Source organism: Nomascus leucogenys, chromosome 19 (genome assembly GCF_006542625.1).
Source record: "Nomascus leucogenys isolate Asia chromosome 19, Asia_NLE_v1, whole genome shotgun sequence".
NCBI lineage: Eukaryota > Metazoa > Chordata > Mammalia > Primates > Hylobatidae > Nomascus > Nomascus leucogenys.
This window is the reverse complement of record NC_044399.1, coordinates 31,890,477-32,152,896: the sequence shown is the minus strand read 5'-3', so window position 1 is coordinate 32,152,896 and position 262,420 is coordinate 31,890,477. Positions and strand designations below refer to the sequence as shown.

General features: G+C 52.1%; 10 protein-coding genes, 1 non-coding gene and 2 pseudogenes across 42 annotated transcripts; 5 read left to right on the top strand and 8 right to left on the bottom strand.

Annotated features, from left to right (window-relative positions):
* Positions 1–10,335: 10,335 nt before the first annotated feature.
* On the bottom strand, positions 10,336–10,539 carry LOC115831670 (annotated as a pseudogene).
* A 9,299-nt stretch (positions 10,540–19,838) lies between these two features.
* LSM12 (LSM12 homolog) lies at positions 19,839–53,284 on the bottom strand. Its single transcript, XM_030800769.1, has 5 exons — positions 53,021–53,284; positions 50,376–50,509; positions 25,055–25,164; positions 22,623–22,749; positions 19,839–21,503 (listed from the first exon to the last, which is right to left on the bottom strand). The coding sequence occupies exons 1-5, from the start codon at positions 53,142–53,144 to the stop codon at positions 21,411–21,413; spliced, it is 588 nt and encodes a 195-aa protein (XP_030656629.1). The 5' UTR covers positions 53,145–53,284; the 3' UTR covers positions 19,839–21,410.
* Positions 53,285–57,235: 3,951 nt separating this feature from the next.
* G6PC3 (glucose-6-phosphatase catalytic subunit 3) lies at positions 57,236–62,854 on the top strand. 2 transcript variants are annotated; one of them, XM_003270753.3, is made up of 6 exons: positions 57,236–57,711; positions 60,680–60,786; positions 61,202–61,292; positions 61,491–61,609; positions 61,832–61,973; positions 62,203–62,854. In XM_003270753.3, the coding sequence occupies exons 1-6, from the start codon at positions 57,494–57,496 to the stop codon at positions 62,564–62,566; spliced, it is 1,041 nt and encodes a 346-aa protein (XP_003270801.1). In that variant the 5' UTR covers positions 57,236–57,493; the 3' UTR covers positions 62,567–62,854. The 2 variants fall into 2 exon arrangements, with proteins under 2 accessions (XP_003270801.1, XP_030656628.1); XM_030800768.1 differs by lacking the exon at positions 61,491–61,609 and having other exon boundaries at positions 57,241–57,711; positions 62,203–62,232.
* Positions 62,855–63,261: 407 nt separating this feature from the next.
* Positions 63,262–110,492, bottom strand: HDAC5 (histone deacetylase 5). 16 transcript variants are annotated; one of them, XM_030800752.1, is made up of 28 exons: positions 110,268–110,492; positions 104,300–104,506; positions 97,596–97,670; positions 89,953–90,002; positions 80,151–80,410; positions 79,894–80,065; positions 79,663–79,777; positions 79,249–79,379; positions 78,954–79,100; positions 78,745–78,857; positions 78,273–78,404; positions 77,844–78,066; positions 74,992–75,203; positions 74,003–74,287; positions 73,090–73,255; positions 71,532–71,665; positions 71,061–71,181; positions 70,295–70,344; positions 70,029–70,136; positions 69,248–69,303; positions 69,068–69,155; positions 67,255–67,374; positions 66,893–66,990; positions 66,599–66,717; positions 65,652–65,785; positions 65,298–65,382; positions 65,003–65,168; positions 63,262–64,918 (listed from the first exon to the last, which is right to left on the bottom strand). In XM_030800752.1, exons 2-28 carry the CDS (start codon positions 104,455–104,457, stop codon positions 64,879–64,881), a joined length of 3,558 nt encoding a protein of 1,185 aa, XP_030656612.1. In that variant the 5' UTR covers positions 104,458–104,506; positions 110,268–110,492; the 3' UTR covers positions 63,262–64,878. The 16 variants fall into 16 exon arrangements, with proteins under 16 accessions (XP_030656612.1, XP_030656614.1, XP_030656617.1 ...); XM_030800754.1 differs by having other exon boundaries at positions 78,969–79,100; XM_030800757.1 differs by having other exon boundaries at positions 79,894–80,038.
* Positions 110,493–124,689: 14,197 nt separating this feature from the next.
* LOC115831588 lies at positions 124,690–124,796 on the bottom strand. Its single transcript, XR_004027117.1, has one exon. It is a non-coding gene; the product is annotated as a U6 spliceosomal RNA (small nuclear RNA).
* Positions 124,797–131,165: 6,369 nt separating this feature from the next.
* On the top strand, positions 131,166–153,778 carry HROB (homologous recombination factor with OB-fold). 4 transcript variants are annotated; one of them, XM_003270752.3, is made up of 10 exons: positions 131,166–131,403; positions 134,845–134,895; positions 137,829–139,019; positions 141,234–141,317; positions 143,160–143,300; positions 145,104–145,212; positions 145,401–145,486; positions 145,834–145,959; positions 148,051–148,159; positions 153,177–153,778. In XM_003270752.3, exons 1-10 carry the CDS (start codon positions 131,401–131,403, stop codon positions 153,236–153,238), a joined length of 1,962 nt encoding a protein of 653 aa, XP_003270800.2. In that variant the 5' UTR covers positions 131,166–131,400; the 3' UTR covers positions 153,239–153,778. The 4 variants fall into 4 exon arrangements, with proteins under 4 accessions (XP_003270800.2, XP_030655735.1, XP_030655734.1 ...); XM_030799875.1 differs by having other exon boundaries at positions 131,188–131,403; positions 141,237–141,317; XM_030799874.1 differs by having other exon boundaries at positions 131,188–131,403; positions 145,101–145,212.
* An 8,075-nt stretch (positions 153,779–161,853) lies between these two features.
* ASB16 (ankyrin repeat and SOCS box containing 16) lies at positions 161,854–172,630 on the top strand. Its single transcript, XM_003270751.4, has 5 exons — positions 161,854–162,240; positions 165,441–165,708; positions 170,149–170,641; positions 171,020–171,133; positions 171,612–172,630. Exons 1-5 carry the CDS (start codon positions 161,940–161,942, stop codon positions 171,795–171,797), a joined length of 1,362 nt encoding a protein of 453 aa, XP_003270799.1. The 5' UTR covers positions 161,854–161,939; the 3' UTR covers positions 171,798–172,630.
* A 6,157-nt stretch (positions 172,631–178,787) lies between these two features.
* TMUB2 (transmembrane and ubiquitin like domain containing 2) lies at positions 178,788–183,558 on the top strand. 4 transcript variants are annotated; one of them, XM_012497695.2, is made up of 4 exons: positions 178,815–178,946; positions 179,453–179,579; positions 180,851–181,417; positions 182,330–183,558. In XM_012497695.2, the coding sequence occupies exons 2-4, from the start codon at positions 179,545–179,547 to the stop codon at positions 182,691–182,693; spliced, it is 966 nt and encodes a 321-aa protein (XP_012353149.1). In that variant the 5' UTR covers positions 178,815–178,946; positions 179,453–179,544; the 3' UTR covers positions 182,694–183,558. The 4 variants fall into 4 exon arrangements, with proteins under 4 accessions (XP_003270797.1, XP_012353149.1, XP_003270795.1 ...); XM_003270749.4 differs by lacking the exon at positions 179,453–179,579 and having other exon boundaries at positions 178,788–178,946; XM_003270747.4 differs by lacking the exon at positions 178,815–178,946 and having other exon boundaries at positions 178,960–179,579.
* Positions 182,420–183,558, top strand: LOC105737934. Its single transcript, XM_030800697.1, has one exon. The coding sequence runs from the start codon at positions 183,036–183,038 to the stop codon at positions 183,528–183,530; it is 495 nt and encodes a 164-aa protein (XP_030656557.1). The 5' UTR covers positions 182,420–183,035; the 3' UTR covers positions 183,531–183,558.
* Positions 183,559–183,633: 75 nt separating this feature from the next.
* On the bottom strand, positions 183,634–191,706 carry ATXN7L3 (ataxin 7 like 3). 6 transcript variants are annotated; one of them, XM_030800690.1, is made up of 13 exons: positions 191,297–191,706; positions 189,827–189,937; positions 189,405–189,537; positions 189,035–189,206; positions 188,738–188,835; positions 188,216–188,238; positions 187,878–187,944; positions 187,644–187,729; positions 187,259–187,327; positions 186,937–186,980; positions 186,608–186,679; positions 186,357–186,514; positions 183,634–186,251 (listed from the first exon to the last, which is right to left on the bottom strand). In XM_030800690.1, exons 2-13 carry the CDS (start codon positions 189,875–189,877, stop codon positions 186,103–186,105), a joined length of 1,122 nt encoding a protein of 373 aa, XP_030656550.1. In that variant the 5' UTR covers positions 189,878–189,937; positions 191,297–191,706; the 3' UTR covers positions 183,634–186,102. The 6 variants fall into 6 exon arrangements, with proteins under 6 accessions (XP_030656550.1, XP_030656552.1, XP_030656553.1 ...); XM_030800692.1 differs by having other exon boundaries at positions 187,878–187,923; positions 191,297–191,704; XM_030800693.1 differs by having other exon boundaries at positions 187,644–187,672; positions 191,297–191,703.
* A 5,089-nt stretch (positions 191,707–196,795) lies between these two features.
* On the bottom strand, positions 196,796–216,029 carry UBTF (upstream binding transcription factor). 5 transcript variants are annotated; one of them, XM_030800685.1, is made up of 21 exons: positions 212,497–212,830; positions 209,945–210,069; positions 208,335–208,510; positions 207,723–207,806; positions 207,471–207,626; positions 205,031–205,095; positions 204,632–204,752; positions 204,157–204,267; positions 203,688–203,821; positions 203,422–203,563; positions 203,093–203,134; positions 202,842–202,955; positions 202,595–202,750; positions 202,111–202,266; positions 201,917–202,027; positions 201,438–201,526; positions 201,144–201,333; positions 199,640–199,687; positions 199,473–199,544; positions 199,214–199,357; positions 196,796–199,127 (listed from the first exon to the last, which is right to left on the bottom strand). In XM_030800685.1, the coding sequence occupies exons 2-21, from the start codon at positions 210,000–210,002 to the stop codon at positions 199,002–199,004; spliced, it is 2,295 nt and encodes a 764-aa protein (XP_030656545.1). In that variant the 5' UTR covers positions 210,003–210,069; positions 212,497–212,830; the 3' UTR covers positions 196,796–199,001. The 5 variants fall into 5 exon arrangements, with proteins under 5 accessions (XP_030656545.1, XP_030656548.1, XP_030656547.1 ...); XM_030800687.1 differs by lacking the exon at positions 212,497–212,830 and adding an exon at positions 212,962–216,029 and having other exon boundaries at positions 198,352–199,127; XM_030800686.1 differs by lacking the exon at positions 212,497–212,830 and adding an exon at positions 211,223–211,444 and having other exon boundaries at positions 198,352–199,127.
* A 4,345-nt stretch (positions 216,030–220,374) lies between these two features.
* LOC100581948 lies at positions 220,375–222,401 on the bottom strand (annotated as a pseudogene).
* Positions 222,402–238,685: 16,284 nt separating this feature from the next.
* On the bottom strand, positions 238,686–258,517 carry SLC4A1 (solute carrier family 4 member 1 (Diego blood group)). Its single transcript, XM_030799677.1, has 20 exons — positions 258,436–258,517; positions 253,080–253,162; positions 252,864–252,954; positions 251,822–251,883; positions 250,889–251,069; positions 250,658–250,793; positions 250,082–250,205; positions 249,777–249,861; positions 249,443–249,624; positions 248,684–248,894; positions 248,237–248,449; positions 247,914–248,062; positions 247,605–247,799; positions 245,937–246,110; positions 245,472–245,561; positions 244,761–244,927; positions 243,394–243,647; positions 241,701–241,870; positions 241,441–241,614; positions 238,686–240,821 (listed from the first exon to the last, which is right to left on the bottom strand). Exons 2-20 carry the CDS (start codon positions 253,092–253,094, stop codon positions 240,741–240,743), a joined length of 2,754 nt encoding a protein of 917 aa, XP_030655537.1. The 5' UTR covers positions 253,095–253,162; positions 258,436–258,517; the 3' UTR covers positions 238,686–240,740.
* Between the last annotated feature and the right edge of the window lie 3,903 nt (positions 258,518–262,420).

The following is a 262,420-nucleotide window of genomic DNA, read 5'->3' as shown; positions in this document are numbered from 1 at the left end:
GGGATAATGACACCTACCTCAGAGTTGTGAACTTTGTTTTTCTTTTTTTTGTTTTGTTTTGTTTTTGAAACGGAGTCTCACTCTGTCGCCTAGGCTAGAGTGCAATGGCACGATCTTGGCTCACTGTAACCTCCGCAACCCGGATTCAACCGATTCTCCTGCCTCAACCTCCTGAGTAGCTGAGACTACAGGCGCTCGTCACCATGCCTGGCTAATTTTTTGTATTTTTAGTAGAGACGGAATTTCACTGTGTTAGCCAGGATGGTCTCGATTTCCTGACTTCATGATCCGCCTGCCTCGGCCTCCCAAAGTGCTGGGATTACAGGCATGAGCCACCGCGCCTGGCCAGAGTTGTGAACTTTAAATGTGACAAGGTCGGTCCTAGTACATAGTAGTGGTTCAATAAATGGTACACATAACGCACCAGAGGAAACCCCCATTTCTGTTAAGTTCAAAGTAAGGGGTCCTCCTGGCTCAAAGTCACCTCTTTGGGTTTTGCCTTTTGCCTGTCCCCTGAGAGAAAAGGGAGATCTGAACATCTGGGACATCTCAAGTCAGTCCATTTCTCCAGCTGCCATGCTCCCGCTGTAGCCCAAATTGTCATATTTTGTCAGTTTAATTGCAGTGGACATCCAGGTGGTCTTTGCATTCCCCTCCAGTGTGTTCTCAGCCCCTTCTCCCACCCCCCTACCCGTTTATATGTTCTCATAACACCAGCTACCTTCCTTTGAATCACTTGGCACGATGGCAATTATATAGATAGATAGATACATAGATAGATAGATAGATAGATAGATAGATAAATAGATATAGATATACACACACACACACACACACATATATCTGCTTTATATATATATGCTTTTTTTTTTTTATTTTTGAGACAGGGTCTCACTGTGTCACCCAAGCTGGAGTGCAGTGGTGCAATCTTGGCTCACTACAGCCTACACCTCCCAGGTTCAAGCGATTCTCCTGCCTCAGCTTCCCAAGTAGCTGGGATTACTGGTGCCTGCCACCACACCTGGCTAATTTTTATTTTTAGTGGAGACAGGGTTTCACCATGTTGGCCAGGCTGCTCTCGAACTCCTAACCTCAAGCGATCCACCTGCCTTGGCCTCCCAAGGCGCTGGGATTACAGGCGTGAGCCACCGCACCCAGCCAATATATTTGTGATTATTTTATTGACAATCTTCCCCCACTAGATTGTGAGCTCCCTAAGCACAAACACGGTGCGTGGGTTTCTGTTTACTGTTTACAGATGCACCTTGACTTGTGATGGAGTTATAGCCTGATAAACCCATCATAGGTTGAAAATACTGTAAGTTGAAAATGTGTGGCTGACTGGAAGCTGTGGCTTGCTGACACTGCCCAGCATTGTAAGAGAAATACAGTTTCCACTGAATGCAGATCTGCTTTCGCACCAATGTAAAGTTGAAAACTCCAATGCTGGGAACCATCTGTAATATACAGGATGCCCTCAGGAAATATGTGCTGTACAGATAAATGAAAAGGTGTTGGGCTGGGTGGGGTGGCTCCCGCCTGTGATCCCAGCACTTTAGGAGGCCGAGGCAGGTGGATCACGAGGTCAGAAGTTCAAGACGAGCCTGGCCAAGATGGTGAAACCCCGTCTCTACTAAAAATACAAAAATTAGCCAGATGTGATGGCTGTAATCCCAGCTACTCTGGGCACCTGTAGTCCCAGCTACTCAGGAGGCCGAGGCAGGAGAATGGCATGAACCTGGGCGGCGGACCTTGCAGTGAGCCAAGGTCACACCACTGCACTCTAGCCTCGGCGACAGATCGAGACTCTGTCTCAAAAAAAAAAAAAATTCCCACCAGGCCAGCTGTGGTGGCTCACGCCTATTATCCTAGCACTTTGGGAGGCGAAGTTGGGGGGTGGATCACCTGAGGTCAGGGGTTCGAGACCAGCGTGGCCAACGTGGTGAAAACCCATCTCTACTAAAGATACAAAAAATTAGGCTGGGCATGGTGGCTCATGCCTGTAATCCCAGCACTTTGGGAGGCCGAGGATCACGAGGTCCAGAGATCAAGACCATCCTGGTTAACACGGTGAAACCCCGTCTCTACTAAAAATACAAAAAAGTTAGCCGGGAGTGGTGGCAGGCGCCTGTAGTCCCAGCTACTCGGGAGGCTGAGGCAGGTGAATAGCGTGAACCCAGGAGGCAGAGCTTGCAGTGAGCCAAGATCGCGCCACTGCGCTCCAGCCTGGGCAACAAGGTGAGACAACGTCTCAAAAAAAAAAAAAAAAAAAAAAAGCTGGGCATGGTGGGAGGCACCTGTAATTCCAGCTACTTGGGAGGCTGAGGCAGGAGAATTGCTTGAATCTGGGAGACGGAGGTTGGAGTGAGCCAAGTTCACGCCATTGCACTGCAGCCTGGGCGACAAGAGCAAAATTCTTGTCTCAAAAAAAAAAAAAAAAAAAAAAAAAAATTCCCAACCAGCCAGTGAAAGGTGGACAATAAAACCCGTTTTCTGGCCGGGTGCGGTGGCTCAAGCCTGTAATCCCAGCACTTTGGGAGGCCAAGGCAGGCGGATCATGAGGTCAGGAGATCGAGACCATCCTGGCTAACACGGTGAAACCCCGTCTCTATGAAAAATTAGCCAGGCGTGGTGGCGGGTGCCTGTAGTCCCAGCTACTCAGGAGGCTGAGGCAGGAGAATGACATGAACCCAGGAGGCGGAGCTTGCAGTGAGCCGAGATCACGCCACTGCACTCCAGCCTGGGCGACAGAGCAAGACTCTGTCTCAAAAAAAAATAAAAAATAAAAAATAAACTCTTTTCACATTTCATTTTAAACCAGCCACTAGGGTTGGGCATGGTGGCTCACACCTGTAATCCCAGAACTTTGGGAGGCAGAGGCACGGGTGGATCACTTGAGGCCAGGAGTTCGAGACCAGCCTGGCCAACATGGCAAAACCCCATCTCTACTAAAAATTAGCTGTGCATGGTGGCAGGAGCCTGTGATCCCAACTATTCAGGAGGCTGAGGCAGAAGGATCACTTGAATCCGGAAGGAGGTGGTTGCAGTGAGTCGAGATCGCACCATTGCACTCCAGCCTGGATGACAGAGCAAGACTCTGTCTCATAAATAAACAAACACAGTCACTAGGATAAGGCCTGGGTAAATAGAAAGACCATGAGAAACCAGGCATGGTGGCTCGCATCTGTAATCCAGCTACTCAGGAGGCTGAGGCAAGAGGATTCCTCGAGGAGTTTGAGGCTGCAGTGAGCTATGATTGCACTATTGCACTCCACCCTGGGTGACAAAGCAAGACCCCATCTCTAAAAAGTAAAAAAACACGAGAGAGGAATATATAGATGCAAAGAACTAGGGAATGAGATTGTATACATGTATGTTGGAGGGTGGGGAGGTCTGTAGGCAAGGGGAATGAGAAAAAGTCTGGGTTAAAGGTAATTTTGTCTATCTCTGCCCATCAGTGACAACCACACAAAACAAATTTCCTTTACCACAATACAGACACATAGTACAGAATCAACTTTCCAGTTGGTTTTATTTTTCCAGTCTCCTCACCTCTCCCTGTTTCAAATGGCCAAAATGGCCGAGGTGTACAGCCCTAAAGTGTTGATGAGGACCAGAACCAGGATTGTGTACAACATGTCCATAAAATAGTCCTAGGAGTCTGCCTGGGTTGTCCCTACAGGCACAATGCCCCACCCTCCCACCATAACCTTAGCAAGCAGTTTCCAATCAAGTCTCCAGCAGCAGTGGCCAGGGATTTGTATGAGGGGGAGAGGAAGATAGGATTGAGGAAGCTTGCCTTGGTACTCACTGCGCCCCTTCTCGGGGCTGAAGTCCCTCTCTACCTTTTCCTGCTCTTTCCTCTTTCCCAGAGGGATACTGAGAAGGGAGGGACCTGGGGCCAAATCCTCATTTCTAGGGTTGGGACAGATGCTGGCATCCTATCAGGCCAGAAAAGGGGGATGGGTGGGTGGCCTGGCCCCTGAGAAATGAACACAACCATTTGCCCCTGTGGTCCCCCCACCCCCAGTTCCTCCTACCCCTGCCTGGTGTTCTGTGTGGGAGACGAGTGAGGGGAGAAGAAAAGGCACACATACAATACCTTTAAGGGTAAACAAGCTTTATCCCACATAAATGGCAATGCAGATATAATAAGCAAATGATATAATAAGCAAGTTGCAATGGGAAGGGGAGAAAGGAAAAGAGATATATATTTTTATACTCAGCAGACTATGGAGGATTCACCACCAGACTGGGAAGCAACAGCAACAGCCTGGGCTCGAGAGTCGGACACCGCACTCACCAGACTATACTTCACCACCAGACTGGGAAGCAACAACCTGGGCTCCAGAGTCGGCCACTCGTCCGTGCACAGACGAGGAGAGGTCTCATGAAGCTTCAGCACAATCTAACACCCTAGCTCTTTTGTAACGAGTTGTTTGGCATGAGGTCCAGGCACGAGGGCCCTTCGTGACCAGGCTCAAGGAACACAAAAAGGTCAACTTGTTTTTGCGATTATCTGTTGTTTTTCAATAACTAACATATAGGAATAGATTGAAATAGAGATTTATCTGAAACAGTGCTGGATGAATGCCTCAAGGGGCTCACACAACCCGTTCCGGGACTTGGTGACCATTGTTTGTGTCCATGTTCAATTTAGTTCAAATTTAATATTTAACTTTTCCTCCACATTTGGCCTCAATCTGATACTCAATTGTAGGAAAATACTCTTACAGATACACAGGAAAGGCACAATTGATATAGATTACAGATACAGGGTAAGCACAGGAGAATTGGAAGCATAGTTAATAAAAACCACACCCCTCATGGCTTTGCAAGGAGATTCATATTGTGAGAATTGTCAGGGATATACACGTAACATTCAGGATGCAGTAAGGGGCAAACTTTTCCTTGGGCTGCGGTAAGCAAACCTAATGCCATTTGACTTTGCAACACAACAGTACACAGCTGAGCAAATTTATTTGATTACAACATAAGTTCCATGCTACTATCATTAAGAGCTTTTTCTACACGTAAGCTGAATGTTTTAATTTGTTGCTGAAGCAGGATTGTACCAGTGGCAGGGGAGAATACTGCGACAGGGTACCGTCACCAGGGAGTCTGGCGCATTCATAACCAGCAACGTTTGTAAGCATCTAGATTACTGGGGAGAGGAATATTATCCCGGATGGTGAATGGAATTAATGGCCACCCCCAAATGTGTCTCCCTGTCCAGTGTGGGAGCAGGTATTGCCACCCGTAGGATTCACATACCTAGAGGGCCCCCCAGGGAACAGGAAGAGTTCTATTATAATTGTATCGCTGTAATGTGTAATTTAAGTAACAAAGGTGCTGTGTTTTGTTTGGGCTTGGGCAAAAATAGACTGTTTGGTTAAAAGAAGTCCAGGTTGGATTACAACTGTTATCCCGGGCCGGGTGCGGTGGCTCACACCTGCAATCCCAGCACTTTGGGAGGCTGAGGAGGGCGGATCACCTGAGCTCAGGAGTTTGACACCAGCCTGGGCAAAACGGTGAAACCCCGTCTCTACTAAAAATACAAAAAATTAGCCAGGTGTGGCAGCGTGCACCTATAGTCCCAGCTACTTGGGAGGCTGAGGTAGGAGAGTCGCTTGAACCCAGGAGGCAGAGGTTGCACTGAGCCAAGATCATGCCACTGCACTCCAGCCTGGGCGACAGAGAGAGACTCTGGCTCAAAAAATCAAAACAAAACCAAGTGTTATCCCACTTCCATTGGTATTGGCATATCCATTCAGAAATGTTAGCAGGGACAATTCTCCAAGGTAGCCCATTCCCAGCCGCCTCTGGCAACTTGACACAGAGCCAGCACTGACTGCAGTTGGCTTCTATTGCAGCAGTGGCTACCCAGTTGATGAACTCATTCTCAGCCTCAGACATGGTGATCCAGGTGCTGATTACTAGCAGACAGGTTATTCTCTGTAATAACAAAAATGGAGGGGAACATGATACTGTTTTTCATCTTTAGGAAATTGTACTACTGTGCCTTCATATTCTGCTCCAATAGCTACAAGGTCAGCAGTCTTAGGGGCAGGATCTGATGGACACTGTACCCATATTTTAGCTCCAGGATTTAAGTTGCCCACTCTGGTGGACCTGAATGTTCCATTCTATATGTTGTTTCTGTTGGGGTAGAAATTTCCTCGGGAGTTGTTGACAAGATACCACTAACAGCTGAGCAACCTGCATCTGCTGTTTTATAGCAAAAGAATCTGGAGTGGTATTGTATAAAATGACCTTTAACTCTCCCCGGTAATCACTATCAATTATAGCACCATACATTATAATGCCTCTCATTGCAAGGCTTGACCGTGTTGTAATCCATTCATCTGCATTCAAGTTTGCACTTATGGTGGAAATTTTGGCCTGTTGATCTGCCTGCTGATTAGTCTGTCAAGAGAAAGCAGAGATGCATGAGCACCAACATGGCAAACAGAGATAATGGTAGTGTGCGCAAGGATTCAGATACCTTCCCAGTATTGTTTTCCCCAAACCTCTTTATTCCCAATTAACCATTTGTTTCGTAGCCATTGGGGCATCCTAGTAGTGAGACCGTTTGCTACTGACCAAAAGTTTTTATACAAGTGACAAATCCCTCTGGCCTCCTCCTGAAGAGCTTTGAGGACGGCTACCAATTCAGCCAGCTGGCTGCTCCCACCACTTCCTTCATCAGAACCGGTGAGTTTTGGGAGAACTCATGACCCAAGTCATAATCATAAAGACATCATGGTTGAAGCAGAGGTGCTCTGTTTCCAGCAAAGCCCAACAGCAAGCTAACAATTGCTTCTTGAAAGGGGTATAAGCTTTGCCGGCCTCTGGCAGCTTCCGGGTCCAAAACTCCAAAGATACCCTCTTCCCATCTTGTTTCTGCCTAAGGCTCCAATTAGCATGTTGATTTAGGACAGTTACTTGCAGTTCTACTGGGCCATCCCATATGGACCACAGATCTAGGGCCAGTTGCACTGCTTGCTTAGCTTGTTCAAAAGCCATGGTCTCTTTCTCTCCCCAGTGAAAGTCATAGCCTTTTCTAATGACTGCATGCAGAGGTTGTAAAATGTTACCCAAATGGGGAATATGACGTTTCCAGAATCCAAACAAGCCAATTTCTGGGCTTCCTTTTTAGTGGAAGGGGTTGCAAATTCTAGTATTTTAGCCTTAGCCTTTGGTAAAATGGATTATTTCCCTTATTCCGTAGGATGCCAAGGAATTTTACAGTTTGTGCAGGTCCTTGAATTTTACTAGGGTTAATTTCCCATCTTTGAGATAGGAGCTGGGTTTGTACCTGCTCAAAACCCTGGCTGACTACTTCTTCAGTACTTCTACTTCCAGTACATTGACTGGGCCACTCAAACAGATGCCTTTTTCATCAATAGGCTGATAGCTTTGAGCCTGATCAGTCAAGACATAGGCCTGGCATTGGGCCAGGACCAGTCTGAAAGTCAGATTAGCATTTTCCTTTTCCAGCTTACATTTATCCTGTAGCAACCAGTCCCTATCTTGACACATTAACTTATAAGCAATAAGCAAGCACCATCCATGCAGGGAAATTCCCTCAGCGTCCCCTTTACCAACTGGGATTCCCTGCAGCATTTCACGCACAAAGGTTCAAATTGCACTAATTTAGATTCCCAATTTTCACAAAGGCCAATTCCCTTGGACCACTCAATGGCCACGGGGAAGAACTGGGGGAGTTCCCATCCCTGGATATGGAAGTCTCCAAGCTCCCAGCCTAGTCCTTGAGGCCGAAAAATGGCATGCTTTTTCTTTCGAATTCTGTTTGTGACACCAAAAATGTTCTGCGTGAGAGACGCACGAGGGGAGAAGAAAAGGCGCACACACAAAATACCTTTAAGGGTAAACTAGCTTTATCCCATGTAAATGGCAATGCAGATATAATAAGCGAATGATATAAGCAAATTAATAAGCAAATGATACAATAAGCAAATTGCAATAGGAAGGGGAGAAGGGAAAAGAGATATATATATTCACACTCACCAGACTATGGAGGATTCACCACCAGTCTGGGAAGCAACAGCCTGGGCTCCAGAGTCGGCCACTCTGTGCACAGACGAGGAGAGGTCTCATGAAGCTTCGGCGCAGTCTGGGACCCTAGCTCTTCTGTAACAAGTTGTTTGGCATGAGGTCCAGGCACGAGGGCCCTTTGTGACCAGGCTTAAGGAACACAAAAAGGTCAACTTGTTTTTGCGAGTGTCTATTGTTTTTCAATAACTAACATATAGGAATAGATTGAAATAGAGATTTCTCCGAAACAGCGCTGGATGAATGCCTCAAGGGCTCACACAACCTGTTCTGGCACTTGGTGACCATTGTTTGTGTCCATGTTCAACTGAGTTCAAATTTAATATTTAACTTTTCCTCAGACAACTGAGGAAAAGTGTTTGCTCGACTTTTCCGCAGACAACTGAGCTCCACAGACTTCTGAGGAACTTCCCTTTTCCTCTCTCACACCTTCCTTGGCTCTCCCTCCTCCAGCTGCCTTGACCTTGCTCTGCAGCACCCCTCACCTCTCCAGAAAGCTCCCCAGCTCCCCGGCTTCTTCCAGGCCCTGCCTTCGCTTGTGCTCAGCCATCAGCACAGCCACAGCCACCGTGAGCAGCACGGTGCCTGTGCTGCCCAGCACAGTGGCAGTCTCAGCCAGGCAAAGCTGGGCCTCCACACCACTCAGCACTGCCCGACAGCCTTTCAGGCCCAGCGCAAGTCAGGTTGCCCAGGTCTACCACACGCAAGTGCCACAGGTGACCCAACTTTCCGACGGCTCGCTGAAGGTCACAGTCATGTGTCCAGGGGTTATCGAAAAACAGCAGCCGCGTGCCTGCTGTCCGGATGCCTGCCACTGCCTTGAACTCCAGGTGCTGCAGTCGGTTGCCCACGAGAGAGAGAAGGCCCAGTGCTCCTAAGGTTGCAAATGCCTCGGCCTCCAGCTCACTGATGTCATTCCCAGCTAGAGAGAGGACTTCCAAGCCCAGCACAGTGGTCAGGGCAGCACCCTCCACCTGCTGCAGCTGGTTCCCAGCCAGCGAGAGCCAGTGTAGGTGGACGAGGCCCCCAAAGACCCCTGCGGCCAGTTCAGCCAGCTGGTTGTGGCTCAGGTTGAGCTGCTCCAGGCCCCCCAGGCGCCACAGGCTGGTGGGGTCCAGGGAAGTGAGCAGGTTGTGAGAGAGGTCCAGGCAGAGCAGAGAGCCCAGGGTAGCCAAGAAGTCTGGCGGCAGATGGGCCAGCTGGTTGTGGCTGAGGTCCAGCTGCTCCGGGAAACTCAGGCCCCTAGGGCCCCATCAGACAGATCCTGCAGGATATTGTGAGAAAGCAGCAACACCCGCAGTCCCCAAAGGCCCTGGAAGGCGCCAGCCGGCAGATGGCTGAGATTATTGTGGCTCAGCTCCAGGAGCCAGACTCCATCAGGCAGCCTGGAAGGGAGACGGAGCAGGTGGAGGCCCCCACAGTCCACCACGCTGCCTGAGGTAGGGCAGGTGCATGGTACTGGGCATGCTGCCACCAGACTCCTGAGAAAGACGGATGCCACCACTGTGACTATAGCCATTGTGAGGGAGGTGTGGCCACACCCACCCCATCCTTGCTCCATGAAGGGCTGGGGTGAGGATGGCATCAAGCACTCATGGCTGCTGAGACCTTCAGGCCTCACTTCTCCGCCTGGGCCCCTGGCAAGCACAGTGATGCTAGGGGAGAAAAACACAAGTAGATGCCATTCAGGGGTCTCACCATTTGCTGGGTGCCCAAACATCATCTCAAACACACCCTGTCTCTATCTCCCATGATTTTAAGTGTTACCTAAGCTTCTGGCAAGAACCCTCTTGGCCTGAGACCCCAGCATTCGGATCCCCCTCCCTTAACCATCTCTCATTCCTTCTTCCTGCTGGATGAGGAGCAATCAGGGAAGATGGCCTGTAATCCTCTGCACCTCCTCCCACCCCACACTGCACACACAGCAGCTCACTGACTTTTTTTTTTTTTTTTTTTTGCGATGGAGTCTTGCTCTGTCCCCCAGGCTGGAGTGCGGTGGCGTGATCTCGGCTCACTGCAAGCTCCGCCTCCCGGGTTCACGCCATTCTCCTGCCTCAGCCTCCCGAGTAGCTGGGACTACAGGCGCCCGACAACACGCCCGGCTAATTTTTTTGTATTTTTAGAAGAGACGGGGTTTCACCGTGTTAGCTAGGATGGTCTCGATCTCCTGACCTCGTGATCCGCCCGCCTCGGCCTCCCAAAGTGCTGGGATTACAGGCTTGAGCCACCGCGCCGAGCCACAGCTCACTGACTTTCACCCCCACTCAGACTGTTCTCTCCCTCTTACTTTCCCGAAGGAAGAGGAGCAGGATCATCAATGGCACACGGCAGCTGCAGCAAAGCCACACCAACAGCCAGAGTCACGCTCAGGAGAGACTGCACCTCCTCATAGTTACCACTGCTCTGCATGTTCAGAGAAGCTTATCTCGTAACTACAGCAATGATCCCTGAGAGTACAGGCTTCTCACTTTCTAGAGGGACCCAGGAGAAACTCTGCCTTCCCCGGCCCCCAAACATGCACTCAATTGCTCTCATGCAGCCAACATTTGTGGAGCTCCCGTTCTGCCAGAGATCAGAGCATCAACTAGATCCTGGCCCTGTCTGGCCACTGAGGATAGGGCCTCAGGCTGTGAAAGTCCAATGCACTCACCTGTGTTCCTGGCAACACCTGCACCTGAGTGCACCTGAGTGCAGCCCCAGCCCAGGAATGGCAGTGGAAAGAATCTGGGCTCTAGTTTCCTGCCTATCTGGCCTCCTGCCAGAGCCCTGCCCTCATGAGCAGGACCAGCTCTCAGGGAAGCCGCAGCCCCAAAGGTGAGCATGTGGGACAGGGTTAGGAAATCCCCAGCCTTGTGGCCTTGCATCCAGGGGAGCAGGGCTCACCCCCAGCCTCTTTCCTCACTTCCTTCTGGAGACCCACAACCTTCTCTGTATCGTCAGAATGGCAGCTTGAGGCCCCTTGGGGCCCTCCCTCAGTTCGGGTAGGAGTCAGGTGTCTCCTCCTCCATTCTATACTGCCTGCCTGAGAAATGTGCCATCATCTATAATTCACCCAGGTCTTGTCTTAGGCACAAAGGAAGGGAATGCTTTTTCTTCTCACTAGGCCAAAGGTCAAAACACTTCATCCTGGCATTTGAGGGGTGCCCAGCATCTCCTGGAACACAGTATTTGTGCCTAGTACCTCTGCCTTGCTCTAGGAGCCCAAACGTCCTGTCCAGGTTTCCTAGTGTGCTCACTAGCCCTGCCCAGTGAACTCTTAAGAGAATAAAAACGGCCACACAGAAGGGCCAGACATCTCATTAAAGGCTTCATTTAATCCTCAACTGAGGAAAGGAACTCTTCTTTATTTTTTTTTTTTGAGACAAGATCTCACTCTGTCACCTAGGCTGAAGTGCAGTGGTGCGATCACGGGCCACCACAGCCTCAACCTCCCAGGCTCAGGTGATCCTCCCACCTCAGCCTCCTGAGTAGCTGGGACTACAGGTATGTGCCACCAAGCCCAGCTAATTTTTGTATTTTTTGTAGAGATGGGGTTTCGCTGTGTTGCCCAGGCTGGTCTCGAACTCCTGGACTCAAGCGATCCTCCCACCTCAACCTCCCAAAGTGCTGGGATTTACAGGCGTAAGCCACTGTGCCCAGCCAGGGACTCTGATTTTACAGATGAGGAAACCAGTGTTTGACAAAGCTAGTTAAGTTTCCAAGTCATACTACTAGTTAGGGGCAGAAGTAAAATCTGACATAACTCAGGCCTGACAGAATCTAGTCATGCTTGGCAGAGCATGGTGGCTCATGCCTGTAATCTGAGCACCTTGGGAAGCCAAGGTGGGCAGACCACCTGAGGTCAGGAGTTCAAGACTAGCCTGGCTAACATGGTGAAACGCTGTCTCCAAAAATACAAAAAAATTAGCCGGGCGTGGTGGTGTGCACCTGTAGTCCCAACTACTGGGGAGGCTGAGGCAGGAGAATCACTTCAACCCAGGAGGTGGAGGCTGCAGTGAGCTGAGATCACGCCATTGCACTCTAGCCTGGGCGACAGAGCAAGACTCGGTCTTAAAAAAAAAAAAACATTAGCTGGCACATGCCTGTAGTCCTGGCTACTTGGGAAGCTGGGGTGGCAAGATTGCTTGAGCCCAGGAGGTTGAGGCTGCAGTAAGCTGATCATGCCACAGCACTCCAGCCTGGGTGACAGAGGGAGACCTTGTCTTAAAAAAAAAAAAAAAAAAAAAGTCAAGGTCTACTAGACAAGAGCAAAGGGGTGAATAACATAGATTATCCCTAGAATGGGAAGAGTAGCAAAACTACTATCAACCTAGGGCATGAGTCTGAGCTTCTGGTTAATCTCAAGCCCCTCGGAATTAGTTCAAGTGATCTGGTACAAGCAGATTATACTGGAAAAAACTTGAGGAATCATTGTCAATAATCTTTAAGAAAACATTACCAACAGAAGTTTGCTAGAGCCTTGAGTTCAGCAAAATTTCCAATTTTCAAGTCACATAAGTATAACACTTCACGAAACTCAAAACGGGCTCATTTAACATATTATGTCTGAGCAATTTTCTAAAACATGAGGACCACTAGGTGCCCACGAGTTCACTAAAAATAAGTTTTACGGCCGGGCGTGGTGGCTCACGCCTGTAATCCTAGCACTTTGGGAGATCGAGACGGGCGGATTGCCTGAGCTCAGGAGTTCAAGACCAGCCTGGGCAACATGGTGAAACCCTGTCTCTACTAAAATACAAAAAAAAAAAAAATTAGCCAGGCGTGGTGGCGTGCACCTGTAGTCCCAGCTACTTGGGAGGCTGAGGGAGGAGAACTGCTTGAACCCGGGAGGCAGAGGTTGCAGTGAGTGATAATCGTGCCACTGCACTCCAGCCTGGTGACAGAGTGAGACTCCGTCTCAAAATAAATGAATAAATAAATTTTACTCAAACGACTTTATTTCCTTTTTTGATAGGGCTATCAGATGTCTACTGTAAACATCTGGATGTTATTAAAATCTCTCAGGATATCCCTTTGGATAAGATGAAAACACAGAAGACAGTTTATAAAAATTAAAAATAACAACATTGGGATGGACAACTAGTAGCCTGCGATATAGAATCAAGTTTTTTTTTAAAGCTCTTAATAGGTTAAAATTGTTGGTTAACATGGCAAAGCCTTGTCTTTACTGAAAAATACAAAAATTAGCCAGGTGTGGTGGCGCATGCCTGTAATCCCAGCTACTCGGGAGGCTGAGGTAGGAGAATCACTTGAACCCAGGAGGCGGAGGTTGCAGTGGGCCAAGATTGCACCCGTGCACTCCAGCTTGGGTGACAGAGTGATACTCCATCTCAAAAAAAAAAAAATAATAATAATAATAACAGCGATAAATGTAAAATTCAGTATTTAGGAATCTAAAATCTACTTACACAAGCTGGAGAAGAGTTGGCATAATACCTACTTCTGTGATGAAGTCTGGGCAGATTTTGCTGATCACATCAAACTGAATCAACAGTGTGATGTATCTGCCAAAAGAAGCTAGTTGCTATAGTGTCCAACATTGCAGTAAATGGTTGCAGGAAAGGTCCCAGTGTGCTAACAGACCATGCCCAGTGCTGGGACCACACTCAAGAACTAGGAAAGCATCCTTCAAAAGCCATCTGACTGGAGAAGATAGTTCTGAGTCACATTTGCCGATTTAGCAATGCCCGTGCCCCTCACCTGAAAGAGGGACTACCATGCAGGACACCTGAGCATTAGCCTTAGTTCTAATGGTGAGACGCCACTGGAGGTCAAGAAGGGCACGGACAGCTGCCACATGTTGCCTCCTTGAGTAATGAGCGCCCCATCAATGTAAGTTCAAGTAGAGGCAGTCTGCTGAGGACGCTATACAGGAGATATGTAAAGTGGGAGGCGGTACTATACTGTATAAACTCTAAGAGCCTGGCATCATTAAGTGCTAGGAAATCTGTTCTAAACTTCCGATACAAGCCCCAGCACAGGAAGCATCCTGTTTGCACTGTCAACACTGACTGCTGAGTTACATGGCTACATGTCCTGCCTGGAGCCAGTACGTAAGGGCAACAGCAAGACACTTTCAGAAAAGTCTCATCTGAACAAAACTGAAGTGTACATGATGACAGCACACATTTACAAGAGTGAAGGATCCCATATTATACTCACTCCCTTTCATAAATATCCTCAGCTCAACTCCCCTCTCCCTCCACAGTACAGACTGGACACATCTCTCAACCTGGCTGTACCCAAGTATTCACCTTCTGTGTGTCTGCACTAAGGACACTCGACATGATTGGCAGAGGCACACAATGGGTGCCTATTTACCCCCAAAATTCATGAGCACGCATCTCTAAAAGGGCACTCAACAGTCTTACCCTATTCCCCTTTCAGGTTAACTGGGCCACCAGACAGGAAGTCACTTACCCTCACCTCCCTCATAAATCTACAGACTCACCCCCTAGCACTGCCCTCTCAGGGAAGAAGGGCCCCTCCTATCTGAGGCAAATCTACCCACTGTGGCCAGAGATCCCAACCTCTAGTCTTTTCAGAGTTCACAGGTGATGTGACAGTCACTGAATGTCTAACTCCATCCCACACTTCTCTAAGCCCAGGCTTGTTATCCAGCTGCCCATTTGCCATCTGCTCTTCAGTGTTTCCTGGGCAAGACAAAATGGCAATTCAAAAATTCCAGATTCTTCCACAAACTTCCTCTCCTATTGTTTGCCACCTACCTAGAAGGCATCTTTCATTCCTCTCTGTCCCTCACTACTTTGCCCTCACATTCAGTGCATCAAGTCCTGTCGGCCCTGAAACCAATTCTCTGCCACCACTGTCTTCCACCCAGACTGCTGCACCGACCCCTAACCCAGCAGACTCCTTGCTTCCGCTGCCACCGTCTGATACTGGACCAAGTCCCGTGGCTGCCCATAGCGCCAAAGAACCCAGTCTCTAGGATAACTGTAAGGTTCTGCACCACCTGGCTCCACCTACTTCTCTATCGTGCTGCTCAGCAGGCTTCAGCCGCCTGTCTTCTGTCAGTTCCTGAACATCCCAAGCTCTTGTCAACCTGACTTTAGCACCTGCTGTTTTCTCTATCCAAACACTCTTAGCTAGCACCTTGTTCTTCAGATTTCAGCTGAAATCACATCTCAGTGGCCATATAAATATTCTCTCGAGACATACAGGCCCCTCCCTCCAGTAAGCATAAGCAACAACTTTAAGCTAGGAGACAGACCAGAATAAAAGGGGCCAGATCAGTAAAAGAATCCACCACTTGCTGGTCCCTCCACGAAAGACCTGTAAGAAGTTCTTGTCTAACACTGCAGGAGTCCGCACCAGAGGACCAAAGAAAAAGGAGAGGTTAGTTGATCAGTCACTGGAAATATGCCTTAGCCTCACCTTACCCAGCCAATTAAGAAACTTAGCTCCAATTTAGACTTTTCAACAAAACTGGAAATTATAGAAAAATGGGAGAGGCCAGATAGGAAGGGGGACTACAATCTGACCAGACTTGGTCCCAGCTGCCAGAGTCTGCTCTAGAGAAACCTGAGGTCGATTCCTGTTGCTTTCTGGTCTGGAACCAGGTGCATCTCTCTTTCTTCCCCTGTATCCTTTATTGGTCGTTTGTCCTCTTTCCAAACTTGAACTCTAAGCTTTCCTCAAAACCTACTCCTGGATCACTTTTCATATTGACTCAGGCAACATATCCAGTTATTATGCTGATGACTTTAAAAACTCTATTTTCCGTTCTGTCTCAACAACTGGGTATTAGCAAATACAAAATGAGTGAATAACTTTCCCTGCCTTGGAGCCTCAAGACACCCCAATAGACCACTAAAGATAAATCTAAACAAATACCCAAAAGGCAACTCATATAGGAATCAGTTTCCATTCCAATTGTCAAGAATGGCTTCACGGGTGGCCCTGAAGCAGGGTATTGTAGAGCAAGATAGAGATCACTGAGGTTGGAAGTAATCTTAGAGATCATCTAGCCCCTTACCTTATATATATGTATCACTTCTAAGATGCTAATAAATTGGAGTATACCATTGACTTAACTTTGTGGACTGGAACCAGTTGGCAAGTTTCTTTTGACATCATGCACTGCACTTTCAGAAACACAAGGGGCAAGGAACGGTGTCTAAAAATCTAGAAAACAACATTTGTATAGGAAAGAATGTGAAAGGATAAAAAAAGATGTTAACAATGTTTTAGGGGGTGGTAGATGAAAATGTCTGCCTTGTTTTCTAGTTTTTCTGTAATGAGCCACGTAAGGTTGTTTTTTGTTTGTTTTTGAGACAGAGTCTCGCTCTGTCGCCAGGCTGGAGTGCAGTGGTGTGATCTCAGCTCACTGCAACCTCCGCCTCCCAGGTTCAAGCAATTCTCCTGCCTCAGCCTCCGAAGTAGCTGGGACCACAGGTGCACATCATCACGCCCAGCTAATTTTTTGTATTTTTAGTAGAGATGGAGTTTCACCACGTTGGCCAGGCTGGTCTTGAACTCCTGACCTCAAGTGATCCACTCGCCTCGGCCTCCCAAAGTGTTGCGATTACAGGCGTGAGCCACCGCGTGAGCCACCGCGCCTGGCTGTGTAAAGTTTTTATAACATAAAATAACAAATTTGTTTTGAAACTATTACAGTCACACAATGTATCACCAGAGCATCTTTTTCAGATACTTCATACTGTTTATCTGATTATGTTAAACCCCTAAAATTTAGGCAATATATGCAGATGATTCCAAGTTTTTTGTTTTTGTTTTTGTTTTTTGAGGCGGAGTTGCACTCTGTCGCCCAGGCTGGAGTGCAGCGGCGTGATCTCGGCGCACTGCAAGCTCCACCTCCTGGGTTCAAGTGATTTTACTGCCTCAGCCTCCCGAGTAGCTGGGACTACAAGCATGTGCCACCACACCTGGCTAATATTTTTGTATTTTTAGTAGAGACAGGGTTTCACCTTGTTAGCCAGGATGGTCTCGATCTCCTGACCTCGTGATCGCCCGCCTCGGCCTCCCAAAGTGCTGGGATTACAGGTGTGAGCCACCACGCCCGGCGGATTCCAAGTTTCTTAAAGAGGAATTCTCTGGCACTGATGGCCTCCAGCAGTGAGAGGAAAGTAATCCTACCATGTAAATCTAACATCCTCCAACCAGGCAACCAGCTCCCTCCCACACTCTCACTTCTGCCACTGTCCTTACCACTCATCCTGTACATTTCAGCTTCCAGTACTACACATTCTCACCACAGTACCCTCCATGCTGTAGCCGCCATACCACGTAGGACAGCACACTCAATCTGTGTATGAATGAAATGCCTCTATTTCCTTTACCAGTATGTCTCAACAGGAGAACAGATTTTGAGACACATTCTTAGCTTCAAATATGTCAAGGGGCCTTTACCCTCCTCAATCAGTAGTTCACAGGCTGGAGCCACTGAACTCATATTGAAGTGCTTGAGCAATTTTCAAATTTTCAAAACACCAAACAGAAATCAGCAATGAGCTGCTCAGACTTGAATGGCACAGATTCAGTATCAACTCACTGTGGTAAGGCTGTTTATACAATAATTGGATGCTCTAAATAGCAGTAACTCCAAAGGCGTGTGCACGGTGGTGGCGAGATAATCAGGTGCTGGGTGTAGAGGTGTGCGTGTGTGTATATTTGGGGAGAAAGGAGAACACCCCAAAACAAAGCCAAGGAGACACTGCAAAACTACTGTCCATGCTGCATCATAGATGTAAGCTCTCTGCACCACGCTCTTCCATGGTTCAATATGCTTTCAATCTAGGTGACAATTTCTGCCATTCTCACTAATCTCCCGTGTTCCAGCCTCATTCTGGCAAACAAAAGTGAGCAGTACACATGCCATCACTTTGGAAAGTCCCAGTGCATTAGGAACCCATGAGTGTTAAGCCTCAGGCCTTCTTCTAGCTCTGCTACCACAAGCAGGTGGGGCACATCTAGACAAGTCACTTGGCCTCAGGGGAACTCATTCTCTATTCTGAAAAATACTTTTGAAAATTATAATCAAGGCCAGGTGCGGTGGCTCACGCCTGTAATCCCAGCACTATGGCAGGCCGAGACGGGTGGATCACCTGAGGTTGGGAGTTTGAGACCAGCCTGACCAACGTGGAGAAACCCTGTCTCTACTAAAAATACAAAATTAGCCAGGCATGGTGGCACGTGCCTGTAATCCCAGCTACTCAGGGGGCTGAGGCAGGAGAATCGGTTGAACCCAGGAGGCGGAGGTTGCAGTGAGCCGAGATCGCACCATTGCACTCCAGCCTGGGCGACAAGAGTAAAACTCCATCTCAAAAAAAAATTATAATCAAAAGCATTCCTTAGGCACTCCAAGGAAGGGTTAAGGGGTGAGATCTGTGAGACCGAGGGCAGGGCTCTGAGACCCCTACCCCTGCCTGAACCAGATCTGCCCAGGTGCTTTACATATTAGCCTCCCTTAAAATGCCATCTAAACAAAGCCTTTTTTTTTTTTTTTTTTTTAAAGAGACAGTATTTTGCTGTCACCAGGTTGGAGTGCATCCTAGAGTGCAGTGGTACAATCACAACTCACTGCAGCCTCAACCCCCCTGGCTCAAGTGATCCTCCCACCTCAGTCTCCCAAGTAGTTGGGACTACAGGCATGTACCATCGCATCTGCCTAATTTTTTTTAAACCTATTTTTTGTAGAGATGGGGGGTCTCACTATGCCATCCAGAATGGTCTTGAGCTCCTGCCTTGGCCTCGCAAAGTGCTGGGACTACAGGCATGAGCTAGTGCACCTGGTCTAAACTAAGGCTTCTAAAGCAAACATGGAACTTCTGGAAATCATCTACTCCAATCTCACCTCCAGATTTAACTATCCAAGGATCAAGCTAACATTTATACTAACATTTACAGAGCACTTTCTAAGTATTAGGCTTTTAAAATATCTTATTAACCCTTCATATCAATCCTAGGAGATGGATATTATTTCCACATTTACAGTTGGGAAATTTAAGGCTAAGAAAGATGAAATGACTTATCCAGGAACAACATGAAGAATGAAGTTATCAAAGCCCTTGTTCTTTCTTCCACACCTCACTGCCTGCCTTTCCAACCACACTAACTCCGCCTCCTGAACTGCTTAAAGTTCCACATCATTTTAGCAACTAAAACTAAGGAGTCAAAAGTGCTTCCTGCCAAACCCAGTTGGTACTCACTTCCCCCCCCCATTTACAGAATTAAGACTAATGGGGGGGGGGGGGGACAGGAAGATGCGGGACACATGATGAAGAGCTTCCTCCCAAGGCTTGCTGTTTCCCACTAATCACCTCCACTCGTTTCACTGTATCTCTTAGGCTTTCTAGATCTTACAAGGTCTCTTCCCTTCTCCCTCTCTCACCTTCTCTAAGTCTACATTCCCATGTAGGCTAAATCAAAGGCTCAATTCTTTAAATCAAGTTCTGACCAGTGGCAGGTGGATCTGAAAGTTTACTTCTCAGCTCGACGACCATTTGTGCCTCCAAACAGTCCTGTAACAAATGGTTCTATGTATGTGACTACAGCCTTTTTCCCACACTCCACCTACACACCACTCCAAACCCTGGACCCCCATCTTAAATTACACCCTGCATTATATTTCTGGATGAGTCCATGGGGGTGAAAAGAGAGGGTAAATAGTAGGAAGAAGAGACTCTAAAGGGAAAGGTCAAACCAGACAGATGTACCGTCTTAGGGTACCTTGGATCCTCTCCCCTGGGGCCTCTAAAGGACGCACAAACCTGAGACATGAGTGATGGTTAAAAAAATTTGGGTTTTATTGTTTTTGCTAAATAATACTAAAAAAAAAATTCATTTTGAAGGCAGGGCTTGAATTATTTAATTTTGATCCATTTATTTAATTAAAAAAAAAGGAAGGGGAAAGAGATCATGGCCAAAAAAAATAGTAGTTAACCCCCACCCCACCCCCAAAGCTCTAGCCAGTCATGTGAGCATCACCCACATCCCACTCAGTGCCTGATATTCGGATGGTGGCATACTCTGCCCCAGGAGACTGCCTGAAGGCACGGGGCAATGGGTACCAATTTTAGCTCTCAGCAGGTTAGTCAACCAGACAAACTGGTGGGCTGAAATTCTTTCCAGGTTTTCTGCTCATTGGCTGAGCACATACAAACTGTCATAAGCTTGTAAAATTTAAGGGGAGTTGAGGTGGGGCATAAGAGCAAGAGGGCAGCAGGAGAAGAGAAATTATGGGTCACCCAAGCTTTTTCCTGGGCTAGTGGCTCTGGATATAGATTTAAAGAGAGGTCAGAGTAAATGGACTCTAGGTTTCTTATCAAAGAAAATTATCCCTCAAAGAGGAGCTGAGATGTGCCATGCAAGAGAGTTCTTCCTGCAGAGGCACAGGAGAAAGGGCAGCTGACTCTCTCATGTGGAGAGAGTGGCGAGGAAGTTCTTCCAGTACCATGAAGTAAGACAGGCAGAGGGAGAATCCTGAGGTTTGGGCCAAATGTGAGACTGGTACACACACAGTTAAAGACTAAAAAGCCATCAGGAACCCTCAAAGCCAAATTCTATCTGCACACTGGCTCTACAAAGTTCGCAGCAAGAATCTCTTGCACCAAGTCAAGTTAGTGGCCTAGCTATGATGGATGGTGGGGAGGGCAATACATTTTTATTTTCAGAGGGGTGAGGTGGGAAGAACAGCCATGATCTAGTAAAAAGAGACCTGCAAGAAGCAGAAAATATTTAGAGAACATTTTAATATATATTTTCATATATATATTTAAAGTTAAGAAAAATAAAACTAATTCAAGCCATGCCCTTTGCAAAAAAAAAAAAAAAAAAAAAAAAAAGAAAAGAAAAAAAGGAAAAGAAAACAAAAATTTAAAGTGAGACGTTTGCTGCTCTGGTCTCAACTTAAGAATCACAGTCAGCTTGTTACTTTTATTTTGGAAGAAAAGATGTAAAAGTTTCTTTCAATCATTCAGAAGGCAAGTGTAGCCACTTATAAAAACAGAATGGCAGGAACAGACTAGGAAAAGAAAGTCAGAAGTAAAAGGGCAGAGTGGGAAAAGAATTTTCAAAAATAAAATTAACAAGGTGACTGTTCCAGAAGAGGGCTGTGAAAAGGACATGGTGGACCGAAGTCTGTTAGTCAAGTAATGATTCAACTTTTAAATTATTCTCTTGTTCTTTTTTGTTGGGTGTTTTGTTTGTTCAAGTCTAAGATTTGGAAATGCTGACCCTTTGTTAAGAGCCAACAGGACATATAGGATCCCTTCCCTCCCCCGGCCTGCCTCCGCTGAAGCCACCACCAGCGCCTCCTTGGCTGGATGCTGGAAGAGTCCTCCATGTGTACGGACTCAGGATGACAGGGCAGCCTCCTTCTGTGGTTGCTGGGCTTGTGAACGTTGCAGTATCTTTTGGCTTTCCACGTCTCTAAAATGTTTTTCAACCTGAAAAAGACCAGGCAACCCAGGTCAAAAAGGAGATGGGGAAGAAAGGTCTCCCAAACAATCCAACCCAGGTTTCCACAGCCCCATCCTGGCTGTCCAGCCCATGTAATAATATCCAGGCACCTTTGCCCTTGCTGTCTATTGGCCTTCCCAACCACAAGGTAGGCCAGGGCCTCCTGCTTCAGCCACATTTTTTTTTGCATTTTCCACTAAGATTGGCTAGAAGAAGGTGAATCTACAAACTAAACTATAAAATATAATAAGGGGAGATTATCATGACCTAAACTCCTCCTCTCTTCTATACACAAGTAAAAAATGAAAAGCTGGTGGAGGAATTACAGTCTTATCATACCTCCTACATCTACAATGTTGGTCTCCCAATGTTCCTCAGAGGAAAAAAAAAAGCAGGAGTGTTTTTTAAGTTTAACAAATGCTAAGTCCAGTGACATATGCAGGGTCAGAGACACCGACGGCAACTGATTTATACCAACTAGATCTTTCTAGAAGGGTATCTGCAGCTAAGAAAAACCCAAAATGGGGCCAGGCGTGGTGGCTCATACCTGCAATCCCAGCACTTTGGGAGGCCAAGGTGGGCAGATCACTTCAGGTCAGGAGTTCGAGACCAGCCTGGCCAACATGGTGAAACCCCATCTCTAGCCGGGTGTGGTGGCATATGCCTGTAGTCCCAGGTACTCGGGAGGCTGAGGCAGGAGAATCGCTTGAACCCGGGAGGCGAAGTTGCAGTGAGCTGAGATCGTGCCACTGCACTCCAGCATGGGCGACAGAGCGAGACTCTGTCTCTAAAAAAGAAAAACTCAATATGGGATGAGAGAAACTGCTCAGGCCCAATACCATGGAACAGTCTTGCTAATTCCAAAAAGCCAGCAAACGACGTAGGGTCACCCACTCACTTCATTCCATACCACCCAGTGGTTCCATTCCCACAGGAGTGGCCAAGCAACAGCTGCAGAGCCCCCACAGTACGGGGAAGGCAGGGAGCCCAGACAGGGCTGCTAGAGGAGGCAGAGACTGTAGCACAATGTCCTGGTCTGGTGCTAAAGACTGAAGGCCGGAGGAACCATCCTCTCTCCCCTAAAGTCTGAAGGCTCCTTTACTTACTATTTTGCGTACATGGCTCAGTGCACTCCCTTCTTTGCCTTTACAGTTTTCCACTTGATATGGGGGTGTAATAACAACTTCTTCCATGACTACGATGTTTTTTTCTTGCCATTTACAGTCTTTAATGCTGGAAGGAGAAGACAGCAGGCAAAATGTAACCTCTTGGGGGCATCCCACATCTCCTGTCTGATGAATAAATAACTCCAGAAGGCTGATCCCAAGTTCCCAGCTCACCACTCAGCCAACAACTAGATGCCAGCAGCCCATATAGTAGCCAAGAAACATTCCTTGGGTGCCACTGGCTAGAAAAGCAATGAAACTCATGCACATTTATTCTCGGTAGAGCCCAGAAATTGTTACTCTGAAGCATCAGAGACCTGGAGAATCATAAAAATGTGATGGTGGCCTCAAGAATCCAAACTAAGATAGCAGCCTAGGGCAGAGGCTGGCAAACTTTTTCTCTTAAGGGTCTCTTAACAAACATTTTAGGCTTTGCAGGCCATATCATCTGTTACAACTAGCACTGAGTTCTGCCATAGTTGTACAAAAGTAGCCATGGACAATAGGTAAAACAGATGAGCAGATGTGGCCTGCTGGCACAGTTTGCCAATCATTGGCCTAGGGAGAAATACCACCTTTAGAAAGACAGGAGAACAGGCCAGGCGTGGTGGCTCACATCTGTAATCCCCGTGCTTTGGGAGGCCGAGGCGGGTAGATGGCTTGAGTCCAGGAGTTGGAGACCAGCCTGGGCAATATGGCAAAAACTCGTCTCTACTAAAAATACATACAAAAAATTAGCCGGTAGTGGTGGCATGCGTCTGTAGTCCCAGTTACTCCGGAGGCTGAGGTGGGAGAATCACCTGAGCCGGGGAGATCGAGGCTACAGTAAGCTAAAATTGCACCACTGCACTCTAACCTAGGCAATAAAAGTGAGACCCTGTCTCAAAAAAAAAAAAAAAAAAAAAAAAGAAAGGCTGGGCGCGGTGGCTCACGCCTGTAATCCCAGTACTTTGGGAGGCCAAAGCGGGCGGATCATGAGGTCAGGAGATCAAGACCATCCTGGCCAACATGATGAAACCCTGTCTCTACTAAAAATACAAAAATTAGCTGGGCGTGGGACTGCGCGCCTGTAGTCCCAGTTACTCGGGAGGGTGAAGCAGGAGAATCACTTGAACCTGGGAGGCAGAGATTGCGGTGAGCCAAGATTGCACCATTGGACTCCAGCCTGGCAACAGAGTGAGACTCCGACTCAAAAAAAGAGAGAGAGAACAAACTCCCCATCTTACTATGATCTATACTCTGACCCTTATCACCCATAATGGGAGCTGCTTTTCAGACTGGCTCTTCTCAATTATCAGACAGTTGGGCACTTGCCAGACTGGGAAAACCCATTCCAGTTCACAACTGGGAAGCCCCAGGGCAGCTGATGCGACTGGGAGTTCCTTCACATACCTGTAAATGTTCAGATACTCACACCATGGCCTCAAACAGCTCTGGTGCCAGCTGCCATCTGTGCACCAGATCCAGGGTGGTTAAACAGAGTAACAGATGGCAGTGTGGGGCGGGGGGGAGGGGGGGTGGAGAGGGGTGTCAAATCTTCCAGTTTTTCAGCAGCTAGGGAAGCTAGTGGAGAGTCAAATGACTTCTGCTGTGACAAAATGTCTTTTTTTTTTTTTTTTTTTTTTTGAGACAGAGTTTTGCTCTTGTCACCCAGGCTGGAGAGCAATGCACAGTCTCGGCTCACCGCAACCTCCACCTCCAGGGTTCAAGCAAATCTCCTGCCTCAGCCTCCCAAGTAGCTGGGATTACAGGCATGCACCACCACGCCTGGCTAATTTTGTATTTTTAGTAGAGATGGGGGTTTCACCATGTTGGTCAGGCTGGTCTGGAACTCCCGACCTCAGGTGATCCGCCCACCTCGGCCTCCCAAAGTGCTGGGATTACAGGCTTGAGCCACCGCGCCCGACCAACAAAATGTCTTTTAAGAGGTGGTAAGAAGGTGGCCTGCTCTAACTCCCTGTGTTCATCCCAATCTACACTGGGAAAAGTGATACAGATATAACTTTCCCTTAATAAAAACTGCATCAGCTTTTAAAGAAAGGCATAAAACAACAAAATCAAAGAGAAGAAATCACTAGTTCTAAGTTATGGACTACTAGGTCTAGAAGGGACCGTTAGGGATAATCTAATCCAAAACTAAGTTTTACACACAAGAAACTAAAGACCAGAGAAGACAACTTGTCCATGATTACACTTCTGTGTGGAAAGGGGGCTACAGCACCTGCACCTCTGGATGCCGGTGTATTGCCAATATCCTACCCAGCTTCCCCAGTAGACTTTTAGGAAGACAATCACCCAAAAGCCTGCCACCAGACAGCACAACCAGGTAGCATTACCCCAGGACAAAGGACCTCTCTGATCCCCCAACTCACGTCTTGTGAATGGTCTGGAAGAGCTGCTGGCCCTCTAGAGAGACACCAGCACTGATTGCATAGGCCTGGCTCAGCTTCTCCTCCTTCTCTGTCCGTGCTTTGCTGGCAAGCTAGGGTGGAAGAGAGGAAAGAGACTCAGAATAGGATTCATCTTCATTCTTCCCAACAGTCAGGACCTAAGCTGAAAAAAGGAGGCCAGGAAAGACTTGTTTGGACAGATTCTGTTTTCTCAGAAGTGAAAAGTGAAACAAATTTTAAAAATCCACAACATACCTGAAGTTACTGGTATTCCAAGAAAACGTTCCTTCCTTCCTTCTAATATTTACTGCATACCTACCATGTGCCAGACATTCACTATGCTAGGCTAAATACAGCCTGAAGTGGGTGGGGGAGACAGACTATAAACAAGGAACTGAAATCAAGGTAATTTCAGACAGTGATAAGCACTAGGAAGAAAATAAAGCACTTTTAACATTATAGAGTGTGGCTGGAGGACTATGTGATGGCAAATGATGGTCAGAGATTTAAAAATATATACATTTCCCACCAGAGGTGGTGGCTCATGACTGTAATCCCAGCACTTTGGGAGGCCCAGGCAGGTGGATCACAAGGTCAGGAGGTCACGACCAGCCTGGCCAAGGTGGTTGAAACCCTGTTTCTACTAAAAACACACACACACAAAAATTAGCCAGGCGTGGTGGCGGGCTCCTGCAATCCCAGCTACTTGGGAGGCTGAGACAGAGAATTGCTTGAACCCAGGAGGAGCAGGGTGCAGGGAGCTGAGATCGCGCCACTGCACTCTAGCCTGGGTGACAGGGCAAGACTCCGTCTCAAAAAAACAAACAAAAAATACATATACACATACACATACACACATACCAACACACACACACACACACACACACACACACTTCTAACTGGGTGCATCATTGAGGTCGGGAGTTCGAGACCAGCCTGGCCAACATGGTGAAACCCCGTCTCTACTAAAATTACAAAAATTAGCCGGGCGTGGTGGTGCGCGCCTGTAATCCCAGCTACTCAGAAGGCTGAGGCAGCAGAATTACTTGAACCCAGCAGGCAGATGTTGCAGTGTGCCGAGATCATGCTACTGTACTCCAGCCTGGGCAAAGAAGCGAGACTCTGTCTCTTGAAAAAAAAAAAAAAAAAAAAAAAAAAATATATATATATATATACACACACACATACATACACATACACACACAGAATTTCCATTTCAAAGTGAAAATTAGGATTTATCAGCTGTTGTGCTAGAGCCTCCAGTTTAAAAATTAATACATACCACACCTTCACAGACCACAATTTGAGACTCTAAAAACTCTTATAGAACCATTATCTGTGCTCACACAGGGAGCCAGGACTCAAGTAAATTTAACCATAAATGGTGTCCACCTTTAACTTCAGCTAAAGGCAACACTGTCCTGCTTTTGAGAAAAATGAAGAGTCTGAATTCTACGTCATGTCTGTTCCTTCACTGCCCTCTGGTGGAACCATCCACAAACTGATCAAAAGAAAATCTAGTAAAATCTGGTAGTCTACTACAATCTTATAACTTCTACCCTGTCAATCCCTATCACCTCTCCAGCACATTTCTGATCCCCACCCCACACTACTGGTTGCTAGAGATTCCAGAGGTACAAATTTGTTTGAGTGTAAGGCAAAACAAATGTGCTAGACAAGGTAGTTAAAACAAATTAAGAGGCCAGGCGCGGTGGCTCACGCCTGTAATCCCAGCACTTTGGGAGGCCGAGGCGGGCAGATCACGAGGTCAGGAGATCGAGACCATGGTGAAACCCCGCCTCTACTAAAAATACAAAAAAAAAATTAGCCAGGCGCAGTGGCGGGCGCCTGTAGTCCCAGCTACTCAGGAGGCTGAGGCAGGAGAATGGCGTGAACCCGGGAGGCGGAGCTTGCAGTGAGCCAAGATCGCACCACTGCACTCCAGCCTGGGCGACACAGCGAGACTCCATCTCAAAAAAATAAATAAATAAATAAATAAAAAATAAAACAAATTAAAGGCAAACAATGCATCTTAAAAGTCCAACAAGTAATGTGGAGACTCTTCAGACCCATGAACATAAACAGCTGAGTCTAACAATGCTGCAGCCCATGTGCAAACACACGCGAGAACACATAATTTGTCGCCAAACATCAGTTCCTTAAATAAAAAGGGGCACTGGCTGGGCCCAGTGGCTCACGCCTATAAGCCCAGCACTTTGTGAGGCCGAGGTGGGCGGATCACCTGAGGTCAGGAGTTCGAGACCAACCTGGCCAACATGGTGAAACCCCGTCTCTACAAAAAATCAGATGGGTGTGGTGGTGCGCGCCTGTAATCCCAGCTACTCAGGAGGCTGAAACAGGAGAATCGCTTGAACCTAGGAGGCAGGGACTGCAGTGAGCCGAGATTGCGCCACTACACTCCAGCCTGGGCGACAGAGCAAGACTCCATCTCAAAAAAAAATAGGGAGACCATACCTACAGCATGTTCCAAAAGTACCTTGATGCTTGGAATCTTCAAACATTTATATTCTGCTTTTACAGTGATCCATCAAACCATAAACCAAGCATAGTTTTTTTTCTTAGGATTGAGTTTCACTCTTGTTGCCCAGGCTGGAGTGCAATGGCACGATCTCAGCTCACTGCAACCTCCGCCTCCCAGGTTCAAGCGATTCTCCTGTCTCAGCCTCCAGAGTAGCTGGGATTACAGTTGCCTGCCACCATCCCTAGCTAACTTTTTTTTTTTTCTGAGACAGAGTCTCGCTCTGTCACCCAAGCTGGAGTGCAGTGGCGCAAGCTCTGCTCACTGCAAGCTCTGCCTCCCGGGTTCACATCATTCTCCTGCCTCAGCCTCCCAGGTAGCTGGGACTACAGGCGCCTGCCACCACGCCCAGCTAATTTTTTTTGTAGTTTTTTAGTAGAGATGGGGTTTCATCGTGTTAGCCAGGATGGTCTCCATCTCCTGACCTCGTGATCCACCCACCTGGGCCTCTCTAAGTGCTAGGATTACAGGCATGAGCCACCACGCCTGGCCATTTTTTTGTATTTTTAGTAGAGACAGGATTTCACCATGTTGGCCAGGCCAGTCTCAAACTCCTGACCTCAGGTGATCCACCCGCCTCAGCCTCCCAAAGCGTTGGTATTACAGGCGTGAGCCACCACGCCAGGTTCCAAGCATAGTTTTATAGCAGAGGAAGTAAACCGAGTGACTTAATTCTTTGTTTATAAAATTAAGCACTTTGTCAAGGCTTAGGTTTGACTATGAAAAAGAAGGAGGCCTTCAATTGCCATGGGTATTCTTGTCCTTGCAAGTTTCAAAGACTGTCTTAGGAAGGAGGAGCGGGCGTGAGCACAGAAGGCCAGCTCATGCTGTCATTTCAGCCTCCCTGGGTAAGAGAGGGAAGAATGGCAAAACTCTGCAGTGATCTGAAGCCAGAGCTCCTTTTTCACAGGATCTCTAGGACATGGAGAGAGACAAATACAGCAGCAATATATATATATAATCTTTCAAGACTGGCTGCCATTCTGGCCCCACCAGGCTATAACTTTACAGACAAATAAACACACAGGCTGACAGCATTCCAAGCAGTGGCAATCCCAACTGTAATAAGAAAGCCTTGTAGTTTCTATGGAAAGAGCTGCTGATGATGTATTTTAAGCAGCAACAAGCAACACTTATTCAAGCACCAAAAAAACCCCGGTAACAAGGAGGGGTTTCCTTTTTTTTTTTTTTTTTTTTGAGACGGAGTCTTGCTCTGTGGCCCAGGCTGGTGCAGTGGCGCAATCTCAGCTCACTGCAGCCTAAAGAGGAGTTTCCTTGAATCTTGCTTTCCAAACAATGCCTTAAGAAAATCTGAAGTCGGCCAGCGCTGTGGCTCACGCCTGTAATCCCAGCATTTTGGGAGGCTGAGGCAGGAAGATCACTTGAGCCCAGCAGTTACAGACCAGCCTGGGTAACATAGTGGGACCCTGTCTCCATTTAAAAAAAAAAAAAATCTGAAGTCTTCAAGGAAAGAAGGAAAAACTGGAGGGTGGCAGAGCTCCTGGGAAGCATCTAGTGGTCAGGCTGGCATTTACCTTATAAGCAGGCTGGAAGATCTCACTTTGAAACCTCAATCCCCTTTAAAAACGTTTATTCCTGAAAATCCAAATCATCTCCGAATGCTGGGTCAGAGAAAGCTGCTTCTATAAAGCTTGTGTTGACTAGATAGTCTGAACGCTCAAAGAGTAAAATGTCGTCACCTACATAGCAGCTTAAAAACATAACATCACCCCATTTAGTAAGAGACAAGAGTTGGCTCAGGAAACCAGGCATCTATGCAGAATGTTTAAGAATGGAACTGACAAATTAAGCTAGAGAAGGGGAGAAAAAAAAGCTGGAAGAAGAGCCACTTGAATTTTTGCCAGAGAGAAAATAAAATGGATATAAATCTCAGCCAGAAGTGATTCTTTAGACAGGCTGAGTAACAATGACACACTGGTTATAGAACAATGATTTCAAAATACACCCCCTACCCCCGCCAAAATACCAGTTGTGCAAGTGCAATCTCCCCTAAAGGCTCCAAAAGCAAGGGAGAATGGACAATTCTCTATTTCAATTCTAATGCAAACATCCCAAATGCTAAATGATGTAAAGGGTCACTTGGAAAAGTCAGCAGAAATGACTGTAAGCTGACTGTATGTATTTTCAGTTTGCCCCCAATATACTCAACCTACAGTAATGCTTTAGGGATCTGGAATCAGCTACACGGATCTGCTTTTACCAGGAAGCTGTACAAATGGGATAAAATCTCCTAGAGAGAACCCCATCAATTAGGGGTCCCCATCAATGTGGGAGACCACTCTCAATAAAAGAAACTAGAAGTGTTTCCTTTTCTCAAAATTGGGGGTGGGGAGAGAGAGATTACCTTGCCCTTTTTTGTCATGAAAACTCACGCAGAACATGAATATGCCTTCTTTTGTAAAGCAAACGATTATCACTCTACCCTCAATTTAGCTGCTGTACAAATCTAAATTTTCCCACGTATTTTTGCAAATGACTATACACCTATAAATGGCCCAATTATTCCAAGTTAGTAAGTTTATGGTTTTTGCCAAACCACTGGAGAGAACCAATAAAAGCTGCCCTCAGTAGAGAAAGTGTAGAATGTGCCCTTTAGACTTGGGAGAGCCACCAAGATTACTTTTTAAAATCTATTTCTTTTTTTTTTTGAGACGAAGTCTTGCTCTGTCGCCCAGGCTGGAGTGCAGTGGTGCGATCTCGGTTCACTGCAACCTCCGCCTCCCAGGTTCAAGCGATTCTCCTGCCTCAGCCTCCCAAGTAGCTGGGATTACAGGTGCCCACCACCACACCCGGCTAATTTTTGTATTTTTAGTAGAGACAGGGTTTCACCATGTTGGCCAGGCTGGTCTCAAACTCCTGCCCACGTGATCTGCCCGCCTCAGCCTCCCAAGGTGCTGGGATTATAAGCATAAGCCATCACGCCTGGCCTTCAATCTATTTCTATAGTTTTTCCTTTACTAGATATTTCATATAAATGGAACCATATAATATGTTGATTTCTTTTTTTTTGAGACGGAGTCTTGCTCTGTCGCCCAGGCTGGAATGCAGTGGCGCAATCTCGGCTCACTGAAAGCTCCGCCTCCCGGGTTCACGCCATTCTCCTGCCTCAGCCTCTCTGAGTAGCTGGGACTACAGGCGCCCGCCACCACGCCCGGCTAATTTTTTGTATTTTTAGTAGAGACGGGTTTTCACCGTGGTCTCGATCTCCTGACCTCGTGATCCGCCCGCCTCGGCCTCCCAAAGTGCTGGGATTACAAGCGTGAGCCACCGCACCCGGCCTAATATGTTGATTTCTATAGTTTTTCCTTTACTAGATATTTCATATAAATGGAATGATACAATGTGTTGACTTATGTCTCTGGCTTCTTCCACTTAGCATATTTCTGAGGTTCATCCATTTCGTTTCATGTACCAATAGGTTTTTAAATTGCTAGGTAGCATTCCACTATGAGGATATAGTTCTACCTTTTATATATTCATTCACTAGTTGATGGACAGTTGATCAAAATCTGAATTGTTTCCAGTTTTGTTTTTTGTGTTTTCTGAAACAGAGTCTCACTCTATCACCCAGGCCAGAATGCAATGGCACAATCTCAGCTCACTGCAACCTCCACCCACTGGGCTCATGCAATCCTCCCACCTCAGCTTCCCAAGTAGCTGGGACCACAGACGCACACCACCACACCCGGCTAAGTTTGTGTATTTTTTTGTAGAGATGAGGTTTCACTGTGTTGCCCAGGATGGTCTTAAACTCCTGAGCTCAAACGATCCACCCACCTTGGCCTCCTAAACTGCTGGGATTACAGGTGTGAGCCACCCTACCCGGCTGTTTCCAGTTTTTGGCAGCAGTCACACACAAGTCTTTGTGTATGTAAAAGTAAAAACATTTTACTTTTTAAAAATAAATTACATTTTACTTTTTAAAAGTAAAAAGTCTCTGTGCGTGGGCATGTTTTTACTTTTTTGGGTAGATACCTAACAGTAGAATTTCTGGGTCATATGGTAAGTGTATGTTTAATTTTTAAAGTAATTGTTTTCCTGCTAGTGAAGTTTCCTTAAAAACAAAACAAAAGGGCCAGGTGCAGTGGCTCACGCCTGTAATCCTAGCACTTTGGGAGGCCGAAGCAGGTGGATCACGAGGTCAGGAGATCGAGACCATCCTGGCTAACATGGTGAAACCCCGTCTCTACTAAAAATGCAAAAAATCAGCCGGGCGTGGTGGCGGGAGCCTGTAGTCCTAGCTACTCGGGAGGCTGAGGCAGGAGAATGGCGTGAACTCGGGAGGCGGAGCTTGCAGTGAGCTGAGATAGCGCCAATGCACTCCAGCCTGGGTGACAAAGAGCCAGACTCCGTCTCAAAAAAAAAAAAAAAAAAAGGAACTGTCAAATTGTTTTCTTTTTTTTTTTTTTTTTTTTTTTTGCTGGAGTGCAATGGGGCCATCTCAGCTCACTGCAACCTCCGCCTCCAGGGTTCAAGTGATTCTCCTACCTCAGTCTCCCGAGTAGCTGGGATTACAGGTGCCCACCACCACGCCTGGCTAATTTTTTGTATTTTTAGTAGAGATGGGGTTTCACTATGTTGGCCAGGCTGGTCTTGAACTCCTGACCTCGTGATCCACCCGACTCGACCTCCCAAAGTGCTGGGATTACAGGTGTAAGCCACAGCGCCCGGCCCTAATGTTTGATAGTTCTAAATCGGCCACCTACTCACCAACACTGGGTACTGTTAGCCTTTCTGATCTCAGCCATTTTAGCAGAAGTATAGCAGTTTCACACTGTGGTTTTCACTTGTACTTCCCTTTATGTCTAATGATATCAAGCATCTTATGTGCTTATTTGTAATTACTGTATCTTCTCTGATACAGTATTCAAAGCTTTTGCCCATTTTTAATTGGACTGTCTTTTTTTTGAGATGGAGTCTTGCTCTGTCACCCAGACTGGAGTGTAGTGGCACCATCTCAGCTCACCACAACCTCTGCCTCCCAGGTTCAAGCAATTCTCCTGCCTCAGCCTCCAGAGTAGCTAGGACTACAGGCCCCCCGCCACCACGCCCAGTTAATTTTTGTATTTTTAGTAGAGACGGGGTTTCACCATGTTGGCCAGGCTGGTCTCGAACTCCTGACCTCAGGTAATTCACCTGCCTCGGCCTCCCAAAGTGCTGGGATTACAGGCATGAGCCACCATGCCCAGCCTGGATTGTCTTATTATCATTATTATTTTCTTTTTTGAGATAGGTCTTGCTCTGTTGCCCAGGCTGGAGTGTACTGGCACAATCATGGCTCACTGCAGCCTTGACCTCCTTGGCTAAAGCAATCCTCCCACCTCAGCCTCCCAAGCATCTGGAACCACAAGCAAGGACCACTAATGCCTGGCAGGTTTTTTTTTTTTTTTCTAATTTTATGTAGCGATGGGGTCTCCCTATGTTCCCTAGGCTAGTCTCAAAACTCCTGATCTCAAATCATCCTCCCACCTCAGCCTCCCAAAGTGCTGGAATTATAGGCATAAACCACCATGCCCAGGCTGCCTTATTAAGAGTTCTTGGCTGGGCGTGGTCACTCACACCTGTAATCCTAGCACTTTGGGAGGCTGAGGAAGGCAGATCACTTGAGCCAGGGGTTCGAGACCAGTGTGGACAACATAGACAGTGTCTGTATTAAATACACACACACACACACACACAAATATTCTGGACACAAGTGCTCTACAAGATACATGTTTTGCAAATTATTTCTCCCAGTCTATGGCTTGTCTTTTCATTTTCTTTATGCAGCAAAACATAGAAAAATTTTTTCCAGGCCAAGGGCAGTGGCTCATGCCTGTAATCCCAGCACTTTGGGAGGCCAAGGCAGGCACATCACTCGAGCCCAGGAGTTCGAGACCAGCCTGGTCAACATAGCGAAACCCGATCTCTACAAAAATTACAAACATTAGCCGGGCACAGTAACATGCACCTGTAGTCCCATCTACTTGAGAGGCTGAGGCAGAGGAATTGCTTGAACCCGGGAAGCGGAGGTTTCAGTTAGCCGAGCTTGCACCACTGCACTCTAGCCTGGGTGACAGACAGAGACTCCATCTCAAAAAAAAAAAAAAAAAGGTAACCATAAAAATTCAATGACTATCACCCATACTACACCCATTTTCAATGCAAACATGCTAGCTGCTGGCCTCACTACGAATCAGTTAGAAGCACTAACTGGTTAGCATCTCAAAGAATAAAAAGCACCAAGTTTAAGAACACACTGGGTTCAGGCAAACCAAGAAGCATAAACTTACAAATATTTGTTGTTAATGTGCATATGGCTTACTTGAAATCACTGCACATGACAATCTGTGCTTACCTGGCTCTCCTTTCTTTTTTTTTTTTTTTGAGACGGAGTCTCGCTCTGTCACCCAGGCTGGAGTGCAGTGGCGCAATCTCGGCTCACTGCAAGCTCCGCCTCCCGGGTTCACGCCATTCTCCTGCCTCAGCCTCTCCGAGTAACTGGGACTACAGGCACCCACCACCACGCCCGGCTAATTTTTTGTATTTTTAGTACAGACGGGGTTTCACCATGGTCTCGATCTCCTGACCTCGTGATCTGCCCGCCTCGGCCTCCCAAAGTGCTGGGATTACAAGCGTGAGCCACTGCGCCCGGCCTGGCTCTCCTTTCATTCTGCATGATTCCCAGTGAAAACACAGTCCTTGTATACTAACCAGTGCTTCCTCCTGTGCCCGTTTTATATATAGCACCTTGATGTGGGCAAAGGAGAAAAGTATATGCATTCGATATCAAAGCACATCAATATTAAAAGGCTTCTAGTCCAGGCGCAGTGGCTCATTCCTATACTCCCAGCACTTTGGGAAGCCAAGGCAGGAAGATCACTTGAGGCCAGGAGTTCAGGCCAGCCTGGCCAACTTTATGAAACCCCGTCTCTACTGGGTTAGAGCCACGCATGGTGGTGTGCACCTGCAGTCCCAGCTACTTGGGAGGCTAAGGCAGGAGAATCGCTTGAACCCGGGAGACGGAGGCTGCAGTGAGCTGAGCTTGTGCCACTGCACTCCAGCCTGTGTGACAGAGACTCTGCCTTAAAAAACAACAACAACAACAACAACAACAAAAACCAGCTTCTAATCATGACTGATGCTGGGTAACCCTTATTTTTGTTTGTTTGTTTGTTTGTTTTTAAGAGACAGGGTATCACTCTTCTGCCCAGGCTGGAGTGCAGGGGCATGATCCTAGCACAATGCAGCCACAAACTCCTGGGCTCAAGTGATCTTCCCACCTCAGCCTACTGAGTAGCTCAGACTATAGGCGTGCGCCACCACACCCAGCTACTTTTTTTTATTTTTGTAGAGACGGGGTCTTGCTATATTGCCCAGGCTGGTCTTGAACTTCTGGCCTCCAGCAATCCTCCCGCCTCAGCCTCCCAAAGTGCTGGGATTAAATGCATGAGCCACCACGTCCCACAAGTGAGTGATTTAATGAACACCAAGGACACACATCTCATCTGCACACAGTGACATGGAAGGAAAAGGGAGGAGCCAAAAGAACAAAATCCAAGCAATATGCACTTCATTTTGTTATTCAGTCACCAGCTGGGCCATCTTATTTCCACATGCCCAGACCAGGAAGGCACAGGTGCCGTGGGGAATCCAAAGGGATTCCTACTACAAGTATTTAACAGGCTGAGACAGCTGATACAACAAGGGAAACAGAGAAGCCAGAGAGGAGCCTGCTGGGTGTGACCTACTGACTCCAATGAGCCACTCTCAGTTTGTCTTCTCTGTGTATTTGGGTCTTCCAACCAGCTGCCCTCACAGAGGGCTTAGGAAACACTGCAGCTGCTGCCCGGAACTGCTTGTGATGCCTGCAAGCCTGGTGGGTGTCAAGGGATGGCAGACCAGAGTGGCTAAGAACAACTGTTATCGTAAGGGCCCTTGCATGTTCCCTATGTTTTGAATCTGGGGTAGGCTTTTGGAAAGCCTTCATTCTTTTTCTTTTTATTTTTTTGAGACGGAGTTTCTCTCTTGTTGCCCAGGCTGGAGTGCAATGGCGCGATCTCAGCTCACTGCAACCTCCACCTCCCAGCTTCAAGCGATTCTCCTGCCTCAGCCTCCCAAGTAGCTGGGGTTACAGACATGTGACACCATGCCCAGCTAATTTTTGTATTTTTTTTTTTTTTTAGTAGAGACGGGGTTTTGCCATGTTGACCAGGCTGGTCTCGAACTCCTGACCTCAGGCAATCCACCCGCCTCAGCCTCCCAAAGTGTTGGGGTTACAGGCATGAGCCACCGCACCCGGCCAAAGCCTTTATTCTTAGCTAGCAACAAACAGGCTCTCAAAAATATATCTTCTGAATATCAGCATCCCCAGGACAACTGTTCCTAGCTGAAAGCTTGTGCCTGAACATTTCTTTTTTCTTTTTTGTTTTTTTGAGATGGAGTCTCGCTCTGTTGCCCAGGCTGGAGTACAGTGGCGTGATCTAGGCTCACTGTAACCTCCACTTCCTGGGTTCAAGTGATTCTCCTGCCTCAGCCTCCAGAGTAGCTGGTATTACAGGCACATGCCACCACAACCAGCTAATTTTTGTAGTTTGAGAAGAGATGGGGGTTTCACCCTGTTGGCCAAGCTAGTCTCCAACTCCTGACCTCAAGTAATCTGCCTGCCTCAGCCTCCCAAAGTGCTGGAATTACAGGTGTGAGCCCCCGTGCCCAGTGTGTCTGAACATTTCTAATAAAATACTGTTCCTGGACAGGTGTGGTAGCTCACACCTATAACTCCAGCACTTTGGGAGACAGGTGGGTGGATACTTTGAGCTCAGGGGTTTGAGACCAGCCTGGGCAACATGGCAAAACCCTGTCTCTACAAAAAAATTTTTAACAAATTAGCTGGGGGGCTGGGCATAGTGGCTCACGCCTGTAATCCCAGCACTTTGGGAGGCTGAGGTGGGCAGATCACGAGGTCAAGAGATCGAGACCATCTTGACCAACATGGTGAAACCCCCTCTCTACTAAAAATACAAAAATTGGCTGGGAGTGGTGGCTCACGCCTGTAATCCCAGCACTTTGGGAGGCAGAGGAAGGCAGATCACGAGATCAGGAATTCGAGACCAGCCTGGCCAATATGGCAAAACCCCGTCTCTACTAAAAATACAAAAAGCCAGGCGTGGTGGCAGGCACCTGTAGTCCCAGCTACTGCTGAGGCAGGAGAATCGCTTGAACCTGGGAGGCGGAGGTTGCAGGGAGCCAAGATCGTGCCACTGCTCTTCAGCCTGGCGACACAGCGAGACTCCATCTCATAAAAAACAAACAAACAAACAAAAAAACACAAATTAGCTGGGTGTGATGGCACACTCCTATGGTCCCAGCTTCTTGGGAGCCTAGCTTGTGCCTGGGAGGAGGAGGAGGTGGCAGTGAGGTGAGATTGCACCACTGCACTTCAACCTGAGTGACACAGTTAAGACCTTGTCTCAGGCGAAAAAAAAAAAAAAATATATATATATATATATATACTGTTCCCTACAAATTGGACAGTTAGGAACTAAAAAAATACAGTACTCTACTTGAAGTTCTGTCCTAGAATACATAAGAGTAAATAAATAACAATGAATCAAAATATTGAATCAGGCCAGGATTGGTGGCTCATACCTGTAACCCTAACACTTTAGGAAGCCAAGACAGGAGGATGGCTGGAGTCCAGGGGTGCAAGACCAGACTGGGCAACATAGCAAGGCCCCTGACTCTACCAAAAAAAATGTTAGGCCAGGCACAGTGGTTCACACTTATAATCCCAGCACTTTGAGAGGCCGAGGTGGGTGGATCACTTGAGGTCAGGAGTTCAAGACCAGCCTGGCCAACATGGTGAAACCCCATCTCTACTAAAAATACAAAAATCAGCTGGGTGTGGTGGCATGTGCCTGTAATCTCAGCTACTTGGGAGGCTGAGGCAGGAGAATTGTTTGAACCGGGGAGGCGGAGGTAGCAGTGAGCCAAGATCGTGCTACTGCACTCCAGCCTGGGTGACAGCAAGACTCCATCTTACAAAAAATTTAAAAAGTTTAAATTAGCCAGGCACGGTGGTACATGCTTGAGCCAAGGAGGTCGAGGCTGCAGTGAGCTATGATCATGTCACTGCATCCCAGTCTGGGCAACAGAGCAAGTCCCTATGTCTAAATTAAAACAAACAAACAAACAAACAAACAAAAAAAAAACCTGAGCCCAGCCTGGGCTTAACAGTGAGACCCTGTTTCTACAAAAAATAAAATTTAAAAAAATCAGCCAGGTGTGTTGGCATGCACCCGTAGTCTCAGCTACCTGAAAGGCTGAAGTGGGAGGATCGCTTGAGCCCAGGATGTCAAGGCTGCTGCAAGCCGTGTTGGAACCACTGCACACTAGGCTGGACAACAGAGCGAGAACTTGTCTTTAAAGAAACAAACAGGCTGGGTGCGGTGGCTCACACTTGTAATCCCAGAACTTTGGGAGGCTGAGGCGGCGGATCATGTGAGGTCAGGAGTTCGAAACCAGCCTGCCCAACATGGTGAAACCCCATCTCTACTAAAATTACAAAAATTAGCTGGGCGTGGTGGCGGGTACCTGTAATCCCAGCTACTTGGGAGGCTGAGGCAGGAGAATCGCTTGAACCTGGGAGGTGGAGGTTGTAGTGAGCTGAGACCGTGCCATTGAACTCCAGGCTGGGCAACAAGAGCGAAACTCTGTCTTAAAAAATATATATATATATATTTATATAAATAAATAAATAATCTATTTATATTTTATATAAATATATATTTTTATATAAATTTATATAATAAATAAATAAATAAATCACCACTCCAGCCTGGACAAGAGCAAAACTGTCTTAAAAATATAAATAAATAAATAAATAAAGTGTTACATGCTGTCTGAAAAATAAATACTGTTCTTTAATAGTCTCTTCCCTCCTTTTTGAGAACTAACAACCTCCAGTTCAGCTCAACAGAAAAGCATCAAGTTCTAAATTGCAGAGGTGGACAAACTGAGCACTCCCAAATCAACTTGATCCCTTTTCTCTTCCTTCCCTTTCTCTGAATAATTGCCATTTATTTTTCAAGCCCCTCCTCCACATCTGAAGTGTCTTCCCTAAAATGCTCACTACTCTATACCAAGGGTTGGCAAACAGCCTCCTGTGGGCCAAATTCAGCCAACCACTTGTCTTAGATAAGTTTCATTGGAACACAGCTATGCCCATTTGTTTACACGTTGTCTAGGGCTGCTGTGCTACAAGGGCAAGGTCGAGTAGATGTGACCAAGACCATACGGCCAATACAGCCTAAAAGACTTACTATCTGGCCCTTTATAGAAAAAGTTTGCTCCTCCCTGCTCGATGCTGTCATGTACCTTGCACATATGACCACTAGTGCAGAGCGGGTCTCACCATATTGTTATCACTAAGTTAAATGCTGCTGTCCCTCACCACTCCCAACAAATGTGAGATTCTGGAGGGCAAGAGCAGTGTTTTAATCATCCTGGCATTTCCCAGCACCTTGAAGGGAGAGAGCGCAAGAGAGAAGACAGAAAAAAGGAGAAGAAACAATGACTATCAGAGATTCAGAGGACCAGTCACAAAACAGTTCCCAGAGGTCACACATTCATTAACAGCACAGTTGGAAAAACACTGCTGTCCTTCAAACTCCCTATATCTTATTCCACAATACTTTTAGCATAATGTGTAGATCCTTTAATTTTCCAGCTCAGGTAGAATTTGCTTCAATCTCCAGGGTAGTTTCTGATATTTACCTGAGCTAGTCTTAAAATTCCATTGCCAGAATTTGACTCTACCACTTGTTTGGTTCCCCTACCCCACCCCAAGCCCGTTCTCTGCCAGAAAAAGTTTTAGTTAGAATACCCTTCTCTTAATACTGGAGGAATTACCACCACTGACCCACCCTAATGTCCTTATTTTGAACTGTCTCCACTCAAGGGTAGGGTGCAGAGGTGGCTGCAACAACACACCTATGGCACAACTCTGCCAGACTCACCTGGGCTCAACAATTTATCTTTTCAGGAGGACAACTATTCCCCACTTCCATGTCCTATGAGGCCAAGAAGGTCCCCTTGGGAACTAAACTCTTGGCTTAACAAGAGCCCCACTGTGTCAGCAGACTGCCATGTGCTATAACCTGAACTGAGTCATGAGTTCTAGCCTGCAGCACTGTACCCCCATCATGATTCTGTCAGGTTGACCCCAAAGATTGAATGCCATTGAATCTGACTTCAAAAAGCCAATGGGTTTTGCTGTTGTTGTTGTTGTTGTTTTTAGACAGGGTCTCACTCTGTCACCCAGGCTGGAGTACAGTGGCATGACTGCAGCTCACTGCAGCCTTGACCTTCCCAGGTTCAAGTGATCCTCCCACCTCAGTCTCCAAAGTAGCTGGGACCACAGGCACACCACACACCTGGCTAATTTTGTATTTTTTGTACAGACAGGATCTATGTTGCCCAGGCTGGTCTTGACCTCCTGGCCTCAAGCAATCTACCCACCTCAACCTCCCAAAGTGCTGGGACTATAGGTGTGAGTCACCACACCCACCAAGTCGGTGATTTTTAAAATGGCAATAAATTATTCCACCTTTCTGACCCATTTGACACCACTCACTACTTAACATGCCCCTGCCACTCAGCAGTGATGGGATCTTCCTCTCCATCTCCCACCTGTATCTTCATGACGCTCCTATGATGAAACAGCTATCTGCTCAAAGCCAGGTGCAAGTTTTACCCACGGACTCTCACCAGGGACTGTGGCCTTGGCGACATTTTCTTTTTCTTTTTTTTTTTTTAATTTTGAGACAGAGTCTCACTCTGTCGCCCAGGCTGGAGTGCAGTGGTGCAATCTCGGCTCACTGCAACCTCTGCCTCCCGGGTTCAAGTGATTCTCCTGTCTCAGCCTCCCAAGCAGCTGGGACTACAGGCCTGTGCCACCATGCCCGGCTAATTTTTCATTTTTAGTAGAGTATTTTTCTATTTTTAGTATTTTCACCATATTGGCCAGACTGGTCTCAAACTCCTGACTTTGTGATCTGCCTGCCTCGGCCTCCCAAAGTGCTGGGATTACAGGTGTGAGCCACTGCATCCAGCCAGAAACATTTTCTAACCAAGTTAATCATGAGGTTACAGCCTCTAGAAGCCAGAAAAACTATCTGTAGTAAAAACTTGCTTGCCTTAGACAAGTGGTTCTTCCTTCCCACATTCACATACCTTCTTACTTCCTACTAAAGTATACATAGCTAAACATAGGCTGGCCAGGCCATCTCTGACTTCACTGGACACGTCCATACCTCAACATATTAGGGTCAAGATATGACCAAGGGTCAAGATATGACCAAGGGCCAGGCGCAGTGGCTCACGCCTGTAATACCAGCACTTTCGGAGGCTGAGGCAAGTGGATCATCTGAGCTCAGGAGTTCAAGACCAGCCTAGGCAACATGGTGAAGCCCCGTCTCTACCAAAAATACAAAAAAAAAAAAAAAAAAAAAATTAGCCGGGCATGGTGGCGCATGCCTGTAGTCCCAGCTACTCAGGAGGCTGAGGCAGGAGAATTACTTTAGCACAGGAGGTAGAGGCTGCAGTGAGCAGAGATCATACCACTGCACTCTAGCCTGGGTGAGAGTGAGACCCTGTCTGAAATATATATATATAATTTATATATATAAAGATATAACCAAGAGCCCTGCTAATAGGCTATGTCCACAAACATAGGCTACAATGCAATAATTATCATATCAACCCCAGGAATTTACTGATACTTGGGTTTAACCCTCAAATCACCAGAAAGCCACAGGGTTATACTGAATTTTAACTGTGAAACTGGTAGAATTCAAAATAAAAACGAATTCTTCCCTCAATGTGACATGATACCTAAAGGTACCCTGGGTAGGGCGTGGTGGCTCATGCCTGTAATCCCAGCACTTTGGGAGGCCGAGGTGAGTGGATCACCTGAGGTGGGGAGTTCGAGACCAGCCTGACCAACACGGAGAAACCCCATCTCTACTAAAAATACAAAAAAAATTAGCCAGGCATGGTGATGCATGCCTGTAATCCCAGCTACTCGGGAGGCTGAGGTAGGAGAATTGCTTGAAACCGGGAGGCGGAGGTTGTGGTGAGTCGAGATCGCGCCATTGCACTCCAGCCTGGGGAACAAGAGTAAAACTCTGTCTCAAAAAAAAAAAAAAAAAAAAAGCAAACTCTGGCTGGGCGCAGTAGCTCACTCCTGTAATCCCACCACTTTGGGAGGCTGAGGTGGGAGGATCACTTGAGGCCAGGAGTTTGAGACCAGCATTGGCAGTATAGTAAGACCATGTCTCTACTCCCCAACCGACAAAAAATTGTTTTTTTTAATTAGCTGGACGTGGTGGCACACACCTGTAGTCCCAGCAACTCAGGAGGGTAAGGCAGAAGGACTGCTTGAGATTGGGAGGCATGATGGTGCGCGCCTGTGGTCCCAGCTACTCAGGAGGCTGAGGCAGAAGAATTGCTTGAACCCGGGAGGCAGAGGTTGCAGTGAGCTGAGATTGCACCACTGCACTCCAGCCTTGGTGACAAAGGAAAACTCCTCTCCAAAAAAAGAAAAAAATATACAGCCTGGTACAGTGGCTCACACCTCTAATCCCAGCACTTTGGGAGGCCGAGGCGAATCACCTGAGGTCGGGAGTTCAAGAACAGTCTGACCAACAAGGAGAAACCCTGTCTCTACTAATAATACAAAATTAGCCAGGTGTGGTGGCACATGCCTGTAATCCCAGCTACTTGGGAGGCTGAGGCAGGAGAATCGCTTGAACCCGGGAGGCGGAGGTTGTGGTAAGCCGAAATCGTGCCGTTGCACTCCAGCTTGGGCAGCAAGACATAAAACACATAAAACACATAAAAAAATACGACAGATGTGCTGGGGCGCACCTGTACTCCCAGCTACTCGGGAGGCTGAGACAGGAGAACTGCTTTAGCACAGGAGGCGGAGGTTGCAGTAAGCTGAGATAGAGCCATGGCACTGCAGCCGGGGCAACAGTGAGACTTTTTTTTGTTGTTTTTTGAGACGGAGTCTCACTCTGTCTCCCAGGCTGGAGTGCAGTGGCGCACTCTTGGCTCACTGCAAGCTCCGCCTCCTGGGTTCACACCATTCTCCTGCCTCAGTCTCCCAAGTAGCTGGGACTACAGGCGCCCGCCACCACACCTGGCTAATTTTTGTATTTTTAGTAGAGACGGAGTTTCACCATGTTAGCCAGGGTGGTCTCGATCTCCTGACATCGTGATCCGCCCGCCTCGGCCTCCCAAAGTGCTGGGATTACAGGCGTGAGCCACCGTGCCCGGCCAAGACTTCGTCATAAAAAATAATAATAATAATAATGTGCCAGGCGCAGTGGCTCACGCCTGTAATCCCAGCACTTCGGGAGGCCGAGGTGGGTGGATCATGAGGTCAGGAGTTCAAGACCACCCTGGCCAAGATGGTGAAACCCCGTCTCTACTAAAAATACAAAAATTAGCCAGGTATGGTGGCCGATGCCTGGAATCCCAGCTACTCCGGAGGCTGAGGTAGAGAACTGCTTGAACCTGGCAGGCAGAGGTTGCAGTGAGCCGAGATAGCGCTACTGCACTCCAGCCTGGGAGACAGAGGGAGACTCTGTCTCAAAAAAAAAAAAAACCAAAATAATAATAATAATAATACATAAAGTCGAAGTTTCCAAGAACCTACCAACGATGTTAAGTGAGAGCCTAGTGTAATGGCATAAATATTCTATAGGCCCTTTGTCACACTGCCCTCCTTCCCTTGCCTTATCTCATTCTATAATTCAATGAGCATTAGTTAGCTACAATAAAAAAATCTGGGCCGGGCACGGTGGCTCACGCCTGTAATCCCGGCACTTTGGGAGGCCGAGACGGGCGGATCATGAGGTCAGGAGATCGAGACCATCCTGGCTAACATGGTGAAACCCTGTCCCTACTAAAAATACAAAAAAATTAGCCAGGCATAGTGGCAGGCGCCTGTAGTCCCAGCTACTCAGGAGGCTGAGGCAGGAGAATGGCGTGAACCCGGGAGGCGGAGCTTGCAGTGAGCCGAGATCGCGCCACTGCACTCCAGTCTGGGCGACTGAGCGAGACTCCGTCTCAAAAAAAAAAAATAAATAAATAATAATAATAATAATAATAATAACAACAATTTGGGAGACATTAACTAACATCTGCCAAGTCTAATGACTTTAAAGACTGATCTACTTGGTTCATTCCTAAGTCCATCTACTAGACTGCCCTGCCCCTGACCACAGAACATAGGTGTTTTTCTTTACTTAGGAACATTACCTAGGGGCTGGGCCAGTGGCTCATGCCTGTAATTCCAATACTTTGGGAAGCCGAGGAAGGAGGATTGCTTGAGCCCAGGAGTTAGAGACCATCCTGGGCCACATAGTAAGACCCTGTCTCTACAAAAAAAAACTAGGCCGGGTGCGGTGGCTCACGCCTGTAAACCCAGCACTTTGGGAGGCCAAGGCGGGCGGATCACGAGGTCAGGAGTTCGAGATCAGCCTCGTCAACATGGTGAAACCCCGTTTCTACTAAAGATACAAAAAATTAGCCAGGCATGGTGGTGCACGCCTGTAATCCCAGCTACTTGGGAGGCTGAGACAGGAGAATTGCTTGAACCTAGGAGGCAGAGGTTGCAGTGAGCCAAGATCACAGCACCATTGCACTCCAGCCTGGGCGACAGGGCGAGACTCCATCTCAAAAAAGAAAGAAAAATTAGCCAGGTGTGGTGGTTTGTGCCGGTAGTCCCAGCTACTTGGGAGGCGAGGTAGAAAGATCACTTGAGCGAATCCTGGAGGTTGAGGCTGCAGTGAGCTGTGACTGCATCATTCGCACTCCAGCCTGGGCACAGTGCGAGACTAACTAAAAAGAAACGAAACAACTACCCAGGTGTGGTGATGGGAGCTTGTAGTCGACTCCAGCTACTCAGGAAGCTAAGGTGGGCAGATCACTTGAGCCTATGAGCCAGAAGTTTGAAGTTGCAGTGAGTTATGATCATGCCACTGCACTCTAGCCTGGTCAACAGAACGAGAATATATCTCTAAAAAACAGAACAAATACACACATACACACACACACGAAACATAACTTAGCATTATACATTATTTAGGGTACTTCATGTCGCCAAACTATGAGTTCCTTGGGCTAAGCACAAAGTAATAGAAAAACAGGGGACTTGGTCAGGTGCAGTGGCTCACGCCTGTAATCCTAACACTTTAGGAGGCCGAGGCAGGTGGATTATCTGAGGTGAGGCGTTCAAGGCCAGCCTGGTCAACACGGCAAAACCCCGTCTCTACTGAAAATACAAAAATTAGCCGGGCATGGTGGCAGCGGGTGCCTGTAATCCCAGCTACTCAGGAGGCTGAGGCAGGAGGATCGCTTGAACCCAGGGGGCGGAGGTTGCAATGAGCCAAGATCACACCGGGCAATGGACTGAGACCCTGTCTCAAAAAAAAGAATTCCCCCTACTGCAACTCTACTGTCCTCTCCCAAGCTTCCTCTTACATGCTACTGCTGGAGATAGAAATAAAGACTTCTTAACCTGAAGTGAACTATCAGTTGAAAGCAAAACAGGTCAATTTCCAAGAAGTTGCTAGTTTATACCTTCCCTAGTTGGGCTATTATTAAGTATTTCCTGTATAAGCCCTTCTCTTCCATTTCCTCCTAGGTCAGAGTCAATAAATATCTGGTTTTTATCAACAGGTTTAATTAAGCAGATCACTTACTATGTCAGCAAGATGAGCTAATATGTGATGATACCTTTCACTAAAGTTAGAGTAGACAAGTAGTGCTTCTCCAGACTGCAAGCATCTGAAACTTCAACAATTTTCTTCCAGACATCCCAGAGTACGTTAGTTCCCTTCCACATGCTTAAATGATCCTCCATCTTAAGAAAAACTCAAGTCCGTGCTCTTAAAAATGAGACAAACTTTTCACGTCATTCATGCAACATGTTAATAGCTGCCCAAAATAGCTGTTTTCAGCAATAGCCCAACAGGCTCTCTCTAATTCTAAGTCAATCTCCAAAGAGGAATCGCAAAGCATCCTAAAAGGTTGATTTCAAGGGAAAGCCAATATAGCTTACTCATAAACATCTCTGCAAACGGAAGAATGAATAAACGAAATCCAAAGATAACCCTACAACCTAATTTTAGTTTTTAGTTTCTGACTCCTCTTCCCAGCAAACCTTTTTCAAGATTTGGCAAGCAGGCCACAGAGTAAGAAAAGGAAAGATTTCTGGTGTTCCCCAAGCTATTACTTCCTGCTGCTTTCCTCAAAGAGTGGGTAATCAGCTAGTTTACAACAATGCTAGTAAACAAGGAAAACTGACCAGCAAAAAAGCAAAACCCTAAAGGCAAAGATAATCCACAAACTAACCAAGAGCTATTTCTACCTGAGGTCAAATATAAGAAGAGAACTGCTTCTTAACAGCTCCCACTTAACAGTCCCACCCACACTACCCCACCCCCTCTAAATGGTGGCACTTGATGGTCACAAGAGCCAACTTTCTAACTTCAGAAAATCATCTCTTTCAGATCTTTACTACTCACTAAAGATCTAGTGACAGACTTATCATACCCTATAAACACCAATAAATAACTCAGAGCCTATTTGGTTCTTTAACATACTAGGAATAATGCTGGGCACATGTGGGCAGCAAGCCACCCAGGCGCCGAGGCAAGAGACCGAGGACACGAGCTGTTCCAGTATAATAAAATATAAAACAAGAATAGTCATACCAGATATAGATCTTAGATATTATATATATCATTAATCATTAGTTGGTAGTAATTACTCTTTATCCCAATATTATAATAATCCCTGCTCTATAATCATAACCTAGGAAAAACCAGGCCATACAGAGATAGGAGCTGAGGGGACATAGTGAGGTGTGACCAGAAGACAGGAGTGCGAGCCTTCTGTTATGCCTGGACAGGGCCACCAGAGGGCTCCTTGGTCTAGCGGAGATGCCAGCATCTGGGAAGATGCCCATTGCCAGGTGGACCCTGGTCTAGCGGTAGCAAAAGGTGTCAAGGAACAACGCCTGCTACTTAGTAGACCGGGAAAGGGAGTCACCTTTTCCCAGGGGGATTTTAGAGAAGACTGCTCCTCCACCTCTTGTGGAGGGCCTGACACCAGTCAGGCTTTCCCGCAGTTATCCGGAGACCTAACCGTCTCCCTGTGATGCTGTGCTTCAGTGGTCACACTCTTAGTCCACCTTCATGTTCCATCCTATACACTTGGCTCTGCTTTCTAGACAGCAGTAGTAAATTAGTGAAAGTACTCAAAGTCTCTGATACGTAGAAATAATGGCGTAAGCTGTCTTTCTCTTTGTCTTCTCTCTCTCTGCCTCGGCTGCCAGGCAGGGAAGGGCCCCCTGTCCAGTGGACACGTGACCCACGTGACCTTACCTATCATTGGAGAAGACTCACATTCTTTACCCTGCCCCTTTTGCTTTGTATACAATAAATAACAGCGAAGCCAGACATTCGGGGCCACTACCGGTCTCCGCACATTGGTGGTAGTGGTCCCCCAGGCCCAGCTGCCTTTTCTTTCTTTTATCTGTCTTGTGTCTTTATTTCTACACTCTCTCATCGCCGCACATGGGGAGAGACCCACCAACCCTGTGGGGCTGGACCCTACAGGCACAGTGGCTCACGCCTGTAATCCCAGCACTTTGGGAGGCTGAGGCAGGTGGATCACCTCAGGTCGGGAGTCTAAGACCAGCCTGACCAACATGGAGAAACCCCGTCTCTACTAAAAATACAAAATTAGCTGGGTGTGGTTGTGCATGCCTGTAATCCCAGCTACTCGGGAGGCTGAGGCAGGAGAATCACTTGAACTCGGGAGGCGGAGGTTGCGGTGAGCCAAGGTTGCGCCATTGCACTCCAGCCTGGGCAACAAGAGTGAAACTCCATCTCAAAAAGAAAAAAAAAAAAAAAACCAAGGAATAAATTATTTCACAAGTCTTTTAAAATTTCATGAGCTTATAGAAGACACCCAAAGAGCTCCCATACTCTGGTAGAAGGTATATTACTAAGCCAGGGTTTCAAAAACCTATAAGCTTCAAAGAATGGGACATCCCATATAAGACAACACCCATATGAACTCAATAGCCTTCCAAATCTGTCCCTGGCCATCACTAAAAAATGTGTGGCATTTCCCTAGAATCTGACAAGATAGGAACTCCAGATCTGAGGTAACGACATTCACTAGCCTCAGCCTCAGTTACTCTCTATTATTTTAGTTGCCTAAGTGTTTCCTTGCTTTGCTGAACTGTACAGAACACACCACATTCCCAAGAGAGGCAAAGTAATACCATTATTGCAAGGCTCCTCTACAGGGAAAAACCTCCACCACATTAATTCAAGAGACTTAATGAAAGGCACCTGCTACGAAAATCAGAGGCATAACTTATTCATCCAACAAATATTTATTAAATACTCTGTGCAAGGCTCTGTATATTCAATAGTAAATAAAATAGGTATGGTTCCCATCCCTGCAGAATAAAGTTTAGTGAGACAGACACTAGACAAGTAAACAAATACATAATTACAAAAAAAGCTATGGCCAGGCGCGGTGGCTCATGCCTGTAATCCCAGCACTTTGGGAGGCCAAGGCGGGCGGATCACAAGGTCAGGAGATTGAGACCATCCTGGCTAACACAGTGAAACCCCATCTCTACTAAAAATACAAAAAAGTTAGCCGGGTGTGGTGTCGGGCGCCTGTAGTCCCAGCTACTAGGGAGGCTGAGGCAGGAGAATGGTGTGAACCCGGGAAGCGGAGCTTGCAGTGAGCCGAGATGGCGCCACTGCACTCCAGCCTGGGCGACAGAGGGAGACTCCGTCTCAAAAAAAAAAAAAAGAGCTATGAATAGGGTAACCTAATCTATACCTGTTGTCCCAGTGTACAATAAAAGCATTCCCCTTTACTCTCAAAAATGTCCCAGGTTTGGCCGGGTGCGGTGGCTCACGCTTGTAATCCCAGCACTTCGGGAGGCCGAGGCGGGTGGATCACGAGGTCAGGAGATTGAGACCATCTTGGCTAACGTGGTGAAACCCTGTCTCTACTAAAAATACAAAAAAGTAGCTGGGTGTGGTGGTGGGCGCCTGTAGTCCCAGCTGCTTGGGAGGCTGAGGCAGGAGAATGGCATGAACCTGGGAGGCGGAGGTTGCAGTGAGCCGAGATCGCGCCACTGCACTCCAGCCTGGGCGACAGAGCAAGACTCCGTCTCAAAAAAAAAAAAAAAATAAGTCCCAGGTTGGACTACAAATGATATGGTCACCTTAACTGTGAAGGACAAGGTACTATGAGAATAATGCAGGCAAATTATTTTGGCCTGGGTGATCAGAGAAGACTTCTTGGAAGACGTGCCATTTAACTGAGTCCTGATGGGTGGTAAGGCTCCAGTCATTCTGGAAGGAAAAATGTTCCAAGTACAGGGCACAGCACAGGCTATGACAGAGCTTGGGGCATTATTATCATCAACATCAATTTTGACTAAATAAATGGAACTGTCAAAAAAGTGACTTAGGGCCGGGCACGGTGGCTCACAGGTAATCCCAGCACTCTGGGAGGCCAAGGCAGGCAGATCACTTGAGGTCAGAAGTTCAAGACCAGCCTGGCCAGCATGGTGAAACCCCATCTCTACTAATAATACAATAATTGAGCCAGGAGCGGTGGCTCACACCTATAATCTTACCACTTTGGGAGGCCGAGGCAAGTGGATTGCCTGAGCTCAGGAGTTCAAGACCAGCCTGGGCAACACAGTGAAACCCCGTCTCTACTAAAATAAAACAAATTAGCCAGGTGTGACAGTGTGCGCCTGTCTCCAAAAAAAAAACATTTGACCAGGCATGGTGGCACACACCTGTAGTCCCAACTACTCCAGAGGCTGAGGCATGAGAATCACTTCACCCGGGAGGCGGATGCTACAGTGAGCCGAGATCGTGTCACTGCACTCCAGCCTGGGCGACAGAGAGAGACTCTGTCTCAAAAAAAAAGGCCGGGCACAGTGGCTCAAAAAAAAAGAAAGACTTGGGCAGGTGTGGTGACGCATGCATGTAATCCCAGCTACTCAGAAGGCTGAGGCAGTCACTTGAGCCCAGGTGTTCAAGTTCAACCTGGGCAACAAAGCGAGACCCTGTCTCACACATACACACACAAAGGTGACTTGGGGGTTCCCAGAGATCAACTTGTATGTGCAAGATTAAAATACGCTAAGCATGTAATTGTTAGAACTCAAAATTCAAACATAAAAACAAAAAAGAACCTTTAAGACAGTGGCTTTCAAACTTTTATAAGTCATGAAACCCTCCGAGAATCTGAAAAACACTTTAGATCTTCACGCAGAAAATGCATATATTCACGTATGCACACATCCACATATACACAATTTGAAGACGTTCATAGGTAACGCCACCACCCAAACCCCAGCAGCACCATTAGTTCGTCATGAACTCCAAGATTTAAAAAGTTCTCTTTCATAAAGGCAGAAGCAAGCTCTCAACTTATCTGGGAGTTAAGCTATTTCTTAAGATCTACTGATAACATCCACGAATAAAGAGAAAAACTAAACGTACATTTTTTAAAAAGGTATCAGAACAATTTTAACCCAATTAAAAAAAATGAAAAATAGACAACAATGTATCACCAAGACTCAATGAGACTCATCTTTCCCATCATTTTAGAGAGCCAGATCTGCCCTTGAGTCCTTACCTTACTAACATTGAGTGAAGCTAGGGGAGGAGGGGTTTCTGTTCGGTCATTAATTATTTCCACTTCTGAAACATACTGTAAGTTTATGAGCAAGATGTCTGCATGGTTGGGCTTTCCACTGGAAGAGGGACATTCTGGTGAGAAAAAAAAAGTTAAGGAAAAATAGGACAAGCAGAGGTACTGACACATCCCAAAAGGGGCATAGAAAACACAATTCACACAAGGCTTGTAAAAGGCAGGCCAGGAGCATGAGGGCCTTATAAGAATCACACTTCTCAGGAAATCTCTGCCTGTCACCTTCCTCCTGCCCAAATCCTTGGAAACTTCCAAAGGAGTTCTGTCACCTTCTCTCTACTAGCTTTATGGAGAGGCATAATGCAGATTTAATGCATTTGTCTTGACCTATGAGCCAGACAAAAGAGCTAGACCTTTCTGTTCTTCGTATAATACTCTCTGTGTCTGCACAGTATTCTTTCTACTCTTTCAGATGTGAGCTTTCCCATTTTGCAGAGGAGAAAACTACACATTGGAAAGGAAATTCACCCAAGGTGACCCAGCTAGTTAATCCATTCATTCATTCACACACTCATTCTCCAACCATTTAAGAGCCTACTGTATGTCAATTAAAAGTTGAGTAATTCAGCCAGGCGCTTACGCCTGTAATCTCAACACTTTGGGAGGCTGAGGCGGGCAGATTACTTGAGGTCAGGAGTTCGAGACCAGCCTAGCCAACATGGCAAAACCCCGTCACTACCAAAAAAACAAAAAAAAAATTAGCCGGGTGTGGTGGCACATGCCTGTAATCCCAGCTACTCTGGAGCCTGAGGCAGGAGAAACACTTGAACACGGGAGGCGGAGGTTGCAGTGAGTCGAGATGGTGCCACTGCACTCCAGCCTAGGTAACAGAGCGAGACTCCGTCTCAAAAAAAAAAAAAAGTAATTCCTAGTTCCAAGACCCTTCCAACTAAACCACTAATGTAAAAGGCTTATTTCTTCCAGGTGTAACCTCTTATTTTTTAAAAAAGCAACTATTCTTAGGCCAGGCGCGGTGGTTCACGCTGGTAATCCCAGCACTTTGGGAGGCCGAGGCGGGTGGATCACCAGGTCAGGAGATCAAGACCATCCTGGCTAACACGGAGAAACCCTGTCTCTACTAAAAATACAAAAAATTAGCCGAGCATGGTGGCGTATGCCTGTAATCCCAGCTACTCGGGAGGCTGAGGCAGGAGAATCGCTTGAACCCAGGAGGCGGAAGTTGCAGTAAGCCGAAATCACGCCACTGCACTCCAGCCTGGACAACAAGAGTGAAACTCTGTCTCAAAAAAAAAAAAAAAAAAAAAAAAAAAAAGCCAGGCGGTGGCTCAGGCTTGTGATTCCAGCACTTTGGGAGGCTGAGGCCAGATCACGAGGTCAGAAGTTCGAGACCATCCTGGCCAACATAGTGATACCCCATCTCTGTTTAAAAATATATATATACAAAAATTAGCTGGGCGTGGTGGCGCGTGCCTGTAATCCCAGCTACTCCGGGGGCTGAGACTGGAGAATCGCTTGAACCAGGGAGTCGGAGGTTGCAGTGAGCCGAGACTGCGCCACCGCACTCCAGCCTAGCGACAGAGCGAGACTCCATCTTAAAAAAAAAAAAGATGCCATAAAAAATTACTCCTCCAAAAAAAAAATTTCAATAAACCCACCTGTAGCTCACATAAAAAGGGAAGCCGTGGCACATTTATCCCAACAAGGAAGTGTTTCATTTCCAAGACTGAGTTTCCTGGAGTAATTCAGAAGTCATTTCCACCCCAAAGAAGCAGGCCAGCTTTTCCAATCAGTTTAACATTGCTACTTTCAAAAGGGAGGCTACTACTACGTAAAAGGACTCCATGTGCTGGACTGATCAAGGCAGCATGAGAACTTCACTCTTTCACCTGTAACTCACACATCCCCAACCCACATAAGCCCCTGGCAAGCCTTCTCTGGAACACGTTTCCAATGCAAACATCCCCTAAAGAGCAATTTCCAAATGACCGAGAAGCCTAAAAATCAGCACAGCTCCCCACCACCACACATACACACGCATCAGCGAAACAAGCCACTATCCCCAGTTCAGATACAAACTCTGCCCTGAACTTACTCTCCCCCAAAACAGGCAAGGACCAATTTGGTCACCATCCCACCGCCCTTCCTTGGACGAAATCTCATCAGTGCACATGCCCTCCTAAATTCCATACCTTTGCCCTACCAGCAGTTCCTTACCCTAAACACCCCTCCTCATAATATTTCGCCCGACCCTCCTTTCCATCCGGGCTCCAATCCACCAGCCCCCTCCCACCACCACCCCCTCTCCTAATCACTGTGTCCCCTCTCATAACGTTCCCCCCGAAAAGCCATCCCCGTGTCAAGCCCTCCTCCACCCACTGATCCTCGGTAAAGCCCCAGCTCCTTCAAGGGGAGACAGGATCCCCAAAGCTGACCGAAGGGCCCGCGGGAGGGGGAGGGGAGCTCAGGGCCGTGCGCATGCGCCCCGGGCGCCGCGGTAGCCGGTCGCCCCTAGGCCCGGAGAGAGCCCCAGCCGCCGCCGTCGTCCCCCACCCCCCGACCACCGCACCTACACGCCGGCCCGGACTCGGGCTTCACGCAGAGAAGGATACTTAAAGCCAGCATTTTGGATTGGTAGTCAAAGGCTACCACCTCGCCCTGCAGCCGCTGCTCCTGGCACGTCCGGCACGACACCTGGCTCCCAACGCTGAAGTACTCGCCCGGAGGAGCCGCCATCTTGGGAGTGCAGCCGCGGCCGGCGGCGGCGGCGGCAGCAGCGGGCGAAAGCCGGGCCCCCAGTGAGCGCCGCGACGCGACGCCGCGCACGGAGCGTGCTTGCGTCACACGCCGGGGCGTGGCCTGGCGCTGGGTGGGGCGGGAGCCTAGGTGGACTAGGAAAGAAGAGGAAATAAAGGGGAATCTGAAAAATATTTGTATAGCCGCATCCGCTCGGTTAAGTGCTTGTAGAGTCCATTTTAGAAGTTAAGGATAAATGACCTACGTGGAATGAAAAGGGGAAAGAGGAGGGAGGTGCAGTCTCCATTATATGCACACCTTCCACACAAGAGTTTAATGAATGAATTTTATAAAATATGTTAACCCCATTTTGCATATGAGGTATCAGAGCCTCAGAGGACTTAATGATACTTGGACAAGATGATTATAACGGCCGGGAGCGGTGGCTCACGCCTGTAATCCCAGCACTTTGGGAGGCCGAGACGGATGGATCACCTGAGGTCAGGGGTTCGAGACCAGCCTGGCCAACATGGCGAAACCCCATCTCTACTAAAAATACAAAAATTAGCCGGGTATGGTGGCGCGTGCCTGTAATCCCAGCTACTAGGGGGACTGAGGCTGGAGGATTTCTTGAACCTGGAAGGCGGAGGTTGCACTGAGCCAAGATTGTGCCACTGCACTCTAGCCTGGGCAACAGTGAGACTCTGTCTCAAAACAAACCAAAAAAGATGATTATAACTACAGAGTGATAGTGGAAAGAACATTGGTTGTGGAGTTAGATAAGCCAGAACCAGAATCCGAGGTCAGCGTCTTACTAAATCACCTGACCTTGAGCAAGCAAATTACCTGATTCTGTTTCTTCATAGGCATTTGTATTGTCACTTCTTGAGCATCTAACAGCCCTTTGAGGTAGGAATCAATGTCCTCCTTTTACATAAACTAAGTTTTAGACTAAACTTGTCCACGGTTCCACAACTAGCAAAAACAGTCTGCCTATTTCCAAGGACGGTGCTATTTACTGCTATACTCTGTTAGATAATAATACCTACCTCATAGTTAGGAGGTTTAAATGCGATAACGTGTATAAGTGCATGGCACGTACTAGGTCTTTAATAAATGGTAGTTCCCCCTTAGTCACCCATCACTCTTAGAAGTCAAGACACTTCCCCTTCTCCCTTTTTGCCCTCTCTCCCAGAAAGTCAGGCAAAAGGCAGGAATGAGGAGCAGAGGATAGTGACAAAAAGGGGCTTGGAGGAGGGGTTTTGCGCCCCTGCCCTTTAGTGTCCATCTGATATACAAAACAGTCGTTTTCTTAATCTTATGCAAAGGACTATGCGCGTGCATTTTCAAGCCCTACTACCGCCAATGGCTGTCGCTAACCCACCCACCCCTCACTATAGAAATTTTGGATCCTCGCTTCACGTATAAGAAACAGGTTGACCTTTCTGTAGTCCAGAGAGAGGCAAAGGGCCAGTCTTGGCGCGGCTTAACCTGAACAAAGTTCAAAAGTATTTCCTTGCCCTCCAAGAAACATAAACTTCCTGGTGTTGGAAGTATTGATACACTCATTATAATAGGAATAAAAATTCTGCTCCTTCATAGTGTGCTTTTTCAGAGAACTTTTTTTTTTTGAGATAGAGCCTTGTTCTGTCACCCAGACTGGAGTGCAGTGGTGCCATCTCGGCGCACTGCAACCTGCACCTCCCAGGTTCAAGTGATTCTCCTGCCTCAGCTTCCTGAGTAGCTGGGATTATAGGCGCAAGCCACCATGCCTGGCTAATTTTTGTACTTTTAGTAGAGATGGGGTTTCACCATGTTGGCCAGGCTGGTCTCAAACTCCTGGGCTCAAGCAATCTTCCCGCCTTGGCCGGCCTCTCAAAGTGCTGGGATTCCGGGCGTGAGCCATTGTGGCCGGCCTCAGAGAACTTTCATGCCTCTCATCCTTGTTCTGGCCCCCATAATAAATCATACATAATTGCCATTCCAGTTTTCCACTTTTTATATGGAATCGTGATTATAGGTTTTCATGTAAGACTTCTAGGAGCCATTAGGAAAGGCCTTCTTAGAGGAAGTGAAAAATCTCTACTGAGACCTGAAGGATTGGCAAGGAAAAAGAGTGGCCATGTTCCAGGCAGAGGGAACTGCATGGGCCAGGACCCCTAAGAGGAGAGAACTTGGTGATTTCAAGGAATGTATGGCTCAGAAATATTACAAAGCGGAGTGCGGGAGTAGGCTGCTGAAGGTTGAGGGCAAACTTTCAAAGACTCAGTAAACAATGTAGGCTTTCTCCTTGGGCAATTAAAAAACTTCCTAGTATTGTCTGGGCGCAGTGGCTCATGCCTGTAATCCCAGCACTTTGGGAGACCGAGGCAGGTGGATCACGAGGTCATGAGATCGAGACCATCCTGGCTAACATGGTGAAACCCCGTCTCTACTAAAAATACTAAAAATTAGTCAGGTGTGGTGGCGGGTGCCTGTAGTCCCAGCTACTTGGGAGGCTGAGGCAGGAGAATGGCGTGAACCCGGGAGGCAGAGGTTGCAGTGAGCTGAGATTGCACCACTGCACTCCAGCCTGGGGGACAGAGCAAGATTCTGTCTCAAAAAAAAAAGACTTCCTGGTGTTGGAGGTATTGGTATAATCATTGTAATAGGAATAAAAATTCTGTTCACTACAAAGGCAATAAACGAAGATTTATATCCAGCTTCCCTCCCTTACACCTTTTTTTTTTTTTTGAGACGGAATTTCGCTCTTGTTGCCCAAGCTGGAATGCAATGGTACAGTCTCGGCTCACCGCAACCTCCACATCCTGGGCTCAAGCGATTCACCTCCCTCAGCCTCCTGAGTAGCTGGGATTACAGGCATGTGCCACCACACCCAGCTAATTTTGTGTTTTTAGTAGAGACACAGTTTCTCCACGTTGGTCAGACTGGTCTCCAACTCCTGACCTCAGGTGATCCACCTGCCCTGGCCTCCCAAAGTGCTGGGATTACAGGGGTGAGCCACTGTGCCCAGCACCTTTTTTTTTTTTTTTTTGAGATAGAGTCTCGCCCTGTCGCCCAGGCTGGAGTGCAGTGGTGCCATCTCGGCTCACCGCAACCTCCACCTCCCGGGTTCAAGCGATTCTCCTGCTTCATCCTCCCTAGTAGTTGAGACTACAGGCGCGTGCCCCCACGCCCAGCTAATTTTTGTATTTTTAGTAGAGATGGGGTTTAACTATGTTGGCCAGGCTGGTCTGGAACTCCTGACCTTGTGATCAGACCGCCTCAGCCTCCCAAAGTTCTGGGATTACAGGTGTGAGTCACCGCGCCTGGCAAAAAATAAAATAAAATAAACTTTTCAAGAACAAAGTTGATTGAGGTAGGAAGAAACTAAGGAGACACTGTTCAACAGTCTTCTAGGCAGGACCTCGCCTAGAATAGCTGAGATTTCTATTTTCTATGTGAGTTCCCCCAGATGACTGTTTCAAACTCTGTCGCGGGTGTGTGCCAATCCTCTTCCCATACGAACACTGTTACTATCTCTTGGTTTCATCTGCCTAAGCAGGGTTTTGGATGGCAGGAGAATGGGGGTGGGGGAAGCAAGGGAAGAACTGGAAGGAAGTGTGACTTTGCGCTATATGTGAGAATTCGCCTTTTTAGGGAAGACCCCTCAAAATCAAGAGACTTATCTGTCAGCCTCCAAATTAATAGCAGGCGAATTAGAAAGGGGGAGTCTTGAGGTGGGGGAGGAAGGGGTGAACTGATTAGGGGTGTATGCAAATTTAGGATCCCGCTTCGGCTCCCAGGAGGAGGGCTGTCTGCAGCCTTTTCTTCAAAGGATCTCAGATTTTTTCTTTTTTTTTTTTTTTTTTGGTGGGTATTGGTACTGGAGAAGAGAGGTCCGGTCGGGAAAGAATCCCGGCCCTGGAGATTATATATCCGCCTTCGCATCAGCAGAGCAGGGACGCTAGGAGCGCGGGCGGCCCGCCGGTTAGTCCGTCCCCTGACCCGGAACCGCACTGGTGCCGCCACTAGCCGGCTGCCCACGTGCCGGCAACAGCGGCCACGTGGGGCCCCGAGGAAACGCCTTTACAAAGGTTTGTCCCCTACGCTGCCCAGTAGGGAGGAAAACCGGAGGAGAGCGCAGGAGGAAACAGTACCGGCTGGAGGCCGGTCTTGCAGGAGCCAGGGACTGCCGGGGGCGGGGGCGGGGCGGGGCCGGGGGCGGGGCTTGGTGGTGACCGCTGGCGGGGCGGGGCCTGGGACTAGAAGGGTGGGCTTTGGAGATCAGCGGGCCGACGCTGCTTCGTTGACTGGACTCTGGTTTCCGCCCTGGAGCAAGCCCTGGCCTGGTCGGCAGCTGGGCCGCCATGGAGTCCACGCTGGGCGCGGGCATCGTGATAGCCGAGGCGCTACAGAACCAGCTAGCCTGGCTGGAGAACGTGTGGCTCTGGATCACCTTTCTGGGCGATCCCAAGATCCTCTTTCTGTTCTACTTCCCCGCGGCCTACTACGCCTCCCGCCGTGTGGGCATCGCGGTGCTCTGGATCAGCCTCATCACCGAGTGGCTCAACCTCATCTTCAAGTGGTGAGACAGAGAAGCCCTCCGGCATCATGGTCCCCACCCCCGAGGGCCCTGAGTCATGTGTAAGCCCTGGTCTCTTTCAGCAACTGTCTCAAGGGCCTTCCCACCCCTACTCTGTAGTCCCTGATTTTTTTTTTCCCCTTGAGCATCTTTGTGCAGTTTGGACTCAAACCTCAGAGTCCAACCATCCTACTCATTAGACTAGTGTTCTTCAAACTGGTCTGATCGAAAAATCACCTAAGGGGCGTGTCTAAAATGTAAATATCCCATCCTCATCTCACACTAATTTAGAAACTCCAAGGGGTTGGGAATTTATTTTTTATTTTTTATTTTTGGTTTATGGGAATTCATATTTTAACAAATATCTATGGTGATTTAAGTAGTGGAGAGTCCTACCTCTCGACTCACTTTTTCATTCATCTATTCATTCATTTGCTATAATTTTTCAGAAGCATGCTTTGTGCTGGGCATCACAGTAGCTGCTAAGGGCAGAGACACCTTGCAGATTAAGGTGTGGTCCCTGGACCATGCCCAACGGCATAGGCAGCACTTGAAAACTAGCTAGAAATGCAGACTCTCAGGCCCTGGGCCAGAGCTACTGAATCAAAATCTGCATTATAACAAGGTTCCCAGGTGATTCCCTGTGCGTATGCAGTAAAGTTTGGGCTAAAGCACTGCTTTCCAGGGAACACTTTCTCTTCTTTCTCTTTCATTCACCAGTAGACTCTTCACACGGAGACTTAGAAGCCAGGAATCCCAGGGACATGGGTGGAGGCCCTGTGGCCCTTGGGGCTGGGCATGCAGCCACACCTCCCCTCACCTCAGCCTCTGTTGCCAGATCCTCAGCCTGGGGGAAGGAAGGGAGGCTTATAGTACGTATTTCAATGGGCTGGAATGACTTGCTGAAAAACAACGTAGAGTTCCCCTCCCTTCCACTCTTTTCCACGAGGGCCTCATCCTTATGTAAAGGGAACCACAGTGGTCTGTTCACTTCTTTCTTGCCTAATTGCCATTTGCTTTGTGCTCTCTCCTCCCTCAAAGTCTGTATAAGCCTCCCCCTCTAGTGCTTGTCCCCCAAAGATCACAATCTCCTTCAGACACTATTAATGTCCCCCAAGTGGCAAAGTCCCTATTCATTTTCATTTTCTTTTTCTTTTTTTTTTTTTTTTTGAGACGGAGTCTCGCTCAGTCACCCAGGCTGGAGTGCAGTGGCACGATCTCAGCTCACTGCAAGCTCCGCCTCCCGGGTTCATGCCATTCTCCTGCCTCAGCCTCCCAAGTAGCTGGGATTACAGGCGTGTGCCACCACACTTGGCTGATTTTTGTATTTTTAGTAGAGAAGGGGTTTTGCCTTGTTGGCCAGGCTGGTCTCAAACTCCTGACCTCAGGTGATCTGCGTGCTTCAGCCTCCCAAAGTGCTGGGATTATAGGCATGAGCAACCTGGCATTCTTTTTTTTTTTTTTTTTCTTTTTGAGATGGAGTCTTGCTCTGTTGCCCAGGCTGGAGTGCAATGGCATGATCTTGGCTCACTGCAACCTCTGTCTCTCAGGTTCAAGAGATTCTTCTGCCTCAGCCTCCCCAGTAGCTGGGATTATAGGCACCCACGACCACACCCGGCTAATTTTTGTATTTTTAGTAGAGACAGGGTTTCGCCTTGTTGGCCAGGCTGGTCGCGAACTCCTGGCCTCAAGTGATCCATCCTCCTCTGCCTCCCAAAGTGCTACGATTACAGGCGTGAGCCACCACACCTGGCACCCCCGTTCATTTTCTGTGTGAGCACTTGATGTATAGTAGGCTCGGTTTTCAGAGGGGAGAGGCAAGTGCCTTCTGTATCTCCCTTCCCAGCACGTGGCTTCCTGCCAGCATCTCTTTTGCTATCCCATCTTTTCTCTTTCTGGCCACAGCAGCCTCTTCATTGTGTGGTTCCCAGGGCCCAGCCAAGCACTTGCTAGACCAGAGGATTTTGACATTTTTTTGTCCTCCTTATTCTTTCTCAGCCTTCTCTGTCCATTTCCCACTCCCATTTTCAGACCTGAGAGGCTCACCTAAATAATTTAGATGTGGATAATTCAGGATGTAACTGGGGACATGGAGGCAGGGGTAGCAAGAGGGCTAATGAGGGCCTGGGGGAGAGAGCCAGGTCCTGGGCTCTCTGTGGATGATAAGAGCTGGCCCTGCAGTGAGAGGGGGTAGAGTGGGACAGCTGAGTATCTCAGAGCACACACACATGCTTACCACAATCTCTTGCCTCTGTATCAGTTTCATTTTTTATTTTATTTACTTTTTCTTTTTTTGAGACAGGATCTCACTCCATCACCAGGCTGGTGTACAATGGCACAATCACAGCTCACTGCAGCCTCAACCTCCTGGGCTCAAGTGATCCTACTTCAGCCTCTGGAGTAGCAGGGACTACAGGCGCACCCCACGATGCCTGGCTAATTTTTGTATTTTTTGTAGAGATGGAGTTTTGTCATGTTGCCCAGGCTATTCTCGAACTCCTGGGCTCATGTGATCTGCCCGTCCAACCTCCCAAGTAGCTGAGACTATAGGTGTGCACCACCACTTCCAGCTAATTTTTTGTTTTTGTTGAATCTGCGTCTTGCTATGTTGCCCAGGCTGGTCATGAACTCCTGGCTTCAAGTGATCCTCCAGCTAAGGCCTCCGAAAGTACTGGGATTACAGTCATGAGCCACTGCACCTGGCCCCAGACTAGTTTTTAAAAACAGTGTTTCCACAGGCTCTGAAGGTTAGGAAAAAAAAAGAAAAGAAACAGTGTGCTTTCTTTCTCCTGTTCTAAGATAGAAAACCATGGCAAGGTATCCATGGATACCTTGAGAGCAGTGGACAGAATCGTAGTCCCTTTTTGACTTCACCCTTCGGGTCCTCCAGAGTACTCCATGTCCTGCCCACCTCGTACCCCTCCAGCTGTGTGTGCATGTGGAAAGTCAACTTGCATCTGTTCTCTTCCAGGTTTCTTTTTGGAGACAGGCCCTTTTGGTGGGTCCATGAGTCTGGGTACTACAGCCAGGCTCCAGCCCAGGTTCACCAGTTCCCCTCTTCTTGTGAGACTGGTCCAGGTGGGAAGCCTCAAACATTCTCCCTTTCCCAATGTGGTTAGGGTACGGGTGAACATTTCAGAGTACTTTTCAGCCTGGGTGGGCCAACCAAAGGACCAGCCTCTCAATTACTGGCCCAGAGAACAAAGGAACCCCAGGGAGACCAAGCTGAGTTATGGGAGGAGGGCACTCATGCTATGTACCAGCTGCCCACCTTGTATAGAGTACAGCCAAGAGACACAGATCAGGACAGAAACCTGAGCGCAGTGACCTCAGGTGGCAGTAAAAAGGCCTCAGAGCAGAGCGAGTTATGGATCAGTGCTGGGGAAAAGCTCTCTTCTCAGCCAGGAGAGGCAGCTGTATTACTGAGGCATCACCAGAGGCCCCAGGGTTCTGCCTCCATCTTCTCACCATGAGCTTCTGGATTTGCTGGCAGGCAGCCCTTCTGGACACTGCATGATCACAGGAGCAGCCCTCTGGCCCATAATGACAGCCCTGTCTTCGCAGGTGGCCACTCGGGCCCGCAGGTATACCCTTAGCATTGCCCACCATTGGGAGCAGGGGTGATGGCACCCTGTACCTAAAAGACCCAGCAGCATGGCAGCCTGGGAGCTGGAGTTTTGGGGACGCTAGGTTGTGTGGTTCAACCATGGGGTACCTGGGTGCCGCAGGAGGCCAAGCTGTGTATGGACGCGCTCTGAGCTCCTTGCCTCTCTTCTTTCTAGCCGCTGGGTAAGGGTGATGCCTAGCCTGGCTTATTGCACCTTCCTTTTGGCGGTTGGCTTGTCGCGAATCTTCATCTTAGCACATTTCCCTCACCAGGTGCTGGCTGGCCTAATAACTGGTGAGCAACTGGGACAACGGGGTGGACTGAGAGGATGCCTTTGGCAGTGGGAGGATCAGTCTAGGATCTTCCCATCGCTCCCAGCTTCTGTAGAGCCCACCCCAGAGGCCCCCCGTTATGTCTCTGTTTGTTCTCTTGCCAAGCTGCACTGCAGCTGGGGGTCGGGGTGGGGAGGGTCATATCCCCAAACTCCTTGAAGCTGCCGTCACTCCACTCTCCTAGGCGCTGTCCTGGGCTGGCTGATGACTCCCCGAGTGCCTATGGAGCGGGAGCTAAGCTTCTATGGGTTGACTGCACTGGCCCTCATGCTAGGCACCAGCCTCATCTATTGGACCCTCTTTACACTGGGCCTGGATCTTTCTTGGTAAGTCTCGTTTTGAAGCCTGGGCAGGCTGGGCCCTGTCCTATCTCGCCTGCACCTAGCCTGGTGTGTCTCTGGTTCATTATGGCTAAAAAAAGGACACATTACCTATTCACATAGACCCTCACAGGCACAAAACAGAACATGGGAGTGGGCCCCAAGGGCAGATGGCCAAGAGCCAGTGGCCTTCTATGTTCCAGCCTCTCCTGGCAAGAACTCTTCTTTCCCACAGGTCCATCAGCCTAGCCTTCAAGTGGTGTGAACGGCCTGAGTGGATACACATGGATAGCCGGCCCTTTGCTTCCCTGAGCCGTGACTCAGGGGCTGCCCTGGGCCTGGGCATTGCCTTGCACTCTCCCTGCTATGCCCAGGTGCGTCGGGCACAGCTGGGAAATGGCCAGAAGATAGCCTGCCTCGTGCTGGCCATGGGGCTGCTAGGCTGCCTGGACTGGCTGGGCCACCCCCCTCAGATCAGCCTCTTCTACATTTTCAATTTCCTCAAGTACACCCTCTGGCCATGCCTAGTCCTGGCCCTCGTGCCCTGGGCAGTGCACATGTTCAGTGCCCAGGAAGCACCGCCCATCCACTCTTCCTGACTTCGTGTGCCTCCTTTCCTTTCCCTCCCACAAAGCCAGCGCTCTGTGACCACCACACTCCAGGAGGCAGCCCCAGCCCCTAAGTAGGCCCTCCCCTCCCTAAATCTGCTTCCCCACAACCTGGTCTTAGCCCCAAAGATGGGCCTTCTCTCTCCCAGATAAGCTGGTCCTCCCTCTGCCTTTCCTCTCAAGCCCCCAAAGAGCAAAGGCAACAGCAAGATCAGCGGGTTCCTGCAACACTGTGAGGGGCAGCCAAGGCGGCCCCAATAAAGCCCTTGAATACTTTGAGATTCCTTTCTTGCCTATGCGCACATCTCCACGGGCCTTGCCTGTGTGTGCACAAGTGGAACCTTTGCCAGGCTGCTCCAGTGGTCCCTGTGCCATATCCAGCCCTGTTTCCAGGGGCAGAGAGGCAGGAAAGGAGAGGGCTGTAAACTCAGGTGAGACCTCTCAGCCCTGGGTCCCCTGCCTCATCACTGCCTAGGCCACATGAGAGGTCCCATGAGATGCTGTGACTATATTCAGTGTAACCCTATCTTTCACTTACAGGACAGATCTTGCGCCCCAACCTCCAGTTTCCTAAATTGGCTTCTAGTCCAGGGGTTGGAGAAAAGCGTAGTGTTCTTGGCTAGGAAGGAGGATGAGAACCTCTACTCCATTTGGGAGCCCAGAGAATAGAGACATTGGCCCCAGAAGGCACTGCCAGAAACAAGTTTATTTACACAAGGACACACAGTGTAACGGGTTACAAAATACTTAACTGAAATCCATATCCAGGGAGACAAAGCAAGGAGTGGGTTTACATGAGAACCAGACCAGCCACAGGGAGAGAGTGGGTAAGGGCCCGGGAGCCTGGGGCTCAGCACAGAGAGGCCTAGTACACTGGGCCTAGCCCCATCCCCATCTCCCAGGAGGATCTAAAACAAACACACAAGCACACAATGAACCGATGATGCTGGGACTCTTGCCCCTCCCCTGGCTCCCTCAATCCTGCTCAGGCCCCCATAGGATAATAAATATGTAAACAGACTGGTGGGGCCCTGGGGATAGAAGGAGAGAAAGTATATGTGGTACTGGGGAGGAGGAAGAAGGAAGAGTCAGCCCCCTAGGAGCCACTTCCCATCTTTGGTTTCCTACAGGCTGGATGGCATTCCCTGGAAGCCTTGTAGGCCCACAGCCCCTGGCAGGGCTCCTGGGAAAGAGAAGGGACAGCGCCCAGCCCCCTCCTGGTCTTAGCTCCCTTGGGCTGGTGGTCAGCAAAGGGAGCCCAGGAGGTATGGAAGCTCCAGCTGAGAGCCAACTCCTGGATCCCTGGGTTCTGGCCTTACCCCTTCTAGAACCTCCATTCTCACCATCCCCAGGCTCCAAAGCAAAAGGCCCCAGGAGGGAGGTGAGCCCCTGCCCCTTCTCCCCGCAGCATGCTGGATGGCTGGGGAAATCTGGTCCTGACAGCAGGGGGGCTCTCACCAGCCTGGAGCCCCCCTGCAGGGACCACCTCCCCCTGCCCAGGCTGTGCCAGCAGAGGGGCAGGGAGGCCATCCGAGTAAGGTGGGGAGCAGACCTGGTTCTGTGGCTCCTCCTGGCCCCTAAGAACCCAGGAAACCAGTCCTCTCCTTCCCCACACACTTTCACCCTCTCAGCCCCAGGGAAGGGGAAGCAGGGTGTGAGGAGTGTGAGGCAAGACAGCCCTCCTCACAGACTGCAGGCCACACCTTGGGCACCAGCCTCCCATCAGTGCTGAGACCAAGAGGAAGGAGGAGGAGAGGGGTCTGTGCAGAGATGGTGAGGACGAAAGAAGGGGAAAGGGTGGAGAATCGCAGGGTGGGTGCCCACCTCCCCTCCACTCTGCATCTTAGACAGTAGTGGATCCTCCAGATCCTCCCCTGAGGCTGGAGAAGGGAGGAGGGTGAAATTAAGGCATTTCCCCCCAAGTCAGCTGAAACCAAGGCACCGACTTCGTGTTCCCTCCTCACTCAGGGGGGCCCCAGAACTGGAGAGTACTGTCTGGGCCCCCATGCCCACCTTGAGCTGGCCCAGGCTCCAAGGGGGAAAAGGACAGAATGCAGGAAAATGGGTGGAGGGACACATGGGACAGGGCTGGGAACACACCCCCACCCCCTGCAGAGGGAGCAGGCTTCTAGAGCTGAGGTGGAGGACACAGGGCTGGGGGCCTGAGGCAGCGTAGAGGAGCAGGAGGGGCAAGGCTGAGAGACCCACACGGCACACCTTGTTGAATGTGTGACTTTTTGTTTTTAATAGAAAAAATAAACAAAATCACAATGGTGAAGCCCAGAGGGATGGGGGCCGGGGCGTCACAGGGCAGGCTCCTGCTCCATGGGCTCCTCTGCCGGCCTGTGGGGCAAGCACAGGGGAGGGTATTGAGTGGGGTGCACCAGCAGGGGCGAGGGCAGAGAGGTGGTGCGGGTTGCTGCTTACCTGGGGCTGTGCTCCCGGGCTGCCGCAGCCTGGGCCTGCTCGGCCCCCACCGACAGCAAGGCCATGGCGCTCACAGTCTCGGCCTCCTCGGTCTCACCTGCTTGGGCCTCTCGCAGGGAACGGCCCAGACCAGCAGCAAACTTCTGCACACAGCTCCAGTGTTTGCCTGTGGACGAGAGACAGGCAAGGGGTCAGGGAGGGCAGAGGACACCCACATGAACAGTCCCAGTCCTGGTGCTCCCACAAGCTCCATGCCCCCTTAGCAGCCTGAGCCCCTCTACGTGTCCCCACGCACTCTGGATCTCGATGACTTTCTCTAGCGTGGCCACTGCGTTGATGTTGGGCTTTTGCTGCAAGACTGCCTCGTCCAAGGGCTGCAGCTGGCAGGGGAAAGAAGAGAAGGCTTAGGGTGGGGAGTAGGGTTGCCATGCATACCCCTCTAACTGCCCCACTCAGCCCCAGATATCCCTCACAACAGGGGCAAACACGGCCTTTTTGGACAAACCCATACTCAGAAAGCCTTCCCTGGCCATTAACTATTCCTTAGGACCACGGAAATGCTTCCTAAGGGGCTCGCAGTGCTGGCTGACCCCTTGCTGGCCCCTCAGCCCTCTGGCCTGTCACCTCCCAGCTCCTTCCCACCCCTTACCTCTACACTGAGCAGAGCCGAGACACAAGCCTCAGAGGCATCACAGATGGCGGTCAAGTCATGGCCTCCCTCCAGGGCCAGCACCACCCGGCCCCCTGCCAGGGTCATCAGCTGCCTGGTCAAGTGGCCAAAACCTTTGAGGATGGGTGAAAGGAGGAAGAAGAAATGGCGAAAGGTAATCAATTCAAGAGCCAGTAAGAGGAGGAGAGAAAAAAGGCCAGGCGCGGTGGCTCACGCCTGTAATCCCAACACTTTGGGAGGCCAAGGCGGGCAGATCACAAGGTCAGGAGTTCGAGACCAGCCTGACCAACATGGTGAAACCCTGTCTCTACTAAAAATACAATAATTAGCCGGGCATGGTGGCACGCGCCTGTAATCCCAGCTACTTGGGAGGCTGAGGCAGGAGAATGGCATGAACCCGGGAGGCAGAGGTTGCAGTAAGCCGAGATGATGCCATTGCACTCCAGCCTGGGCGACAGAATGAGACTCCACCTCAAAAAAAAAAAAAAAGAAAAGGAGAGAAAAAAAAACACAAGAGGTGGGACAAATAGCACAAAATATGATGGGAGATATAAACCCAAATATATCCATAATAAAATAGAGCATCAGTGGACTAAATGCCCTATCACAGCCAAAACATTAACAGACTGGCTAAAGACTCCAATGACAAAGAGCATCACTGAAACACCAGGGACCAACAAGCCCATCTCTACAGCTCTGGCAGGATACATCCTCTATCCTCTGCTACCCTACTTCCACCTCCTATCCCCTCAAGGCCAGGGTTGGCAGAGGACAAATTGGGGGAGTTACCAAGATGATTCCAAGTCTAGGCCCTGCCCCCTGCTTTCCCCATCCCCTGCAATATCAGTCTGTTCCCTGCCCCATGCCCCACTGGACTCGATATCCTCACTGTTTCACTTCCTCCCTCAATCCCCCAGCAGGCTTACATCTGGCGGTGACAGAGTAGCCACCCAGAGGAGACAGATGTCCTTCAACAGCATCAAACCCAGCAGAGACTAGGACCACGTCAGGTGAGAACTCGTGGGCAATGGGCATCACCACTGTCCTGCAAAGGGATGGCCCAAGCTGAGCCCGGCAGATGGCCAGGCCAGGCCTCGCCCCACTGTTACCCTCCCAGAGACAACCCCCTCTACCCACACTGAACTGAGTGCCTTCTGCCCCTCCCACTGCAGGGCCCAGAGGGGCTCCCCTTGACTACCATGGCGCTTTTCAGTCCCTACCTGAAGGCTGTAAGGTACTCCACGTCTCCAATGGGGGGGTCCACACCTCCTGTCCATGCCACGTTCACATTGTACCCCACACCTGGCCCTCCACCAACCTGGCACCAGAGTTGGGGAGAGGGCTATTCTCACCACCTGGGAATCCCAAACATTGCCCCTGCCCTCACCCCTGCCTCCAGATCTCACTCCACTGACCTCTGCTCTGCCTGGAGGGGCAGTCAGATCAGTGTGGTCCTCCCACTAGGAGCCCAGACTCCCCAGGTACCAACACCACCATGGGCCTCCGTGGCTCCCCGCCAGGTCCCATTGTGCCACCTCCCAGAGGGGCCAGGAGGGTCTGCATTTACGCCCAGGAGCTGTACCTCTTCAGCAGCCCCAGAGCCTGGAAAGAAGTTCCCGTTGTCATAGCGATGCAGAGAGATGTAGAGCACAGAGGGGTCGTTGTAGAACGCCTGCTGGGTGCCATTGCCATGGTGAATGTCCTATGAGAGGAGGTAGAAGCATCAGGAAAATGGCCCACGCTCTGACCCAATGGTCAAATTCCACCTGTCAGCCGAGCACTCTAGCTCACGCCTGTAATCCTAGCATTTTGGGAGGCTGAGGGCTGGGAGGATCGCTTGAGCCCAGGACTCCACCCTTGGCCACAGGGCATCCATATTCTGTTCACAATGGTACTACACACCCCACACTTCTCTAACTAGGTCTGAGCCTCTGTGGTGTGGCACTGTGTAGGTGATATTCAAAACCATGGGATAAATGTGGCATATCTCCCTACAGAACCCATTCCACTTCACAGTTTGGGGGAAAACATTAAGGCTAGTAGGGAATTTAAAACAAGCAGATAAGATTCTTTTTTTTTTTTTGAGACCGAGTTTCACTCTTGTTGTCCAGGCTGGAGTGCAGTGGCACGATCTTGGCTCACTGCAACTTCCACCTCCCGGGTTCAAGCGATTCTCCTGCCTCAGCCTCCCAAGTAGCTGGGATTACAGGCGCCCACCACCATGCCCGGCCAATTTTTTTTGTATTTTTAGTAGAGATGGGGTTTCACCATGCTGGCCAGGCTGGTCTCAAACTCCTGACCTCAGGTGACCCACCCACCTCGGCCTCCCAAAGTGCTGGGATTACAGGCATGAGTCACTGTACCCGGCCTTTTTTGTTTTCCTTTTTCTTTTTCTTTTTTTTTTTTTGAGACAGAGTCTCACTCTGTCATCGAGGCTGGAGTGCAGTGGCATAATCTTGGCTCACTGCAACCTCCACCTCCCGGGTTCAAGCAATTCTCCTGCCTCAGCCTCCCCAATAGCTGGGATTACAGGCTCCCACCACCACACCTAGCTAATTTTTTTGTATTTTCAGTGGAGACAGGGTTTCACCATGTTGGCCAGGCTGGTCTTGAACTCCTGACCCCAAGTGATTCACCCACCTTGGCCTCCCAAAGTGCTGGGATTACAGGCTTTGAGCCATTGTGCCCAACCACAAGCACATAAGATTCTGAAGGAGGATCCAACATTTACATAAATTTTTAAGCCAGAATTGGGCTTCCAAGAGATTTTGTCCTTCCTGAGGCTTGCTCCTGGCTGCTTCCCCAGCTCACAGAGAGTGGTGTGTGCCTCTGCCTCCACCATTAGGAGCAGGGTTTGGGAAGCACCCATGGTAGCAAGAGCAGAGTGCTGGGGCCAAAAGGCTTGGTCTGAAACCCAGTGCCGACATCCCCAGCTGAGTGGCCTTGGGTAAGTCACGCAACAACACCTTTGTTCACAGAAATGGACATCCTCGTTCTTACTACTCGAGGTGGCCATAAAGTACTCATTGGGTTCCTGGTATACAGTCTGCTCCTAATTGTAGGGGGTGGGAGGAAATATTGGCTACTAGCAATGGCGGCAGCGTCACTACCGTTCAAGGTAGGAAATCCCCTTCGTTGCTTGAAACTGCAATCTGAGGGCCAAGATGGAACAGGAGCTAAATGTCTTTCATAGTTGAGGAGGGAGCCCTGTTGGAATGTGACGTTAGTCATCCGGCAGGAGCCCCAGCACCCTTCCTTCTGCACCCGCACCCAGCACTGGAGGATAAGGACGACTGGGGTGCTTGGAGGTGGGGCTGGGGGAGGAGACTTCCTGAAGGCTGACCCTGGTCTCAGCTCTACCCGCCCGTGCCCAGCCCCACCAGCTCACTGCCTACCCAGTCCACGATGAGGACCTTGCCCACGTTCAACTTCTGCTGTAGGAGTTTTGCGGTGATGGCTACAGAGTTGAAGAAGCAGAATCCCCTGAGGAGGGGAGAAAAGGGCGGGAGGTCAGCCTCAGCATGACATTTGCAAGAGACAGGAAGGGGCGAGGGCAGAGCATCTAGGGCACTCACATGGCTGTGGATTCCTCGGCGTGGTGTCCTGGGGGCCGGATGATGGCAAATCCATTCTGAAGAGGTGCAGGCAGAGGTGAGGGACAAGATCCAGGCAGGAAGGCCGTGGAGGGGGTGGCACAGGACAGAAGCACAAGCCAGGCAGGGAAGTGAACACAAACCAGAAAAGCAGATCTATATGTTCAACGAACAGTTTTGTTGGGGTTCCTTTGTTTTTTTTATGGGTTTTTTTGGAGACAGAGTCTTGCTTTGTCACCCAGGCTGGAGTGTAGTGGCGCAATCATGGCTCACTACAACCTTGGCCTCCCAGGCTCAGACAATCCTTCCACCTCAGTCTCCTGAGTAGCTAGGACTACAAGCACACGCCGCCACACTTGGTTAATATTTTGTAGAGACAGCATTTCACTGTGTTGCCCAGGCTTGTCTCGAACTCCTGGGCTCAAGCTATCTGCCCACCTCGGCCTCCCAAAGTGTTGAGATTACAGGCGTGAGCCACTGTGCCCAGCCTCAACGGACCATTTTGAATGACAACCGTGAGGCTTGAGCAGGCAGACACTATTTCTGCCTCGAGACACTCACGAGAGCACTGGGCATTAGTGTCTTTTTGTTGGTCCCTCATAACCTGAATTCCCAGCTGGTAACTCCTTCCCACCCTGGTGCCTGAGAGTTAAGCTTGCAAAGGACAGTGCCTCACTGAAAGGATCCCAAGGCTGCCCCTGTCCTCTGCCTCTGAGGAGCAGGACCATGCCAAGGGGCACCGAGGTCACAAGCACACGCTCACCTTGAGCTCTCCTGCAGCCACCTTGAAGGCCAGCTCCAGCAGGCAGCCCACTGCCATGCGCACAGCACTGGAGGAGTGCATCTCATTCCACACGGTGTCACTGTCCACCTGCACGGCAGGAGAGCAGGTTTCAGCGTGCCCCCCGCAGGGGGAGGGCAAGAACAGGGGAGGGCACCTGGACAGTGGGCCAGCGGCTGTGGTAGGCAGGGAAGAGACAGACCTAGGAGAGCCGCCCGCCCACCCCCACTGCCGTACGCCCTACTCACCCCGATGCCCCCACAAGGCAGCACGGCATACATCTTCTGGCTGATGGGGCCTGCAGGGAAGAGGAATAGAGCTACTCTAGAAGTGGCCTCGGGCAGATCACCTGAGGTCAGGAGTTCGAGACCAGCCTGGACAACATGATGAAACCCCATCTCTACTAAAAATATAAAACTTAGCTGGGCATGGTGGCGCACGCCTGTAAACCCAGCTACTCAAGAGGCTGAGGCAAGAGAGTCGCTTGAGCCTGGGAGACGGAGGTTGCAGTGAGCCGAGATCGCACCACTGTACTCCAGCCTGGCCAACAGAGCAAGACTGTCTCAAAAAAAAAAAAAAAAAAAAAAAAAAAAAAAAAAAGGCGCCACAGGGCTACAGGCTTAGCCACCAAAAATAATGAGGGCTCAGACCCAAGTACAAGACAGGCCTCTGCAGCCCACACCAGTTGGGAGCTGTCAGTCCTCTGTCCTTGGGAACATCCTACCTCTGGGAGCAGGTGGCAGGGAGAGAGGAGCATGATAAGCCGGGGAGGGGGGGAGCAAAGCAGTCCCCCAAACCAAGCACTTCCATCCTCCTGCACCGCGCCCCACAGCATGCTCTATGTTAGTGGCGCCCTCTGGAGGTGTGTGACGTGATAATTGTGCCACCTCTGCCGCAGTAATGCCCTGTGCCCATGGGGACAACCCTCCTAGCCTGGCCAGGCGGTCCTCCTGAGAGCCCCCATCCCACCCTGACAATGGACATGCCCACCTGCCCGCCCATGTGCCAGCTCACCGAGCAACTTCTTGCTGTCTAGCTTCTGCCGGTTGAGGGGGCTGGTCCCATAGAGCAGGGTGTGGTATTCAGAGTGCACTGTCTGGATCTCATCTAGCGTGGCTTTGCGACCCCGGATCCGCTGCCAGGAGGATCAGTAAGAGGAGTCACACAAAGGTGCAGCTCTCTCAGACCCTCTCCGCCCCATAGCCAGGGCACACAGAGCCACTTCCTGGCCTCAGGAGATCCAAATATTTTTTAGAAAGTAGATCCTGGCTCCATCATGACCTTACTCCCGGCTCCTCCCCCACTCAGCTGGGGACCATTGGGGAAAACAGGCTGCAAGGGATGGAACAGGAGGTGGTGGGAGAACTGGCCCCGAAGTCTGGGGCTGAAGAGAGGATGATGAAGAAGCATGAAGAGAGGCTTATCTAATGAGGAAACAAAGGCTGGATTTAAGTTGAGAGCCAGAGCAAGGAGGGGCTCCCTTACCTCGCACTTGCTAAGCAGGCCTGTCTCCTGCAGCCGGGACCAGATGCTCTGGATCCGGCCAGCATGCTCAGGGTGCACGTGTGTGTTCCCGCACATGCACTGGTGCTTTAGCATGAACGTGTCGTAGACCACACCTAGGCCACAGACCTATGTGTCAGCCAGCACTGCTCTGGGCCCAGGGTCCCAGCCTGGCTACCATGATCCTCAGCAGGGCTCATGGAGCTGTCTCCAACCCCCAGGTCCAAACACCTCCCCCTGGCCACCGCAGCCACCCTGCCACACACCTGCCCCCTCTCCTCTCCAGCTTTTTTTTTTTTCTTTGAAACAGGGTCTCACTCTGTCACCTAGGCTGGAGTGGAGTGTGCAGTGGTGCTATCATGGCTCACTGCAGCCTCAACCACTGCCCCTACCACCCTGGGCTCAAGTGATCCTCCCACCTCAGCGTTCTGAGTAGCTTGGACTATAGGCGCTACCACACCTAGCTTTTTTTTTTTTTTTTTTTTTTTTTTGAGACAGAGTTTTGCTCTGTCGGCCAGGCTAGAGTCCAGTGGCACGATCTCGGCTCACTGCAACCTCCGCCTCCTGGGCTCAAGCAATTCTCCTGCCTCAGCCTCCCGAGTAGCTGGGATTACAGGCATGTGCCACCACGCCCAGCTAATTTTTGTATTTTTAGTAGAGACGGGGTTTTACCATGTTGACCAGGCTGGTCTCGAACTCCTGACCTCAGGTAATCCACCTACCTCGGCCTCCTGAAGTGCTGGGATTACAGGCGTGAGCCACCGCACCCAACCTATTTTTAATTTTTTTTTAAAGAGACGGGGTCTCACTATGTTGCTCACGTTGGTCTCAAACTCTTGGGCTCAAGTGATCCTCCCACCTTGGCCTCCCAAAATGCTGGGATTACAGGTGTGAGCCACTGCACCTGGCCTTTCCTTTCCAGCCTTTGCCCTCTCTTGACTCCTGAAATTCCTTTGCTCCATTATTGCCTGTCAGAAGCTTCCCTGCTCCTCAAGCCCCAGCAAGGCTGTCCTGGACACTCACGAGTCTGATCTCTGCCAGCTGTGCCTCCTCGGCTGCACCCTTCTCACGGCACCTCCTGCTTTCCCCCTCCTGCCAAACCCCTGTGTCTTACTCCCCACTGGTGATACAGGGCCATCCTCAGGCACGTCTGTGTCCCCCCAGAGCCCAGCCTGTGGCACCTTCATGGGGAAGAGGACTCTGGTTTCATCCCAGACCTCACAGGGAGAAGGAAGGGAAGGTAGAAGGTCAGGGCCCAACAGGGACAGCAGGCTCTCTCTACCCGGCACTTCAGGCTGTGGGGCAGTCCTTCCTTCAGCGGGGTGAGAAAGATGCTACCCACTCTCCCAGCTGAGGCAGAAGGCCCTGCCACTACCACGAACAGCTCTGGGGTACAGGGAGAGAACGAAGGCCTGTGTCCCCTCCTTTCAGGGTGCCTAAGGGGCCCCAGCAGCCTCTTTCCTCTGTGCCCATGGGGCAGACACCACACACAAGCCCTCTGGTGCCTGGTAGAAGGACATAACAGGTGGTAGGGGCTCACCTGTGGTGAAGAGGTGCTTGACAGGCTGGTCTGGGGGGCTCTTCATGCCCCCAGGGGCAGCAGGGGAGGACTGGGTGCGGCCCAGGGCCTGGTGGGGCACAGTGGCCAGGCTGAGGGGCGCCTGGTACACCTGCAGAGGCTGCAGCGGCTGGGCATCTGAGAACAGCTGGAGGAGAGGAGAGTGGGACGGGGCTTGGGTCAGACTCAGCCAGGACAGGGGTGAGGGCAGGCCCTGTCAGGGCCTCCAGTGGGGCCCCAATCCAACCCTTTTCTTCCAAGTCTCCTCCTTCCCCCACCTCCTCCCACTTGCTCCCTCCAGGGACAGGAGACACATCTCCTCTGAGATGGGGAGGGACGGGGGAGATGTGATGAGTCACATCAAAGAGTAGCATTGAGGTAAGAGGCTGGGAGGGGCGGGGGGGGGCGGGGTGGGGGCGGGATGAGTCAGGCCTGGAGGGCTCGGCTGTGTCCGCAATGAATGGAGTGCCAGCTAGGCGAGAGGCAGACAGTAGTAACAGCGGGGGCGTGTGTGTACACACACGCACAGGCACGCACAGGGACCAACGCACAGCCGGCCCTACGCAGGCAGAAATGCAGATACACACAGGACACGTGTGCACACGCGCACACCCGCGCATGCACTCACAGACATGCAAGCAGAGAGGCAGGCCAGTATCACAGACATAGGGAGGGAACTGGCAGCCTAGGGCAGACACAGCTCTGAGATCAACACAAAGAGCTCCCCCTTCTCCCCACTGGCCTCCTTCCCACTCCCCTTTTGCTCTCTACAGAAAGCTGCTCCTGCACAGCCTGGAAACTGCAGATGGGGGAGAGGGAAAGACAAGGGCAGAGGCAGGGGTGGGGAAGGACAGACGGGTGGTGACCAAAGACTGGGACCAAGGACGGGGCTCACTTTTTTGTAACCAGCACCAGGCTCCTCCAAGTCAGGCCCCTCCTCAGCACCACTCTCGCCCTCCTCATCCTTGACCTGGATGCAATCCTCCTCCTCCTCCCCATCCTCTTCCTCGTCCTCCTCCTCCAGGTCTTCCTGTGTGCTCTCACTCTCTGTGGAGCCCTCCCGGGGCATGGTCAGGGCTCCCTCCCCCAGCAAGGCCTCCTGCTGCTCCGTCAGCTCCTCCTCTGTCTCCTCAGGGTGGGTGGTGGGCTGCCTGGGCAGCTCCCCTGTCTTGGTGAGGATCTGGTAACAGAATATGGGGGCACATCAGCTGGGAGTTGGGGAGCAGCTATGCAGCCTATAACCCAGAACAGTCTATCCTTCCCTCCCTCCCTTCTTCCAGGCAGAGCTTCTATGTGAGTTAGAAAAAGGCAAGGTAGCTCCTCTTGAGAGGAGGACTTTTTCTTTTTCTTTTTTTTTTTTTTTTTGAGACAGTCTCCCTCTGTCGCCCAGCCTGGCATGCAGTGGCACGATCTCGGCTCACTGCAACCTCCACCTTCCAAATTCAAGAGATTCTCCTGCCTCAGCCTTCCCAGTGACTGGGATTCCAGGTGCATGCCACCACGCCCAGCTAATTTTTGTTTGTTTTTTTGAGACAGTCTTGCTCTTGTCACCCAGGCTGCAGTGCAATGGTGCGATCTGGGCTCAGTGCAACCTCCATCTCCCAGGTTTAAGCGATTCTCCTGCCTCAGCCTCCCGAGTAGCTGGGATTATAGGTGCCTACCACCACGGCTGGCTAATTTTTGTATTTTTAGTAGAGACGGGGTTTCACCATGTTGGCCAGGCTGGTCTCAAACTCCTGACCTCAGGCGATCTGCCCACCTCGGCCTCCCAATCAGGCGCAAGCCACCGTGTCTGGCCTGAAAGGAGGACTTTTCTGCCAGCCTGGTGCTCTCCTGTGTCCTGCCCCCAGCACAGCCCCAGGCCATTCACCTTTCCAGGCTCACCTTGCCCAGCTGTAGCTGCTGCTGCTTCTGCTTTTCCAGGAACTGCTGGTGCTGTTGTTGCATGACCAGCTGCTGCAGGGCCTGGGGACTCTGCGGCAGCGGTGAGGACTGAGTGCGGCTCAGGGGCCGATGCCGCGGGAGCTTGCCTACTGTCCGCATGCTGGTGGCCACACGTTCACCCGTCACTAGTGGGGACTGCCCGTGGAGTGGCACTATGGAGTTGGGGGTGATGACTAAGCACCATTGTCAGGGCACCTGACTGCCCCCACCACCGACCCTGAATCTTGCCCCCATAACCCCCTCTGGAATATCACCACCTACATACTCAGGAAAAACCCTGGGGGACCTGAAGCACCCTCCACCCAAACCTGAGCTCCATTCTTCCTCTTCCCCATGAATGAAGAGTTTCACAGCTGTAAGGTACTGCCTCCAGCAAGCCTTCCTGGATTCACCATATTTTCCCTTCGATTTCCTTAACTGAATAAACTGAGTATACATGTAGTCTTGAGCCCTCTGAGAGAACAATGACTTGTTCTCCCCAAGTGCAACAAGGCCTCCCTGATCATGGACCCCGTGGATCCCGCCAGGCTAGGAAGCCCTAGGACCAGGATCATGTATCTTTCAAGCAGAACCTCTTCTGGTGCCAACAGGTACTTAAGGGCTGTCTAAAGCTGTGCTGTCTAGTCCCATAGCTACTAGTTACATGTGACTGCTGAGCCCTTGAACACAGCCTGTCTAAACTGAAATGTGATATAAGTGTGAAGTATACACTAGATTTCAAAGACAGTATGAAACAAAAAGCAAAATATCTCATTGGTAACTGCATATTGGCCAGGCACAGTGGCTCACACCTGTAATCCCAGCACTTTGGGAGTCCAAGGCGGGGGGATGGCTTGAGCCCAAGAGTTCAAGACCAACGGAGGCAGCTGGGTACGGTGGCTCACACCCGTAATCCCAGCACTTTGGGAGGCTGAGGCAGGTGGATCACTTGAGGTCAGGAGTTCAAGACCAACTTGGCCAACATGGTAAAACCCCGTATCTACTAAAAATACAAAAATTAGGCCAGGCGCAGTGGCTCACACCTGTAATTCCAACACTTTCGGAGGCCAAGGTGGCTGGACCACCTGAGGTCAGGAGTTTGAGACCAGCCTGGCCAACATGGTGAAACTTCTTCTCTAATAAAAATATAAAAAATTAGCCGGGCATGGTGGCACATGCCTGTAATCTCAGCTACTTGGGAGGCTGAGACAGGAGAATCGCTTGAACTCGAGAGGCAGAGGCTGCAGTGAGCCAAGATCTTGCCACTGCACTCCAGCCTGGGCAACAAGAGTGAAACTTCGTCTCAAAAAAAAAAAAAAAAAAAATTAGCTGGGTGTGGTGGCACATGCCTGTAGTCCCAACTACTCAAGAGGCTGAAGCAAAATAACCGCTTGAACCCAGGAGGTAGAGGGTGCAGTGAGCAGAGATCCTGCCACTGCACTCCAGCCTAGGCGACAAAGTGAGATTCTGTCTCCAAAAAAAAAAAAAGATGGGCACGGTGGCTCACACCTGTAATCCCAGCACTTTGGGAGGCTGAGGCGAGCAGATCACCTGAGGTCAGGAGTTCGAGACCAACCTAGCCAAGATGGTGAAACCCCAGCTCTATTAAAAATACAAAAATTAGCCAGGCGCGGTGGCAGGTGCCTGTAAGCCCAGCTACTTGGGAGGCTGAGGCAGGAGAATTGCTTGAACTCGGGAGACAGAGGTTGCAGTGAGCCAAGATCACGCCACTGCACTCTAGCTTGGGCGACAGAGCGAGACTCAGTCTCGAAAAAAAGATCAGCCTGGGTAACATAGCAAGATCCTGTCTCTACAAAAATTAAAAAATAGAAAGAATAACTGCATATGTATTACAGAAATTATAATATTTTGGATATAATGAGTTAAATATATGTGGTGAAATTAATTCCACTTGCTTCTTTTTTTTTTGAGACGGAGTCTCACTCTGTTGCCCAGGCTCGAGTGCGATGGAGAGATCTCGGCTCACTGCAACCTCCGCCTCTTGGGTTCAAGCAATTTTCCTGCCTCAGCCTCCCAAGTAGCTGGGATTACAGGCGCCCACCACCACGCCCAGCTAATTTTTGTATTTTTAGTAGAGACGGGATTTCACCATGTTGGCCAGGCTGGTCTCAAGCTCCTGACCTCAAGTGATCCACCTGCCTTGGCCTCCAAAGTGCTGGGCTCACAGGCGTGAGCCACCATCTATGGCTCCACTTGCTTCTTTTAATTTTTTTATTTTTTTTAGACGGAGTCTCACGCTCTGTGCCCCAGGCTGGAGTGCAGTGGCACGATCTTGGCTCACTGCAAGCTCCGCCTCCTGGGTTCACGCCGTTCTCCTGCCTCAGCCTCCTGAGTAGCTGGGATGAGACTACAGGTGCCCACCACCACACTCAGCTAATTTTTTGTATATTTTTAGTAGAGACGGGGTTTCACTGTGTTAGCCAGAATGGTCTTGATCTCCTGACCTCGTGATCCACCCACCTCGGCCTCCCAAAGTGCTGAGATTTCAGGCGTGATCCACTGCGCCCGGCCTTCTTTTTACATTTTTTAATGTGGATGCTAGAAATTACGTATGTAGATTGTATTATGTTTCTACTGAACAACACTGCTCTGGGATGTGAACTCCAAGATGGCAGCAGATTTTGTCAAGAACAGTGCCTGGCATCCTGTAGGTAGCCCATGTTTCCAGAACGTGGAAGAAATCACTGATGCTGTTGATTCTGCTAAGGGGAACTGTGACAGGGCTGGAGAGTATCCCTGACAGTTGGTCCTGACCTTAGCCCCCTCCCTTGCACAGCTACCTGTCCACTCACCAGCAATGAGGGTGCTCTGCTGCCGGGCCTGCTCCAGCAACAGCACATGCTGCAGCAGGGAGGCATGCCCGTGGGGGCTCCCGTCGCCCTCCAGTGCCACGCCCAGCAGGCAGCCAGGGATAGAGGATGTGCTCATGAACTTGCCCGTCAGCGTGCCACCCTGCCGCAGGGACTGGAGGGCCTGCCTCTCGGCCTCCTGCTGTGTCGACAGCTTCGGGGAGGCCTGGGGGGTGAAGGGAGGGGCTTATACAGCCTCAGTCCTGCCAACTTTGGACTAGCATCCCCATCTACCCACTATCTACTCCCCAGCTCTGGGTAGGGCCAACAGATCTCCCTTAGGGCCTTGGAAGGGGAAAACCCCAGCCGGGGGCATGCAGGACCTGTGACCTCAACACCAGAGGGAAGACGGGGTATATGCCCTGTACTTACAGTGAGGTGTGAGTTGGTGACAGTGACCGTGGCCTGCAGCCCTAGGGAGATGTTGGGCAGAGAAGGAGACGTGTAGAGGCTGAACTGGTTGGGGGAGCTGTCCAGAGGGAGGGCTCGGTGCTGAGGGAGCATCTGGGGAGCAGTCAGAAGAGACAGGCATGAGAGTGTGCAAAGGGGAGGCAACAAGGGAGGGCAACCTGGGGCCGAGGCCAAGGTCTCTGAATGGTGCCCAGTTCCCTCTACCCTGAGCTCCCACTGAGGGAGACTGAGCCATCAGGGCTCTTCATAATCCTGTGGGACAAATTCCCCTTCAATGCAATTAAGTCCAAGCAAGGACTCTCCAGCCTATTCATGTGGGCAGAGAGGTCTCTGCTGGGCACTCAGGCAGACAGACTGGAAGGAGCTGCACTCTTTCTTCCATGGGAAGGAGTAACTCTGTCCCCACCCCACCAGCCCCCAGCCAGGCCTGTACCTCGGTGGGGATGTTGGGGACTGAGCCAGTAAAGCCATTCTCAGCGATGGTGCTGTGGGAGCTGTTGGGAGAGCTGGGGCCGGAGCCGGGTGCGCTGTTACACACGGACGATGCTATAGGAGAAGTGGCTGTCACCTGGGCCTGCTCTGAACTACCCCCCACCCCCGATTCCCAGACCCTCAGAACAGGTACATGAGAGCAGCCCTTACCCCCAGGCCCGGCACCTGTGATCTCAACAGCTCTCTTCTTAAAGGTGCTAATAACAGTCCCATCCTTGCGACGCAGGAGGGGACTGCTTCTCCGCTCGGCCACCTTCTGTTTTAGCCTTGAACGCACTTTCAAGTTGGGTTCAGAGGCTGGAGAGAAGGTAACCGAGGTTCAGATACGTGCACAGCAGCACACATCTGCAGTTGAGCCCACTGGGGTCAGGGCTGACACTGCCACAAGCCCACCTCTGCGTCCCAGGAGCCATATTCTGGGAGGCCAGGTGGGGGACTCACTCACCTGTTTTGCGGAGGGGGAAGTCGTCTCGACTGTCGTAGGGCCCAGGCAAAGGCAGTTTGTAGGAGGGAGGCGTCCCAGGGGGGCCGCTCTGGGGAGGGGAACTCTGGTCCAAAGAAGCATGGTGGGCTCCCCTGGGGTGGGGGGGGTGGGGATGGAAGCAGATCTAGGTTATCACCCAGTCTGCTGGACCTGCCACCTGGCAATCTACATTTATGAAAAATCGTTTGTATGTAGGAAGAGAACATGGATCTTGGGGAAGGAATGAGGAAATAAACCAGGGATGGGGGTCCTGTCTCTAAGGAGAGATTGCAGGGCCCATATATGGGCACGGGGAAGAAGCCCCTTGCCATCCTATAGCCAGGCAGCCCCTGAGTGGCTCACCTATGCCCACCCATGCCTGCCCAGGGCCATTACCAGCATTTGGGGTGCTGTGGGAGGGAATGGTTGAGGCCGCCTGGTGTGGGCTCCTTTGACTTCGACAAGAGGAATTCCTGGAGCCTCAGCTTTACCTCGGTGCTGGCAATGGCACCTGCAGGACAGGGCACAACTGACCTGGCTGCTTGGGGCCAGACCCCCCATGGCAGGGACAGGCGTCACGGGCGGGGGCCTAGGAGGTCCCAGGAGGCCCCGCCTCTCCCGCCTTACTCTCTTTGCTCTTCTCCTTGTTCCGCAGGATGAGCAGCTGCTGCTCCAGCCGCTGCTTCTCCAGCTCTTCCTGCCGCTGCTGCTCCCGCTGCCGCTGCTGCTCCAGCTCCTGCTGCCGCTTGGCTGCCAGCATCTCCTGCTGCTGCTTGGCTGCCAGCATCTCCTGCTGCTGCTGCAGGGGCATGGGGAAGGAGGCAGGAGTGAGCCAGGCCCGGGCGGGGGTCGGAGGTGTGGCCCCCCGCACCCCCCTCACTCACCTTGAGGTGCTTCTGCAGCTGGACCTCATGCTGCCTTGTCAGGTGGTCATGCTGTTTCTGGAACTCAGCGAACAGGAGCTGCTTCTGCAGCTGCTGCTGCTGCTTGAGCGCCAGGAGCTCCTGCTGCAGTTGCTGCTCCCGCAGTGTGGGGTCCACAGAGCCCACCAGAGCCCCCCGTAGCTCCACAGGGCTGGGGCTGCCTCCACCCCCACCCCCCATGGAACTGGGCATGGCTCTTGGCAGCACCGGCTTCACCTCCACTGCGGGCAGAAGAGACAGGAAGGAGTTAGTGGGCCCAGCCCCAGACTCCAGTCATGCCTTAGGCCCAAAGGCTACCTACCACGCAGGATTCTAGGAGACCCAAAGAGAACAGAGACAGAGGGGAAGTCAAATCCCTCTCCATGGATGCAACATTTTACCTTAATTAAATGAGGCTGAAGCCATGAACTTCAATAGGAAAATATAGGCCGAGCACGGTAGCTCACACCTGTAATCTCAGGTTACTTTGGGAGGCTGAGGCAGGCAGATCACCTAAGGCCAGGAGTTTGAGACCAGCCTGGCCAACATGGTGAAACCCCCTCTCTACTAAAAATACAAAAATTAGTTGGGTGTGATGGTGCACACCTGTAATCCCAGCCACTCAGGTGGCTGAGGCATGGGAATCTCTTGAACCCCGGGAGGCGGAGGTTGCAGTGAGCCAAGATCATGCAACTGCACTCTAGCCTGGGTGACAGAGCAAGACTCTGTCTCCAGAAAAAAAAAAAAAGGTGGGGGGGGGGCCCGGGCGCGGTGACTCTTGCCTGTAATCCCAGCACTTTGGGAGGCTGAGGCGGGCAGATCACGAGGTCAGGAGATCAAGACCATCCTGGCTAACACGGTGAAACCCTGTCTCTACTAAAAACAAAAAAAATTAGCTGGGCATGGTGGCACATGCCTGTAGTCCCAGCTACTCGGGAGGCTGAAGCAGGAGAATCACTTGAACCCTGGAGGTGGAGGTTGCAGTGAGCCAAGATTGCGCCACTGCACTCCAGCCTGGGCGACAGAGCGAGACTCCATCTCAAAAAAAAAAAAGAAAATGTGCATAAGCATGAAGCTGTACCTGACAGATTGTGAGTACTCGACACATTTTTTATGTGTGTGTGTATATATATGTGTGTGTGTGTGTGTATATATATATATATATACACACACACATATGTGTGTATATCTATCTCTCTACCTATATATCAGAGACAAGGTCTTATTCTGTCGCCCAGGCTGGAATGCAATGGCATGATCATGGCTCATGACAGCCTTGACCCCAAGCAACCCTCCCACCTCAGCTTCCCAAGTAGCTGGGACTACAAGAGCATGCCAATGCACCAGGCTAATTTTTAAATCTTTAGTAGAGACAGGGTCTCACTATGTTGCCCAGGCTGGCCTTAAAACTCCCAGGCTCAAGCGATCCTCCCACCTCAGCCTCCCAAAGTGCTGGGATTATAAGCGTGAGCCACTGCCCAGCCTTCAACACATAATATTGTCATTGATCTGCCAGAGATGCCCAGTCAACATCTCTGGGCATTTTACAAGAATGACTCATTTAAATGTCACAGTTACCTATGACTTAGATGCTATTATTACCCCATTTTACTGATGAGGAAACTGAGGTTTAGAGAAGTTTAAGTAGCAACCAGACACAGCTAGGTGATCCAATAACTAGAATATGAGTCCAAATCCTAGGCTTTTAACCACCGTGCCCCACGCAAAGCCTCATACTAGAAGAGAAATTGAGGCACAGAGGTTGGTTCTAGGACTGACAGTGCCCTTGGTAACGCCAGGAAAGGCTGGTGGAGACCTTCTGGATATCTCTACCCTCTGTCCCCTTCTTGTGCCTCATCCCTATCTGGGGCAGACTGGGCAGGAGGGAGAGGCTGTGGGAATGGGGGTAGGGTGGGAACAGGAGGCCTCGGGGAAAGGGGGTACAGGGCTGCACCAAGCCAGGGACAGGAGGGGGCTGGGAGTCAGACTCGCTTCCTTTGCTGGATTATCTCCTTTCAACAGTTTTATTGTAATTACCCTGAAAATGCCGCTATATATAGAGTGAGCCAAACAGCAGCTGTGCCTGGGGGGAGGGGGAATAAGAGGATGGGCGGGCAGGCAGCAGGGAGGAGGTGGGAGGAGGAGACAGGAAAGGAAAGGGAATCAGACAGGAAGAAGGGTAACAGCAGGGGGAGGGCGGGAGCTTCGGCAGAGATCTCAGAACTCTGGTTCTAGGGAGAACCGGCTGGGGAGAGGAAGGCTGCTGGGGAGAGGAAGACTGCTGGGGAGAGGAAGGCAGTGCAGGGCCTGCTGGGTTCCAAGACCTTGGGTCCAGGCCCCACATGGACAATGGGCCGAGTGGCTCAGGGAGTGCACGAGGTTCCAATGGGCTTATGGGAAGGCTAGCTCTCCACTTCTTTGTACCCAAACACGGTTCTCAGGTCACTGCATGTCACTCCCCACCACTGCCCTTTGGTTGCCAGGACAACTGGGCAAACACCACACTAGCAGGGAGCCCCAAGCCCAGCCCACACCCCACAAAGCCTCCAGCCAGGAAGGGGAAGGCAGGATACCACTGCCTGGGAAGGCGGAAGTGAGAGAGGCAGGGCCAACCCATTCCTGTTTCTCTTCTACTTCTTTCTCCAAAGAAAGCCCTCACTCTCCTCGCTACAGCCCAGGGAGGTCATGAGGGGCTGGGAAGACTCCTGTGGCAAAGTGGCCCACTCCAGCCCAGGCCTGGGAAGAAAGGACCCCCAAATCCTTCTGGCTACCAGTATCTTCTGCCCTCATGAGCTGGCCTCTCTCCAGACCACCCCCCAGCATTAAGAGGCGAGAGAAGGAAAAAAAAACCACAAGTTTGTTGTTGTTTTTTTTTTTTTTGAGACGGAGTTTCGCTCTTGTCATCCAGGCTGGACAGTGCAGTGGCACAATCTCGGCTCACTGCAACCTCTGCCTCCTGGGTTCAAGCAATTTTCCTGCCTCAGCCCCGCAAGTAGGTGGGATTACAGGCACCTGCCACCACGCTCAGCTATTTTTTTTGTATTTTTAGTAGACACGGGGTTTCACCATGTTGGCCAGGCTGGTCTCAAACTCTTGACCTCAGGTGATCTGCTCGCCTCGGCCTCCCAAAGTGCTGGGATTACAGGCATGAGTCACCGCGCCTGGCCTTTTTTTGTTTTGTTTTGTTTTTTTTTTAGATGGAGTCTCACTGCAACCTCCACCTCCTGGGTTCAAGCAATTCTCCTGCCTCAGCCTCCCAAGCAGCTGGGATTACAGGCGCCCACCACCAGGCCTAGCTAGTTTTTGTATTTTTAGTAGAAACGGGGTTTCACCATGTTGGTCAGGCTGGTCTCGAACTCCTGACCTCGGGTGATCCACCCGCCTCGGCCTCCCAAAGTGCTGGGATTACAGGCATCAGCGACCACACCCAGCCGAAAAATTTTTAAAGAGAGGGAGGTGGGAGGTAGGAGGTGGCAAAGGGTGGGCTAAGAGAGGCCCCCACACGTTTAGATGGGTCTGGATCTCTCCAGAGAACCTAGCACTGAATGGGTGTCACCAAGGCAGGAGCAAGGCCTGCTGGAGGCCAAGGCCATGCCACCCACATGCCTGGAGTATGGCCTCTGGAACCCCCTGCAGGCAGGGTGGGGTGGGAGAAGGTAAAGGCTGGGCATGATGTCACAGTCCCCACCAGCCTCTTCTCCCCCAAGCATGGTTGGGAACATTCCTCTGTGGTTTTCCCGCCAGCCGTACTGACGACTCTGTGGCCACAAGGCCAGAGCCACATGTGCAGAAGTGGCCAGATGTGACCAGAGGGTGGGGTTACACATACTCATCCTCATTCCCAACCCATGTCCTGCCCCAGCACCAGGAGGAAGGGTCCTTGGAAACTGCAGAAGGCCTTCCTGGAGGTAGCCAGCCACAGCCCACGATGGTGGCAAGGAAATGGCAGCCAGCTCAGGTCTCCCCAGCCCATGAAGTGCTCAGCAAGGCCCTGAGCTGGCCGGAGGGTTATCTGTTCTTAGTCAAGGCTGGCTTGGCCCGTGGCACTCTGATCACTCAGCCAAGCGATGGACAGGCGTCAACCTGCTGCTCCCGGCAATGCTGGGGTTGTAGGAGCCGGATGCCAGCCCGCCTGCCCAGGGAAGGGCAGGGGTCCAAGCACTCCTGGCTCCCAGCAGATAACCCTGCCTAGGGCTGGAACTGTCGCCAGCAGTACTGGCTTCCCTTGCAGGAGCCCTGCAGAGAGCACATGGGCTCAGGCAAGGGGAATCTCCCACCAGACTGTCACTGCCACTGCAGCAGCAGAGATGTTAGGCCCAGAGCTGCAGTGGGAGCCACAGTCCTATTGGTATGCAGGTGGCAGGGCAGGCAGAGGGCTCTGCCATGCAGCCTCGTTCCCATGCAAACAGGAAGCACAGGCGACTCCAGAATATTAATTTGCAGGGCCTGCAGGGACTGGGTGGCATGCAGCACCCCAGGGGTTTGCCAGGTAGCAACCTGCTCCACCCAAAGTGGAAGGGGCCATGGCTGCTGTGCCTGAGTCAGGGAAAGGAGGGGCATGGAGCCCCATGAATAGAGTCTGCCCAGGCACAGACCCTGGAGCCTGGAGGGCCTTGCACTCTCTCAAGGATCTGTGCCCTCTGCCTGCCTGGCATGAGCAGAGCAGGTGGCAGCAGCTGCCATCAGCACCAAGCACCTGGAAGGGGAAGTGGTTGTGTCATGATAGGAAGAGGCTCTTGGCCGCCTCCTGGTGGACTAGGAAGGCTGGGGAACCTCTGGGAAAAGAAGAGGATAGACAGACCTGGGGCGTGGTGGCCAGTTACCCAGGGCTGTCTCTTAAAAAAAGGGAACCTGGGCCGGGCGCATTGGCTCGCGCCTGTAATCCCAGCAGTTTGGGAGGCTGAGGCGGGCAGATCACCTGAGGTCAGGAGTTCAAGACCAGCCTGGCCAACGTGGCAAAACCCCATCTCTACTAAAAAATACAAAGATTAGCTGGGTGCGGTAGCGGGCACTTGTAATCCCAGCTACTCAGGAGGCAGGCAGAATTGTTTGAACCCAGGAGGCAGAGGTTGCAATGAGCCTAGATCATGCCACTGCACTCTAGCCTGGGTGATAGAGCAAGACTCTATTTCAAAAAAAAAAAAAAGAGGGTAGACGAAGGGGCACTGTTCCCTAAGAGGACAGGCCAAGAGCTCTGGCTAGCAAAGAGCCCCACTGAAAGGCCAGGGAGAGCCAGGCGCAATGGCTGTAATCCCAGCACTGTGGGAGTCCGAGGCGTGTGGATCACTTGAGGTCAGGAGTTCAAGACCAGCCTGGCCAACATGGAGAAACCCCATTTCTACTCAAATTACAAAATTAGCTGGGCGTGGTGATGCATGCCTGTAATCCCAGCTACTCGGGAGGCTGAGGCAGGAAAATCACTTGAACCCGGGAGGCAGAGGTTGCAGTGAGCCAAGATCGTGACATTGCACTCCAGCCTGGGCAACAAGAGTGAAACTCTGTCTCAAAAAGAAAAAAAAGAAAAGAAAAGAAAGCCAGGGAAAGGGTCACAGGGGAGGACAAGGCCCTGGGTCCTTCCCTCACCTGCCAGGATCTCACTCTGATGGGAATCGAGAGGCCAGTAGAGCCACCTCCTGCGGAGGTCAGAGGCAAGGCTCTGGGGGAAAGCCTTGGGCCCCCCCACCTGGCTCTATACTTTCCTCTTTCCTAGCACTGAGAACCTTCCTTCTCCTGGGAGTGGTGGCCTCAGTAACAAGCAGCAACACCATCTTGACCTCTGGTTTTCTGCAGGGCTGACCACCCTGCCTCCATGGGAAGTCCCAGCCTGGGTTGCTGAGTGGGTGGGGCTGTGTGTTTCTTTTTTTCTTTTTGTTTTTTGAGACGGAGTCTTGCTCTGTTGCCAAGACTGGAGTGCAGTGGCGCGATCTCGACTCACTGCAAGCTCCGCCTTCCGGGTTCATGCCATTCTCCTGCCTCAGCCTCCTGAGTAGCTGGGACTACAGGCGCCCGCCACCACGCCCAGCTAATTTTTTGTATTTTTAGTAGAGACGGGGTTTCACCGTGTTAGCCAGGATGGTCTCGATCTCCTGACCTCGTGATCTGCCCGCCTCAGCCTCCCAAAGTGCCAGGATTACCGGCGTGAGCCACCGCGCCTGGCCTTGGGGCTGTGTGTTTCTAGCCATGCGAGGGGCTAGGAAAATAGCAAGTTCTGCCTCAGGAGCTGCCCTGCCCAGCTCACGAGCACAAGTGGCCATGGGCAGTGCACCACCTGAGTGACACTTCTTTCCCATCCCGCTGGGTCTGCCTCCTCTTCAGGAACCCCATCCAGCCCAGTGGAGACTTCTGTGGTAGATTATTCAGGCAACATGAGGGAGAGCCTGGTCCTCTGGGGGAGATGATATAGGTGCTCATGGGGCAACCCCTGAGACTACTGCCAGCACAGCCTTAGTCTAAAAAAACGGTGTCCAGGCAAAGAGACACTGCCTCCAAACAGACGAATGGCTCTGGGCCATGAGGCACAGGTTTTAGCAGTGCCTTGGGAACAAGAGTTAACAATAAAAAACAGATCTAGCTTCCCAAGAGCAAGGCCAAGCCTTCCGCCTGCTCTGAACACACCATGAGCTGCACCCCAGGTCCAAGCCTCCTCTCAGAGACAACATCTCCAACTCAAGAATCCCTGTGACAAGAACCCTGGTCAGCAAGGAAATGGGACCTTTCGTTCCCCCAGAGAAGCCCTGAGGGGGAGGGAGCTGGCACAGTGTGGACCTGCCTGGCAGACTCAAGAGGCTTAGCACTTGGCTCTAAAAGACCCTGCTCCATAAAATAAATATAAAAATAAGGCCAGGCGCAGTGGTTCATGCCTGTAATCCCAGCACTTTGAGAGGCCAAGGCGGGCGGATCACGAGGTCAGGAGTTTGAGACCAGCCTGGCCAACATAGTGAAACCCCCGTCTCTACTAAAGATACAAAAAAAAAAAAAAAAATTAGCTGGCATGGTGGCCCACACCTGTAATCCCAGCTACTCGGGCAGCTGAGGCAGAATCACTTCAACCCAGGAGGTGGAGGTTGCAGTGAGCTGAGATCGTGCCATTGCACTCCAGCCTGGGCAACAACAGGGCGAGACTCCGTCTCAAAATAAATAAATAAATAAATACATACACACATAATTTTTTTTTCTTTTTTTTTTTTGAGACGGAGTCTCACTGTCGCCAGGCTGGAGTGCCGTGGCGTGATCTCGGCTCACTGCAACCTCCGCCTTCCAGGTTCAAGCGATTCTCCTGTCTCAGCCTCCTGAGTAGCTGGGACTACAGGTGCGCACCACCACATCCACCTAATTTTTTCTATTTTTAGGTAGAGACGGGGTTTTACCATGTTGGTCAGGATGACCTCAATCTCTTGACCTCATGATCCACCCGCCTCAGCCTCCCAAAGTGCTGGGATTACAGGCGTGAGCCACTGCGCCCGGCCTAAAATAAAATTAATTTTTAAAAAGACCCTGCTCCAAGGCCGGGCGCGGTGGCTCACGCCTGTAATCCCAGCACTTTGGGAGGCCGAGGCGGGTGGATCATGAGGTCAGGAGATCGAGACCATGGTGAAACCTCGTCTCTACTAAAAATACAAAAAAAAAATTAGCTGGGCGCGGTGGCCGGCGCCTGTAGTCCCAGCTACTCCGGAGACTGAGGCGGGAGAATGGCGTGAACCCGGGAGGCGGAGCTTGCAGTGAGCCGAGATCGCGCCACTGCACTCCAGCCTGGGCGACAGCGAGATTCCGTCTCAAAAAAAATAAAATAAATAAATAAAAATAAATAAATAAAAATAAAAATAAAAAGACCCTGCTCCAGCCGGGCGCAGTGGCTCATGCCTGTAATCTCAGCACTTTGGGAGGCCGAGACAGGCAGATCACGAGGTCAGGAAATCGAGACCATCCTGGCTAACACGGTGAAACACCGTCTCTACTAAAAACACAAAAAATTAGCTGGGCGTGGTGGCAGGCACCTGTATTCTCAGCTACTTGGGAGGCTGAGGGGCTGAGGCAGGAGAATGGCATGAACCCAGGAGGTGGAGCTTGCAGTGAGCACCACTGCACTCCAGCCTTGGCGACAGAGCGAGACTCCGTCTCAAAAAAAAAAAAAAAAAAAAGACCCTGCTCCAGAAGCCACCAGTCCCAGAAAGCTAGGAGGAGGGGAGGGGACCCAAGGGGCGTAGAGTACAAGGCATGGGGCATTATTACGCTGTTTGGAATGTCTATACAGGACATAAATGAGGTCCGTGCAGATACTCCCTGGATCTGAGGAGCTGCCTTTACAAGAGGAGAGAGTGAAAAGGACCTTGGAGATCATCTGTTTCAATACCCTCAAGACACAGGTGAGGAAACCAAGCCTCTTAGAGAGGCTGCTCTGCAGATGATCCTACCAGCTAAGTAGCAGCAAAACAGGGATCTGGACCCAGGTGTCTTGACTCCTGGCACAGGCAGGTTCCCTCTGAACATACACGTGTGCAGTCTGGCTCCCATGTGGGGTGTCCTATGTGCTCAGTGTAAGCCAGCCCTGGGACAAGTGAGGGTCTCAATAAAGAGGAGATGAGGCAGGGGGAGGGGGGCAGGGGAGGATGTACGGGGGCTGGTGTTCAACTTTATTCCTGAGCCCCCTTCTCTCCTTGGGCTAAAATCCCCTCAGGGAGGAAGATCACAGACCAAGTGGTCCTCAGTATTTACAGAAAACAAAGCCTCCTCTCACAACCCCAGGAGGCCCCCGAGGCCAGAATGGTTCCTGTGCTCTAGGAGCACAAACTGTGAACTCGCACTGACAGGCCCAGCACATAAGGCTGTGTAGGATGCATATTGCACATGGGCTCTCATCTAAAGGGGTGAGTTGGGGCTGACATCTAGCCCAAGCTCCAATCGCCAGGCCATGCACACTGGCATGAGGATGTATCTACCCAGAAGAAGGGCCTTTTTAAAATCTGCACAAAAGAAGCTTTTATGTGGATTAGCAACGTTCCTACCCAGAGACCTGAGTTCAAATTCCAGCTCTCACTTACTCTGTGACCTTGGGCAGGTTCCCTTTTGCTTTTTTTCTGACAGAGTCTCGCTCTGTTGCTAGGCTGGAGTACTGCAGTGGTGCGATCTTGGCTCACTGCAACCTCCACCCCCCCGGGTTCCAGCGATTCTCCTGCCTCAGCCTCCTGAGTAGCTGCGACTACACGCACGTGCCACCACACCCAGCTAATTTTCGTATTTTTAGTAGAGACGGAGTTTCACCATGTTGGCCAGGATGGTCTCCATCTCGACCTCGTGATCCGCCTGCCTCGGCCTCCCAAAGTGCTGGGATTACAGGCGTGAGCCACCACGCCCGGCCAGGTTCTCTCTTTTTTTTTTTTTTTTTGGAGACAGTCTCTCTGTTGCCCAGGCTGGAGTGCAGTGGGGTGATCTCGGGTCACTGCAACCTCCGCCTCCTGGGTTGAGGTGATTCTCCTGCCTCAGCCTCCCAAGTAGCTGGGACTACAGGCACATGCCACCACACCTGGCTACTCGTTTGTATTTTTAGTAGAGACGGTTTCACCGTGTTAGCCAGGATGGTCTATCTCCCGACCTCAGCTGATCCACCCGCCTCAGCCTCCCAAAGTGCTGGGATTACAGGCTTGAGCTACCGCCCCCGGCCCAGGTTCCCTTTATTTAAGAGATAGCCCTGGGTAACTGGCCTACCCTAGAGGGCAGAATCTCCCACCAGCACCCAGGCCCTCAGGACCTCCCTCACCAGGCTGGGGAGTCAGCAGCTTCTAATTACCTTGTTCTGTCTCTTGGAGATTGGGGAAAGGCTCTTGTTCCTGTCCTGGCCTGAGGGAGTTTGGAAGGAGGCAGAGAACAGCATTTCACACCCTGAGCCCATGACGCTGTGACACCGATGACCCCTCCCCACCAAGGACAGTTTCCCATGATCTATTTCTGTGCTCTGTGTGACTAGTGAGGCCAATTTAGGCTCAACAGGTTCTACCACAATTCAGATACTATTTCCACATAGGCAAGCTGGGTCTGACTCTCACCTAGCAATTTTCACAATTCCTTAAGTAACACAAGTGAACACACATCACATAGTGGTTGAGAGCAAGGGCTCTGGAGTGAGAGGACGCTGGGGTTCAATTCAGGCACTCCCCCTCCTAGGGCAAGACACGGGGCACCACCCTGCACTCCATGCAGGCATCTGTAAACTGGGAGGCAGAACAGCACCCAACACCCAGGGTAGTTAGGCTCGGGAGAATGTATGCGGAGGAGCTTGGCACAGGGCCTGGGAAGATCAAGAGGTGCCAGGCAGGGCTATTATTAATGGCTCCTAATATTTTTTGTGTCCTGAACTCTTTTGGCAATCTAGTGAAGCCTGTGGACCACTTCTCAGAATGGTTCTTTTTTTTTTTTTTTTGAGATGTAGTTTCACTCTTGTTGCCCAGGCTGGAGTGCAATGGCACGATCTCGGCTCACTGCAACCTCCGCCTCCCAAGTTCAAGCAATTCTCCTGCCTCAGCCTCCCAAGTAGCTGGGATTACAGGCATGCGCCACCACGCCCGGCTAATTTTGTATTTTTAGTAGAGATGGGGTTTCACCACGTTGTCCAGGCTGGTTTCGAAACCCTGACCTCAGGTGATCCGCCTGCCTCGGCCTCCCAAAGTGCTGGAATTATAGGTGTGAGCCACCATGCCTGGCCTTCTCAGGATGTTTCTAAAGTGCATAAAATCGGACGGGTGCAGTGGCTCACACCTGTAATCCCAGCACTTTGGGACCCCGAGGTGGGCAGATCACTTGCAGTCAGGAGTTCAAGACCAGCCTGGCCAACGTGGTGAAACCCCGTCTCTACTAAAAATACAAAAATTACCCAGGCATGGTCTCACATACTTGGGAGACTGAGGCAGGAGAATCGCTTGAACCCAGAGGCGGAGGTTGCAGTGAGCTGAGATTGCACTACTGCACTCCGGCCTAGGCAACAGAGTGAGACTCTGTCTCAAAAAAAAAAAATTTTTTTTAAATCAATAAAGTGCATAAAATGAAATACTTAAAATTCCCAAATCTTTTAAGTGGGGCCAACTTCACAGACCACCTGGATTCTAAGGGTGCCAGCCTCAGACTCCCACCAGAGGGAAGTCTTAGCACTCATTTCAGATTGTCTGAATATCACTCTGTGGTCCTGTCACAAACAAAGCCCTTCTTGTGGGTCCCACACAACACAAACCAGTGTAGCCAGCGGCTGGGTGTCGATGCCAGAGGAGGAATCTCTGAGAGCAGCTTCCTTCCCACTCCCGCACTTCCAGGCCATCTCACCTGCCTCGCTACCTCCAGGAAGGGCCACTCTGTGCTCTGTGGCTCAGGCCACAGTTGTGGGATCCCTTTTGTCCCTCAAAAACATTACTTAGCACAGACGAGCACAAGTTTCGGGCCTTGCTCTCGGGGCCCCCAGCTGCAAGCAGTCCAAAATTCTTCCCTGGGCTCCAACCTCACTGAGCCCCACTGCAGGTGACACCTCTCTCCCCAGTTCTATTCCACATCCTCCTGGGTTGAGGACATGGGAGGCCCTAAGCCCCTTTTCCCACAAAGCAGACGCAATGTGAAACTGACCTCAGAGACCCTTAGTGTGTCAGGGAAGGAAGGGCCTGAAGATCAGCAACTCAATTCCCCCAGTTTTCAGAGGAGGAAAGTGAGGCCAGAGAAGGAAGAGACTTGTCCAAGGTCACCTGGAAAGGAGATGGAGGACCCAGGGCTTAATCCCAGCTCTTCTGGCTCTCTGTCTGCTCCCCACTAAAAAACAGAAGGGGAAACACTAAGGCCCAGTCTCAAACTGAATGAGAGATGCAACAAGGGGCCAAACTCTGTATTAAGGATCCAGAGGTCTAGACAAGGGCACCTGGTTGGTCCCCAGAACATCAGAGCCCAGGAGTGCAGGGGAGAATGGGATCAAGTGCAGGGAACCCCCAGAAACCTTGAGGCAGACTGTGACTCTGAAGGACCTTAAGCTCAGGATGCAGAGCCCTGATGGAAGGCACAACGCATCTCTCACTGGTACAGACAGAGTTAGCCGTTGATCTTGGGATGTTCTCTGGAGGAGAAGTAGACTCACATTTCCCAGTCCAGCCATTTCCGGCATATACCTGGGTACAAAGCTACAGGCAAGTAAAAGGCACACTAACCATTCAAAGTCTGCAGCTGTTGCTAGGACTGTTTGCTCCACACCTGGGGTGGAATGGCAGGGGCTCCAGAGCAGATCTGCCTCCACTCCCCAAGCACAGCACAGCTCTGGGTGTCCAGCAGGGCGCCCTGCCCACCTGGCTGCTTGCCATAATCCCCCATTCCACTGGGGTTTAGACACCTGCTCCCTGGAGGCTGGAAACATCCTCTCTCCTGACTGACAGGCAGCTGGGAGTTGGATTCACCTCTCTCTGGGGCGACAGCCTCCCTCCTGCTGTATAGACCCTTCTCCCAGGAGTCCCAAGACCCACCAAGGCCTTCCAGGGATGCTGATGACATCCACTGGCTGACTGCTGGGCCCTGTGACCCATGTCCACACAGCTCTTACTCCAAGGATGAGCTGACTCTACTCTCATCAGAATCACCTGAGACATGAGTTTAAATCATTGGTTCCTGGGCTGCCCTACAGAATCCAAACCTTTGTTGGGGGGCAGGGTGTCAAGGCCTGAGAATCTGCATTTTAATACATTCCCTTGGTAATTCTGATGCGACCAAAAGTTTGAGAACCACTGCCTCACAGTGTCCCTAGGCTGCCTGCTGCCAACCTGACAGCTGTTACAGCTGTGTGTGTGGACACAGTTAATCTGATTTCCTGTCTGGCAGCTGTGTGGCAGGGAAGGGACAGCTGAGGGTCTCAAAAACAAGAAGAAGGGATGAGGCAGGGGGAGGGAGACACAGGAGGTTGTATGGGGGCTGGTGTTCAACTTTATTCCTGAGCCCCCTTCTCTCCTTGGGCTAAAATCCCCTCAGGGAGGAAGATCACAGACCAAGTGGTCCTCAGTATTTACAGAAAACAAAGCCTCCTCTCACAACCCCAGGAGGCCCCCGAGGCCAGAATGGTTCCTGTGCTCTAGGAGCACAAACTGTGAACTCGCACTGACAGGCCCAGCACATAAGGCTGTGTAGGATGCATATTGCACATGGGCTCTCATCTAAAGGGATGAGTTGGGGCTGACATCTAGCCCAAGCTCCAATCGCCAGGCCATGCACACTGGCATGAGGACGTATCTACCCAGAAGAAGGGCCACCTTTTTAAAATCTGCACAAAAGAAGCTTTTTTTTTTTTTGAGGCGGAGTCTCGCTCTTGTTGCCCAGGCTGGAGTGCAATGGCGCAATCTCGGCTCACTGCAACCTCCGCCTCCCGGGTTCAAGCGATTCTCCTGCCTCAGCCTCCCAAGTAGCTAGGATTACAGGCATGCACCACCATGTCCGGCTAATTTTTTTGTATTTTTAGTAGAGACGGGGTTTCTCCATGTTGGTCAGGCTGGTCTCAAACTCCCTACCTCATGTGATCCGCCCGCCTCAGCCTCCCAAAGTGCTGGGATTCCAGTTGTGAGCCACCGAGCCTGGCCAAAAGCAGCTTTTATGTGGATTAGCAATGGTCCTACCCAGAGACCTGAGTTCAAATTCCAGCTCTCACTCTGTGACCTTGGGCAGGTTCCCTTTTTTTAAGAGATAGGGTCTTGTTATAGCGCCCAGGCTGGAATGCAGTGATCATGGCTCATTGCAGCCTCAAACTCTTGGGCTCAAGCAATCCTCCTGCCTCAGCCTCCTGAGTAGCTAGAACTACAGGTGCATGCTACCATGCCTGGTTAATTTTTTTTTTTTTTAACATTTTTTTGTAGAGACATGGTCTGGCTATGCTGCGCAGGCTGGTCTCAAACTCCTGGCCTGAAGTGATCTTCCTCCCTCAGGCTTCCAAAGTGCTGGGATTACAGGTATGAGCCACCATGCCCAGTAAGTTCCTTAACCTCTCTGAGCCTTCTCAATTGTTCACCACAGCTATCAATACTTTCCCAAAAGAGATATGGCAAGGGCCGGGCGTGGTGGCTCACGCCTGTAATCCCAACACTGTGGGGAGGCTGAGGCAGGTGGATCACGAGGACAGGAGTTCGAGACCAGCCTGGCTAACATAGTGAAAACCCGTCTCTACTACAAATACAAAAATTAGCCGGGCATGGTAGCATGTGCTTGTAGTCCCAGCTACTCGGAAGGCTGAGGCAGGAGAATCGCTTGAACCCAGGAGGTGGATGGAGGCTGTGGTAACCCCAGATCGTGCCACTGTACTCCAGCCTGGGCAAAAGAGGGCGACTCCATATCAAAAGACAAACAAACAAAAAAGGACAGAGAAAGTACCTGATAGCCTTGTCACTTAGAGCATTATAATAGTTCCACTCTCACCCCTGAGTCTTGCCCTTCCTACCCTCCCGGCACTACATACCTACACACACAGCCAAACCCAGAAAGACTGAAGAGCACGAACAAGAACATCCAGGGAAAGCCCTAAGACCAAACCTGGACCCCATGGCACTTCCCAGTGTCCATAGCATTCCTTCTAGCACAAGCAGGATTCACACCCTCCCTCCACGGGAAAAGCAGACTCCTCCTCCATGCCATCTCATAAAGTCCTGTGTATTGTCTGGGCATCAGCTCCACCCAGTATAGGACAAAGGGGAATCCAGGACCCACATAAGGGAAGCAGAGAATTCCCCACCTCTGTGTCCTTGAGAATCCCATACTAGGGTTCAAACTCCCAGGCTCCCCAAGCCAGAACCAAGCTTGGATGATGGTGGTGCCCACTGGGCACTGGGGGGCTGTGGTAGGGTGGCCAGGCAGAGACCCCATCCATCAAGGGAGACCTCTGATCGCTAAGAGCAGATGCTGAGATCTGCCCCGCTCTTTAAGCAAGAACAGCAGAGTGCCCCTGTCCTTCAGTAGGCTAAGGCTCTGTCTCACCCACTGGGGTGACTCACTAAAGCTGTCTCTATTCACCCAGAGGTCCAAGCCCCAGAATAGGGCCCAGGAATCCTGCCAGCAATTCTGGACTCCAGCCCTCCCCATGCGACATTCATTCATCCATGTGCCAGGCACTGTGATAGGTGCTGGGCAATGGCAACAACCAAGACAGCCCAGAGAGCAAAGGCTGTCCCTAAAATAGGGCTCCAAAGATGCTGCTGGAGGTGGCAGGCAGGCACCACCCTCGAAAGACCCTTGCCCCAACCCCTTGGGCTTGGGAGACCTGCACAACTCACACTGTCCAAAGAAGCTTCCCTGGACACCTGCTTTTTCAGCCATAGGATCTTGCATCCTGTCTGGAGACTGATCAAGAGATGGGGAGAGGGGGTGGGGAGGGAAACACCAGGCTGCCTGGGCCCTCATGGCCGTGTTTATCCGGGGTGGATTTTTTTTAACCCAAAGGTTAAAGTGTTTCTATTTGAAACATCTATTTACATTCCAGAGTCCAAAAAAAAAAAAAAAAAAAAAAACAACAAGGCTGCCGAGCTCCAGGCCTATATCTGTCCCTAGCCGCGTCACAGACACAGCATCAGAGCTGCGCAGGGGGAACATTCTTAGCCCTCTCCCCGAGCCGCTGAGGTGACTCACGCCTCCCTCCTGCCAGCATGGACCAAGCCACCACTCTGAAGGCCAGCCAGCATTGGGGGTGGAGTGGGGAGACAGGGATCTGGAGAGAGGGGCTGCCTGGGACCCCATGCAGGGGCAGCCAGGCTTAGGGAGGAGATGAGAGCAGGGTCCCAGCCTGCAAGGTTTCTGGGGTACAATCTGAAAGCAGGTGAATGAACAAGCTGAAGAGGAAACTTCCGGCCAACTGCTGGCTGCTGCTGGTAGCAAGGAACAGAGGGGACAGGGCAGGATGGGTGGACCTGATAAGCCAGATAGCGTGGAGCTGTCCCAAGCAGATGCTCTGTGATTATTCTGCCTTCCAAGAGACCACCTTGAGTCCCAGAGGCTATGGGCTAGGGGCCAGCAGGTAGGGTCTTTAGCTAGACCTGTGGACTCCAGACCAGGGTAAGAACCAGCCCTCTGGGTTTATTCCTCATCCCAGGGACCTGTGTAGGTGGCCCCCAGGCATATGCCCCTACCTCAGGGGACTACACGGGTATCTTGTAGAGCCGGTCCCCAAGGGTATGCCCCCATCCCCGCCCCAGGCTACAGGGCTGGCCCCGGGGTAATGCTCCTATCCCCGGGGCCTGCATGGATACCCTGCAGGGCTAGTCTTCAGGGTCATGCCCCTACATGAGAACACTGCATGGGCATCCCTGCCTGGGCAGAAGATAGGTCATGTTCCAAAGATTTTTTTGAATCTTCCCAAAACATTCATGCTCTGACACATCCAAGTCCCACTGCAACCTTATCCCTGGGCAGCTCAGAGCCAAATCACAGGCACCTGCAGAGGCATACAGTTCCCACTTTCCAATTTGAAGCTTGGGATGCACACCCACATATCCAGAGGCAAGGACTCCCCATTCACACGCACACACAGACACCCACACTTGAGTGCCAAGCCACTGCCAGGAGGGGCTGAGCAGGCATGAGTCCAGCAGGCCCCTCCCTGGAGGAAGCATCTTGTGGTGCCGGCCTGGTGGGGAGGCTGTGCCAGGAAGGCTTGATGCTGCCAACAGGTTCCTGGGAGTGAGGGAAGGAGTGGCCCAGCTCTGGGGGACCCCACCCCTAGTCAAGAGCCAAAAATGTTCCTGCTGAGAAGGTGGCAGGATTAGGGGGTCCCGAAGCCCATCTGAGCCAGAGTAACACCTCTTCATCCTCATGAGATGGGAATCAACCCAGACCTGGGGAGAGGAGCGCCATCGGGAGCCAGCTAGGGGCTAAGGCAGCCAAGCCCCTCAATATCCAAGCTGCCAGCCTCTGCCTAACTCACCAAGCCTCCCCAAGTGTCTGATTCTCAAGAGACTCCTGGCTGGGGACTTGCGGAAGTCACTGTACTCAATCCTGTAGCCCCGAGAACCAAGCCAGAGGAGCTGGGGTAACCTTTATTCTTGTGGACACCCAGCTACGCCTTCTTCCCTTGCCCAAACTTGGGGAGCGGGCAGCATGGAGGCAGGTCACTGACCCACTTCCTCCCCTCTGACCACAGTGCCAACTAGGCCAGGATCCTCCAGTAACCCCCAGCCCCCAGCAGCGGATGCCGACCCTGCCAGAGAATGAAGGGACTGGAAGAGATGCAGCAGAGTACAGCTGAGGGGCACAGGGGAGCAGCAGGATCTGGGCAGGGAGGGCAGGGGCCTCTCTGAGCAGGGATCCCCCAGCCCCGTGTATTCTCAACAAAACTCTCAAGACAGATTTATGCAGGATCCTATCTGTGCAAGGCTCAGGGCCAGATACTCAGCCCAGGGACAAGGATGCCCGATGACAGAGGGCAGGCAGGGACATCAAGGCACTTACCTGTCACAGGGATGCTGTGCAGAGAAGTCTGCGGCAGGATTTCCAAGGATGGTTCCCGGCCTGACATCCCATCTGCTGAGAAACAGGATTCTGTCTCATAGATGGTCTGCAGCATCTCCACGAGCCCCTGAGCCTTGGGCACCAGCAGCATGCCAGGGAGGGGGCCGCCAGAGGCGGGGAGCAGGCCGAAGGGAAGGTGGTCGGGCAGCCCGCACTGCACAGGTTCCCTCAGGCCACTGCCGATGGGACCCACACTGTGGGGAAGTGCCTCATCCGGCCTGGGCACTCCTGGCGGCAGGAGGGGCAGGGAGGCCCTAGAGCTGCAGGCCCAGCTCTGCTCTAGAGGGGCATCCGACCACCAGCCTCTCCCTGGTTCCTGGGAGCTGGGGTATGGCTGAGCACTTGGGACAGGAAGGGGAGCTCAGCGGGCAGGCGGGCTCTGTGTTCCCTCCCAACCCTGGGTGACAGCTCTGGGCCCGGCTCCCTGCTCCTCCTTCCCGAATGAGCCGCCGCCGGCAGCTGGCAGGAGACTGAAATAGCAGTTGGGGGAGGGCCCTGTCTATAAATAGGTGGAGCATGCTCAGGGAGCTGCGGGCCGGCTGCCAGGAGGCCCCATGGGGGGGGAGGCGGTTCTACCCCAGGAGGAAGCGCCAGGCGAGGGGGATGGGAACAGGGGAGGGCCTGCACTCAGGGCCAAGGCCACAGCGCTGGGTGGCCAGAGGCTGGGCTGGGGAAGGGCGCCGGCTGGGGTACCCATGCATCTGGGAGCGGCTCTGGCTGCTACTCTTGGCAAGCAAGCCAGGGGATGGAGACCAAGAAGCCAGACTCAAGCCTCCGTCTTTCTTCTTGCCTTCCAGAACAGGTAAAGGAATCAGAAGGGTCTAGGAGAGGCTGGCACACAGGCACCTTCCCTGGAGTTCTAATAGCCCCATGGAGGTTTGCTTAACTTCTGCCCTCCCACAGAGTTGAGAGGTGCCTCCCCACCCCACCCCTTCAACCAGCAGAGAGACCCCTAAACACCTGCTAAACGGCAGCTCCCTCCCGCTCATTCTAGAGTGTCGCCTCCAGAGGCTGCTCAGCCTCAGCCTCTTTCTAGGGTGTAGGGATACTCCTCCTGGGCAGACAGGTGTCCCCTGGTCCCCTTTCCTCACCCCAATCCAGGAAAGGGGACCACGGAACATCTGCTAATTCTCAGAGCACAGGTAGCTCCTCCATGGCAATGTGCCAGGTGAAGTGCTAAGAACATCATATACATCATCTCATTTATTCTGCATGGTGACCTTGGGAGAGAGGCACAGATGGGAAAACTGAGGCACAGGGACATGAAGTCACTCACCCTAGGTCATAAAGCTGTTTACATGGCAGGGCTGGGATGTCTGAGGCTCAGGTCTGAGCTCTAACCACCACACTCCACTGCCTCCCATTTCCCAGGGTTTCTATTAACAGGTACAATGACCCCTGTGCTCAAGTAGGAAGAGACTTGAGGTTGGAACCTCGCTAAGGAGAGTCAAGAGTTTTTCAGCATCCAGTCATTACCCACCAGCCAGCTTCAGGCCTGGCAGCACAGCCCCTGCTCCCTGGGTCCTGGGGCTGGTGCACCATGAGGACCAGTGCCACTCCCCCGCCCTCCCCACCGCTGGCCTGCCCCTGCTCCTCAGGTTGTGCCTCCCACTTGGCCCCCTGACCTCACTAGAGCCTTTTAATAGCCTGGTTATTCCTGTGTCTATATCCCCCTCCCCCTTCCTGATGTCACAGTTGCTATTTTGGAGCCCCCTCCTTGACCCCTACTCCAGGCATGGAGCCAGGGACACCTGTCCTCTCTCTGGACTGGATGACCTCACCCTCTTGTTGGGAGCCCAGGAGGAGCTGGCCAACCAAGGACACAGTGGCTGTGGCTCCGGGAGCCCAATTTCCCAGCCAGCTTCTGCCAGTCAGGGATGGCAAAGGGGTCTCCTGCCCTTAGGCTGGGAGTGGGAGGATTAGGGGGACCACACCTATAGGCAGAGGGAGGCTTTCCCAGGCCCTAGACTAGCAAGATGTATATGTTGCCGGGGGGTACCCAGTGGTGGACCAGGAAAGAAGCTGCAGCTTCTAAACCAGGACAGATTCTAGAAAAAGGGCAATGGAACAGTACTCCCTCAGAGGCCTAGCGCTGGTGGACATTCAGAGTATGGCTGGGGATCTCGTTCACCACCCCTTGCCCCAACCTCATCCTGGCCAACCAGGCCCTCTCAAGAGGAAGGGAAGGGAAGGTCTTCATCAGTGGGGTGATGGGCAGCAGATTCAAGGGAGCCCAGAAAGCCGAGAGCAGCAACCCCTCCCAGCCCAGAACTCCACCCACCCATGCTAGGAGTAACCAGAAGGGCTGGCTAGCCCTGTCCCAGCTCTCTCTGCCTGCCCCAGGCACAGGAGAGTGTGGCAGGAGAGTCCAGTTACCAGGACTCAAAAGCAGGGCCCCCAGAACCTGGAGCACCCAGACATCGAAGGAAAGAGGACTTCCTGCTTAGGGAAGATAGTAGCACCCAGGACAGGGACACCCAGAGGTGGCTGGAGCTGGGAGCTGGCACCATTACAGCCTCCAAGAAGTAGGAAGCAAAGTGTTGGACACAGTCAGAAAATCCTCAGTGCAATTCCCAGAACCCTCCAAGGCAGTAAGAGAGGAGGTTTGGGATGGGGACAAATGCCTTTTTTTTTTCTGAGATTCAGGTGATACAAGGTCCTCCTAATGTCTAACTTCAATCCTTCATGCTTTAGCCCCCCTCCTTGCAGTTCACTTCTCTTTTCCATTCTCTCCCATCCAGCACACCCATGTCTCATCCCACAAACCTTATGGAGCACCCACCAAGCATGGGGTACATGAGCTTCACCCAGAGCCAGGACTGTCTTCCCCAGACTCACTCTGCCCCTCCCTCAAAGGCTGTACTCTGACCTCCTAGCCCTCTGAATCTGAAGGAGGAAAGAACCTAACCCTGGCTCCAGGTTCCATTTCCTGAGCCCAAAGGCTGTGGGGATGGGGGGACCTTGACCAAAGGGAAGAAAGCAAGGTCTGCTTAGTGTGCAGTGAAAAAGCCAAGGGCTGGCCCAGGAGCACCCTGGATGAAGTGTGAGATGCCAGCTTCCCTGAGACCCAGACATCAGGCCTGCCCGCCCTCCTGTTCTTTCCTGCCCTTCGAGTCCAGTCGTGCTGGAGCCCATCAGCATGGCCTGGGAGCTGCCATGTGCCAGACTCCATGCTAGGTGTTGGCTGAACCCTCTCATTTGAAGCCAAGGCCAGGAAAAATGTGAACACCTACTTTGGCATCTTCTACTTCCCCTCAGGGTTGACCCTGCCTTCCCTGGCCATTCCATTCTAAGCCTTCAATCTCTTTGGAATGATAGAGCAGGGAAGAGGAGGGGAGAAGCAGGTCCCACTCTGCAGTGAGCACAGAAGTGTCCCACGCAGCATCTCAGTAGAGAAGGGAGGCCAGGAGTCTACTTCCCAGACCCCAGCCCCATGCCAGGATTGACCCACTTTCTCACTGCCTGCCTTCCCTGGGGGCTATGAAGGAGGCAGAGCCCAAGGCTGGAAGGCAGGACGCCGAGGTTCCTGACTCCACCCCACACCCATGTCCCAGTTTCTCTGGTCACCCAGAGAGCAAGGGTGGGGGGGCACTGCTGCCCTCCATCCTGGAAAAGGGAGAAAGAAAGTGTGAGGGTTCTGGGAGGCGCTGGGCAGGCAGGTGTTGTCATGAAGCTTGTCTCCCTCCCACACTGGGGAGAAGGATCCTGGCCGCCTCCTCCATGGCCCCACTGCCACCCAGACTGGCTTGCACAGCGGGCCTCACTCTTGCCTGCTCTTCTGGGCAATGGCACAGAGAAGAGGGTACAACCAGAGCTGGCCTTGGTCCCAGGCCCCTGGGCAGCTCCTCCAACCTAGTTGGGCCGAGTCTGAGCTGAGGGAAAATTCTGTCAGCCTTTCAGCCCCACTGAGGAGAACATGCAGAAGCAAACAGTTCCAGAAAAATAAAGAAAGCCTTAATCCTCAAGCCCTCTTTTGCCTGAAGAAAAGGCAGAGATCGGGGAATGGTCTCAGGGAAGCAGGCAACTCCATCAATAGCCTCCGCCTGTGATTCCAAGACTGCAAAAGAGGTAAATAAAGTCAAAGGCTGGTAGGCAGCCCAAGCCAGAGGGAAGTCATCAGCTCCCACCTCCCTGGGGGTGGGCCCCAGAAGGAAATCACTCACAGTCTCCACCTGCTGCCCCTCACCAAAACAGTCTCTCTTGCTAACATGTTCACTGTGAAGACCAGGGATGGCCCATCTCATATTTTCTTCTGTCTTCCACAGGCTGAGCCTGTTGGTGATACTCAGTGAGGACTTGCCAAACTGAAAAGCTCCTACGCTGAGAGGACTTGGGGGGAACCAGAAGCTCTGCCCCTTACCCAGCCTGCTGTTCTGTACTCTGGGGAAAGAGGAGCAAGTGTTCAGGGAAGTGAGGAGAAGGTGGGAGGCGCTCAGGGGCTGCAGCAGACCCTGGGGACTAACCATTTCCTTCCTTCCCACCTCTTATCTCCTGCCTCGTGGCCCATACCTTTCCTTCTTGGGGCTCTCTGCAGGGTGTCTACGGGGAAGTGGACACCCGCGTGCTCTGGCTACAATCGGTGGTTTCATTTTACTTCCGCCGAGTTCCAAGGCATGTGGTTTCCAGGCTTCTGCCAGGCGCTGGGCACCCCAGCCCTAGCCCAGATGCCAGCCCAAGCTCTGGGAATAGCAGACACTAGGCCCCTCAGAAAGGAAGAGCTGGGGGAAGGCTATCTCCCTGGCCCAGGGCAGCTGGAACCCCACAACTGGGAAAGCCAGTCCAGAACCCCAGGAACACTCTGCAGGAAGGGCCTCAAACAAACATCCCCAAGCAGTGGCCCCAGTTCCAAAGCCTCTCAACAATCCTAAAATGAGGTTCCCAATCCCTGGCCCCCTCCTTTTTTCCCTCTTTCCCCAACACAGAGAAGACAGCATCTCCCCCTGCTGGGGGGAGCTGGAAAGCCAGCCAGGAGGCGGGGCCCATTCCACAGGCCCACTCAGGATGCCCCTCCTGGCCAGGGCTCGGTAGTGGCTCTCAAGCTGCCGGCCTCCTGCGTTGGTGGACACGTCCAGCTCCTCCAACACTCCTGTCAGCTCCCGCAGAGGTAGCTGCAAGGGAAACTCAGACCACCAGCGTCTGGAAAGGTAACCCAATAACTTCATCTATCCTGGGTTATCACATTTCCCTGCAAGGGAAAGAAACCCCAAAGCTGGGAAAAATCCTTTCCAAGCCACCAACAGATGCCTCTAGGCAGCTTCAATTCCCTTGGCCAAGAGTTAGACCCCAGCCCCATGGGAAGCAGGTACTGCAGATGGCTCCTAGACAGGTCAGCATCACAACTCAGAGGAAAGAAGCAGCTGGCACTACTGCCCGACATGGCTGAGCTTGCTGGGGTAGTGTCCAGCCAAGATGCACGAAGGACAGATGAGGACCCAGGCCTCTCCTTTCCCTTCGCCATCCAGCCTCAGAGGGGCAAGCAAGAGGGCAGAGCTGGGGAGCCCACCCATCCCAGCCCCTAGGGGCTGAATGAGGGCAAGGGCAGAGGCAGGAATATCTGAAGGAGAACAGCAAACCCTGCAGAAAGGATGATGGGGAAGAAAATGTGGGGTGGTCTGGATTCCTCCCTGATGCTGTTTCTGTACAATCCTGCAAATGGGTATTCATCCTAGGCCCTAAGTGCCCTATCTCTAAAAGGAGAAATATCCACCCACCCCTACATAAAAAAGATGAGGAGTATGATGGGCGGCGGAGAGCTAAAGTTGAGCAAGATGGACCTTTAACACTGTACAGAAGGAGACAGCCTAGGAGGAGACGACAGCCACTACTCTGACCACACTGCCCCAGGACCCTCCTGGGAAACTGCTGAGGGTCCAGCTCAGGCCACTAGAACACAGCCTCACAGGCACACATCCAGACCCAGCTGCACATCAAGCTGCCTGGAGTCCCCCCAATAGACTATTTCTGGCAGCACTGGACAGGGTCCTAGGAACAGAGAGGAACAGGAAATCTCAGAGTAAAAGACCCCAGGTTAGCAATCTACCATATGAAGGGCCCAAGAGGAAGAGAGGCAGTCTACCTGGACTCAGAGGAGAGCCGAGACTCCTCTACACACGTCACCCCACTCCCACCCAATGCCACGCACCCACACACGGAGGTTAAGGCCCAGTGCCCTTGTAAACCTCCACTAAGAAAAAAGTATGGAACACAAACATTCCACTAAGTAAAGAAGCCACCACCACAAAGAGGAAGCTGAGCATTCTGCTACAGTAAAGAAATTCCTCCAACATCATCCCAGACTGCCCAGAGAGATTAAGAGATACACACTCCCCCCTCAGGCCCGCCTGTCTGGGCTAGCAGGGGAAGGCGGAGCTGGAGCTGAACACCCCTAAGTTGAGAGGGCAAGCATGGGGGGCAGAGTAGGACCCATTGCCTTCCCAGGACCAGACCGGACCATTGATCCCTCGATTCCCAGGTCTACCTCATGGGCCCTTTCTTGCAACACTTCTCCACTCCTTACCCTCTCATCCCCTTATAGCTCAGATAGTAAAGCTCAGCTGGCCTGGAAGGGATGGAAGGGAAACCCACACAGCCCACTGCATCCAAAGCTACCCCAGGGTGCTCTTCTCCAACCTCCCAGCTCTTACCCGACTCGTTGGGAGAGTTCATGCCGGCTCTGGGCCTGCAGAAAGCTGGCGTTGGGGGCTGGGACGGGAGGGGGTGGAGCTGCGGTGATGTCAAGAGAGACAGACGATAACAGACAGACGGGACGGGAGCCCGGGGCCGCCGTGCCTCTAATGCCCATCCGAGGCCATCCTTCGGGGCGAGGCAGTCAGGCACTCAGAACGGCATCCCTGGGGAGAGATGGAGCAGGGTTAGAGGCCCCTAACTCAGGAATCTGAGAGTCGAAGGAGACCTTGGAGCTCGTCAGTTTGTACCTGGGGATGAGGGATGAGAGGGAGGGATACCTGCCCACAGCCACAGTAGAAATCAGCAGAACTGGATAGACCCTGGTTTCTTATCTTACTAACTGATGAGGCTCCCAGAGCCCAAGGGATAGGAAATGGCTATGGTGGCCAAACACAACAGACCCCTTTTCAGGTGAGTGTCTACTGCCAGGTGGGGAGACCCTATAGACTCCCAACAGTGCCTGCCATGGGACTAGGTGTGCACCAAAGGAGAAAGTGCAGGGGGGGGCTTCTGATCTCTATCCATAGCAGTGGGGAGATGCAGGGCTGATCTACAGTCCCTGGCAGAAGTGAAGGCAGAAACTGGTATCCCAGCCTCCACAGCCTAAGCTGGGACTTCTAGGGGTCCTCTCCCGACTTTCTGATCCTTGTGCACCCAGCTCTGGAAATATGGATGTGCTTCTGTTTTGGCCTCCCCCAATTCAACAACAGACCAGGACAAGAGCTTCTCTTTCCAGGAATTGAGAAAGTCAGAGACCTCTCCATCCCAAATCTAGTACCCTTGGCCTGGCAGGCGCAGGGCCCAAGCCCAGCACTTTGTGTATATTGTACAGGTTGTGCTCTGTGTAAGGAGGTCTGGCCCAGGGAGATATGAAATCCAGCCTGTGCCCTGCCTGCCAAGCCATGGCCTGACATGCTGAGTCCACCCAAAACAAGGGACGATTTTTTCCCAGTTTGTACAAAAGCAACAAAAGGCCCAGCAGTAGCCCTGCTGAGGCCAGTATAGTAAAGGAGGAGGTATTACAGGACCACGGCTTTGCCAACCCATGCCCACTCCTCCAGTTCTCCCCCACAGTTAGTCCTCAAGCCTCAGACACTATGCATACAGCCACCTGGCCCATCCCTAAACAGCCCACGATCCACCCCAGACATGATCTCATTCATTTGCTTCCAAATGAAGGCAGGCCCTCCGATACCCAATGAAAGCGAGGTAGCAGGAAGCCATCAGAGGAGGCTGTGAGCTGCTGCGAGTTTAAGCCCTAACTCTGCTCCCCAAGCCTCGAACCAGCAATCAGCTCTGCCCCCCCCTTGACAGCCCCACCTCCTGGCAGGACTAATTCTCAGTAAGCCTTACATTCTCATCAGATTCCCAAGGGTGGGGTCCATTTGGAACCCAGAAGCCCAGAAGCCAGCTATGGCAGAAACACAAGAACGTGAACACACATGCGCACGCACGCACACATGCATACACGAGACCCTGAGGTCCCAGGCTTGCTGCTGGGACCACAGGGCTTGGACTCCATGGCTGGAGAAAGGTGCACTCAGATTGGGTGGCAGAGTTGAAGGGACTAAATTGCTCCTGACAGGCACAGGTATGGGATTAAGACAAAAAAGGCTGCGCAGGCAGGGCTGAGGCCAAGCTCAGGAATGTGGCAGGTAGGGCTGCTGGTGCTCTGGCAGGGCCCACGTGGGCAGGCAGTTCAGCCTGTGCCCACACCAAGGCTGGCACCCAGTCCTGCTCACACCCTTTCCCGTGGGCTGGGGAACACAGGTTCAGAAATTCCCACGATTCCCAGCAGGCCTGAGTAGCCCAGCCCATCTCCACAGCAAGGTGCTCAGAAGGGGCACAGCCCCAGTGGCACAGAAACCAGGTTAACCCACCCACTCTCTCTCTGGGTCTTAACGGTGCTGATTCTCACCCCTGAGGCAGAAGAGGAAGGGAGCAGCTCCTTGAACTCATGGTGGGCTCGGGACTCAGCTATGTCTGCTCCTCCCCATCCTAAAAAATTCAGCAGGATCCCTGGGCCCCTGGGCCCTGTCCACCTGTAAAGAGTGTCTGCCAACACCCGCATCAAGTCTCCCAAGTGAACCAGAGCCACAGGCTGAGCCTCCCTGAGAAACAAAGCAGTGTTCACGGTCTGATCGGGACAAGCACAGATTCCTGTCTGGGGTGAAGCATGAAGGGGAGAAGGGGAGCCTGATGTTTAAAACCTAAGCTGTTTGTTCCCACATCTGCCAGAGAAATCTGTTGGGTCTCAGTGGGCAGTCAGGGACCAGGAGCTGTGTCCCAGATGACCTAACACTTGGATGCCAAACCAGGGAGCGGCCCAACTTCCAAGACATCATAAGCAGGCAGACCCCCTGCCCACCCCACTACCTCACACCAACTCTTTCTTCCAGACAGACCCCTACCCCACTCCAGGATCCAAAACCACCTCCCACATCCAGCCAAGACAGCCGGACAAGGATGAATGAAGGAAATGGGCTGCATCTCATCCTACAAGCTCAGGGCTGAGCCTGGAGAAGTAGGGTGGAAACCCCAAACTCTGGCAAAGGGTGAGAGGAGGAGGGCAGACAAGTGAGGGGCACATGCTACAAAGCAATGCTCCAAAGGCCATAGGTTCACAATGTTACCCTGTAGAGATCTTGTTCTTCAAACAACTCCCTCAAAATTCCTGGGGAGTCAGGTGTCCCTTGAAGACCCACTCTGGAACCTGGAGTCCAGTACCACCATGCAACCCCCTCCCAACACACCTGCTCTGGCCCCAGGCCAGGGTACCCCCTAGGTCATAGGTGACAGGGTCAAGCAGTGTGAACCAAGTCTTGGGAGTCTGAGGTTGTTTCACTCTACCTCAACGGCTTCATCAAAAAGTTACAAACTGGCCAGGCGTGGTGGCTCACGCCTGTAATCCCAGCACTTTGTGAGGCCAAGGCGGGCGGATGACCTGAGGTCAGGAGTTCTAGACCAGCCTGATCAACATGGAGAAACCCTGTCTCTACTAAAAAAATACAAAATTGGCCGGGTGTGGTGGCGCATGCCTGTAATCACAGCTACTCAGGAGGCTGAGGCAGGAGAATCACTCGAACCCTGGAGACAGAGGTTGAGGTGAGCCAAGATTGTGCCATTGCACTCCAGCCTGGGCAGTAAGAGGGAATCTCCATCTCAAAAAAAAAAAAAAGTTACGAGCCAAGACATCCCACCCAAAGGTCAAAAGCACTAGGGACTTATCTTGACCCCTCCTGACCATGGCCACAGCCTACCACTTTCCTCAGCCTCTGAGAGCTTCTGTTGCCTAGTGCCTCCCCCAAGCTAGGCCAACAGAAGCCTGGAAGGATCAGAGTCATGAAGGGTGGCTGACTTGGATGTCCAGGCCCCAAACCAGGGAAAGGGGGAGGGTGACAGGGAAGGAAAAAAGGCACCAGGCTGACAAATTCATTTTTGCAATCGGCCCATTTCTGTTTGTCTGCTCAGACGCAGCTCCAGGCATCTGCACAAGCCAGATGGAGGAGGCTGCTATTTCTAGAAAAAAAAAAAAAAAAAGAGGGGGGGTGGTGAGAGGGGAGGAAGGGAGGAGGCGGAGGCAGAGGGCAGAAGACGGGGTCTGTTTGCCCTAAAACCTCAGGCAGAATGATACCCTCTTCCCAGCACTACCAGACAGGGTCCCCGTTCAAGAAAGGGCTGGGGCTGGGCATGGGGTGAGGTGGGATGGGGAAGAAGAAAGGCAGAGAAAGTTTAATTAGCTAAAGTCGGCTACAATAGGCCCCCTCACGGGCTACATCAGGTTTTCATTCATGAGCAAGCTACAGTGCTCCAAAAATGCCAAGAACCACCCCCCCTTGCTGTCTCCCCCTTCCCCCCCTACCGCCACCAACAGGAGTGCGTCCTCTAGCAGGCTGGCTGAGCCTAATGCTGTGTTGCAGACATCCCTCCTCAAAGGGATGTGAGTAGGAAGAATTAATTATTAAAGAGCAGCTGGTACTTCAGCACCGACTGCACTACCCCCAGCTCCTATAGCTGATCCCCCCTCCCCCACTATGCGGGAACACAAATGACCCCCGCCCAACATTCCCAGGCCCCATTTCTAAACACACAGTTAAGATGCCACCCCTAGGGAAGGGAAAGCAAACCTTTGTCTCTGCAGCTACTTGGGGTGGGTGGGGCATGTGAAACTGCTGCCCCCCTCCAAATTACATGATCTAGCCAAAGTAGGAGGATATATTGGAGAAGAAGGGGAGGCTGGCACAGAACTAACATTTCCTCCATCCTTGCCCCCAAGTAACCCACACCTGAGATCTGTCTCTCTGGTCTCTGGCATGCCCACATTCCCAGGACAGAGTGGAGATACTGGGGGCCCATTTCTCTAACTCAGAGAGACCCCTACTGCTTTGTCAAGAAAGCCCAGATCCAAGTTCAAGTGAAGAGAGGGCAAAGAGAGAAGTCAAGAAAAGACGAAGGAGACAAACCGAGATCTCCCCAAGCTTTGTGTTTACGGAGGGAGAGGAAGGAGGGAAGACTGGAATGAAGAAGGAGGCAGCCCCCAACATGGCTCATCCACCATCCAGCCCAGCCAGCCTAGCCCAGCCCAGCCCAGCCCAGCATCTCAACAGCCAGCATAGGCACAGGGTGCCTAGGACTGGGGAGACTGAAGACCATGTCTGCCTGCCTACATCCTCTGAACCTAAGAGGAAGCCGAAGGCAGGACCCAGACCCAGACTGCAATCCTGCAATCCTGCAAGGCATCTGTCTAGGGGTCCCTCTGACCAAGACTCCTGGATCTCACCCTCCCCGCCACCTCCTTTTGTTCCCATAATCTGGCTCCATCCTCCCCTCCCAGTTGGACACTGAACCCAATCACCACCACCTCCCCAAGTTCCAAATCTAATTCCAGATCCCAAAGGCATGGTGGTCACTGACAGAGTGATGGGTCCCCTTTGCACCCTCCTAAAAGCAACTGCAGCTGTTACCTTTCCTCTTTAGAGACACACCTCATCTCAGAAGAGGTATCTAGTCAGGGGTATCAAGTGGTCATCTCCTCTCCCAAAGGAAGCACCCAACCTCCCCATTTCAACAGCCCCCACCAGGCTCCCAGATTAATTACTTACACCCAGCCAGTTCTCATCTTCCCCAGGGACCCAGGGAAGGGTGGGGTGGAGAAGCTGACTCCCCCAAGTTAATAAGGCACTGGTAGTGCCCCCGCTTCCATGAGATACAGACCCGGGATGAAAAATGGGGGGCATCCACCCAAGACAAGAAGGAGTTGGCGGGGAGCTCCATTTCATCTCCTAGCTCTCGCATCCTGGCTCCAGGGTGTCAGACAGGAGAAGAGGGTGGGAACAAACGCAGTAACGCCTCACGGGAGACGGGGTGAGAATAATGGAAGAGAGAAGTAAGGTGGACTCCGCAGTCCCCCTCCTCATGCACGGAAGTCAAGGACATAAAATCAAGGATGCGTTCGTAGCTATGGGGAGAAGCGCTCTGGGTGGGCAGCACCCCTCACGTCACAGTACCAAGAAAGGGGTGTCCAGCGAAGAGGGGTCTGCAGAGAATCCGGGTGCAAGGCTCAAATGGCTCTGCAACGCAACATGCGCCGCCAGGGAAGGGGCAAATCAGACAACCCCGGCCGGTCTCCGAGCCATTTGGGGGCGCAGGGCGCAGGAAGGCGGGCCCCTCCCTTACCTGTAGGGAAGGCGCCCCTGTCTGGGAGGAACAGGGAGGGGCGCGCGCAGCAACCCCGATGCCCCGCTCACGGGCTGGCGATGCTCCCGGGGGGCGCCGGCTGGCTCCCAGGGCCAGGAGGAAGGAAGGGGGGCGCGGAGCGCGGCGCGCGCGCGGGGAGCCCGCGGACAGAGACAGCAGGAGGAGGGGGCGCCGCCTCGCGTCCCGGGGGCCGGGGAAGAGGGATCTGGGCCGGGGCGGCGCGCTCACCCGCTGCGGCTCGAGCTCCGGCTTCGCGGGCGGCGGCGGCAGCAGCGGCGGCGGCAGCGGCGGCAGCACCTCCTCGACGGCTCCTCCATCTTTGCGGCGGCTCCTCCGGCTCCGCTCGCCGCCGCCACCAACAACAACATTCGGAGACGTCACTCCCGTCACGTGACCCGACCCGGAGCTAAAAATAGACCCAGACCCCCCAGCCCTCCCGCCTTCCCCATGCCCGCAGCCACCACCAACCCCTCCCCTGCCTCTCGGCCCTCCCCGCCGGGCGGGGCCAGCGACGCCATCGTGACAGCTCCTTAAAGGGCCAGTGCCCAGCATAGGGTTGGGCCGAGACGGGGTGGAAGGGAAGGGATCGGAACCCAGCGAGTAGGAGTGGAAAGATCGTTGCAGGGGCCGAGTATGGATGCTGGGGCTCAACCTTTGGATTGTAAAAGTTTCCTCCTTGCGCTCCCAGGACTTCCTTTTCAAACCGTGGATGGTGCAATCGTCGCTTGCCTAAGCTGCTCCCCTGACGCGCCCTCCCGCGGTCGGGGAGGGGACGTGGGGATAGATTCCCAGGGGCTGGGAGGGCCACCGCAGCCTCTGCAGCGGGGCCTGGCTGGGGGTGGATGGTTCGGACAGGTCTCGAACTCGCCAGCTCTGACCGCACACACTGCATCCGTGCCAGGGAAAGAAAAGCCTGGGAAAGGCCAGGGTATGGCTGTAACAGTCCAAGGCCTTCAAAAGGGCAGACCAGCAGACCAGGAGCCGGAAAGACTTCCCTGACTTTGGTGCCATCCACGCTACATCTCCTCTTGGTACACAGTATGAACATGTTTAATTAGACCTAGACAATTTGTCAATGACCCAGCAATTCCACTAACAAAAATGTATTCCAAATAAATAACCGTTATGTTAAAAAATGAACATGAGATTGTAATGATGTGAAAAGTTGAAAACAACTTAAATATCCATCGATAGGGAATTGGCAAACAAAGCAGGAGACATTCATTCAGTAAAATATTATCCAGACATTAAAAGTTTTGGCCGGGCGCGGTGGCTCACGCTTGTAATCCCAGCACTTTGGGACGCCGAGGCGGGCGGATCACGAGGTCAGGAGATCGAGACCAGGATGAAACCCCGTCTCTACTAAAAATACAAAAAATTAGCCGGGCGTGGTGGCGGGCGCCTGTAGTCCCAGCTACTCGGAGAGGCTGAGACAGGAGAATGGCGTGAACCCGGGAGGCGGAGCTTGCAGTGAGCCGAGATTGCGCCACTGCACTCCAGCCTGGGCGACAGAGCTAGACTCCATCTCAAAAAAAAAAAAAAAAAAAAAAAGTTTTATAGGGGACCGGGCATGGTGGCTGCTCATGCCTGTAATCCCAGCACTTTGGGAGGCCGAGGCAGGCGGATCACCTGAGGTCAGGAGTTTGAGACCAGCCTGGCCAATATGGTAAAACCCCGTCTCTACTAAAAATACAAAAAATTAGCCGGGCGTGGTGGCAGGCGCCTGTATCCCACCTACCCAGGAGGCTAAGGCAGTAGAATCCCTTGAACCTGGGAGGCAGAGGTTGCAGTGAGCCAAGATCGTGCCATTGCACTCCAGCCTGGGCAACAAGAGTGAAACTCTGCCTCAAAAAAAAAAAAAAAAAAAAAGTTTTATAGGGGCCAGGCGCATTGGCTCATGCCTGTCATCAATCCCAGCACTTTGGAGGCCGAGGCAGGAGGATTGCTTGAGCCCAGTTCAAGACCAGTCTGGGTAATATGGCGAGACACTGTCTGTATTTTAAAAGAGAAGAGGCCGGGCGTGGGCCGAGCACGGTGGCTCACGCCTGTAATCCCAGCACTTTGGGAGGTCGAGGCAAGTGGATCACGAGGTCAGGATGTCGAGACCATCCTGGCTAACACAGTGAAACCCGTCTCTACTAAAAATACAAAAAATTAGCCGGGCGTGGTGGCAGGCGCCTGTAGTCCCAGCTACTTGGGTGGCTGAGGCAGGAGAATGGAGTGAACCCGGGAGGCAGAGCTTGCGGTGAGCAGAGATCGCACCACTGCACGCCAGCTTGGGGAACAAAGCGAGACTCCGTCTCAAAAAAACAAAAACAAAAACAAAAGAAGAAGAAGAGGCCAGGCGCGGTGGCTCACGCCTGTAATCCCAGCACTTTGGGAGGCCGAGGCGAGCTGATCACAAGGTCAGGAGATTGAGACCATCCTGGCTAACACGGAGAAACCCTCTCTACTAAAAATACAAAAAAAAAAAAAAAAAAAAAAAAAAATTAGCCAGGTGTAGTGGCGGGTGCCTGTAGTCCCAGCTACTCGGGAGGCTGAGGCAGGAGAATGGCGTGAACCCAGGAGGCAGAGGTTGCAGTGAGCCAAGATTGCACCACTGCACTCCAGCCTGGGCAATAGTGTGAGACTCCGGCTCAGGAAAAAAATAGCCGGGCGCGGTGGCTCATGCCTGTAATCCCAGCACTTTGGGAGGCTGAGGCGGGCGGATCACGAGGTCTGGAGTTCGAGATGAGCCTGACCAAAATGGTGAAACCCCGTCTTTACTAAAAATTCAAAAATTAGGCGGGCGTGGTGGTGCACGCCTGTAATCCCAGCTTCTCAGGAAGCTGAGGCAGAAGAATCACTTGAAACCGAGAGGCGGAGTTTGCAGTGAGCAGAGATGGGGCTATTGCACTCCAGTCTGGGAGGGTGACAGAGCGACATTCCGTCTCAAAAAAAATAAAAATAGGCCGGGCGCGGTGGCTCACGCCTGTAATCCCAGCACTTTGGGAGGCCGAGGTGGGCGGATCACGAGGTCAGGAGATCGAGACCATCCTGGCTAACATGGTGAAACCCCATCTCTACTAAAAATACAAAAAAAATTAGCCGGGCGTGGAGGCTGACCCTGTAGTCCCAGCTACTCGGGAGGCTGAGGCAGGACAATGGCGTGAACCTGGGAGGCAGAGGTTGCAGTGAGCTGCGATAGCGCCACTGCACTCCGGCCTGGGCGACAGAGCGAGACTCCGTCTCAAAAAATAAATAAATAAATAAACAAATAAGTAATAAAAAAGAAGAAAAAAAATTTTATAGGTCTATACTGACCTGAAAAGATGCCCGTGATATATTGTTTTCTTGAAAATCAGGACTCAAACAAGTATTACTGAATTATTCCATTATTATAAAAACAACAAACTAGATTCATATGCCTGAGTATATGTGTATATTAAAAAGCCTGGCCAAGGGCCAGACTTGTGCTCACGCTGGGGGGCTGAGGTGGGAGGACAGCTTTAGCCGGAGAGGCGAGCTAACTAAGAACACACCACTGCACCCAGCCTGGGTGACAAAGTGAGATCCTGTCTCAAAAAAAAAAAAAAAAAAAAAAAGCCTAACCAAGCATGGTGGAATGGTGGCACACACCTGTAGTCCTACCTACTTGGGAGGCTGAAAAGGGAGGATTCATTGACCCCAGGAGTTCAAGCCCAGCTTGGGCAACATAGAGAGACCCCATCTCTAAAAAAAAAAAAAAAAGGAGGAGGGCTGGGCGCGGTGGCTCACACCTGTAATCCTAGCACTTTGGGAGGCCGAGGCGGGCGGATCACAAGGTCAGGATATCGAGACCACCCTGGCTAATAGGGTGAAACCCCATCTGTACTAAAAATACAAAAAATTAGCCGCGCGTGGTGGCACATGCCTGTAGTCCCAGCTACTCGGGAGGCTGAGGCAGGAGAATCGCTTGAACCCAGGAGGTGGAGGTTGCAGTGAGCCGAGATCACACCACTTCACTCCAGCCTGGTGACAGAGAGAGACTCCGTCTAAAAAAAAAAAAAAACTGAAACAAAAAAAGCCTAGAAGAATAAATACCAGAATGTTTGTCTTTACTTTTTTGTCTTACTTATTTATTTATTTTGAGACAGAGCCTCATTGTATCTCCCAGGCTACAGTGCAGTGGCACGGTCATAGCTCCCTATAACCCTGAACTCCTGGGCTCAAGTGATCCTCCCAACTCAGCCTCCCAAGTAGCTAGCACTACAGGTATGCGCCACTACATCCAGCTAAATTTTTTTTTTTTTTTGCAGGGTCTTGCCATGTCACTAAGGCTGGAGTGCAGTGGCGCCATCACAGCTCACTGCAGCCTCAATTTCCCAGGCTCCAGCGATCCTCCTGCCTCAGCCTCCAAGTAGCTGGGACCACAGGTGGTGCATGCCACCACACTCAGCTAATTGTATTTTTTGTAGAGATGAGGTTTCCCTGTGTTGCCCAGGCTAGTCTTTTTTTTTTTTTTTTTTTTGAGACGCAGTCTCACTCTGTCACACAGGCTGGAGTGCAGTGGCATGACCGCGGCTCACTGCAACCTCTGCCTCCACGGTTCAAGCAGTTCTCCTGCCTCAGCCTCCAGAGTAGCTGGGATTACAGGTGCAGGCCAACACACCTGGCTAATTTTTGTATTTTTGGTAGAGACAGGGTTTCACCATGTTGGTCAGGCTGGTCTCAAACTCCTGACCTCGTGATCCGCCTGCCTCAGCCTCCCAAAGTGCTGGGATTACAGGCGTGAGCCACTGCACTCAGCCGCTCAGGCTAGTCTTTTTTTTTTTTTTTTTTTTTTGAGACAGAGTCTCACTCTGTTGCTTAGGCTGGAGTGCAGTGGTGCGATCCCAGCTCACTGCAAGCTCCGCCTCCCGGGTTCATGCCATTCTCCTGCCTCAGCCTCCCGAGTAGCTGGGACTACAGGCGCCCGCCCCCACACCCGGCTAATTTTTTTTGTATTTTTAGTAGAGACAAGGTTTCACCGTCTTAGCCAGGATGGTCTTGATCTCCTGACCTCGTGATCTGCCCACCTCGGCCTCCCAAAGTGCTGGGATTACAAGCGTGAGCCACCGTGCCCAGTTTTTTTTTTTTTTTTTTTTCTCACTCTCTTCCCCAGGCTGGAGTGCAATGGTGCAATCTCAGCTCACTGCAACCTCCGCCTCCCAGGTTCAAGCAATTCTCCTGCCTCAGCCTCCCGAGTAGCTGGGACTACAGGAGCGTGCCACCACACCCAGCTAATTTTTGTATTTTTTTGGTAGAGACGGGGTTTCACCATGTTGGCCAGGATGGTCTCGATCTCTTGACCTCATGATCCACCTGCCTCGACCTCCCAAAGTGCTGGGATTACAGGCATGAGCCACTGCGCCCGGCCTAGGCTAGTCTTATACTCCTGGGCTCAAGTGATCCGCCCATCTCAGCCTCTCAAAATGCTGGGATTACAGGAGTGAGCCAACACTCCCGGCCACTCCAGGGGATTTTACTGCAGCTGGTCCTTTCCTCATGTTTGGGGAAAAAAAAAAAGAAACACCCAAAGTTTCTACGTGATCTGATCCCTGCCCAGTCATCTCTTTTTGCTTAGCTTTCTGTACTCCCGCCATGTGACTTTCTCTCAAACGACGTGCTCTCTGCTCTTCAGGGCCTTTGCACAGGCTGTTTTTATCTTTCTAGAATGCCTCCCTCCCTTCTTCTCTTTGCCTGGCTAACTCCTACTCATTCATCAGAGCTCTTTTTTTTTTTTTTTTGAGCCAGGGTTTTGCTCTTGTTGCCCAGGATGGAGTACAATGCCGTGATCTCGGCTCACCGCAACCTCCATCTCCTGGGTTTAGCAATTCTCCTGCCTCAGCCTCCCAAGTAGCCGGGATTACAGGCACCTGCCACCATGCCCGGCTAATTTTGTGTTTTTAGTAGAGATGAGGTTTTTCCATGTTGGTCAGGCTGGTCTCAAACTCCCAACCTCAGGTTATCTGCCTGCCTCAGCCTCCCAAAGTGCTGGTATTACAGGCATGAGCCACCGCACCCGGCCATCAGAGCTCATTTAAATATCACTGAAAGAGGTCTTTCTTGGTCCTTTAATTAGAATAGATCCTCTTGTTATATATGCTTTCATCAACCCTGCTAATAATATGTAAATATATATTTATGGCATTATGGTTCATTGTCCGTCTTGTCCTCTAAATTACAAACTTCTTTATTATTATTATTATTTTTTTGAGACAGTCTTGCTCTGTCACCCAGGCTTGAATGCAGTGGCGCAATCGTGGCTCACTGCAACCTCTACATACCAGGTTTAAGCGATCCTTGTGCCTCCGCCACCAGAATAGCTGGGATTACGGGCATGTACCACCACGCCCAGCTAATTTTTGTATTTTTAGTAAAGACTGGGTTTCACCATGTTGGCCAGGCTGGTCTCGAACTCCTGACTTCAGGTGATCCACCCACCTCAGCCTCCCAAAGTGCTGGGATTACAGGGGTGAGCCATCATGCCCCACTTTAAACTATAATGAAATTGGCTGGGCGAGGTGGCTCACGCCTGTAATCCCAGCACTTTGGGAGGCCGAAGCAGGTGGATTACCTGAGGTCAGGAGTTCGAGACCAGCCTGGCCAACATGGTGAAACCCCATCTGTACTAAAATACAAAAATTAGCTGGGCATGGTGGTGCACATCTGTAATCCCAGCTACTCAGGAGGCTGAGGAGGGGGAATTGCTTGAACCAGGGAGGCGGAGGTTGCAGTGAGCCAAGAACATGATATTGCACTCCAGCCTGGGCAATAGAGTGAAACTCAGTCTCAAAAAAAAAAAAAATAATAATAATGAAGCTTTGCTCTTGTCACCCAGGCTGGAGTGCAATGATGCAATCTCAGCTCACTGCAACCTCCGCCTCCCAGGTTCAGGTGATTCTCCTGCCTCAGCCTCCCGAGTAGCTGGGATTACAGGCACCCACCATCATGCCTGGATAATTTTTGTATTTTTTTTTTTTTTTTTTTTTTTTTTTTGAGACGGAGTCTCGCTCTGTCACCCAGGCACCCAGGCTGGAGTGCAGTGGCGCGATCTCAGCTCACTGCAAGCTCCGCCTCCCGGGTTCACGCCATTCTCCTGCCTCAGCCTCTCCGAGTAGCTGGGACTACAGGCGCCCGCCACCACGCCGAGCTAATTTTTTGTATTTTTAGTAGAGACGGGGTTTCACCGTGGTCTCGATCTCCTGACCTCGTGATCCGCCCGCCTCGGCGTCCCAAAATGCTGGGATTACAAGCGTGAGCCACCGCGCCCGGCCAATTTTTGTATTTTTAGTAGAGACGGGGTTTCACCATGTTGGCCAGGCTGATCTCGAACTCCTGACCTCACGTGATCCACCCGCCTCCGCCTCTCAAAGTGCTGGAGTGGTGCTCCAGCGGTGGCATGCGGTGGCGTGAGCCACCGCACCCAGCCAACTATAAGCTTCTTGAACACAGAAACTATACATCTTCGCCCAGCACAGTGCCTGGAACAAAAAAAAGAATTAATGAGCATGTGTGGAATGAAATGAATGAGTGTTAAAAGATTAAACCAAGCTGCTCACCTTCCACCTGGACAATGGACTCTGTGCAGAAATGGCATCCCATGGAGTCACCCCACATCACTCCAAGATAGCGGTCCTCCTGCCTCCTTCCTGTAATGATAGCATTACCTATTTGTTTGTTTTGTTTTGTTTTGTTTGAGACAGAGTCTTGCTCTGTTGCCCAGGCTGGAGGGCTGTGGTGCAATCTTGGGTCACTGCAATCTCCGCCTCCCAAGTTCAAGCAATTCTCTGGCCTCAGCCTCCTGAGTAGCTGGGATTACAGGTGTGCACCACCATGCCTGGCTAATTTTTTTTTTTTTTTGAGACGGAGTCTCGCTCTGTCGCCCAGGCTGGAGTGCAGTGGCGCAATCTCGGCTCACTGCAAGCTCCACCTCCCGGGTTCACGCCATTCTCCTGCCTCAGCCTCTCCGAGTAGCTAGGACTACAGGTGCCCACCACTACGCCCGGCTAATTTTTTTGTATTTTTAGTAGAGACGGGGTTTCACCGTGGTCTTGATCTCCTGATCTCATGATCCGCCCGCCTCGGCCTCCCAAAGTGCTGGGATTACAAGCGTGAGCCACCGCGCCCCGCTGTATTTTTTTAGTAAAGACAGGCTTTCACCATCTTGGCCAGGCTGGTCTTGAACTCCTGACCTCATGATCTGCCCGCTTCAGCCTCCCGAAGTGCTGGGATTACAGGCGTGAGCCACCGTGCCTGGCTGGCATCACCTATTTGTTATTGCACTTGCACAGTCTTTCACCATCTTCTGGCAGTTAGGATGAGTTGGGTTGGGATTTTGCTTTCACAAGGCTTGTGCTTTGTCTCCCCAAATGGATTATGAGCCACTTGAGAAAAGAGATAAAATCATATGTCTTTTTGCCTTTCTAGCACCTAGCATATCACCTTGCACATAGTAGGTGTTCAGTAAAGGTTTGGGGACACTGGAAGATTCCAGAATTTTCTCTCTTGGGATCTCAGAACATGGGAAAAGAATCTCCCCCTGTAATATGAGAAATGATGGTCAATAACTGCCTCTTGGAGCACATTGGCTTGGCACTTCCCATTTTACAGATGAGGAAACGGAGACTCAGGGAAGCTTAATAATTGCTTGCCCAAAGTCTGGATCACCTGAGGTCAGGAGTTAGAGACCAGCCTGGCCAACATGGCAAAACCCCATCTCTACTAAAAAAAAAAAAAAAAAAGTTAGCCGGGCATGGTGGCACACACCTGTAGTCCCAGCTATTTGGGGAGGCTGAGGCAGGAGAATTGCTTGAACCTGGGAGGCAGAGGTTGCAGTGAGCTGAGATCGCACCACTGCATCCAGCCTGGGCAACAGACAGAGACTCCGTCTAAAAATAATAAATAAATAAATAAATAAATAAATGTCCAAAGTTACAGAGTTTCTACAAGCAAGAACTGGGGATCAAACCCAGGTTTCAGTGGCCGGGCGTGGTGGCTCACGCCTGTAATCCCAGCACTTTGGGAGGCAGAGGCAGGCAGATCATGAGGTCAGGAGATCGAGACCATCCTGGCTAACATGGTGAAACCCTGACTCTACTAAAAATACAAAAAAATTAGCCAGGCGTGGTGGCAGGCACCTGTAGTCCCAGCTACTCGGGAGGCTGAGGCAGGAGAATGGCGTGAACCCGGGAGGCAGAGCTTGCAGTGAGCAGAGATCGCGCCACTGCACTCCAGCCTGGGTGACAGAGCGAGACTTGTCTCACGAAAAAAAAAAAAAAAAAAAAAGCCCAGGTTTCTGTGTTCCCTAACACAAGGAACAGGGGCTGATGAAGCTGGACTCCCAACCCCAGAGCTTTAGCCTTCTTCTCCGGAGGTCTCTGAGATTATCATGTCCATATCCCAGTGGCCGAATGTCCCAGAAGTTACAAAAATGTACCATATGGGGCCCTGATAAGTCTTCAGATTTCTTCTTCTCAGGTAAGTGGGGGCTAAATAATTCAGCATGCATTTGTCATGTTTCTTGAGTACCTGTGAGAGATGCTGAGGATATAGAGATGATTCTGCCTTTAGGGAGTCTCAAGTTCCTTACAGAAAACATAACTGTCTTTTGTCGTGAGTCCCTAGGGTGGGCAGATATCCTTGCCAGGACCATTCACCATGGAAACAGGGGTCACGGGACTGTCTCCTTCACCACCACCTCAGTTTCTCAATGTAGAGTGAGCCTGCAGATGGGATCTAGAAGCTGGCTGGAGAGCTTCTGACGCTGGGAACCAGTGGTGAATTTGGCCTCTTGGTAGAAGGAAATAAATCTCAGAGAAGAGCCAGATATTTAACCGATAGCCTGACAGATGGCAGCATGATTGGACTTTGGAAGGGGGCAAGAAGAGGAATGAGTGTGTTCAGCAATGCTGCTAGGCCATCCGGGAGTTGCTACTCCTATCTGGAATCATGAAAAAAGTCGTAGGCCAAGTGCAGTGTCTCACACCTGTAATCCCAGCACTTTGGGAGTCCAAGAGGGGGTGATCACTAGAGGCCAGGAGTTTGAGACCAACACGGTGAAACCTCGTCTCTACTAAAAAATACAAAAATTGGCTGGGCGTGGTGGCTCATACCTGTAATCCCAGCACTTTGGGAGGCCGAGGCGGGCGGATCACCTGAGGTTGGGAGTTCGAGACCAGCCTGTCCAACGTGGTGAAACCCCGTCTCTAATAAAATTACAAAAATTGGCTGGGTATGGCAGTGCACACCTGTAATCCCAGCTACTCAGGAGGCTGAGGCAGGAGAATCGCTTGAACCCAGGAGGCGGAGGTTGCGGTGAGCCAAGATCGCGCCATTCCACTCCAGCCTGGGTGACAAGAGCGAAACTCTGTCAAAAAAAACAAAACAAAACAACAACAACAAAAAAACACACACACACACACAAAAACAAAAGTTATGCCCGGCGTGGTGGCTAACACCTGTAATCCCAGCACTTTGGGAGGCTGAGGCGGGTGGATTACTTGAGGTCAGGAGTTCAAGACGAGCCTGGCCAACTGGGTGAAACCCCATCTCTACTAAAAATATAAAAATTAGCTGGGTGTGGGGCCGGGCGCGGTGGCTCACGCCTGTGGTCCCAGCACTTTGGGAGGCCAAGGCGGGCTGATCACGAGGTCAGGAGATCGAGACCATCCTGGCTAATACGGTGAAACATCATCTCTAAAAATAATAATAATAATAATCAGCTGGGTGTGGTGATGGGCACCTGTAATTCCAGCTACTTGGGAGGCTGAGGCAGGAGAATCGCTTGAACCCGGGAGGCAGAGGTTGCAGTGAGCCAAGATCACACCACTGCACTCCGGCCTGGGCAACAGAGCGAGACTCAGTCTCAAAAAAATAGATAAATAAATAAATAAAATACAAAAATTAGCTGGGAGTGATGGTTCAGGCCTGTGGTCTCAGCTACTTGGGAAACTGAGGTGGGAGGATTGCTTGAGCCCGAGAGGTGGAGGTTGCAGTGGGCCAAGATCAGGACACTGCACTCCAACTTTGGCAACAGAGTGAGACCTTGTCTCAATAAAAAAAGAAAGAAAGAAAAGTTATGAGGCCAACACAATGCTAGGTACTGTGGGGAAGGCAAAAAATAAAAACAAACAAAAACAACAGGACAGGAGGTAAGAAAATCTGGGTCTTAAGGATAGAGACAACTCTGTGCTGGAGTGCTGTTGGATGAGTCATTTGCCCATAGGGCCTTGGTCTTATCTGGAAAATAGGACTTGAACTTCTGTTCTCTGAGGTCCCTTTCAGTTCTGACACTTCATGAGTCCTAAATTAGATATGATGGCAGATATGACAATGTCCAGCATGGAGCTGGGTGGCAAAGTTTAAGCTGGACCTTCATTCCTCCAGGATATTCAAGGTCCAGTCCTGCCCTTGGGCTGTTTACAATGAACTCTGGAGACAGAAGAGAGTTAATTTCCTGGCAAACAATCCATGTGCCCTAGGCACAAAGTAAAGGCAATGTCATTGAGGATGACTTATGCAGAGTGCAGTGAAAACTGAAAATTGCCCCTAGGATGCCTGGGTTTGGCCCAGGTCTCCATGTGTGACCCTGGGCAAGTCCCTTCTCTCTGGGCCTCTGTTTCTTTTTCTTTTTCTTTTCTTTTCTTTTCTTTTTTTTTTTTTTTTGAGATGGAGTCTCGCTCTTGTTGCCCAGGCTGGAGTGCAATGGTGAGACCTCAGCTCACTGCAACCTTGGCCTCCTGGGTTCAAGCAATTCTCCTGCCTCAGCCTCCCGAGTAGCTGGGATTACAGGCACCTGCCACCACACCTGGCTAAGTTTTTATATTTTTAGTAGAGATGGGGTTTCACCATGGCGGCCAGGTTGATCTTGAACTCCTGACATCAGGGGATTCACCCACCTCAACCTCCCAAAGTGCTGGGATTACAGGCATGAGCCACCACGTCCGGCTTCTGGGCCCCTGTTTCTTTATGATTAGAGGGTTGGATTGAATTTCCTTCCTTCCAGCTGGAGACTTTTCTAGGTGGTTCAACAAGGTGAAGTTGAGAAGGAAGGATGGAACAACAACTTTTTCCTCCTTTCCCTCCTTCCCCTGACTCCTCTGGGCTTGAGGGAGAAGAAACCAGTTTCAGGCCAGCATCCACTGTGCAGTCTTGCCTGTTTGAGATGTTTAGGGGGAGAGCAACAGGCAGGGGCCTTGGCTAAGTCACCACTCATCTGAGCCTCAGTTTCCCTGTCTGTAAAAGGGCATGGTTGGATAGATGACATCTGAGGATTTTTCCAGCTCTGCCAGCTAACTCTAGAATTGGATCTCAAAACAAACAAACAAACAAACAAACAAACAAACAAAGGAGGACCTGGCTAGAGGTGACAGCCTCAGTCATTCCTCACCTGAGAGCCCTACCTAACCCTTGACACCTTCTGTCCCTTTTCAGGCCTCCCACCTCCTGCCTTCCTGGCCCAGAGATCAGGAGCAGGCCACTGTCTCTACACTCAGCCATGGCCAACCCTGAGGAAAGCCAGCAGAAACATGGCTCCTAGAACAAGCTGTGAATTTGTTTAAAAATAAAGACTATTATGGGTGCAGCTGCCACCGTTTGTCATGGCGCCTAAAAAAAATAAATGATTTTTTATATATGTAGGAAGAGAGAGCAAAGCAAAGCTGTCAGTCTGCTGGTCTGTAGATCCCATATCCACCAAGAGCTGCCATCAGTAGCCAGCCACCTGCTAGAAGACAGCAGATGACCAGGAGGCCTGGCACACAGTTGGGACTCCAGGACAGGCTTCTCAGCCCAGCTCCCTCCAGGTTCCTAGAGTGCCCCACAAGCCTTCTTACCCCTCCCAGCAGCAAAAAAAGCAGAAGTCCAAGGAGATGGCTGAGAAGGAAGCCTACCCTCTCTCCTACCTCCCTGCTGGGACGTGGAGCTGAGGCCCAGGATTTTCTGGACTCGACAGAGTTCCTGCCTGCCTGCTCAAGAGTCAAGGCCAATGGCCACAACAGTGCAAGTGGCAGTGGTGGTCGATCATGTCCCACATGTCTGCAGGTCATTCCAGAGTGCCCAGAGAATGTTGGGAGGGGACAGTGGGAGCCCATGTACCTGCCCTCGAGGAGCTTTCCATCCTGTGGAAGCAACGTGGCCACATGAAGCAGGGTGGAGCAGAGTAGGAGAGAGGGGGCCGGGAAGTTTAGGCAAATCACTTGCCCTCTCTGAGCCCCAGTTTCCCTTCTGTGATTAGAGAGGTGGACCCTGTGATTCTGGAAGACCTTCTGAGCCATAAGGTCATGAAACGATAGTGAACAATACACAGTGAACTTACAGGCTATGTGGAGAGGTATGGACTACTGGCACCCCAAAACTCACCCAAATGCCTTCCCTCCAGCCTGCAGTTTTGGGTTAACGTACATTTTGCACATCTTTTATTGTAATCATTTATTGAATGACTTCCTTTCAAAAGACTGTCACATATATTATCATTGTCATAACAACTCTGCAAGGTAGATATTATGTACTCCATTGTATGGATAAGGAGACGGAGGCTCAGGGAGCTTAAGCAGTCAATAAGTGACAGGACCCAGACTCTCTGGGTGTGTAGCCACATGGGGTCTCCCCCAAACAGGCAGAGACAGCCTGAGGACCCAGAACACCCTGGCAGGAAGTCCTGCATTGATGGTGTGTGGAAGGCACTTTCCATCATCCTCCAACAGCAGGATTTCTGGCCCATCCATGATGACATACTTCTGCCCAGCAGACACAGAAGCAGATATAATCCTCCCCAAAACTCCTCAGTGTGGCCATTATTATTATTATTATTGGTTTTGTTGTTAAGACAGGGTTTCCTGTTGCCCAGGCTGGAGTGCAGAAGCGTGATCACGGCTCACTGTAGCCTTGACCTCCTGGGCTCAAGTGATCTCCCTGCCTCAGCCTCCTGAATAGCTGGAACTACAGGCACATGCTTCCCCACCTGGCTAATTTTTATACTGTTTTTTTTTTTTTTTTTTTTTCCGACAGAGTCTTACTCTGTTGCCCAGGCTGGAGTGCAACGGCGCGATCTCGGCTCACTGCAACCTCCGCCTCCCGGGTTCAAGCGATTCTCCTGCCTCAGCCTCCCAAGTAGCTGGAATTACAGGCATGCGCTGCCACGCACAGCTAATTTTTATATTTTCAATAGAGACCAGGTTTCACCATGGTGGCCAGGCTGGTCTCAAACCTCTGACCTCATGTGATCTGCCCGCCTCGGCCTCCCAAAGTCCTGGGTTTACAGGCGTGAGCCATTGTGCCCGATGTTACACCTGATTTTTACAATTTCCTTATTTTTTGTTTTACAAACTTTTTTTTTTTTTTGAGCTGGAGTCTCGCTCTATCAGCCCAGGCTGGAGTGCAGTGGTGCAATCTCGGCTCACTGCAACCTCCGTCTCCTGGGTTTAAGTGATTCTCCTGCCTCAGCCTCCTGAATAGCTGGGATTACAGGCGTGCACCACCATGCCCGGCTAATTTTTATATTTTTAGTGGAGATGGGGTTTCACCATGTTGGCCAGGCTGGTCTCGAACTCCTAACCTCAAGTGATCCACCTGCCTTGGCCTCCCAGAGTGCTGGGATTACAAGCGTCAGCCACCGTACCTGGCTGTTTTTACAAACTTTTTAAAATGGAAAAATACAGAACACATCACAAATTTTTGTGTCATCCTTGTGCAGGGGCTACGGCATTCTTCTGTATATGGGTCCTATTTTAGTATACGTGCTGCCAAAGCAAGCACACCATCTGATTTTTGATGTAATATATCATGAAAATACTCCCATGGCATTAAATCTTCCACATCATTTTGTGTGGCTGCATAGTATTCCGTTGTATTGTTTTATCGTAGTTTCTTTGCTTTTTTTTTTTTTTTTTTTGAGACAGAGTCTTGCTTTGTCACCCAGGCTGGAGTGCAGTGACGCGATCTCGGCTCACTGCAAGCTCCGCCTCCCAGGTTCGCGCCATTCTCCTGTCCCAGCCTCCCAAGTAGCTGGGACTACAGGCACCTGCCGCCACACCCGGCTAATTTTTTGTATTTTTAGTAGAGACGGGGGTTTCACTGTGTTAGCCAGGATGGTCTCGATCTCCTGACCTCATGATCCACCTGCCTTGGCCTCCCAAAGTGCTGTGATTACAGGCGTGAGCCACCACGCCCAGCCGTAGTTTCTTTACTTGATGCTCTTTTGACGGATGCCTCAGTTGTTTCCAATTTTTCCATTTTAAATAATGCTGTGGGCTAGACGCAGTGGCTCACACCTGTAATCCCAGCACTTTGGGAGGCCGAGGCAGGCAGATCTCCTGAGGTCAGGAGTTTGAGACCAGCCTGACCAACGTGGAGAAACCCCGTCTCTCCAAAAAAAAAAAACACAAAATTATCCGGGTGTAGTGGCACACACCTGTAATCCCAGTTACTCGGGAGGCTGAGGCAGGAGAATTGCTTGAACCCAGGAGGCGGAGGTTGTGGTGAGCCGAGATCATGCCCATTGCACTCCAGCCTGGGCAACAAGAGTGAAACTCTGGAAAGAAAGAAAGAAAAAAAGGAAGGGAGGAAGGAAGGGAGGAAGGAAGGAAGGAAGGAAGGAAGGAAAGAAGGAAGGAAGGGAGGGAGGGACAAGCAAGTTGTGATGCACATTCTCTTTTTTTTTTGAGACGGAGTCTTGCTCTGTTGCCCAGGCTAGAGTGCAGTGACTCCATCTTGGCTCACTGCAACCTCTGCCTCCTGGGTTCAAGCAATTCTCCTGCCTCAGCCTCCCAAGTAGCTGGGATTACAGGTGTGCGCCCACCACGCCTGGCTAATTTTTGTATTTTTAGTAGAGATGGAGTTTTACCATGTTGGCCAGGCTGGTCTTGAACTCCCAAAGTGCTGAGATTACAGGTGTGAGCCACTGCGCCCGGCCCATGTGAGGCACATTCTTATAGGTAAATCTTGGCACACGTCAATGACTGTATTATTTTCTCAGGATGAATTCTCAGAAGTGGAGCTGCTTTGTCAAAGGGTCTACATAACTTCAAGGCTTTTAAGGGTATTTTCTGATCCAGTGAAGGACACCACTATGGGACCCAGTTGTCCAAGTCAGAAGCATCAGGTAATGTTAAGTCCAAGAGAATAAGGCTAATTGATGAAAGAATGGGCCACACAACCCATTCTCTACCAGGGGGTATGCAGAGGAGAGAAGTTACCAGGCCCTGAAGATTGTCAGCCACTGGGGAGATACTATGAGGGTCTTTCCTGGAAACCAGAGGAATACATTTGCCCCCTGCCTACCTGGTCCTCCCCAGAAGCCACAAGTGCTCCACGTAGCATCCCTGGGCAACTCCTTTCCTGCTGCCCAAGCAAGCAAGGTGCCAATTCCCCAGGATCCAGCCAGCTGCAACTGACCCTGAGCCAACTCCCACAGCCCTGAGTGGGTCAGCTTTGCTTATGAAGCAGGACCCTGGCACCTCACCAGGGGGTCCAGCTTCCCTTCCCCCAGCCCCCAGCCTTGAGAGAGAAGCAACTGGGATAGGCCTGGGGAGGTGGGTGTCGGATCGGGGGTGTAGAGGATAGAGGAGCTGAATGTCTCTGTCCTCAGGGAGATCTTGAGATGACTCACATGCCACTGGAGGGGAGAGAGAAGCTGAGGGATGAATGGATTGCAAACCAGAGGGAGGGGCCGAGCTTCCGTGCCTTGATTCGCCCACGTCAGTTGCTTCAACAACATCTGCAGTGCGTGGGGTTGAGCGATCCCACTGTGGGGGGCTGGGGTGGGTAGGGCTTCCAGGCTGGCTGACGTTTGCTTCCCGCCCGCTGGGCCAGCCTGGAGCAGTTCATGAATGACTCACCTCATTGTCAGGCTGATTCACTGCTCTGCTGGGGACTTGGGTAGGGGGGCGGCCCCCTAGGTACGGCTCACACCCGCACACACGCGTACATACACATGCACGAACACACCCAGGCGGGGCTCCACTGGGGTCGGACACGAGGGATGGGATTTCTGTGGTTAAGAGGCAGGGGCACGCACACTATCTAGTGTGTGAATAACCTTGAAGTTTCAGTCTGTGGTGTACCAGTGTTTATTCACATTTAAATTAATTAAAATTAAACACAATTAAAACTTCAGTTTCTTAGCTGCACTAGCGACATTTCAAGTGCTTAATAGCCACACATGGTTAGTGGCTACTCTGGTGGGCAGTGTGAATAGAAAACATTTCCATCAACACAGAAAGTTCTATTGGACAGCGCTGGTTTACATAGCTGCCTACACACCAACTCAGAATCCACAACCTTCGCACACAAAGCCACACAAACAGATCAGTCCTCCCCGCCCCCATAGGCAGCAAACAACACACATTTAATTCCATACACATATTCAGCAGGCAATACCCAATCACCTACACAAGATTCTCAGTGTGTTCACACACTTCCTATCCAAATATGCCACCGTCCATACCAAGGCAAATGTAAAGATAAACACATAAAAAAAAGTATGTCATCACACTGACTTGAATACAACTGTTTGTTCGATAAAAATACAAATTCGGGGCCAGCCGCAGTGGTTCACGCCTGTAATCCCAACATTTTGGGAGACCAAGGCAGGCAGATCACCTGAGGTTGGGAGGTTGAGATCAGCCTTGCTAACATGGTGAAACCCCGTTTCTACTAAATATACAAAATTAGCTGGGTGTGGTGGCCCACACCTGTAATCCCAGCTACTTGGGAGGCTGAGGCAGGAGAATCACTTGAATCCGGGAGGTGGAGGTTGCAGTGAACCGGGATCACACCACTGCACTCCAGCCTGGGCGACAGAGTGAGACTCCGTCTCCAAAAAAACAACAACAACAACAAAAAAATTAGGGTGAAGTGCATTTGCAAGTATACTGAAATAGATACAAAACCAAGCCATGTGGTTCCATAACAATTCCCAGCACATGTTTGCAAACTCAAGTAAGGGGGAAGGGAACCCACATTTGTTGAGGTCCTGTTAATAGGCCAGGCATGGCGTTAGCCATTTCAATGCATTAATTCATTTAATCTCACAACAACCTTGTGGGGAAGATGTATTTTTTTTTTTTTTTTTTTTTTTTTTTTTTTTTTTTTTTTAAGACGGAGTCTTGCTCTGTCTCCCAGGCTGGAGTGCAGCGGCGAGATCTCGGCTCACTGCAAGCTCCGCCTCCAGGGTTCAAGCGATTCTCCTGCCTCAGCCTCCCGAGTAGCTGGGACTACAGGCACCCGCCACCACGCCTGGCTAATTTTTTGTATTTTTAGTAGAGACAGGGTTTCACCGTGTTAGCCAGGATGGTCTCAATCTCCTGACCTCATGATCCACCTGCCTCCGCCCCACAAAGTGCTGGGATTACAGGCGTGAGCCACCGCGCCCGGCCGGAAGATGTATTATTCTTTATTTTTTTATTTTTTATTTTAAGACAGAATCTCACTTTGTTGCCCAGGCTGGAATGCAGTGGCATGATCCCAGCTCACTGCAACCTCTGCCTCCCAGGTTCAAGTGATTCTCCTGCCTCAGCCCCCAGAATAGCTGGGATTACAGGCGCCCGCCACCATGGCAGGCTAATTTCTTTTTTTTTTTTTTTTAGACGGAGTCTCACTCTGTTGCCCAGGCTGGAGTGCAGTGGCGCGATCTCGGCTCACTGCAAGCTCCACCTCCCGGGTTCACGCCATTCTCCTGCCTCAGCCTCCCAAGTAGCTGGGACTATAGGCGCCCGCCACCACACCCGGCTAATTTTTTTGTATTTTTAGTAGAGATGGGGTTTCACCATGTTAGCCAGGGTGGTCTCGATCTCCTGCCCTTGTGATCCGCCCGCCTCAGCCTCCCAAAGTGCTGGGATTACAGGCATGAGCCACCGTGCCCAGCTAATTTTTGTATTTTTAGTAGAGACAGGGTTTTACCATGTTGGCCAGGCTGGTCTCGAACTCCTGACCTCAGGTGATCTGCCCACCTCAGCTTCCCAAAGTGCTGAGATTACACGTGTGAGCCACTGTGCCCAGCTGTATTATTCTTTTTTCACAGATGAGGCAGCTAAGATTCAGAGAGGTAAAGTAACTCACTCAAGGTCACACAGCCAGTTAGCAACAGAGTCAAATATGAACCAAGATTTGTCTGACTCCGTAGTCACTGCAGCATGCTATCTCCAAACTTAAACACAGACACACACACACACACACACACTCGCCAGATCTGTCCTCCTTTGTACCTAAGAAGATGGGGCTCCTCACCTAGCAGCTGCAGGTATTTGTGGAAGTGAGCATTGAGTTGCCCAGCCATTCTCACTCCCTCCTGACAAATGGCATCAAGTTGTTCAGCAAACACTTGTTCAGCCTGGGCAACATAGGGAGCCTTCATCTCTACAAAAAATAAACATAAAAAAATTAGCTGGGCTTAGGCCAGGCGCAGTGGCTCACACCTATAATCCCAGCACTCCGGGAGGCCAAGGCAGGTGGATCACGAGGTCAGGCATTCGAGACCAGCCTGGGCAACATAGTGAAACCCTGTCTCTACTAAAAATACAAAAAATTAGCTGGGCGTGGCTGGGCGCAGGGGCTCACGTGTGTAATCCCAGCACTTTGGGAGGCAGAGGCAGGCAGATTACCTGAGGTCAGGTGTTCGAGACCAGCCTGGCCAACATGGTGAAACCCTGTCTCTACTAAAAATACAAAAATTAGCCAGGCATGATGGCACATGCCTGTTATCCCAGCTACTCGGGAGGCTGAGGTGGGAGAATTGCTTGAGCCTAGAAGGCAGAGGTTGCAGTGAGCCAAGATCGTGCCACTGCACTCCAGCCTGGCCTGTGGAGCGAGATTGTCTCAAAAAAAAAAAAAATTAGCCAGGCGTGGTGGCGGGCACCTGTAATCCCAGCTACTTGGTAGGCTGAAGCAGGAGAATCGCTTGAACCTGAGAGGCAGAGGTTGCAGTGAGCCAAGATCGTGCCACTGCACTCCAGCCCGGGCGACAGTGTGAGACTCCATCTCAAAAAAAAAAAAAAAAGTTAGCTGGGCTTGGTGGTGTGTGCCTGTGGTCCCAGCTACTCAGGAGGCTGAGGTGGGAGGACTGCTTGGGCCCAAGAGGTGGAGTCTGCAGTGAGCCATGACTGTGCCACTGCACTCCAGCCTGGGTAAGGGAGTAAAGTAAGTCTCAAAACAAAAACAAAAACAAACTCATTTTCTGAGTATCTTCAATGTGCCACATGCTGGTTCACAAAGGTGAAAAGCCACAGTCTTCCTCTGAAGGAGTATTAAGTCAAGCAGGGAGGCCGGGCGCCGTGGCTTACGCCTGTAATCCCAGCTACTTGGAAGGCTGAGGCAGGAGAATCGCTTGAATCCGGGAGGCGGAGGTTGCAGTGAGCCAGAGATCAAGCCATTGCGCTCCAGCCTGGGCAACAGCGAGACTCCGTCTCAAAACAACAACAAAAAAAGAGTGGGGTGGAAAAGGATTGGTGGAAAGAGATTGCTGCTGATTGGGAGGCTGATTGGTTGGAAGACCAGATAAAGCAGGGAGGCAGAGGCCAGAGCGCCGCAGGTTCTGGGGATTTTATATGTCATTCTCCAGTGACTAGGGAAGGATTGAAGAACTTTTCAGTGGAAAAATAGGATCCCATTTGTATGTTAGAAAGAAAGAACAGGCCGGGTGCGGTGGCTCAAGCCTGTAATCCCAGCACTTTGGGAGGCCGCGGCGGGTGGATCATTTGAAGTCAGGAGTTCGAGACCAGCCTGGCCAACATGGTGAAACCCCGTCTTTACTAAAAATACAAAAGTTAGCTGGGCGTGGTGGCGGGCGCCTGTAATCCCAGCTCCTCGGGAGTCTGAAGCAGGAGAATCACTTGAACCCAAGAGGCGGAGCTTGCAGTAAGCCGCGATCGTGCCACTGCACTCCAGCCTGGGCGACAGAGCGAGATGCGGCTTAAAAAAAAAAAAAAAGGAAAAGAAAGGAGCGGGGGCAGGATTAGGCATCGTGGGGCCGAGATGCTTTATCTCACCTGAACCAGGGCTGAACCAGCCGACTGGGACGAGGAGCCGCTTGGGGGCGACCGAGAGCCCATCCGTTTCCTCTTAAGACCAGAGCGGAAGACTAGAGCGAGAAGTACCTTTGCGTCGGCGGGAAAGAAATATGCCCGCCCCTTTAAGAAGGCGGAGACGCCCGAGTGGCGGCGTCTTCGAATGCGTACTGAGGCGCCTGCCCCCAGTCTCCCGGCGACTTTTCCTACGTCGCAGAGACTCATCCCTCTGACCCCACCCCGGGAGCACTGTCCCTCGGAGTCCGAGACTTCCACCTGGGTCGTGTCCGAGGCCCCGGCGACTCCCCGGACTCGGGGTGCCGGGCCAACCTCCCCGCCGAGGCCCACCCGCCGTCTCTATGGTAATGCCGCGCCCAGCTTGGGGGCTGGCGGGCCGCAGGGTCCCCCGGCCTCCGGAACTGCTCGTGGGGTTCCAGCCCCTCGCCCGCGCAAGCTGCAGGACCGGGGTCTGGGTGGGGGTTCGGCGGAGTCGGGAGACCTGGGCTCTCGTCAGGGCTTGTCATGGACGCGCTGGAGACCCTGAGAAAGCATTCTCCTCTCCCGGGCCTCAGTTTCCCTCCTTTTGCCTTCCTACCATCCTGGGAAACCCCCTTTTCCAGTGCGCTCAGACGTCACTACCGCTTGGGTCCATCCCTTTCCCCTCCCCGCCCCACCCTTTCCACTTTTTTTTTTTTTGGACGAAGTCCCGTTCTGTCGCCCAGGCTGGAGTGCGGTGGCGCGATCTCGTCTCACTGTAACCGCCGCCTCCCGCCCACCCCTTTCACTCTGACCCTTAGAGTCTTGGGAACTGTATCGCCAGCTGTAGCTCCTGCGGCTCTGGCATCTGGGTTTAGGCACCACCTCTGCTCTGAGTTTGACACTCATCTGGAGCTGGCTACAGCAGCCCCGCTGGCTAGAAAGAAGGAACCGTGAACTGGGGCATCCTACTTTCCTGGGACCCTAGTTTTTGGGCCTTGGATTAGGTAGGGAAACTACTGGCTTCATTTGCAAGAAACAATGCCACTGTGCGGACGTGTTTGGATTTATGGTAGTTTCTCTTATGTTTGACATAAGATTGGTCAGGCGAAACCTTTGGGATATTGCAAAATCCTTAGGCCCAAGCCAGGGGCCGTGGCTGACACCTGTTTTTGTTTGTTTGTTTGTTTGTTTTCTTGAGACAGAGTCTCACTCTGTGGCCCAGGCTGAAGTGCGATCTCCGCTCACTGCAACCTCCACCTCCCAGGTTCAAGCAATTCTCCTGCCTCGGGTCTCACTCTGTGGCCCAGGCTGAAATGCAGTGGTGCGATCTCCGCTCACTGCAACCTCCACTTCCCAGGTTCAAGCAATTCTGCTTTAGACTCCCAACAAGCTGGGATGACAGGCCGGCACCACCACCCCAGCTAATTTATTTCTATTTTTAGTAGAGATGGGGTTTCACTTTGTTGGCCAGGCTGTTCTTGGCCTCAGGTGGTCCACCCGCCTTGGCCTCTCAAAGTGCTGGGATTACAGGAGTGAGCCACCATGCCTGGCCTGTGGCTGACACCTATAATCCCAGCACTTTGGAGACCACAGTGGGAGGATCACTTGAGCCCAAGAGTTCAAGACTAGCCTGGGCAATGTAGTGAGGCCCCGTATCTACAAAAATTTAAAAATTAGGCTGGGCGCAGTGGCTCACGCCTGTAATCCCAGCACTTTGGGAGGCTGAGGCGGGCAGATCACAAGGTCAGGAGTTCAAGACCAGCCTGGCTAACATGGTGAAACCCTGTCTTAACTAAAAATACAAAAAAAATAGCCGGGCGTTGTGGCTTGGCCTGTAATCCCAGCTACTTGAGAGGCTAAGGCAGGAGAATTGCTTGAACCCGGAAGGTGGAGGTTGCAGTGAGCCAAGATAGTGCCGCTGGATTTCAGCCTGGGCAACAGAGCAAGACTCCGTCTCAGAAAGGAAAAAAAAAAAAAGGAAATAAATTAGCTAAGCATGGTGGTGCACACCTGTAGTCCCAGTTACTCAGGAGGTTGAGGTGGGAGGGTCACTTGAGCCTAGGAGATTGAGGCTGCAGTGAGCTATGATCTCACCACTGCACTCCAGCCTGGGCAATAGGGCAAGACCCTGTCTCAAAACAAAAGACAAAAACAAAATGTTTACACCCATGTGCACAGTCCTGGAGAACTGCCCTTGATCCCCTAGGCAGCCTTCCCTTGGCCCCCTTTCTTCCCTTCCAGGATTAGTGCAGATGGTTCTGAGTGGATTATGTTACAAGAAAGTTTTTTAATCTTTTTTTTTTTTTTTTTTTTTTAAGACAGAGTCTTGCTCTGTGGCCCAGGCTGGAGTTCAGTGGCACAATCTTGGCTCACTGCAACTTCTACCTCCCAGGTTCAGGCAATTCTCCTGCCTCAGCCTCCCAAGTAGCTGGGATCACAGGCATGCTCCACTAGGCCCGGCTAATTTTTTTTTTTTTTTTAAGACAGAGTCTTGCCCTGTCGCCCAGGCTGGAGTGCAATGGCACGATCTCGGCTCACTGCAACCTCCGCCTCCTGGGTTCAAGCGATTCTCCTGCCTCAGCCTCCTGAGTAGCTGGGATTACAGGTGCCCACCACCACGCCCAACTAATTTTTTGTATTTTTAGTAGAGACAGGGTTTCAATATGTTGGCCAGGCTGGTCTCGAACGCCTGACCTTGTGATCTGGCCCCACCTCAGCCTCCCAAAGTTCTGAGATTACAGGCGTGAGCCACCACGCCCGACCTAATTTTGTATTTTTAGTAGAGATGGGGTTTCACCATGTTGGTCAGGCTGGTCTTGAACTCCTGACCTCAGGTGATTCACCAGCCTTGGCCTTCCAAAGTGTAGGGATTATAGGCATGAGCCACCATGCCTGGCAGAAAGTGTTTTAATCTTTTTTTTTTTTTTTTAGAGGAGTCTTGCTCTGTCGCCCAGGCTGGAGTGCAGTGGCGCAATCTCGGCTCACTGCAAGCTCCGCCTCCCGGGTTCACGCCATTCTCCCGCCTCAGTCTCTCCGAGTAGCTGGGACTACAGGCGCCCGCCACCACGCCCGGCTAATTTTTTTGTATTTTTAGTAGAGACGGGGTTTCACCGTGGTCTCGATCTCCTGACCTCGTGATCCACCCGCCTCGGCCTCCCAAAGTGCTGGGATTACAAGCGTGAGCCACCGCGCCTGGCCATTTTAATCTTTTTCTAAGAGGCGGGTCTCACTATCTTGCCCAGCCTAGCCTCAAACTCCTGGGCTCTAGGGATCCACCCACCTCAGCCTCCCAAGAAGCTGGGACTGCAGGAATGAGCTGCTACACACAGCTAAGTAAGTTTTGTAGAACACTTAGGTCTTTTTTTTTGTTTTGTTTTGTTTTTGATACAGACTCTCACTCTGTCGCCCAGGCCGGAGTGCAACCTCTGCCTCCTGGGTTCAAGCGATTCTCCTGCCTCAGCCTCCCGAGTAGCTGGGATTACAGGCATGAGCCACCATGCCCAGCTAACTTTTGTATTTTTAGTAGAGACCAGGTTTCTCCATGTTGGCCAGGTCAGTCTCGAACTCCTGACCTCAGGAGATCCACCTGCCTCGGCCTCCCAAAGTGCTGGGATTACAGTCATGAGCCACCACGCCTGGCCCTAGATCGTTTAAGTCTTTAACGAAATCCCATTTCTTCTCATTCCTCAGTCCTTTCCCAGCCGTAGCAAAAACAAAAAACAATATACCTGATGGTATTGTTAGTGCTGAGAAGAAGCAGAGTGAGGACAGAATGTGCTTGCAAATGGTATTTCTCAACCCCAGTTGGTTTGTTTTCTTTTCAGGCGTGCAGTTTGCAGAAGCTGTTTGCTGTGGAAGAGGAGTTTGAAGATGAGGTAGGGAAGTGTTGATGATCAGAGGTGGCAGACAAGGTCTTAAAATGTAAACACTCAGGTTCAGAACATTTTGGATTAGCCTGCACCAGCCTCCTTTTAGTTGACATGTGTATGTTTTTGCCTGTGAGGTGCTGAGAAGTGATGAGAAATGTAAACAACCGACTTAACTGTCTTAGAAACAAAAAACCAGAGAGATGAATTGCCTAATTGTCATACCTTTAAATTATAAGGGCTCTTTCCTGGAAGCTGTGTCATCTAGCTGATTTAATTCACCTCTGTGATAACATACTTGTGGTGGGAAGGGCTGTGTTTGTAGAGCCAGAACCATGTAAGAGATAGCATAGTTACTGGATGGCAGGAGACCAGGGGTCAGCAATTGGCTATGTGAATCAGGGCAAGTTACTTTATTCTCTGGTCCTCTGTTTTCTCTTCTACAATATGAGGGACGCTCTTCTGGCTCAGATGTTCTTCCCTTCCCTCTCTCTAATCACAAGATGAGGGGTGAGACTAGATCCAAAGCTCGCACGTTAGAATTACCCTTGTCTAGGCCCTACCACACACCAATTAAATCAGAATTTCTGGGAATGGCCCAGCCAGGGATATTTCTTTTTTTTCTTTTCTTCAACATTTATTTTAAATTCAGGGGTACATGTGCAGGTTTGTTACATAGGTAAACATGTGCCATGGTGGTTTGCTGCACAGATCATCCCATCACCTAGGTAATAAGCCCAGCATGCATTAGCTATTCTTCCTGATGCTGTCCACCTCCCTGCCTCTGGCAGCCCCCAGTGTGTGAACTTCTTTCTTTTTTTGGAGACAGGATCTCTTTCCGTCACTCAGGCTGGAGTGCAGTGGCACAATCACGGCTCACTGCAACCTCGACCTCCCAGGCATAAGTGATCCTCCCACCTCAGCCTCCTCAGTACCTGGGCCTACAGGTGTGTGCCACCATGCCCAGCTAATTTTTCGTTTTTTTGTAGAGACAGGGTCTTACTCAGTTGCCCAAGCTGGTCTCAAATTCCTGGGCTCAAGTGATCCTTCTGCCTCGGCCTCCCAAAGTGCTGGGATTACAAGTGTGAGCCAGCGGGGCCCATCCTGATTTTTTTTTTTTTTTGAGATGGAGTTTCACTGTGTTGCCCAGGCTGGAGTGCAGTGGCACAATCTCGGCTCACTGCAAGCTCCGCCTCCCGGGTTCACGCCATTCTCTTGCCTCAGCCTCCCGAGTAGCTGGGATTACAGGCGCCTGCCACCGTGCCCGGCTAATTTTTTGTATTTTTAGTAGAGATGGGGTTTCACCGTGTCAGCCAGGATGGTCTCGATCTCTTGACCTCGTGATCCACCCGCCTCGGCCTCCCAAAGTGCTGGGATTACAGGCGTGAGCCACTGCGCCCGGCCTGATTTTTGTTTTTACAAATAATTCACAACTGCCAGTTTTGTCAAGGAGATGTGTCCTTGTCTTTGTCTTTGGAGATGTGTGATTACAGGCTGAAAAAGTGACTGTTAAAATGACCCTCTTGGGTCTTACAAGGTGATGATGGAACTGCTAGGCGAGTAATGGAATTAGAGTAAAGGAATCTGACAGCTGAAGTTTCTGTTCCCTGAAAATGGCAGATCAGTCCCTTCCCCCTTCCTAAAGCAGATGATGTCATGTCTGAGAGTGAGCTCTTTGGGAGAAAAAAGATCATCAACCTCCAGAGTCATCAGGATTTTATTACTGCTATAGTTCTGGTCATTATTATTATTGTTGAGTCCTGTGGTGGTCCTGCCTGAGTATGGGACTCACTTAATAATACACAAAGCAGGAAAAAGCCTTTCTCTAGCCCAGACAATCTAGTGCGGCAGCAGAGGGTGGGGGTGGTGGGGACCCTCCTGTCAGTTAAATCAGCAGTTCTGACTCAAAACCACCCTCAGAACAGGTCTGTTGCTCTTGAAGGTGTCAATCTCACCTTGCTTCCCAACTGGAATCCATACTTTATTTAACTTGCCTGAAAAGCTATATTTAACTTCTGCCTTTTTTTGCTGGCTCCAAGGCTTCTCTGGCTTACTGAAGGGTAGCTATCTCTGTGTAGAGTGTGTGTGTGTGTGTGTGTGTGTGTGTGTGTGTGTATGTGTGTGTGTGAGAGAGAGAGAAAGAGAGCACACGAGTGTGTATTGGGGATGAGGAGTGAGCTAAGGACAGGCAGCATGACCAGCTGGATAGATCCCTGTTTAGATAACAGGCCAGACACCAGAAAGTGGTCTCCTTGAGATGGTTGTTGTGTGACCTAGGGTGATTTGTCTGACTTCTTGGTGCCCTGGAATGTTTGCTTTTCCTGCTGTCCTCCTCTAACTGCCCCTCTCCCCACCCATGAAGACTGAAGAAAGAGGTTACCTGAAGACTTAGGCTTAGATTGGAGTGTTTTTGATAGAGCCTTGTGTAGGCCCATGGGTGAGGTCAGAGGTGGTAAGAGACAGAGACACCACCATTGCCTTTCATGCTTTGGTTTCTTTTTCTTTTTCTTTCTTTTGTTTTTTTTTTTTTTTTTTTTTTTTTGAGACAGTCTCACTCTGTCACCCAGGCTGGAGTACAGTGGCACCATCTTGGCTCACTGCCAACCTCTGCCTCTCAGGTTTAAGTGATTCTCCTGCCTCAGCCTCCTGAGTAGCTGGAATTACAGGTGTGCACCCCCATGCCCAGCTAATTTTTTTATTTTTAGTAGAGACAGGGTTTCGCCATGTTGGCCAGGCACTCGAACTCCTGACCTCAAGTGATCCTCCTACTTTGGCCTCCCAAAGTGCTGGGATTACAGGCATGAGCCACTGTGCCTGACCCTCATGCTTTGGTTCCTTTCAAGTATCTACACACAAACATACATGCCATGTGACTGAACAGTAAAAGCAGAGGGGTTCTTGATTTCCAGGTGCCAAGACCTACCATCTCTGCTTCCTTGTAGGATTTCTTGTCTGCTGTGGAGGATGCAGAGAACCAGTTTGCTGGCTCACTGCCTGTGAATGCTGGGCGCCTGAGACCTGTCTCTTCTAGGGCACAGGAGACTGTGCAGGCACAGTCCTCCAGGCTGCTGCTGTTACACCCTACTGCTCCCTCAGAGGCTTTGGGCCTGCCAGACCTGGACCTCTGCCTCCCTACCTCCAGCATGCCCAGTGCCGACAGCTGTCCATCACGCATAGGAACAGCTCCCCTAAGGCCTGTCTCTACTTCCAGCAGCTGGATTGGCAATCAGCAGAGAAGAGTGACAGTGACAGAAGGGCTCAGAGAGCCAGCAAGACCTCAGTCCTCAGCCCTACACCCCCTACTCACCTTTGAGAGCCAACAGCAGCAAGTTGGTGGCTTTGAGGGGCCTGAACAAGACGAATTTGATAAAGTCCTGGCAAGCATGGAGTTGGAGGAGCCTGGCATGGAGCTGGAATGTGGAGTCAGCAGTGAGGCCACACCAATCCTGCCTGCCCAGCAGCGGGAGGGTTCAGTATTGGCTAAAAAGGCCCGGGTAGTTGATCTGAGTGGATCTTGCCAGAAGGGGCCCGTGCCTGCCACCCACAAAGCAGGTATCATGTCAGCCCAGGATGAGTCTCTAGATCCTGTCATCCAATGTAGGACTCCACGACCCCCCTTGAGACCTGGTGCTGCGGGTCACCTTCCTGTTCCAACTGCCTTAACAGTTCTCACTCAGCAATCCCACTGGGAAGTCTGTCCACAACGCTCCCCTGTTCAAGCACTTCAGCCTCTCCAAGCTGCTAGAGGGACCATTCAGAGCAGCCCTCAAAATTGTTTCCCTTGTCAGCCATTCCAGTCTCCAAGTTCCTGGTTAAGTGGCAAAGCTCATTTACCCAGACCTCGAACTCCCAACTCAAGCCGTTCTACTCCCTCAAGTACTAGCTCTGGATTATTTCCTCGGATACCCTTACAACCCCAAGCTCCAGTGTCTTCCATTGGGTCTCCTGTTGGTACCCCAAAAGGTCCCCATTCCTCCCTGGGTCCCCAGGGAGCTCTGCAGACACCCATAGTCACCAACCACCTGGTGCAGCTGGTCACTGCTGCCAGCCGGACACCCCAGCAGCCCACCCACCCCTCCACCCGAGCCAAAACTCGCCGTTTCCCCGGCCCAGCTGGAATCCTGCCTCACCAGGTGAGTGAGCTTGCTTTCTAGGATTTGGGGGGCAAGGGAGAGAAGCAGAGTTCCAGCACTGTCCAGCCCTAGCATATCTTCCCTCCTGCAGCGAAGGAAGGAAGGAAGTGCAGAGAGGCTTTTCAAAGCTGCAGGAGAAATAAAAGGGAAGAATTGAATGCTAGAAAATCCACTGTGAAAGAAGTGCTTAAGGCTCTGAGGACATCATAATTTTCTTTTTTCTTCTCCTTTTTTTTTTTTTTCTTTGAGATGGAGTCATGCTTCAACATCCAGGCTGGAGTGCAGCGGCACAATCTCAGCTCACTGAAACCTCTGCCGACCGGGTTTAAGCGATTCTCCTGCCTCAGCCTCTTGAGTAGCTGGGACTACAGGCCCCCGCCACCATGCCTAGCTAATTTTTGTATTTTTGGTAGAGACAGAGTTTCACCATATTGGCCAGGCTGGTCTCGAACTCCTTACCTCAAGTGATCCACCCGCCTCAGCCTCCCAAAGTGCTGGGATTACAGGCATGAGCCACCACGCCCGACCCTCTTTTCCTTTTTTTAAGAATTAGGCCAGGCGCGGTGGCTCACGCTTGTAATCCCAGCACTTTGGGAGGCCGAGGCGGGTGGATCACGAGGTCAGGAGATCGAGACCACGATGAAACCCCGTCTCTACTAAAAAATACAAAAAACTAGCCGGGCGTGGTGGCGGGCGCCTGTAGTCCCAGCTACTCCGAGAGGCTGAGGCAGGAGAATGGCGTGAACCCGGGAGGCGGAGCTTGCAGTGAGCCAAGATTGCGCCACTGCACTCCAGCCTGGGCGACAGAGCGAGACTCTGTCTCAAAAAAAAAAAAAAAAAAAAAAAAAAAAAAAAAGAGAGATTGGCTATGTTGCTCAGGCTGGTCCTGAACTGGGCTCAAGCCATTCTCCCGCCTTAGCCTCCCAAATAGTTGGGACTACAGGTGTGCACTAGGGCAGGAAGTCATTATGTGCATTTGTTAAGGACTTATGTGTTGGATAATTTGCTTGGAACTGAGAATACAGAGATTAAAAGAAATAGTTCCTGTCCTAAAGAGCTTACAGTGAAATGGAAGAAACAGATGCAAACAAACATGCACAAAGCACACAGTGTGAATAGGGGTCATTCCCTGGGTGCTGGGAAGACACTGGCTGTGCCTTAGGCTTGCCGAGTGGGCTTTGGATGGATGAGTAGGAGGTTAACAGGTGTGTGGCGGAGTGGGCGCTGTGCTCTGTGGATGTTCCAGCAGTGGGAAAGCAGGGAAGAGCGTGTGTAAGGGCACAGAGGCAGAAGAGCGAGGTGCTCTCAGATCCACAGAACAGTTCATTGTGGCAGGTGTGGGGAAGCTGGGGCTGAAAAGGAGACAGCCCTGGTGAGACTTGGATTTAACTAGTCTTGGATCAGATCCCAGATAATTGGACTCTGAGGATCTGGACTGGTTGTGATAGGTGTGCCCTCTTCCTCCCATTTTAAGGGTGTTTGAAACAATTTCTGCCTGTTACTTGCTCTCCCCTAGCACGTTAGCAGATATCCAAAGAGGCCGTCTATGTTCCTCCTGGGCTGGATCTCCCTGGAGGAAAGGGTTAGGACTTGGAGAAAGCTGCCCCTTTGCTCATCACAGGCCTCTCAATTTTTCTTTCTTTCTTTTTCTTTTTTTTTTTTTTGAGACAGAGTCTTGCTCTCTCGTCCAGGCTGGAGTGCAGTGGCACAATCTTGGCTCACTGCAACCTCCGCCTCCCGGCTTCAAGCAATTCTCCTGCCTCAGCCTCCCAAGTAGCTGGCATTACAGGCATGCGCCACCACGCCTGGCTAATTTTTGTATTTTTGGTAGAGATGGGGTTTCTCCATGCTGGCCAGGCTGGTCTCGAACTCCTGATCTCAGGTGATCCACCCCCCTCAGCCTCCCAAAGTGCTGGGATTACAGGCGTGAGCCGCCGTGCGCGGCAGGCCTCTCTATTTGTGTCATGCCACCTCCAGGCAGCCCTGGTTTTTGCACCTGGGCTAGCTCCGGCTTCCTCACATTTTCAAACCAATCCCCAAAGTATCTTTTTTGAGCTGCCAAAGAGGCTCCTGAGACTTTGTTAGGAGAGATGTAATATGTGTTAATTGTCCCTGATCATTTCCTGAACCCATTATGTAACCCAGACAATAAGCTGTACTTGTAAATAACAGCTGCTGAGCTTGCTCTCACCTTCTCCTTCCCTCCCCTGTTAGCAGAGTGGGAGAAGTCTGGAGGACATCATGGTTTCCACGCCCCAAACTCCGACCCATGGTGCTCTGGCTAAATTCCAGACAGAGGTAACTTATGCAAATGTTAACTTTCTGGGTGTGATTTGAGAGTGAGGGGCGTCCCCGTGTGTTTCAGGAGTTAAGAATCAAGAGCCGATGCTGCTAGGCCCGCTTGCTGGTGTCACACACTAAAAGGCATTTCAGGCAGGTAGTTGGGGGAGGCAGCAATTTTACTGGCATTAAGCGAGGCCTGTCCTGGTGCCAGGTAGGTATTATCTGATGCCATGGGTCCAGCCTTCTTTCCTATCTAAGAAATAAAGGCCCAGCTAGCTCCAGCTTCCCCCAGGGGAGGAGACTGTGATAAGTATTATGAGATTGTGTCTCAGGAGCCCTTCCTCTCAGGTTTCTGAGAACCGAGCTGGGAAGGATCTGCCTTCTCTTGCCTTTGCTGGGTTCCCTTTCGTGGGTGAGACCCTGCTTCCCTACTCCTTGGGGTTCTGGTTGACCTGCTCTTCCCTCAAACCCAGTTTTGCTTTTAATTCTCCCCAGTATTTTTTCTCTGCTGTAGCTCCGCAGATCCGCCAGTCCATTTCAGATCCAAAGCAGCAAATACTTTCTGGATTCAAAGCATGTATTAATGTAAGAAGGTTAATTGTTAAAGCTAGAAGCATCCCAAATAGAATATGACTGGTTTTAAAATGGCTAAGCCACTCTGGAAGCCTATAAATATATGTGGTGGATCCCTACCCCTAAGACTTTTTGAGTCTGTTACAAAAAATAAGCGCGGATAGCCTTCTGCTTCAATGCAGTTAAAGTCAGGAGCTGATTTTATTTTATTTTATTCTATTCTATTCTATTTTATTCTATTTTATTTTATTTTACTTTATTTTATTTTATTTTTGAGATGGATTCTCACTGTGTTGCCCAGGCTAGAGTGCAGTGGCGTGATCTTGGCTCACTGCAACCTCCACCTCCTGGGTTCAGGCTATTCTCCTGCCTCAGCCTCCCAAGTAGCTGGGACTACAGGCATGTGCCACCATGCCTGGCTAATTTTTGTATTTTTAGTAGAGACAGGGTTTCACCATGTTAGCCAGGATGGTCTCCATCTTCTGACCTCATGATCAGCGATTCTCCAGCCTCGGCTTCCCGAGTAGCTGGAATTACAGGCGTGTGCCACCAAGCCTGGCTAATTTTTGTATTTTCAGTAGAGATGGGGTTTCACCATGTTGGCCAGGTTGGTCTCGAACTCCTGACCTCAAGTGATCCGCCCGCCTCAGCCTCCCAAAGTGCTGGGATTACAGGCGTGACCCACCCTGCCTGACCTGTTTGTTTTTTGTTTTTTTTCTTGAGACAGAGTTTCACTCTTATTGCCTAGGCCTCCCAAAGTGCTGGGGTAACAGGTGTGAGCCACTGTGCCTGGCCAATTTTTGTATTTTTAGTAGAAACGAGGTTTCACCGTGTTGGCCAGGCTGGTCTCGAACTCTTGTCTTCAGGTGATCTACCCGCCTCGGCCTCCCAAAATGCTGGGGTAACAGGTGTGAGCCACTGCATCTGGCCCAGGAGCTGATTTTATTAAAAATTTGTTTTTCGTACCTAGTCCTGCAGACAGGACCTGATTTTAAAAAGAAAAAAAAAGAGTATCTGCTGAATGAAACCTGTGATATGCAACAAGATTTTCACATGCTTCCAATGCCAAAGCAATCAGAAAAAAAAGAAAAAGAAAAAAAAAAAGATTTCACATGCCATTTTCTGGCCTTGGAGATAAATGAGAGGAGAGACTGTGGCCATTGTACTACAGTTTTTGCGAGGGGATTTGCCTTTCCTCTCTCACCCTTCCACCCTGTTTCAATCAACAGTCTGTAGCAAGGTAGACCTATTCATACAGGCTCCCCCTCTGCTCTGTGGTACCAGATTGTTGCTAGTTCCCAGGCATCTGTGGAGGAGGATTTTGGGCGAGGGCCCTGGCTGACAATGAAATCTGCGCTAGGCCTGGATGAGAGAGACCCTAGCTGCTTCCTCTGTACCTACAGCATTGTCATGGTGCTGCGCAAGGTAAGGATTCTGGGTGCTGAGACCCAAAGGAAAGACCATTTTTCTCTCTCTCTGACCTACTGCCCTACTCCACCTTAGGAAGGGGCTGCTTGCTCCCTCGTACCCTATACAAGCAGCAGCACGAAGCCCCTTTGGTTGTATCTTCCACTTACCTAACTTTTCACTGTCATCCATAGGATTGTGCCCAGGTGGAAGGAGAGAGTGGGTTATGGCATGCCTCTGCACCTCCAGGCCCTGGATGGGCTGGGGTGAGCACACTGCCTCCCTCAAAGCTCCCTAGTGGTTAAAGGTTGTGTGCAGAGACATGCCAGTACATGTGCCAACATATCCCTGCCTGTGACTGCTATGATGGAACACTGTGTAAACACATATAAACAAAAGAAAGTGCTGGACACAGTGGCTTACACCTGTAATCCCAGCATTTTGGGAGGCTGAGGTGGAAGGATCACAAAGGTCAGGAGTTCGAGACCAGCCTGGGCAACAAAGCAAGGCCCTGTCGCTACAAAAAAATATGAAAAAAAAAAAAAAAATTAGCTGGATGTGGTGGCACATGCCTTATAGTCCCAGCTACTAGGGAGGCTGAGGCCAGAGGATCACTTGATCTTAGGAGGTTGAGGCTACAGTGAACTATGATCGTGCCACTGCACTCCAGCTGGGGCAATAGAGCGAGAACTTGTCTCCTTTAAAAAAAACCCAAGGCCGGGCGTGGTGGCTCACACTTATAATCTTGAGAGGTCAAGGCGGGCGGATCACCTGAGGTCGCAAGTTCAAGACCAGCCTGACCAACCTGGAGAAACCCTGTCTCTACTAAAAATACAAAATTAGCCGGGCGTGTTGGCACATGCCTGTAATTCTAGCTACTCAGGAGGCTGAGACAGGAGAATTGCTTGAACCTGGAAGGCAGAGGTTGCAGTGAGCCAAGATGTGCCATTGCACTCTAGCATGGGCAATAAGAGTGAAACTCTGTCTCAAGAAAAAAGACAAAAACCAAACAGGTCAGGCGGGGTGGGTCACGCCTATAATCCCAGCACTTTGGGAGGCTGAGGCGGGCGGATCACTTGAGGTCAGGAGTTCAAGACCAACCTGGCCAACATGGTGAAACCCCATCTCTACTGAAAATACAAAAATTAGCCAGGCTTGGTGGCACACGCCTGTAATTCCAGCTACTTGGGAAGCTGAGGCTGGAGAATTGCTTGAACCCAGAGGCGGAGGTTGCAATGAGCCAAGGTCGTGCCACGGTACTCCAGCCTAGGCGACAGAGCGAGACTCCATCTCAAAAATAAAAAAATAGGCCGGGCGCGGTGGCTCATGCCTGTAATCCCAGCACTTTGGGAGGCCGAGGCGGGTGGATCACGAGGTCAGGAGTTCAAGAGAAGCCTGGCCAACATGGTGAAACCCCGTCTCTACTAAAAATACAAAAATTAGCCGGGCATGGTGGCGGATGCCTGTAATCTCAGCTACTCGGGAGCCTGAGGCAGGAGAATCTCTTGAAACCAGAAGGCGGAGGTTGCAATGAGCCGAGATTGTGCCACTGCACTCCAGCCTGGGAGCGAAACTCCGTCTCAAAAACAATAAAAAAATAAAAAAAAAGAAAAAAGAAAAGAGGCAGGGGAGAGAAATGAAGGACCTCCCAGCGCTAGGTCTGCCAGAGAGATGGGATACCTCCTTGTCCTCCACAAGGAAGATCATCACTATAACTATACACTGACCCCTCATACTCCCGGTTGCCTTGGCACACTTGGAGACCTGGGAAGTCACAGGTGGGCCATGGAAGGCTCAGCATATGCCTCTCCTTGTAAGCAGGCAGCCCTGAAGCAGCTTCCTAGGAACAAGGTCCCCAACATGGCGGTGATGATCAAGTCCCTGACTCGGAGCACAATGGACGCCAGTGTGGTTTTCAAGGACCCCACGGGTAAGGAGTTAGGTCCTAGGTTGTCTGATGAGTGGGCTCCACTGAGGCCAGGAAATGAGGTGGAATCACCCTCTCCCTTTGCAGACAGGAAAACTGAGGCAGTGAGCAGCCCACTTCCCAGCCAGGGCCCATACCAGTCGCTGTGCTGCCCTTGACCCTGAGACTGATGGGCCATGTGGTATTTGCAGGAGAGATGCAGGGGACGGTGCACAGGTTGCTGCTGGAGACGCGCCAGAATGAGCTGAAGGCTGGCTCAGTGCTGCTGCTGAAGCAGGTATGGGGAGCAGCTCTCCACACCACTGCCCCCCAGATAGAGCCCTCAGTGTCTGTCTCCTTACCTGTCTGGCTGCCTTCCTCTACAACACCAGGCATGGAGTGGCTGAACCATTGCTAGGCCCTGGCTTGAGCTGAGGGAAGGCCTGTGGCCCTTGAGCTGGCCCTCATTCTTCAGGGTGGATAGGGATGGAGGGTTGTGTTAAGGGAAGATTGTGGCAAATGGTTCTCTTCTGGGAACAAGGCTAGGCAGAGGACACCAAGTGAAAGGCAGGTGGGAGCCAGGTGGCCATCTGGCAGTTCCCAGTGCTCCATCAGGACACTGACCTTCCCTTTCCTTGATTCCAGATTGGAGTGTTTTCTCCTTCACTTCGAAATCACTACCTCAACGTGACACCCAACAACCTGGTCCATATTTACAGCCCGGATTCTGGGGATGGGAGCTTCCTCAAGCCATCTCAGCCCTTCCCCAAGGTAAGAGGAGCAGGATGGAACGGGGGACTGGTAAGGCCCTCCTTCTGCCTGGATCTTCTGATTTCTTCCCCTCTTCCACCCGGGGGAGCAGAGGTCTGAAGAGGGCAGGTGCTCTGAGGTGAAAAGGTATCTTTGAGGACAGGACCATCTCCTATCCCTCATCCAGCCGCCTGGCAGATGGCTCAGTAACAGTACCTAGAGGAGCAGCTGGCTTCTTGGTGATCCCTGAGCATCTGATGGCAGGCTTGAACATCTGAGAGGATAGGAGTCACTTGAGAACTAACCAAGTGAAGGGCCCACCAGGGGGTGGTGGCAGTAAATGACCGAGGGTCAGATCTGCTACAGGTGGCAGTGTGGAGAACAGTGAGCTACAAATGGCCTGTCAGGTGAGCCAGCACCTGCTCTGTGTCTTCCCTCTTGGCGTCTGCCTCTGCTAAATTAGGGGGAAGCTGCACAGAACACTGGTGGGGACATCCTCTTTAGGAACCGAGACGAGCATTTGGCATTTATGGGAGGTAAGCATGGGCTTCCAGGCAGATCCACTCCAGGGTGAGAGTGCAGATCCTGGACTTGACATGCCCTGCCCCCACCACCTTCCTGGGATCTTGTGTACTGAAAACGTGTACTGTGACCTTGGGCAAGTCCTGTCGCCTCCCTTGCAACAGCTTCATCTATAGTACGTTTGACTTGATGACCTCTAGTCACCTTAGACAGAGGTTTTCATCTAAGCTCCAACTTTCCACTTCCATTTTCCTCATCTTTCCCCTGAGCCCCTCCACGTTCTCTCAAAATCACCCCACTTCTAAACCCTTTCTTTTTCTTTCTTTTCTTTTTTTTTTTTTTTTTTGAGACAGAGTTTTGCTCTGTCACCCAGGCCAGAGTGCAGTGGCGTGACCTTGGCTCACTGCAACCTCTGCCTTCCAGATTCAAGTGATTCTTCCACCTCAGCCTCCCGAACAGCTGGGACCATGCCCAGCTAAATTTTTTTGTATTTTTTAGTAGAGACAGAGTTTTGCCATATTGGCCAGGCTGGTCCCGAACTCCTGACCTCAGGTGATCGGCCTGTCTTGGCCTCCCAAAGTGCTGGGATTATAGGCATGAGCCACCGTGCTCAGCCTATTTTTCTTTTAAATTTCAAATTATCTATACTTATTGAAATAAATCAAAATAGCACAGAATAAGCAAAAAATGGATCCTACCCTTCCCCACTCCTATTTCCTAGGGCTAACCATGGTTAACCATTTAATTGTCAGTATTTATTTTTATTTATTTTTTTGAGATGGAGTCTCACTCTGTCACCCAGGCTGGAGTGCAGTGACATGTTCTCAGCTCACTGCAACTTCACCTCCCGGGTTCAAGTGAGTCTCCTGCCTCAGCCTCCTGAGTAGCTGGGATTACAGGTGTGTGCCACCACAGCCGGCTAATTTTTGTATTTTTAGTAGAGACGGGATTTCACCATGTTGGTCAGGCTGGTCTCGAACTCCTGACCTTGTGATCCGCCTGCCTCGGCCTCCCAAAGTGTTGGGATTACAGGCGTGAACTAGGCGTGCCCGGCCTAGTTTTTGTTTTGTTTATTATCTGCTGCTTTGGGTGTTTGGTGTTTCAGCTCCCTCCCTTCAGCATGGGCCTGGGTGGCTGGCGCCTGCCATACTCTTCCATCATGTTTTTTTTTTTTTTTTTTTTTTTTTTTGAGAGAGGGTCTCACTCTGTCACCCAGGCTGGAGTGCAGTGGCATGATACTGGCTCACTGCAACCTCTGCCTCCTGGGTTCAAGCGATTCTCATGCCTCAGCCTCCCAAGTAGCTAGGATTACAGGCGCGTGCCACCATGCCCGGCTCTGTTTTTGTATTTTTAGTAGAGATGTGGTTTCACCATGTTGGCCAGGCTGGTCTTGAACTCCTGACCTCAAATGATCCACCCACCTCGGCCTCCCAAAGTGCTGGGATTACAGGTGTGAGCCACCACACCTGGCCCCATCATGTTTCTTTCCTGAGCCCCACACTGTTCCTTTGAGGTTGTCTGGGTAGAGGTGGTGCCATCTGAAGGGATTTCAGGGACACAGGCATTGGTAACCAGATCCTCTGTCCCCAGGATTCAGGGAGCTTCCAGCATGATGTGGCTGCAAAGCCTGAGGAAGGCTTCAGAACAGCACAGAACCTAGTGGCAGAGGCGTCCCCTGAGGAAGAACTCCCAGAAGCAGGTAAGGCAGTCAGCCCGTCTGGGAGCAAGAGAGGTTTTATTTCCTGTTGAATAGCTGAACCAGAATCTTCCTGGCTATATCGTGTTCCTGTTTCCATGAATCTTTGGATCTTATATAATCTTACAGAAATCAGATACAGTGTCTTGTTTGGCAAGGCTGCAGGCCACAAACTCGTTAACAGTGTGATGGGGCCACGTAAAACAAAGTGTCATCCACAGGTTTCCCCCATTTTCAGGTTATGTGCCATCAGCCACAAGGAGGAAACATCACCATTCCCTGTCCAGATGGACGGGCGCTGTCTTTGTGCCACACTCGGAGTCCTCTGTGGGCTGACAAGTGGACCACAGAGGCAGATTTCCCATCCTGACTAAGCTTAGAGGAGTGCTGAGGAGTCAGACGTCCACTGGTTTTTGGGAGAACCAGGCTACAAACCAGAGAGGCCCAAATGCAGACTCCTTGTGGTTGGGCCAGCTGCTTCCTCAGGAGGCATCACCCAGGTGAAACTAACACCATTCAGGATCTAGTTTTAGCTTTTTTTATTTTAATTTTTATTTTTGAGACAGGGTCTCATTCTGTTGCCCAGGCTGGAGTGCAGTGTTATGAACATGGCTCACTGCAGCCTCGGCATCCCAGGCTCAAGTAGTCCTCCCACCTCAGCCTCCCGAGTAGCTGGGACTACAGGTATGTGCCACTATGCCCAGCAGTTTTTTTTTTTTTTTTTGAGACGGAGTCTCACTCTGTCGCCCAGGCTGGAGTGCAGTGGCGCCATCTCGGCTCACTGCAAGTTCTGCCTCCTGGGTTCACGCCATTCTCCTGCCTCAGCCTCCTGAGTAGCTGGGACTACAGGTGCCCGCCACCATGCCCGGCTAATTTTTTGTGTATTTTTGGTAGAGACGGGGTTTCACTGTGTTAGCCAGGATGGTCTTGATCTCCTGACCTCGTGATCTGCCCGCCTCAGCCTCCTAAAGTGCTGGGATTACAGGCGTGAGCCACCGCACCCGGCCATGCCCAGCAATTTTTAAATTTTTTGTAGAGACAGTTTTGCCATGTTGCCCAGGCTGGTCTTGAACTCCTGGGGCTCAAGCGATCCTTCTCTCTCTGCCTCCCAAAATAGTGGGATTAGAGACATGACCTACTGTGCCCAGCCTGGTCTTAGCTTTTTGATTCTAAAAATTCAATCCTGTCTGGCCCCAAAGTTCACAGGATTATATGTGGGCAGAAACCTACCCAGGTGCCGAGGCAAGAGACTGATACAGTCGAATACAGTCTAATACAGAAAATAGTTAGAATAAGAAAAGTTATACTAGAAATAGGATATAGAGATGATTATATATGGATCATCTCTAACTAAAATCATTAGTTTTTAGTACGAATCTCTGTATTATGATTATAACTGAGAAAAAAACCAGCCAGTATAGAGTCAAGAGCTGAAGAGACATTGTGAGAAGTGACCAGAAGACAAGAGTTGGGTGCCAGATGTAGGGTCCAGCCCTACTGGGCCTTGTGGGTTTTCTCTTCGTGTGCAGAGACGAGAGATTGTAGAAAAATAAGACACGAGACTAAGAGAAAGTAGGAAAGACAGCTGGGCCCAAGGGGCCACTACCACCAATGCGTGGAGTACGGTAGTGGCCCCAAATGCCTGGATGCGCTGCTATTTATTGTATACAAGGCAAGGGGGCAGGGTAAGGAGTGTGAGTCATCTCAAAAGATTGATAAGGCCAAGCAAGTCACGTGTCCACGTGACAGGGGCCTTTCCCTTTGTGGTAGCTGAAGCAGAGAGGGAGGACAGCATATGTCAGCGTTTTTTCTATGCACTTATCAGAGAGATCAAAGACTTTAATACTTTCACTAATTCACTACTGCTATCTTCCAAGAACTTAAAAGAAGAACCAGGTATACAGGCGGAACATGAAAGTGGACAAGGAGCGTGACCACTGAAGCACAACACCACAGGGAGACGTTTAAGCCTCCAGATGACTGCGGGCAGGCCTGGCTAATGTCAGGCCTCCCACAACAGCTGGTGGAGCAGTGTTCTCGAACTCCCCCAAGGAAGGGAAAACTCCCTTTCCCAGTCTGCTAAGTAACGGGTGCCTTCCCAGGCACTGGCGCTACTGCTAGACCAAGGTGTCCCCAAGCAGCCCTTATCAGGGCGTGACAGAGGACTTTCACTCTTCTGCTCACTTCTCACAGTGTCCCTTCAGTTCCTGACTCTGTACTGGCTGGTTTTTTTCTTGGTTATATTGATAATACAGAGATTAGTACTAAAAACTAATGATTGGTAATATCCATATATAGCTGGGCGTGGTGGCTCACGCCTGTAATCCCAGCACTTTGGGAGGCCGAGGTGGGCGGATCACGAGGTCAGGAGATCGAGACCATCCTGGCTAACATGGTGAAACCCCGTCTCTACTAAAAATACACAAAAAATTGGCCGGGTGTGGTGGCAGGCGCCTGTAGCCCAGCTACTCGGGAGGCTGAGGCAGGAGAAGGGCGTGAACCCGGGAGGTGGAGCTTGCAGTGAGCCGAGATGGCGCCACTGCACTCCAGCCTGGGCGACAGAGCGAGACTCGTCTCACACACACACAAAAATCCATATATAATCACCTCTATGTCCTATTTCTAGTATAACTTTTCTTATTCTGTTTTCTTCATTATACTGGAACAGTTTGTGCCTTCAGTCTCTTGCCCCAGCACCTGGGTAGGTTTCCACCCACAATTATGGATAGGTGTTCTCACACTACCTAATTCACAGTATACCAATGGATAAACCACAAAGGCCATGATATCTTGTGAAAAAGCATACGTCCCTTATCCTGGAATCTTACATTGCCTGGAAGCCTGCACTCTTTCTTTGTGAGACAAGCCAAGGCATCACCAGAAGGTTGCTGACAGAGAGTTGACTATAGAATATTAGGGCTGGTGGGCCGGGCGCGGTGGCTCATGCCTCTAATCCCAGCACTTTGGGAGGCCAAGGCGGGTGGATCATGAGGTCAAGAGATCGAGACCATCTTGGCTAACATGGTGAAACCCCCTCTCTACTAAAAATATAAAAAATTAGCCGGGCGTGGTGGTGGGCGCCTGTAGTCCCAGCTACTCTGGAGGCTGAGGCAGGAGAATGGTGTGAACCCGGGAGGCAGAGCTTGCAGTGAGCCGAGATCACACCACTGCACTCCAGCCGGGGTGAAAGAGAGCAACTCTGTCTCAAAAAAAAAAAAAAAAAAATTAGGGCTGGTATCACATCTTCAGTGTAGGGACAGACCTGCGAACAGGAAGCTACCAATGGTGGCCGGATATTGCTGGAGACAAATACTGATTCTTTTTTTTTTTTTTTTTTTTGAGACGGAGTCTTGCTCTGTTGCCCAGGCTGGAGTGCAGTGACACAATCTCAGATCACTGCAACCTCCGCCTCCCCAGTAAAAGCGATTCTTCTGCCTCAGCCTCCTGAGTAGCTAGGATTACAGGCATGTGCCCCTACACCTGGCTATTTTTGTATTTTTAGTAGAGATGGGGTTTCACCATGTTGGCCAGGCTGGTCTCGATCTCCTGACCTTGTGATCCGCCCGCCTCAGCCTCCCAAGTGCTGCGATTATAGGCATGAGCCACCGCACCCGGCCCAAATAACTGATTTTTGATTCTTACCCTGATTCCTAATTTCTTAGTTTCCTAGCCCATGCTGATTGCCATTCCCCTTCATTTCATACTGTGTTTCTCTAGACAGTCATGATGTAGTTAATGCAGGGGAACTTTTTTTGTTATAAGCAAATTCCAGTCCTACCTCCCTGGGTACAGTGCGAGTCACCATAATGAAATTGTGAATGCTCCCCAAACTAACTTCTGTCCTTCCTTCCAGCAGTGATATTTACTGAGTGCTCTTGCCAGATGCAGAGCTAGGCTCTTGGGTGTAGCTTACAGACAGTCTGAGTTACTCCCAGGGTTTCCTGATCCCATCCAGTAGGCAAGAGTTTTTTAGTTGGCAGCAGTGGTTCTGGTGTAGATGGAGCTTGAGTATGCTCACGTTGGGCAAGTTGTTTTACCTCTTAAAAGCTTGTTTTGTTGGACCGGGCGCGGTGGCTCACGCCTGTAATCCCAGCACTTTGGGAGGCCGAGGCGGGTGGATCACGAGGTCAGGAGATCGAGACCATCCTGGCTAACATGGTGAAACCCCGTCTCTACTAAAAAATACAAAAAATTAGCCGGGTGTGGCTGCAGGCACCTATAGTCATAGCTACTTGGGAGGCTGAGGCAGGAGAATGGCGTGAACCTGGGAGGTGGAGCTTGCAGTGAGCCGAGATCACGCCACTGCACTCCAGCCTGGGCGACAGAGTCAGACTCTGTCTCAAAAAAAAAAAAAAAAAAAAAGTTTGTTTCAGGTAAAATGGGGTTGATAAAACAGGAGCTACCTGGAGATGCCCTACCTATGAATGTTTATTGAGGCACAGAGCAAGCACTCAGTCAGTATTAGCTGCTGCTAGTAAATAATATTGCTAGGGATTATCGAGGTCAGCTGTGTCCAAGTTCTCGGACATAAGTACCACATCTGAGAACTGTAGTGTTACACAGGCACTTTGAGGAAGGGGGTGATATTTTCCACTGTCAGATGAGAAGCCAATTAAGGAACTGTGTAACTCTGAACACATCTAATGGCTTTTCCCAGCCCTCTTTCTCCCTCAGCCAATGAGAGTTGCACTAGGTGACCTCTGAAGCCTTCCTGTTTGGCACTATGACTGGATGGAAGGAGAGGAATCAGTGAGGCCCAGGGGAATCCTCTTCCTCGTCAGAATGGCCCAGGGATTACGCCCCTGCCTTTTGTCATGTATGGGTACAAGGGGAGCAGAGGGAAGATGGAAGTCAGGCCAGCCTCAGGCCCATTGGCATGGGTACTACTGTCTGGAGGAGCCACCTGCCTAGCAGCTATACAACCAGGCCCAGGCCCACCTGAAGGGCAGAAACTTTGGACCTGAGTCACATGGAACCCTGATGTTGTCACTAAGGCTACCCATCATTCTCCTCTCTGTAGATGACCTGGATGGACTCCTGAGTGAGCTTCCTGAGGACTTCTTCTGTGGGACCAGTAGTTGAGACTGCCCCAACACAGGACACCCACCATGAGCAGGCAGCTCTGGGCGTGTCTGGTCACATCCAAGGGGGAGAAGAAGGCCAGCATGATTGGAGAGTGGACACAGCGGGGGGCTTCTGTGGTTGCTTCCACCCTGGGTGTTTTCCCTGAGATCCCCCTCATCTCTGCGCTGCCCTCACTTTGGGCCTTCCTTTGCCATTGGCACCAGAATCCGGCCTAAGACTGGCTCTCCAGCCAACAGGAAAGGCCTGTCACCCTCGCCTTGGGTGTCCCTCTCCTGTCTCAGCTTAACTTTAGAGGATATTGGGCCTGGTTTTTTTGTCCCTTCATACCCTAGTCCCTGGACAGCTGACGAGATGAAAGGAGCCACACCACAGCAATGGCGGCCTGCCCCTCCACACAGGGGAGAAGCACGCTCAGGCTTCCTCTGCTTTGTCTCTTCAGACCTGTGGTTGCTCTGCTCATCCATGCCCAGGGTTCCCAGGTGCAGGACAGAGGTGTGGCCTATTGTACCTTGTTCTGAAATAAAGCAGCTCCTGCTTCTTCTGCCTCCCTTTCCTTTCCACCCCCTGCTGCTCCTGCCTAACTGCTCTGCCAGTGCTGTGTGGCCACAAAAGGGCTCAGGCAACTCTTTTTTTTTTTTCTTTTTTATATACTTTTAGACTTCTAAATTTGTTTTTTTTGAGACAGAGTCTTGCTCTGTCACCCAGGCTGGAGTGCAATGGTGCTATCTCAGCTCACTGTAAACTCAGCCTCCCGGGTTCACGCCATTCTCCTGCCTCATCCTCCCAAGTAGCTGGGACTACAGGCTCCTGCTACCATGCCCGGCTAATTTTTTGTATTTTTTTTTAGTAGAGACGGGGTTTCACCGTGTTAGCCAGGATAGTCTCAATCTCTTGACCTCATGATCCACCCGCCTTGGCCTCCCAAGGTGCTGGGATTACAGGTGTGAGCCACCGTGCCCGGCCTTAGACTTCTAAATTTATAGATTTATTTATTGCAAAGATAGTACAGAGAGTTCCCCCAAGGCGGGCAGATCACGAGGTCAAGAGGCTCGTACTAACTTCTGTCCTTCCTTCCAGCAGAAGGAAGGAAGTCACTGTGTGCAGCCCACATTTAAGAATTGGGGAATTATGTTCTACCTCCCTAAGGGCAGAATATCTACACAGGTTTGTTTGTTTGTTTGTTTTGAGACGGAGTCTCGCTCTGTTACCCAGGCTGGAGTGCAGTGGCACAATCTTGGCTCACTGAAAGCTAATACAAAAATTAGCTGAGTGTGGTGGTGTGTGCCTGTAGTTCCAGCTACTTGGGAGGCTGAGGCAGGATAATTGCTTGAACCCGGGAGGCAAATGTTGCAGTCAGCCGAGATCACGCCACTGTACTCCAGCGTGGGCGCTGGGTGACAGACTGAGACTCCGTCTCAAAAAAAAAAAAAGGTTCTCCTGCCTCAGCCTCCCGAAGCTGGGGATTACAGGCACATGCCACCATGCCAGCTAATTTTTTTTTTTTTTTGACATGGAGTTTCACTCTTGTCGCCCAGGCTGGAGTGCAATGGTGTGATCTCAGCTCACTGCAACCTCTGCTTCCTGGGTTCAAGCAATTCTCCTGCCTCAGCCTCCCAAATAGCTGGAATTACAGGTGCCTGCCACCATGCCCGGCTAATTTTTGTATTTTTTGTAGAGACAGGGTTTCACCATGTTGACCAGGCAGGGCTTGAATCCTGACCTCAGGTGATCCACCCGCCTCGGCCTCCCAAAATGCCAGGATTACAGACGTGAGCTACCACGCCCAGCCTAATTTTTTTATTTTTAGTAGAGATGAGGTTTTACTATGTTGGCCAGGCTGGTCTGAAACTCCTGACTTCAGGTGATCCCCCCACCTCAGCCTCCCAAAGTGCTGGGATTACAGGCGTGAGCCACCATGCCCAGCAATTTTTTTGAGACAGGGTCTCTGTCTGTCATCCAGGCTGGAGTGCAGTGGCACAGTCATAGCTCACTGCAGCCTCGATCTTCTGGGCTCAAGCAATCCTGCCTCAACCTCCCAAGTAGCTGGGACTACAGGCAGCACCACTATGGCTGGCTAATTTTTAAATTTTTTTTTTTTTTTTTTTTTGAGACAGAGTCTTGCTCTGTCACCCAGGCTGGAGTATAGTAGTGCGATCTTGGCTCACTGCCAGCTCCGCCTCCCAGGTTCATGCCATTCTCCTGCCTCAGCCTCCCAAGTAGCTGGGACTACAGGCACCCACCATCACGCCCAGCTAACTTTTTGTATTTAGTAGAGACGGGGTTTCACCATGTTAGCCAGGATGGTCTCGATCTCCTGACCTCGTGATCCGCCCGCCTCGGCCTCCCATAGTGCTGGGATTACAGGCGTGAGCCACTATGCCTGGCCTAATTTTTTAATTTTTCATAGAGACAAGGTCTCACTATTGTTGCCCAGGCTGGTCTCAAACTCATGTGATCCTCCTACCTCAGCCTCCCGAAGGGCTGGGATTACAGGTGTGGTCTCCCCTATTATTAACACCTTATGTTAGTATGGTACATTTGTCACAATTAATGAATCATTAACTCCATACTTTATTCAGATTTACTCAGTTTCCCCGTAATGTCCTTTTCCCCTCAGAATCCCATTTCACAATCATCCTGACTCTTGGATGTGATGGTTTCTCAGACCTTCCCTGTTTTTGATGACCTTACAGTTTTGGGGAGTACCAGGCAGGCATATGGTAGGATCCCCCTCCATCAGGATTTGTCTGATGTTTCCTTATGATTAGACTGGGGTTCTGGGTTTTGGAGAGGAAGACCAGAGGTCAGGTGCCATTCTTGCCACATCTTATCAAGGGTTCACGTTGACTTTGATCACCTGACTGAGGTAAGCTTTGCCAGATTTCTCCACTGTAAAGTTACTCTTTTTTCTTCTTTCTGTACTGGACTCTTTGGAAGGAAGTCACTGTGTGCAGCCCACATTTAAGAATTGGGGAATTATGTTCTACCTCCCTAAGGGCAGAATATCTACACAGGTTTGTTTATTTTTTTTTTTTTGAGACGGAGTCTCGCTCTGTTGCCCAGGCTGGAGTGCAGTGGCACAATCTTGGCTCACTGAAAGCTCTGCCTCCCGGGTTCACACAGTTCTCCTGCCTCAGCCTCCCAAGTAGCTGGGACTACAGGTGTCCACCACCAAGTCCAGCTAATTTTTGTATTTTTAGTAGAGACGGGGTTTCACCTTGTTAGCCAGGATGGTCTCGGACTCCTGACCTTGTGATCTGCCTGCCTTGGCCTCCCAAAGTGCTGGGATTACAGGCGTGAGCCACCGCGCCTGGCAGTTTATTTGGAATTCTTCTGTGTGGGAGATTTGCCTATTCTCCCTCATTTATTCATTCATCCATTTATATCAGCATGGACTTACAGGTATTTATTTTATACTTTGGGATATGATCTCAAACTACTTAATTTTGTTGCCAAGCGTGGCCGGGCGTGGTGGCTCACGCCTGTAATCCCAGCACTTTGGGAGCCCGAGGCAGGTGGATCACGAGGTCAGGTGATCGAGACCATCCTGGCTAACATGGTGAAACCTCGTCTCTATTAAAAATACAAAAAATTAGCCGGGCGCGGTGGCTCAAGCCTGTAATCCCAGCACTTTGGGAGGCCGAGGCGGGCGGATCACGAGGTCAGGAGATCGAGACCACGGTGAAACCCCGTCTCTACTAAAAATACAAAAAAATTAGCCGGGCGTGGTGGCGGGCGCCTGTAGTCCCAGCTACTCGGAGAGGCTGAGGCAGGAGAATGGCGTGAACCCGGGAGGCGGAGCTTGCAGTGAGCCAAGATTGCGCCACTGCACTCCAGCCTGGGCGACAGAGCGAGACTCCGTCTCAAAAAATAAAAAATAAAAATACAAAAAATTAGCCGGGCATGATGGCGGGTGCCTGTAGTCCCAGCTACTCGGGAGGCTGAGGCAGGAGAATGGCGTGAACCTGGGAGGCGGTTTGCAGTGAGCCGAGATCGCGCCACTGCCTCCAGCCTGGTGACAGAGTGAGACTCTGTCTCAAAAAAATAAAATAAAATTTTGTTGCCAAGCAACTCTTCATTGATGTGGCTTCGCTGTACCACTTTTCAGACTAGAGGTGGACAAGGGGCAGCATGGGTGGGGTGTAAAAGGTCTAATTATACCAAGTTGCCAACCTTGTTTTCCTTTCTGGAAGGAGAGTTGGGAAAACTCTCCCAACTCATGGGCAAGAGGAGGCAGGTTAAAGAGCCCGGTTTGGGCCAGGTGTGGAGGCTCATGCCTGTAATCCCAGCACTTTGGGAGGCCGAGGTGGGAGGATCGCTTGGGCCCAGGAGTTCAAGCCCAGCTTGGGCAAGGTGGTGAGATGCTGTCTCTTGAATAAGTAAATAAAATAATAAATAGCCCTGTTTGACTGCCAGCCCCTCCTGCCTTAGCCTCAGCCTGCACTAAGCAGCTAGGAGACAGAGGCCTTCCATGGGCATGGGCTTGGCACTCCTCTGGGGGGAAGCGTTAATCTCCTTTTCCCATGGATTCCAGTTTTTTTGTTGTTGTTTTAGAGACATGGTCTCACTCTGTCACCAAACTGGAGTGCAGTGCAGTGGTGTGATCATCGCTCACTGCAGCCTGGATCTCCTAGGCTCAAGCAGTCCTCCCATCTCAGCCTCCCAAGTAACAGACTACTGGTGCGTGCCACCACGCCTAGCTAATTAACATTTTTCTGTAGAGATGGAGTCTTGCTGTGTTCTCCAGACTGGTCTTGAACTCTCAGGCTCAAGTGATCCTTCCCACCTCAGCCTCCCAAGTGCTGGGATTACAGGTGTGAGCCACAGTGCCCCACTGGATCCCAGTCTTAAGGCTGAAGTAAGTGCTTTGAGAACTCTATGTTCACTTACCTGCTGATTACAGCGGGCCCTGTTCTAGAGGCTTTTGTGCCACAAGGCCAGGGCAAGAAGGGGCTAATTCCCCTGCACCCTGGTCCCTTCACATTCCCATTGGGTTTTTCTACCTGAACCTACCATGCACTTCCTTCTCTCCCACCTTCCACTCCCTGCTAACCCCCCATCTACACTGGGATCTGCCTGCACCTAAACCACCACAGCTGGGAGTGGCGGCATGCACCTGTAGTCCCAGCCACTTGGGAGGCTGAGGTGAGAGAATCACTTCAGCCTAGAAGGTTGAGACCAGCCTGGGCAACATAGGGAGATCTCGTCTCTAAAAAAATAAAAGCCCCTCTGTGCCCTGGGCCTATTCCCCATTCTTGACACCCATGAGCCCCAGTTCCCCTGCTCAGTCCTGATCAATCCCACACTCACATCCTGGCTTCTCGTGTGCTTCACTACCCCACAGGCTCTGAGCTCCCAGAAGGCAGGCTGGGCATCTGATCACCTGGCCCTGTTCCCTCCAGGTTGAAGTCAAGGCGTCCTTTCTCTGCCCTCAGGAAGCTAACTCTACAGACAAGGGAACTGAATACAGTGGTATCTTGGGACTGAGCTGTTAGGGTACCTAGCTCCTTCAGGTCTGTGTGGCAAGAAGGCAGGGAAGCGGCTAGGCTATGACTCTAGTGTGCCTCAGGGAGGAAGGGGACGCCCACCTGCCTTGGCCCCTGTTGGTCCCACCCAGCCTTGCCAGATTCTCAACCCTGGGAACCCAGCTGTGGGTGCCCAGCCAGGCCGTTGGTGGGGCAATTAACACACCAAATGGGTGCCAACAGGGTTAATCACGGCTGCATTTATAGAGGCGTCTTTCTCTGAGGACCTCCAGGCTTTGCTTTGTATGATCTAATTCCTCCTCTGGGATCCCCCACCCTGGACTGCCACCAGGAGGATGGGGCCAGGCAGAGAGTGGGTGAACAGCGGAGTAAGGGCAGTGCTGGAAAAAGCCCAGGCTGCTGCCACCCACTTGGGCGGGCGGGTGGATGGACGAGTGTTTGCTCTGGCAGAGAATAGGGACCTTCGTTCAATGCACTACACATAAGAGGCCCGCCTGCCATGAGCCAAGTGCTCTGACTGCCAAGGCCTGCTCTGGAGCCCACATCCAGCATGGCAGACCCACATCAACAGCATGGATAGGTGCTTTACAGTGTGCCCCTGAGTCCTTCGGGAGTGCAGACTGGGCAGTAGCTGAAACTATAGAAGTCGGGCAATGGGTTGCTGAAGAGACCTCTCAGAGCAGGTGACCTTAGGGGTAGATCCTCAGGAAGGGGTTGAGGGAATTCTGAGCTAAGGGAATGGCCTGACAGGGAACGGTTGTGGGGAGCTGTGCATGATGAGGATGCCTACCCTATGTGGGTGGCATGGGGCCAAACCAAGGAATTGGGGGCAGGCCGGGTGCAGTGGCTCACACCTGTAATCTCAGCAATTCGGGAGGCTGACTTGGGAGGACTGCTTGAGGCCAGGATTTGGAGCCCTATTTTAAAAATGAAAGGACAGGTATTGGAAGGCAGCAGAAGTTTTTAAGCAAGGGAATTAACCATTTTAGACAGATCATTCCGGCAGCGGAGCAGAAGGGATATGGCCAGAGGAAGAAACACCAGGTGAGAGGCTGAGTTGATCCAGTTTAAGGCATTGCATTGAGGGGCTGAACTTGAGACAGTCCCTGAAAATGTGAGAACGGGAGCTAGAACTTGCTTGTGGGAAGGGCCTACGGAGAGGAAGAAATAAAATATCACTGGGCAAGGCACTGCTGCAGGGCCAGGAGGCAGGACAGGCAGTGGGAGAAGGGCCAGGAGGAGCCCCAGATGCAGAGGGGACAGACCAGCCCTGCCTGCAGGCTGCTGTGCACTGAGTGAGCTCAGAGTGAGCAGAGCTTTTGAGGCAGTGCCCTCCCCTTCCCCAGCTTGGCAGGCACACCAGCTTGTGTGGTTTCACGGCTTCATTCCTCCCCCTAGAGGCTCCTAGAAGCACAGCTGCTTTCTCCTAAGAGTGAACAGGTCTGTGGCTGAAACATCTCAGGTCCATTCCCAGAGTTTCCAGCTCAACCCCTTGGCTCTCCTCAGGTCGGCCATGTGAGCCCCCTTGGCAGCTGGGTTAAAAAAATAAATCAAGAATGATTGAAGGGGCCGGGAGCTGTGGCTCACGCCTGTAATACCAACACTTTGGGAGGCTGAGGCGGGCAGATGGCCTGAGGTCAGGAATTTCAGACCAGCCTGGCCAACATGGCGAAACCTACTACTAAAAATACAAAAATCAGCTGGGCATGGTGGCATGCACCTATAATCCCAGCTACTCAGGCGGTTAAGGCAGGAGAATCGCTTGAACCCCAGGAAACGGAAGTTGCAGTGAGCCGAGATCACCGCACTGCACTCCAGCCTGGGTGACACCATGAGAAAAAAAAAAAAGATGAAGGCAGTTTCTAGAGACCAGTCTGTCCTGCTTGGAGAATGGGGGAGGCTGCCAGGTGGCTGCAGCAGCTGAAGCCAAAAAGTGCACCATCTTTTTTTTTTTTTTTCTAAAGAGATGGAGAGGCAGGGGTGGTGGCTCACGCCTATAATCCTAGCACTTTGGGAGGCCGAGGCGGGCAGACCATGAAGTCAGGAGTTTGAGACCAGCCTGGCCAACATGGTGAAACCCTAAATTAAATCTCTACTAAAAATACAAAATTTAGCTGGGCATGGTGGCGGGTGCCTATAATCCCAGCTACTCAGAAGGCTGAGGCAAGAGAATCGTTTGAGCCTGGGAGGCGGAGGTTGCAGTGAGCCAAGATTGCGCCATTGCACTCCAGCGTGGGGGACAGGGTGAGACTCTGTCTAAAAAAAAAAAAAAGATGTAGGTCTCACTGTGTTGCCTAGGATTGTCTCAAACTCCTAGGCTCAAGCAATCCGCCTGTCTTGACCTCCCAAAGTGCTAGGATTACAGGCATGAGCCACCATTCTTGGCCCAAAGCATACCATCTATGTGGGGTCTTGGCTCTGCCTCTCACAAACTGTGACCTTGAGCCAGTAGATTACTTTAAGCCTTAAATTCCTCATCTGTAAAACAGAGATAAGACCACCCATCTCAGAGGCATTCAACTGTGATAATTTCATTTATTGTCCAAACCAAGTTTACTAATTACTAGGTGGGCTGGGAAGTATGGTCCCCTGGGTGAAGGTGGATATGAATGTGATTTAAACACCGTGAAACTCTGGCATATGTAGTTATTGCTGTTACTGCAGATGCTGGGAAGAGCTGCTCACCTTCTCAGTAACTCTGCCTTGACCTCCCCTTACCTCCTGTGCTGAGGTCAGCCCTATCTCCTCCACGTGGGCCAGTGGTGGCTCCTGCCCTCTAGCCAACATCAGAGAGTCTGGAGGCACCTTGTCTTCCTCCCAGCCCCGCCCATCTCCATGACTGACCTTTTCGCGCACCCTGGACCTTGCCAACCCAAGATTCTCCCTCTAGAGATGAAGGTGGATGCAGATGCTGGGGTTCAGGGGTGGCCTCAGCTGAGGGCCTGCTGACCAACCAAAGGGTATCAGCAGGGGCAGGGGCTGGCCCTCACCTTGGGCTGGGGGTTGGGCCAGCAGCTTCTCAGCACCAGGATCATGACTCTGAGCAAACCATGTTTACCAGAGCAGCGAAGGACCTATTTATAGCCTCAGCTGCTGCTTTCTCTGGCTCACGGTGGTGGGGGCAGGGTGGCTCCTCAGAGCAAGGGAGGTAGTCAGGTCGAGGGAACCCGGCTCTGCCCAGGTGCCACTACCCAAACCCCTGGGCCCCATCCATGGCAAGAGAGACCTTCCCCTTCACCTCCTCCACACTGCGCTCTCTCCGCCTGCAGCGGGAGTGGCTGGAATGGGAGGACCGGCGGCGGGAGGCTGCCCAGCAGTGCCGGAGCCGCAGGTGCCCGTCAAGTCCCCGGGCCCGACTCACTAGGCCTCACCGTTCCTGCCAAGACCCAGCTGTCCACCATGCCCTCTTCTCCGGCAACCTGCAGCAGGTCCAAGCCCTGTTCCAAGATGAAGAGGCCGCCAACATGATTGTGGAGACTGTGAGCAACCAGCTGGCCTGGTCAGCTGAACAGGGTAAGGGGGCACCAGAAGAGGGCAGAAGAGGAGGGAGAAAGAAGATGGGTGGGTGGGGAGGGGGGAGAGTCTAGGCCTCCCCCTTCCCTGCAGACCACAGACTATAGCAGCCCTTTCCACCACCCATCCTAGCTCCCTCCTAAACAGAGATGAGGCAGAGTTAGCAGTCTGTATGTCTTTTAAGAATTAAAAGTTGGCCAGGCGCAGTGGCTCATGCCTGTAATCCCAGCACTTTGGGAGGCCAAGGCAGGTGAATCACGAGGTCAGGATTTCGAGACCAGCCTGGCCAACATGGTGAAACCTTGTCTCTACTAAAAATACAAAACATTAGCATGGTGGCGCACACCTGTAATCCCAGCTACTCAGGAGGCTGAGGCAGGAAAATCGCTTGAACTCCGGAGGTGGAGGTTGCAGTGAGCCAAGATCGTCCCACTGCACTCCAGCCCAAGCGACAGTGTGAGACTCTGTCTCAAAAAAAAAAAAAAAAAAGGAATTAAAAGTTATATTCTTGGCCTGGGCACAGTGGCTCACAGCTGTAATCCCAGCACTTTGAGAGGCCAAGACGGGACTACTGCTTTAGACCAGGAGTTCAAGACCATAGAATATATTCTGACTAGGCCAGGAGCAGTGGCTCATGCCTGTAATCCCAGCACTTTGGGAGGCTGAGGTGGACGGATCACGAGGTCAGGAGATCGAGACCATCCTAACATGGTGAAACCCCGACTCTACTAAAAATACAAAAACTAGCTGGGCGTGGTGGCGTGAGCCTCTAGTCCCAGCTACTTGGGAGGCTGGGGCAGGAGAATTGTTTGAACCTGGGAGGTGGAGGTTACAGTGAGCTGAGATCGCACCACGGCACTCCAGCCTGGAGACAGAGTGAGACTCTGTCTTAACAACAACAAAAAAGGGCCAGGTGCAGTGGCTCACACATGTAATCCCAGCACTTTGGGAGGCCAAGGCATGCAGATCAGGAGGTCAAGAGATCAAGACCATGCTGGCCAACATGGTGAAACCCCGTCTCTATTAAAAATACAAAAATTAGTTGGCCACGCCGGGCGTGGTGGCTCACGCCTGTAATCTCAGCACTTTGGGAGGCTGAGGTGGGCGGATCATGAGGTCAGGAGATCGAGACCATCCTGGCTAACACGGTGAAACCCCGTCTCTACTAAAAATACAAAAAAAAAAATTAGCTGGGCGTGGTGGCTGGTGCCTGTAGTCCCAGCTACTGGGGAGGCTGAGGCAGGAGAATGGCATGAATCTGGGAGGCGGAGCTTGCAGTGAGCCGAGATCGCGCCACCGCACTCCAGTCTGGGCGACAGAGCGAGACTCCGTCTCAAAAAAAAAAAAAAAAAAAAAGGAAAAAATTAGCTGGCCATGGCAGCACCTGTAGTCCCAGCTACTCAGGAGGCTGAGGCAGGAGAATCCTTTGAACCTGGGAGGCGGAGGTTGCAGTGAGCCAAGATCACGCCATTATACTCCAGCCTGGGAACAGAACGAGACTCTGTCTCAAAAAAAAAAAAAAAAAAAAAAAATACATATAGATATATATTTTCTGGCTAGCAGGTCTGTCCAGGTAAACTAAATACCTTAGCTGAGATCACCAAGATCTCAAGATTAACAGGAAATTGCTCAAACCCCACCCATGGATCTGGGGCTTGAATCCTTGGGAGAGCATGAGCTCCCTCGGTCACTACAGGTTCCAAATTCCTGCTTGGCTGTGACCCCACCAGGGCATCCTGGTCTTGTCCCGCAGCTTGTCCAGAATCCCCACGATGGAACTCAGCCTTAATTTCAAGTCTACTAGGAAACAAAACATGCTTTACACAAGATTTAGAAAAGCCAGGGACAGACTGTGCTGCCATGCAAACAACTTCTAGTTTGATACGAGGCATCTATGCCCTTTAAACAAGTCCCTGACCACTGCCACAATTCAAATCCAACACTAGTCCCACGATCACCCTCTCCTCATTCTTTTCCCATCCCCACCTCTTATTCTCCCCCACCACCCTTCCCCCTATTTCCATCCAACCCTCCTTGCCCCAGGAGTATCCCAGAACTCAGTACTGCTCTTCGGCCACTCCCAAACTCAGCTCCAGGCCTGCTTGTGTGTAATACCCACCCCCATTTTTGTTCACCCAAGAGCAAGGTGAACATGTTTTCTTTTTAATTTTTTTTTTTTTTTTTTTGAGGTGGAATCTCGCCCTGTTGCCCAGGCTGGAGTACAGTGGCACGATCTCGGCTCACTGCAACCTCTGCCTCCCGGGTTAAAGTGATTCTCCTGCCTCAGCCTCCTGAGTAGCTGGGACTACAAGCACTCGCCACCATGCCCGGCTAATTTTTTGTATCTTTAGTAGAGACAGGGTTTCACCATGTTGGCCAGGCTGGTCTCGAACTCCTGACCTTGTGATCCACCCACCTTGGCCTCCCAAAGTGCTGGGATTACAGGCGTGAGCCACCGTGCCCGGCCCTAAAATTTTTTTTTCTTTTTAAAATTTTTTTAAAAAATAGCTGGGCGCGGTGGCGCACACCTGTAATCCCAGCACTTTGGGAGGCTGAGGCGGGCGGATCACGAGGTCAGAAGTTTGAGACCAGCCTGACCAACATGGTGAAACCCCATCTCTACTAAAAATAGAGAAATGAGCCGGGCATGGTGGTGCGCACCTGTAATCCCAGCTACTCAGCAGGCTGAGGCAGAAGAATCACTTAAACCCGGGAGGCGGAGCTTGCAGTGAGCCGAGATAGCGCCACTGCATTCCAGCCTGGGGGACAGAGCAAGACCCTGCCTCAAAAAAAAAAAAAAAAATAGAGACAAGGTCTCATTATGAGCCACCACCCCAGGCCCCAAGGTGAACAAAAAAAGCCTTTGACACTATTAGCCATTCAAAGACGCTGAGATTTCCTTAATGGGAGTCACTCTACTTAGTTGGCCCTTGTGGTTTTATACAGCAATTAATTTTTTTGTGACACATACTATGTTTTGTTACAGATTGATAAGCTGTTCTAAAAGGCTGTTCCAATTTATTCTTCCAATTCAGGACTTGAATAAGCCCCTTTCCACCAGTACAGCCTGGCACAGTGTTTGTGCTCAGCAAACCATGCAGAGGGAAGGCCACTGTCAGCTGTCAGCTGGAACCAGCATCCCCACTCCCTGCCCTGCCCTGTCTTATGCACCACCTCCCAAAACTATTTGCTCTTCCCAGGGTTCTGGGTGCTGACCCCCAAGACCAAGCAGACGGCACCCCTTGCCATCGCTACAGCCCGAGGCTACACAGACTGTGCTCGACACCTGATCCGGCAGGGAGCTGAGCTGGATGCCCGCGTCGGGGGTCGCGCTGCCTTGCATGAGTCCTGTGCCCGGGCCCAGCTTGACTGTGTGCGGCTGCTGCTGACCTTCGGAGCCAAGGCTAATGTGCTGACTGAGGAGGGCACGACTCCTTTGCACCTCTGCACGATCCCCGAGTCCTTGCAGTAGGTGCCCGGGGGCTGAGACAGTTTGGGGAGAAATTTGTGTGTGTCTCCAGCTCACAAGGCCAGAAGAGGGAACCTGACAACCACATGCAGCTTTGTGGTTCATAAAGCACCTCATATACACACCTTCACAATAAGCTGGAGACAGACCTCATTCTACAGATGAGAAAAATGAAGCTCAGAAAGGCTTAGTAACTTGTCCAAGGTCACATCTGCTAAGCCCAGGAGGCAGAAGCCCTGTTGCTTTTTGGGAAAACTGTTCCAACCGCAGTCTCCAATTCCCTGCGAATCCTTTGTAGCCAAACCTAGCTGTTTTTTTTTTTTGAGACGAAGTCTTGCTCTGTTGCCCAGGCTGTAGTGCAGTGGCGTGGTCTCCGCTCACTGCAATGTCCGCCTCCTGGGTTCAAATGATTCTCCTGCCTCAGCCTCCCGAGTAGCTGGAATTACAGGTGTGTGCCGCCACACCTGGCTAGGTTTTGTATTTCTAGTGGAGATGGGGTTTTGCCATGTTGGCCAGGCTGGTCTTGAACTCCTGACCTCAAGTGATCCACCCACCTTGGCCTCCCAAAGTGCTGGGATTACAGGCGTGAGCCAATATGCCCAGCCCAAATTCCTAGTTGTTTTGAGGTATTAAGAAAGATCTGGCCGGGTGTGGTGGCTCACACCTGTAATTCCAGCTACTAGTATAGTAGGTCGAGGCACAAGAATCGCTTGAACCCGGGAGGCGGAGGTTACAGTGAGCCGAGATTCTGCCACTGCACTCCAGTGAGACTGTCTTAAAAAAAAAAAAAAGCCAGGCACTGTGGCTCACGCCTGTAATCCCAGCACTTTGGGAGGCTGAGGTGGGCGGATCACAAGGTCAGGAGTTCAAGACCAGCCTGGCCAACATAGTGAAACCCTGTCTCTATTAAAAATACAAAAAAATAGCCAGGCTGGGCGTGGTGGCTGGCGCCTGTAATCCTAGCTACTCAGGAGGCTGAGGCAGGAGAATCGCTTGAACCTGGGATGCAGAGGTTGCAGTGAGCCGAGATTATGCCACTGCACACCAGCCCCTGCAACAGTGTGAGACTCTATCTCAAAAAAAAAAAAAAAAAAAAAAGGAAGATCTATGGGCCAGGTGCAGTGGCTCACACCTGTAATCCCAACACTTGGAGGCAGAGGCAGGAGGATTGCTTGAGTCCAGGAGTTTGAGAATAGTTTGGGCAACATAAGTGAGGTTTTTGTCTCTACTAAAAATAAAAAATAAAATGGGCATGGTGGCATGAGCCTCTAGTCCTAGCTACTTGAGAGGCTGAGGCAGGATGATCTTTTGAGCCCAGAAGTTCAAGACCAGACTGGGAAACATAGTGAGACCCTGTCTCTACAAAAAATAAAATTAGCCGGGCATGGTGGCATGCATTGTAGTCCCAGCTACTCAGGAAAAGCACTTGAGCCCAAGAGGTCTAGCCTTCAGTGAGCTATGATCATGCTGCCACTGTACTCCAGCCTGGACAACAGGGCGGGACCCTGTCTTAAAAAAAAAAAAAAGTGGGAGGAGAGGTATGGGGGTGCCTCACACCGAAGTTAGGAAACACAGGGCTAGATTTTTTTTTTGGAGACAGGGTCTCACTCTGTTGCCCAGGCTGGAGTGCAGTGGCACAATCATGACTCACTTGCAGCCTCAATCTCCTGGGCTCAAGTGATCCTCCTGCCTCAGCTTCCAGGGTAGCTGGAATTACAGGCCAGTGCTACCACACCTGGCTATTTTTTTTGAGACAGAGTCTTGCTGTCTCCCAGGCTGGAGTGCAGTGGCACATCTCGGCTCACTGCAAGCTCCGCCTCCTGGGTTCTCGCCATTCTCCTGCCTCAGCCTCCCAAGTAGCTGGGACTACAGGCTCCCGCCAACACGCCCAGCTAACTTTTTTTTTCTGTATTTTTTAGTAGAGACAGGGTTTCACCGCGTTAGCCAGGATGGTCTTGATCTCCTGACCTCGTGATCCACCCGCCTCAGCCTCCCAAAGTGCTGGGATTACAGGCGTGAGCCACTGCGCCTGGCCCACCTGGCTATTTTTCTAAAACTATTATTTTTAGTAGCGACATAGTCTCTCTATGTGGCCCAGGGTGGTCTCCGACTCCTGAGCTCAGGCAATCCTCCTGCCCCAGCCTCCCAAAGTGTTGGGATTGTAGGCATGAACCAATACACCAACCCTCCCACTTTTTTTAAGGTTGGCAGTTTCTTGGAGTCCCTGCATGAGGGTATTTGCACTTTCACAATCAGGTCAACAGACAGGGTGGCAGGTAAGGATTCAAGGGCTCCTGGAAGACTCTCCACTGCCCACAAGCTGGGGACCTCTCCCCACTAGATCTAGATGAAGTCCAAGAAGTGGTCCACATTTGCCAGCCCTTTCTTGCGTTCTTACAGGCATGTGGTGTGCCTTCCAACAGACTTCATCTTTCTAAGTAAGATGAGAATGCCCACTTATGGGAACCCTGCTGAGCGAGCTTTGGAGTGTTACTTAAATTTAGTATTTGGAGGCCAGGCGTGGTGACTAACACCTGTAATCCCAGCACTATGGGAGGCCGAGGCAGGCGGATCACGAGGTCAGGAGATCAAGACCATCCTGGCCAACATGGTGAAACCCCGTCTCTACTAAAAATACAAAAATTAGCCAGGCATGGCAGCGCACGCCTGTAGTCCCAGCTACTCAGGAGGCTGAGGCAGAAGAATTGCTTGAACCCGGGAGGCGGAGACTGCAGTGAGCCAAGATGGAGCCACTGCACTCCAGCCTGGGGGACAGAGCGAGACTCTGACTCAAAAAAAAAAAAAAAAAAAAAAAAAAAGACCGGACGTGGTGGCTCACGCCTGTAATCCCAGCACTTTGGGAGGCTGAGGTGGGTGGATCACGAGGTCAGGAGATCGAGACCATCCTGGCTAACACAGTGAAACCCTGTCTTACTAAAAAAATACAAAAAAATTAGCCGGGTGTGGTGATGGGCGCCTATAGTCCCAGCTACTTGGGAGGCTGAGGCAGGAGAATGGCGTGAACCTGGGAGGTGGAACTTGCAGTGAGCAGAGATCGCACCACTGCACTCCAGCCTGGGCGACAGAATGAGACTCCGTCTAAAAAAAAAAAAAAAAAAAATTAGTATTTGGAAACAAAAATTAGCCCCACGATTGAATTTACCAAGGAGATAATTCAGTAGCTTATGGAAGACTGGCTGCTACTGACATCTTGGCTACAGAGCAAAGCGCCTACCTGGAATATGTGAGCAAGAATTTTGGCCATTTTGGGAAAGGGTATTTGGTTATCAGAGTTTCATCGAGGATGGTGGATCTGTTCCTGAGTTTCCAGCAGCTGCCATTCTGGCTTTTTAATTATAAGTTACTGTTAGTTTGGTTTCATCATTATTAATTTAGTTTGTTGCATGTTTGGTTTGCCCTGCAGTATGTAAGGATGCATGTTTGCCACAACAGTGTTCTGGCCTATAATTTTCCCTGGAACTGGGAAACATGCACTCTCTAAAACCTGTTTTTGTTTTTGTTGTTGTTTTTCCTTTGGTTTGGTCTGTTTTCCCTAGGGGAAAGTGGAGGAGGATGGCCCCAAGTGTCTGCCTTTGCTTGAATGATTGTAGCCTGGTTTAGAAGAGTGGTCTTTTAAGTGTAGGGGCAGAAAGAAAGTATTATAACTTGTATTTTTTTTGGTGCATACTTTTTAATTTTCTATGCTTCATAATGTACACAGAAGTGGGTTTTCAAAATTTGGTTGTGCTATCAAAATGTTAGGAGATAAGGCCCGGTGTGGTGGTTCACACCTGTAATCCCAGCACTTTGGGAGGCCAAGGCAGGAGGCTTGCTTGAGCCCAAGAGTTTGAGACCAACCAGCTAGGGCAAATGGTAAGACCCTGTCTCTATAAAAAATAATTTAAAAAATTAGCCAGGTGTGGTGGTGCCCACTTGTGGTCCCAGCTACTTGGGAGGAAGAGGCAGGAGGATTGCTTGAGCTTGGGAGGTCCAGGCTACATGAGCAGTAATCACACCACTGCACTTCAGCCTACGCGACAGAGACCGTCTCCAAAAAAAAAAAAAAAAAAAAAAGTTAGGCGACAACTGACAACTGAATGATTCAGAACCAGACCTTGGGGTGGAGAAAGAGTAGACTGTGGGAGGGACTGTCTGAGGCAGTGAGTACTATTTCTGGTGCAGCCACTAACTTGCTGTGTGTCCTTGGCTGCACAAATCACTCCTGGGCTTAAGTTTTTCATATGAAAACTGAAGATGCTTCTGGTAGCTCTCAGGACCTTCCAGTTCTGTTGTCTGTAGCGGGGCTTGTGTGATTCTCATGGAGGACACCAGGTAGGACCTCAAGGTGAGAGGGGTGGAAAGGGAAGGGAGAATCACAGTAAGCTGAGGGGTCCCAGGCCTTCAGGATTTTCCTCGGGACCTTGCTCTCTTGTCCCCAGGTGCGCCAAGTTGCTGCTGGAAGCGGGAGCGACGGTGAACCTGGCAGCAGGCGAGAGCCAGGAGACGCCCCTGCACGTGGCGGCGGCGCGCGGCCTGGAGCAACATGTGGCCCTGTACCTGGAGCATGGCGCCGACGTGGGCCTGCGCACCAGCCAGGGCGAGACTGCGCTGAACGCAGCGTGCGCTGGGGCCGAGGGCCCAGGCAGCTGCAGGCGGCACCAGGCTGCGGCGCGCCGGCTCCTGGAGGCTGGAGCTGATGCCCGGGTGGCCGGGTGCAAGCGCCACACGCCGCTGCACAACGCTTGTGCCAACGGCTGCGGGGGCCTGGCCGAGCTGCTGCTGCGCCACGGGGCCCGCGCTGAGGTCCCCAATGGGGCGGGCCACACGCCCATGGATTGTGCGCTGCAGGCCGTCCAGGACGCCCCCAACTGGGAGCCCGAGGTCCTCTTCGCCGCACTGCTGGACTACGGGGCCCAGCCAGTGCGCCCTGAGGTGCGCTGGGAGGCCCTGACATAGGAGGCTCCTGTGTCGGGGAGCCCACGTCTGGAACTGCTCCGCTTCTGGGGAAGAGAGAGGGTCCACGAGACTGAAAGCCTGCCCTCAGCGGCCAGGGGGCTGTCCCCAGCTTGGGAGGGGGAGAGAAGATTCTGGGAGAGAGAGTCCAAGGGAGGGAAGAGCCCCAGAGGAAAACTGGGGCCAAAAGGTTGGAGCACACTTGAGGGTGGGGTAGACAGAGGCACCGAAAAGGGAAGAGAGACTCAGACCTTAGCCCCCTAGATTAGGCTAGGATTGGCCATGTGGGTTAGGCAAGACTTGGGTCTGCCCTCTGGTGGGGGAGGCATGTGCCCAAGACCCTCTTTTGACCCCTAGATGCTGAAACACTGCGCCAACTTCCCTCGGGCCCTGGAAGTCCTGCTTAATGCCTATCCTTGTGTCCCATCCTGTGAGACCTGGGTGGAGGCGGTGCTCCCAGAGCTGTGGAAGGTATGTCTGCCTCGGGGCCGAGATGGGGAGGAGCGACGAGCCACAGGCCTATTCCTTCAGGACTAGCCTCATGGAGGGAGCAGCAGGAGGGCCCCTGGGTAGAGAGGATGGGTAGAGTGGCACCCCTGGGTTTCAGGGTACCCCCCTGGTACCCCAGGCTGACCCCTAACTCCACACACCTTTCTTGCCTCCCTCACTTGCATCAGCACAGACATTTATCTGGCATCTCTAACTTGGTGGGCACTGTGCTAGGCTCTCTGGGGTGGGAGTGGGTACAGACATAGTGGAGACCCCTCCTTGAAGTGGAGCCCCAGCCCCCATTATCACTGCAGGGCCTCTATGGTTCTGAATCTGAGTCCTCTGAGACACATGAAACACCCAGGTGGATGCATGCTGCAAAATCCCTGGACCCCCACCACTGGGTTGTCCCCAGATGGTAGGGCAAGGGTCATCTGACCCTCTTTCACTCCTGGCGTAGGAGCACGAAGCCTTCTACAGCTCGGCCCTGCGCATGGTGAACCAGCCAAGGCGGCTGCAGCACCTGGCCCGACTAGCTGTGCGTGCCCGGTTGGGAAGCCGCTGCCGGCAGGGTGCCACCCGGCTGCCACTGCCCCCACTCCTCAGGGACTACCTGCTGCTGCGTGTGGAGGGGTGCATCCAGTGAGCCCCATGTCAGGCTGTCCCATGGTGTGTTCTGCCCCTCCCACCTGTCCCCGCCTCCAACCCCGGAGGACCAGTTCCTGGCCCTCTTTTCTTTTCTTTTTGAGACCTAGTCTCACTCTGTTGCCCAGGCTGGAGTGCAGTGGCGTTATCTCGGCTCACTGCAAGCTACACCACCTAGGTTCAAGCGATTCTTGTGCCCCAAACTTCCGAGTAGCTGGGACTACAGGCATGAGTCACCACACCTGGCTGATTTTGTATTTTTAGTAGAGACAGGGTCTCACCATGTTGGCCAGGCTGGTCTCGCACTGACCTCAGGTGATCCACCCGCCTCGGCCTCCCAAAGCGTTGGGATTACAGGCATGAGCCACTGCGCCCGGCTGCCTGCCCCTCTTTTCTGTACTCCACGTGCTGTCCTAGTCCACCTCACTCCTTCATGGGTTTCTTGAGATACCTGCTGACCTCTAGCCGGACCTGAGCTCCAGACCCTCTCTCCAGCAGGAAGGGCTGCAGACTCTGCCTGTTCCCAGACTCGGCCTTCACCTCCCTCCTCCTCCTGTGTTTAAGTGGACAGCCCCTCTATTCATCCAGGTCCCATGCCAAGAACCAGTGATTCTAGTGACTCACCACCTCCCTCTTCTGCCCCCCTTATACCTGTTCAGCCTCCTAAAGAGGGACAAACTCTGTCTCTGCGTGCACTGGCTTGCCTGCCCTGCCTTTGTCACTCCAAGAGAGGTCTTGAGACCCATGCCCTGAATTGCTGCTAGAATGGTCTTTGGAAGTCAAACTCTGATCATGCCCTCCAGTGGCTCCTCTCACACTAAAATCAAAACTCAGTAAAACAAGCTGGGTGCGGTGGCTCACACCTGTAATCCCAGCACTTTGGGAGACTGAGGTGGGAGGATCACCTGAGGTCAGGAGTTCGAGACCAACCTGACCAACATGGTAAAACCCTGTCTCTACTAAAAATACAAAAAATTAGGCCAGGCGCAGTGGTTCATGCCTATAATCCCAGCACTTTGGGAGGCCGAGGTGGGCGGATCACGAGGTCAGGAGTTCGAGACCATCCTGGCCAACATGGTGAAACCCTGTCTCTACTAAAAATACAAAAATTAGCCAGGCATGGTGGCAGATGCCTGTAATCTCAGCTACTCAGGAGGTTGAGGCAGGAGAATCACTTGAACCCAGGAGGTGGAGGTTGCAGTGAGCCAAGATCGCACCACTGTACTCCAGCCTGGGCAAAAGAGTGGGACTCCGTCCTTTAAAAAAAAAAAAAAAAAAAAAAAAATTAGCCAGGCGTAGTGGCGCATGCCTGTAGTCTCAGCTACTTAGGAGGCTGAGGCAGGAGAATTGCTTGAACCCGGGAGGCGGAGGTTGCAGTGAGCCAAGACCACACTATTGCATTCTAGCCTGGGTGACAAGAGCAAAACTCTGTCTCAAAAAACAAAACAAAACAAACAAACAAACAAAAACAACTCAGTAGAACAGAGCCTCTAGCCTCTGCCAAATTATCTGGCCTCCTGACTTCCCTTCTTCCTTCCAAGGTTCATCTCCAGCCTTAGTAAACAAGTCACCAGTTGCTGGATGTGACCTGCTCCTCTTTGCTTTCAGGTGTTTGCATGCGTTACTCCTACCGCTTGGAATACTCTTCCACATTTTTTGGCCTGGTCAAGGCTGATCTGGCCCTCAGGACTCAGTTCCAATAGCACCATCTCTGCAGAGCCTTCCTTGGTACTTATTTAAGTGCCTGTGGCTGTCTCGACTAGGCTGAGACTGAAACTATATTCCTTGAACAGGTATTTTAGTAAATGATTGCGGAAGGAGGAACATCCATGAGCCTGGAGTCCATCTATGTGCTCCCTCCGTCCCCAAGTGATGAATGGTGTCTTTAACAGTGGTCACCACATACGGTCTCTGAGGGCCCAGCCACCAACTGCCCGAATCCCCCAACTTCTTCCTCTTGTCCCAGAGTCAAAAGTACCACAATACAGCTTTTGGAGGAAGCTTTTCAAAACAAGCCAGTTTTTATGAGTGCAAATAAATGATTAGTCCATGGAACGAAAGTATGGATGTTGTTTGGCTTAAATGTGACAGAGGTCGCCATCATTCCATGTTCATTCCCCACCCCCTGCTGTTCTTCTGTGGTTTTCAAGTTTTCTGCATTGAGCAACTGTTACAAGAACAACACAAGGGCCAGGTGCTGTGTAGTCCCACCTACAAGGGAGGCTGAGGCAGGAGGATGACTGGACCCCAGGAGTTTGAGACCAGTCTGGGCAAGAGTGAGACAATGTCCCTAAAACAATTTTTTTTTTTTTTTTTGAGACAGGGCCTCTCTCTGTTGTCTAGGTTGGAGTGTGGTGGCACGATCACCGCTCATAGCAGCCTCAACCTTCCACACTCAAGCAATACTCCCAACTCAGCCTCCCAAGTAGCTGGGACTACAGGCATGCACCACAACGGGTCTCACTATGTTGCTGAGGCCGGGGAAAAAAAAAAAGAAAGGCCAGGCACGGTGGCTCATGTCTGTAATCCCAGTACTTTGGGAGGCCAAGGGGGGCAGATCACTTGAGTCCTAGAGTTTGAGACCAGCCTGGGCAACATAACAAGATCCTGTCTCCAGAAATTAAAAAAAAAGAAAACACAAAATACTTAGCCAGGCGTGCTGGTGCATATGGTGGTCCCAGCTACTCAGGAGGGTGAGGTGGGAGGATCGCTTGAGTCCAGGAAGCAGAGGTCGCAGAGAGCTGAGGTCACAGCAAGCCGAGATTGTGCCACTGCACTCCAGCCTGGGCGACAGAGTGAGATCCCGTCTCAAAAAATAAATAAATAAATAAATAAAAATAACAGAAACACAAAGCCTCTCATAGACCCAGAACCTATAGTACCTATCACAGGAGGGAACTAGGGAGGGGCTCCCAGCAGTCTTCTCCTGAGTCAGCAGTCTTTTTGCTGAGGGATCCTAGGGTCTCCAGTCCCAATACCAGTTGGAGTTACACTGTGGAGACAGGGATCCAAAGTCCTGGGGTCTGCCTCCTGCTGCGGCTGCCCAACCTTCCCTCCTCCAGGGGAGTTGTATCTGTAGGATTCCATTTCATCAACACAAAGACAGTTTTTTTACCTTGTTATGCAGAATGCAACATCCCCTTTCTGGATGAAATTTGTGCTTTAGTTTTACAGAGCCAAAAGGCCTGACAGAAGAAAAGGAACTCCTCCCTAGAGAGGGAGGCTGGGAGCCTCACTCTTAGGGGCAATGCTGAACTTTCTACTCCTTTACAGCAGGCCGACCACAGCCAGCTCAGCCTTTTCTGATATATTTACAACTACAAAAGATACCGTTAAAAAAGAAAAATACCTGGGTGCAGTGGCTCACGCCTGTAATCCCAGCACTTGGGGAGGCCGAGGCGAGTGGATTGCCTGAGGTCAGGAGTTCAAGACCAGCCTGGCTGACATTGTGAAACCCTTTCTCTACTAAAAATACAAAAAGTAGGCCGGGCACGGTAGCTCACGCCTATAATCCCAGCACTTTCGGAGGCCGAGGTAGGCAGATCACCTGAGGCCAGGAGTTCGAGACCAGCCTAGCCAACATGGTGAAACCCTGTCCCTACTAAAAATACAAAAATTAGCCAGGTGTGGTGGTGCATACATATAGTCCCAGCTATTCAGTAGGTTGAGGCAGGAGAATCGCTTGAACCTGGGAGGTGGAAGTTGCAGTGAGCTGAGATCTCCCACTGCACTCCAGCCTGGGTGACACAGCAAAACTCTGTCTCCAAAAAAAAAAAAAAATCAGGATAGAAGGTCAGGTGTGCAAATCCTGTTGGTAGACAAATCGCCTCTTTGGGGGCAATTTGGCCACTTCCTTAAACACTGTTCCCTGGCCGGGCGCAGTGGCTCACGCTTGTAATCCCAGCACTTTGGGAGGCCGAGGCGGGCGGATCACGAGGTCAGGAGGTCGAGACCATGGTGAAACCCTGTCTCTACTAAAAATACAAAAAATTAGCTGGGCGTGGTGGCGGGCGCCTGTAGTCCCAGCTACTCGGAGAGGCTGAGGCAGGAGAATGGCGTGAACCCAGGAGGCGGAGCTTGCAGTGAGCTGAGACTGCGCCATTGCACTACTCCAGCCTGGGCGACAGAGCAAGACTCCGTCTCAAAAAAAACAAAAAAAAAAAACAAAAAAAAACACTGTTCCCAGTTACACAAAAGGCAGGCTACATACAGGAATATTCCTCTCAGCGTTGCTGGCAACAACTCACGTTGGAGGGGTTAGACAAATCCATATTACCCATCGCAGGAAAGAACTAGGGAGGGATTCCAAGTGACCAGGATGTGTCCTGCCTTGGGAAGATCTCCCGGAGTGGTTTTTATTGATCGATTGAAACAGGGTCTTTCTGTATGCCAGGCTGGAGTACAGTGACGCAATCACAGCTCACTGTAGCCTCGACCTCCTAGGCTCCAATGATTCTCCCACCTCAGCCTCCCAAGTAGCTGGGACTACAGGCACACACCACCAGGCCTGGCTAATTTTTAAATTTTTTGTAGAGACGGTCTCGCAATGTTGCCCATGCTGGTTTCAAACTCCTGGGCTCAAGTGATCCTCCCACCTCAGCCTTCCAAAGTGCTGCAATTACAGTCTAGAGCCACCATGCTCAGCTGAAGACAATTATTTTCCTTTACTTTTTTTTTTATTTTGAGACAGAGTCTCACTCTGTCTCCCAGGTTGGAGCATAGTGGCGCGATCACAGCTCTCTGCAATCTTGACCCTAGGGTCAAGCAATCCTCCCACCTCAGCCTCCTGAGTAGCTGGCTCATGGCTCACTGCAGCCTTAACCTCCTAGGGTCAATCATCCCACTTCAGCCTCCCGAGTAGCTGGGACTACAGGCACATGCCACCATGCCCAGCTAATTAATTTTTTTTAGAGACGGGGGTCTCACCATATTGCCCAGGTTGGTCTTGAACTCCTGGCTCAAGGGATCCTCCTGCCTCAGCCTCCCAAAGTGCTGGGATTACAAGTATGAGCCACTGTGCCCGGCTTTGTGAATGTACTTAATGCCACTGAATTGCAAACTTAAAAATAGTTAAAATGGTAAATTTTATGTCACGTATATGTATATATTTATCTTTAGAGATAGAGGTCTCCCTGTGTTGCCCAGCCTGGCCTTTAACTCCTGGGCTCAAGTGACACTGCTGAGTCAGCCTTCAGAGTAGCTGAGACTATAGGTGCCTGCCACCGTGCCTAGCTTTGTTTATTTTACCACAATGAAAGGACTTACAAAAAAGAAGCCAGACACTGAAGAGAATACACAGTTGGATTCCATTTATAGCAAGTACAAAAACAGGAAAAACTAATGTATGGTGACAGACGTCAGAACAGTGACTACTCTTTGGAGGTTAATGGCTAGAAGAAGACATGAAGGGGGAGATTCTGAGGTAATTATTTCTTTCTTTTTTTTTTTTTTTTTCTGAGACGGAGTCTCACTCTGTCACCCCAGCTGGAGTGCAGTGGCTCCATCTCAGCTAACTGCAACCTCCGCCTCCCAGGTTCAAGCCATTCTCCTGCCTCAGCCTTCTGAGTAGCTAGGATTACAGGCGTGCGCCACCACGCCCGGCTAATTTTTGTATTTTTAGTAGAGATGGGATTTCACCATGTTACCCAGGCTGGTCTTGAACTCCTGACCTTGTGATCCGCCTGCCTTGGCCTCCTAAAGTGCTGGGATTACAGGTGTGAGCCACAGCGCCAGGCCTAATTATCTATTTCTTTATCTAAGTGCTACTTCTGCCAGTGTTCAGTTGGTATAAGCCACCGAGCTTTTTGCTTATGTTTGCCCCTGTCTGCATTATTTATCCTTTAATCAATAGTTCTCCAAAACCGCAAATTCCAGCGCTTTTTTTTTTTTTTTTTTTTTTTGAGACAAGGCCTCGCTGTCGGGTGGAATGCAGTGGCTCAGATCATAGCTCACTGCAGCCTCGAACTCCTGGGCTCAAGCAATCCTCCCACCTCTGTCTCCCAAAGCGGTGGGATTACAAGAGTAAGCCACCCCGCCCGGCCACAGTAAGTTTTTAGAAAAAATTTTAATTGCGGCAGAGCGTGGTGGCTCACGCCTGTAAGGCCAGCACTTTAGGAGGCCCAGACGGGGGCGGATCACCTGAGGTTGGGAGTTCGAGACCAGCCTGACCAACATGGAGAAACCCTGTCTCTACTAAAATACAAAATTAGCGGGGCGTGGTGGCGCATGCCTGTAATCCCAGCTACTCGGCAGGCTGAGGCAGGAGAATCGCTTGAACCCGGGGGGCGGAAGTTGCAGTGAGCCGAGATCGCGCTATTGCACTCCAGCCTGGGCAACAAGAGCGGAACTCCGTCTCAAAAAAAAGAAAAAAGAAAAAATTTTAATTGCAAAAATCTGGATAAGTTCTTGAAAGCTGGACTTTTCCCCCTTTTTGTGTCCTAAGCCTGCGCTGAATCTGTGCCTTCTTTGAAATGCTTTCCTGCCTTCTTTCCCGGGTCCCACACTACCTGGGGCCGCACTCTTCAAGCACCGGATGCTGACTAACTCGTCTCCTTATCTGTCTTCCCGACTGGCCCAGTGCTGAGTTCTTACTAATCCCCGCTAACCTGGAGTTAGGTGCGCGTTGCAAAGCAGTAACGAATCCAATCAGCCCGGGAGGCAGACAGCAAGGCCGGAAGAACAAGGTTGGAAAGGGAAACTTCGCACCAGCTCTGCCCAGCGGCGCCAGCCCGGGCATCCCTCCACAGTCGCGAAGCCACGCCCCTTTCCCAAGTACCTCCCCGCTAACTCCTCCCCCTTGGCCCCGCCTCTCACCCTGGATTGCCTAAGGCCCCGCCCACCAGGCGTGGCCCCGCTCTGGGAGGGCCGCAATCCCGCCAACAATGACTCCGCCCCTCCTTCCGCTGAGAAACCGGTCCCTTTTATTTAAAGAATACCTTTTACGTCAGCCCGTCTTACGTACCTTTGCGTCATCAGTGCAAGGCGCGGAGGCGGGACTTCCTGTCCCTGGTATAACAGCTTCCGGGAGAAGACGGAAGAGACCGGAACCTGAACAGAATCGCAGATTGCCAGCCCTTTTCCCGACCCCTACGGAAAAACGAGTCCAGGGGCCGTCCTGGCGAGGTCAAAACATTTAGTCTGGCCTTTTCAGGTGAGGACTTCCCCATCCAGGCACAGTGCCGGTCCAATCCCCTTTAATTTCCCATGACTCCCCGCGTCCTCAAGCCCCGCCCCCAGTTCCCCAGCCCCGCCCCGAAGTTTGAGGGGTGTGGATGGTTTGTGACCCCCTTAGCCGACCCTACTCCTCACTGGCCGGGACAGCTGGGCTTATCACGGAGGCTGGGGCCAGGTAGCCCTTCGGTTCGGGTGGGCCCATGGACCCCAGTCCAACGCCGCGGGAATAGGACCATCCAAACGCGGAACCTTCGCCTCAGAAAAAGGGTGCGGGACCCCTCCTCACCGTGCGGTCACGGTACGGACAGGGTAGATCACAGGCTGAGGGACAGAGTAAAGACCTGTGAGGCCGGACACCTGGGGTCCTGCCGGGCCCCTCCCCACGAGAGTTCCCTGTGTCTGTGCCAATCGTTTTCGTCTTTCTTCGCCGCAGTTTCTTTTTCTGTAAATCATGGTTAATGACATTAACCTTCTTACCATCAGGGGTTAGTTGTGGGTGTGATAAAAAATTGCTACCATTATTAAGCAATTGCAATTTGCGGTGTGCCAGGCACTGTGCCAAGTATTTTGCTTCGATGATTTCACGTCATCTTCAAAACAACCTCATGAGGTAGGTACTGTTTTTAACCCCATTTTACTGATGAGAAAGCTGAGGCTCTGAGAAAGTTGTCTGAGGTGCTACAGCTAGTAAGACGCAAGACTGGGGTTATAATTAGTTGTTTTTCTAACTCCAGGGCCGGTATATTAAATAAAGATGTTGACGTGTTCCACAGATAATTCTCTGAGCAACTACTGGGGCATTATATTGGATACTTCAGTACCAAGAGAAATACATACGATCCTTGTCTACCAGGAGTCTAATAGAAAGATGGACAGGTAGATAAGTATAATGAAGTTTTATAGGTGCTCTGAGAATAGTCTGATAATGATAATCACCAGACTGGATTTGCCCAGGGACAGCTGTGAAAGCAGCAGATTCTCCAAGGGAAATAGTAGGTACTCCAAGGAGCAAGCAGGGACCCTTCCTGCCTTTCTAAGAAACTGCAGCAGCAGAACCTTCACAGTGAAAGAAGAGAGACTGAGATTGTGAGAGCTGTTATGGAATCGTTTTCAAATCACTTCCACTTGGGGAGTGGTCATTGCAGGAGTGGGCCCATGGTGACCCAGGAAGGTGGTGCTTCTGGTGTCTGTCCCATGTTGCTCCCCAGGGCTTGCCAGAAGTTTCAGAGGCGGCACATAATGTCTGCTGCATAGTATCTGCTCACGGCCCCTACAGAGTTATCGTTTGAGGTTTGTCTGACTCTGCTTTTGATGGTAGGTCAGTTTTCTTTGGCTCTTGACATCTGGCAGCCTGGATCTGTGACCAGGAATGAAATAGGCTCAAATGAAACAATCTGGCAGGGATGGCTAAACAGTGCCTCCAAGGGGGCCCCGCAGTAAAATATTCCAGGCTTTTGGGTCTCTCTGAAGCCACTTTGGAGGCTGCTTAGGAGGCATATTTGCTTGATCAAGCGATAGAAATCCTAGAGAAACTCAGGCCTCAGCAAAGGTTTTTCCTCATTCACCAAAAAAGCAACAACAGTAGCAGCAGCAGCAGCAAGGCTGTGGGCTTTTCCTGCTGATCCACACTCATTGGGAAGTTGGAGTGTGAGAGAGGAAGGTCACAGAACCTGAAAGCAAGAGTTTCACAATAGAAGCAAAGGGTAGGGTAGATCTTTAGCTTTAGGTTGGGGTGCCAGAATTAGGAAGGTTTGTGCCCCCTTCTACACAACACTGAACTCCTTTTTTTTTTTCAGGGCTGGGTCAGTTAGAACCTAAACAAACTAGACCTGGTTGCAACCCCTCAGGCTCTGCTGATGCTGTCCCCCTTTGTTCCTGCAGCGTGGACCCTGCCAGCAGCCAGGCCATGGAGCTCTCTGATGTCACCCTCATTGAGGGTGTGGGTAATGAGGTGATGGTGGTGGCAGGTGTGGTGGTGCTGATTCTAGCCTTGATCCTAGCTTGGCTCTCTACCTACGTAGCAGACAGCGGTAGCAACCAGCTCCTGGGCGCTATTGTGTCAGCAGGCGACACATCCGTCCTCCACCTGGGGCATGTGGACCACCTGGTGGCAGGCCAAGGCAACCCCGAACCAGCTGAACTCCCCCATCCATCAGAGGGTAATGATGAGAAGGCTGAAGAGGCTGGTGAAGGTGGGGGAGACTCCACAGGGGAAGCTGGAGCTGGGGGTGGTATTGAGCCCAGCCTTGAGCATCTCCTTGACATCCAAGGCCTGCCCAAAAGACAAGCAGGTGCAGGCAGCAGCAGTCCAGAGGCCCCCCTGAGATCTGAGGATAGCACCTGCCTCCCTCCCAGCCCTGGCCTCATCACTGTGCGGCTCAAATTCCTCAATGATACCGAGGAGCTGGCTGTGGCTAGGCCAGAGGATACCGTGGGTGCCCTGAAGAGGTGAGTGGCCTGGGAAGTGGGAAGCTGCTTGTGCTCATCCCCCAGCCCTTGGTTGCCTCTAAGGAGGCTGGTGCAGACATGGGAGCTGCAGCAAAGTGTAAGATCCAGCCCCTACCAAGGGCAGGTAGATACTTTCTTAGAAATACACCCTTCAGGCCGGGTGCGGTGGCTCCCGGCACTTTGGGAGGCTGAGGCAGGTACAGCACGAGGTCAGGAGTTCGAGACCAGCCTGACCAACATGGTGAAACCCCATCTCTACTAAACATACAAAAATTAGCCGGGCGTGGTGGCGCACGCCTGTAATCCCAGCTACTCAGGAGGCTGAGGCAGGAGAATCGCTTGAACCCAGGAGGCGGAGGTTGCAGTGAGCCGAGATTGCACCACTGCACTCCAGCCTGAGCGACAGAGTGAGACTCCATCTCAAAAAACAGAACAAACAAATACACCCTTCATTAGTTAAGGATAAAGATGAGAGGGGCCTGTCGTGGTGGCTCACGCCTGTAATCCCAGCACTTTGGAAGGCCAAGGTGGGCAGATCACAAGGTCAAGAGATCAAGACCATCCTGGCCAACATGGTGAAACCCTGTCTCTACTAAAAAAAAAAAATACAAAAACTAGCTGGGCGTGGTGACGCACTCCTGTAGTCCCAGCTACTCAGGAGGCTGAGGCAGGAGAATTGCTTGAACCCAGGAGACAGAGGTTGCAGTGAGCTGAGATCGTGCCACTGCACTCCAGCCTGGCAACAGAGTGAGACTCTGTCTCAAAAAAAAAAAAAAAAAAAAAAGGATAAAGATGAGGGAAAAAAAATCCACCCTCCAGTTTTTCCCCACTCCCTTGCTTTGTTGGTCCAGGCCTGTTTGCCTTCTCATTCCTCACCCTCTGTCTTTCCTTCCATGTCTTTCATCCTTACAGCAAATACTTCCCTGGACAAGAAAGCCAGATGAAACTGATCTACCAGGGCCGCCTGCTACAGGATCCAGCCTGCACATTGCGTTCTCTGAACATTACCGACAACTGTGTGATTCACTGCCACCGCTCACCCCCAGGGTCAGCTGTTCCAGGCCCCTCAGCCTCCTTGGCCCCCTCAGCCACTGAGCCACCCAGCCTTGGTGTCAGTGTCGGCAGCCTCATGGTGCCTGTCTTTGTGGTGCTGTTGGGTGTGGTCTGGTACTTCCGAATCAATTACCGCCAATTCTTCACAGCACCTGCCACCGTCTCCCTGGTGGGAGTCACCGTCTTCTTCAGCTTCCTAGTATTTGGGATGTATGGACGATAAGGACATAGGAAGAAAATGAAAGGCATGGTCTTCCTCCTTTATGGCCTCCCCCCTTTTCCTGGCCAGAGCTGGGCCCAAGGGCCTGCAAGGGAGGGGTGGAAAGGATGCGATGGAACTCTCCTCCATAGGACACAGGAGGCAGGTACGCGGCCTCCCCTTCTCATCCACAGGAGTACAGATGTCCCTCCCGTGCAAGCACAACTCAGGTAGAAATGAGGATGTCATCTTCCTTCACTTTTAGGGTCCTCTGAAGGAGTTCAAAGCTGCTGGCCAAGCTCAGTGGGGAGCCTGGGCTCTGAGATTCCCTCCCACCTGTGGTTCTGGCTCTTCCCAGTGTCCTGCATGTCTGCCCCCAGCACCCAGGGCTGCCTGCCAGGGCAGCTCAGCATGGCCCCAGCACAACTCCATAGGGAGCCTGGAGTATCCTTCCATTTCTCAGCCAAATACTCATCTTTTGAGATTGAAATCACACTGGCAGGAATGAAGATTGTGCCAGCCTTCTCTTATGGGCACCTAGCCGCCTTCACCTTCTCCCTCTACCCCTTAGCAGGAATAGGGTGTCCTCCCTTCTTTCAAAGCACTTTGCTTGCATTTTATTTTATTTTTTTAAGAGTCCTTCATAGAGCTCAGTCAGGAAGGGGATGGGGCACCAAGCCAAGCCCCCAGCATTGGGAGCGGCCAGGCCACAGCTGCTGCTCCCGTAGGCCTCAGGCTGTAAGCAAGAGACAGCACTGGCCCTTGGCCAGCATCCTACCCTGCCCAACTCCAAGGACTGGGTATGGATCGCTGGGCCCTAGGCTCTTGCTTCTGGGGCTATTGGAGGGTCAGTGTCTGTGACTGAATAAAGTTCCATTTTGTGGTCCTGGAACCTCTTTCTGTGACAGAGAATGGCTTTGCACTGCCCCCAGCAACATGGTAATGAGCGTAGGTAGGCCTGGGCTACCAACAGGAGATGCAGTTTATTTACACCAGCAGCCATGGGGGCAGAGGGAATACACAGCGTTTACAAAGTTAGCTACCTGTACAGAATGGATTACATATGCAAAAATAAAAATCTCAAGACCACAGGACAGCGTGAGCCCCACCCCCCTCCCCCAATGACCCCAGCATGCGGTAATGCCAGGCGGGTGGCCCCTGGGCATGCGGGGGGGAGTGATGCATGGAAGGAAAAGCCACCGGCCATGGAAATTAGTACAGAACCCCCCCACACACACTCAGACACAGGATACAGGGTGGACGACACCTAGCTGGGGTGGGAAGGATGGGAATTGAAACCCACACAGCCTGCTGTTAGAGGGAGGGGAGTGGGGAGCTCCTAGCCCCTGTTCAACTACATGGTAGGGGGGCACTCTCTCCCCAGAAGGAAAAGGGTTTGTTCCCTCAGGGTCCCTGCTGGACCAAGCCCATCTCTTACCCAGCCTGGGCAGGGGGCTCTGCCCTGAGGGCGGGCCAAGGAACAATGGGGAAGTTTATGTGGACAAACCAGTTCCCAAACTACCTCCCAATTCTCCCTCCTCCAACCAGAAAGGGGAAAAAGGGAGAGGCCACAGGGCAAAGAGTGTATTAGGGCCTGAGCTGCAGCTGCCTCTCAGAAGGGAGAGTGGCCCACAGCCTTCCTCCCTTCACCTTCAGCCAGACTGCCCAGACTCCCCAGACTGCATCTGGAAGCGGCTAGAGGCCTGCTGAGATCCTCCTCTCCCTCCTGCCTCCTCTCGGAGGGAGACGACGGAGGGCCAAGAATATAGAGGAGCCCAGGCCCCGGGATTTATTCTAACTCCTGCCAAAATCTGTTTGGCTTTTTAAAAAATAATCACAATTTGTGGGTTAAAAACCAACTTGCAACCAGACAGAAGCCACAATCAGAACCACCCTAGGGGGAGAGCGGAGTTCCAGACAGGGCATTGCAGCCCCATCTCTGTTGTTCCCTTAACCCTCTAGGGTCCCTAACCCGATCAGTCCAACCAGTCCTGGGTACTAACTACCCAAATGTGGGATGGCTCCTCTTGGGAAGAGGGTAGGGGACATGTCCAGCAAGTGCCAGAGAACTTGGCTCAGGGTCACCTCCACCCGTGTCAGTCAGCTCTGCTCCCAGCCCAGGTCGTGGTCCTCCAGCTTGGCTCCTGGGAGTGGTGGTGCTCGCATGGAGGGGGGACGGTACATCTCTTTAGGATGTAGACCAGGCAGGTGGGCACACTGGCATGACAGTCCCACAGAGGGACAATGACACCCCTTCCCCTCCACTGACAACCCGGGGCACAGAGGCCACCCTCTCTTCCCACCCAACTCCCAGCAAAGGGGGAGAGGCACAAGATTAGGATTTTCCTCAGAGCCCCAAACCACAAGTACAGAATAAATAACTTAAAAGCGCTAAGGAAGGGAAACAGGGCAGGCTTTGGAGGCAGGAGCGCTGAGAGGAACTGAAGCCGGTCAAGGTGAAGGGGGTGGAAGCAGCAGCTGGGAACCTGGGCTGCCCCAGTAGGGCAGTGGGGCAGGGTGGGCAGGAGGAACACGGGGCCACCCCAGGAGGGTGAGGCTGGGTCCCTTCCTGGGGCAGGGAATGAGGTAAGAAAACATTTCAAATAAAGCAGCACCGTTCCCTCTCACCTTGGGGCCCCACTCCTCACCAGCCCTGGGTCCGGGAGGAGAGGCAGGGGGAGGAATTCTGACACTTCTCCCTCTTCCTACCCTCCCTTTCCCATTCCTTGAAGCTGTAGAGGCTGGAGGCCCTTTCCTGGCACCCAACAAAAGGACAGCTCCTGCTGCCAAGGAGGCCCATGGGGACTGAGGGGAAAGGGCTGCCCCTGTGAGGGGCAGGGAAGGTGGCGGCAGTTCTGGACGCCCACCTCAGCAGACAGCACTCTGTGCCTGCCTACCCCTGGGACTGGGGGCATTTGATAGGATTCTGCACACAGACAGGACATGCCCAGCCTTGCCCCTCAGCTCCAAGCACCGGACCCATTCACATTGCTGAGGGCGGCCGAGGCAGGCCCCCTCCAGGCTCAGCTTCCAACCCACAGCCTCCCGGGTCGCCACACTGCCCCTCAGCAGGGCTTAGTCCAGTTCCTGGGGTGGGGGGCAGGCAGTGCCCTGGCACAGTGCCCAGGTCAGGCCCCTGGCCTAGATGGACATCCAGTAACTCACAGAATAAATAGGAAAACCGCCTCCCCACCAAACTTATGTCCAAGGCATAATATGTCCAGGTCTGAGTCCTGCACGCCGAGGGGTCGTGCTCCATTGCAGAGGACTTTGACACCCCCCAGGGGCGCATAATCGGATCCTCTGCCTGCCTGGCCCACCAAGCTTCCCAAGCCCCAACCCCCAGCAGCTGTCCATTTGCCAGGCTATGCCACCTGGGTGGGGGTCAGGAGAGAGGGCTCTGCTCAGCCAAAGGCTATCCCTTGCACCCAAGTCAGTTGATGTCATCATAGATGCTGGGCGTTGGGGGTGCCGGTGGCTTTGGCTTCTTCTTCTTGTTGGAACCTAGGCCGGAGGCAGTCCCTACCAGGCTCAGATGGGATTTCTTTTTCTTGGTTTTCCGTGACTCAGAGCTGTTGGTACCTGTAGAGAAAGAGACACAAGGGATGAGAGTAGGGGTGTGGCAGGAGAGGTGGCACCCCCATGGCTTTGGGCACAGAGCCCCCGGGGCCCAACTGCATCACGTACCTAGACCCCATCCCTGATTTTCACTCGTCTTGGAGGAGCCTGAATCAGAGGGTGAGAGGTCAGAGGAGCCGTCCCACTGAAGCCGGCTGATCAGGGCCTGGCTGTCAGTCATGTCAAAGCTGTCATTATCCAGGGAGCTCTCGACCTCTGGAAGGACGCTGGAAAGGGGATGAGCCAAAAAAGGGCTTTAGAGATAGTGATCATCACCCTAACTGGTCACAACCCCCCACCCTTCCTGTAGGGCCACTTACGCCGAGGGCCCGAGAAAATAAATCCGTACGGTTCGCCTCTGCTCATCTGTGTGCTGTGGGCAGCGCAGGGACCTGGTGGTGAGGCAAGGCAGGGAGGGGTCTGAGGAACTCAGGTAAAGCCCCTCCCCTCGGCAAGGCAGGAGCCATGGGCACAGACAGGGAAGGGGTGAATGCAGATTCGTCCCCAGATTGTGGCCAAAGACCTGATCATTAGAGGAGGGAAGGGGAAGGGCAGGAGCCCCATTGCTCAAGTCCAGGGGTACTCCCGACCCATGCCCATGGTGAGTGTGCAGGAAGCACCTGGCCCCCTTTCTAGGTTCTGTGCTCACCTTGTGCACATCTTCTTGGTGTGTTCAGAAATCACCCCACATTGCTGGAAGAGGAATATAAGCTGAAAGGAGGGATGGAGGGAACCTACTCTAGATGCTAGATGTTTCCTTCTGTATAAATGCTAGATAGCACAAGCAGAGATGGCCCAAAGGTGTCCAGAGCAGACGGTCCCAGGACACTATGGGCCGGGAAACCTAATTCCAGAGAGAGAGAACGATATGGCCCTGACTGCTAGGTCGCCAGCTTCCTCCCAGGCCTTGACCACTGCCTATGGCTCCAGCCTACTCCCAAGGGCCTTCTCCCTTGCCGGTCCCCCCTCACCGTGGTTAGCAGGCTGCGAAGCTCCTCCGGCCCCAGGGTCTCATAGCTGATCCCGGTTGAATTGTTATACTGCAGGAGAACCAGAGGTACAAGTTAGAGATGGGGCAGAGAAAAGAGAAGGGCAGGGGTGGAAGCAAGAATCAGTCCCTCTGGTCCCTTTCTAAGTGAGAGGCTTTAGAACGACCCTGCCATTTTCCAAGTGATTTCTCTCATCCCACCTGCCAATGGATAAGGGGTGGGACTCAGAAAGAACATAAATATGTAAGATCCAAATAGCTCATCAGTGCCTCTGGCTGTCAGCATTCTGATCCCTACTTGTCCAAATCCCCACCACCTCACAACCAGGACAATGAGAGTGAGCGTGTGAGGGGTGGCCCATACTCACCTTAAAAGGATCCGAATTGCTAAGTTCCCCTGAAGAAGAAAAAAGAAGGGGAAGGGTGTTTGATGCAGAGGTACAGACAGAGAACCCTGAAAATAACCAGAGAGGAAGTGGGGGTGACAGAAGGATCACAGGCCCTCCCTCAATTCCCCTATCCCCAGGCCCTACCTCCACCCCCCGGCAATGAGTCCCAGAAGACACAGCTAGAACCATTCCCATTGCTCTGGCTCCACTTACCATTTTTGTGTTTTAAAGACTTGGATCTTCGAGGGGAATTGGGGTTCTGGAATGGGAGATACCATAGCTTTGGGGAAAGGGTAACGATAAGGGGGAGCCGAGAACCCAGGGAAGGAAAAAAGATTTGACAAAGCAGCATCCTCAAATTCCTACTCTTCCTCCCCAATAGGAGGCCTGTCTACCCATGTGCCCTCCCCCCACCCCCCCCACCCACCACAGACACCCTCAAGCCCCCAATGACCTCAGCCTTGAGTCATGACACTCGAGGACTCCCTGCCCAAAGGGGAGGGTATCTGTCCTTTACCCATTATTTCCCCAATGCCTGCCCCGGCTCTCACCTTGTCTGACTTTCTCTTCTTGGCTGTGGGGAACAAAAGCATGAAGAGCAGGGTTTCCGTTAAGTTCTCAATCTAAAAGCATCTCAAGAAAACCATACAACAGGCCAGGCACGGTGGCTCACGCCTGTAATCCCAGCACTTTGGGAGGCCTGGGCGGGCAGATCACGAGGTCAGGAGATCGAGACCATCGTGGCCAATATGGTGAAACCCCATCGCTACTAAAAATACAAAAATTAGCTGGGCACGGTAGCACGCGACTATAATCCCAGCTACTCAGGAGGCTGACACAGGAGAATCGCTTGAACCCAGGAGATGGAGGTTGCAGTGAGCCGAGATCGCGCCACTGCACCCAGCCTGGGCCACAGAGCGAGATTCCGTCTCAAAAAAAAAAAAGAAAAAGGAAACTGCACAACTACACTCTGTCTTCATCATTCAAGGCAACAACTTGTGACCACTGTATACCCAATTCCTGCTTCCCACCTCATCCCAATGCCCCCCAGGTTTCCCCAGATCCCCAAGCACCTTTCTTCTCTGAGCCATAAGACCAGTCGTTGTCATTGATGTCATCATTATCCTCTTGGTCACTCTCAGACTTATTCATATTGTTGCTATTGGCAATCCTGCCAAGGAGAGGGAAGAGAAAGGGGCCAAGGGGAGGGAAAAGAAAGGGGTCAAGGCGGTCACCCCGCTCTGCCCCCAACTTCAGAGGCAGGTGGAGCATCTGGGGCCAAGTAAAATCCACCCTCTGTACCCTCCCAATGCCCCTGGGGGACTATCATGGCACAGGCTGCAGAGAACGGGCAGCTCTGGTTCCCTCACCGGCGGTTGGCGATTCGGCTGCTGTTCCGACCCATTCCCAGGCACTTCTCCAGATGGGGAGCAAAGCGGGAGGCGGCAATGCTGCGACTGCAATTGGGGCAAACACACTCCTTGCTCTTCCACTGGTTGAAAACCTGTCCAAAGATGTCCAACCCCGGCTGGTCCACGATCTCTGGGGACAGGAGAGGCTGGCGATCAGGGTGGGCAGGACCCTCTCCTCTTGTTCCCACCTGGGGTCCCACGGCCTCTTCAATCCCTCCCCCGGCTCACAGGAGCTCCAGGCGCTACATCTAGCACAGTTTCCAGAGAAGGAAACTCCAAGCAGTCCAAGGGAAGGGCCGGACTGCTGCTCCTTCACCCTGAAGCTCACCAAAATCCTTCATGCTATCAGGGTCCGTGTCGTCCAAGAAGAAGTAGCCACACTTGACAGCCCGATGTACCTCAAAGCAGAATCCCAAACAAGAATCCTCGACCAGGTCCGCGTATATCTCCTGAGCGATGGCCTGGGCCCCAGGGGAGAACATCTACGGTCACAAGAGTCACAGCCCCCTGGACTCTCACCAACCAAATCTGCTGCAAACTGGCCCCAGCCAAAAATCATGCTTTCTTTGCCATTTTCCCCATCTTGACTTCGTGTTCTTTCTTCTTCCTGGATCCTTGGTCTTTTCAGCTGGCTATTCCCTTTAAGGAACAAGGCTGACTACCCAAATTCCTCTTTGGTGTGGATGCCAGGTACGGCGACGGAGAGACATCAAGAGAAAGAACTGGAGGCACACGTGGGGGAGCCCTCACCTCTAGTTTGCTGTTATCCAGGCCAGACAAAGACATTTCCTCCATTTTCATTTGTAAACTCTTGTGGAGACGGCGCTCTCACTGCTCATAGCACAGCGGGCGGCAACACGGCTGCACACACAGGGGTGGGGGTGTTGTTGTGAGTCCAAGGCACCTCTGAATGCGGCCACCTTCCCTCCCCATCTCGCTGCCCAGAGCTCAGTCCTGGCATCATGGTCTCTCCCTCCCCAAGGCCCAGGCTCACTAAGTCTGGATGGTCCTTCAAGGCCTGAAACCTAAAAGGGGCCTAGTCTTTCCCAGGCCTGAGCTCAGGCCCTGGACTCCACTGCCAATCAGAGTCTGGGTCTATAGGAGGCAGCAGCTCACCCTAGGTCCCCAAAACTCAAACCCCTCTTTGATACCCATGGTGCAATGCAGCAGGGGGAGGAGAAGGAACTCCAAGGCCTCAAAGCAAACCCACAGGGTGTGGCAAAGAACTGCACAGACTCCTAAATACACCCCCCGCCTTCCCTAAAGACTCTCCTCAGAGTCACCTCTGCTTTCAGCCAGGATGTCCACTTGGGGGGGTACTGCTACCAGAAGTAGAAACGGCCCTAGGACCCTACAACCTTCACCCCACTCTGCCTTCCCTTGAAATCAGCCTGCCACTCCACGAGGGGAGCAGAGCCCACAGGAGCCTAGAGCTAAGAGACATTTCTAGCCACCATGAGCAGGAACGGGGGGAGGATGGTGGGGAGAGCCCGGTGGGGTGGCACGCCAGGAGCGGGCACTCCCCTTACCTGTTCTTCCTTTAAATAACCACCCGCCCTCCCTCAGGACCAGCCCGGAAGTCTCTCCAAGAGCCCCAAAGTCCAGGAACCCCCACCCAAGGATTCAGACACAGCACCCACAACCCAGGGCCCCTCGGAACGGTGGGTACGAGTTTCAGAAGCTGCCGGCCTAGAGTGGGGTGGGGACTGACGAATGAGCCGGGGGCACTGGGAAGGATAGGAGGCCGGGCCTCGGCTCTTCCCCCGTCCCTGCGGCACTGCTGCTGCATCATACCGACTGGGGGGAGGAGAGCCGAGCCGCCGGGGCCGGCGCCGGGCCGGGACAGACCGACCCCCAGAGAGTGGGAAGCGTCCCAGCCCCTCTCCTTCCCCGCCCGCCAGTAGCCCCGGCCGGCCGGGGAGAAGAGTCCGGGAGGGTGTCTCTATTGTCCCGGGGGCTGGGGCCTGGCTCCCTAACAAAGGCCCCGCGCCCCCTCCCCGGCCGGCCCTGCCCCGCCCAAGGGGGACCCAGACGGGGGAGAGCCGGGGGCCCCGGCCCGGCCGGGAAGCTGGGGGAAGCCGGGCGTTTCCGCGTCGGCCCGGGGGGAGGGGAAGGGGCGCTGACCCAGACCTGGGGGGAGGGGGCCCAAGCCCCGCCTTGGGCCCCGCCCCCCGCCCCCCACAGGCCCCTCCCCCGTCCCCGTCTCCGTCCCGTACTCACCCCGCCCGGGGGGCCGCGCCGGGGCCCGGCGGCCTCTCAGGGCCGCGTCCTCCGGCGGCGGCGGCGGCGGCGGCTGCTCCGGAGCCCCATGTCCGGCGGGCCGGCCTCGCCTCTCCCCGGGGCCCAGGGCCCGGGGCCGGGGGGTCGGGCCGCTCCCCCGCCTCGCCGCCTCACCGGGCGGCCATGGCCCCTTCCCCTCCCTTCTTGTCCCGTCGCCGCCTCCTCCTCCTCACCTCACCCCGCCCGCGCGCAGTCCGCGCGCCGTCCGCGCGCCCCTCCCCCCGCCCCCCACTCCAGCCCGCCTCTCTCGGGCGGGGGGTGCGGCGCGAGCCCGGAGCGCGCGCGCGTGTGCCGCGACCGGAGGATGGATGGATGGAGCGAGCGAGAACGCGAGCGTGCGCGCGCGCGCCCCTCTCCCCCTCCCTCTGCGCGGGCGCGAGGCCAAGCGCGAGCGCGCCCCAACCTCCTCCTCTTCCTCCTCCCGCCCCTCCCCAACACCCCGCCCTCCCCCTCCCTTCCTCTTCCTTCTTTCGCTTTCGCGCGCCCAGCGACTGCTCGCGCCTGCTAGGAGGGCCCGAGCGCGTGCATCTGCCCCGCGGCCGCAGCTCGGCAGCATTTGCTCCAGGGGGCGGGGACCGGGAGGGGAGGAGGGGCGCCACGCCGCCGTCCAAAGTACCGGCGGACGGGGACGGGGGCGGGGAGATGGGCGGGGCCTTCGCGGACCTCCCCGACCAATCGCCGGGAGGCCTCGGCCCGGGAGGTCCAATAAGATTGGGGTGGGTGGGGCGGCGTTCAAGGTGAGGTGCGCGGTGCGCTGGGGGCGGAGACGTGCCGTCCCGGCCGGCACGGGGGCGGGGGCAGCGGGTGGCGTCGAAAGAGAGCGCCGGCTGCCAGCCGAGCCTGGGACGCCTTCCGGCCCAGGCTCCCCCGCCCTTCCCTCGGGGCTCCCCGCTCTCTCCCGTCCACCCTCCGCTCCCCCCTTTACCCCGAGGCGTGCAGCCACTTCTGTGAAGAGGCCAGACTTGAAGTGGGGCGCAGTTAGGACCTCGAGGCGGAAAGCCCGTGGAGCCGAAGGGGCTCGCCCGCGCCTCAGTTCTCCCGGTTTCTGGGCGGGTCTCAGCCCACTCCAGGCCTGCGGACCAACAAGCGGCCGAGATGAGGGTCCGCTGCTGAGGTCGGAGGCCGAGCTGCGCCCTTCTGCGCGGAGCGCCCTCCCCGCCCCTCGTCCTAATTTAGATCCCACACCTGCTCGCCTTTCCTGCTTCCGGAACCCACGCTGGACCCCCCACCCCTCAGACAGCCTGCTTGGCACTGGCCAGATCCTTGCCCCGACCCAGTGCTGTTCCCCTGGGTGCTGCGTGTCCCTGTGCTCACGCTCTCAGTCCCTCTTTACCTTAGGAAGGGGCAGGCCTTTTCCCAGCCGCGGTGGATGGCTGGATTGGCGCTTTCATCTCGGTTACTCTGTGTGTGGTGTCCTGGAACGGTTGTGTGACAGCCCTCTCCCCTCAAGAGATAAGATTAAAAAGGAGGATAGTCTGAAATCACATACTTGGAGCCATCTTTGGTTTTTAGTTTTCAGCAAATACTTATTTTTTTCTCACCGATTTGTCCTGAGAAACAGCAAACATTTATTGAGGCGATATTCCTGAGTAGTTCAGATCAGGCGTCTGATTTGAATTTAAATCGTTGGGCCTAGCAAATGAGTTTCCTCTGCCTCAGTTTCCTCTGTTGTCAGTGGGCATAATGATAGTCCTATCTCCTTGCGTTGCTGTAGTGATTAACAAGTCAGTGCATGTGAAACTCTTAGCTCTGTGTAAGTGCTTGGTAAATCTTAGCTGTTATTCTTACGGTGCTCCAGGTGCTGGGATAAAAGATGATATAAGACAGGTGTGCTTCTTCAAGAAGTTCACTGTCTTGTCGATAGACAGACAGGTAGGATAATAATTGCAAAATAGTGTGACGAAAACAGCAGAGAGATAGAGAACAGAGGTAGCCAAAAGGAGACATCAAATGATGTAAGAGAGTTGGTCAAGAAAGGCTTCTTGGGCAGGGTGCGGTGGCCCAGGCCTGTAATCCCAGCACTTTAGGAGGCCAGGAGTTCGAGACCAGCCTGTAAAAATGCAAAAATTAGCTGGGCATGGTGGCGGGCTCCTGTAATCCCAGCTACTCAGGAGGCTTAGGCAGGAGAATCGCTTGAACCCCGGAGGCGGAGGTTGCAGTGAGCTGAGATTGCGCCACTGCACTCCAGCCTGGGCAAGAGAGCGAGACCGTCTCAAAACAAAAAAGAAGAAAAAGAAAAACTTCTTGTAGAGGGAGATGAACCAGGTGAAGATAGGCCAAGAAGGCATTGGACATCCCCAACTGGAAGCTTCAGAAGCATGGATCAAGCTGGAACAGAGGAGTGGGTGGCGGAGCAGCAGGAGGTGAGCAGGCTGGATCATACAGGACAAAGCGAAGTAGGTGCTGAAAAGTTTGTGGGCTTTAGCTTGTAAGCCGTGAGGAGTCCTCAAGGGGAATCATTCACCAGACTTACATTTTTACTAGATCATGCTGCAGTGTGGTCTGGAGAATCATTTAGAAGCAGTAGGTTTTTTGTTTTGTTTTTTTAGACAGCATTTTGCTCTGTCACTCAGGTGCGATCTCAGCTCATGGCAACTTCTGCCTCCCGGGTTCAAGCGATTCTCATGCCTCAGCCTCCTGAATAGCTGGGATTACCGGCGCATGCCACCACGCTTGGCTAATTTTTGTTTTGTATTTTTAGTAGAGACAGGGTTTCACCATGTTGGCCAGGCTGGTCTCGAACTTCTGACCTTAGGAGATCCGCCCGCCTCAGCCTCCCAAATGCTAGGATTACAGGCATAAACCACTGGGCTTGGCTAAAAGCAGTAGGTTTTTGTTACTGATTGAGGTGTGTGGAGGAAAGGAGAGGGAGGTCTTGAAAACACCTTTAACTAGGATGGGGAACTCAGGGGAGGACATAGGAGGACACAGGATGACTTCAGTCTGGGATATATTGAGGTTACTGTGGGATCAGCTGATGGAGACCCGAAAGGTGGTTGAACTTAGATCTGGCACAGAGAAGTAAGCTGGGTCTTCAGGAACTTCAACAACATAGCCTCAACCTTCGTTTTCTCTTATCTCCCGCCTCCTTTTCAGGAATTCTTCACTCCAGTGATACTGATCTGTTTCTTACCTAAATATAACCAGTACATTCTGCCCTAAGGAATTTGCGCCACGGCCAGAAAATCCTCCTGGCTTCTCCCTGTTTACCTAAATCCTTCCTCATATCCCCACCCATGGCCATCCTCATACCAAACCTCTTTACAACTAGACTGTACTATTCATTCTGTGCTTGGCCTGGGCTGTTCTGTGGTGGTGACCTCTTTGGGCACGTGCCCAGTCTCCACAGTTAGCACCAGTTAATAAACACTAAGGCCTGAGCTGGTCCTGACTCTGGGTGAGGCCCTGGGGTTACAGCAACAAGCAAGAGAGACACACAAACCTTGTCCTAGCGCAGCTTACAGCCTAGCAAGGCCTGATGTGAAGGAAATAAGGCCTGAGTGTGAAGGCATTCAGGCTGCTGAAGAAACATATAGTGTGGAGACCCTTTTTCTCAGGAGTTCAGGGAAGGAAGTGGTCTTTTAAGTGGAGCCCTGAATTAACTAGGCAGAGAGAACACCATGTGTATAGGCCCTGGGAGAGAGCATGTTATGTTCGAGACATGAATGATCAGTGTGGCTAGAGTCGGGGCAGGGCTAACGGGCAGCAGATCCCCAAGGGCCTTGTGGGCCAGACTTACCCACTCAACAAATCTTTCTTGAGTGTCAAATGTATATCAGGCAGTTTCAGGTGCTGAGATTACTGTAATGAACAAGCAGATAAGGTGTCTTCTACTTGGGGAGATAGATAATAAACAAATACATAAACAAGAAGATGGAGGAGGCCTCTCCAGAGCAGGTGGTTGGGAAAGGCTTCTCTGTGAGAGGACATGTTAGTTGAGGCCTAAAGAATGAAAAAAAAAAAAAAATCAGGTATGTGTAGGGTTGGAGGAATAGCCATCTGGGCAGAGAGAACAGGTGCCAAGACCCCGCAGGTAGGCATGTTTGAGGAACAGAAGAGATCACTTGGTTGAATCGTTGTAAGTGGTTAGGAAGAGCAGGGTGAGAGAAGATAAGAGAAGGAATGCAGGAGCCAAGCCTTGTAGGCCCATGGTAAGACATGGTAAATTGTCAGTACAGAAATAATCAGATTTATTTCTGAGATAACTTTGGCTGCCATGTGAAGAATGGGCTGTAGGGGGCGAGAGTGGAAGCAGGAAGACCAGCTTTAGGAGGTCTTTGTAGAAGTTGAGCAATAATGGTGGCCTTAAATACGATGGGAGTGGCAACTGTGGGAGCCACCCTGTGGGAGGGGTCAACGGATTTGAGACAGCTTTAGGAAGTGGAATGGAGAGGTCTAGGTGATTGAACCTCGAGGTGAAAGGGAGAGAAGAGTCAAGGCCAATACTCTGCTTTCTAGGTTGAACGACTAAGCGTTTGGTAATCATTTCGGTTCTTGAGGTATGAGATGTCTGCAGGATATCCCAGGGGATGCAAGGGTGTCTACACAGGTCTGCAGCTTGGAAGAGCAGTCTCTGTCGGCACCACCTTTCAGAATGGTTGCCTGTGGGCGATAATGGGAGGTTGAAGGGAGAGACATGAACACCTGGGATAAAATGAGGAAGAGCTGACACCAGCAGAGTAGACCAAGAAGGCAAAAGACAGACAAGTGTTCACCAGATGTAATGAACATGTTGGTGACCTTAGCAAGGAGACTCAAAGGATGGTGGTAAGTGGGAGGCGAAGAGGAGCAACAAGCTTTTTAGAAGTTTGGCCAGTATAGGATAGGGGCAAGGGCTGGGAGAGAGTTCTCAGACAGGACCTGGGTCTGCAGCCCTTTGAGGTTCCACGAACCCAGCCAAGGCCTGCGCAGGAAAGAGTGTCTTCCCTTAATCTCAGAGAGCGAGTCATCTCAGCCTAGCCCAGCCCAGCCTGCTTCCCATCAGAGGCCTAGATGGTCTTAGGAAAGTCATCCTTAACCCTTAACCTTTAACCCGGGGTGGAGCTGAAGGCTCAAAGTGAGAGCGTGCTCCCTCAGCTCCCTCAACTCCCCACGATAAGCCCTACACTAGGAAGGTTTGCATGCCCAGGGCGAACCCTTGACCCTAATAGTTCATCACCTCCAATTCCCCGACCATGTACTTTGGGTGAAAATGCATTTGTTCTCCAACTTCTCAGAGTCTTTAGTGGTCTCACAACCCAAGGTGAACAAATGGAATTGAGAAAAGGGCAAGAACAGTAGCACAGAACAATGTGAAGGTAGGTTGCCTATGGAATCTTTAGGGAAGAGGAAGATAGTTCTAGGAAGAAAAGGCAAATTGGCTTCAAGCATTTTTATAGATCAAACCTGTTGGGTCACCCCTGTGAACCTTCATTGATTCCAGTGACCAGACAGCAGTCAAACCTTTGTTTTTCACTTTATTATACAAAAAAGGGAAAACAAAACTTCCACAGTTGGCTTTAAGCATAGGCAGACACCTCTAAGCCACTCCCTCCCACCTCCCATGATACAAATTCAAGTTGCGGTTGTTGTTGAATCCTACAAAACACTCCTTAAATATTAGAAAAAAAGTTGGGGGCGGGGATGGGGGTCTTCCCACCCCAGCCATCCCATCCCAGTGCCAAAATGCACTCAAGAGTGACCTCTTACAGCACCAACACCCCCACCCTGACAGTCCTGTTTGTACTGTAAGAATTTTTCAGTTTTTAAAACAGGAAAGAAAAAGTGCCCCATTCAAAGTTGTTTTTAAATGAAAATACATTCCACTGAAACACAACAGTGTAGGGGCATCCAAATAGGAAACTGGGGTTCTTTGCAGGGCTCTTGGGAAGAAATAGAACCTATAAACCCCTGTTACTTAATTCCAGGATTAGGACAAAGGAAGGGGAATGGGAGTGGGGAGTGTCCCCCCCCAGGCCTCCCCACCCCCAGCACCAAGGTCCAAGGCAGAGACTGTCTGCCTTCTTTTGGGAGAGGGACCCACCAGCCTCTCTGGGACCAGGGCCCTTCACCGTTCCTGCTCCACCTCCGTGGCAGAGTTCCCGCTCTTCCCCCATTCCTTGGCTTTCATTCAGAGGGGGAAGGTGGAAAAGCACCAAGCCCCAATTTAATAGGTCATTGACATGACCATAAAAAAACCCCCCAAATTTAGTCAACAAAAAAATAAGAACTACAGAGATAAGGTGGCTTGGCTTATTAAGAGTCAAGGAATCAAGGTACCAAAAAATATGGGAGATGGCTGGGAAGAGTTAGAGACAGCTGCAGATGCAGCTTTTGCAGACTTCTTGCCCAGCTGTGGGGTTGGGGGAGGAGGGAGCAGACCTGAGAAAGTAAAGGAAATAGGGGGTGGTGGGAGGATTCAAGGAAGGCTGGAGGGATGTGTAAGTTAGGAGCTCCCAGCACATTTCTTGAAGCCCAGGTTCTGAGCCTAGGGTGGCCAGGCTTGGCCTCTCAGATGAACAGGGGAGGCCTTTTCCACCAAATACAAGCTTTAAGCTTCACACCATCTTGCCTGCCTTTCCGCCTTCCTGCTGGACAATGGAGACCAGCAGCTTGGATGCATGTGACTCTGGCAGAGGGAGCCTGGTCTGGGAAGCATCCGAGAGTGGCTTCAGCACACTCCCCCTAATGGAATCAGAGACTGGGCAAAACAGAGGATGTGGAGAACGGGGCAGCCTCAGCCTGCTCCCACCAGGGTCAACATCTCCCGGCCCTCACCGACCCTTTTTCCAGATTCACAACAAACTGATGTGGGCTCTAGGACAGACCCCCTCACACACACACACACACACTCACACTCTCTCTTTTGCACACATCCACAGCTGCACCCATGCTATATACAGGAACACACATACACATACTCTCTTCCACACACATCAAGACCATTTTTAAAAGGTTCCAAACCTACCCCTAAACCCTCCCTCTCCCAGAAATGACAACAGAGACGGCAGCCGAGATCGGTAGGAAACGTCTCGTTGACAGCTCAGAGCTTAAAAAAAAATATATACACATATATAAAAAACACTTCTGCCCCCTCCCCCATGAATGGGTCCAGGCAGCTCCTTCCTGCAGGGGGCAGGGGAGAGGGCCACCAGGGCAGCGCCTGTTTTCTTGAAGGCACCGACCCTCCTCTCCCCATGTTCCCTGCCTCCAGTTCCAATGCAGAGGTCCAGGTGGCAGGCCCCTCTGGGAAGGAATGGGTCTTCCCCAAGCTTCTACCCCACCTTGGATTGGGCCGCAGGTGTGGAGGGCCTCATCAAACTCTTTGGGACCCCCCACCCCCACTCTCCGGTCCATTGTCCATGCCGGAACCGCAAGTGCAGAAGTGGGTGGGGTGGGCCAGGCTGGTCCGGTGCTGGCTTAGTCTGATAGTTGCTGTCCCTGGAGGAGGACCCCCAAGGGCTGATGTCTCTGAGGCTGCAGAGTCCTGGCCTGGGCTCCTCCGGCCCCCTACCCCCACCGTATTTTTTTTTTTTTAAAGAAAGAAAGAAAGTGGGGGAGGCCAGGGGGGCAGGGGACAGAACATGGGGGAGAAACAAAGGTGGTCAGTTGGGGAGGGGAGCTCCTGGGCTCTCCCTGGCTGCCCTGGCTGGGGTGGGGCTGAGCCTCAGTTGGAGTCAGAGTCTGAGGAGTCCCCTGAGGAGGAGGAGCTGGAGCTGCTGCCCTCGGACTCGTTGTCTTCATCCTCATCATCATCCTCATCGTCGTCTTCGTCCTCGTCATCCTCTTCATTCTGGGGGGTGAGAAAGGATGTGGAGTCACCAGGTGGCCCTCCTGGCAGGACTCCCCTCCCCTCCCACTATGCCCTGTCTGCCCCACCTCGTCCCCATCCTCGCTCTCGTCCTCACTGCTGGACTCAGAGGAGTCACCGCCATCTTCAGAGGAGTCCCCATTCTCATCATCTTCCTCTTCTTCATCCTCGTCCTCGTCATCCTCATCCTCTTCATCATCCTCCTCGGACTCCTTGGAGGGACGGAGGCACATCAGTGGTCTCTGGTCTCTGCCCAGCCATTCCAGGCAGTGCCCCCCGCCCCCCCGCCCCGGCCCCATGCCCCTGCATCTGGGAGGGGCTCCTTACCGACTTGGACTGCAGAGTAGTCCGGCTGGATTTGGGGTTTGGGCCTCGCAGCTTGGTCATGCTCTTACGTTTCTGCAGGATGGGGACACAAAGGTGGCAGCCATGAGTTCCAGACACCCCTGAATTCCCCCACCCCTACCCCACTGCTGCTCTGCTCCCAGACTCACGTTGGAGATGTACTCTTTATATGCTGCACGGTCCTGGGGAGACAGGCTCTGGGGGAGACAGAGGTGGCAAGGGTTGGAACACAGCCAACTGCTGCTGACTGAGCATGCTGGCCCAGTGCTACGCAGTGGGCTGAGCATTTATATATCATCACCCCATCTTACCCCACCCAGGCTCCCTAGATTTTGGGTCTCTGAAGAGAGCCCCTGGGATCTGAGAACACAGCTCTAATTTTTTTTTTCTTTTTTCCTTTTGAAACAGGGTCTTGCTCTGTCACCCAGGCTGGAGTGCAGTGGCACAATCTCAGCTCACTGCAGCCTTGACCTTCCCAGGCTCAAATGATCCTTCCAACTCAGCCTCCAGAGTAGCTGGGACTACAGGCATGTGCCACCACACCATGCTACCTTATAATTTTTTGTAGAGACAGCAGTCTCACTATGTTGCCCAGGATGGTCTTGAACTCCTGGCCTCAAGTGATCCTTCATACCTTGGGCTCCCAAAGTGCTAGGATTACAGGCATGAGCCACTGTGCTGGCCCAAACGCTAGTATTTCTGCTTCTGATGCCCAGAGTCCTTCTCTAAACCACTAAGACTGTTGGTTTTCACATTTTCCTTGTTGCTCTACGCAAATGGAAGCTCCTATCAGAGGCTTCCTCACTCCAAAGAAGTGCCCCCGTGATGAGTCAGCCTGGCATCATCAACCACACCCCAACATCAAACCCTTGAGCCACCGATGAGGTAGTGGGGCTCACCAAACTCCTGAAACGGCAAATCCCCACAATCTTCCTGGGTCCTTGGCCAACCTGCCTTGGTGAGTGGGAAGGACACAGGTGATTCTTTCCACTTTACAGATCTGACTACTCAACCAAAGCACAGAGGGGAAGCACAAAGGCCAGGAGTCTAGGAGAGGTCCCGTGGTCCCGGATGGGGGAGGAAAAGGCAGTCTGATTTGGATTCTTCTACTTACTGTGTGACCTTGGGCAAGTTACTTAACCTCTCTGAGCCTTGGTTTCCTTATTTTTAAAAAGGTGATAGTGGCTGCAGACGGTGGCTCAAGCCTGTAATCCCAGCGCTTTGGGAGGCCGAGGTGGGCGGATCACATGAGGCCAGGAGTTCGAGACCAGCCTGCCCAACATGGTGAAACCCCATCTCTACTAAAAACACGAAAATTAACCAGGTGTGGTGGTACGCGTCTGTAGCCCCAGCTACTCTGGAGGCTGTGGAAGGAGAATCGCTTGAACCTGGGAGGTGGAGGTTGCAGTGAGCCGAGACTGCACCACCGTACTCCAGCCTGGACAAGAGAGCAAGACTGTCTCAAAAAATAAAATAAAATAAAACATAAAAATAAAAGGGTGATAGTGACTGTTATCCTGAAGGATTGCAAGGGCATGGAATGAAATCATGAATGAGACCAGCCAGCACAAGTGGGTGGATGGGCCAGGCTGGGCTGGTGCTGGCTTAGTCTGATGCCTCCCTGTTCTTTCCAAGGGTCCCTTGCCCTCTCACCTTGACCCAGAGGTCCAGGTGCACCTTGTACTGCTTTTGCTGCTCCTCGGCCAGCTTTTTATAGTGCTCCTTCTGGCTCTGGGAGATGCGCTGCCAGCGGCTGCCGATCTCCACCATGCGCTCCTTCAGCGGCAGGTGGTTCAGCTCCCCATTGGACAGCAGCTCCTGGGAGAACTTCTGGTAACCGTTCCTGGGAGGTGGGGGTGGTACAAGGAGGGTCAGGACCCCAACAAAGCAGCCGTCCAGCCCTGACCCTCCCCCACCTCCAGGGCAGGCTCCAACCCCCAGGCTCACATGGGAGGCTTCTTGGGTTCTCCCTGGAATTTCATCTTCTTGGAAGAATTTGTAGCAGCTGGAGGTGCCCGCATCTCACTCAGCTCTCTCTGGAGGGAGAAAGGTCACACTCACCCCCCAGTCCCACCCCCAAAATACTGCTGCCTTCTGCCCCATGCCATCAGCACCTTAGCTGGCTGTCTTTTTCTGTGCCGGGGAGGAGGAGAAACAGGTAGCTAGTGAGCAACTTCCTGACAGCTCACATCTGAGGCAGGCACCACAGTTTACAAGTGCTTTCACAACTGCTCGCATCCCCCGAGTCAGCCTGGAGGTTAGCAATGTCACCCCCACCTTACTGATGAGAGACAGGGGTTCAGAGAAAGAAGCTGGGACTTGCTGAGGGTCACAGACCAAGGCTGGGCCTTCTTGCTCAGAGCTGCCCAACCAAAGGGGAGTTCCCGAGCTTTCAATGAATGGGGGGGCCCCGGCCCCATTCCTACCTCGTATCGCTTTTGGTCTTCGGCTGCCTTCTTAATCCACATCAGTTTCTCCTTCTTTTCCATGTTATTCCAGGTCATTTCCATGGCTTTCAAGGCCTTCACCCGGTCATTCTGGGGACCGATAAGGGTATCAGCCGTGGGAGGGGTCACCCGGGGCTAGAGGCTGCAGTACTACCCTTTCCCACCCCTGTCACCTTGAAGCGGGCCAGGTAGTCGCCGATAACGCTCTGTTGCCAGATCTCTTCAGCTCTCTTGGGGGACTCGGGCAGCTTGCCCCGTTCCTCGCGCTCCCCACCGGGCTTCCTCTCCGACTGAGCCTTGAGCGCCGCCTCCCGGGCCTTGTACTTGGCCTGCGGGGATGGCCCGGGCGTCAGCCTTCCACCCACCCCCAGGGGGCGCGCGCTCCCCACGCAGCAGCCCAGGCGCTCCCGCCGGTGGGCAGAGGCGGGCAGAGGCGTGGGCTGGTGCAGATGTCTCCCGCCTGGGGCTCGCCCCCGCCTGGCCTGCGGCGCTCAGCTGACAGCTTCCCGCCTTCCGGCTGCTGAGCGCCAGCCCCACGTCCCAGCCCAGGCACCGCGTGGCTCAGGCGGCCAGGGGCGAGGTGGCACGGCCCGCCAAGGGGAGGAGGGGACCCTGGCAGCCCCCCTGGGGGCACAGCGCTCTGCCAGGCAGCCTGACCTTCTTCTTCTCAGACAGGTCGTTCCACATTCGGGCCAGCAGGCGGGTCAGCTCGCTCTCGGAGAGCTCAGGCCGCTCCTCCTGCAGCTGCCGCCGCTTCTCCTCCGAGAAGATGAACATGGCCGACACGGGCCGCTTGGGCTTCTCGGAGCCGCCCTGTCCAGGTGCAGAGGGTCGGGGTCCGTGGGTGCTGCCAGGGAGCCCAGTCTTGCCCACCCCCGCCTGCGCGGCCGCACCCTCTGCCCACCTTGCCCCCTTCCTGGGCTGGCTTCTTGGAGGCGGGGCTGGTGGCCTGCTTCTTGTTGATGTTCAGCATCTTCTCTTCCCCCAAGACCCGCTGCTGCTCCTCCTCGGGCAGGCTCTGGACAGGAAAGAGGAGCACGGGGCTGCATGCCTGGCACCCAGACTGCATGGTGCCCTATCTCCAGGGGCTCACCAGGGCTCTGCCTGCCAAGTCCCAGTTCTCTCTGCCCACTGCCCCACCGGAGGAACACTCACCTCGAGGAAACGGAGCAGCTCCACCTCGTAATCTTTCTTTTTCTGGGAAAGTGAGTGGAGTCAGGATCAGTCTGGAGACAGTGTCCCCACAGACCCTGCAGTACTCCGAGGACAGTGACCTTCAGTGGGCCTCCAGAGCCTGGGTGTGGGCTGGACTCCCTGCCTGGACGGGCTCAGTTGCTAAGCCCAGCCCAGCCCCACACCGTATTGGAGGCAGGTACCAAAGGCAGGTACCCAAGGCACACGACACCAGGGACTGACTGGCCCAAGATGGGATCAGACCTCATGCTTCAAAACCCCAAGGCAGGGTGGCCCCTGCCACAGCTCACCTGGTCACACTTCTTGTGATAGGCATCCTTCTCCTTCTGGGACAGCAGCTTCCACTGCTGGCTGCACAGCACCATGCGCTCCGTGCTGGGCACGTCCTTCATGTTGGCCATGAGCTCTGCGCAGTACAGCGAGTAGCTGTTCCTATCAGAGCCGCAGGGAGAGAGGTGCAGCTGTCAGCGAGCAGGGCAGCAGGCCTTCTCACCTGCAGAGCCCAACCCAACCTCCCAGCTGCCCACTCGCCCATCCACCCCAGGGCAGCGCTCACGGAGGTGGCTTGGTGGGTCGCCCGTCAAACTTGTCCTTGAGCTGGCGTTCAGCCTTGGTGAGGGTGGACTTGGTGATACCCTCCTCACTGATGTTCAGCTCTGGGTGCTTCTGGATATAGTCTCTCATGATCTCCTGCAGAGCCAGGTGGGGGGATGGAGGGCAATGGGGTGTGGAGTTAGCTGGGGCAGGGGCAGGGGGAGAGCCGCTGGGGAGGGCAGGCAGGGAGCAAAGCTGGGGGTGGCTGCGCGTCAGTGGTGTCACACGAGACGTGGTGCCCTGCCCTGCCCTAGCCTGAGATCTCATGGGGGTTGGGGGTGGGGAAGGTAGGGGCAGAGGTGAGGGGCCCAGAAGGCCCCTCCCTCAACAGAGGGATGGGGAGTGACACCTCCCGCAGAGTGCGGTGGCCACGGAGTTGGAGGGCAGGCTCGTGAAGAGCCGGACGGGGAGGAGCGCAGCGGAAGCCTAACCTCGTACTCCTTCCGCTGCTCCAGGGCCTTATGAATCCATTTCAGCCTCTTTTTGTCCGAGAGCTGAGACCACTGCTTCCCCAGGGAGTCCTTCACCTCCTTCGTAGTGGCCTGCAAACCAAAAGCCGTCAGACACGCACAGGCAGCCAGGGGCAGGGGGAGGGGGGAAGGGGGAAGGGGGCACAGAGGCCCCCGCCCCCTCAGGCCATGGGAGGTCACATCAGTGTCCCCCACAGGCCAGGAGGGGAAGGCGGAGAGGCGGGGATCCCGCCTGGGTGCAAGGGGACTGGCTCATACACGCACGCACACACGCACACACTCGCACGCCAGCTGGCCCGGGCCCTGTCCATGCAGCCCACCCCTGGGAAGGGGCCTCCTCTCCTGCTCCCCTGCACCGTGCCCGGCCGACCTGGCGCGGCTCCCCCCTGGCCACAGCCGTGCATCCTCCACCCCCAACCCTTGGCCAGACACTCACATCTGGCCGCACTTTGAGATACACCTTCTTCTCGTGGGTGTACCACAGCTGCTGGGGGGTTTTGGGCTTCTCTGGGATGTCCGATTTCTTGGCATTCTGGATTAGGTCGGGGTGATCCTCCCTAGCCAGGACATGGGGAACAAGGATCAGCAGGGGACGCTGCCAGGGCAGACTCAAGCTAGCTGCCCCACCCACCAAGCCTCCTGGGCCTTTCAGCTGGGACTCAGTGGGACGGTGGCTGCCTGCCTGTCTCTGCCCCTGAGCATGGCACACCAGGGCTCACATGTGACCCATCCTCTTCCATGCCTCAGATATGGCAAACTCAAGGCTCTGGCCAGGGTTAGCCTATTCTGCTGCCCCCAGTGCCCCGTGGCCCTCCTCTGGGCTCCACTGCCTTACCTGAATCGGGCCAGGTTTCGCTCGAACTCCTGTTTCTCTCTCTGGAAGTCCTGAATATATTTCATCTGGGGGGAGGAGGGGATGGGGTCACCCAGGACCCAAGGGTATCTCACCCTGAGCTATGAAGGCCACCCAGACCCCTCCTCGCTGGCTCTTCTGCCTCCCACACTGTGATGCAGAGAGTGGAGGCTGGCGCCCTGCCTGCCTCCTGGCGGGACTCACCACAGAGCATACCTGCTGGCTTCTACCACAGATGGTGGGAGCTGCAGGGGTCGCCCAGACACTGAATCCTACATCATATTCTCTCCTTCTGAGCGAGAGTCCCAGAAGGGGGCCATGGCATTACCCACGGTCACACAGTGCGCAGTGTCAGCGATGAAGCTCCCCCACTCATTTCTCCAACACCACAGAACTCTCACACAGTGGTGTCGGGTGCAGGCCTTGCTCCTGTCACTCCCTCTTCTCACTGTCTGTGGCAGCTGACATTAGTCTGTCCCCTTGTAGGTAGCCTCTACATAGGGCCAGGGCTGGGCTGAGTCCTGTTTCCAAGGCATGAGGGGAGACTGTATGGAGGGGAACCCAGAGCGAGTTCTTCCAATACAAGTCTCAGCCAGCTACCCTGCATCTTCCTGCCCAGTTCTGACACCATCACCTTCTCTTTCTCCAGGATCCCGGCTGTCTGGCCCCTCCAGCCCTCCCTCCCTCAGCCCACTCATTCTCTCCCACCACTTGGCTTCCCTTCCCTTCATCACCCCCTTTTTAGCCTCCCCATTCTCACCTCCCTCCCTCCCTGCATCTTTCCCCACTTCTCCATAGTCTCCCTCTTGTTCCTCCTTTCCAATGTCTCTTTCTCTTCCTCATCGACCTTCTCTCTTGGCTCCCACACAATGTCCATCTCTTCTTTCGTCCTCGCAGGCTCACAATGGTGGCACTGGTAGGTGCCAGGGGCTCATGGCAATTGAGCCTAACCCCTGCCTCTTATAGAAGCACCACGCATGGACAGGCAGTGCTCCTTTTCCACAGTTCCCACAGAAAACCAGAAGCAGAGCTCAGCCTCCTCCTTCCCCAATCTGTCCTCCTCAGACAAAACAGTTTTAGAGCTGGAGGGCACCACACAGACCTGGCTCACCTCACATAAACACCAGGCCCACAGAAGTGAAATGACTTACCAAAGGCCCCATACACAGCAATTCAGTGGCAGAGCCAGGAGAACAGGCCCAAGTCTTGTGTCCCCCAGGACAGCACCTTGTCCACTCTACCAGTTTCTTCTGGTCTTCCCTGTCTCTGACTCTAGAGCTTGGCCTCTCCCTCCCATCCCATGAGAGTGTTTGGGTGTGTGCAGTCAACTGTCCAACATCCTCATCAAAGGGTTCAACAGTTCCAGCAATCCATACCCCTCTCTGCTTGGGCGGTGGTTGCAGACAGCTGGCTTCTTTTTTGGATACAGCACCAAGGGCATGTGAGTCTGCAGACAGGGTATGCCAACCAGGAAAAAGGGCTACTCATAGCATGGCAGCGGCCAGTGCCCCTTTTTGAGAACTGGCTATGTATGACTTTGTTTCCTCTCCAAGCAGATGTGCTTCTTGTCTTTCCTGCTGCCCTTCCCCATCTATCCCTGGCTCTGTCTCCTTGTCCAGTGTTTCTTCGTGTCCTCTGTCCCCATCCCATCTTCCTCGTGTCCCATCTGCAGGCTCCTCCAATGTTTTGCTGCCTATCTCTGGGAGGGACCTCCTGAGCTCTGTGACTGCAGCCCTGCCTGGCAGGCTTGGGCAACCCTTCACCCAGAGTTAATGCTTTGATGGTCTGGGACAGTGCCCGACTTCTGCAAGGAACAGTATGAGGCCAGGAGGGACAATGTGTGTCCTTGAGTGAACACATATGTGCGGAGAAGGAAGTGCACTTCACAGGTGGACGTGGCAGTAACAGCACTGGACTGGGACTCTAGGGCACTAAATCCTGCTCTAGCATCAATAGTTGTGTCACCCGGGACACTTAATCTTCCTGCACCTCAGTTCCTTGCCCACAAAACTGGGATAACCTTTTCCTGGGGTTACCTTTATAAAGACATTGCAAGTATCAAATGAGACCATGACGGGAAACATCATAGAGGGTGAAGAAGTGCTGTGCAGCCTAACAGTGAGGATGGGTGTATGGAGGAGAGACAGCTTGATGAAACAGAATGCTGTGGTTTTTCTGTAGGGGGAAAGGTTGGTCTGAGCACCTGCTGTCTGGTTTACATCTGTGATGGTGCCTGTGCCTGACCGTGTGTGGGCCAAGGAAGGGGCGATCAGGTGTGGCTGCCCAGGACCTATTCTGCTGTGCTGACTCACCCTCGTCCCTGATGCCAGGTTTCTCCAAGGCCTACCTCCAACTGACCCACACCACGCCAGCTGCTCCCAGCCTCTCCCCTCCTCCCACCTTAACTCTCCTCCCCCCCCACCTTCTTCTTCTCCGGAAGCTCCTTGTATTTCTTGGACAGAATCTTGGTTAGGTCCAGGTTGCTCATCTCAGGGTGGAGTTTCGCATACTTGGCCCGCTTCTCCATGAAGAAGCGGAAATAAGGGGTCAGGGGCTTCTTTGGGAAGTCTGGGTGTTTCTGGAAAAAGGGACAAGGACACAGTGGAGGTCAAATACATCCGTTCTTTGGACCTTTCCTCCCATACCCATCATGCTCCTCCTCCTAATAACTCACCTTGAGTTTTTTGCCTTTGTAAGGGTTTTTAACATGTTCCTGAGCATCGAGGATCAATTCTGTCAATGTACGGAACTTCCTCACCTGGAAGAAGAGGGGTGGGAGGAAGGGGAAGTTGGGAAAAGGAAAATGCCACACAGTAGCATACCCCCATCTTATAACGGGTCTCTTCTACTCTTTACTAGACTAAATTTAGCAAAAAAGAGCAGAGGCCAACAGCCAAATGAAGCAGGCAGCACGACACCCAGGCACTGGCCCATGCCTACCGCAGAGGCCCAGGCAGTCAGTACACACCAAAGGCCAGCAACAAGGGGACTAACTGACCTCAACCTGGTTGTCCGTGCTAGCACCTCCATCAATCTCAGCACAGCTCAGGCTGTTCAGCTCAAGACCACTCAGATAGAAAGTGGCATAACTTTAAGCCAGTGCTGTCAACCGTGCCACCTCCCAAAACGCAAAGGGGCAGGTAGAAAGCTAACGGGAGACCACATGAACGCCTCTCCTGGTCTCTTTCCTTCCTGTTTACAGCCTGTTTCACTTCCCCCACCACGGCTGAGGTGGGGGTATGTGTGTATGTGTATGTGTGTGAGTCAGAAAAGGGGGATCAGTTACCTCATTGGAAATCTCCACCCATTTGAGCTTGCACATGTCTCCAGAAAAGTCCTTAAATGCTACTTTTTCCCAGTCCATATGTGATTCGGTGGTTTTGAACTTGGAGCTGTCATTGGATGGAAGGTTGTTCTTCATGCATTCCAGCAAAGTCAGCATGTCTTCCTGGGACCAACGGTCTGGTAAAGGGTAACGGAGGCCATCATGCCTGGCTCATGCTATCCCCCTGATCTGTTCCCCAGTTCTTGAGTGCTCAACTCTTCCTCCCTAGGGCATTCCAGCCCCTGGTTGCTTCCTATCTGAAGGCAGAGACAAGATATGGCTCAGTCCTAAGGAAACTGGCCATATTGGATCAGGGCAGGGACTCCAGTCCAAACCATGCTATACCCAGAAAGCCAGGCTCGAACTCAAGTTGGCTTGCTTCAAAGCTATTATCATTTCTACTGTGCCAAGCTGCAATGGGCAGCTATTTGCTGTAAGGGGAAGAGGGGTGGAAATGAAGGTACAGTGATTCAGGGCTTTGTGGGAAACGAGGTAGCTTGTCAGAGAAGGAGGGAAGCACGGAGGCGATATATCTAAATGTGCTGCCAAGTTCAAGTTCTGAGTGGATATTCTAAATGTGCAACGACTGAGAATGGGGTGTGGACAGTAAGGAAAACCCATGCAGATGTCTCTCCTGCACAGCTGGAAACCAGTGTTAGAGATACCCACCATCCCCTAGCCCCTTAACGCAGATCAAGGGAGAATTTCTGGCAAATAAGAAAAAGGAAAAAGAAACAGAAGCAGGATACAGGGCAGCTCTGAGGCAAGGTAGGCAGGTGCACAAAAACTCTCAGGGCCCTGCTCCAGGGAGAACCCCCAGAATTACAAGCTGTCTTGTCAGCCCAACTACCCAGGGAAGCAGGACCAGGTCTGGAAGTTATTTTCAGCCACTGAAATGCAGCCCTAGAGAGCTCTAGGCCTCTGTGGATGGGCTGGGAGAATAGCCACCCAAGGCCAGAAGTCAAAAGGGCTCTCCATTTTCATTTGCATCTCGTAACCTAGGCCAGAGATTCTGCAGAATGGGCCACATGGACCCATAATCCCCTCTCCCCTCAATGTCCCACAAGCATGGCCAGCTGCCCAGCTTCATCCTACCCTCTATCCCCATCTAGACCGGATCACTGCTGAATGAGGCAAAGATCTAGTTGAGTACACATATCCCATGGCTTGGGGCCTAAAACCACCAAAACAGCCCTTTTCTCCACCTGCCTCTACAAAAGCCTCATAGTCTTCCTAAAAGGCCTGAGAAGCCTTCCCCAACCGCTTCCTGACCCTTCCTCCACACTCATCCTTTCTCCCATTCCAGGACACTGGGCTGGGACACACTTTAGGCTGAATGGGAACCCCAGAAGGCAGGCCTCCTCTAACATAGAGGGTGAGGGACAGGGAGAGAGGGGAGGATTCAGCCAAACCCCAAGTGTGGGAGATGCTTGATTCATAAATACTCAAGGCACTTTCTCCCCCAGTTCAGTGTATGCAGACCGAAAAAGCCCTTGAAGAAGGGAGTGAGCCCCACAGCCACGAGAGAAAGACGGTTTAAGTTTCAGAGGGCCGGGGGTGGATGCCCCTACCTTGGCCTTTGGGGGCGGCCATTTCCAGGTCTGTGGGGCAGTCGGCTTCTCCGTTCATCCTCCAGCTGTCCAGCCACCTCCTCGGTCGTGCTGGCCGGGCAACCCGGGGTCAAAGCCACCTCACCCTTTGGAAGACATACCAGTTCCCATTCAGGAAGGCTGAGAGGTGAACGACTTTCTAACCCTCCCCGCCCAGAGTAGAAGGGGGCAAGTCCACACTCTCAGAGACCCAGCCATGACCTTATTAGACTTAAGGGGTTTGTGGGAGTGGGAGTGCGCCCCTCCTCTTCTTCCTGACCCCCTCCCCCAGCCCCTGCAGCCCGGCTCCGCGGCGCGCGCCCTCCCCTGCCCACGCGAGGGCCTGCTCCCAGCTCCCGCGTGCAGCGAGCGCCCGCCCTCCGCCCCCCTTCCAAACCCCAGCCAAAAAAAAAAAAAAAAAAAAGAAAAAATCTCCTCCTCCTCGGAGCGCCCGCCCCGGGGAGGCCCCAGGCTGGAGGGCGGGGGAAGAGGAAGGGCGGGTAAAGGGCGCGCGCGGCCACGGAAGCGGGCACGCGCCCCAGTCTCCTCCTCCCGCCTCCCCCCGGCCGGTTCCCCCCGCCTCCGCAACCCGGCGGGGACCCGGACGCAGCGCAGCCGCCGCCAGCCCCGGAGCGCAGCGGCCGCACCGCCCCCGGGGACCGGATCCGGATTCCCGCCGCTCCCCCCTCCCGGGCTCCCTTCGCCGTCCCCGCCCGCACAGGCGGGCAAGCAGCCGGAGAGAAGCGGCCTAGCCTGCCCCCCGCCCCCGAGCCACCCACCCCGGCCAGAGGCGCCGCCACCGCCCAGCCACCCCGACGCGCACGGAGGAGCCCGGCACAGAGGCGCGACCGCGGCGGGAACCGCCGCCTCCTCCCCCGAGCCTGCGGCCCAGCCCCGCCGGCGCCCCCGCCCCGGCCTCCGGGGAGCCGAGCCAAGGAGAGGGCGGGAGGACGGCGGCCAGGAGGCGGGGGCGCAGCGCTCACCGGCCCCGCCGCCCCCTCCGGCGGCCGGGGAGAACTGCGCCTGCCGGCTCGGAGAAGCGCGGGCTCCTCCGCCAGCGGCCGGGGCTCAGCTCAGGCCTCGCTTCCTGCCTTCCCCTCCCCCGGCTCTCGGCGTCCTCCCAAGTGCCCTGGTCTGCTCGCGCCCGGTCCCCTGGTCGGTGGTCGCTCCAGGTCCTCGCTGGGCGCCCACCGCACCCCGCGGTTCGCTCCCTGCTGTCCAGCCCCGACCCCAGCGCGCGTCCTCAGCCGCCTCGGTTACCCGGCGCAGCGCGGCCTCCGGGCTTCCCGCTCCGGCGGCTCCCTCCCCGGCTCTGAGTGGCGGCGCCCTCCCCCGCTCGGCCGGGCACAGCCGCAGCTCCCTCCCGCGGCGGCAGCGGCTCCTCCTCCGGGCGAGGCGGCGGCGCTGGGGCGGCGGCTGCTGCTGCTGTGGCGGCGGCGGCGGCTGTGGCTGCTGCCTGCTGCTCCTCGCGGCGAAAAGCACAAAGCACAGCGCCCTCCGCCTGCAGGCAGCCCGCCCGCCGCCGGCCCCGGCCTCAGCTCGCACACCCCCCGCCGCCGCCGCAGCCTCAGCCGCCGGAGCAGGGAGGAGGAGGGAGAAGGGAGGAGGAGGAGCGGGAGGGGGGGCGGGAGAAGCGGGGCAGCGAGCGCGTCCTTCCCCGTAGAGCGCACACCGACCCCCGGGGAGCGAGCGCCAGCCCGCCCGCCTCGCCGGCTCCGCTCCCTCCCACAGCCTGCCCGGGCGGGCTCCGCGGGGGGCAGCTGGGAGGAGGGGCGGGAGCTGGGGGGACCCGGGCGGCCGAGGCGGAGGGAAGGAAGGAGGGGAGGGGGGTGGTGGTGGTGCTGGTGCTGGTGGCGGCGGCGGCGGCGGCTGCTGCTGCTGCTGCTGCTGCCGCCGCCGCCGCCGGGGAAGGGGGGGGCCGGGGCAGGGAGACACGCAGCCGCCCGGATGGCGGCGGGGCTCGGAGCCGAGGCGGGCGGGCGGGCGCCGAGAGCGACCTCGCCAGACCCGCGGGGGAACTAGCAGGCTTCGCCGGCGCGGGAGGGAGGGCCGAGGCGCGGCCGCGGAGAGGGTGCCCAGAGGGGACCCCGGCGTCCGGGGAGGCTCGGGGGGCGCCCACAGCACTGCTCCGGAGCTCTCCCCCAAGTCCTCCCAGCTCAGACTAGGGCTTCCAGGCCAGCTCTCTCCCGCCTCCCGGAGCGTGGCCACTGGTTTGGGGCGCACGCACGCCGATCGCGGCGTCCAGCTTCGGTGCCTACCTCGCGGTCCTCTCGTTGCCGAATGGCATATACGAAACTTAAAAAAAAAAAACCCAAAACTAAAACCTCTGCATTAAAAAAAAAAAATCCCCGTTGCTCTTTACACCCCGGAAACGGCGAGGGAACGACGGGCTCCGGCGGAGGGGCCGCTGTGGGAGCCGGTTCAATCCAGCCCGGCATGGCTCCCCAGGCCTGCCCGGGCGCATGGAGATCGGCGCCGCCGCCACTCGTAGCAACCCCTCTCCCCCGAAATCCGCGGCGCCCGGGCTCACTTACCGAGCGTGTGGATGGGAGCGCAGGCCGGGGGCACCTGGGAGCACGGCGGGCCGAACAGCCGAGCCGCAGCTCCGCTGCAGCCGACGCCGGGGCAGCGAGTCGCCAGACAAAGCCCGAGATGGCGAAGCGGAGCGACGGCTAATGGCGAGCCCCACGCGCCGCGCTCCGCCCGCCCCGCTCCGCCCGCCCGCCCGCCTCGGCGCAGCGCAGCGCCGCTCCGAGCGCTTGCCCGTCAGAGCCGCCTCGGCGCCGCCGCCTCCCGGGCCACCCCGGCCTCGCCTGGCCCCTCCGCCTCCTCCGGGCGGCTCAGCCTCACCCCTTCCCTCCCACTGCTCTAGGGGTTGCACAAAAAAAAATTTTTTTTTTTAAAGAAAAATGGTTTTCTTTTTTTTTTTTCTTTTTTTCTTTTTTGCAGGGCGGGCATGTTGAGACTTTTGGATCTTTCTGCCCCCAGCTCGCACTCACCTGCGGAGCAGCCGGGAGGGCTAGGGGTGGGGGCGCGCGGGGCTGGAGCCGGCGAGCGCGGGTTGAAAGCCAGCCAAGCTCTGCAGCGCCCGACCCGGGCGTGTACGCCGCCGCCAGTCCCCGCAGAGAAATCGTCCTCCTACCCCCGCCTCCATCGCTCTGCGTTTCTCTTCCAATCAGCCGGTCGCTTGGTGGCTCCTCCATTCTCCGGCCAAGCCCAGCTGCCTAGAGCGAGCTCTACTCCTCCATCTGTTCGCCGGGGTCCTCGCTCCCCTGCCGGGGCCGGCGAGACGGCGTGAGGCCGGAGGGGGATTTGCAAGGAAACCTGCCTGCTTCCCGCTCCCATTGCTCCATCCCCGCTGCCTCCTGCCTCCTGCTTCTCTCCTGCGTCTTTCCAACTCTCCCCTGTCGCCACTGGTGTGTGTCTGAGTGTGTGCGCGGTTTTTTTTTTTTTTTTTTTTTTTTTTATTGCTCTTTGCTTTTGCAACCCTGAAGCAAAAGGGAGGGGGGGTAGTTACAGAAAAAAAAAAAAAAAAGGCGAGAAAGAAGCTCTTAGATTTGCAACACATCGGAAAACCGGGGGAGCACCCCGCCTTATCCGATCTCCATGCTCCGCGAGGGCCTTCCGGGTTTTAGGACGAGCTTCTCAATGTCCCCTGCTTCGCTGGGTTTAGGATCCGAGGAGTCCGAGCAAAAAGTTCTTCCCCTGGGTCGTAGTGAGGGGCGTCGGGGTGGGAGTTGCGGGGATTTTTCAAGAAGCAGCAGCTATCCTTCCTACCCCGGCGTCGGTCACTGGGCCGGGGTGGGAGAAGGAGCAAAATCAGTGGGTTTGCGCGAGGGATCTTCTAGGGTCGAGGCGGGTGTGGGGGGAGTTGGAACCGGGAGACACCGCTTGGCGCATCTCCCCCTCGGTCTCTACCTCCTGTCCTATGCCAGCTCCCCCTTTAATTTTTTTCCTCTCCTTTAATCTAATTTCTTCCAACTCCACCTTTGTTGTTACCGGCGTCACGCCCGGACCAGCCAATCCCCGCCACGCAATCAGCTTGTCAAAAAGCCTCGGCCAGCCCTGGGAAAGCAGGCCGCAGGCGCTGCCCCCCGCCCACCCCCTCCCCGGCGGCGGCGGCGGGCAGCCGCGAGGGGAGCCCAGCACCTGGTTCTCGCTGCCCCGGGCGGCAGCGGGGCAGCCTCCAACAAGACGTCCCTCGGTTCACTGTCCTGCAGGCCGGGGATGAAAGGCCTGGGCAGGGTCCACCACTCACTCTCCCACTGCTACGGCGGTAGTTGACTGTCTGCCTCCCCTTTTCAGAGGAAAGGTTATCAGGACAGGACGCAGGGAGCCAGAAGACTATCTGAAGGAAGCCTGCTTCCAACAGGCCCAGCCTCCAGCCACCGCTCCTGGGGCAGCGCCATTGCTCCTGGCTGTCAGGCTGCCAGTCTCCCACATCGACGCTCTACTGCCCGCATCTCGGCCAGCTGGGTCACCCAGCCCCTTTCGACTCTCCCCTGGCACGCAGCCTTCTTCACTCGGCCTGCCTCGCTGCTGCTGTAATTCCTCTTGTCTCCTGGGAGAAAGGAGATTGCTTTCCCAGGACTTCCACATCCCACTTCTGTCACGTTTCACAAACAGGGAGGAAGCCCTGTCAAGATCTGGTGTGTCCTGTTTTTTTTTTTTCTTCCAGAGGGCACTGGCATGTAGGAGAAGCGGATTTACCACTAGTAGATGTTAATGAAATTTCAGCTTCTAGGCCCCTAACTTGCAGGACCTGCCCAAGGCCCTGAACTTAATTTTGTTTTCATCATTTGGTATTTTTTTGTCAAAAGAGCCACCGACCACCTCCCCGCTACCCCAGAACTGAACATGTTTCTGGCCCTACAAACCCAGGTCGGCCCTTGGAATATACACAGGCGAATTTGTGTGGGATCACACTGTGCTAAAGGTGAGGCATGGTGGGCTAGGCGCACTGGCTCACACCTGTAATCCTAGCACTTTGGGAGACCAAGACAGGAGGTCTTAAGTGATTAAGCCTAGGAGTTCGAGATCAGCTTAGACAACATAGCAAGACCCTGCCTCTACAAACACACACACACACCCTATTATATAAAAAAAAAAAAAAAAGGAAAAGTGAAGCATATAACTGACTTTATTGTTTTGACTAGGAAAGAGCAAAGGGTTTGGAATCAAAAGTCCCAGCTTCCCCACCTTCTTAATAGTGTGTGAATCTGAGTGCCTTATTAATCTTCCCTGGTCTCAGTTTCCGTATCTGTAAAGTTAGAATAGCAATCCTGTTTACTTTGCTTCTCTCACCAGGGATCAGAAGGTCAAATGAGATGATGTATGTAAAATTGTAAAGTCCTCCACAGATGGCACTTGCCACATTACAGTGAGAGAACTTGAGACCCCCCCACCAACAACGTTCCAAATCTTCCACATGCAGATCTGGAGTCCAGGTGTCCTGGCTCCTGGCCCTGAACTTTTTGGCTGGGCCAAGGGGATTTTCGGTAAAGTGCTTTGGAATAAAACAGGATAAACGTGAATCATGAGTATTTATTGATTCCTTGGGCAGCAAAAACTATGGCTGGCACCCTTGCCACTTGGAAACGAATTGGCTTGTTTTACATCTATTTCGTCTGTGGTGAGGTCAGGAGTCCAAGACTTGGGCTAAGGGCCAGAGTATGAGGGAATCTGCCCTTGGCCCTTTTTCTTTGCCCGCTTTCCCAGTTCATCTCCCTCCCCACCCTCTAGCCTTCTGGCATGTGCCTTGAAGCAGAGCGCTGGCATTCAATAACCCCAGCCCAGGCTGGTGACAAAGCAGGATCCTAGCTACACAATTTCCACTTGGCCTCAGCATTTCCCCAGGTTGCCAGCATCCAAGCACCAGCTTATATAAAACCCCCAGAGTGCCTGGAATGTGTTAACCAAAGTATGGTACTTAAATTACCGGTCTACAGGGAGTAATTTTAGATGGTATACCAATATTTTCAGATTTATATATTTTAATGTGTATTGGAAATGTTCTGTTTTTAAATTTTTATTTAAGATGGTATAAAGACACACGTTTTTGGGCCAAGAATGTTATTGTCCCTTGTTACTTTTTTTTTTTTTGGGACGGAGTTTCGCTCTTGTTGACTAGGCTGGAGTGCAATGGCGCCATCTTGGCTCACCGCAACCTCCACCTCCTGGGTTCAAGTGATTCTCCTGCCTCAGCCTCCCAAGTAGCTAGGATTACAGGCATGCACCACCACGCCCAGCTAATTTTGTAATTTTAGTAGAGATGGGGTTTCTCCACGTTGATCAGGCTGGTCTCGAACTCCCAACCTCAGGTGATCCGCCCACCTTGGCCTCCCAAAGTGTTGGGATTACAGGCGTGAGCCACAGCGCCCGGCCTGTCCCTTGTTTTATTTTTTTTATTGCTGTGTAAATTAGAGACAGTAAAGTACACACACTTTAAGTATACAACTTTTTTTTTTTTTTTTTTTTGAGATGGAGCTTTGCTCTTGTCACGCAGACTGGAGTGCAATGGCACGATCTTGGCTCACTGCAACCTCCACCTCCCTGGTTCAAGCAATTCTGCCTCAGCCTCTCGGTAACTGGGATTACAGGTATGCGCCACCACACCCAGCTAATTTTTTTGTATTTTTATTTATTTTATTTTATTTTTATTTATTTATTTTTTGAGATTGAGTCTAGCTCTGTTGCCCAGGCTGGAGTGCAGTGGCACGATTTCAGCTCACTGCTACCTCTGCTTCTGGGGTTCAGGCGATTCTCCTGCCTCAGCCTCCTGAGTAGCTGGGATTGCAGGCGCCCACCACAATGCCCAGCTAATTTTTGTATTTTCAGTAAAGATGGGGTTTCGCCATGTTGGCCAGGCTGGTCTCGAACTCCTCACCTCAGGTGATCTGCCTGCATCAGCCTCCTAAAGTGCTGGGATTACAGGCATGAGCCACCCAACCCAGCATTAAGTATACAGCTTGATTAACTTTTAGGTATGTATATTTAATATCATATTACATATGTGTATACCATGTAACCAGCACCCAGATCAAAATATCAAATATTTCTAGCATTTAGCAAGTTTTTTTTTTTTTTTTCTTTTTTGAGATGGAGTCTTACTCTGTCACCTAGGCTGGAGTGCAGTGACATGGTCTTGGCTCACTGCCAGCTCTGCCTCCCAGGTTCATGCCATTTTCCTGCCTCAGCCTCCTGAGTAGCTGGGACTACAGGCGCCCACCACCACGCCCGGCTAATTTTTTTTTTTTTTAATTTTTAATAGAGATGGGGTTTCACCGTGTTAGCCAGGATGGTCTCGATCTCCTGACTTTGTGATCCACCTGCCTTGGCCTCCCAAAGTGCTGGGATTACAGGCATGAGCCACCGCGCCTGGCGCATTTAACAAGTTTACTCAGTATTCCCCTCCAAATGCCATCAATGTTCTGAGGTTCTGAGCTCTATCACCATAGATAAGCTTTGCCTGTTCTTGTAGTATTTCCATTGTATAAATATACCACAATTTATCCATTCTACATTTATTTATTTATTTTAAAGGTGAAGTCTTGTTATGTTGCCCTAGCTGGTCTTGAACTCTTGAACTCCTGTTTTTTTTGTTTTGTTTTTGAGACGGAGTTTCACTCTTGTTGCCCAGGCTGGAGTGTAATGGCATGAACTCGGCTCACTGCAACCTCTGCCTCCCGGGTTCAAGCGATTCTCCTGCCTCAGCCTCCCAGGTAGCTGGGACTACAGGCATGTGCCACCACACTTGGCTAATTTTGTATTTTTAGTAGAGACGGGGTTTCTCCATGTTGGTCAGGCTGGTCTCGAACTCCCGACCTCAGGTGATCCGCCCGCCTCAGTCTCCCAAAGTGCTGGGATTACAGGCTTGAGCCACTGTGCCCAGCCTTGTTTTTTTGTTGAGACAGAGTCTCGCTCTGTCACCCAGGCTGGAGTACAGTGGTGTGATCTCGGCTCACTGCAACCTCTGCCTCCCAGGCTCAAGCGATTCTCATGCCTCAGCCTCCCAAGTAGCTGGGACTACAGGCCTGCACCACTACGCCTGGCCAACTTTTTGTATTTTTAGTAGAGACTGGGTTTCACCGTGTTACCCAGGCTGGTCTTGAACTCCTGACCTCAAATGATCTACCTACCTTGGCCTCCCAAAATGCCGCCTCCACCTCCCAACCTGCTAGGATTACAGCCGTGAGCCACCGCACCCTGCCACAAGTTCAAATTAATTAAAATTAAATAAAATGGAAAATTCAGTTCCTCAGTCACATTTACCATATATCCATGGCCCTGTGTGTCTAGTGGCTACATTATTGGATACTAGAGTTATAGAGCATTTCCTAAGCTGGGCGCAGTGGTTCACGCCTGTAATCCCAGCACTTTGGGAGGCCGAGGTAGGTGGATCACCTGAGGTCAGGAGTTCGAGATCAGCCTGGTCAACATGGTGAAACCCTATCTGTACTAAAAATACAAAAATTAGCCTGGCGTGGTAGCAAGCACGTGTAATCTCAGTTACTCGGCAGGCTGAGGCAGGAGAATCACTTGAACCCGGGAGGCAGAGCTTGCAGTGAGCTGAGATCCCACCACTGTACTCTAGCCTGGGCGACAGAGCAAGACTCTTCTCAAAAAAAGAAAAGAAAAGAAAAGAATAGAATGTGGTGATTTGGGGTACATGGTGTGAGGGGATGGCAGGATATGAAGGAAAGGGCAACTGAGTAGAGCTCTTAGAGGTAAAACTCACAAAAGTGTAGGGCCCCCTCTGACCTAGTCCCCCTGCAATTTTTATTTTTTATTTATTTATTTTTTATGTTTAGAAGAAATATGGACTTTAATGAAGAGTTTTCCTTATGATACAAGTGAGACCCGGGGAAACATCCCAACAACGACAGAAGGAGGCCAGGATGCAAACAGCCCACTCTCCCTTATCCACAAGGCCTAAAGAGAAAGCCCGGCTTGCTGTCGTACGGCCACTCCAGGCCTAGGCAGGGCCGTGCCTGTAAAAGGTACTCAGGAACTGCAGGTTTTGCATTTCCCCTTTGTGAAACTAACATGCATTTAGGCAAACTTCTGCCTCCCAGCCTCGTGGTAAGAGGCCCAAGTTTTTCTAGTCCTAGCTGGAAATCAATTTCATCTGCCTCAGTTCTGTGGTATAAATAATACTGCTGCTGATCCCAGTTACCTCACAGACCTGGGCAACGAAAATGCCAAGAGCTGTAAAAGGTCTTGGAAAATTCAAAAAGGTGATGTATAAATGTAATAATTGATTATAATTTTGTGCTCAAGAATAAGCCATGGAAAACAAAATTAGGAAAGTAATCTATATCCCTAAAATATATGCATATAAAATTTTAAAAGAATGCAGTTCCAACTCTGCAGATGGTATTCAGGGATGATCTACTGCTTTAGAGTCTCAATGCCCCTTTTCCCACCTCCACAAAATCCACGTGGGAGAGTTTATTGTACATGAAGCCCAAATTCAGTCACCCCCACCCTCCTGTCCCAGAAAGGGAGGCAGGGCAGAGGCTCCAGGAGGAAGGGCTACATTTTGGCTATAGAGTACAATAGGCATGCATCATGGGAGGGCGGGGTTTATGAAATGGGTTGAGGGGCTCTGGCCAGGAGGCACTGAGCAAGGGAGGGGTCCATCTTCCCCCTGGCTGGGAGGGGGGCTCTGGGACAATCTTTAAGGGTTGCATATCCCCAGGGAGAGGGGATAGCTGCCACTCCTGTCTCTATTCTCCCAACCCAAACCAGAGAGGGTGATGAGCAAGGAGAAAACAGGGTCCCAGAAGCCAAGAAGGTGTCGGCATCCCTGTCATTGAACTCAGAGACCCATGAACTCTTTTTTTCTTTTTTGAGATGGAATCTCACTCTGTTGCCCAGGCCGGAGTGTAGTGGTACAATCTTGGCTCACTGCAACCTCCACCTCCCGGGTTCAAGCGATTCTCCTGCCTTAGCCTCCTTAGTAACTAGGATTATAGGTGCACGCCACCACACCCAGCTAATTTTGTATTTTTAGTAGAGACGGGGTTTCGCCATGTTGGCCAGACTGGTCTTGGACTCCTGACCTCAAGTGGTCCACCCGCCTCGGCCTCCCAAAGTGCTGGGATTACAGGTGTGAGCCACCACATCTGGCACGAACTCTTTGCATAAAATATCTTCAGACCTAGGAGATGGTCAAAGGCACAAAGTTTAAACATGGGGTGGGGGTTGTGGAGAGGGGTCTGGGGTACCCTGGAGCTCAGAGGTGTGATTTGTTCCTCCTTGCCCAGAAGGGTGACTGCTCCACTGGGCCTATCACCACAGGACATTTTCCATGACAAGCACTCACCTTCTTGGGGAAGGGACATCGGGTTGGCACAGGAAAGGCCTAGGTAAGGGGCCACTCTGTCCATTAATACTTCGGGTGATTAATGTTTGGGGAGAAGCAGGATTCTCCCCCAGGCTTCTGACTCAAACTGTCTCACTTGGCTGGATACTAAACCCAGTGTCCACACTACTCTCAGCTCTGACACAAGGCCAAACCTACAGAACACTCCCAAATGAGGTCCCGAGAGTTAGGGAATAGGGTGGAATCTTCTGGAAGAGGGCGCTGGGGCAGATCACAGTTTCCACTTCACAGGTTGCTGTAGATATAGTTCACTGCCCACAGAGATGATGGGCCAGTGATTGTCCATGTGGTAGCTGATGAGGTGACTGACTCTCTCTTTTTTTTTTTTTTGAAATGGAGTCTCGTTCTGTTGTCCAGGCTAGAGTACAGTGGCGCAATCTCGGCTCACTGCAAGCTCCGCCTCCTGGGTTCACACTGTTCTCCTGCCTCAGCCTCCTGAGTAGGGAGTACAGGCGCCCGCCACCATGTCCAGCTAATTTTTTTTATTTTTAGTAGAGACGGGGTTTCACTGTGTTAGCCAGGATGGTCTCGATCTCCTGACCTCGTGATCCGCCCGGCTTGGTCTCCCAAAGTGCTGGGATTGACACTCTCAAAGCAGTGATCCTTTGTCCAAACCAGTCCTTCAGGGTCCACCAATAGCAGGTGCTTAGGCAGCCCACTCTGCAAGCCAGTAAGCACATACTGGCCTTGGTCATGCTCTCCTGCACCAGGAAGTCGCCGTGGAGCTGCAGCAATGCCTCAGCCTCTCCCTGGCTCAGCTTCCGGTGGAACGAGGGCTCCCCTTGGAGCTGTTCAGCCACGGACAGCACCGGGGAGGGGGAGGCACCCAAAGAGCATCTTTAAAGGGCTTCATGTCAAAGAGGTAGCGGGGTGCGCTGCGATTGATGGCGGGATGGGGGGGCCCAGCACCACCTTCTGCTTGCTGGGCCTTGTCTAGATTCTGGACATTGACATAGGGATCATTGAAGAGCTCTCTGCCTGCTGGACAGGGTGGTGGAGGTGGCATCTGTTTGTGGACTTCTGGATCTCCCCCAGCAGGCTGTCCCACAGGCAGTGTAGCTCCCAAGTGGCTGGAGGTCCAGACACTGGGTGGAGTGGGCCAAGCAGCCTCTGAAGTGACTCCTTCCCGAAGCCTCATGTCTACCAACTCCCCAAGAGGAGGTTCCTTCCCCGGGACGTCATTATAGTACTAATGGTCAGGTGGCTCTTCCTCCTCCTCCTCCTCCTCCTCCTCATCCCAAGCTGATCCATCAAAGCCAGCCATCCTGTCATGGGGGTGATGAGTTGGGGTGTGTTCGTGAGGTATTGTTTGAAGCACAACTCGAAGGCCTGGCCAATGGTGCTGATGACACCCTGGGAGGGCCTTTGGGACACTCCAGAATGTGGCAGGCTCTCTGATTCACAGGATCTTTGGCAACGTAGGCAACATCCTCAGCTGTGTCCTGTTTGCAGTCTGCGGCCATGAGGTTGAGGCTGCTGGTGGAGACAGTGAGAATTGGCCTTCCAGCAAGTTTCCCAGGATAGAGCTGAGCAGGCAGCTACAGGGCTTTCTCTTCCTTGTCACCCCCTTCACACCCAGCACAGCATCACACACCAGACTGATGTTCTGCCTCCCTGAGTGACCTGAGTTGGGTGTTGAAGTCGAGGGCACGCATTGATTGCAGGACCTCCATATAGCCCATGGAAGTGAGCCTGGGCCATTAGCATCCTCTGCTACAACAGCTGTGGACTGGAGCTAGCAAAGTGAGGACGGGAAGGAAGTGGTCCCAGTGGACGCAGAGCAGGGCCAAGAGGAAGAGCAAAGCAGGGCCTCATGGAGTCTCCGCACCTCATTGCAGGCCGATTTGATTCCAGATCACACCACTGCCTGCTTAGGTCGCCACTCCAACTTTCTCCCCTGGCCCTGCCTCCCTAGAGAAACTTAATTACACTCACTTCCCGCCTCACTAACCCCTGACCCTCTCCACCTGCAGTTTTTAACTTTCGGAGTTACTCACATTGAGCCTACAGCAATTTGTCAATTACACTTCAGGTTTTTCTACCCTGGCACTGGTTCCTGTGGAGGTTACTGCTTGTGAGTTTCTGCTCCCATCAACTGTGATTCTCAGGCTGGGCATGGTGTGGCTCATGCCTGTAATCCCAGCACTTTGGGAGGCTGAGGCAGGAGTATTGCTTGAGCCCAGTAGTTTGAGACGAGCCTGGACAACACAGGGAGACATCATCTCTACCAAAAATTGAAAAATTAGCTGGGTGTGGTGGCTCGTGCTTGTAGTCCCAACTGTTAGAGAGGCTGAGATGGAAGAATCGCTTGAGCCCAGGTATTTGAGGCTGCAGTGAGCTATCGTCGTGCCACTGTACACCAGGCAGAGCAAGAGCCTGTCTAAGAAAAAAAGAAATTGTTATTTTATCTGACTATCTCACCAATTTAGGGCATAGCAATTTGCTGTGTGACCCCACTTCTCTGATGGATCTAACAAGAGTTGATTTTTCAGTTTGTTCAGCTTTTTACTTGTTTGAATGTAGAGGTGATTTCCAAGCTCTTTACATGTTAGACTGGAAACTCTTCTTCCTGTTCTTTTTTTTCTTTTTTAGAGATGAAGTCTTGCTATGTTGCCCAGGCTGATCTTGAAACCCTGGGCTCATAATCCCAACTCCAAAGTGTTGGGATTATAAGCGTGAGCCACCTTACCCAGTTGAAATCCTCTATTTCGTTTTTTTTTTTTTTTTTTAGACGGAGTCTTGCTCTGTCGCCCAGGCTGGAGTGCAGTGGCGCGATCTTGGCTCACTGCAAGCTCCGCCTCCTGGGTTCACGCCCTTCTCCTGCCTCAGCCTCTCTGAGTAGCTGGGACTACAGGCACCCGCCACCACGCCCGACTAATTTTTTTGTATTTTTAGTAGAGACGGGGTTTCACCATGGTCTCGATCTCCTGACCTCGTGATCCGCCCGCCTCGGCCTCCCAAAGTGCTGGGATTACAAGCGTGAGCCACCGCGCCCGGCCCTCTCTATTTCGTTTTGAGTTAATTTGGCTGTTTGTGTCTTTCACTCTGTTTAAAAAACTATATATGGGCTGGGTGTGGTAGTGCATGCCTATAATCCCAGTACTTTGGAAGGCCAAGGCAGCAGGATTGCTTCATCCCAGGAGTTTGAGACTAGTCTGGGCAACATAGCAAGACCCTCTCTCTACAAAAAATACAAAAATTAGCCGGGGATAGTGCCCTCATGTCTGTGATCCCAGCTACTTAGGAGGCTGAGGCAGGAGGATCACTGGAACCCAGGAGGCTGAGGCTGCAGTGAGCCATGATTGCTCCACTGCACTCCAGCGTGGGTGACAGAGTGAGACCCTGTCTCAAAAGAAAAGAAAAAAGAAAAAAAAATTCCCACACAGCACAGATGATAGGAATTTTTTTTATCCTGATGTATAGGAATTTTATTTTACTTTTAAATTTATTTAATTAATTATTGTTATTTTTTTTGAGGCAGAGTTTTGCTCTTGTTGCCCAGGCTGGAGTGTAGTAGCGTGATCTCAGCTCACTGCAACCTCTGCCTCCCAGGCTCAAGCAATTCTCCTGTCTCAGCCTTCCAAGTAGCTGGGATTACAGGGCGCACCACCATGGCTGGCTAATTTTTGTAGTTTTAGTAGAAACAGGGTCTCATCATGTTGGCCAGACTGGTCTCAAACTCCTGGCTTCAAGCAATGCGCCTGCCTCAGCCTCCCAAAGTGCTGGGATTACAGGCATGAGCCACCGCGCCCTGCCAATAGGAATTTTACCGTTTCGTTTAAGTTGTCAAATGTATGGGTATTTTAATGTTTTTAGGGTCTGTAGTGATGTCTTCCATTTCTGTTATAATTTGTGTCTCTTCTCTGTTTTTCTTGGTCAGTCTGACCAAATGTTTATCAATTTTACTGATTTTTTTTTTCAGAGAACTAGCTTTTCATTTCATTGATTTCCTCTACTGTTTGTTCTTAATTTCACTGATTTTTTTTTTTTTTTTTAGTGACTCACTCAGTTACCCAGGCTGGAGTGCAGTGGTGCTATCTCGGCTTACTGCAAACTCTGTCTCTCAGGCTCAAGCGGTTCTGCCATCTCAGCCTCCTGAGTAGCCAGGACTATAGGTGTGCACCACCATGCCCGGCTAATTTTTATATTTTTATTAGAGATGGGGTTTCACCATGTTGGCCGGGCTGGTCTTGAAGTCCTGACCTCAAGTGACCCACCTGCCTTGGCTTCCCAAAGTGCTGGGATTACAGACCTGAGCCACCAAGCCTGGCCAATTTCATTGATTTCTATTCTATCTTTATTATTTCCTTCCTTTTGTCTGCTTTGGGTTTAATTTGCTCATTTTTTTCTAGTTTCTTATAGCAGGAGTTTAGGTTATTGATTTGAGATATTTCTTATTTTCTTTTTCTTTCTTTCTTTTTTTTTCTTTTTTTTTGAGATGGAGTCTCACTCTGTTGACCTCAAATGATCCGCCTGCTTAGCCTCCCAAAGTGCTGAGATTACAGGCGTGAGCCACCTCGCCTGGCCTCTTATTTTTTAATCTAGGTATTTAATGCTCGGTTTCCCTCTAAGCACTACTTCATTGCATCTCACAAATTTTGATATGTTTTCATCTTCCTTTAGTTCAAAATATTTCTCAATTTCACTTACGACTTTAGCTTTGGTCTATGGGTTATTTAGAAGTGCATTGTTTTACTTTCCAAATACTTAGGGATTTGTGGCCTGGCGCTGTGGCTCATGCCTGTAATCCCAACACTTTGGGAGGCCAAGGCGAGCAGATCATTTGAGGTCAGGAGTTTGAGAGCAGCCTGGCCAACATGGTGAAACCCCGTCGTCTCTATTAAGAATACAAAAATTAGCTGGTCACAGTGGCACACGCTTGTAATCCCAGCTACTCGGGAGGCTGAGGCAGGAGAATTGCTTGAACCCGGGAGGCGGAGGTTGCAATGAGCCGAGATCGCGCCACTGTACTCCAGCCTGGGCGACAGAGAGAGACTCCATCTCAAAACAAACAAACAAAAACAAATATTTAGGGATTTGCTAGATGTCTTTCTGTTATTGATTTATAATTTAATAATGTTATGAACATAGGCTATGTTTTCTGTGATTTCCATTCTTTTAAATTTGTTAAGGTTTGTGTTTGTGGCCCAGAATGTTGTCTACTTTAAGGTGAATGATCCACGGGCATTTGAAAAGAATATGTATTCTGCTGTAGTTGGGTGGAGTGTCCCCTGAAGATAAATTAGGTCAAGTTGGTTGCTAGTGCTGTTTAGGTGTTCTATATCCTTCATGATTTTCTGTCTACTAGTTCTACCGATTATTGAGAGAGTAGTGGTAGTTTCCTGCCATAATGGTAGATTCTCCTTTCAGTTCATTAGTTTTAACTTCATGTATTTTGAAGTTTTGCTTAAAAAATTATATAAGGGCCAGATGGAATGACTCAACGCCTATAATCCCAGCACTTTGGGAGGTCGAGGTGGGAGGATCGCTTGGGCCCAGGAGTTTGAGACCAGCCTACGCAACATAGGAAGACCTTGTCTCTACAAAATTTTATTTTTTAATTGGCTGGGTGTGGTGGTGGGTGCCTGTCGTCCTAGCTATTCCAGAGGCTGAGGTAGGAGGATTACTTGAGCCCGGGAGGTTGAGGCTGCAGTGAGCCATGATTGAGCCACTGTACTCCAGCCTAGGTGACAGAGCAGGACGCTGTCTAAAATTTAAAAAAAAAAAAATGCACACATACATATAGACATGCTCTATTTTAAAATATACATAAGGTAGGCTGGGCGCGGTGGCTCACACCTGTAATCCCAGCACTTTGGGAACCTGAGGCGGGTGGAATCACTTGAGTCCAAGAGTTCGAGACCAGCCTGGGCAACATGATGAAACCCTACCTCTACCAAAAATACAAAAAATTAGCTGGGCGTAGTGAAACATGCCTGTGGTCCCAGCTACTAGGGAGGCTGAGGTGGGAAAATCACTTGAGCCCAGGAAGTGGAGGTTGCAGTGAGCCAAGATCGTGCCATTGCACTCCAGCCTGGGAGACAGAGCAAGACCCTGTCTCAAAAAAAAGGGGGCGGTGGCTCACGCTTGTATCCAGCACTGGGAGGCGAGGGGGGACACGAGTCAGGATCGAGACCACGGTGAAACCCGTCTACAAAAAAAAAAAAGCGGCGTAGTGGGGGCTGTAGTCCAGCTACTCGGAGGCTGAGGCGGGAATGGCGGAACCGGGGGGAGCTTGCAGTGAGCGAGATCGCGCCACTGCACTCCAGCCTGGGCGACAGAGCGAGACTCCGTCTCAAAAAAAAAAAAAAAAAAAAAAAAAAAAAAAAAAAAATATAAATAAAATATATATATGCGTAAATTAGTGTTCACATATAATAAATCTGGAGGAATATGCTCTAAATTATTAACAGCTGTTACTAGAGGTTTTTTTGTTTTTTGTTTTGTGTTTTTAGAGACAGCTTCCCACTCTGTCTTACTCTGCTGGAGAGCAGTGGTACCATCATAGCTCACTGTAGCCTCAAAGTCCTGGGCTGAAGTGATCCTCCCACTTTAGCCTCTCGAGTAGCTGGGACTACAGGTGAACACCACCACACCTGGCTAATTTTTAAATTTTTAGTAGACACAAAGTCTCACCATGTTGCCCAGGCTGGTCTTGAACTCCTGACCTCAAGTGATCCTCCTGCCTTGGCCTCCCAAACTACTGGGATTACAGGCATGAGCCACCACACTTGGCCAAATTACTGGAGATTTTTTTTCTCTATGTTAAATCATTCTGTAATTTAAGTGTTTTATACATGTATTATTTTTGAAATCTGAAAATACAAAGATATGTTTTAACGGAAGGAGAGAGATGATTTGATGTGTGTGAGTGTGAATGTGTCCCCCTAGCCTGCAAAGCATTTTCTGGTCCATCTTGGGAAAAAGTCAGCTGAGCACTCCTGCTGGGCCCTCAGACCATAACCCACACCTCCTGCTTCTGCTTCCTCATCCAGCCCTTCCTTCCTTACCTCCTGTCAGCTGGCTTTGGGCCCAGGTACATGGGAAAGAAAACCTTCTGAGGTCACCATGTGGTCTGCCAACCCAGCAGGCTTTCCATGATGTCACTTCACTTTGCCGAGCAAATTTCACCCATTTCTCTTCAGGCTACTTCTCAGATATATTCCGTTTCATAGACTCTATTCTTTCAAGATATTCCACTTCTCTCATCACTGGGACAGTTACTGCTTGTCCCTCGGGAGTCAGATCAAATGTCTCTGCCTCCAAGAAGCCCTGCCTAACTCCAGCTCCCTCTGCTCCTGCCACTCCGTGCACAATACTAGTGTTTTCTTTTGTTTTGTTTTTGAGACAAGGTCTCACTGTGTCACCCAGGCTGGAGTGCAGTGGCGCGATCACGGCTCACTGAAGCCTTGACCTCCTGGGCTGAAGTGATCCTCCCACCGCAGCCTCTCGAATACTGAGACTATAGGCGCGTGCCACCACGCCTGAATAATTTTTTTTTTTTGGAGACAGGGTTTTGCCACGTTGCCCAGGGTGGTCTCAAACTCCTGGGCTCAAGGCATCTGCCCACTTCAGCCCCTCCCAAGGTGCTGGGATTATAGGCGTGAGCACCGTGGCCAGCCAGTGCTCACTCTTGCTGAACATCGGGCCCCCATGCTGACTGCAGGTCCTACGAGAGCATGGGCTATGTCCACCTGCCTCTGCTGCTGACTCACTGACATGCACAGATTCCCAGTTTGCCTCCTTACAGCGAATTCCTCCTGTATGAATTCGCTTCCAGGTGAATCACTTTAATCATGTCACTTCCCAGACCAAGAACCTGCAAGACTCCCTAATGCCTCCTGAATCAAGTCCAAACCTTTCTTGGCAGTCAGGATTCTTCAAACCTGACCTTGCTTTTTCCATCTTATATGAACCTGTTCTAGAAGGACTCACCTCTGCAGTCAAGACTTCCCTGTGCTGTCCATACACCATTCCCACCTCCCTGCCCTTGGCCAAACCACTCCCCTACCTACCTGGAAGGTACGCCACCCTCCATTCTCCCTGACCCTTGAGAACAACTTGAATTCCTTTTTTTTTTGAGACAGAGTTTTGCCCTTGTCGCCCAGGCTGGAGCACAGTGGCACGATCTCATCTCAGCTCACTGCAACTCCACCTCCCGGGTTCAAGCGATTGTCCTGCCTCAGCCTCCCAAGTAGCTGGGATTACAGGCGCACGCCCCCACACCCAGCTATTTTTTGTATATTTAGTAGAGACAGGGTTTCACCATGTTGGTCAGACTGGTCTCAAACTCCTGACCTCAGGTGATCCGCCCACCTCAGCCTCCCAAAGTGCTGGGATTACAGGTGTGAGCCACCGTGCATGCCCCCAACTTGAATTCTATCCAGTGTCCAAAGTCTAGTTCCTCTTCTCCACAAGCCTTCTGTTTCTGGACTACATAAGCTTGATGGCATAGAGTTGTAGAAGGATACCAGGCTCTTGGTCAAACAGCCATGCATCTGAATCCCACCCTGCCTCTTAGAAGCCGTATGACCTAGGGTGAGTTCCTTATCTTCTCTGTGCTTCAGTTTCCTTATCAGTAAAATGGGGCTAGAGCCGACCTCACAGGGTTATTGTGAGGAGGGAAAGAGTAAGAACACGGAAAGCACCTGGAACTCTGCCTAGCACATAGTATGTGCTCAATAAATACTAAAAGCTACTTCTTCAGCCCATTCTGCTCTCCGCCGTCTCGATTTCCACCTCTCATGTCCCTGCAGCCTGCCAGCCCTGGGTCACATCCTGTCACACAGCCCTAGAACTGTTCCATATGCTCAGCAAAACTGAGAACCCAGACCCCTCCTTTACAAAGAGACAGAAACAAACCTCTCAAATATGACACACCTTGTTAGCAGTGATCAGAGGAGAAAAGGGTTTATTACCCAGTCCAGGAGTGACACCATCCCCCATCCAACAACTCTCACCACCTTGATAGGGCCCAAAGAGGGAAGGGGCCTAGAAGACTGAGAGCAAAAGAGAAAGGTGAGGCTGGCCGGGCGCGGTGGCTCATGCCTGTAATCCCAGCACTTTGGGAGGTCCAGGTGGGCAGATCACCTGAGGTCAGGAGTTTGCCAGCCTGGCCAACATGGTGAAACTATATCTCTACTAAAAATACAAGAATTAACCCAGCATGGTGGCGGGCACCTGTATTCCCAGCTACTTGGGAGGCTGAGGTAGGAGAATCGCTTGAACCCGGGAGGTGGAGGTTGTGGTGAGCCGAGATCATGCCACCATGCTATTGCACTCCAGCCTGGGTGACAAGAGCCAAACTCCATCTCAAAAAAAAACAAAAAACAAAAAAAAACGAGAAAGGTGAGACCTTTAAGAGATGATAGGAGCCGGGTGCGGTGGCTCACGGCTGTAATCCCAGCACTTTGGGAGGCCGAGGCGGGCAGATCACAAGGTCAGGAGTTCCAGACCAGCCTGGCCAATATGGTGAAACCCCGTCTCTACTAAAAATACAAAAATTAGCTGGGCGTGGTGGCAGGTGCCTGTAGTCCCAGCTACTCAGGAGGCTGAAGCAGGAGAATTGCTTGAACCCGGGAGGCGGAGGTTGCAGTGAGCCGAGATAGCGCCACTGCACTCCAGCCTGGGCGACAGAGCGAGAGATGATAGGGATCTTGAGGGCTGCCCTCATGAATGGATTAATTCATTCATAATGAATGGTTAGAGGGGAACTGATAGCTTTATAAGAAGAAGAGAAACCTGAATTAGCATGTCAGCAAGCTCAGCCCCCTGACCATGTGATGTGATGCCCTGCATGGCCACAGGGCACCACAGAGTTTCCAAGTTCCAGGCTCTGCCTCTCTCCAACGAAGAGGAGTGGGGTTCCTATCCCTGGTTCTTACCCTTCAAGACCTCTCCCAAGTTTCCAGCCCCACCCTGGCCTCAACACTGGACTTAGGGTGCAGTCTTCCCATAAACTGTGCTAGGAACAGGGGGGTCGGGTGTAGGTGGGAGGAGGAAAGAAATGCTCGACCTAAAGTCCCTGCTTCTGGGATCTTCCACTCAGCTGGGAGAGATTAGACGTGCATAAGCAACAAAAATCAAAATGGAGAGTGCTGCACAACTGTAAGAATAAATACAGGCCTGCATGGTGGCTCACTCCTGTAGTTCCAGAACTTTGGGAGGCTGAGGTGGGAGGATCGCTTGAGCTCAGGAGTTTGAGATCTGCTTGGGCAACATAGCGAGACTCCATCTCTATAAAAAATACAAAATTTAGCCAGGCATGGTGGTGTGTGCCTATAGTCCCAGCTACTTAGGAGGCTGAAGTGGGAGGACCCATTTAGCCTGGGAGGTAGAGGTTGCAATGAGCCGAGATCACACCATTGCATTCTGGCCTGGGCAAGAGAGCGACAGCGTGAGATCCTTTAAAAAAAAAAAAAAAAAAAGAATAAATATAAACCTAGGGCTTGAGAGCCCAGTAGTGGGAGCCTTCAGGGACATAAAGGATAAAGGAAGAGGTAGCATTCCAGCCTCGGCCTTTGGACTTATTAGGGTAGATGGTCTTTCTCATTAAAATAAGACCAGGCACAGTGGCTCATGCCTGTAATCCTAGCACTTTGAGAGGCCAGGATGGGTGGATCACTTGAGGTCAGGTGTTTGTGACCAGCCTGGCCAACATGGTGAAAGCCTGTCTCTACTAAAAAAATGCAAAAATTAGCCGGGTATGGTGGCGGTCGCCTGTAGTCCCAGCTACTTGGGAGGCTGAGGCATGAGAATTGCTTGAACCCAGGAGATGGAGGTTGCAGTGAGCTGAGATCGCACCACTGCACTCCAGTCTGGGCAACAGAGCGAAAATCTGTTTCAAATTAAAAAATAAAAAATAAAAAAAAATGTGCTAACAACATTAAAAACATTTAAGCAATCTGAATCAAATTTCCAATTGAATTTTTTGGAAGACTACAATAAGAGTAAGAATAAAGGCCCTCATTATAGCTAAATTATCTTTATGAAAAAGAATTGAGGCGTTTGGTTGGAGGCATTTTAGTCTGCTTTGAATATCCTTGGCTTCTTCCCATTTTGGGGCCTCTTTGAAGTTAGGCAGGGCCACATGACAGTTCTGGTCAATGGGCTGTAAGCACAGTGACTTTGTCATTGCCCAGCTCAGGCATTTAAGAGCTTGTGTGCATCCTCCAGCCCTTTCTTCTTCTGCCAAAGTGACCTGGAAGTCATATACTTCGGTTTCATCACAGATATAATCAGCTTGGATCCATGAGCCCCGCATGAAGGAAGCTGCCACGGAGAAATGCAGTGGATCTTGTGTAAGTGGGAGATAAACATTCATGGATTAAGCCACTGAGATTTGGGGTTATCACCACAAGCTAATCTACCCTATCCTAATACAAGGAGGAATTGGTCTACCAGATATTAAGGCATTCTCTAAAACTTTAATAATAAAAAATAGCCATGAAATAGTCTGAAGAAACACAATGGAGAAGACAGAGACAGGACTCCATATATGAGATTTTTTTTTTTTTTTTTTTTTTTGAGGAGTTTTGCTCTTGTTGCCCAGGCTGGAGTGTAGTAGTGTGATCTTGGCTCACTGCAACCTCTGCCTCCCGGGTTCAAGTGATTCTCCTGCCTCAGCCTCCTGAGTAATTGGGACTACAGGTGCCCGCCATCACACCCAGTTAACTTTTGTATTTTTAGTAGAGATGGGGTTTCACCATGTTGGCCAGGCTGGTCTTGAGTTCCTGACATTGTGATCTGCCCGCCTCCGCCTCCCAAAGTGCTGGAATTACAGGCATGAGCCACCATGCCCGGAGAGAGGTAGGACTTTTTTTTTTTTTTGGTGGGGGAGAGAGTTTCGCTCTTGTTGCCCAGGCTGGAGTGCAGTGGCGCCATCTTGGCTCACCGCAACCTCCGCCTCCCCGGTTCAAGCGATTCTCCTCCCTCAGCCTCCCGAATAACTGGGATTACAGGCATGCACCACCACGCCCAGCTAATTTTATATATATATATATATTTTTTTTAATTTTAATTTTAATTTTTTTTTTTTTTTGAGACAGAGTCTTGCTCTGTCACCTAGGCTGGAGTGCAGTGGCAAGATCTTGGCTCACTGAAAGCTCTGCCTCCTAGGTTCACGCCATTCTCCTGCCTCAGCCTCCCGAGTAGCTGGGACTATAGGTGCCCACCACCATGCCCCGCTAATTTTTTGTATTTTTAGTAGAGACAGGGTTTCACCGTGTTAGCCAGGATGGTCTTGATCTTCTGACCTCATGATCCGCCTGCATCTGCCTCCCAAAGTGCTGGGATTACAGGCGTGAGCCACCGCGCCTGGCTTAATTTTCTATTTTTAGTAGAGACGGGGTTTCTCCATGTTGGTCAGGCTGGACTTGAACTTCTGACCTCAGGTGATCTGCCCACCTCGGCCTCCCAAAGTTCTGGATTACAGGTGTGAGCTATTGCGCCAGCCAAGAAGTAGGGCTCTTAAGAGATGATTGGGTCATGAAGGCTCTGCCTTCATGAATGGACTAATCCATTCATGGATGAATGAATTAATGGATTAATGGATTAGTGAGTTATCATGGGAGGGGAACTGGTGGCTTTGTAAGAAAAGAAAGGCCAGGCATGGTGGCTCATGCCTGTAATCCCCAGCACTTTGGGAGGCCGAGGTGGGAGGATTGCTTGAGCCAAGGAGTTGGAGAGGAGCCTGGGCAACATGGCAAGACCCTGTCTCAGGCTGGGCATGGTGGCTCACGCCTGTAATCCCAGCACTTTGGGAGGCCGAGGTGGGCGGATCACGAGGTCAGGAGATAGAGACCATCCTGGCTAACACAGTGAAACCCCGTCTCTACTAAAAATACAAAAAAATTAGTGGGGCATGGTGGCAGGCGCCTGTAGTCCCAGCTACTCGGGAGGCTAAGGCAGGAGAATGGTGTGAACCCTGGGGGGCGGAGCCTGCAGTGAACCAAGATTGTGCCACTGCACTCCAGCCTGGGCGACAGCAAGACTCCCTCTCAAAAAAAAAAAAAAAAAAAGACCCTGTCTCTACAAAAAAACTTTAGTTGGGCATGGTGGCACATGCCTGTGGTCCCAGCTACCAGGGAGGCTGAGGTGGGAGGATCCCTTGAGCCTGGAAGGTGGAGGCTGCAATGAGCTGTGATTGTGCCACTGTACTCCAGCATGGGTGAGAGTGAGATCCTGTCTCAAAAAAAAAAAAAAAAAAAAAAAGACAAAAAGAAAAAGAAACGAAGAAAAAAAAAGAGGAACCAACAGATCAAGATCTAGAACATAATGCTGATTATGTATAGAAATACACACACGTGACAAACCAAGTGTAAAGGTACATTTTGAGACAATTTAGAAATGTTGGTTATGGATTAGATATGAGATGATATGAAGGTATTACTGCTAATTTTGTTGGGTGTGATAGCATTGTGGTTAGGTTCAATGATGGGGGATGCATAGCTAAAGAATATAGGGATGAGGCCAGGTGCGGTGGCTCACGCCTGTAATCCCAGCACTTTGGGAGGCCAAGGTGTGTGGATCACGAGGTCAGGAGATCAAGACCATCCTGGCTAACACGGTGAAACCCCATCTCTACTAAAAATACAAAAAATTAGCTGGGCGTGGTGGCGGGCGCCTGTAGTCCCAGCTACTCAGGAGGCTGAGGCAGGAGAATGGCGTGAACCCGGGAGGCAGAGCTTGCAGTGAGCCGAGATCACACCACTGCACTCCAGCCTGGGCAACACAGCGAGACTCTGTCTCAAAAAAAAAAAATATATATATATATATAGGGGTGAAATGGCGTGAAGTATGGGATTTAAAGTATTTCAGCAAAAGGAAAAAAGAGGAAGATAAAGCAAATGTATTTTTGGCAAAGATTTAAGCAAGATTTCAAGGCACAATTTTGATAATTTTTGTTTTTATTTTATCATTATTATTATTATTATTTTTTTTTTGACAGAGTCTGTCTCTGTCGCCCGGGATGGAGTGCAGTGGTGCCATCTTGGCTCACTGCAGCCTCTGCCTCCTGGGTTCAAGCGATTCTCCTGCCTCAGCCTCCCGAGTAGCTGGGATTACAGGCATGTGCAACCACACTCAGCTAATTTTTTTTTTTTTTTTTTGAGACGGAGTCTTGCTCTGTCGCCCAGGCTGGAGTGCAATGGCACGATCTTGGCTCACTGCAACCTCTGACTCCCGGGTTCAAGCGATTCTCCTGCCTCAGCCTCCCGAGTAGCTGGGGCTACAGGCACGTGCCACCACACCCAGCTAATTTTTGTATTTTTGGTAGAGATGGGGTTTCACCATGCTGGCCAGATGATCTTGATCTCTTGATCTCGTGATCCGCCTGCCTCGGCCTCCCAAAGTGCTGGGATTACAGTGTAAGCCACCGTGCCCGACCTATTTTATTATTTTTTAAGAGAATAAGTTTGGCTCTGTTGTCCAGGCTGGCATGCAGTGGCATGATCTTAGCTCACTGCAGCCTTGAACTCCTGGGCTCAAGCGATCCTCCCTCCTCAACCTCCCACAGTGCTGGGATTACAGACATTAGCCACCATGCCCAGCTGATAATTTCTGAATATGACAAATGAGTACATTGGGATTCATTCTCTACTTTTGTGTATAAAAATTTTCATAATAAAATTTAAAACAACAACGACGCATATTTTCAAGAACCCACTCGTATAAAAAGAAACAAATTAAACAAGTTAGAATGGTTGCTGTGGAGGGGGAAGAAAATAGGAGTAGGGAATGAGGACAAAAGAGAAGGAGCAGGCCGGGTGTGGTGGCTCACGCCTGTAATCCAGACACTTTGGGAGACCGAGGCAGGAGGATCACTTGAGGTCAGTCAGGAGTTCGAGACCAGCCTAGGCAACATGGTGAAAACCCATCTGTACTAAAAAATGCAAAAATTAGCCGGGCATGGTGGCGGGCGCCTGTGATCCCAGCTTCTCAGGAGGCTGAGGCAAGAGAATCACTTAAACCCAGGAGGCAGAGGTTGCAGTGAGCCAAGATGGTGCCATTGCACTCCAGCCTGGGTGATAGAGCAAGACTCCGTCTCAGAAAAAAAAAAAAAAAAAGAAAAGAAAGAGGTCCGGGCACAGTGGCTCATGCCTGAAATCCCAGCACTTTGGGAGGCCGAGGTGGGCAGATCACGAGGTCAGGAGATTAAGACCATCTGGCTAACACGGTAAAACCCCGTCTCTACTAAAAATACAAAAAATTAGCCAGGTGTGGTAGTGGGTGCCTGTAGTCCCAGCTACTTGGGAGGCTGAGGCAGGAGAATGGCATGAATCCCGGAAAGCGGAGTTTGCAGTGAGCTGAGATCGTGGCCCTGCACTCCAGCCTGGGCAGCAGAGCGAGACTCCGTCTCAAAAAAAAAAGAAGGAGGAAGAAAAGAAGAAATGAAATGAGAAAAGGAAGAAGGAAAGGAAACAAGAACAGTTGATGATAATCTGCCCTGACCTCAGGAGGATGACTAATTTAACCCTCTGCACCTAAAGTCCACAAGAAGGAGAAAAATAAAATGATATCTCCTATAACTCTACCATGATGGCATTTTAACTTTTTCTGTCTAAGCCTTGAACCCTCACTCCTGTGCACCCTACTGTATATTTCTATGTGGCTGTCACCATGAGGAACACATCACTATGAACTTTTGCCTACAAAAATGCCAGCACTGGGCCGGGGCTTCAGGATATATGATATCATTTTATCCTCTTAACAACATTGTGAGGTGAGTATCATTATCTCTATTTTACAGATGCCTTTAACCTCAGAGATCAGGTTATTCATCCAACTCCTACTATTAATAAATCACAAAGCCGGCACTTTGGGAGGCCAAAGTGGGATGATTGCTTGAGGCCAGGAATTCAAAACCAGCCTGAGCAACATAATGAGACCTCATCTATACAAAACAAAATGAAAAAACAAATCACAAAGCTGGTGTTCCAAACACCTTGGCCTCAAAGGCCCAGGATCATGTGATGCCATTAAGTTGATCCAATAGCTTCCTCATAATTATTCTTATTAAGGTCTGCCTAGTGGTCCATTATACTGATGGAGGGTAATTTACTATAATTTACTAACTGCTGTCCTATTTCTGAGTATTTGGGCTCTTTCTAGCTTTCTGCTCACATAGATAGTCCTATAAATTATCTTCAGGCCCAGAGCTTTTTGAGTCTGTTGAAATACTTCCTTTATCAGGATGGGGTTCCTTTGTGTTCACACACAAATGTTGACCTCATTACAGTAGTTCATTCTCGTTGACATGGTTTTCACAAAAGAGTTGAATGGGCAAGCAGGAGTTAAAACCCAGAGACTGGCCAGGTGCGGTGGCTCACACCTGTAATCCCAGCACTTTGGGAGGCCCAGGCGGGTGGATCACGTGAGGTCAGGAGTTCCGGACCAGCCTGGCCAACATGGTGAAACCCCGTCTCTACTAAAAATACAAAAATTAGCCAGGGTGGTGGCTCGCACCTGTAATCCCAGCTACTTGGGAGGCTGACGCAGGAGAATCGCTTGAACCTGGGAGGTGGAGGTTGCAGTGAGCCGAGATCCTGCCGCTGCACTCCAGCCTGGGCCACAAGAGCAAAACTCCATCTAAAAAAAAAAAAAAAAAAAAAAAAAACCCAGAGACTCTGTGTGTGTGTGTGTGTGTGTGTGTGTGTGCGCGTATTGGGGGATGGGGGATCATGTGAGGTACAGGAAGTTGGGGTAGTGTGAGGCCTCCGGCCAGGCAGGAAGTCAGTCTGGGGGGATTCCTGTGTCCCCCACATTTCCCTAATGCCTTCCTGGCCCAAGCTGTTTGGGGTCTGAGGTGCAGTGCAAGGGGGATTAGGCAGGCTGTGGTCCAGCCACTCTCTCTTTGCCGTGATACCCCGCACCCACCCCAGGCCCCCTCTACTCCCCCAAGAAGGCCTCCGAATCTTCTCTAAGGGTGGGAGGAGTGGGATGGACGAGCAGAAACCTAAGGTCTGCACACCCTCGCTCTGCTCCTTGGCTCTCTGTTCTTAAGGCCCAGCTTCCCGTGCTGGACATCACCTGGGCATCTGGTTAAAATGCAGATTCTTATTTCTCAACTCTGGGGCAGGGCCTGAGCTCCTAGATTACTGGCAAGCTCCCTAGAAATGGTGCTGCTGCTGCTCCCAGAGCCCCACTGAGTAGCAATGCCCTAAGGATTCTGGCCAGGGTCCCAGCCTCCCCTGCTGCCCAAGCTCCAGGTAATGTTTCAGAATTGCAATTAAAAACATGGAGAGGGGCTTAACCCTTGGCAGGGGCAGGAAGTGATCCCCCAAATTGAGGCAGCATTTATTCCCCTAAGTCCAGATATGATGAGCTGGAAAAGGATGGAAAGGATCCTTTTCTAGCGATGGAAAGGATCTGTCAGGAAGAATTAGCCCAGCAGAAAACGGAGGCCCAGAGAGGGGACTGGCTTGTCCCAGGCTGCACAGCCAGCCTGTGGAAGAGGCCTGGGGATGCCTAAGGCCTGAGGTCTCTGCAGGCTTGTCTCATAGCCTGACTTCTGGGTCCTGGAGGTGGGGAATGGGGGGTCTGGCAAGCCCTGGGGACAGGGCCAGGGCTGTGGGGATCTGCAGCTGCTATGTGTGGGAGGTGGATGCTGGGATGGCTCTCATCTGGCAGAGTTAGCTCTCTGGCCCTTTGGCAGCTGCCCTGGCCAGCCTGGGAGGGGTCAGCTGGGGATAGGCAGTAAATATAGATCTAGGGCAGGAAGCCAGGCGGCCCAGCCCTGCACTGACCTCTCATTGGAAGTCTGGGGAGGGCAGATGTCCAGTCCCGGAACCCTCCTCTCCCGGGGTGGAGGACACCTAGCCCAGCAGCACCCTAGAATTGCTGGAAGTGGTTGGGGGTAGGGGACAGAGCCTCCAAAGGGGACCAGGGTAAGTGTAAGCAGAAAGCTGGCCAGGAGACGCTGTGCCTATGTGGCCATGTGCCCTCTCTGGGCCTCTGTTTTCTTCTCTGGTCATCTCTGTCAAAGGTGCTGTCCAGCTTCCCGGTAAGGGGTCCACTGATCTAAAGGGAATTGGGGGCTCACAAGTATAAGGGGCAGGGGGTAAGGTCCCCTTACAGCCTCTCCTCCCACCCCCACAGGTCTTGCTTATTCAGGAGAGGAAGGAGTCTCAGAGCATAATCTCATCTCTTGCTCCCTACCCACTCTCTGGGTGCTGGCCTCCCACCCTAGGGCTCAGGGTCACACTTCAGCCTGGCTCCCCTTGCTGCATAGATGCAGCCCTGTGCCAGGCCCATGCCACACACACCATGCCCACCTAGTTCAGCCAAGACCCCCAGGACCCCTGACTCTGGGAACGGGAATTCAGGCAAGGCAGCCACTCCAACACAGATACATTTATTGGCAAAACCTATTCCCAGGCATCAAGTGGAAGGGTGCTACAAGAGTGAATAATTTTTGTTTTTCACTTTCCTTGGCCATGTTCAAGGAGCAAGGGGAGGGGGAGACAGGGACATCCCAATCAAGATAAGGATCCCAGCAGCTCCCCCCGAGGTTGGGCTCTTCACCAACCAAGGCCTTTTCTTGCACTGTCTCCTTTAACCCTTATAACAACCCTGCAAGGTAGGTACCATTATCATCCCCATTTTACAGATGAGGAAACTGACCTGTAGCATGCTGAAGCGGTGAAAGGTGGGTGTCAGCTTTCAGGGACACCTGGAGAGCCTCCTATGGACTGAGCTAGCCTGGGAGGTATAAATAATCATACCCTATGTTGGGCTGGAACCCTGCCACACACACATGTTGAGTCTGTGGCCCCTAAGGCTGATGTTTCCTTCTTTTTTTTTTTTTTTTTTTGAGACAGGGTCTTGCTCTGTTGCCCAGGCTGGAGTGCAGTGGTGCAATCTTGGCTCACTCTGCAACCTCTGCCTCCTTGGTTCAGGTGATTCTCTTGCCTCAGCCTCCCAAGTAGCTGGGATGACAGGTGCCTGCCACGACACCCGGCTAATTTTTGTATTTTTAGTAGAAACGGGGTTTCACCATGTTGGCCAGGCTGGTCTCGAACTCCTGACCTCAAATGATCCGCCCAACTTGGCCTCCCAAAGTGCTGGGATTACAAATGTGAGCCACTGCGCCCGGCCACCTCCTCTCTTTTCTACCACTTCCTGATTCTGTTTCCCCCATCTCTCACCACTTCCACATCTTTCAACTCTTTTTATCTTTTTGTTTTATAAAAAAATAAATTTGCCCATGTTCTTGGAGAGCCTGCTGTCTCCTACCCCAATTGGTCAGATCTGGGTTCTCCCCAAGATTCAGTTTAGATGGGGTTGAGGATAATGGGTCTCAAATGAGGGGCCTGGAGGTGTATGTGAAGCCGAAGTATGTTGAAAACTCTTAGAAAATACACAATTAATAAATTACAAACCCCCTCACTGTCCCGCCCCTACCTTCCCACCCTCCCCCACTCCCTATCCAAATGTAGAATCAACTGTACCTTGCCCCCCACCCCCACCCCAGGGCAGGGTTTGTCTCAGTCCCCTCAGAGTCCACTGATTCCACGGCCCTCAGTAAATGTTTGTGGAATGAATGAATGAGTGAACTAATGAGTGTTTGGAGGGAGGAACCAAACACTTAGGAGGCCTGAGTCCCAGGCTCAATCCCTGGATCATCCTTGCCTGTACCTTGCCCTCACCAGGACGCCTCTCTCTGGGCCCAGAGAAGAGGGTCTCAAGGTAGGGGCTGGGAGCAGAGTGGGGAAGGGAGGAGTCACAGGGGAAGGGAAAGTGGACGCATGACTGACAGAGGACAGAGCTCGGACCTCGAAATCAGAAGGCCTGGTTCAAATCCTAGCTGCACGGCTCAGTTCAAATCCCAGCTATGTGACCTTGAGTAGGTTCAAAGACAAATGATGACTGCTGTAAAACAGTCCTTGTGTAGTTTACAAAGCCCTATTTTAAATGTATCTTTGGTCCTCAGTAACCATCCCGTAATGTGGGTATTATCATCAATATACCCATTTTACAGAAGAGGAAATATAGGCCGGAAAGGTCAAGGGACTTGCCCAAGGTCATACAGCAAGCACCCCACCCGCTCACCCACCTCCTGCCTTTGCTTCTGCCCCTGCCTGTGGTGGGAAGAGGGAGGGCTCAGATCTAAGTCTTCCAGCACGGGGTCCCCAGTGAAAGTGTGGCAACAGGAGGGACTGTGGAGCAAACCCCCTAATGTGGGCCCCATCGGCCATCTCCAGCCAGAAAAGCCAGGCTACCCTTTGTGGAAGGTCTCCTTGACACCCCTTCCTTCCCCACCCACAGCCCTGGGGCCTCAGCTGCTGCTCCAGGAGGATCCTGGAGTTCATGAGGTGCCCATGATCTTCTGCTTTTCCTTGGAAGGTGGGGATGTGGAATGGTGGGGGAGGGTCTAGGGCCTGGGCCCGCCCCTCACACCGGCATGGCCACTTCGTCGTATTCATCCCGACCTTCCTCCTCATCAAAGGTTGCCTTGGCATCATCAGCATCCAGCTGGAGGGGAGGGACAGGAGAGAGACAGGGTGAGAGACCCTGGGGCCAGAAGAGCCCTCCCCGGGCACGAAAGGCACCTCCGGAGTTAGGAGAGGGTCTGGCTGTCTTGAACCTTGGGCCAGTCCTGTTTTATTTCCCCAGCAGCTAGGACTGGCCTAAATGAGTCGTTGTCAAAGCGGGAGGCAACCTTGGGGATGTGGACCCTGGCAGGGGAGGGCCTGCAGAGGGTGAGCAAGGGACCTCTTCACCAGGGCAGCCCCACAGTGACCTGAGTCACCCTGTGGAAGAATCCTATTAGAAGAGTGACTCTGTCCCAAATGACTTGGAAGACGGCAGGACTTGCTGCTGAGGGGTCCAGCTCACGCGCAGCACACCCTGTCTGCCTCTTGACCTCTCCCTAGCCGTGCCATCATTCCCCCCTTTACAGGTGAGCAAAATGAAGGCGCAGAGAAACAAGGCCCCGTGCTCCAGATCATATGCTAGGACACGGCAGGCCATAACCTGGACACCAGCCCTAGCCCCAGACTTTACCCATGACGCTGTCCTGCCTGCCCTAGTTCTGAGACGCGCCCCTCGCATGCTCCCAGCTCTTGTGCCCCAGGCCCAGGCAGCCACTCACACACTGAAGCTCCAGGTTCCTGAAGATGAGCGGCAGCAGGACGCGCCGCAGCGGCACAGTGAGGATGAGGACGAAGGGCAGGGCCAGGGAGGCCGGTGTGGACTTCACCACCCACAGCACTGCCAGGCAGATGATCTGGATGCCCGTGAACAAGTGCATGCGCCAGGTCTTCACCTGCAAGTGGAGGCTGGGGTCAGTGCCTATCACACCCCAGCACCCTCTACCACCCCAGGCTGGGCAGCCAGAAAAGGGTCCTGTACCCGCTTGACGTAGGGCACATCTGGGTGATACTTGGGTGGCTTGAACAGAAGCAAGATGCGGTCAAAGAGCTGGATGCCGCTGAGCGATGTGACCCCCATGTAGAGGAAGATGCCAAACAGTACAGCCAGAGGGATGCGGGACAGGATGGGCTCCATGAGGATGGACAGGCCTGTGGGGGAGCCGCACAGTCTCAGCCCAGGTTGCCTGAGGCCTGGCGCCAGTGGGGGTCAGGCCCCTATATGGGGCTGGGAATAAAACACAGGCACCATATGGAGCCATTTCCTTTTTTCTTTTCTTTCTTTCTTTTTTTTTTTTTTTTTTTTTTTTTTGAGACAGGGTCTTGCTCTGCCACCCAGGCCAGAGTGCAGTAGTGTGATCTCGGCTCACAACAGACTTGACCTCCTGATCTCAAGTGATCCTCCCGCTTCAGTGTCCCTAGTTGCTGGGACTACAGGCACATACAACCACACCTGGATCATTTTTTTTTTTTTTTTTAAATTTTTAGTAGAGACAAGGTCTCGCTATGTTGCCCAGGCTAGTCTTGAACTGCTGGGCTCAAGTGATTCTCCTGCCTTGGCCTGCCAAAGTATTGAGATCCCACGCCTGGCCTAGAGCCATTCCTATGGGTCCTTTTTTTTTTTTTTTTTTTTTTTTGAGACAGAGTCTCGCTCTGTCACCCAGGCTGGAGTGCAGTGGTGCAATCTCAGCTCACTCCAACCTCCACCTCCCGGGTTCAAGCAATTCTCCTGCCTCAGCCTCCCAAGTAGCTGGGATTACAGGCGTGCGCCACCATGCCCAGCTAATTTTGTAATTTTAGTAGACACGTGGTTTCACCATGTTGGACAGGGTGACCCACCCACCTCAGCCTCCCAAAGTGCTGGGATTACAGGCGTGAGCCACCACCTCTGGCCTCTATCGGTCCTTTTTATAGGTATTACCCCAATTTTACAGATGAGGAAACAGGCTCAGAGAGGTAAACAACCTGCCTAAGGCCACACAGCTGGCAGGTAGTCAAAGCCCTGCCTGCCTCACTTAAGCCCACTCCCTTAACCTAATGAGGGTCACAGAGGTCAAACACACAGACGTTTCTCCTCACCCCGGCCCAGAATGCCATCAACTGCCTCCTTTAAGAATTTTCCCTGCCCTCTCCATCTGCAACCATGGCACTGCCCACACCGAACCCAGCTTGACTCTTGGCTGCTCCAGAACTGAAATCAACCCCAGTGACCCTTCTTTCTTCTCCCCCACATCCCTAGACTATGCCTGGAGCACTGCCCCTTGTATCAGCCATGGAGCAGCTGAGCTGGAAGAGAACTTGGGGACATCTGATGAACCCTCCAACTGTGCAGACAGGGAAACTGAGACCCAGAGACAAGGAGGGATACTGGGTTAGCAGCAGGGCAGGGCTAGAACCCACAGTTCACTGGACTTCTGTTCGATAAGTTAGAAGGTGGGGTCTGGTCTGGAGAAGGCCTCAGAGTGGAGCCGCCTTCCTCCCTGCTCAGACGCCCAGCCCAGTGCCTTGGCCTTTCCTCCAGGATCCCCTTGTGTGAGTAGGGGATGCTGGGGAGATGTGGGGAAGTGGTGCAGGATGGGGGAGGCTGGAGGAGGTGCTGGGTCCGAATGGGAAGGGGAAGGGGCTGGGGGTGGGGGGCAGGAGGATGGTGGAGACACGACCCTGCTTTCACTCACCCACAAGCACAGCGACTAGGAGTCCGCTGATCCGCTGCTCTTTGACCTCCTGGATCTGGGCTGCAGCCCCTGGGGTGCTGGCTTTGCCCATGACAGTGAGGGCGTTGGCATGGGTGACAGAACGCACGGTGGTGGCACTGAGCCAGGGCATCCCAAAGAGGGCGGCCACCCCACCCATGCCTACTACCAGCAGCAGGTCCAGGTGGAAGCCGGAGCCCTTGACCATCTTGCGCTCGGGTTTACTGACAATCAGCCTGCGGTAGGGGAAGGCGAGGGGTAAGCAGAGTTCTCCCCTGCCTCCTCCACCCTCTCCTTCCTTCTCCATACTTGGTGTCCTTGTAGCTCAGTTTTGCCTTCTGTGCCCCTTGCTCTTTGAGTTCCTTGCTCCACTCCCTCCCGCCCTATCTTGAGAATCCAAACTCTTAAGAGCAGAAATGCCTTCACAACATTCAAGGCTGATTCGCAGGCAATGAAGCTTCAGCTTCAGGGAGCTTTGCTTGTACAGGCCCCTCCAAGATCCAGCACCTAATTTTATAGTTGTCATTTTGCATTTTTTTCTTTTTCTTTTTTTTTCTAGAGTCTTGCTCTGTCGCCCAGGCTGGAGTGCAGTGGTGCAATCTTGGCTCACTGCAACCTCTGCCTCCCGGATTCAAGTGATTCTCCTGCTTCAGCCTCCTGAGTAGCTGGGACTACGGGCGCATGCCACCACACTCGGCTAATTTTTGTATTTTTAGTAGAAACGAGGTTTCACCATATTAGTCAGGCTGGTCTCAAACTGCTGATCTCGTGATCCCCCCGCCTTGGCCTCCCAAAGTGCTAGGATTACAGATGTGAGCCACCTCGCCTGGCGCTTTTTTTTTTGTTTGAGATGGAGTTTCGCTCTCGTTGCCCAGGCTGGAGTGCAATGGCGAGATCTCGGTTCACTGCAACCTCCGCCTCCCAGGTTCAAGCGATTCTCCTGCCTCAGCCTCCCGAGTAGCTGAGATTACAGGCTCGTGCCACCATGCCCGGCTAATTTTTTGTATTTTTAGTAGAAACGGGATTCACTATGTTAGCCAAGCTGGTCTTGAACTCCTGACCTCAGGTGATCTGCCCGCCTCGGCCTCCCAAAGTGTTAGGATTATGGGCGTGAGCCACCGCGCCCGGCCATGTTTTTTTTTCTTAAAAAGAGCTCTCCAAATTATACAACTTCTGGTCCCACAAAACCTGGAACTGCCCCTGGCTTTTCATTATTCCTGCTAGTCGGGAGGGCCACACACCCGCAGGGACTAGCTTGCAGTCCTGGGTCTCTTGCCTGCCTGGGAGAATGCCAGGGAACGGTCCCTGCCTCCCACCCTCCCAGGCCCAGGCCCCACCCTGTCTCTCACGTGGTGATCTGAGACTCCAGGAATATGAGGATGAAGACCAGCAGAGCAGGCAGGGCAGAGGCAAACATCATCCAGATGGGAAAGTGGGAACGCAAGCCCAGTGGGTGGATGACCCAGCTCCGGGCTGAGGAGTTGGACACCTTGAAGCCATCAGGCACCGAGAGTTTCTGTGGGAGGGGGTAGCAGGTAAGAATGCCAAGGGCAGGAGGATGGGGAAGGGTGGGAGCAGGAGGAGCCAGGGTCCTGGGGGTCGGGCAGTTAGGTTGGCGGCACTTGGGAACTTACTTATATTGAGCACTTGCTCTGTACCTAATCATTACACTAATCCCTTTACATCCATCTGCTCGTTCCCCACTTTATAGATAAGGAAAGAGAATCAGAGAAGTTATGTAGCTTCCCCCATATCACACAGCTATTTGACGGCAGAGCTGGGATTCATGCCTAGATCTGCCTGGCACCAAAGAATACTTCTTCCTACTGCTCTGGGTTAAGGAATGAAGGTGGCAACCTGGCCCAGCCCCTTGCTTTGGCCACAGGGGTCCTCTGGGGCTGTGAGAAGCACATGGGACTCCCAGAGGAGGCAGAGATGGGGTAGAGGTAGTCCCAGCTGGCTTCAGGTTGGGGAAAGCTATTCTAGGGAAGGGGCATGCTGGGGGGTGGAAATGAGGACCTGGGGGGTATCATGGTCTGAGGGCTGGGAGGAGGGGTCACCTGGGTGTAGGTATCCTGAATGAAGAAATCCACCAGGACCATGATCAGGATGGAGATGGGGACCCCGAAGTCCCCGATGACCCGACGCAGCTGGGGGCAGGTGAAAGGACCAGTGGTCAGTGCCCAGTCACTCCCCACCTCCTGCCTTCCTCCTGCCCTATATTCACCTAGGGGGCCCTGCTCTGCCAGGGGATCCATCAGCATCTAATGCCCTGTCCTGCACCTCAGCTATGTCTGCCTCCTTTCTTCTTCCCCCAGCAGTTCTCAGGCTGGGCATGCCATGAAAGTGGGAGGGGCTTGCCCATAGAGTGAAACCCTAGCTAAGGATGGGGCCAGAGGAGGTTGGAATTGGGAATGGGAATCTGAAAAAGAAGGGAAGCTAAGGGCACTGGGGAATTTGGAGTGGGGGGCTTTGGGCTGGGATAGGGCAGTGTTGGCAAGGACAGGCGAGGAGGGTGTGCTGACCTTGCCAGGGAAGTAGGAGCTGTTCTTGAACTTGCGCAGCATCATGGCAAAGAAGAAGGTACCGGCCATGAGCACAAGGGAGAGGAGGGCTGTGTTGGGCAGGGGGCCCTGAGGTTTGGGCACCATCAACACGTTGTGGTCATAAGTCTTCTGTAGTGGGTGGTCCTGGAAGATCTGCAGCAGAAAACCAAGGCATTCTGTTCCCTCCCAGCTTTGGCTGGGGCTGGAAAATACCACCAGCTAACTCTACCCAGCACTACTATCCATTCATCCAGTCATCTATTAATTCATCATCCATCCATTTATCCACCCATCTATCATTCATCTATCCATTATCCATTGATCATCCATTGATCATTCATCCATCCATTCATTATCCATCTACCCATCCATCCACCTGCCTATCATCTATCCACCCATTTATCCATTCATCCATCCATCATCCATCCACTCATTATCCATCAATCATCCATCCAGCCATCCGTCCATCCATCCATTATCCATCTATTCATCCATCCATCCATCCATCCATCCATCTATCTTCTTCCTCAATTGACATGGAAACAGAGGATAAATGGGATTCTACAGCCTGGTTTTCAGGAATGAAGACAGCCTAGGTTTGGGCAGGGAGGGCCATGGAACGCAATGGGTGTGTGTGCGAGCACACATACACACCCAGGACCTGGAAGACATGAGAAGGCTGGAGGTCAGGAAACAAGGGTCAGGGAAGTTTCTAACAAGGGGTTAAAAGACCTGGACACAGAAAGACCCTCCATCCAACAGAATCAGGGGGCAACACATAGGGCCCACCCTTCTTCCATATAAAATGCAGGTACAAAGGCAAGCAGAGCTTAAGATGATGGGAGCCAAGCCAAGGTGGCTGGGCACTCCATCCACAAGCCCTGCAGCTCTTGAGGACAAGTGCAGGGGAGGGAGTGGGGGACTTCAGAGGCTCCAGAGTGCCCCCTGCTCTCACTGTGCATGTACTTTCACATGCTCAGTGTCACGCCCATACTTACCCATTGCTCACATCATGTGTGGTCATGAACTGGACATGTGCACACAGAGGCACCCTCCATGCCTCAGTAAGAGTGCTGGCCACAGGCAGCAGGTGCCAACACTTATGTGGTCAGTCAACACAGCTGCACAGTCCTGTGTGCAGATGTGTGACTACACAGACACAGACACATGTTGACACAGACACATATGTTGCCACAGTCATATGCACAGTCACATGGTTATGTACACAGGTGAAAGCAAAGCCACACAAATGCTGCACAGACACATGTGCAAGGACACAGTGGCTCAGTTTTTTTTTTTTTTTTTTTGAGATGGAGTCTTGCTCTGTTGCCCAGGCTGGAGTGTAGTGGCACAATCTCGGCTCACTGCAACCTCCACCTCCCGGATTCAAGCAATTCTCCTGCCTCAGCCTCCCGAGTAGCTGGGATTACAGGTGCATGCCACCACACCTGGCTGATTTTTGTATTTTTAAGAGAGACGGAGTTTCACTATGTTGGCCAGGCTGGTCTTGAACTTCTGACCTCGGGTGATCCACCAGCCTCGGCCTCCCAAAGTTCTGGGATTACAGGCCTGAGCCCTCGTGCCCGGCCACTGTCTCAGTCTTATACACAACCTCCCGTGTGCATTAACATCCCCATAGGCCCCCACCTTGATCAGCTTGGAGAAGGTCTCATAGATGAAGATGAGGGAAATGAGGAAGGAGAAGATCTCCTGGGTATAGCGGGAGATGAAGCGGACCAGGAAGCTACCCTCGAAGGCCACCACCAACACCACCAGCAGGATGAGCCAGAAGCCGATCCACACGCGGCCCACGATGTACTCTAGACCGTTGCTCTCGCAGAACTGCAGGGTGGTCAGAAGAAGTCGGTCAGACAAAGGGCTTTGGGGCAAGGCACTGTGCATCAGGCAGGTGGGGCGGGGGACATGACAGGGTCAGTGGGGCAAGGACAGAACTACCGAGAAGAAGGCTTCCTCAAACACCAGCAGGGGTCCTGAGAAGCCGACCACAAGCAGGGGCTGAGCCCCCAGCAGGGCGAAGAGAATGCCCTGCACTGCAGTGGAGATCAGCAGCTCCGACACTCCCATCTGGTTCCGGGTCTTTTCTCCTGTGGGTAGAGGTCACAGTGGGATCAAGTTCAGGACATCATTTCCAGGGGCCCATAGAGCAAGTCATGGTCAGCCTGATGCAGGGGTCTGGAGGGTCAGAGTCAGAAGTTGGGGCTGAGACAGAGGCCAGAGGGTCAGAGGCAAGAGTTAGGGAGACAGGTATTGGCACTGACCCAGGAGGCCGCCGAACGTGATGGCAGGTGACAGGGCAGCAAAGTAGATGAAGATGACGGCAGCCAGGACCTGGGGGCTGAATGCATCTGTGATGTCACTCAGGTAATAGGGGTAGCGGCGCCGGATATCACGCACCAGGCCCCCGAAGAACTGGCCTGTCTGCTGCAGAGGGTCATCTGGGCCCCCGGGGCCCCCTAGGTCCCCATTTAAGTCTGTGGTGGAGGATATAAGAGCATGGTCAGAGGGAGTAGCTGGAGGAGGTGAGGGGAAAGGGGACTGGAGGGTGTAGGGGAGATTGTCTGATGGGAATGGGGTGACCAAGAAGGCTGGAAGATGTGGGCAAAGGGAGCGGTGAGAGGGGAACATGTGATGGGAGACAGAGGCTACACTGAGGTGTCTGGGGGTCGGTGGGGGCTCAGAAAGCCTCGGCTGGGAAGGGCAGGTACCTAGGCCCTTGTAGAAGCTGGAGTCTGGCTTGGCAGGGCTGGGCTGATAGCGCCTTCGAAGTAGCTCCCTCTGCACAGGCACCAGACTGAGCAGTGCCTGCTCGGAGGGGGCATCGGTGGGAGGCAGCACTAGGCTGCAGTCCAGGAAGCCCTCCAGGGAGCGCAGCAGCTCCCCTCGGCTCTGAGCCATGTAGGCATCTATGCGGAACACCTAGGGGCAGGAGACAGGGTCAGGGCTGCCCGGACCTGCGGAGGGAAAGGAGCCAGGAGTCCACAGCCAGGGCCTCCAGGGACCAGAACCCCCTCAGGCAGCAGCTCCCATTGCCAGGAACTGCTTTTCCTGCTGGCTCCCACCCCTACTCTTCCCACTAAGAAAGGGATCTGGGGAGACAGACAGGGGCCCTGGGTGGGGAAAGGAGAAGGAACTAAAGCTAACCTGGTGGGTTAAGCAGACTAGATGAAACTAGAAGTGACTAGGCCCGACCAAGCCAGACCTGACCAGGTGGAACCGGGTCAGAGTGAGCTGGACTAGACTAAGCCAGGCCAAAGCCAACCAGACGAGACCAGGCCAGAGCAGGCAGAGCTGGGCCAGACTGCACACCCCAACTGCCCCCGCCAGGTAGGATAGCAGCAGCTGGATTAGGCTGAATGGGTCAAACCAGTGAACCTAAAGTAACCCAGGCCAGGTTGGAGAGCGGGCCTCAGCCACCACCCAGCTCTCAAGCTTCCCCAGCCCAGCCCTCTCCGGCCCTTCCTCACCCTCTCAGACATGAGGGTGGCAGCGGCCCGGCCAAGCTGGGTGTAATCGATGTGGCGGGCCTTAGGTCCCAGCAACACAAAGAGGAAGCGCACAGGCACCGGCAGCTCCACCGCCTCCAGCTCTGCTGCCTCCTGCAGCCTCACAAAGCCCAGCACTGGCTGCTCCAGGAAGGTGGTGCTGCCTGTTAGGGGATGAGAAGATCAGGCCAGGCTGAGGAGCCCAGGGTGGGTGTCTTGAAGAGATGGGGCTGCGGGGGTCCAGGCTGAGGGAAAGACAGGCTGAGCCAGGACACAAGGGGTGTGGAGGGCTGAGGGTAGAGATGCCTGTTCTTACCCACTAGCACCAGCGTGGCCTCTGAATCCGGGGGAATCTTTTCCAGAATTCCAGATGGTGAGTGCCCTTCTGTGCCCTCATCTCCCTGTGGGAAGGAGGGTGGTGACGGGAGTCCTCGGGCCAGTCTGACCTGGGAGACCTGAGCATCCTGCCCTTCCCATTCTCGCTTCCCAACTCTCCTGACACACCCCGGGCGCAGGAGTGCTTCTGGTCCCCTGTTGTGGACGGTTTTTCAGGACCCCTGCTGGCGTTTGAGGAAGCTCTCTCCTTGCCCCACCCTGACCCTGACCCTGTAACTGACTCACCTGCTCACAAAAGAGCTGTGTCTCCAGTGAGGAGTGTCGGGGGAGCAGAGGCTGTGAAGGATCCCCAGAGCGTGTCAGGACTGCAGGCTTCACACCCCCCAGGGCCTCCAGCTCTCCGGCATGGCTGCAGGACGTACAGGGGACATGGGCTGAGTAAGCTGTTCAGGCCGAGCTATCAGTGGTGGGAGGGATCAAGGGTGAACATCAAGGGACTGGGGTAGACATCAAGGGTAGACATCTGGGACTTCCCAGACCAGACCAGAGAGACCCTGGGATGGAAGGAGAATCAGAGCCTCCTCTCCAAGAACGTTGTTGATGTAAGTGGGTGGCCTCTGGAATGACGAGGCAGGAACAAAAGAGTGGCTAGAGAAAAGGGCCTTGCAGGTCTGCCCTCCGGGGGACCAGCAGCCCCCAACTCTGAGCATAGGACATGGCCACCCCTTTCAAGGTGTCAGAGATGGGAGCCATAGTGGAGGAAAGTGGGCCCCTGCCTGGTGATGGTAGGGCCACTTGGATCCCGGGGGAGAACTTGGGGCCCACTAGATATGGAATCCAGGCCCTGGCAGGCAGGGGCACCTGTGTTTGAGCAGCAGGGCCCGGAGCAGCTCCTCTCGGTCCTGAGGCCGGATCTGGTCTTCAAAGATAAATCTGTCTAGCAGTTGGTTGGCCACTCCAGCCAGGGAGGTCTCTTGCAGGTCTAGGAGGACAGTACCTGCAGGCAGTGGAGGAGTGAGCTGGCAGGCTGGGCCACAGCACCCCACAACAATCCTCATCTGCAGGAGGCCCAGAAGGGCCCAGGAGGCTCACCCTTGGTGAAGACTTTGTGCAGCTCTAGGAGGCTCCAGAAGGTGAGGTGAGAGAGGTGCGGGCGGCCCCAGGCCCCGTTCTTCCCCAGGTTCTCCTCCAGTCGCACCCAGCGCGCCGCCTCCATCCATCTCAGCTCCTGGTTCTTTTCGTCCATCACCAGCTCCTGCAGCTCCACGTAGACCTGTGGCCCCATGCGCCTGAGTTAGTCCATCAGGCATAGTCCAGGGCATAGTGGGTGCTCAGCCGCTCTCGAGAGAGGCTTGTGCTTGTGAGGCTTGTATCCCTGTGCTCAAGGGTCCGTAGATACGGCTCACACCACTCCCCTATCTCCCAACTTCCTGGCCAGGCCCTTACCCCATTGTAGAAGGCATTCGGAGAACCCTGACCCAAAGGGATGCTGGAGAAGCCACTGGGGAGGGAAAGGAATGGGAAGCAGAGGCCCGGCGGGCCGAAGCTAAAGGGGACTTTGGAGTCATTGGGTCAGCCTCTAAGATTGTTCGTGGATGTGCTTCAGCACGTCCCTGGGGCCAGGTGGTTGCTCCAAGGGCCATAGCTGAGGGCCGCCCCAAATTCCTAACCAGCTAGACAGTTCAGTGCCCAGTGGGGACCTGAGGGGCCTGGGCAGAGGAGAACAAGTCTTTAATTCTGTGCTTCCCCAGTGACCCCCGACAGCCCAGCCAGGGCCTGAGGGCCTGGGGACTCAGCCCTTGTCAATCAGGTTATCTCTGCTCAGGGTGCTCCTGGAAAGGGGCCCAGGCCTCCCCATCAGTGGGGCATCCCTCCCACCTATATCCTGGGATCCTCGCTCCTCTATCTGCTGCAGGGTCTCCCCCAGCCTGAAGCTGCCTCTATCTCCTTGCTCCTCTCTTCCCTGATCAAATGGTGGGTCCCAAAGACAGCATGGGAAAGAACGGGGGAGGATGGGGTCCTCACCTCGTGGGTACCTGGGTGCGATGTGGTGTGGTAGTCTGTGGCTGTTGCCTCGGTGTCGTGAGCTGAAAACCAGAGGTCGGTTAGTATTGACCTGACCGTCCCCCATCTGAGGCTCTTCACCATCCACCGTGAGCCTCAGAGACCCAGGCACGGGCAGATGCCCCCTCCTTCCCAGTGCCCCATCCCACACTGGCCACTCAGCAGAATGAGGCTCCCCACACCTGTGCTGGGCTTAGCCTTGGGCTCCCTGTCTGAGCCTTGTCGAGGACACCCGGGATTCAGCCAGGGAGGCTACCCCTCCGCAGTGATGAAGTGAAGGGACCTCTCCAAGGTGACGGCAAAGCCCTGAGTGGCAATTTTCAGGATCCTCCTAGGACCTCCTCCCTCCCCTGCCACTTCTGAGACCAGACTCCCTTCTCTCCTCCCACCTGCCTCAATGAGCCTGTCAGTGCAGTGTCTCACTGAGCTCAGGCACCAGGGTGGGTCAGCCCCTTATATTCCCCCCCCCCCACCCGCAGCCCTCATTTCCAAGAGGGGCCTCTTAACTTTAATCCCAATCTCCAGCACTTAAGTCCTGTTGACAGTAAACAGGTCCTGCCTGGGGCTCCCTACCTAAGACCTTGGACAGGCCAGGGAAGGCAGGGTGGTTCCTGGTGTCTTTCTACCTAGGAGGGTCCCCACAAGCCCCTCATTTCTCAGGACCTCTTTCCCCAAGAACAAGCCCATTTTCTGGCCTGGAAGCTGGCATTGGATGGGCACAGATGGCATGTGGGCTCATGCCTTTGTCCCAGATGGGCTGCCCGCCCTTCTCACATTGTAGGGGCACTGGATGGGTGACTGCCCTTACTCTCCCAGCCACCTCCTGTGATCATTTCAAACAAAGCTCTGTTTATCCTTCAATCAGCCAGAATTGAGGGGAGAATGGCCCCGGCCTGTGGGGCTTGGGAGGAGGACTGTGGAGAAGGGGAGAGGACAAGTGCCCCTCCTGTCCCTGTCTAGGGCTCAGCAGCTCATCCCAGCTGAGGGAGGGAGAGGGGCTCACCTGCCGGCTCCTCCACCTGGGGCTCAGGGACGCCTGGGTCTTCATATTCCTCCTGCTCCAGATTCTTCTCCATCACGTCTTCGTAATCATCCTGTGGGAAGTGGCCGCTGAGGCTGGGGTGTGAGGGGCTCTTCCACCCCCAACAAAGATAGGAGTCTAGGACTGGGTCCCCAGAGCCTCTAGGTGGGAGCACTGCTGATGCCAGGGAACACCCACCTGCAGCTCCTCCATGGTGCGGTCCTGAGTGTCCAGTTGTCCACGGTGATCCGAGCCCCCAGCATAACCCGCACCGCGGGTCCCTGCAGCAGAGGGCACAGGCTGAGTGGGGCACAGGGCATCCCAGGGTGTCCTGGTCCTCTTCCAGAGGGGGCCACATGTCAGTGGAGGGGAACCACGTGTTGGAGGTGGTAGGGTCAGAGGAAGGAAGTGTGGAGGGAATGGGAGAACGAGCTGGATTTGCAGGTGTGAGGGTAGGTGAGCAGGGGCCGGAAGAGAGGGGCAGTGCAGGGAAGAGATAAGCCTGGCTGGCAGCAGCGAAGGATGTTTGGGGAAGACAGGCAGGTGACCCTCAGGTCCATCTCCCTCCTTCTTTCTCTAGTCTTCACCTGGCTTCTTTTCTTGCCCATCCCTGGGACTCAGCTAATGCCAGGGGACCTGCTGCTCCCTTCTTCAGGGGCCTTAGCTCCCCTGAGGGGCTCTAAACATATGCTCTTCTCTCAGAAATAGCTGCTGCCCACTGGGCATGGGCTGCAGCATCCTTGGGAGTGGTCCACAGGTCTGGACGATGTGGTCCTGCTTCTCTTCCTGACCCCATCTTGCACTTCATTTCTCTTGCTCTCTCCCCACCTAGCCTATTGGCCTCCTGTGGTTCCTAGAACTCACTAAGCCCTTTCCTGTCCCAGGGCCTTTGCACATCCAGCTGTCCATATCCTGGATACCCTCCCCGCAACACCTCAGCCCTTCTCACATCTCAGCTCAAATGTCTCCTCTTCAGAGGCCCTCCCTGACCACCACCTTGACCCAATCTGTCATCTTCTGGTTTCTTTTCCCCTCCCTCCCTCCCTCCCTCCCTCCTCCCTCCCTCCCTCCCTCCTCTCCCTTCCTTCCTTCCTTCCTTCCTTCCTTCCTTCCTTCCTTCCTTCCTTCCTTCCTCTCTCTCTCTCTCTTTCTTCTTTTTTGAGACAGAGTCTCACTCTGTCACCCAGGCTTAGAGTGCAGTGGTATGATCATAGTTCACTGCAGCCTTGAACTCCTGGGCCCAGAGGAGCCTCCTGACTCAGCCTCCTGAGTAACTGGAATTATAGGCATGCCACAGTGCCCAGCTAATTAAAAAAAAAAAAAAAATCTGTGTGTAGAAACAGGGTCTCACTATCTCAGCCTGGGCTGCTGATTTCTTTCTTCTTTTTTATTTTTTTGAGAGAGGGTCTCCCTCTGTTACCCAGGCTAGAATGCAGTGGCATGATTACAGCTCATAGCAGCCTCAAACTCCTAGACTTAAGTGATCCTCCCACCTCAGCCTCCAGAGTAGCTGGGACCACAGGCACACACCACCATGCCTGACTAATTTTTAAATGGTTTCTTGGTTGGGCGTGGTGGCTCACACCTGTAATCCTAACATTTTGGAAGGCTGAGGCAGGCAGATTGCTTGAGCTCAGGAGTCCGAGACCAACTGGGCAACAAAGTGAAACCACATGTCTACAAAAATACAAAAATTAGCTGGGTGTGGTGACGTATACCTGTAGTCCCAGCTACTTGAGAGGCTGAGGTGGGAGGATCGCCTAAGCCTGGGAGGCCGAGGTTGCAGTAAGGCAAGATGGCACCACTGCACTCCAGCCTGGGTGACAGAGTGAGACTCTTTAGAAGAAAAACAAAACAAAACACAACAAAAAAACAATACATGGTTTCTTGATTCATTTGTGTTCATATTGTCTGACAATGCTTTTGGAAGGGAAACTACCTGAGTGCAAAGACCCTGTACGTCTCAATCCCCACGAAATTCCCCACTCCTAGCAGAGTGGCTGTCACATAGTAGGTGCTCAATAAACATTTACTGAATGACTGTAAGAATGGCTCCCTATTGCGGGGTTGGGGCTCTGAGACTGGGGAGCCAGGATGACTAGGCCCCAGCCAAGAGGCCTCTGAGCTCGAGGTCTCAGTTTTCTCAGTTGTGTCCCTAGCAGAGAGGAAGGTGTGCCCTCCCCAGGAATGTGAGGGCAGGTCCAAGGGGAGGACAGGGGTCAGCTAAGGTGGCCCCAGACTGGGTGTGGAGGGGTCTCCTTTACCCCCTCGCCCACTACAGCACAGGGCATTGCGGTGATAGGCAATTGGGTCGGTTCAACAAAGGTTCCCACTCTCTGCCTGGCATTGTGTTGAGCACTGGGGGCTGGTGGGAGGGGGTGTTGAGCACTGGGGGCTGTGGGGGGGGTGCGAGCACTGGGGCTGGTGGGAGGGGTGTCGAGCACTGGGGGCTGTGGGGAGGGTGCGAGCACTGGGGGCTGGTGGGAGGGGGTGTCGAGCACTGGGGGCTGTGGGGAGAGGGTGCCGAGCACTGGGGGCTGATGGGAGGGGGTGTCGAGCACTTGGGGCTGTGGGAGGGCGTGCTGAGCACTGGGGGCTGGTGGGAGGGGGTGCTGAGCTGAACAAGGCCTGTCCCTACTCTGGGGAAGCTCCTAGCCGCGACAGGGAGGCAAACTGGGAACACAGGGCAGCCTCAGTGCTTCCAAGGTGACATGGACCCCAGGGGCCGAATGTGCTGAGTGCCAAAGATCTGTATGGCAGGAGGAAGAGCAGGACGCGTTTGCAGCACCCAGGGGTGGAGTCACCGGAGGAGGGGTTACTGGCGCCTGACGCTAGCCTAAAAACACAGGTGAGTTTTTTTTTGTTTTTTTTTTGAGACACAGTCTTGCTCTCTCTCCCAGTCTGGAGTGCAGTGGCACGATCTCGGTTGACTGCAAGCTCCGCCTCCCAGGTTCACTCCATTCTCCTGCCTCAGCCTCCTGAGTAGCTGGGAATATAGGCGCCCGCCACCACGCCCAGCTAATTTTTTGTATTTTTAGTAGAGACGGGTTTTCACCGTGTTAGCCAGGATGGTCTCAATCTCCTGACCTCGTGATCCACCCACCTCGGCCTCCCAAAGTGCTGGGATTACAGGCGTGAGTCACCGCGCCCAGCCAAGCACAGGTGAGATGCGAAGGGCTGGGAGCCCAGGTGTGAAGCATGGCTGCGTGGAGCTGCACAGGTGGGCTGAGCAAGGTGGGAAAATGCCACATGAGGGCATGGGGCAGGGAGCCCGGCCAACATGGTGAAACTCCATCTCTACTGAAAATACAAAAATTAGCCGAGCGTGGTGGCGCATGCTTGTAATCCCAGCTACTCGGGAAGCTGAGGCAGGAGAATCCCTCGAACCAGGGAGCGGAGGTTGCAGTGAACCGAGATCGCGCCACTGCACTCCAGCCTGAGCTACAGAGCGAGACTCCGTCTCAAAAAAAAAAAAAAAGAAAAGAGAGGGATGTGCAAAGAGCCTTCTTTCTGAGGAGTGGGTGACCCTGCAGTCCTGGGGGTAGGGAGGGAATTACTGGATCTCACCAGACTGGAGAACGGGAGAGGCCCCTGCCTTGGCAGGTGGGGCAAGTGACGGGGTGCGGGAGGGGTCCTGGACCTGAGGATGAGGCAGTCCCTACTGCAGGTCTTGAGCTTTGCCCCTGAGGGCCCTGATGACCCACCTATTCTCTCTCTCTCTCTTTTTCCTCCTCCCTCTCTGCTTCTCCCAAAGTTCCTCTCTCTTTCTCTTCCATCTTTATTCACCTTCTTCCTTCTCTGGACTTGCCCATGCACTTTCTTAGGCCTCAGATGCTGAGTGGCCTCCAGGGTGTCTAAGCCTTAGGCACTAAAAGTCCCACCCATGGGGCTGGGACTGTGGCCTTGGTTGCCCATCTGAGGACTGGAATGGTCAGAGGGGCCCTCAGAGCTGGAGAATCCAGAGGTCCAGGCTGCCTCTCTGCCACTGACTGGCTGAAGGGCCTTGGGCAGCTTCCAGCCTGTAGGCCTCAGTCACCCCATCTGTAAAATGGGAGTGCCTTCCCGCCAGGGTTCTGAGACATCAGTGAGAGAGAAGAGGGGAAAACAGAGGTGCCTTGAGTTCAGCTGGAGACTTACAGGGCGCACCCATGACCCGGATTGCCACCCGCCAGCCCGGCCGCCCCCCGGCTGCAGGCCTTGTGCTGCCTAGCACTGATAAGGGCCTGGACCCAGATCGCTGCCCCAAGTTTGGAAGTGCACCAAACACCTGGCCATCTAGCCAGCTGGCCAGGGCCAGGCCAGATAAGGGTGAGTGGGACATCTGAGCCTAGAAGGTATAGCACAGCTGGGAAGACACGGCGGGAGAGGGGATTGACCAGATGACAGGGACAGCTTCCTAGTGGTATGGTACCACCTTTGTGTAATCAGCCCGAACTGCACAAAGAACTGTACTGCCTTAACTCTTAGAATCCCCAAAGCATTCTGTGAAGTGTGAAGTGGTTTGGGGATTCTAAGAGGAAGAAGAGTAATGTCATTAGTCCATTCTACAGATGCGAAAGCTGAGGTTCAGAGAAATTTACCTGCTTCAGCCACCCAGCAGGTAGGTATCAGAGCCAGGTTACAGCCTGGACTACCTGACTCCAGCCACATCCCTAAGCACTATGCTGAGTTGCCTCCAGCAAAACAACTGTTAGCCGGTTTAGAGTTAGTTGTTAAGATCATGGACTCTGCAGTCAGACTGCCTGGGTTCAAAGCCCAGCCCTGCCATTTACTAACGGCATGTGACTTCAACTCTCTGTGCCTCGGTTTTCTCATCTGTAAAATGGGGCTGATAATAATGATGCCCACCTCATTGACCTGTTGTAAGCATTAAGGAAGTTTACATCTGTAAGGGGCTTAGAACAGTGCCTAGCATATAACGAGCTCTATGAAAATGTTTGCTGTCATTATCCCTGCTGCTGGGGTTACGGTCAGACTTGCCATCTTCATGTCCCCTCTGATTTGCCCTCAGTTCCCATGGAATTAGCCTGAGCTAAGTGTTTTGAGATTCTCATGTGGTAGGAGGCTCTGCAGTTCCCTCCAATACCGACCACGCTGGGCATGGAGCCAGGTGCCCCAGGTAGACCCCTGGAAGTATCCCAAAGGGGATACTGTGTCAGCTGACATCCTGCCTCCTAGGTGGGAGAGAGGGTGGCCTGAGGACCCCTATTAGGAAGGAAGGAGTCTGGGGTGGACGAGACCTGAGCCTGTGGGATCCAACAAGCTGACAAGGGCCCATACCTGGAGGGGATCAGATACCCCCCGCAACACACGCACCAGAGCCACACACACCTCTGCTGCCATTGACCACCTGCCACCCTCCTCTTTTCAGGTGCCAGTGGGCCTGTTCCCTTAGGGGCAACATGCGCATGGTAACATTCTCACCCCACCCACCTGCACCCCCTTGGAGGTCAGGAGCCCGGCCCACCTGGGCATAGATTCAGGCTGGGCACCTGTAGAAGCCCTCAGGGCAGGCACCGAAGGACCATCCCCAGCCCCTCCCTGCCCTGCCCACCTGCTCACGAGCCTCAGGGTCCCTCGGTGAAGTCCTGCAGCCGCTGGTGCCCTCTGCGACCAGCTACGTCCACACTCGTTCTGACAGCACCAGCGCCCCAGGGGCAGCTCGCAAACCCCTGACTCATGCCCCCGCCTCCTAATCTGCCCGCCCCACTGGCCCTGGGAGCCCCTTCCCACCCCTCCGCCCTGCTCCCACTGGGTGCCCAGTAAACAGAGTTATCTCTTACCCACATCTGGACAGCTGTGAGTCTGGCCCACCCCACCCCCCTGGCCAGCCCCCAAGGCCTCCCGGGGCCCTCCTGGTCCCCAGAGTTCTCTTGGCTCTTCCTTTGTGGACGAAGGTTTGATCGCTCTGTCCTCAGGGCTCCCAGTGCCCTGGCAGGAAGGCACCAGCCTCCAGAGGTCCCTGTCCTGCCTCTGTCCATCCTCCACTCTGGCCAGGCCCTTCTGCTCTGGCCTCAAGGTGCAAGGGCACCTGCTCCTCTCGTCTCTCTTGGTATCCACACTAGGACTCACTCCTCCTCTGTAGTCTTCTCCACAAGGAACTGCTCAGCACTCACGGGGCACGGACAGCCCCCTCCCCTCCTTGATCCAGACTAGGATGCCCCAGCCACGTTCTCCCCAAGACCCTGGCTGGCTCTAAAGAGCTGGCTCCAGGACACTAAGACACTGACATTCAGTCAACCTGAAACAATGTCAGCTCAACAAAACAACCATCCCCACACCGAGCTCTTCAACTCACAAAGCCCTAATGTCTGGGCATACTGGCTCCTCTGTAGGTAGCCTGGCTCAGGCCCCCGGGCCAGAACAGCCACATTCTCAGCCCCTGCCATGCCCCTCCCCTTCAGTTCCCACCCCTACACCCCCAGTTTCTCTGCTCCAGGGGGTGACCAGAGCCTGGTCACCTCTTCGTAGGCTCTGGTTGCTAAAGAGGCAGAGACTGAAAGATGAGTACAGATCAGCAAGAATGAAGAGGGGTTTTCAAGCAGACAGAAAGGGGTGTTGTGGCCATCGCTCTGGGCACAGAGAGGAGGGTGTCCTAGTACAGCTCCGGCATGGACTGGCTGAGGGAACCTGGACAAGTCACTGGCCCTCTCTGGGCTTCCGTTTTCTCATCCGTAAAGTGAGAGTGTTGGGTTCTGTGGCCACCAGCCTGAAGTTCAGACTCAAGCAGAAGAGACTCAAACACAGGGACACACAGGTGGACAAATCCCGCCACTGCAAGACCATTCACTGTCTGCACCACAAGCCTGCCAGAGGCTGAGTCCTGTGGAGAGAGAAAAGGTGAGGGAGTGGGCCCTGAGGCAGAATCCTGTTTATGGAGGACCTCGGTTCCAGAAACTATGCTGAGGCCTTCATCTTGTGGTCACGCTGGATTCCTACAAACCCCCCACTTCACAGAGGAGGAAACAAAGCCACAGAGAGGCTTTCCCAGGAAAAAGAATGCCCAATGGACCAGCACGTGCCCCGTGCAGCGCACCATGCCTGGGCTTCACACGCACTATCTTGCCAAGCTCTCTAAGCCCATCTGAGGACAACACTGTTTACGATGTTTATTCACCTCTCACAGAGAAAGGGCAGCAAAAGGAGAGCAGTGACTTGCCCAAGGCCTCTGGGCTGGTGAAGCCAGAGTGGGCACTCCGACCTGCTAATCTCCCTGGACAGCTGGTGTTCTGCCGGATCTGAGCCCTCCCACCACCCAGGCCTTCGTGCCGGTCAGGAACAGAGAAAGGCCCTGGCCAAAGGGGGCTGGAGGTGCCTTCTCCTGCTCCAGCTGGTGGGATCTGTCCCAAACCCTGGGCCCACACTGGGTTGGCTTCCTATGGCCTGTGGCAGTGAGTGCCAAGTGAAGGCCTTTGACTCCCTGACCCAGCCAGTGTGCCCAGTCCCCTTGCCCCTCTGCCTGCCCTAGGAGTCAGAGACAGCTGAGTGCAGGGGGCAGCAATGGGGCACCTCTCCTGGGGCCTGGGAAGGACTGACAGCTGGCTGGGGGTGGAACAACAAATGGCATCATCTGGCTTAGGGGGAAAATCTGGCCAGCTGTTTGGCTGTTCTGCAGCCACCACCCTCTGGCAGCCCCACCAGACAGCCAGGCAGAGGCACAGCAGCTTGGACGCTGGTTCTTTCCACTCACACCACATGTTCTAGATCATTCTGGTTGCCCTGGCTGAATGTAGATGTTTCTTTTCTAACTCTGCCCAATGTCACATTTAATCTTTTTTTTTTTTTTTTTTTTTTTTTTTGAGGCAGTGTTTCGCTCTTGTTGCCCAGGTAGAGTGCAATGGCGCAATCTCGGCTCACTGCAACCTCCACCTCCTGGGTTTAAGCGATTCTTCTGCCTCAGCCTCCCAAGTAGCTGGGATTATAGGCGCCCACTACCACACCCAGCTACTTTTTGTATTTTTAGTAGAGATGGGATTTCACCATGTTGGCCAGGCTGGTCTCGAACTCCTGACCTCAGATGATTTGTCTGCCTCGCAGAGTGCTGGGATTACAGGTGTGAGCCACTGTGTCAGGCCTTTTTTTTTTTTTTTTTTTTTTTTTAAATGGAGTCTCACTCTGTCGCCCAGGCTGGAATGCAGTGGCTCAATTTCAGCTCACTGCAACCTCCACCTCCCGGGTTCAAGTGATTCTCCTGCCTCAGCCTCTTGAGTAGCTGGGATTACAGATGCCCACCACGACACCCAGCTAATTTTTGTATTTTTAGTAGAGTTTCACCATGTTGGCCAGGCTGGTCTCGAACTCCCGACTTCAAGTAATCTGCCCACCTCGACCTCCCAAAATGCTGGGATTACAGGTGTGAGCCACCTTGCCTGGCCCACATTTACTCTTGTTTATGCTTTTCCAGGAAGAGGTGAGGGCAACCCTCACTCATTTTATTCCAATTTGGACTTGGGTCAGTTTGATTCATCTGAAGGCCTCCACGTGCCTGGTACTAGGCTGGCCTCTGGGGAAGCAAGGCATGAGGGAGTCTTACCTCCCTTTGACTATGTCCCGGGCTGGACAGAGATGGTCAGAAAGATTGGCACCTGGAGGGCTTGAGCAGAGCCCCAAGATGTCTTGAGCTGTGCCCTGAGTGGCCCTTCACACACTCACAGCCCATCCTGCTCTTTCTTTGGAGTCCCTCTTCTCACTACTGCTCTACCACTTCCTAGAGCACTAAGGGAGGAGCCATCAGATTCCCCTCCCCAAGGTCCATATGTGTCCTCGTTCAAATTTATGCTCCCTTGGGAGAAAGCTGGGAGCCCAGGCAGATGTCAGCAGGAATGAAGTGAGCTGAGGGCGAACCCCGTATGATGTTATTTCAGACCACACAGCTCAGATCATGGGTTGGGATGGGTTGTCCCAGAGGGAGACTCTGTGGGCAGAGGGTGGAGTTCTTCTGAAAGGACAAGACTTTCTCATTTTCTTTTTCCTTTTTCTTTCTTTCTTTTTTTTTTTTTTTTTGATACAGAATCGCACTCTGTCACCCAGGCTGGAGTGCAGTGGTGTGATCTCGGCTCACTGCAGCCTCCACCTCCCCAGCTCAAGTAATCCTCCTACCTCAGCCTCCTGAGTAGCGGGGACTACAGGCGCACACTACTACATCTGGCGAGTTTCGTATTTTTTGTAGAGACAGGGTCTTGTTATGTTGCCCAGGCTGGTCTCAAACTCCTGGCCTCAAGTGATCCTCCCACCTCGCCCTCCCAAAGTGCTGGGATATCAGGTGTGAGCCACTGCACCTGGCCTTACTTTCTCATTTTCAATCATCCTGGATGCAGTCAGCCCTCAAGTGAGAAGTGAGGACTGGGTAGTGGCCTTAGAAGAGCCAGCTGCTTTCTCTATCTTACTCTAAGGAGTAGAAGCTGAGACTAGGTAGGATGGGGGTTTGATGATGGTTAAGGGAGCTGTCTCTTGCAATGGGATTGGCAATGAGGTGTCAGCTTGGCCTGTGACTGCTGAGGGCAGACCCATTCCACGTGAGCAGACCCTCACATCTGTTC

Coding starts and splice junctions, on each gene's coding strand:
- LSM12 (XM_030800769.1), bottom strand. CDS start 53,144: ATGGCGGCTCCTCCGGGCGAGTACTTCAGCGTTGGGAGCCAGGTGTCG. Junction 22,750..25,054: donor TTCCAGACCATTCACAAGAC/GTGAGTTGGGGG, acceptor TTCTCCTTCCAG/CATTAAAGACTGTAAATGGC. Junction 21,504..22,622: donor TGAGCCATGTACGCAAAATA/GTAAGTAAAGGA, acceptor GGTCTTTTTCAG/GTTGAAAAACATTTTAGAGA.
- G6PC3 (XM_003270753.3), top strand. CDS start 57,494: ATGGAGTCCACGCTGGGCGCGGGCATCGTGATAGCCGAGGCGCTACAG. Junction 61,610..61,831: donor GCTGGCTGGCCTAATAACTG/GTGAGCAACTGG, acceptor CCACTCTCCTAG/GCGCTGTCCTGGGCTGGCTG. Junction 61,974..62,202: donor CTGGGCCTGGATCTTTCTTG/GTAAGTCTCGTT, acceptor TCTTTCCCACAG/GTCCATCAGCCTAGCCTTCA.
- HDAC5 (XM_030800752.1), bottom strand. CDS start 104,457: ATGGGCATTAGAGGCACGGCGGCCCCGGGCTCCCGTCCCGTCTGTCTG. Junction 80,066..80,150: donor AGCTGCAGAAGCACCTCAAG/GTGAGTGAGGGG, acceptor ATGCCCCTGCAG/CAGCAGCAGGAGATGCTGGC. Junction 71,182..71,531: donor GCCTGCTTAGCAAGTGCGAG/GTAAGGGAGCCC, acceptor TCCTCCTGGCAG/CGGATCCGGGGTCGCAAAGC.
- HROB (XM_030799874.1), top strand. Junction 145,213..145,400: donor GGTTTTCAAGGACCCCACGG/GTAAGGAGTTAG, acceptor TGGTATTTGCAG/GAGAGATGCAGGGGACGGTG. Junction 148,160..153,176: donor GGAAGAACTCCCAGAAGCAG/GTAAGGCAGTCA, acceptor TCCTCTCTGTAG/ATGACCTGGATGGACTCCTG.
- ASB16 (XM_003270751.4), top strand. CDS start 161,940: ATGGCAAGAGAGACCTTCCCCTTCACCTCCTCCACACTGCGCTCTCTC. Junction 165,709..170,148: donor ACGATCCCCGAGTCCTTGCA/GTAGGTGCCCGG, acceptor TCTTGTCCCCAG/GTGCGCCAAGTTGCTGCTGG. Junction 171,134..171,611: donor TGCTCCCAGAGCTGTGGAAG/GTATGTCTGCCT, acceptor CTCCTGGCGTAG/GAGCACGAAGCCTTCTACAG.
- TMUB2 (XM_003270747.4), top strand. CDS start 179,428: ATGACATTAACCTTCTTACCATCAGGGGTTAGTTGTGGGTGTGATAAA. Junction 179,580..180,850: donor CTTCAAAACAACCTCATGAG/GTAGGTACTGTT, acceptor TTGTTCCTGCAG/CGTGGACCCTGCCAGCAGCC. Junction 181,418..182,329: donor ACCGTGGGTGCCCTGAAGAG/GTGAGTGGCCTG, acceptor TCATCCTTACAG/CAAATACTTCCCTGGACAAG.
- LOC105737934 (XM_030800697.1), top strand. CDS start 183,036: ATGTCTGCCCCCAGCACCCAGGGCTGCCTGCCAGGGCAGCTCAGCATG.
- ATXN7L3 (XM_030800690.1), bottom strand. CDS start 189,877: ATGAAAATGGAGGAAATGTCTTTGTCTGGCCTGGATAACAGCAAACTA. Junction 188,836..189,034: donor AGCCGAATCGCCAACCGCCG/GTGAGGGAACCA, acceptor TCTCCTTGGCAG/GATTGCCAATAGCAACAATA. Junction 186,515..186,607: donor TATTTTCTCGGGCCCTCGGC/GTAAGTGGCCCT, acceptor TCCCCTTTCCAG/CGTCCTTCCAGAGGTCGAGA.
- UBTF (XM_030800687.1), bottom strand. CDS start 210,002: ATGAACGGAGAAGCCGACTGCCCCACAGACCTGGAAATGGCCGCCCCC. Junction 207,627..207,722: donor ACAAAGGCAAAAAACTCAAG/GTGAGTTATTAG, acceptor CCCTTTTTCCAG/AAACACCCAGACTTCCCAAA. Junction 199,545..199,639: donor ATAAAGAGTACATCTCCAAC/GTGAGTCTGGGA, acceptor CCCATCCTGCAG/AAACGTAAGAGCATGACCAA.
- SLC4A1 (XM_030799677.1), bottom strand. Junction 247,800..247,913: donor TTGAGGAAGCCTTCTTCTCG/GTAGTTCTGTCC, acceptor ACCACCCTGCAG/TTCTGCGAGAGCAACGGTCT. Junction 241,615..241,700: donor ATGTGCCCTACGTCAAGCGG/GTACAGGACCCT, acceptor CTCCACTTGCAG/GTGAAGACCTGGCGCATGCA.